The sequence below is a fragment of the Oncorhynchus tshawytscha genome, linkage group LG10, assembly GCF_018296145.1.
Source record: "Oncorhynchus tshawytscha isolate Ot180627B linkage group LG10, Otsh_v2.0, whole genome shotgun sequence".
NCBI lineage: Eukaryota > Metazoa > Chordata > Actinopteri > Salmoniformes > Salmonidae > Oncorhynchus > Oncorhynchus tshawytscha.
Window position 1 is genome coordinate 17,861,659 of NC_056438.1, and position 242,430 is coordinate 18,104,088.

Below are 242,430 nucleotides of genomic sequence, written 5' to 3' on the forward strand. Positions count from 1 at the left end.
TAAGACATTTATTTTCGTTTTACTTCTGCCTGTGAGAGAAGCCTCATTGTAAAATGACCTTGAGTACTTGTCTTTACTCCACTATAGCTACTCTACAGTGTCGTTTAACCCACTTGTGAAATGGATGGTGGTGGCAAAGGTCTGTTGTTTTATTACTGTAGATCTTGACCGTTCTGTTTTGAAAATATAAATCTCACTCAAAGGACCATGTCATTGTTATCGATCTGGCTAAGGGACCTTCAATTAAGAATCTATAATAGATTACCACGGTACGAGTCATAATACCCGTAAAACCTAGCAGTCAAACATGAAAATGGTTACAATTGTTTCTCGACCATACATTTTTTCCCAATGGGGATTTTGGTAACACTTCAAAGAAGGTGAGTGTTTTGCGTAAGCTTACCCCGGCGTGACATTTTTATAACCGTGTAAATTTCTCCCAGACAAGGTGACTTTCATGAATATATTCACTTGTATTTACCCAGCCCAAAATGAAATAGAGGCTTCACTACAGACGACACCCTGGTTTGAATCCAGGCTCTATCACAACTGGCTGTGATTTGTGAGTCCCATAGGGTGGCGCACAATTGGCCCAGCGTCGTCCGGGTTTGGCCCGTGTAGGCCTTCATTGTAAATAAGAATTTGTTCTTAAGTGACTTGCCTAGTGTAATTTTAATAATGAATATGGATGAGATACAACCAAGAGTGGTGCGGTCTGCACTAGCAATGGTCACAGCAAATTAACGCTCTTATTTCATCAACACATTACTATTAAGGTTATAATATTATAGAGAACAATCTAGATTCATTATATGTGATTTATAATGTAATAGGGCAAAGAAAACAACGTTTTGGCATTGCTTTCTTAGCACCCCTCTTGAATTGCCATGTTTTTCCCTAGAGCAGTGAGTAGATAGCCGTAGACTGTATAACTTTGTGAAATTTTGAATTAGTGTATAGAGTCAATTTAGCGACTTTGACGCTATATTTAGCGAGTATTCAGACCCTTTCAGCGTCTTTTATTGGTAAGAGGCTAACGACAAACTCTGCTACTTTTCAGGCTGCCTTGGGGAGTTTTGCCACGGGAGTTTTTGGGTTTTGATAGCAATTTAAAGATAAAATATATCTTTAAGATAAACCATGTAGTATATACGTCTGTTCAGATCTGGATGTTACCCCTCTGTTTTGCCATTGCCATACAATTATGACTGAAAGCTGAATATTTCTCTGTCCGGATAAGATGATAGAATTGTTGCAACCATATAACGGCGGAGTGATTGCCATGAAATGAACGTGATCCTTGTTCCACGTGTGTCCTATTCCTAGCAGCTTAGTCTCTGTGGCGCAATTGGTTAGCGCGTTAGACTGTTAATCTAAAGGTTGGTGGTTCAAGCCCACCCAGGGACGAGCGTTTTCCATTTGTTGAGCTCTGTGATGTCAGAAGACTTTCCTGGAGTGTAAATTGATTCCGTGTGTGACTGACTTGTCCTGTATCCTGTTTTTAGACGTGATTGGTGAGTTGTTGAATGTAAAAGCGGAAGAGTATTATATTTTCCATCCTAGTAAAATGGGTGTCAGTGGCCTGTGATCATCAGTTGCTGAATAGCTTCACCATATATCTAAACTCCATATAGAATGAGATCACAGACAGCCAGGGGTCAAAGGTCAGTTTTCTACCAACTCCATGTCTGTGGCGCAATTGCTTTGAGCCTTAGACTGTTAATCTAAAGATTTGATTTTGAACATACAACATGAGAACAGTTGCATTGAAACCACTGGTAAAAATGGGAGGCGGTGGCCCGATTGGGTATATAAATAACTACAGAGGGTAGGTAGTGCGTACGGCCCAGTACATCACTGGGGCTCAGCTGCCTGCCATCCAGGACCTCTACACCAGGTGGTGTCAGAGGAAGGCCCTAAAAATGGTCAAAGACCCCAGCCACCCCAGTCAAAGACTGTTCTCTCTACTACCGCATGGCAAGCGGTACCGGAGTGCCAAGTCTCGGACAAAAAGACTTCTACCTTGTTTTTACCCGCAAGCCATAAGACTCCTGAACAATTGTTTCTAGCCTGTCTTTTTACTGTTGTTTTATTTCTTTATTTACCTATTGATAACCTAATACCTTTTTTGCACTATTGGTTAAGAGCCTGTAAGTAAGCATTTCACTGTAAGGTCTACTAGATCTGTTGTATTCGGTGCACGTGACAAATAAACTTTGATTTGATTTGAAAGCAAAGGCCTGTGGTTTTATTACTGTATATCTTGACCGTTCTGTATGGAAAATCTGGCTCAAAGAAACATATTTTTGTATATAGATAAGCATCCTGCTCGAAGGACCATATCATCATTGTATATTAACAGTGGTGGAAGAAGTACACAATTGTCATACTTGAATAAAAGTATAAATACCAGTTGTGGAAAAAAGTACCCAATTTTCATACTTTAAAGTCTTTTTACTTAAGTACTTTACACCACTGTATATTAATCTGGCTCGACAGACTATATAATTTAGTTATACATTTAGTTATATATATATATATATATATATATATATATATATAATGTATATAACTAAATGTATTGTATATGTACAGTACCTATCAAAAGTTTGGACACAGCTCCTCATTCAAGGGTTTTTCTTTATTTTGACTATTTTCATCATTTTAGAATAACACTGAAGACATAAAAACTATGAAATATAACATATGGAATCATGTAGTAACCAAAAAAGTGTGAAACAAATCAAAATATATTTATGTTTGAGATTCTTCAAAGTAGCCACCCTTTGCCTTGATGACAGCTTTGCACACTCTTGGCATTCTCTCAACCAGCTTCATGAGGCAGTCACCTGGAATGCCTTTCAATTAACAGGTGTGCCTTGTAAAAAGTTAATTTGTGTAATTTCTTTCCTTCGTAATGTGTTTCAGCCCATCAGTTGTGTTGTGACAGGGTAGGGTTGGAATACAGAAGATGGCCCTATTTGGTAAAAGACCAAGTCAATATTATGGCAAGAACAGCTCGAATAAGCAAAGAGAAACAACGGTACATCATTACTTTAAGACACGAAGGTCAGTCAATCCAGAAAATTTCAACAACTTTGACAATTTCTTCAAGCGCAGTCGCAAAAACCATCAAGCGCTATGATGAAACTGGCTCTCGTGAGGACCGCCACAGGAAAGGAAGACCCAGAGTTACCTCTGCTGTGGAGGATAAGTTCATGAGAATTACCAGCCTCAGAAATTGCAGCCCAAATAAATGCTTCACAGAGTTCAAGTAACAGACACATCTCAACATCAACTGTTCAAAGGAGACTATGTGAATCAGGCCTTCAATGTCAAACTGCTGTAAAAACAAAAACACTACTAAAAGACACCAATAATAAGAAGAGACTTGCTTGGACCAAGAAACACAAGCAATGGCCATTAGACCGGTGGAAATCTGTCCTTTGGTCTGACTCCAAATTTGAGATTTTTTGTTCCAACCGCTCTGTCTTTGTGCGACGAGGAGTAGGTGAACGCATGATCTCCGCGTGTGTGTGGTTCCCACCGTGAAGCAAGGACAAGGTGTGATGGTGTGGGGATGCTTTGCTGGTGACACTGTTGGTGATTTATTTAGAATTCAAGGTACACTTAACCAGCATGTCTATGACAGCATTCTGCAGCGATACGCCATCCCATCTGGTTTGTGCTTAGTGGGACTATCATTTGTTTTTCAACAGGACAATGACCAACACACCTCCAGGCTGTGTAAGGGCTATTTGACCAAGAAGCAAAGTGATGGAGTGCTGCATCAGATGACCTGGCCTCCACAATCACCCAACCTCAACTCAATTGAGAGGGTTTGGGATGAGTTGGACCGCAGAGGGAAGGAAAAGCAGTCAACAAGTGCTCAGCATTTGTGGGAACTCCTTCAAGACCGTTGGAAAGCATTCCAGGTGCAGCTGGTGTCGTGAATGCCAAGAGTGTGCAAAGCTGTCATCAAGGCAAAGGGTGGCTACTTTGAAGAATATAAAATATCTTCTGTTTTGTTTAAGACTTTTTTGGTTACTACAAGATTCCATGTGTTATTTCATAGTTTTGATGTCTTCACTTTTATTCTACAATGTAGAAAATAGTAAAAAAAATCTAGAAAAACCCTTGAATGAGGAGGTGTGTCCCAACTTTTAAATGGTACTGTATATGTGTATATATTAATCTGGTTTGAGGAACAATACATTCAGAATCTATTATCTACTCTTGTTACTGCTATAACTTATTTTCATTTTCAGCAACACTATTGTGATAAATCACTGTATATCACCATGTATAACTTTGAGAAAATTAAAATGAATGTATTTTGTCTCGTTGTTTAAAGTGTGCGCAGGACTTGTTTGTCGACACATGTTGGTATCGTGTTTGTTAGGGATGGGCATTTGAAATTATTTCACTATTCCGACAATATGACATTATTTCTGCTATCAGGATAGTCGACATTGAAAATCGCATTAAAAAAAAACACTTGACAAGTCAGAATGACACAAACGTCAAAGGCAGGCTACCACAACGGACAGGCTGCAATTCTCCAGTAGTTTTTGGCTAAAAGCAACGGTGAAAGAGAAGTCTGATTTTCGCCATGATTGATGGATTCTGTTTGAAATTACTTTTCTGGTGATTGTTTTGCATTGCTCTTGGTCAGGTTTTGTGGAACCGTGGCTATGTACGCGACAGTCATTTCTATTTGAAGTGGAGAAAATAGGTTGTCAGACTTGACTGGAGGACTAAATGCGCTAGCTCAATGCACTGTCACCAAAACTAAAAATCAACAGTTCAACTGTTGTGTTATTAAATAAAGAATTTCAATTGTCACGGTGTATCCCTGTATGTAATAATGTCTCAATGATCATTTAATTTAGAAAAAGTTTTCATTGTTAAAAGTTTTCATTGTTAAAAAAAAAAGGTCAAATGAACACGCACACAAGTAAAGGAATACTGAGGTTTGTTCGGATTTTTGAATATTCAAATAACCGTGATCGTCTGTTGTGTGTGTATGCGTGTCTAAATGTGTACTGTTGTAGACAACGAAGGGGATGCTGTTGCTTTAACTGAACTGATCTGGATACGTAGAATTCCAGTACACATTCAGTCCTCGTTAGTATAGTGGTCAGTATCCCCGCCTGTCACGCGGGAGACCGGGGTTCAATTCCCCGACGGGGAGGCAAGAATTTTATTTTCGCTTTACTTCTGCCTGTGAGAGAAGCCTCATTGTAAAATGACCTTGAGTACTTGTCTTTACTCCACTATAGCTACTCTACAGTGTCGTTTAACCCACTTGTGAAATGGATGGTGGTGGCAAAGGTCTGTTGTTTTATTACTGTAGATCTTGACCGTTCTGTTTTGAAAATATAAATCTCACTCAAAGGACCATGTCATTGTTATCGATCTGGCTAAGGGACCTTCAATTAAGAATCTATAATAGATTACCACGGTACGAGTCATAATACCCGTAAAACCTAGCAGTCAAACATGAAAATGGTTACAATTGTTTCTCGACCATACATTTTTTCCCAATGGGGATTTTGGTAACACTTCAAAGAAGGTGAGTGTTTTGCGTAAGCTTACCCCGGCGTGACATTTTTATAACCGTGTAAATTTCTCCCAGACAAGGTGACTTTCATGAATATATTCACTTGTATTTACCCAGCCCAAAATGAAATAGAGGCTTCACTACAGACGACACCCTGGTTTGAATCCAGGCTCTATCACAACTGGCTGTGATTTGTGAGTCCCATAGGGTGGCGCACAATTGGCCCAGCGTCGTCCGGGTTTGGCCCGTGTAGGCCTTCATTGTAAATAAGAATTTGTTCTTAAGTGACTTGCCTAGTGTAATTTTAATAATGAATATGGATGAGATACAACCAAGAGTGGTGCGGTCTGCACTAGCAATGGTCACAGCAAATTAACGCTCTTATTTCATCAACACATTACTATTAAGGTTATAATATTATAGAGAACAATCTAGATTCATTATATGTGATTTATAATGTAATAGGGCAAAGAAAACAACGTTTTGGCATTGCTTTCTTAGCACCCCTCTTGAATTGCCATGTTTTTCCCTAGAGCAGTGAGTAGATAGCCGTAGACTGTATAACTTTGTGAAATTTTGAATTAGTGTATAGAGTCAATTTAGCGACTTTGACGCTATATTTAGCGAGTATTCAGACCCTTTCAGCGTCTTTTATTGGTAAGAGGCTAACGACAAACTCTGCTACTTTTCAGGCTGCCTTGGGGAGTTTTGCCACGGGAGTTTTTGGGTTTTGATAGCAATTTAAAGATAAAATATATCTTTAAGATAAACCATGTAGTATATACGTCTGTTCAGATCTGGATGTTACCCCTCTGTTTTGCCATTGCCGTACAATTATGACTGAAAGCTGAATATTTCTCTGTCCGGATAAGATGATAGAATTGTTGCAACCATATAACGGCGGAGTGATTGCCATGAAATGAACGTGATCCTTGTTCCACGTGTGTCCTATTCCTAGCAGCTTAGTCTCTGTGGCGCAATTGGTTAGCGCGTTAGACTGTTAATCTAAAGGTTGGTGGTTCAAGCCCACCCAGGGACGAGCGTTTTCCATTTGTTGAGCTCTGTGATGTCAGAAGACTTTCCTGGAGTGTAAATTGATTCCGTGTGTGACTGACTTGTCCTGTATCCTGTTTTTAGACGTGATTGGTGAGTTGTTGAATGTAAAAGCGGAAGAGTATTATATTTTCCATCCTAGTAAAATGGGTGTCAGTGGCCTGTGATCATCAGTTGCTGAATAGCTTCACCATATATCTAAACTCCATATAGAATGAGATCACAGACAGCCAGGGGTCAAAGGTCAGTTTTCTACCAACTCCATGTCTGTGGCGCAATTGCTTTGAGCCTTAGACTGTTAATCTAAAGATTTGATTTTGAACATACAACATGAGAACAGTTGCATTGAAACCACTGTAAAAATGGGAGGCGGTGGCCCGATTGGGTATATAAATAACTACAGAGGGTAGGTAGTGCGTACGGCCCAGTACATCACTGGGGCTCAGCTGCCTGCCATCCAGGACCTCTACACCAGGTGGTGTCAGAGGAAGGCCCTAAAAATGGTCAAAGACCCCAGCCACCCCAGTCAAAGACTGTTCTCTCTACTACCGCATGGCAAGCGGTACCGGAGTGCCAAGTCTCGGACAAAAAGGCTTCTACCTTGTTTTTACCCGCAAGCCATAAGACTCCTGAACAATTGTTTCTAGCCTGTCTTTTTACTGTTGTTTTATTTCTTTATTTACCTATTGATAACCTAATACCTTTTTTTGCACTATTGGTTAAGAGCCTGTAAGTAAGCATTTCACTGTAAGGTCTACTAGATCTGTTGTATTCGGTGCACGTGACAAATAAACTTTGATTTGATTTGAAAGCAAAGGCCTGTGGTTTTATTACTGTATATCTTGACCGTTCTGTATGGAAAATCTGGCTCAAAGAAACATATTTTTGTATATAGATAAGCATCCTGCTCGAAGGACCATATCATCATTGTATATTAACAGTGGTGGAAGAAGTACACAATTGTCATACTTGAATAAAAGTATAAATACCAGTTGTGGAAAAAAGTACCCAATTTTCATACTTTAAAGTCTTTTTACTTAAGTACTTTACACCACTGTATATTAATCTGGCTCGACAGACTATATAATTTAGTTATACATTTAGTTATATATATATATATATATATATATAATGTATATAACTAAATGTATTGTATATGTACAGTACCTATCAAAAGTTTGGACACAGCTCCTCATTCAAGGGTTTTTCTTTATTTTGACTATTTTCATCATTTTAGAATAACACTGAAGACATAAAAACTATGAAATATAACATATGGAATCATGTAGTAACCAAAAAAGTGTGAAACAAATCAAAATATATTTATGTTTGAGATTCTTCAAAGTAGCCACCCTTTGCCTTGATGACAGCTTTGCACACTCTTGGCATTCTCTCAACCAGCTTCATGAGGCAGTCACCTGGAATGCCTTTCAATTAACAGGTGTGCCTTGTAAAAAGTTAATTTGTGTAATTTCTTTCCTTCGTAATGTGTTTCAGCCCATCAGTTGTGTTGTGACAGGGTAGGGTTGGAATACAGAAGATGGCCCTATTTGGTAAAAGACCAAGTCAATATTATGGCAAGAACAGCTCGAATAAGCAAAGAGAAACGACGGTACATCATTACTTTAAGACACGAAGGTCAGTCAATCCAGAACATTTCAACAACTTTGACAATTTCTTCAAGCGCAGTCGCAAAAACCATCAAGCGCTATGATGAAACTGGCTCTCGTGAGGACCGCCACAGGAAAGGAAGACCCAGAGTTACCTCTGCTGTGGAGGATAAGTTCATGAGAATTACCAGCCTCAGAAATTGCAGCCCAAATAAATGCTTCACAGAGTTCAAGTAACAGACACATCTCAACATCAACTGTTCAAAGGAGACTATGTGAATCAGGCCTTCAATGTCAAACTGCTGTAAAAACAAAAACACTACTAAAAGACACCAATAATAAGAAGAGACTTGCTTGGACCAAGAAACACAAGCAATGGCCATTAGACCGGTGGAAATCTGTCCTTTGGTCTGACTCCAAATTTGAGATTTTTGGTTCCAACCGCTCTGTCTTTGTGCGACGAGGAGTAGGTGAACGCATGATATCCGCGTGTGTGTGGTTCCCACCGTGAAGCAAGGACAAGGTGTGATGGTGTGGGGATGCTTTGCTGGTGACACTGTTGGTGATTTATTTAGAATTCAAGGTACACTTAACCAGCATGGCTATGACAGCATTCTGCAGCGATACGCCATCCCATCTGGTTTGTGCTTAGTGGGACTATCATTTGTTTTTCAACAGGACAATGACCAACACACCTCCAGGCTGTGTAAGGGCTATTTGACCAAGAAGCAAAGTGATGGAGTGCTGCATCAGATGACCTGGCCTCCACAATCACCCAACCTCAACTCAATTGAGAGGGTTTGGGATGAGTTGGACCGCAGAGGGAAGGAAAAGCAGTCAACAAGTGCTCAGCATTTGTGGGAACTCCTTCAAGACCGTTGGAAAGCATTCCAGGTGCAGCTGGTGTCGTGAATGCCAAGAGTGTGCAAAGCTGTCATCAAGGCAAAGGGTGGCTACTTTGAAGAATATAAAATATCTTCTGTTTTGTTTAAGACTTTTTGGTTACTACAAAATTCCATGTGTTATTTCATAGTTTTGATGTCTTCACTTTTATTCTACAATGTAGAAAATAGTTTAAAAAAATCTAGAAAAACCCTTGAATGAGGAGGTGTGTCCCAACTTTTAAATGGTACTGTATATGTGTATATATTAATCTGGTTTGAGGAACAATACATTCAGAATCTATTATCTACTCTTGTTACTGCTATAACTTATTTTCATTTTCAGCAACACTATTGTGATAAATCACTGTATATCACCATGTATAACTTTGAGAAAATTAAAATGAATGTATTTTGTCTCGTTGTTTAAAGTGTGCGCAGGACTTGTTTGTCGACACATGTTGGTATCGTGTTTGTTAGGGATGGGCATTTGAAATTATTTCACTATTCCGATAATATGACATTATTTCTGCTATCAGGATAGTCGACATTGAAAATCGCATTAAAAAAAAAACACTTGACAAGTCAGAATGACACAAACGTCAAAGGCAGGCTACCACAACGGACAGGCTGCAATTCTCCAGTAGTTTTTGGCTAAAAGCAACGGTGAAAGAGAAGTCTGATTTTCGCCATGATTGATGGATTCTGTTTGAAATTACTTTTCTGGTGATTGTTTTGCATTGCTCTTGGTCAGGTTTTGTGGAACCGTGGCTATGTACGCGACAGTCATTTCTATTTGAAGTGGAGAAAATAGGTTGTCAGACTTGACTGGAGGACTAAATGCGCTAGCTCAATGCACTGTCACCAAAACTAAAAATCAACAGTTCAACTGTTGTGTTATTAAATAAAGAATTTCAATTGTCACGGTGTATCCCTGTATGTAATAATGTCTCAATGATCATTTAATTTAGATAAAAGTTTTCATTGTTAAAAAGTTTTCATTGTTAAAAAAAGGTCAAATGAACACGCACACAAGTAAAGGAATACTGAGGTTTGTTCGGATTTTTGAATATTCAAATAACCGTGATCGTCTGTTGTGTGTGTATGCGTGTCTAAATGTGTACTGTTGTAGACAACGAAGGGGATGTTGTTGCTTTAACTGAACTGATCTGGATACGTAGAATTCCAGTACACATTCAGTCCTCGTTAGTATAGTGGTCAGTATCCCCGCCTGTCACGCGGGAGACCGGGGTTCAATTCCCCGACGGGGAGGCAAGAATTTTATTTTCGCTTTACTTCTGCCTGTGAGAGAAGCCTCATTGTAAAATGACCTTGAGTACTTGTCTTTACTCCACTATAGCTACTCTACAGTGTCGTTTAACCCACTTGTGAAATGGATGGTGGTGGCAAAGGTCTGTTTTATTACTGTAGATCTTGACCGTTCTGTTTTGAAAATATAAATCTCACTCAAAGGACCATGTCATTGTTATCGATCTGGCTAAGGGACCTTCAATTAAGAATCTATAATAGATTACCACGGTACGAGTCATAATACCCGTAAAACCTAGCAGTCAAACATGAAAATGGTTACAATTGTTTCTCGACCATACATTTTTCCCAATGGGGATTTTGGTAACACTTCAAAGAAGGTGAGTGTTTTGCGTAAGCTTACCCCGGCGTGACATTTTTATAACCGTGTAAATTTCTCCCAGACAAGGTGACTTTCATGAATATATTCACTTGTATTTACCCAGCCCAAAATGAAATAGAGGCTTCACTACAGACGACACCCTGGTTTGAATCCAGGCTCTATCACAACTGGCTGTGATTTGTGAGTCCCATAGGGTGGCGCACAATTGGCCCAGCGTCGTCCGGGTTTGGCCCGTGTAGGCCTTCATTGTAAATAAGAATTTGTTCTTAAGTGACTTGCCTAGTGTAATTTTAATAATGAATATGGATGAGATACAACCAAGAGTGGTGCGGTCTGCACTAGCAATGGTCACAGCAAATTAACGCTCTTATTTCATCAACACATTACTATTAAGGTTATAATATTATAGAGAACAATCTAGATTCATTATATGTGATTTATAATGTAATAGGGCAAAGAAAACAACGTTTTGGCATTGCTTTCTTAGCACCCCTCTTGAATTGCCATGTTTTTCCCTAGAGCAGTGAGTAGATAGCCGTAGACTGTATAACTTTGTGAAATTTTGAATTAGTGTATAGAGTCAATTTAGCGACTTTGACGCTATATTTAGCGAGTATTCAGACCCTTTCAGCGTCTTTTATTGGTAAGAGGCTAACGACAAACTCTGCTACTTTTCAGGCTGCCTTGGGGAGTTTTGCCACGGGAGTTTTTGGGTTTTGATAGCAATTTAAAGATAAAATATATCTTTAAGATAAACCATGTAGTATATACGTCTGTTCAGATCTGGATGTTACCCTCTGTTTTGCCATTGCCATACAATTATGACTGAAAGCTGAATATTTCTCTGTCCGGATAAGATGATAGAATTGTTGCAACCATATAACGGCGGAGTGATTGCCATGAAATGAACGTGATCCTTGTTCCACGTGTGTCCTATTCCTAGCAGCTTAGTCTCTGTGGCGCAATTGGTTAGCGCGTTAGACTGTTAATCTAAAGGTTGGTGGTTCAAGCCCACCCAGGGACGAGAGTTTTCCATTTGTTGAGCTCTGTGATGTCAGAAGACTTTCCTGGAGTGTAAATTGATTCCGTGTGTGACTGACTTGTCCTGTATCCTGTTTTTAGACGTGATTGGTGAGTTGTTGAATGTAAAAGCAGAAGAGTATTATATTTTCCATCCTAGTAAAATGGGTGTCAGTGGCCTGTGATCATCAGTTGCTGAATAGCTTCACCATATATCTAAACTCCATATAGAATGAGATCACAGACAGCCAGGGGTCAAAGGTCAGTTTTCTACCAACTCCATGTCTGTGGCGCAATTGCTTTGAGCCTTAGACTGTTAATCTAAAGATTTGATTTTGAACATACAACATGAGAACAGTTGCATTGAAACCACTGGTAAAAATGGGAGGCGGTGGCCCGATTGGGTATATAAATAACTACAGAGGGTAGGTAGTGCGTACGGCCCAGTACATCACTGGGGCTCAGCTGCCTGCCATCCAGGACCTCTACACCAGGTGGTGTCAGAGGAAGGCCCTAAAAATGGTCAAAGACCCCAGCCACCCCAGTCAAAGACTGTTCTCTCTACTACCGCATGGCAAGCGGTACCGGAGTGCCAAGTCTCGGACAAAAAGGCTTCTACCTTGTTTTTACCCGCAAGCCATAAGACTCCTGAACAATTGTTTCTAGCCTGTCTTTTTACTGTTGTTTTATTTCTTTATTTACCTATTGATAACCTAATACCTTTTTTGCACTATTGGTTAAGAGCCTGTAAGTAAGCATTTCACTGTAAGGTCTACTAGATCTGTTGTATTCGGTGCACACGTGACAAATAAACTTTGATTTGATTTGAAAGCAAAGGCCTGTGGTTTTATTACTGTATATCTTGACCGTTCTGTATGGAAAATCTGGCTCAAAGAAACATATTTTTGTATATAGATAAGCATCCTGCTCGAAGGACCATATCATCATTGTATATTAACAGTGGTGGAAGAAGTACACAATTGTCATACTTGAATAAAAGTATAAATACCAGTTGTGGAAAAAAGTACCCAATTTTCATACTTTAAAGTCTTTTTACTTAAGTACTTTACACCACTGTATATTAATCTGGCTCGACAGACTATATAATTTAGTTATACATTTAGTTATATATATATATATATATATATAATGTATATAACTAAATGTATTGTATATATACAGTACCTATCAAAAGTTTGGACACAGCTCCTCATTCAAGGGTTTTTCTTTATTTTGACTATTTTCATCATTTTAGAATAACACTGAAGACATAAAAACTATGAAATATAACATATGGAATCATGTAGTAACCAAAAAAGTGTGAAACAAATCAAAATATATTTATGTTTGAGATTCTTCAAAGTAGCCACCCTTTGCCTTGATGACAGCTTTGCACACTCTTGGCATTCTCTCAACCAGCTTCATGAGGCAGTCACCTGGAATGCCTTTCAATTAACAGGTGTGCCTTGTAAAAAGTTAATTTGTGTAATTTCTTTCCTTCGTAATGTGTTTCAGCCCATCAGTTGTGTTGTGACAGGGTAGGGTTGGAATACAGAAGATGGCCCTATTTGGTAAAAGACCAAGTCAATATTATGGCAAGAACAGCTCGAATAAGCAAAGAGAAACGACGGTACATCATTACTTTAAGACACGAAGGTCAGTCAATCCAGAACATTTCAACAACTTTGACAATTTCTTCAAGCGCAGTCGCAAAAACCATCAAGCGCTATGATGAAACTGGCTCTCGTGAGGACCGCCACAGGAAAGGAAGACCCAGAGTTACCTCTGCTGTGGAGGATAAGTTCATGAGAATTACCAGCCTCAGAAATTGCAGCCCAAATAAATGCTTCACAGAGTTCAAGTAACAGACACATCTCAACATCAACTGTTCAAAGGAGACTATGTGAATCAGGCCTTCAATGTCAAACTGCTGTAAAAACAAAAACACTACTAAAAGACACCAATAATAAGAAGAGACTTGCTTGGACCAAGAAACACAAGCAATGGCCATTAGACCGGTGGAAATCTGTCCTTTGGTCTGACTCCAAATTTGAGATTTTTGGTTCCAACCGCTCTGTCTTTGTGCGACGAGGAGTAGGTGAACGCATGATATCCGCGTGTGTGTGGTTCCCACCGTGAAGCAAGGACAAGGTGTGATGGTGTGGGGATGCTTTGCTGGTGACACTGTTGGTGATTTATTTAGAATTCAAGGTACACTTAACCAGCATGGCTATGACAGCATTCTGCAGCGATACGCCATCCCATCTGGTTTGTGCTTAGTGGGACTATCATTTGTTTTTCAACAGGACAATGACCAACACACCTCCAGGCTGTGTAAGGGCTATTTGACCAAGAAGCAAAGTGATGGAGTGCTGCATCAGATGACCTGGCCTCCACAATCACCCAACCTCAACTCAATTGAGAGGGTTTGGGATGAGTTGGACCGCAGAGGGAAGGAAAAGCAGTCAACAAGTGCTCAGCATTTGTGGGAACTCCTTCAAGACCGTTGGAAAGCATTCCAGGTGCAGCTGGTGTCGTGAATGCCAAGAGTGTGCAAAGCTGTCATCAAGGCAAAGGGTGGCTACTTTGAAGAATATAAAATATCTTCTGTTTTGTTTAAGACTTTTTTGGTTACTACAAGATTCCATGTGTTATTTCATAGTTTTGATGTCTTCACTTTTATTCTACAATGTAGAAAATAGTAAAAAAAATCTAGAAAAACCCTTGAATGAGGAGGTGTGTCCCAACTTTTAAATGGTACTGTATATGTGTATATATTAATCTGGTTTGAGGAACAATACATTCAGAATCTATTATCTACTCTTGTTACTGCTATAACTTATTTTCATTTTCAGCAACACTATTGTGATAAATCACTGTATATCACCATGTATAACTTTGAGAAAATTAAAATGAATGTATTTTGTCTCGTTGTTTAAAGTGTGCGCAGGACTTGTTTGTCGACACATGTTGGTATCGTGTTTGTTAGGGATGGGCATTTGAAATTATTTCACTATTCCGATAATATGACATTATTTCTGCTATCAGGATAGTCGACATTGAAAATCGCATTAAAAAAAAAAAACACTTGACAAGTCAGAATGACACAAACGTCAAAGGCAGGCTACCACAACGGACAGGCTGCAATTCTCCAGTAGTTTTTGGCTAAAAGCAACGGTGAAAGAGAAGTCTGATTTTCGCCATGATTGATGGATTCTGTTTGAAATTACTTTTCTGGTGATTGTTTTGCATTGCTCTTGGTCAGGTTTTGTGGAACCGTGGCTATGTACGCGACAGTCATTTCTATTTGAAGTGGAGAAAATAGGTTGTCAGACTTGACTGGAGGACTAAATGCGCTAGCTCAATGCACTGTCACCAAAACTAAAAATCAACAGTTCAACTGTTGTGTTATTAAATAAAGAATTTCAATTGTCACGGTGTATCCCTGTATGTAATAATGTCTCAATGATCATTTAATTTAGAAAAAAGTTTTCATTGTTAAAAAGTTTTCATTGTTAAAAAAAAAGGTCAAATGAACACGCACACAAGTAAAGGAATACTGAGGTTTGTTCGGATTTTTGAATATTCAAATAACCGTGATCGTCTGTTGTGTGTGTATGCGTGTCTAAATGTGTACTGTTGTAGACAACGAAGGGGATGCTGTTGCTTTAACTGAACTGATCTGGATACGTAGAATTCCAGTACACATTCAGTCCTCGTTAGTATAGTGGTCAGTATCCCCGCCTGTCACGCGGGAGACCGGGGTTCAATTCCCCGACGGGGAGGCAAGAATTTTATTTTCGCTTTACTTCTGCCTGTGAGAGAAGCCTCATTGTAAAATGACCTTGAGTACTTGTCTTTACTCCACTATAGCTACTCTACAGTGTCGTTTAACCCACTTGTGAAATGGATGGTGGTGGCAAAGGTCTGTTGTTTTATTACTGTAGATCTTGACCGTTCTGTTTTGAAAATATAAATCTCACTCAAAGGACCATGTCATTGTTATCGATCTGGCTAAGGGACCTTCAATTAAGAATCTATAATAGATTACCACGGTACGAGTCATAATACCCGTAAAACCTAGCAGTCAAACATGAAAATGGTTACAATTGTTTCTCGACCATACATTTTTCCCAATGGGGATTTTGGTAACACTTCAAAGAAGGTGAGTGTTTTGCGTAAGCTTACCCCGGCGTGACATTTTTATAACCGTGTAAATTTCTCCCAGACAAGGTGACTTTCATGAATATATTCACTTGTATTTACCCAGCCCAAAATGAAATAGAGGCTTCACTACAGACGACACCCTGGTTTGAATCCAGGCTCTATCACAACTGGCTGTGATTTGTGAGTCCCATAGGGTGGCGCACAATTGGCCCAGCGTCGTCCGGGTTTGGCCCGTGTAGGCCTTCATTGTAAATAAGAATTTGTTCTTAAGTGACTTGCCTAGTGTAATTTTAATAATGAATATGGATGAGATACAACCAAGAGTGGTGCGGTCTGCACTAGCAATGGTCACAGCAAATTAACGCTCTTATTTCATCAACACATTACTATTAAGGTTATAATATTATAGAGAACAATCTAGATTCATTATATGTGATTTATAATGTAATAGGGCAAAGAAAACAACGTTTTGGCATTGCTTTCTTAGCACCCCTCTTGAATTGCCATGTTTTTCCCTAGAGCAGTGAGTAGATAGCCGTAGACTGTATAACTTTGTGAAATTTTGAATTAGTGTATAGAGTCAATTTAGCGACTTTGACGCTATATTTAGCGAGTATTCAGACCCTTTCAGCGTCTTTTATTGGTAAGAGGCTAACGACAAACTCTGCTACTTTTCAGGCTGCCTTGGGGAGTTTTGCCACGGGAGTTTTTGGGTTTTGATAGCAATTTAAAGATAAAATATATCTTTAAGATAAACCATGTAGTATATACGTCTGTTCAGATCTGGATGTTACCCCTCTGTTTTGCCATTGCCATACAATTATGACTGAAAGCTGAATATTTCTCTGTCGGATAAGATGATAGAATTGTTGCAACCATATAACGGCGGAGTGATTGCCATGAAATGAACGTGATCCTTGTTCCACGTGTGTCCTATTCCTAGCAGCTTAGTCTCTGTGGCGCAATTGGTTAGCGCGTTAGACTGTTAATCTAAAGGTTGGTGGTTCAAGCCCACCCAGGGACGAGCGTTTTCCATTTGTTGAGCTCTGTGATGTCAGAAGACTTTCCTGGAGTGTAAATTGATTCCGTGTGTGACTGACTTGTCCTGTATCCTGTTTTTAGACGTGATTGGTGAGTTGTTGAATGTAAAAGCGGAAGAGTATTATATTTTCCATCCTAGTAAAATGGGTGTCAGTGGCCTGTGATCATCAGTTGCTGAATAGCTTCACCATATATCTAAACTCCATATAGAATGAGATCACAGACAGCCAGGGGTCAAAGGTCAGTTTTCTACCAACTCCATGTCTGTGGCGCAATTGCTTTGAGCCTTAGACTGTTAATCTAAAGATTTGATTTTGAACATACAACATGAGAACAGTTGCATTGAAACCACTGGTAAAAATGGGAGGCGGTGGCCCGATTGGGTATATAAATAACTACAGAGGGTAGGTAGTGCGTACGGCCCAGTACATCACTGGGGCTCAGCTGCCTGCCATCCAGGACCTCTACACCAGGTGGTGTCAGAGGAAGGCCCTAAAAATGGTCAAAGACCCCAGCCACCCCAGTCAAAGACTGTTCTCTCTACTACCGCATGGCAAGCGGTACCGGAGTGCCAAGTCTCGGACAAAAAGGCTTCTACCTTGTTTTTACCCGCAAGCCATAAGACTCCTGAACAATTGTTTCTAGCCTGTCTTTTTACTGTTGTTTTATTTCTTTATTTACCTATTGATAACCTAATACCTTTTTTGCACTATTGGTTAAGAGCCTGTAAGTAAGCATTTCACTGTAAGGTCTACTAGATCTGTTGTATTCGGTGCACGTGACAAATAAACTTTGATTTGATTTGAAAGCAAAGGCCTGTGGTTTTATTACTGTATATCTTGACCGTTCTGTATGGAAAATCTGGCTCAAAGAAACATATTTTTGTATATAGATAAGCATCCTGCTCGAAGGACCATATCATCATTGTATATTAACAGTGGTGGAAGAAGTACACAATTGTCATACTTGAATAAAAGTATAAATACCAGTTGTGGAAAAAAGTACCCAATTTTCATACTTTAAAGTCTTTTTACTTAAGTACTTTACACCACTGTATATTAATCTGGCTCGACAGACTATATAATTTAGTTATACATTTAGTTATATATATATATATATATATATAATGTATATAACTAAATGTATTGTATATGTACAGTACCTATCAAAAGTTTGGACACAGCTCCTCATTCAAGGGTTTTTCTTTATTTTGACTATTTTCATCATTTTAGAATAACACTGAAGACATAAAAACTATGAAATATAACATATGGAATCATGTAGTAACCAAAAAAGTGTGAAACAAATCAAAATATATTTATGTTTGAGATTCTTCAAAGTAGCCACCCTTTGCCTTGATGACAGCTTTGCACACTCTTGGCATTCTCTCAACCAGCTTCATGAGGCAGTCACCTGGAATGCCTTTCAATTAACAGGTGTGCCTTGTAAAAAGTTAATTTGTGTAATTTCTTTCCTTCGTAATGTGTTTCAGCCCATCAGTTGTGTTGTGACAGGGTAGGGTTGGAATACAGAAGATGGCCCTATTTGGTAAAAGACCAAGTCAATATTATGGCAAGAACAGCTCGAATAAGCAAAGAGAAACGACGGTACATCATTACTTTAAGACACGAAGGTCAGTCAATCCAGAACATTTCAACAACTTTGACAATTTCTTCAAGCGCAGTCGCAAAAACCATCAAGCGCTATGATGAAACTGGCTCTCGTGAGGACCGCCACAGGAAAGGAAGACCCAGAGTTACCTCTGCTGTGGAGGATAAGTTCATGAGAATTACCAGCCTCAGAAATTGCAGCCCAAATAAATGCTTCACAGAGTTCAAGTAACAGACACATCTCAACATCAACTGTTCAAAGGAGACTATGTGAATCAGGCCTTCAATGTCAAACTGCTGTAAAAACAAAAACACTACTAAAAGACACCAATAATAAGAAGAGACTTGCTTGGACCAAGAAACACAAGCAATGGCCATTAGACCGGTGGAAATCTGTCCTTTGGTCTGACTCCAAATTTGAGATTTTTGGTTCCAACCGCTCTGTCTTTGTGCGACGAGGAGTAGGTGAACGCATGATCTCCGCGTGTGTGTGGTTCCCACCGTGAAGCAAGGACAAGGTGTGATGGTGTGGGGATGCTTTGCTGGTGACACTGTTGGTGATTTATTTAGAATTCAAGGTACACTTAACCAGCATGGCTATGACAGCATTCTGCAGCGATACGCCATCCCATCTGGTTTGTGCTTAGTGGGACTATCATTTGTTTTTCAACAGGACAATGACCAACACACCTCCAGGCTGTGTAAGGGCTATTTGACCAAGAAGCAAAGTGATGGAGTGCTGCATCAGATGACCTGGCCTCCACAATCACCCAACCTCAACTCAATTGAGAGGGTTTGGGATGAGTTGGACCGCAGAGGGAAGGAAAAGCAGTCAACAAGTGCTCAGCATTTGTGGGAACTCCTTCAAGACCGTTGGAAAGCATTCCAGGTGCAGCTGGTGTCGTGAATGCCAAGAGTGTGCAAAGCTGTCATCAAGGCAAAGGGTGGCTACTTTGAAGAATATAAAATATCTTCTGTTTTGTTTAAGACTTTTTTGGTTACTACAAGATTCCATGTGTTATTTCATAGTTTTGATGTCTTCACTTTTATTCTACAATGTAGAAAATAGTAAAAAAAATCTAGAAAAACCCTTGAATGAGGAGGTGTGTCCCAACTTTTAAATGGTACTGTATATGTGTATATATTAATCTGGTTTGAGGAACAATACATTCAGAATCTATTATCTACTCTTGTTACTGCTATAACTTATTTTCATTTTCAGCAACACTATTGTGATAAATCACTGTATATCACCATGTATAACTTTGAGAAAATTAAAATGAATGTATTTTGTCTCGTTGTTTAAAGTGTGCGCAGGACTTGTTTGTCGACACATGTTGGTATCGTGTTTGTTAGGGATGGGCATTTGAAATTATTTCACTATTCCGATAATATGACATTATTTCTGCTATCAGGATAGTCGACATTGAAAATCGCATTAAAAAAAAAACACTTGACAAGTCAGAATGACACAAACGTCAAAGGCAGGCTACCACAACGGACAGGCTGCAATTCTCCAGTAGTTTTTGGCTAAAAGCAACGGTGAAAGAGAAGTCTGATTTTCGCCATGATTGATGGATTCTGTTTGAAATTACTTTTCTGGTGATTGTTTTGCATTGCTCTTGGTCAGGTTTTGTGGAACCGTGGCTATGTACGCGACAGTCATTTCTATTTGAAGTGGAGAAAATAGGTTGTCAGACTTGACTGGAGGACTAAATGCGCTAGCTCAATGCACTGTCACCAAAACTAAAAATCAACAGTTCAACTGTTGTGTTATTAAATAAAGAATTTCAATTGTCACGGTGTATCCCTGTATGTAATAATGTCTCAATGATCATTTAATTTAGAAAAAAGTTTTCATTGTTAAAAAGTTTTCATTGTTAAAAAAAAAGGTCAAATGAACACGCACACAAGTAAAGGAATACTGAGGTTTGTTCGGATTTTTGAATATTCAAATAACCGTGATCGTCTGTTGTGTGTGTATGCGTGTCTAAATGTGTACTGTTGTAGACAACGAAGGGGATGCTGTTGCTTTAACTGAACTGATCTGGATACGTAGAATTCCAGTACACATTCAGTCCTCGTTAGTATAGTGGTCAGTATCCCCGCCTGTCACGCGGGAGACCGGGGTTCAATTCCCCGACGGGGAGGCAAGAATTTTATTTTCGCTTTACTTCTGCCTGTGAGAGAAGCCTCATTGTAAAATGACCTTGAGTACTTGTCTTTACTCCACTATAGCTACTCTACAGTGTCGTTTAACCCACTTGTGAAATGGATGGTGGTGGCAAAGGTCTGTTGTTTTATTACTGTAGATCTTGACCGTTCTGTTTTGAAAATATAAATCTCACTCAAAGGACCATGTCATTGTTATCGATCTGGCTAAGGGACCTTCAATTAAGAATCTATAATAGATTACCACGGTACGAGTCATAATACCCGTAAAACCTAGCAGTCAAACATGAAAATGGTTACAATTGTTTCTCGACCATACATTTTTCCCAATGGGGATTTTGGTAACACTTCAAAGAAGGTGAGTGTTTTGCGTAAGCTTACCCCGGCGTGACATTTTTATAACCGTGTAAATTTCTCCCAGACAAGGTGACTTTCATGAATATATTCACTTGTATTTACCCAGCCCAAAATGAAATAGAGGCTTCACTACAGACGACACCCTGGTTTGAATCCAGGCTCTATCACAACTGGCTGTGATTTGTGAGTCCCATAGGGTGGCGCACAATTGGCCCAGCGTCGTCCGGGTTTGGCCCGTGTAGGCCTTCATTGTAAATAAGAATTTGTTCTTAAGTGACTTGCCTAGTGTAATTTTAATAATGAATATGGATGAGATACAACCAAGAGTGGTGCGGTCTGCACTAGCAATGGTCACAGCAAATTAACGCTCTTATTTCATCAACACATTACTATTAAGGTTATAATATTATAGAGAACAATCTAGATTCATTATATGTGATTTATAATGTAATAGGGCAAAGAAAACAACGTTTTGGCATTGCTTTCTTAGCACCCCTCTTGAATTGCCATGTTTTTCCCTAGAGCAGTGAGTAGATAGCCGTAGACTGTATAACTTTGTGAAATTTTGAATTAGTGTATAGAGTCAATTTAGCGACTTTGACGCTATATTTAGCGAGTATTCAGACCCTTTCAGCGTCTTTTATTGGTAAGAGGCTAACGACAAACTCTGCTACTTTTCAGGCTGCCTTGGGGAGTTTTGCCACGGGAGTTTTTGGGTTTTGATAGCAATTTAAAGATAAAATATATCTTTAAGATAAACCATGTAGTATATACGTCTGTTCAGATCTGGATGTTACCCCTCTGTTTTGCCATTGCCATACAATTATGACTGAAAGCTGAATATTTCTCTGTCCGGATAAGATGATAGAATTGTTGCAACCATATAACGGCGGAGTGATTGCCATGAAATGAACGTGATCCTTGTTCCACGTGTGTCCTATTCCTAGCAGCTTAGTCTCTGTGGCGCAATTGGTTAGCGCGTTAGACTGTTAATCTAAAGGTTGGTGGTTCAAGCCCACCCAGGGACGAGCGTTTTCCATTTGTTGAGCTCTGTGATGTCAGAAGACTTTCCTGGAGTGTAAATTGATTCCGTGTGTGACTGACTTGTCCTGTATCCTGTTTTTAGACGTGATTGGTGAGTTGTTGAATGTAAAAGCTGAAGAGTATTATATTTTCCATCCTAGTAAAATGGGTGTCAGTGGCCTGTGATCATCAGTTGCTGAATAGCTTCACCATATATCTAAACTCCATATAGAATGAGATCACAGACAGCCAGGGGTCAAAGGTCAGTTTTCTACCAACTCCATGTCTGTGGCGCAATTGCTTTGAGCCTTAGACTGTTAATCTAAAGATTTGATTTTGAACATACAACATGAGAACAGTTGCATTGAAACCACTGGTAAAAATGGGAGGCGGTGGCCCGATTGGGTATATAAATAACTACAGAGGGTAGGTAGTGCGTACGGCCCAGTACATCACTGGGGCTCAGCTGCCTGCCATCCAGGACCTCTACACCAGGTGGTGTCAGAGGAAGGCCCTAAAAATGGTCAAAGACCCCAGCCACCCCAGTCAAAGACTGTTCTCTCTACTACCGCATGGCAAGCGGTACCGGAGTGCCAAGTCTCGGACAAAAAGGCTTCTACCTTGTTTTTACCCGCAAGCCATAAGACTCCTGAACAATTGTTTCTAGCCTGTCTTTTTACTGTTGTTTTATTTCTTTATTTACCTATTGATAACCTAATACCTTTTTTGCACTATTGGTTAAGAGCCTGTAAGTAAGCATTTCACTGTAAGGTCTACTAGATCTGTTGTATTCGGTGCACGTGACAAATAAACTTTGATTTGATTTGAAAGCAAAGGCCTGTGGTTTTATTACTGTATATCTTGACCGTTCTGTATGGAAAATCTGGCTCAAAGAAACATATTTTTGTATATAGATAAGCATCCTGCTCGAAGGACCATATCATCATTGTATATTAACAGTGGTGGAAGAAGTACACAATTGTCATACTTGAATAAAAGTATAAATACCAGTTGTGGAAAAAAGTACCCAATTTTCATACTTTAAAGTCTTTTTACTTAAGTACTTTACACCACTGTATATTAATCTGGCTCGACAGACTATATAATTTAGTTATACATTTATATATATATATATATATATATATATATATATAATGTATATAACTAAATGTATTGTATATGTACAGTACCTATCAAAAGTTTGGACACAGCTCCTCATTCAAGGGTTTTTCTTTATTTTGACTATTTTCATCATTTTAGAATAACACTGAAGACATAAAAACTATGAAATATAACATATGGAATCATGTAGTAACCAAAAAGTGTGAAACAAATCAAAATATATTTATGTTTGAGATTCTTCAAAGTAGCCACCCTTTGCCTTGATGACAGCTTTGCACACTCTTGGCATTCTCTCAACCAGCTTCATGAGGCAGTCACCTGGAATGCCTTTCAATTAACAGGTGTGCCTTGTAAAAAGTTAATTTGTGTAATTTCTTTCCTTCGTAATGTGTTTCAGCCCATCAGTTGTGTTGTGACAGGGTAGGGTTGGAATACAGAAGATGGCCCTATTTGGTAAAAGACCAAGTCAATATTATGGCAAGAACAGCTCGAATAAGCAAAGAGAAACGACGGTACATCATTACTTTAAGACACGAAGGTCAGTCAATCCAGAACATTTCAACAACTTTGACAATTTCTTCAAGCGCAGTCGCAAAAACCATCAAGCGCTATGATGAAACTGGCTCTCGTGAGGACCGCCACAGGAAAGGAAGACCCAGAGTTACCTCTGCTGTGGAGGATAAGTTCATGAGAATTACCAGCCTCAGAAATTGCAGCCCAAATAAATGCTTCACAGAGTTCAAGTAACAGACACATCTCAACATCAACTGTTCAAAGGAGACTATGTGAATCAGGCCTTCAATGTCAAACTGCTGTAAAAACAAAAACACTACTAAAAGACACCAATAATAAGAAGAGACTTGCTTGGACCAAGAAACACAAGCAATGGCCATTAGACCGGTGGAAATCTGTCCTTTGGTCTGACTCCAAATTTGAGATTTTTGGTTCCAACCGCTCTGTCTTTGTGCGACGAGGAGTAGGTGAACGCATGATCTCCGCGTGTGTGTGGTTCCCACCGTGAAGCAAGGACAAGGTGTGCTGGTGTGGGGATGCTTTGCTGGTGACACTGTTGGTGATTTATTTAGAATTCAAGGTACACTTAACCAGCATGGCTATGACAGCATTCTGCAGCGATACGCCATCCCATCTGGTTTGTGCTTAGTGGGACTATCATTTGTTTTTCAACAGGACAATGACCAACACACCTCCAGGCTGTGTAAGGGCTATTTGACCAAGAAGCAAAGTGATGGAGTGCTGCATCAGATGACCTGGCCTCCACAATCACCCAACCTCAACTCAATTGAGAGGGTTTGGGATGAGTTGGACCGCAGAGGGAAGGAAAAGCAGTCAACAAGTGCTCAGCATTTGTGGGAACTCCTTCAAGACCGTTGGAAAGCATTCCAGGTGCAGCTGGTGTCGTGAATGCCAAGAGTGTGCAAAGCTGTCATCAAGGCAAAGGGTGGCTACTTTGAAGAATATAAAATATCTTCTGTTTTGTTTAAGACTTTTTTGGTTACTACAAGATTCCATGTGTTATTTCATAGTTTTGATGTCTTCACTTTTATTCTACAATGTAGAAAATAGTAAAAAAAATCTAGAAAAACCCTTGAATGAGGAGGTGTGTCCCAACTTTTAAATGGTACTGTATATGTGTATATATTAATCTGGTTTGAGGAACAATACATTCAGAATCTATTATCTACTCTTGTTACTGCTATAACTTATTTTCATTTTCAGCAACACTATTGTGATAAATCACTGTATATCACCATATAACTTTGAGAAAATTAAAATGAATGTATTTTGTCTCGTTGTTTAAAGTGTGCGCAGGACTTGTTTGTCGACACATGTTGGTATCGTGTTTGTTAGGGATGGGCATTTGAAATTATTTCACTATTCCGATAATATGACATTATTTCTGCTATCAGGATAGTCGACATTGAAAATCGCATTAAAAAAAAAAAAACACTTGACAAGTCAGAATGACACAAACGTCAAAGGCAGGCTACCACAACGGACAGGCTGCAATTCTCCAGTAGTTTTTGGCTAAAAGCAACGGTGAAAGAGAAGTCTGATTTTCGCCATGATTGATGGATTCTGTTTGAAATTACTTTTCTGGTGATTGTTTTGCATTGCTCTTGGTCAGGTTTTGTGGAACCGTGGCTATGTACGCGACAGTCATTTCTATTTGAAGTGGAGAAAATAGGTTGTCAGACTTGACTGGAGGACTAAATGCGCTAGCTCAATGCACTGTCACCAAAACTAAAAATCAACAGTTCAACTGTTGTGTTATTAAATAAAGAATTTCAATTGTCACGGTGTATCCCTGTATGTAATAATGTCTCAATGATCATTTAATTTAGAAAAAGTTTTCATTGTTAAAAAGTTTTCATTGTTTTGAACACGCACACAAGTAAAGGAATACTGAGGTTTGTTCGGATTTTTGAATATTCAAATAACCGTGATCGTCTGTTGTGTGTGTATGCGTGTCTAAATGTGTACTGTTGTAGACAACGAAGGGGATGCTGTTGCTTTAACTGAACTGATCTGGATACGTAGAATTCCAGTACACATTCAGTCCTCGTTAGTATAGTGGTCAGTATCCCCGCCTGTCACGCGGGAGACCGGGGTTCAATTCCCCGACGGGGAGGCAAGAATTTTATTTTCGCTTTACTTCTGCCTGTGAGAGAAGCCTCATTGTAAAATGACCTTGAGTACTTGTCTTTACTCCACTATAGCTACTCTACAGTGTCGTTTAACCCACTTGTGAAATGGATGGTGGTGGCAAAGGTCTGTTGTTTTATTACTGTAGATCTTGACCGTTCTGTTTTGAAAATATAAATCTCACTCAAAGGACCATGTCATTGTTATCGATCTGGCTAAGGGACCTTCAATTAAGAATCTATAATAGATTACCACGGTACGAGTCATAATACCCGTAAAACCTAGCAGTCAAACATGAAAATGGTTACAATTGTTTCTCGACCATACATTTTTCCCAATGGGGATTTTGGTAACACTTCAAAGAAGGTGAGTGTTTTGCGTAAGCTTACCCCGGCGTGACATTTTTATAACCGTGTAAATTTCTCCCAGACAAGGTGACTTTCATGAATATATTCACTTGTATTTACCCAGCCCAAAATGAAATAGAGGCTTCACTACAGACGACACCCTGGTTTGAATCCAGGCTCTATCACAACTGGCTGTGATTTGTGAGTCCCATAGGGTGGCGCACAATTGGCCCAGCGTCGTCCGGGTTTGGCCCGTGTAGGCCTTCATTGTAAATAAGAATTTGTTCTTAAGTGACTTGCCTAGTGTAATTTTAATAATGAATATGGATGAGATACAACCAAGAGTGGTGCGGTCTGCACTAGCAATGGTCACAGCAAATTAACGCTCTTATTTCATCAACACATTACTATTAAGGTTATAATATTATAGAGAACAATCTAGATTCATTATATGTGATTTATAATGTAATAGGGCAAAGAAAACAACGTTTTGGCATTGCTTTCTTAGCACCCCTCTTGAATTGCCATGTTTTTCCCTAGAGCAGTGAGTAGATAGCCGTAGACTGTATAACTTTGTGAAATTTTGAATTAGTGTATAGAGTCAATTTAGCGACTTTGACGCTATATTTAGCGAGTATTCAGACCCTTTCAGCGTCTTTTATTGGTAAGAGGCTAACGACAAACTCTGCTACTTTTCAGGCTGCCTTGGGGAGTTTTGCCACGGGAGTTTTTGGGTTTTGATAGCAATTTAAAGATAAAATATATCTTTAAGATAAACCATGTAGTATATACGTCTGTTCAGATCTGGATGTTACCCCTCTGTTTTGCCATTGCCATACAATTATGACTGAAAGCTGAATATTTCTCTGTCCGGATAAGATGATAGAATTGTTGCAACCATATAACGGCGGAGTGATTGCCATGAAATGAACGTGATCCTTGTTCCACGTGTGTCCTATTCCTAGCAGCTTAGTCTCTGTGGCGCAATTGGTTAGCGCGTTAGACTGTTAATCTAAAGGTTGGTGGTTCAAGCCCACCCAGGGACGAGCGTTTTCCATTTGTTGAGCTCTGTGATGTCAGAAGACTTTCCTGGAGTGTAAATTGATTCCGTGTGTGACTGACTTGTCCTGTATCCTGTTTTTAGACGTGATTGGTGAGTTGTTGAATGTAAAAGCGGAAGAGTATTATATTTTCCATCCTAGTAAAATGGGTGTCAGTGGCCTGTGATCATCAGTTGCTGAATAGCTTCACCATATATCTAAACTCCATATAGAATGAGATCACAGACAGCCAGGGGTCAAAGGTCAGTTTTCTACCAACTCCATGTCTGTGGCGCAATTGCTTTGAGCCTTAGACTGTTAATCTAAAGATTTGATTTTGAACATACAACATGAGAACAGTTGCATTGAAACCACTGGTAAAAATGGGAGGCGGTGGCCCGATTGGGTATATAAATAACTACAGAGGGTAGGTAGTGCGTACGGCCCAGTACATCACTGGGGCTCAGCTGCCTGCCATCCAGGACCTCTACACCAGGTGGTGTCAGAGGAAGGCCCTAAAAATGGTCAAAGACCCCAGCCACCCCAGTCAAAGACTGTTCTCTCTACTACCGCATGGCAAGCGGTACCGGAGTGCCAAGTCTCGGACAAAAAGGCTTCTACCTTGTTTTTACCCGCAAGCCATAAGACTCCTGAACAATTGTTTCTAGCCTGTCTTTTTACTGTTGTTTTATTTCTTTATTTACCTATTGATAACCTAATACCTTTTTTGCACTATTGGTTAAGAGCCTGTAAGTAAGCATTTCACTGTAAGGTCTACTAGATCTGTTGTATTCGGTGCACGTGACAAATAAACTTTGATTTGATTTGAAAGCAAAGGCCTGTGGTTTTATTACTGTATATCTTGACCGTTCTGTATGGAAAATCTGGCTCAAAGAAACATATTTTTGTATATAGATAAGCATCCTGCTCGAAGGACCATATCATCATTGTATATTAACAGTGGTGGAAGAAGTACACAATTGTCATACTTGAATAAAAGTATAAATACCAGTTGTGGAAAAAAGTACCCAATTTTCATACTTTAAAGTCTTTTTACTTAAGTACTTTACACCACTGTATATTAATCTGGCTCGACAGACTATATAATTTAGTTATACATTTAGTTATATATATATATATATATATATATATATATATATATATATATATATATATATATATAATGTATATAACTAAATGTATATAACTAAATGTATTGTTTATGTACAGTACCTATCAAAAGTTTGGACACAGCTCCTCATTCAAGGGTTTTTCTTTATTTTGACTATTTTCATCATTTTAGAATAACACTGAAGACATAAAAACTATGAAATATAACATATGGAATCATGTAGTAACCAAAAAGTGTGAAACAAATCAAAATATATTTATGTTTGAGATTCTTCAAAGTAGCCACCCTTTGCCTTGATGACAGCTTTGCACACTCTTGGCATTCTCTCAACCAGCTTCATGAGGCAGTCACCTGGAATGCCTTTCAATTAACAGGTGTGCCTTGTAAAAAGTTAATTTGTGTAATTTCTTTCCTTCGTAATGTGTTTCAGCCCATCAGTTGTGTTGTGACAGGGTAGGGTTGGAATACAGAAGATGGCCCTATTTGGTAAAAGACCAAGTCAATATTATGGCAAGAACAGCTCGAATAAGCAAAGAGAAACGACGGTACATCATTACTTTAAGACACGAAGGTCAGTCAATCCAGAACATTTCAACAACTTTGACAATTTCTTCAAGCGCAGTCGCAAAAACCATCAAGCGCTATGATGAAACTGGCTCTCGTGAGGACCGCCACAGGAAAGGAAGACCCAGAGTTACCTCTGCTGTGGAGGATAAGTTCATGAGAATTACCAGCCTCAGAAATTGCAGCCCAAATAAATGCTTCACAGAGTTCAAGTAACAGACACATCTCAACATCAACTGTTCAAAGGAGACTATGTGAATCAGGCCTTCAATGTCAAACTGCTGTAAAAACAAAAACACTACTAAAAGACACCAATAATAAGAAGAGACTTGCTTGGACCAAGAAACACAAGCAATGGCCATTAGACCGGTGGAAATCTGTCCTTTGGTCTGACTCCAAATTTGAGATTTTTGGTTCCAACCGCTCTGTCTTTGTGCGACGAGGAGTAGGTGAACGCATGATCTCCGCGTGTGTGTGGTTCCCACCGTGAAGCAAGGACAAGGTGTGCTGGTGTGGGGATGCTTTGCTGGTGACACTGTTGGTGATTTATTTAGAATTCAAGGTACACTTAACCAGCATGGCTATGACAGCATTCTGCAGCGATACGCCATCCCATCTGGTTTGTGCTTAGTGGGACTATCATTTGTTTTTCAACAGGACAATGACCAACACACCTCCAGGCTGTGTAAGGGCTATTTGACCAAGAAGCAAAGTGATGGAGTGCTGCATCAGATGACCTGGCCTCCACAATCACCCAACCTCAACTCAATTGAGAGGGTTTGGGATGAGTTGGACCGCAGAGGGAAGGAAAAGCAGTCAACAAGTGCTCAGCATTTGTGGGAACTCCTTCAAGACCGTTGGAAAGCATTCCAGGTGCAGCTGGTGTCGTGAATGCCAAGAGTGTGCAAAGCTGTCATCAAGGCAAAGGGTGGCTACTTTGAAGAATATAAAATATCTTCTGTTTTGTTTAAGACTTTTTTGGTTACTACAAGATTCCATGTGTTATTTCATAGTTTTGATGTCTTCACTTTTATTCTACAATGTAGAAAATAGTTTAAAAAAATCTAGAAAAACCCTTGAATGAGGAGGTGTGTCCCAACTTTTAAATGGTACTGTATATGTGTATATATTAATCTGGTTTGAGGAACAATACATTCAGAATCTATTATCTACTCTTGTTACTGCTATAACTTATTTTCATTTTCAGCAACACTATTGTGATAAATCACTGTATATCACCATGTATAACTTTGAGAAAATTAAAATGAATGTATTTTGTCTCGTTGTTTAAAGTGTGCGCAGGACTTGTTTGTCGACACATGTTGGTATCGTGTTTGTTAGGGATGGGCATTTGAAATTATTTCACTATTCCGATAATATGACATTATTTCTGCTATCAGGATAGTCGACATTGAAAATCGCATTAAAAAAAAACACTTGACAAGTCAGAATGACACAAACGTCAAAGGCAGGCTACCACAACGGACAGGCTGCAATTCTCCAGTAGTTTTTGGCTAAAAGCAACGGTGAAAGAGAAGTCTGATTTTCGCCATGATTGATGGATTCTGTTTGAAATTACTTTTCTGGTGATTGTTTTGCATTGCTCTTGGTCAGGTTTTGTGGAACCGTGGCTATGTACGCGACAGTCATTTCTATTTGAAGTGGAGAAAATAGGTTGTCAGACTTGACTGGAGGACTAAATGCGCTAGCTCAATGCACTGTCACCAAAACTAAAAATCAACAGTTCAACTGTTGTGTTATTAAATAAAGAATTTCAATTGTCACGGTGTATCCCTGTATGTAATAATGTCTCAATGATCATTTAATTTAGAAAAAGTTTTCATTGTTAAAAAATTGTTTTGAACACGCACACATGTAAAGGAATACTGAGGTTTGTTCGGATTTTTGAATATTCAAATAACCGTGATCGTCTGTTGTGTGTGTATGCGTGTCTAAATGTGTACTGTTGTAGACAACGAAGGGGATGCTGTTGCTTTAACTGAACTGATCTGGATACGTAGAATTCCAGTACACATTCAGTCCTCGTTAGTATAGTGGTCAGTATCCCCGCCTGTCACGCGGGAGACCGGGGTTCAATTCCCCGACGGGGAGGCAAGAATTTTATTTTCGCTTTACTTCTGCCTGTGAGAGAAGCCTCATTGTAAAATGACCTTGAGTACTTGTCTTTACTCCACTATAGCTACTCTACAGTGTCGTTTAACCCACTTGTGAAATGGATGGTGGTGGCAAAGGTCTGTTGTTTTATTACTGTAGATCTTGACCGTTCTGTTTTGAAAATATAAATCTCACTCAAAGGACCATGTCATTGTTATCGATCTGGCTAAGGGACCTTCAATTAAGAATCTATAATAGATTACCACGGTACGAGTCATAATACCCGTAAAACCTAGCAGTCAAACATGAAAATGGTTACAATTGTTTCTCGACCATACATTTTTCCCAATGGGGATTTTGGTAACACTTCAAAGAAGGTGAGTGTTTTGCGTAAGCTTACCGGCGTGACATTTTTATAACCGTGTAAATTTCTCCCAGACAAGGTGACTTTCATGAATATATTCACTTGTATTTACCCAGCCCAAAATGAAATAGAGGCTTCACTACAGACGACACCCTGGTTTGAATCCAGGCTCTATCACAACTGGCTGTGATTTGTGAGTCCCATAGGGTGGCGCACAATTGGCCCAGCGTCGTCCGGGTTTGGCCCGTGTAGGCCTTCATTGTAAATAAGAATTTGTTCTTAAGTGACTTGCCTAGTGTAATTTTAATAATGAATATGGATGAGATACAACCAAGAGTGGTGCGGTCTGCACTAGCAATGGTCACAGCAAATTAACGCTCTTATTTCATCAACACATTACTATTAAGGTTATAATATTATAGAGAACAATCTAGATTCATTATATGTGATTTATAATGTAATAGGGCAAAGAAAACAACGTTTTGGCATTGCTTTCTTAGCACCCCTCTTGAATTGCCATGTTTTTCCCTAGAGCAGTGAGTAGATAGCCGTAGACTGTATAACTTTGTGAAATTTTGAATTAGTGTATAGAGTCAATTTAGCGACTTTGACGCTATATTTAGCGAGTATTCAGACCCTTTCAGCGTCTTTTATTGGTAAGAGGCTAACGACAAACTCTGCTACTTTTCAGGCTGCCTTGGGGAGTTTTGCCACGGGAGTTTTTGGGTTTTGATAGCAATTTAAAGATAAAATATATCTTTAAGATAAACCATGTAGTATATACGTCTGTTCAGATCTGGATGTTACCCCTCTGTTTTGCCATTGCCATACAATTATGACTGAAAGCTGAATATTTCTCTGTCCGGATAAGATGATAGAATTGTTGCAACCATATAACGGCGGAGTGATTGCCATGAAATGAACGTGATCCTTGTTCCACGTGTGTCCTATTCCTAGCAGCTTAGTCTCTGTGGCGCAATTGGTTAGCGCGTTAGACTGTTAATCTAAAGGTTGGTGGTTCAAGCCCACCCAGGGACGAGCGTTTTCCATTTGTTGAGCTCTGTGATGTCAGAAGACTTTCCTGGAGTGTAAATTGATTCCGTGTGTGACTGACTTGTCCTGTATCCTGTTTTTAGACGTGATTGGTGAGTTGTTGAATGTAAAAGCGGAAGAGTATTATATTTTCCATCCTAGTAAAATGGGTGTCAGTGGCCTGTGATCATCAGTTGCTGAATAGCTTCACCATATATCTAAACTCCATATAGAATGAGATCACAGACAGCCAGGGGTCAAAGGTCAGTTTTCTACCAACTCCATGTCTGTGGCGCAATTGCTTTGAGCCTTAGACTGTTAATCTAAAGATTTGATTTTGAACATACAACATGAGAACAGTTGCATTGAAACCACTGGTAAAAATGGGAGGCGGTGGCCCGATTGGGTATATAAATAACTACAGAGGGTAGGTAGTGCGTACGGCCCAGTACATCACTGGGGCTCAGCTGCCTGCCATCCAGGACCTCTACACCAGGTGGTGTCAGAGGAAGGCCCTAAAAATGGTCAAAGACCCCAGCCACCCCAGTCAAAGACTGTTCTCTCTACTACCGCATGGCAAGCGGTACCGGAGTGCCAAGTCTCGGACAAAAAGGCTTCTACCTTGTTTTTACCCGCAAGCCATAAGACTCCTGAACAATTGTTTCTAGCCTGTCTTTTTACTGTTGTTTTATTTCTTTATTTACCTATTGATAACCTAATACCTTTTTTGCACTATTGGTTAAGAGCCTGTAAGTAAGCATTTCACTGTAAGGTCTACTAGATCTGTTGTATTCGGTGCACGTGACAAATAAACTTTGATTTGATTTGAAAGCAAAGGCCTGTGGTTTTATTACTGTATATCTTGACCGTTCTGTATGGAAAATCTGGCTCAAAGAAACATATTTTTGTATATAGATAAGCATCCTGCTCGAAGGACCATATCATCATTGTATATTAACAGTGGTGGAAGAAGTACACAATTGTCATACTTGAATAAAAGTATAAATACCAGTTGTGGAAAAAAGTACCCAATTTTCATACTTTAAAGTCTTTTTACTTAAGTACTTTACACCACTGTATATTAATCTGGCTCGACAGACTATATAATTTAGTTATACATTTAGTTATATATATATATATATATATATATATATAATGTATATAACTAAATGTATTGTATATATATAAGTATATAACTAAATGTATTGTTTATGTACAGTACCTATCAAAAGTTTGGACACAGCTCCTCATTCAAGGGTTTTTCTTTATTTTGACTATTTTCATCATTTTAGAATAACACTGAAGACATAAAAACTATGAAATATAACATATGGAATCATGTAGTAACCAAAAAGTGTGAAACAAATCAAAATATATTTATGTTTGAGATTCTTCAAAGTAGCCACCCTTTGCCTTGATGACAGCTTTGCACACTCTTGGCATTCTCTCAACCAGCTTCATGAGGCAGTCACCTGGAATGCCTTTCAATTAACAGGTGTGCCTTGTAAAAAGTTAATTTGTGTAATTTCTTTCCTTCGTAATGTGTTTCAGCCCATCAGTTGTGTTGTGACAGGGTAGGGTTGGAATACAGAAGATGGCCCTATTTGGTAAAAGACCAAGTCAATATTATGGCAAGAACAGCTCGAATAAGCAAAGAGAAACGACGGTACATCATTACTTTAAGACACGAAGGTCAGTCAATCCAGAACATTTCAACAACTTTGACAATTTCTTCAAGCGCAGTCGCAAAAACCATCAAGCGCTATGATGAAACTGGCTCTCGTGAGGACCGCCACAGGAAAGGAAGACCCAGAGTTACCTCTGCTGTGGAGGATAAGTTCATGAGAATTACCAGCCTCAGAAATTGCAGCCCAAATAAATGCTTCACAGAGTTCAAGTAACAGACACATCTCAACATCAACTGTTCAAAGGAGACTATGTGAATCAGGCCTTCAATGTCAAACTGCTGTAAAAACAAAAACACTACTAAAAGACACCAATAATAAGAAGAGACTTGCTTGGACCAAGAAACACAAGCAATGGCCATTAGACCGGTGGAAATCTGTCCTTTGGTCTGACTCCAAATTTGAGATTTTTGGTTCCAACCGCTCTGTCTTTGTGCGACGAGGAGTAGGTGAACGCATGATCTCCGCGTGTGTGTGGTTCCCACCGTGAAGCAAGGACAAGGTGTGCTGGTGTGGGGATGCTTTGCTGGTGACACTGTTGGTGATTTATTTAGAATTCAAGGTACACTTAACCAGCATGGCTATGACAGCATTCTGCAGCGATACGCCATCCCATCTGGTTTGTGCTTAGTGGGACTATCATTTGTTTTTCAACAGGACAATGACCAACACACCTCCAGGCTGTGTAAGGGCTATTTGACCAAGAAGCAAAGTGATGGAGTGCTGCATCAGATGACCTGGCCTCCACAATCACCCAACCTCAACTCAATTGAGAGGGTTTGGGATGAGTTGGACCGCAGAGGGAAGGAAAAGCAGTCAACAAGTGCTCAGCATTTGTGGGAACTCCTTCAAGACCGTTGGAAAGCATTCCAGGTGCAGCTGGTGTCGTGAATGCCAAGAGTGTGCAAAGCTGTCATCAAGGCAAAGGGTGGCTACTTTGAAGAATATAAAATATCTTCTGTTTTGTTTAAGACTTTTTGGTTACTACAAGATTCCATGTGTTATTTCATAGTTTTGATGTCTTCACTTTTATTCTACAATGTAGAAAATAGTTTAAAAAAATCTAGAAAAACCCTTGAATGAGGAGGTGTGTCCCAACTTTTAAATGGTACTGTATATGTGTATATATTAATCTGGTTTGAGGAACAATACATTCAGAATCTATTATCTACTCTTGTTACTGCTATAACTTATTTTCATTTTCAGCAACACTATTGTGATAAATCACTGTATATCACCATGTATAACTTTGAGAAAATTAAAATGAATGTATTTTGTCTCGTTGTTTAAAGTGTGCGCAGGACTTGTTTGTCGACACATGTTGGTATCGTGTTTGTTAGGGATGGGCATTTGAAATTATTTCACTATTCCGATAATATGACATTATTTCTGCTATCAGGATAGTCGACATTGAAAATCGCATTAAAAAAAAACACTTGACAAGTCAGAATGACACAAACGTCAAAGGCAGGCTACCACAACGGACAGGCTGCAATTCTCCAGTAGTTTTTGGCTAAAAGCAACGGTGAAAGAGAAGTCTGATTTTCGCCATGATTGATGGATTCTGTTTGAAATTACTTTTCTGGTGATTGTTTTGCATTGCTCTTGGTCAGGTTTTGTGGAACCGTGGCTATGTACGCGACAGTCATTTCTATTTGAAGTGGAGAAAATAGGTTGTCAGACTTGACTGGAGGACTAAATGCGCTAGCTCAATGCACTGTCACCAAAACTAAAAATCAACAGTTCAACTGTTGTGTTATTAAATAAAGAATTTCAATTGTCACGGTGTATCCCTGTATGTAATAATGTCTCAATGATCATTTAATTTAGAAAAAGTTTTCATTGTTAAAAAATTGTTAAAAAAAAAAGGTTTGAACACGCACACATGTAAAGGAATACTGAGGTTTGTTCGGATTTTTGAATATTCAAATAACCGTGATCGTCTGTTGTGTGTGTATGCGTGTCTAAATGTGTACTGTTGTAGACAACGAAGGGGATGCTGTTGCTTTAACTGAACTGATCTGGATACGTAGAATTCCAGTACACATTCAGTCCTCGTTAGTATAGTGGTCAGTATCCCCGCCTGTCACGCGGGAGACCGGGGTTCAATTCCCCGACGGGGAGGCAAGAATTTTATTTTCGCTTTACTTCTGCCTGTGAGAGAAGCCTCATTGTAAAATGACCTTGAGTACTTGTCTTTACTCCACTATAGCTACTCTACAGTGTCGTTTAACCCACTTGTGAAATGGATGGTGGTGGCAAAGGTCTGTTGTTTTATTACTGTAGATCTTGACCGTTCTGTTTTGAAAATATAAATCTCACTCAAAGGACCATGTCATTGTTATCGATCTGGCTAAGGGACCTTCAATTAAGAATCTATAATAGATTACCACGGTACGAGTCATAATACCCGTAAAACCTAGCAGTCAAACATGAAAATGGTTACAATTGTTTCTCGACCATACATTTTTCCCAATGGGGATTTTGGTAACACTTCAAAGAAGGTGAGTGTTTTGCGTAAGCTTACCCCGGCGTGACATTTTTATAACCGTGTAAATTTCTCCCAGACAAGGTGACTTTCATGAATATATTCACTTGTATTTACCCAGCCCAAAATGAAATAGAGGCTTCACTACAGACGACACCCTGGTTTGAATCCAGGCTCTATCACAACTGGCTGTGATTTGTGAGTCCCATAGGGTGGCGCACAATTGGCCCAGCGTCGTCCGGGTTTGGCCCGTGTAGGCCTTCATTGTAAATAAGAATTTGTTCTTAAGTGACTTGCCTAGTGTAATTTTAATAATGAATATGGATGAGATACAACCAAGAGTGGTGCGGTCTGCACTAGCAATGGTCACAGCAAATTAACGCTCTTATTTCATCAACACATTACTATTAAGGTTATAATATTATAGAGAACAATCTAGATTCATTATATGTGATTTATAATGTAATAGGGCAAAGAAAACAACGTTTTGGCATTGCTTTCTTAGCACCCCTCTTGAATTGCCATGTTTTTCCCTAGAGCAGTGAGTAGATAGCCGTAGACTGTATAACTTTGTGAAATTTTGAATTAGTGTATAGAGTCAATTTAGCGACTTTGACGCTATATTTAGCGAGTATTCAGACCCTTTCAGCGTCTTTTATTGGTAAGAGGCTAACGACAAACTCTGCTACTTTTCAGGCTGCCTTGGGGAGTTTTGCCACGGGAGTTTTTGGGTTTTGATAGCAATTTAAAGATAAAATATATCTTTAAGATAAACCATGTAGTATATACGTCTGTTCAGATCTGGATGTTACCCCTCTGTTTTGCCATTGCCATACAATTATGACTGAAAGCTGAATATTTCTCTGTCCGGATAAGATGATAGAATTGTTGCAACCATATAACGGCGGAGTGATTGCCATGAAATGAACGTGATCCTTGTTCCACGTGTGTCCTATTCCTAGCAGCTTAGTCTCTGTGGCGCAATTGGTTAGCGCGTTAGACTGTTAATCTAAAGGTTGGTGGTTCAAGCCCACCCAGGGACGAGCGTTTTCCATTTGTTGAGCTCTGTGATGTCAGAAGACTTTCCTGGAGTGTAAATTGATTCCGTGTGTGACTGACTTGTCCTGTATCCTGTTTTTAGACGTGATTGGTGAGTTGTTGAATGTAAAAGCGGAAGAGTATTATATTTTCCATCCTAGTAAAATGGGTGTCAGTGGCCTGTGATCATCAGTTGCTGAATAGCTTCACCATATATCTAAACTCCATATAGAATGAGATCACAGACAGCCAGGGGTCAAAGGTCAGTTTTCTACCAACTCCATGTCTGTGGCGCAATTGCTTTGAGCCTTAGACTGTTAATCTAAAGATTTGATTTTGAACATACAACATGAGAACAGTTGCATTGAAACCACTGGTAAAAATGGGAGGCGGTGGCCCGATTGGGTATATAAATAACTACAGAGGGTAGGTAGTGCGTACGGCCCAGTACATCACTGGGGCTCAGCTGCCTGCCATCCAGGACCTCTACACCAGGTGGTGTCAGAGGAAGGCCCTAAAAATGGTCAAAGACCCCAGCCACCCCAGTCAAAGACTGTTCTCTCTACTACCGCATGGCAAGCGGTACCGGAGTGCCAAGTCTCGGACAAAAAGGCTTCTACCTTGTTTTTACCCGCAAGCCATAAGACTCCTGAACAATTGTTTCTAGCCTGTCTTTTTACTGTTGTTTTATTTCTTTATTTACCTATTGATAACCTAATACCTTTTTTGCACTATTGGTTAAGAGCCTGTAAGTAAGCATTTCACTGTAAGGTCTACTAGATCTGTTGTATTCGGTGCACGTGACAAATAAACTTTGATTTGATTTGAAAGCAAAGGCCTGTGGTTTTATTACTGTATATCTTGACCGTTCTGTATGGAAAATCTGGCTCAAAGAAACATATTTTTGTATATAGATAAGCATCCTGCTCGAAGGACCATATCATCATTGTATATTAACAGTGGTGGAAGAAGTACACAATTGTCATACTTGAATAAAAGTATAAATACCAGTTGTGGAAAAAAGTACCCAATTTTCATACTTTAAAGTCTTTTTACTTAAGTACTTTACACCACTGTATATTAATCTGGCTCGACAGACTATATAATTTAGTTATACATTTATATATTTAGTTATATATATATATATATATATATATATATATATATAATGTATATAACTAAATGTATTGTTTATGTACAGTACCTATCAAAAGTTTGGACACAGCTCCTCATTCAAGGGTTTTTCTTTATTTTGACTATTTTCATCATTTTAGAATAACACTGAAGACATAAAAACTATGAAATATAACATATGGAATCATGTAGTAACCAAAAAGTGTGAAACAAATCAAAATATATTTATGTTTGAGATTCTTCAAAGTAGCCACCCTTTGCCTTGATGACAGCTTTGCACACTCTTGGCATTCTCTCAACCAGCTTCATGAGGCAGTCACCTGGAATGCCTTTCAATTAACAGGTGTGCCTTGTAAAAAGTTAATTTGTGTAATTTCTTTCCTTCGTAATGTGTTTCAGCCCATCAGTTGTGTTGTGACAGGGTAGGGTTGGAATACAGAAGATGGCCCTATTTGGTAAAAGACCAAGTCAATATTATGGCAAGAACAGCTCGAATAAGCAAAGAGAAACGACGGTACATCATTACTTTAAGACACGAAGGTCAGTCAATCCAGAACATTTCAACAACTTTGACAATTTCTTCAAGCGCAGTCGCAAAAACCATCAAGCGCTATGATGAAACTGGCTCTCGTGAGGACCGCCACAGGAAAGGAAGACCCAGAGTTACCTCTGCTGTGGAGGATAAGTTCATGAGAATTACCAGCCTCAGAAATTGCAGCCCAAATAAATGCTTCACAGAGTTCAAGTAACAGACACATCTCAACATCAACTGTTCAAAGGAGACTATGTGAATCAGGCCTTCAATGTCAAACTGCTGTAAAAACAAAAACACTACTAAAAGACACCAATAATAAGAAGAGACTTGCTTGGACCAAGAAACACAAGCAATGGCCATTAGACCGGTGGAAATCTGTCCTTTGGTCTGACTCCAAATTTGAGATTTTTGGTTCCAACCGCTCTGTCTTTGTGCGACGAGGAGTAGGTGAACGCATGATCTCCGCGTGTGTGTGGTTCCCACCGTGAAGCAAGGACAAGGTGTGCTGGTGTGGGGATGCTTTGCTGGTGACACTGTTGGTGATTTATTTAGAATTCAAGGTACACTTAACCAGCATGGCTATGACAGCATTCTGCAGCGATACGCCATCCCATCTGGTTTTGCTTAGTGGGACTATCATTTGTTTTTCAACAGGACAATGACCAACACACCTCCAGGCTGTGTAAGGGCTATTTGACCAAGAAGCAAAGTGATGGAGTGCTGCATCAGATGACCTGGCCTCCACAATCACCCAACCTCAACTCAATTGAGAGGGTTTGGGATGAGTTGGACCGCAGAGGGAAGGAAAAGCAGTCAACAAGTGCTCAGCATTTGTGGGAACTCCTTCAAGACCGTTGGAAAGCATTCCAGGTGCAGCTGGTGTCGTGAATGCCAAGAGTGTGCAAAGCTGTCATCAAGGCAAAGGGTGGCTACTTTGAAGAATATAAAATATCTTCTGTTTTGTTTAAGACTTTTTTGGTTACTACAAGATTCCATGTGTTATTTCATAGTTTTGATGTCTTCACTTTTATTCTACAATGTAGAAAATAGTAAAAAAAATCTAGAAAAACCCTTGAATGAGGAGGTGTGTCCCAACTTTTAAATGGTACTGTATATGTGTGTATATATTAATCTGGTTTGAGGAACAATACATTCAGAATCTATTATCTACTCTTGTTACTGCTATAACTTATTTTCATTTTCAGCAACACTATTGTGATAAATCACTGTATATCACCATGTATAACTTTGAGAAAATTAAAATGAATGTATTTTGTCTCGTTGTTTAAAGTGTGCGCAGGACTTGTTTGTCGACACATGTTGGTATCGTGTTTGTTAGGGATGGGCATTTGAAATTATTTCACTATTCCGATAATATGACATTATTTCTGCTATCAGGATAGTCGACATTGAAAATCGCATTAAAAAAAAAACACTTGACAAGTCAGAATGACACAAACGTCAAAGGCAGGCTACCACAACGGACAGGCTGCAATTCTCCAGTAGTTTTTGGCTAAAAGCAACGGTGAAAGAGAAGTCTGATTTTCGCCATGATTGATGGATTCTGTTTGAAATTACTTTTCTGGTGATTGTTTTGCATTGCTCTTGGTCAGGTTTTGTGGAACCGTGGCTATGTACGCGACAGTCATTTCTATTTGAAGTGGAGAAAATAGGTTGTCAGACTTGACTGGAGGACTAAATGCGCTAGCTCAATGCACTGTCACCAAAACTAAAAATCAACAGTTCAACTGTTGTGTTATTAAATAAAGAATTTCAATTGTCACGGTGTATCCCTGTATGTAATAATGTCTCAATGATCATTTAATTTAGAAAAAGTTTTCATTGTTAAAAAGTTTGAACACGCACACATGTAAAGGAATACTGAGGTTTGTTCGGATTTTTGAATATTCAAATAACCGTGATCGTCTGTTGTGTGTGTATGCGTGTCTAAATGTGTACTGTTGTAGACAACGAAGGGGATGCTGTTGCTTTAACTGAACTGATCTGGATACGTAGAATTCCAGTACACATTCAGTCCTCGTTAGTATAGTGGTCAGTATCCCCGCCTGTCACGCGGGAGACCGGGGTTCAATTCCCCGACGGGGAGGCAAGAATTTTATTTTCGCTTTACTTCTGCCTGTGAGAGAAGCCTCATTGTAAAATGACCTTGAGTACTTGTCTTTACTCCACTATAGCTACTCTACAGTGTCGTTTAACCCACTTGTGAAATGGATGGTGGTGGCAAAGGTCTGTTGTTTTATTACTGTAGATCTTGACCGTTCTGTTTTGAAAATATAAATCTCACTCAAAGGACCATGTCATTGTTATCGATCTGGCTAAGGGACCTTCAATTAAGAATCTATAATAGATTACCACGGTACGAGTCATAATACCCGTAAAACCTAGCAGTCAAACATGAAAATGGTTACAATTGTTTCTCGACCATACATTTTTCCCAATGGGGATTTTGGTAACACTTCAAAGAAGGTGAGTGTTTTGCGTAAGCTTACCCCGGCGTGACATTTTTATAACCGTGTAAATTTCTCCCAGACAAGGTGACTTTCATGAATATATTCACTTGTATTTACCCAGCCCAAAATGAAATAGAGGCTTCACTACAGACGACACCCTGGTTTGAATCCAGGCTCTATCACAACTGGCTGTGATTTGTGAGTCCCATAGGGTGGCGCACAATTGGCCCAGCGTCGTCCGGGTTTGGCCCGTGTAGGCCTTCATTGTAAATAAGAATTTGTTCTTAAGTGACTTGCCTAGTGTAATTTTAATAATGAATATGGATGAGATACAACCAAGAGTGGTGCGGTCTGCACTAGCAATGGTCACAGCAAATTAACGCTCTTATTTCATCAACACATTACTATTAAGGTTATAATATTATAGAGAACAATCTAGATTCATTATATGTGATTTATAATGTAATAGGGCAAAGAAAACAACGTTTTGGCATTGCTTTCTTAGCACCCCTCTTGAATTGCCATGTTTTTCCCTAGAGCAGTGAGTAGATAGCCGTAGACTGTATAACTTTGTGAAATTTTGAATTAGTGTATAGAGTCAATTTAGCGACTTTGACGCTATATTTAGCGAGTATTCAGACCCTTTCAGCGTCTTTTATTGGTAAGAGGCTAACGACAAACTCTGCTACTTTTCAGGCTGCCTTGGGGAGTTTTGCCACGGGAGTTTTTGGGTTTTGATAGCAATTTAAAGATAAAATATATCTTTAAGATAAACCATGTAGTATATACGTCTGTTCAGATCTGGATGTTACCCCTCTGTTTTGCCATTGCCATACAATTATGACTGAAAGCTGAATATTTCTCTGTCCGGATAAGATGATAGAATTGTTGCAACCATATAACGGCGGAGTGATTGCCATGAAATGAACGTGATCCTTGTTCCACGTGTGTCCTATTCCTAGCAGCTTAGTCTCTGTGGCGCAATTGGTTAGCGCGTTAGACTGTTAATCTAAAGGTTGGTGGTTCAAGCCCACCCAGGGACGAGCGTTTTCCATTTGTTGAGCTCTGTGATGTCAGAAGACTTTCCTGGAGTGTAAATTGATTCCGTGTGTGACTGACTTGTCCTGTATCCTGTTTTTAGACGTGATTGGTGAGTTGTTGAATGTAAAAGCGGAAGAGTATTATATTTTCCATCCTAGTAAAATGGGTGTCAGTGGCCTGTGATCATCAGTTGCTGAATAGCTTCACCATATATCTAAACTCCATATAGAATGAGATCACAGACAGCCAGGGGTCAAAGGTCAGTTTTCTACCAACTCCATGTCTGTGGCGCAATTGCTTTGAGCCTTAGACTGTTAATCTAAAGATTTGATTTTGAACATACAACATGAGAACAGTTGCATTGAAACCACTGGTAAAAATGGGAGGCGGTGGCCCGATTGGGTATATAAATAACTACAGAGGGTAGGTAGTGCGTACGGCCCAGTACATCACTGGGGCTCAGCTGCCTGCCATCCAGGACCTCTACACCAGGTGGTGTCAGAGGAAGGCCCTAAAAATGGTCAAAGACCCCAGCCACCCCAGTCAAAGACTGTTCTCTCTACTACCGCATGGCAAGCGGTACCGGAGTGCCAAGTCTCGGACAAAAAGGCTTCTACCTTGTTTTTACCCGCAAGCCATAAGACTCCTGAACAATTGTTTCTAGCCTGTCTTTTTACTGTTGTTTTATTTCTTTATTTACCTATTGATAACCTAATACCTTTTTTGCACTATTGGTTAAGAGCCTGTAAGTAAGCATTTCACTGTAAGGTCTACTAGATCTGTTGTATTCGGTGCACGTGACAAATAAACTTTGATTTGATTTGAAAGCAAAGGCCTGTGGTTTTATTACTGTATATCTTGACCGTTCTGTATGGAAAATCTGGCTCAAAGAAACATATTTTTGTATATAGATAAGCATCCTGCTCGAAGGACCATATCATCATTGTATATTAACAGTGGTGGAAGAAGTACACAATTGTCATACTTGAATAAAAGTATAAATACCAGTTGTGGAAAAAAGTACCCAATTTTCATACTTTAAAGTCTTTTTACTTAAGTACTTTACACCACTGTATATTAATCTGGCTCGACAGACTATATAATTTAGTTATACATTTAGTTATATATATATATATATAATGTATATAACTAAATGTATTGTATATGTACAGTACCTATCAAAAGTTTGGACACAGCTCCTCATTCAAGGGTTTTTCTTTATTTTGACTATTTTCATCATTTTAGAATAACACTGAAGACATAAAAACTATGAAATATAACATATGGAATCATGTAGTAACCAAAAAAGTGTGAAACAAATCAAAATATATTTATGTTTGAGATTCTTCAAAGTAGCCACCCTTTGCCTTGATGACAGCTTTGCACACTCTTGGCATTCTCTCAACCAGCTTCATGAGGCAGTCACCTGGAATGCCTTTCAATTAACAGGTGTGCCTTGTAAAAAGTTAATTTGTGTAATTTCTTTCCTTCGTAATGTGTTTCAGCCCATCAGTTGTGTTGTGACAGGGTAGGGTTGGAATACAGAAGATGGCCCTATTTGGTAAAAGACCAAGTCAATATTATGGCAAGAACAGCTCGAATAAGCAAAGAGAAACGACGGTACATCATTACTTTAAGACACGAAGGTCAGTCAATCCAGAACATTTCAACAACTTTGACAATTTCTTCAAGCGCAGTCGCAAAAACCATCAAGCGCTATGATGAAACTGGCTCTCGTGAGGACCGCCACAGGAAAGGAAGACCCAGAGTTACCTCTGCTGTGGAGGATAAGTTCATGACAATTACCAGCCTCAGAAATTGCAGCCCAAATAAATGCTTCACAGAGTTCAAGTAACAGACACATCTCAACATCAACTGTTCAAAGGAGACTATGTGAATCAGGCCTTCAATGTCAAACTGCTGTAAAAACAAAAACACTACTAAAAGACACCAATAATAAGAAGAGACTTGCTTGGACCAAGAAACACAAGCAATGGCCATTAGACCGGTGGAAATCTGTCCTTTGGTCTGACTCCAAATTTGAGATTTTTGGTTCCAACCGCTCTGTCTTTGTGCGACGAGGAGTAGGTGAACGCATGATCTCCGCGTGTGTGTGGTTCCCACCGTGAAGCAAGGACAAGGTGTGATGGTGTGGGGATGCTTTGCTGGTGACACTGTTGGTGATTTATTTAGAATTCAAGGTACACTTAACCAGCATGGCTATGACAGCATTCTGCAGCGATACGCCATCCCATCTGGTTTGTGCTTAGTGGGACTATCATTTGTTTTTCAACAGGACAATGACCAACACACCTCCAGGCTGTGTAAGGGCTATTTGACCAAGAAGCAAAGTGATGGAGTGCTGCATCAGATGACCTGGCCTCCACAATCACCCAACCTCAACTCAATTGAGAGGGTTTGGGATGAGTTGGACCGCAGAGGGAAGGAAAAGCAGTCAACAAGTGCTCAGCATTTGTGGGAACTCCTTCAAGACCGTTGGAAAGCATTCCAGGTGCAGCTGGTGTCGTGAATGCCAAGAGTGTGCAAAGCTGTCATCAAGGCAAAGGGTGGCTACTTTGAAGAATATAAAATATCTTCTGTTTTGTTTAAGACTTTTTGGTTACTACAAGATTCCATGTGTTATTTCATAGTTTTGATGTCTTCACTTTTATTCTACAATGTAGAAAATAGTTTAAAAAAATCTAGAAAAACCCTTGAATGAGGAGGTGTGTCCCAACTTTTAAATGGTACTGTATATGTGTATATATTAATCTGGTTTGAGGAACAATACATTCAGAATCTATTATCTACTCTTGTTACTGCTATAACTTATTTTCATTTTCAGCAACACTATTGTGATAAATCACTGTATATCACCATGTATAACTTTGAGAAAATTAAAATGAATGTATTTTGTCTCGTTGTTTAAAGTGTGCGCAGGACTTGTTTGTCGACACATGTTGGTATCGTGTTTGTTAGGGATGGGCATTTGAAATTATTTCACTATTCCGACAATATGACATTATTTCTGCTATCAGGATAGTCGACATTGAAAATCGCATTAAAAAAAAACACTTGACAAGTCAGAATGACACAAACGTCAAAGGCAGGCTACCACAACGGACAGGCTGCAATTCTCCAGTAGTTTTTGGCTAAAAGCAACGGTGAAAGAGAAGTCTGATTTTCGCCATGATTGATGGATTCTGTTTGAAATTACTTTTCTGGTGATTGTTTTGCATTGCTCTTGGTCAGGTTTTGTGGAACCGTGGCTATGTACGCGACAGTCATTTCTATTTGAAGTGGAGAAAATAGGTTGTCAGACTTGACTGGAGGACTAAATGCGCTAGCTCAATGCACTGTCACCAAAACCAAAAATCAACAGTTCAACTGTTGTGTTATTAAATAAAGAATTTCAATTGTCACGGTGTATCCCTGTATGTAATAATGTCTCAATGATCATTTAATTTAGAAAAAAGTTTTCATTGTTAAAAAGTTTTCATTGTTAAAAAAAAGGTCAAATGAACACGCACACAAGTAAAGGAATACTGAGGTTTGTTCGGATTTTTGAATATTCAAATAACCGTGATCGTCTGTTGTGTGTGTATGCGTGTCTAAATGTGTACTGTTGTAGACAACGAAGGGGATGCTGTTGCTTTAACTGAACTGATCTGGATACGTAGAATTCCAGTACACATTCAGTCCTCGTTAGTATAGTGGTCAGTATCCCCGCCTGTCACGCGGGAGACCGGGGTTCAATTCCCCGACGGTGAGGCTAGAATTTTATTTTCGCTTTACTTCTGCCTGTGAGAGAAGCCTCATTGTAAAATGACCTTGAGTACTTGTCTTTACTCCACTATAGCTACTCTACAGTGTCGTTTAACCCACTTGTGAAATGGATGGTGGTGGCAAAGGTCTGTTGTTTTATTACTGTAGATCTTGACCGTTCTGTTTTGAAAATATAAATCTCACTCAAAGGACCATGTCATTGTTATCGATCTGGCTAAGGGACCTTCAATTAAAAATCTATAATAGATTACCACGGTATGAGTCATAATACCCGTAAAACCTAGCAGTCAAACATGAAAATGGTTACAATTGTTTCTCGACCATACATTTTTCCCAATGGGGATTTTGGTAACACTTCAAAGAAGGTGAGTGTTTTGCGTAAGCTTACCCCGGCGTGACATTTTTATAACCGTGTAAATTTCTCCCAGACAAGGTGACTTTCATGAATATATTCACTTGTATTTACCCAGCCCAAAATGAAATAGAGGCTTCACTACAGACGACACCCTGGTTTGAATCCAGGCTCTATCACAACTGGCTGTGATTTGTGAGTCCCATAGGGTGGCGCACAATTGGCCCAGCGTCGTCCGGGTTTGGCCCGTGTAGGCCTTCATTGTAAATAAGAATTTGTTCTTAAGTGACTTGCCTAGTGTAATTTTAATAATGAATATGGATGAGATACAACCAAGAGTGGTGCGGTCTGCACTAGCAATGGTCACAGCAAATTAACGTCACTACAGACACCCTGGTTTGAATACAGGCTGTATCAGAACTGGCTGTGATTTGTGAGTCCCATAGGGCGGCGCACACTACTGTGTACTTATATGGACAACCAGTGGAACAGGATGATGTTGTGAGATTAACTGATGCGCATTGGTTGAATTCCAGGACACGCTCAGTCATTAGTAGTGGGCAGTATCCCCTCCTTGAACTGTATTTATTTCCCCCCCTATTACTACAAAACTCAGTAAAAAAATGATTCAGACAACTTTTGTTTTTTTAACACTTTATACAGCATTCAAACAGAAATAAAGAATAACAATCTTCAAATACCGATTTTTATCAAGTCTTCATTCTAAGTCTTCTAGACTCTTGTCTATCATTGGTTAAACCTGCCAGTCGAAGTCTGAAATTATAAACATATTCATTCTCATTCAAATTAAGACTAATTTGATTATAGCTGCTACAGTGATATACAGTGTCATTGTCACACTTTGCATATGAGCTTGTTTTGTTCTGTAGATGTAAGCTTGAGTATTTATGGTTGTGTGTGTGTGTGTGTGTCTACAGAGACAACCAGTGGAACAGGATGTTGCATTGTAAACTCCATGTAGAATGAGATGACAGACAGCCAGAGGGCAAGGTTCAGTCATTAGATTCTGGAACTTGAAATCTTTAGAGAATCAAATGTTGTTCTTCAGTTCAACTGCCTCAGTTCTGGGACAACCCTTTTTTTGGGGTCTCTCCTCATCCACACCAGTCTGGTCCAGGGATGTGTTCAGCAGGGCACAACATTGTGGCATTTTCTGATATAAATATGTTACGTAGAACTAACACCCCTCTCTGACATAGAATAATTAATCGCTGGTCCATTCATAACAGTTCTATATGCATCTTTCAACAACATTTAGGCTTCTGAACATAGTCCTGGTCCAGACTCTCCTCTCATTGGGAAGATTTCAATTGTAATCTCATGTCCTCTCTCATCCCCTCCTTCTCAAAACCCATTGGGAGAAGGTCAGAGGGAAGGGACCTCTGGCTTTCTCATCCAATGGGTTTTGAGAAAGAGACAATTGTATACTCCTCATGTCCTCTCTCGCCTTGAGATCTTCCTCTGGTATCCCCTCTGTCCCTGTCCCAGCAACTCAGTCTCTGTGGTGCAATCAGCTACTTTCGATAACGTTTAGACTACGGAATGTGACCCTGGTCCTGACTCTCCTTCTGTCCGGGTTCTCCCTCCGTCGCAGTTTGTATAGTGGTGGTGGTCTGGGGGGCCTGGTCAGTAGGTGTGGTGGTGGTCTTGGGGGCCTGGTCTCGTGGTTGTGAGGTATCCAGGGCTAGCTGCATGGCCCAGATGCTGAGAGGCCTCATGTAGGCCAGGGAGCGGTAGATGCCCTTCTCACAGTAGGCCTCCGGGGTCTGAAAGGCCATGCCCAGACGCTCCCACACCGTCCGGTAGCAGCCCTCTGCTGTACGTAGACCCTCCTCCAACATACCCTGACACAGAGAGAGGGGTTCAGAGGTGAGATATTGGTTTTCCATGATTGGTAAATTGATAAATCGATTGGATTGACATAGTACATAGAGGTGGGTTTAGGGGTAAGATATTTTGGTTTGAAATGTGGAAGATGGGAGAGGATTGGATGTCATATCTGAAAATGTTACATTTGGTATTATTTGTTGAATTTACTGATATGACAGACTGAGCGAAAAAAAGTTTGTAGTAACATGAACTAACTCACTTGTATATTGCGCTGGTCCGTAAAATTGACCTTATTTTAGCACCCAAAAAACATAATACTTCCAGATCAACTGTAATTATCAATACCATTGTAAAGCACAATTTCTCCCCTTTCCAACAAAATCAATGACGATTAATCAGAATGGACTGTTAAATAAGGCCGATTTCAAGTTTATTTCAATCGGTAATTGGCATTTTTGACACCGATTATAGCCGATTACATTGCACTCCACAAAAAGACTGCGTGGCAGGCTGACTACCTGTTATGCGAGTGCAGCAAGGAGCCAAGGTAAGGTGCTAGCTAGCATTAAACATATCCATCATTAAACAATCAAAACAATCACTAGTTAAACTAGTAATATCAACCATGTGTAGTTATCTAGCTTGTCCTGCGTTGTATATAATTGATGCCTGTTAATTTATCGTTGAATCACTGCTAACATGAATTTCTTTTAACTAGGGAAATTGTCTCACTTCTCTTGCGTTCTGCGCAACAGAGTCAGGGTATATGCAGCAGCACCTGGCTCATTGTGAACTGTGTGAAGACCTAACAAGACCTAACTTCCTAACAAAGACCGTAATTAATTTGCCAGAATTGTACATAATTATGACATAACATTGATGGTTGTGCAATGTAACAGCAATATTTAGACTTAGGGATGCCACCCGTTCGATAAAATACGGAAAGGTTCCTTATTTCACTGAAAGAATAAACGTTTTGTTTTCGAAATTATAGTTTCTGGATTTGACCATATTAATGATCTATGGCTCGTTATTAATGAAATATGGCTTATTATATTATAATTAAGTCTATTATTTGGTAGATCAGTCTGACTGAGCGGTGGTAGGCAGCAGCAGGCTCGTAAGCATTCATTCAAACAGCACTTTCCTGCATTTGCCAGCAGCTCTTCGCTGTGCTTCAAACACTGTGCTGTTTATGACTTCAAGCCTAGCAACTCCCGAGATTAGGCTGGCAATACTAAAGTACCTATTATAACATCCAATAGTCAAAGGTATATGAAATACAAATGTTAGAGAGAAATAGTCCTATAATAACTACAACCTAAAACTTCTTACCTGGGAATATTGAAGACTCATGTTTAAAAGGAACCACCAGCTTTCATATGTTCTGAGCAAGGAACTTAAACGTTAGCTTTCTTACATGGCACATATTGCACTTTTACTTTCTTCCCCAACACTTTGTTTTTGCATTATTGAACATGTTTCATTATTTATTTGAGACTAAATTGATTTTATTTATTTATTATATTAAGTTAAAATAAAAAAGTGTTCATTCAGTATTGTTGTAATTGTCACTATTACAAATATAAATAAATATATATATATATTTTTTTATAAAAACATATAAAAAAAAAAAGAATAAAAATAATTCGGCTTTTTGGTCCTCCAATAATCGGCATCGGCGTTGAAAAATCATAATCGGTCGACCTCTACTACATGATGCCCATCACTGCATGATTCAAGAAGGCAATGCGCTCCATCGGGTCTTTTTAAAAATGACAGGTGGGGAAGCGAAACTAATGCATGATAGTGAGAAGGAGAGATGTCGTGTGGGGAAACTGCTTTTTTCACGCGATCTGTCCAACTTATCCCCTCTAAAATGTAAATAAAACATTATAAAGACTACTATAAATATATATTTATAAAGACTACTATATTTGGAGGTTTGAGTCGAATTGGGTTTTTAGGGCGGTACTAAAGTGATCTTCAGAAATAAACAGTGGCTTTTGAGAGTCAAGACAGCTTGCAGTGATGACGCAAAAAATGACTAGGTATCCCCCCCTTACCCTGTCCCCTTCTTGTTTTTAAATGGTGAGAGAAGTGCTTCACCTGGTGGAGAGAGGCTGTAAGACAGAATTAATTGCTTTATGTGTGCTATATGTTACGCCATGACACGTCACAAATGTAACGTACAGCGTCAGAGGGGTCCGTTTTTTTCAACTTTTCTCCAATACTATAGCGCCATTACCATGTCAATCAACGCTTAATAGTTCACACACCAGATTTTGATGTCAACACAGTCCCATTAGTTTTCATTGCAGCCTCGTTACTTAAAAAAGGTTTGTTGGAAAGGTCAGGAGGCTTCCCTCCCCTCATACTGACTTTCTCACCTCATGGATCATAATAGCAGCCAGTCCGTACACCACTCCGATCCACACCTCGTCTGACTGGACACTGGAGTGGTCAGGTACCCCCTCCGGCCTCATACCGTTGACCGCACCCATCTGACCCCCAGCGAAACTCATCACGTTCAGGTCAAACACAGACTTCAGTGCACTGCAAATCTTCTCCTTAGGAAAGGCCTGGGGGAGAGGTAGTTCATTGTTTTGTTTGTGTAGTTTGATTGAATCAGTGTGGTCAGAATGCTATGTTGAGTCAGGATGTCATTAACAGTAATAATAATAATAAGTCATTTTAAGCACTTTAAGGCATTGTCACTTTATGTAATCAGCCAGATAAAAAAAGGAATGTGCGATAATGTAAGCAACAAAGTCACATTCCAATCAGTAAGAGAAATCTGATAAAAATCCTAGTACAATCATTACTAGACCAATGGAGGTTGAAACATCAGTCGGATCAGGATCAAAATGTTCCTGTTTGCCCAGTTTGTGGCGCTTGTTTGGTCAATCGTTTTTTATTAGGGTTTTAGTAGTCAACAATAGTATTACTATTTATGTCTTGGCTTTGTGTCTGACCTGAAACTGGCCATCTCCCAATCCAGATGCCCGCAGGAACCACTGGCCAGCACACTGGTCTGACATTACACTGTTGGAGAGATCCTGCCCACTACTGTCGTAGTTGTAGTACTGGCCTGAAGAGACAGAGACATAGTCAGCTTTTAGTCTTAATTATACAGCTAAATTAAAGCCAGGCTCTGAATGGTGTTTTTACTACGAGGCTTATCTCAAATACAGAAACAAAAACGTTTTTTCCAACCCGTCAGGGAATTGAAGCCCGGTCTCCCTGGCTCCCGCATGACAGGCGGGGATACTGACCACTATACTAAACGAGGACTGAAGTCATTTATTAAGAACACTAACTATAACATATCTGACAGATCCCAAGCATATAAAACTCTGGTATAATACCATAAATGTATGGTTGTCTATGATTCATGTACAATATAATTAATTAGTCATTTGTATTCCAGAAGTTTAGTTGCTAGTTGTTTACTACAGAATTGTGGCTTAAATTCAAACTCTATAAAACACATAACATCACAAGAACACACTTCTTAGCAAATGTGTGACATTGCTGAAGAATGTGTAACACAAAACAATAATTGCAGCATTACTCGCTATTCATTATTGAACGTGCGCCCCCTACAGGCAGAAATAAGGTACTGACCATTCCACAGCAGCTTGTCGAAGGCGGCGCTCCCCCGGTCTAGTATGTCTCTGAAGCGCTGGAAGGCAGCCTCATTGTTCACCAGCCTGGCCATCTTACACATCACACACACAGAGGCCAGCCACAGACCCCCACAGTACGCACTGAGAGAGAGAGGGAGAGAGCAGATTATAATTCCTAGAAACTAACACTAAAAAAGTAACACATGGAAATCTTTAAATTACAAAGTGTGACCTCGCTTATACATTAAAACACGCATGCAGTATAATTCCTGGTCGAAAACAGGAAGTTGAATTCTTTGATGTGACCTTAGAACACAGTCTCACCTCCCTAGGCTGCGTCGGGAAAGCAGCTAAAAATACAACTCCGTCAACAGACTTAGTCTTTTCCTGTTCGCCATCAGTGGGAACCTCTACTACAATGAGTATTGTTACAAGTTATGTCACGCCATTTACCAGCTCCCTCCCTTTTCCTCAGCTCTCACCTAGGTCCTGTTGCGGTCCATCCGTCGTAGGTCTGGTCGGCGTAGCCTGAGTTCTCTATCAGACCGTCTCCATCCGTATCAAACTTCATCTCTGACTCCATCACGGCCTGAAGGGGATATAATAACATTGATTAAATAATACAATCCTTATTATTGTAACTGATCCTATCAGCACTCATCCTGTGAGACTCCTTCCTACCTGGCAGATGGGCCACATGTCCTGGAGGTACTGTGTGTCCTGGGTCAGGTGGAAGTCTCTGTAGACCTGCAGGACAAACTTCAGGTTCAGGTCCTTCCAGTCAGCCGTGTCGTGAATTAGGTAGGCGTTGACACGCTGCCACGGCTCGTCATCTAGATCAAAATCAAACTTGATTTATATAGCAGATATGACAAAATAATTGTTTGAATAACCTTATTTACTATTATGTATTGATTTTTTATACTCTGTGATGCTCACTGCACAGAACACAGGAATAAAAGTTATCACAGTGAATTGTAATGTTTGTTTATGTGTCAATTAATCCCATAATTGATGGGTTGCCAACTGGCGATTTGACACAAATTCATTCATGCAGTTCAAAGTGCTTCACATACATATACAATAAGTGAGAAAGAAAAACAATATTAGATAAATATAAAATAAAGGTTAGATAATAGACAAGATACATAAATCTCCCTAGAGAACACAACTGATGCGCTCATTCTTATCTGATGGCTACCTCTGTACAGAAGGCAGACATGTTATTTAACGTAAGACAATTCAGATTCACTAAGACCGGGGTTACATTTCCTGACTGGGAGGAAGGAGCAGGCTGTCCTTGTAAATAAGAAATTGTTCTTAACCTCTTGAAACTAGGGGGCACTATTTTCATTTTTGGAAAATAATGTTCCCAAAGTAAACGGGCTATTTTGTCAGGACAAGATGCTAGAATATGCATATAATTGACAGCTTAGGATAGAAAACTCTAAAGTTTCCAAAACTCAAAATAGTCTATTGAATATAACAGAACTGATATTGCAGACGAAACCCTGAGGAAAATCCAATCAGGAAGTGCCTCTTATTTTGAAACCGTTGTGTTCCTATGCACCCCTACTGGCCATTGAAAGGGATATCAACGAAATTCCTTTTTCTACGTATTCCCTAAGGTGTCTACAGCATTTGACATAGTTTCACACCTTTATGTTGAAGAATGAGCGTAAACGACTACATTACGTAAGTGGCCAGCTGAGGGCTCAGAGTGATTCTTGCGTAAAAAACACAAAAAGGTAGTCATTTTCCCTCTCGCTCCTACTGAAAAGCCAATTGTCCCGGTTGATATATTATCGAATAGATATTTGAAAAACACCTTGAGGATTGATTATAAAAACGTTTGCCACGTTTGTCGATATTATGGATCTAATATTTTTCGTCGTTGTCGTGACCGCAGTTTCCGGTGGATTTCTCAACCAAACGTGAAGAACAAACGGAGGTATTTCGGCTATAAAAATAATCTTTATGGAACAAAATTAACATTTGCTGTCTAACTGGGAGTCTCGTGAGTGAAAACATCCGAAGCTAATCAAAGGTAAACGATTTAATTTGATTGATTTTCTGATTTTCGTGACCAAGTTGTCTGCTGCTAGCTGTACATAATGCTATGCTAGGCTATCGATAAACTTACACAAATGCTTGTCTTGCTTTGGCTGTAAAGCCATCATTTCAAAATCTGAGATGACAGGGTGATTAACAAAAGGCTAAGCTGTGTTTCGCTATATTTTGGCTAAAGAAAGAGGATACTACAATGATCACCTCAGCAAGGTTTTATCCGTGGTCGTGGAGCAGGGTGGAAATACATCTAAAATGTAGTTTAAATAACCATCTGCATTTTTAATGTATTTTTAAAATTTATTTTATTAACGAAAGCATAAAGAAATACTATACCACTGTTTTGAGTTAGAAATGTAACACTTCAGCGTACTTAAGCATCGAATACATTACAGGTAGGGGGATGTTCACACCTACAGTAGCCAGGCTATAAAGAGTCGATTGTCCTGATAACCAGGCTACAAGTGTTTGAAAACCTGTTTTCAAAATGTCCCCAGCTGTCCGTCACTACTGTAAATAAAAACAGTATTTATTTACACTTTATTGTAACCACAATGTCACAAATGTGTATCTACCTTTCCAATTACTTTTAGAGCGTTTGGGATGAATTTGATTAATATTATGGTGTTTATATTCCAAGAAAAATGAAAAACCCTCGGTTTCCGTTAGGATGGAACGGAAAATATGGCGCTGTACAACGTGACGGTCAGGAGTAGGCTACACAGTACTGGGCTATTTAGCTAAAGAATCCTTGTGTTGTGTGCGGACACACGGGAGACCGGGGTTCAATTCCTCAACTGTGAGGTAGAAGTTGACTATGCTTGTAAAAATGAATTTGTTCTTAACTGACTTGCCTAGTTAAATAAAAGGTTACACACTAAGAGGATAACATTTCTACACCATCATTTTAGTCTAACCAATACCCAAACAGAGACTGAGTCAAAATGAAAATCCCATTGATTTATCAAGACCTGTCCCCATGCTGGTCTCAGAGCAGTACGAAACGGTGCTAAAATAGTTGTAGGCTAATGCTTCAAATCCTATTGCTTCGAACTTCAATATGCTCTTTAAATAAGACCTACACCACTTAACAGCACATTACTCAACACTAGTGAGACTCATACTGTAGGCGACATACCGAAAAATATGACGTGACTCTCCGCCAATAATTACATATAGAGGATTCTAAATTAAAACCCAAAAGCCGATTCATGAGTCTCCCTGGGAGGCCGGCACGGGTATCTGTAGCAACGCATTTTGCATTGCGGTGACTTAGACAGCTGCGCCACTGGGGAGGCCCCATCCACAAAGTATGAAAATACATAGGTGTTGGTAAAGGTATATTGTCCTGCTAAAAGCCCATAACGGGCTATTATAATACTTTACATGGTGTCCAGGTCAGGATAACCAAAACATTTCTTTATTAAAGACTATCAGAAAGAAGGTTGGTACTTATTAATTTTGATGAATGAGTGACTCAGCTTTTATGTAGGTGCCAGCTATACGACTGTGCAATCAAGTTGATATATATATATATATATATATATATATAAATAAAACGACATTTGGGAGGTTTAGTTTTCAAATAAGCAAAAAGCGATTGTAATCTGAATAAAAGGCCCTAATAATATTTGTAAAGGCCAAAACATTTATTTCTGTTTTTAGAGGGAGAGAGGTACCTGCTAGAACAGCAGGAATGTTTCCCTAGTCAGCGCCATTATTAGTGCAATGCCCCTTAAAGTGTTGCTCTGTACTACCCAGGGGTCCACCCTGTCACACTGAACCAGCATCTGTAGCAACACAGCTTGCACAGCAATGCAGCGTCTTAGACCGTTGCGCCACTCAGGCGCTGTACAACATGACCGGTCGGGAGAGGGAAACAGTACTACAGTAAGAGCAAAATAAAATAACAAAAACCTTAGTGTAACAGTTTTAGTAAGTAATACTGAAGTCGTGCACAATTATCAGTTTATATTTAGGTTTATGTCCCCCATTCATTTTCAGTTAGAGATACAGTAGGACCCAAAAGCATAATCAGTGCTTTAAGTCCCCCTTCCGCTGGTCTGGAGCAATGAAGTGGTGACACGGTACCGTACCAAACCACAAATGACCTCTAAGTACCGCAGCATAATCACAAAACATTTAGTGGAGCAACCACTGTATGGGATAATATAATTTATATGAATCCGTCTCGAAGGATCATATCTTTCTGAATTGTTGGTAAATATTGGTACAGTATGCATGCGTTTCCCCTATACCTGGGTCTCCTATGTCGTGAGGGACTACGTTCTTAACCTTCACAGGAGAATTTCTGCCACTCATCAGATGGAGTCTTTCAGTCAGGTCACACGAAACAACACTGCCAGCTGAAAAAGAATATATAAATAGTGAACACGCACAAGCACATATACTCCAGGACAGGAGCGAGCTACCACACACACACAATAACATTCAGACCCTGCTTTACTCACCAATGTCATATTGCAGGCTGAGGGCTAGTTTGGGCCATAGCATGATAAGTGCAAAGGAAGCGTAGAAGTGCACGTCATACGTGTTATACATTCTGTACTCCTGACCTATGAGAAGAAAAGAGAACATTCAAAATGATTGAACTCACACACTTCAGAGAGGAGTAAAGACAAGTGTACTTCACAATGAGTCTAACAGAAGTGTTTCCTCCCAGTCGGGGAATTGAACCCCGGTCTCCTAGCCCCCGTGTCATAGGCGGGGGATACTGACCACTATACTAACGAGGACAGTGTCATTTTGGAGTCTACCTATTTATAAAGACCCCCCTCCAGCCACCTCGTTGATTACAAAATTTGCCTAACAAAAAAAAAAAAGGTAAAATTTAATAGGCGGTGCAGTCATCTACATTACACGGCACAAGTGTGTGTGTGTGTGTGTGTTTGTTGGGCTGTTCTCTATAGTCTACCACAGTATGAGTCATAATACCCATAAAACCTAGGGGTCAAACACAGAAATGGTTCCAATAATTTTTTCACCATCCATTTGATCCATTGTGGATTTTAAAAACACTTCAAATTAGAGCTGTGTTTCATTTGGGCTTCCCCTGGTGTGAAGTTTTGATAACCGTATAAAATGTCTCGGACAAGGTGACAATTCAATATATCCGACTGCATTTATCCCCCAAAAATGAAATGTTAATGAGCAATAATACAGATCTATAAATGCCTGTCTCTTAAGCTTTACGTCACTCACCAGGGCCATGATTATCTGGATGAGACTGCTTAAAAATTGAGGCAAAAGGTAAGAATCTCTGGATGAACTATATTGACTAATTAATAAATTGGCTGAAGTTATTTAAATGAACAATTCAGTGAACGGTCTTGGGAATGTTTAATTGAAAATGCCTGTTATCTAGCAACATTAGCCTGGATAGAGGACTACATTAGCAGTTTGTCTAGCCATTTAAATACTTGAGAAAATCCTAAAAACTAGTTTACCTTTAATAAACCAACAGTCTAGCTTGCTAGGTAACTTATATGGTGAAGCCAGGGCCAGGCATTCTTGATAGTTTGTTTGCGTCTGTGGGTGAGGTGTCGGTAGCCTACTTCAAGTTCCAAAATTGTAGCTACCCTAGCTAACTGTATTATTTTAGTCTGGCTTTGAGAGGTCTCAGATGGACTGATTAGCATCCGAGTCAACACTGTACTTTATATACTGATACTATACTGCATAAACGCATGCTGCACTCAAGTTGAAGTTGTTGACTGATTCCATGGCGGCGGCTAAGGAGAGAGTAGCTGCGAACTAAGACTGCAGCCAAGGCAGCACTGGTCCACACCTGCCCATCGGGGTGAGTATTATTGGTTGGTACTGGATGTGCCTTTAGGTTCCTCTCCGTGTGTAGTCTGTACCACACAGGCCAGTGCAATAGTCTTTCGTATGTGTAGTAGTGTGTTGCATCATATTGCTGAGTTTATCATTTGTGTCAACTTTGAATTCAATCTAAGCCACAGATTATTAATTCCTCCATTGTGTACTTGACCTTTATAGATGCAGACTTGAGACTCAAAGACATTCAAGCAGCACTTTGAGAGCAAGCATCCCAAGCCTCCAATGGTCCCAGTACTGGTTGATGTGCAAGTCTAAGTGACCCCAAAGACTCAAATGGACCTAAAGCCTAGGTAAGATTCTTCTATCATTCGCACCCAGTAGACATTGGGTAAACCACAATGTTGTCAACCAAATGCTATCCTCAATACTTAAGTTGTATTGCTCATGGTCAATGTGATCACTCAGTCTTTAATGTTGTGATTCAGACACAATGACCATGATTTGAATGCTGCAACTGACAAAATGATGTTGGGGGACCCACGCTGAGAACCCAGGGCATGGGCCAGATGTGACAATTACCTTTAAAAAAAAATTAAAAAGGGGGTAAATAAGCACACCATTTTATATGTTTATTCCATGGCCAACCATCCCTCTAGCTACCGCCTATTCCACACGGTCTTTTATGCCTCCATGGTCCCTCAACTTTGGACACGTCGGACCTCTCCATCTTATCTCGTTTATAAACCCACGTCCCCTTTGCTGCTTCCTTCACTTGTTCTTCTCCTGATTTGATGAACGTGTTTCTGAGTCTAGATGTCAAGTGTTTTACTGTTTTTGATACCTTTTTTCCCCACCGGTGTAATGCTGTCCTCCTGCTTATTCTGGGGTTCAAACTGAATGCAGTAGTAAATGTGCTGCTCACAGTTGACAGCAGCAACACGGACCAGAAGGGTGTTGATATAGCTGTGTTTAGGCATGGCTTCTTTGTTCAGTGTCTGTTTATCATTCTGGGTCACCTAGTATTTTTATATAAAACCTACCTTACACAACCAGTTTTTCCATTTGTAACTCACCCACCAAAATTACAATATGCCGTTTACATTTTGTTCTATTTCTGCTGGTCTAATTCCTAAAGTGGAAAAGCAGAAGATCTGTGCACTCTGATAATAATTGTGAATGTGGTGCTCAATGTCCCAGATTTGTGGCATTGATTTTTTTTTAAATCATTTAAATCTTTACTTCAATGTCAGATGTTTACATGTTATGTATTAAAAGGTATATGTATTTTGACTTCTTCGTAACAATGTAATCACTGGAGTTCAGGTGTTGATGGGTGACTAGGTGTATCCTTGTCAAATAAACATGCTTACTCATTCATGATAAATATATTCTGCAATGAATTCATCTGGTCTTTGAATCTGCAACAGAACATGTCAACGAGTTAGTTCTGAATTGCTTTAATACAGCAGTGCATTCGGACATTATGTATTGAAGTAGATTTCACCTTGTTCATATATACTGAACAAAAGTATAAAACGCAATATGTAGTGTTGGTCCCATGTTTCATGAGCTGAAATAAAAAAGATCCCAGAAATGTTCCATATGCACAAAAAGCTTTTCTCAAAAATGTGCAAAAAACTCCTACTTTAAAAATAAATCAATTTAGGTATCTGTGACCCAACAAATGCACATATGTATGCCCAGTCATGTGAAATCCATAGTTTAGTGTCAAATGTATTTATTTCAATTGACTGATTTCCTTATATGAACTGTAACCCAGTAAAATCTTTGAAATTGTTGCACGTTGCATTTATATTTTTGTTCAGTGTAGTTGGCAGAAATAAGGGGTTAAATAGACTTCTACCAGTTGATGGAGAAGATGACCTGCTAAAATAAGTATATGTTGGTAATACCATCTCTAGCTATATGACTTCTTTGCAAAATACTAGCCTAGTATTCATGGAACATAAATATCTGATTGCTACTAGGATAGTATTCTGTACATGACAAGACTAAATGCATAAATACAACAAATATTAGTTACATTTTGGAACAGTAAATATCATTTTTTCCAATATATATTTAGTTTTGGATCAAGGTAGTGTCATGACGTTGGCCTGGGGGTAGGTTTATGACAGTCATAAATAACTCTTCCCCCCTTTCTCCTCCCTCTACCCTACTGATGTGACATTTGAAAATCCCTTGGTTAACATAGAGATTCTGGGAACATCAGAAGGTGGGGGGGGAAATGAACCATATTCTGGTTATCCGACCAGTTGAACATATGCGGTGGTACTTAATGAATATGATGTCAGTTTGGTTGTCATCTGAGACATTCTCATCAATGATAGGGTGACACTCTACAGTGGAAAGTCTGCACATAGTTATCGGATTCACATAGAATTGTTGTTCAATTTAAATGTTTGAATATAAAGTTATTGGTGAAAAGATTCAATGTAATTTTAGCTTCCAAATGAGATGTGTTTTCATAAGGTTAGGGCTCTGCTCAATCAGTGACCCGCCCCTGTGAATTGACATGGGCTGTAAACTATGAAAACACACCCTTCTCCCTCCACTATTTAAAGCCTTGACGAAAATGTAACCTCCTGTTCCGAGGATGTGAGGACGACGGTCCATACATTAAAAGGACTAACATGTCAACTGTTCCGGGTACATTAGGATGACGATCTGATGTCAGAATGGTTCAGATGTCAACTACAGAACGAAGCCAACATCAGCGTGAGCTTTGGTTGCGAATGGTTATGAACTTTGAACTCTTATTCACTACAGAAGTGATAGCTCCTAGCCGTTGAGTTAGCAACAGCAGCTGCAAACGTGGGCTAGGAAAGAACAGACAGAGTATGCCGTCTACCACACAACAATGTTACTACAACGTATCCTATTTACAAGCAGAGACATTCTTCAAAGGACTCTGTTGGGCAACACGGCCTTCCATCTACCACCAACCTGCCGAAGCGCAGCTCTGAGTAAATATTTATTGCATTTTCCTTTTCCAAATGGGTGGCAATTTAGAATGCATAAGATTCTGTATTTACGACAGACACATTGCTTCTCCCTTCAGTCTTCCGGCTCTTTCACTCAAAGCCAGCCCCCTTTTGTGTAACCAGTTGTCATATCTGTTCCGTCCGCTAGGGAAGTTTTCCTTTATGATATAATTTGTAATCAAGGTATGATTCATTCTGTGTTTATGTAATTAGTTAGGTATTTAGTAGATAAATAATTAAACCCAATTTTGTATTGCTGATTCAACTTGTTAGCCAGGGTTCGTGAAGATATCTGAAAGTTGTAAATTATTGGTTGAGACTGAAATAAGGTGACGATTGCTATTGATGTAAAATATTACTAGGTCATTAAGAGTTATTCGAAAGATAACAGCTCTATAAATATTATTTTGTGGTGCCCCAACTTTCTAGTTAATTGCATTTACATGATTAGCTCAATCAGGTAATATTAATTACATAAAGGATTTTATAGAATAGCATGTCATATCACTTAATCCGGCATAGCCCAAGACACGACAGTTGCTAGTAGCTAGCTAGCTGATGGCAGAAGTGTCAGCTAGAGATGTGCAGGAACTTGCAGGGATTTGTAGTCTTTCACTCTGTCTACTTTTATGTTAATTAGGATTTTTAGAATCAGAGTAAATAGAGATAAATATTTTGACAAGTCTCCTTGTCCAAGAGAGATCTACACTGTTATAAAAATGTCACGCCAGCCCCTATTTCTAAAAATCCACAATTGATAAAATGAATGGTGAAAAAAAACAAAAAACGATTGGAACCATTTCCATGTTTGACCGTTAGGTTAAGGGTATTATGACGCGTCCACTGTGAGGCTCAATGATTCTCACAAACATGCAGGGGGATGCAGAGTGCCAACTGCTTGAACTTCAGTTGTCTAAAAAAACACTTTCGCTCAAACGCCTTAAGTGTGTGTGTGTGTGTGTGTGTGTACAATACTGTATTTATTCCTTTGTATAATTTCTCAACAGGAAAAGTTAACAAAATAGCTGGAGGAGGACTTTAAAATTTGGCCCAAAACCCACAACTTCACCAGCAGTAACACACACACACTATTACTGTCAGTTAAATTATTACCCCTTACCCTCTAAGTAGGCAAAGCGACCGTACTCCTTGATGATGGCAGGCTGGGCGGGTAGCCCCCCGTCTTCACTCCGCAGCCCCCCACTGACATCGCTGTCCTCAGGCAGCTCCGTCCACACCGTCCCCCCGTCCACCACGAAGTATAGCTCGTTGAACAGAGCCGATTTGTACCAGGACGGGAGAGAGCTACCACAGACAGATAGTTGACTACCATTGCAGATGTTGTGACTTTTCACATGTAAAAACACACATTCATTGTTCAAGTTGAACATGTGAAGAAAACTATGTGTTTGTTATTGAACATGTATTACAAGGTCTTCAGAAAATGTACAGTTCCTTCAGAAAGTATTCATACACCCTTGACTTATTCCACATTTTCTTGAGTTACAGCCTGAATTCAAATTGGATTAAAAAGAAATTCTCACCATATACACATGAACAAAGTGAAAACATTAAATATTTGATAATTTACTGCAAATGAAATACAAAAATCTCTCATTTACATAAGTTGTCACACCCGAGTCAAAACATGGTAGAAACACCTTTGGCAGTGATTACAGCTGTGAGTCTTTCTGGGTAAGTCTAAGTGCTTTGCACACCTGGATTATACAATATTGCACATTATTATTTTTTACATTCTTCAAGCTCTATCAAGTTGGTTCTTAATCATTGCTAGATTTAAAAGTCCAAACGGTAACTAGGCCACTCGAACATTCAATGTCATCTTGGTAAGCAACTCCAATTTATGGTTGGCCTTGTGTTTGAGGTTATTGACCTGCTAAAAGGTGAATTTGTCTCCCCGTGAAAGCAGACAACCAGGTTTTCCTCTAGGATTTTGCCTGTGCTTAGCTCTATTTGCCCCCCATAAACTCCATTGTCCTTGCCGATGACAAGCATAACATGATGCAGCCACCACAACGCTTGAAAATATGAAGAGCGGTACTCAGGGATGTGTTGGATTTGCCTCAAACATAATGCTTTGTGTTCAGGACAAAGTTAATTTCTTTGCCAAATGTTTTGCTGTTTTAATTTAGTGCCTTAGTGCAAACTGAATGCATGTTTTGGAATATTTGTATTCTGTACAGGCTTCCTTCTATTCACTTGTCATTAAGGCTAGTATTGTGGAGTAACTACAATGTTTCTGGTCCATCCTCAGTTTTCTCCTATCACAGCCATTAAACTAACTGTTTTAAAGTCACCATTGGGCTCATGTTCAAATCCCTGAGCGGTTTCCTTCCTCTCCAGCAACTGAGTTTGAAGGACGCCTGTAATTTTGAAGTCACTGGGTGTATTAATACACCATCCAAAGTGTAATTAAAAACGTCATCATGCTCAAAGAGATATTCAATGTCTGCTTCTTTTTTTGACCCATCTACCAATAGGTGCCCTTCTTTGCAAGGCACTGGAAATCCTTTCTGGTCTTTGTAGTTGAATCTGTTTGAAATTCGCTACTCAAAAACATAATTATACTTTGACATTATGGGGTATTGTATGTAGGCAGGTGACAATCTCAATTTAATACATTTTAAATTCAGGCTGTAACAACAAAATGTGGAAACAGTCAAGAGGTGTGAATACTTTGAAGGTAGGTACCTGTCCTGCAGTATGGGTCTCTGCCACTCCTCGATACTCCTCTCCCACAGTCTGTAGTGTGTCAGCGCGTGGTGGCTGAGAGAGGGAGCCGCGTCCGCCTTGGTACCGAAGAAACGCGTGTACCTCCTAGAACACATACACAAAAGACATTGGCTGTGTGCAAAATGGTACCCTATTCTCTCTACAATAGTGCACTACTTTTAACCAGGACCCATGGGCAGCCATCAAATATATTACATTACTTATCCAGAGCAGACTTAAAATAACTGCATTCAAATAAGGAATGTGAGACAACATTCCATGATCACGCATTCAAAAATAGCTGTTACCAAGTAGCAGGCGAATACAGTAGTCTACAAGGCCCATAATAACACAGTGATGACGCATTGTCATGATTAAGTGCACACAGAAGTAGTCTTCGTAGGGAGTAACAGTAAGCGGTAGTGAACATAAGATATGCATGAATCCTCATGATGTTCTTTTATTCCTTAAAGACCCCAGGTTCAAGTACCTAGACTGACGTACACAAGACCCAGTATATACAGTTAAAGTCTGAAGTTTACATACACTTAGGTTGGAGTCATTAAAACTCGTTTTTCAACCACTCCACAAATTGCTTGTTAACAAACTATTGTTCTGGCAAGTCAGATAGGATATCTACTTTGTGCATGACAAGTAACTTTTCCAACAATTGTTTACAGAGATTAATTCCAGTGGATCAGAAGTTTACATACATACACTAAGTTGACTGTGCCTTTAAACAGCTTGGGAAATTCCAGAAAATGATGTCATGGCTTTAGAAGCTTTTGATAAATGATGTCAATTAGAGTGTGTCAATTGGAGATGTACCTGTGGATGTATTTCAAGGCCTACCTTCAAACTCAGTGCCTCTTTGCTTGACATCATGGGAAAAATCAAAAGAAAATCAGCCAAGACCTCCACAAGTCTGGTTCATCCTTGGGAGCAATTGCCAAACACCAGAAGGTACCATGTTCATCTGTACAAACAATAGTACGCAAGTATAAACACCATGGGACCACACAGCCGCCATACCACTCAGGAAGGAGATGCTTTCTGTCTCCTAGAGATGAACATACTTCGGTGCGAAAAGTGCTAATCAATCCCAGAATAACAGCAAAGGCCCTTGTGAAGATGCTGGAGGACACCGGTACGAAAGTATCTTTATCCACAGTAAAACGAGTCCTATATCGACATAACCTGAAAGGCCGCTCAGCAACGAAGAAGCCACTGCTCCAAAACCCCCATAAAAATGGAACTGTTTGTCCATAATGACAATCATTTTGTTTGGAATAAAAATGGGGAGGCTTGCAGGCCGAAGAATACCATCCCAACCGTGAGGCACGGGGGTGGCAGCTTCATGTTGTGGGGGTGCTTTGCTGCAGGAGGGACCGGTGCACTTCACAAACTAGATGGCAGCATGAGGAAGGAAAATTATGTGGATATATTAAAACAACATCTCAAGACATCAGTCAGGAAGTTAAAGCTTGGTCACAAATGGGTCTTCCAAATGGACAATGACCCCAAGAATACTTCCAAAGTTGAGGCAAAATGGCTTAAGAACAACAAAGTTGAGGTATTGGAGTGGCCATCACAAAGCCCTGACCTCAGTCCTACAGAATATTTGTGGACAGAACTGAAAAAGTGTGCGCGAGCAAGGAGGCCTACCCACCTGACTCAGTTACACCAGCTCTGTCAGGAGGAATGGGCCAAAATTCACCCAACTTATTGTGGGAAGCTATCGAAACATTTGACCGAAGGTAAACAATTTAAAGGCAATGATACCAAATACTAATTGAGTGTATGTAAACTTCTGACCCACTGGGAATGTGATGAAAAATAAAAACTGAAATAAATGATTCCCTCTACTATTATTCTGACATTTCACATTCTTAAAATAAAGTAGTGATCCTAACTGACCTAAAACAGGGAATATTCACAAGGATTAAATGTCAGGAATTGTGAAAAACTGAGTTTAAATGTATTTGGCTAAGGTGTATGTAAAATTCTGACTTCAACTGTAATTATACCCCACAGCAAGAGCTGAAGAGCAGGTAGAACAACTTCCAGTGGACCTCTTCATCCATTAATTATCTTGATGTAAATCTAATGAAAGACACACCCAGACTTTATGACATGAAATACATTCCCATCAAAATATGATGACCTGGACAGGTGGAATTCATTTCCTTTGGCTCTTAGTAGAATTGAAACAAATCAAAATGTATATGCTGCCGAGATTAATGTATTTGTTCCATTCACTGCCCATAGAAATCCCACCTAAACAGTTGGGGGCTTACCAAGCCTAAAATGTTATTTTGTGTCAGCCCAATTGAGACCTTGGGTGTGTTGGTGCAATTCAGAATACGAATCCAAGTGGAAAGCCATCGAGACTACTTTGACAGAGATGCCTATACAGTCAGTTTTGGGTAATAGAAATATAGTGGATACAAAATCAGTGGATACATTTATCTTTTAAGATATGGTTTAGGATAGTAAAGCAACTCCATTTAGACAGAGGTCAAACTGCTGAGTTGGTTCGCATAAGACACCTACAACTCAGGATAACAGATTTAAACAGTGGATGCAGAGAGGGATCACATTATTTAGGACGATAAGGAATGGGGATCTAGAGCTTCCATGACCTAAGTAAAAAATATGGCTTGGATAAAGTAGATTTTTTACAGGTACCTGCAGGTTCAACACTTTTGCTTTTTTTTCTTCCCCAATTTCGTGATTCCAATTATAATCCTGTCTCATCGCTACAACTCCGACAGGCTCAGGAGAGGGGACGGTCGAGTCATGCGCCCTCTTAACACCCGCTCGTTTAACCCGGAAGCCAGCCGCACCAATGTGTTGGAGGAAACACTGTTCACCTGACGGCCGAATCAGCTTGCAGGCGCTAGAGAGCGATGAGCCAAGTAAGGGCCCTTGTGGCCAAACCCTCCCCTAACCCGGACGACGCTGGGCCAATTGTGCGCCGCCCTATGGGACTCGCAGTCACAGCCGGTTGTGACACAGCCTGGCTGTAGTGACGCTGCAACACTGCGTTCCAGTGCCTTAGACCGCTGTGCCACTCGGGAGGCACCTTCGACTACTTTTTTTAAATAAATAAAAGTGATTGACACTTGGGCATCTCAGAAATTCACTAATGCATAACTTGGAGTATAATTTTTTAAATATTTTTTTTATAAAAAAATAATCTAATCTTTACCTGAGTATTCTATCCTCAAAGAAACACTCTACGAACTATATGGAACAGAAATGGGAGGAGGAACATAACACTGAAATAACTGGGCAGATCAGTCTCATATCTTTTGGTCTTGCCCCGCAATTGAAACTTACTATAATAATGGGTTTTGACATGAATGTCTTTGTATTTGGATGAAATACCTGATAACTTGCACAATAGACAAGTACCTGTTGAAGGTCCTACTGGCAACCCCCCCCCCTGTGACACAATGGGTAGACATTGATAAAGAAATACAATATCTGGAGCATATGCCCTTTTCTTTAAGAACATATGATGAGAGGCCAGGAATACTTGGGAAAATGGGTTTCGTACTCAAAGATAATCTAATTCAAAGATGTTACTGTAACTAATCTGATGTACGCTACACCTGCCAAACCATTTTTTTTTGGTTTGGGTGTTCAATAAATAAATATATATAAAGCAGTCTTGATTTACCCAGGCTGCCCTGTGGTTACATGTCACTGAAAATGCTGTGCTCCAGTGAGTAGCAGTTACAAGGTTTACAGTAATGGACAGGAGTGTGTGTACACCTGAGGCAGTGTAACTGGAGCCTGTGATTGTGTGTTGCACATGTCATTCGGAGTTTGATCTATCCTCCTCATGACTCTCTCCTTGGTGAGGATCAAAAGGTGCCAGAAAGTCAGACTCATGTTTAATAAGGGACATATTCATGGAAGAGATATCTGTAGATCTTTAGAGTTTAAGTCGGGAGATGGTAACTCGTTAAACAACTTCGTTGTTCCCAAAATTCCTATTGAGTTTAATTGTTACATGATTAATTTAATTTAAAACCAAGTAACAATTAAACATAGTTGATAAAATAAACAAAAGTCATCAGATTAATGAGTCACGACATTCTCTAGGACAGGTATTTCAAACTGGGGTATGCCAAATAAAAATGTGATTCACATTTTTTTAAATTAAAATACTTCACATTTTCAAACATTCCATTGAACTTTTACAAATGGGGCTATACATTTGGGCGAGTTTCTCCCCCCCCCCCCTCGCCTGAGTATCCTTGTTTCACTGCCAAAAATAAAATTAAACCATCTAGTGTTCAGCGAAATAACACCACAATGTCAAAAACAGGTAGCCTCGTCAAATAATTAACATCCAATCACATTAACCGTTACTCTCTCGTAGGAATTCCACTAACGGTCCGTATGTAGCTGCTGCTAATTCCGTTTGGTCGAAAATTTATAAAATTGGTTTAAAAAAAATTAAGGCCCGCGTCCAGAGACACATCAGCTCTACTGGTAGTACTGCTACTACCAGCAGTACTACACCCGTCGACGACACATTGTTCTGCTTCCTCGAGCACATCCAATGCTAGCATCAGTAATTCTACATTTGTTGTTAGCCCAGCTAGCATGGACACTGACAGTTGTGAATCTGATGCAGCCGAAGAGCTACTACCTGCCCCCTTACCCCGGAGGAAAGCGCCGAACAGACAGGGACGTTGGACCATCGAAGAGACGCAAATATGGTAACTACATTGATTTGGGGTTCACTTAAATTGGGAGTAGTGCCTTTCCTCAGCCACAGTGTGTTATATGTGCAAAAGTACCATCTCACAACTCTATGAAACCTTCACTCTTGCGCAGACATTTAAAAAAAAAACATGCCAATTTGAAAAATAAGCCACAAGAGTTTTTTGAGCGAAAATTAAGACAACTTTCGAGTAGTAAGACATGTATAAAAGCAACAGATACCATTAATAAGAAGGGGCTAGGAAGAACTTATATGGTGAGCTACAGAGTGGCTGGGACAGGCAAGCCCCATACTATTGTAGAGGAGTTGCTAGGACAGGCAAGCCCCAAACTATTGTGGAGGACTTCATTCTTCCTGCTGCTGCAGATATGCCTGGGACAATGCTGGGGGAAAAGGCAAAAAAAAAAACTACAGACAATGACTCCATCAAACACTGTTTCATGACATCAGTGACATGACATGTTTTTAAACAATTACTTCTTTGCAAGCCAGCGAATTCTATGCGTTACAGCTGGATGAGTTAGACGTGGCGGGCCTGGCACAGCTCCTAGTATATGTCCATTACATTTATGGGGGTATATTAAGGAATACATCCTCTTTTGCAAACCACTGGAAACCAGGACAACACGAGGAAACGTTTTAAGTACTGGACAGCTTTGTGACATCAAATGGACTTTGGTGGTCAAGATGTGTTGGCGCAAAAGCCATGACAGTGAGACATAGTGGAGTGGTAATGCGCTTGCAAGCAGTTGCTCCCTACGCCACTTGGTTACACTGCAGCATCCAGCTTGAAAGACATTTGGGAGACTAACAAAGTTAACCATTTTCACTGTAAAACAAGTCCCCTGAACTCTTGTGTATTTTCTGCACTGTGCAATATGGGCAGCGACCATGTAATGCTTTTACAACATACAGAAGTGCACTGGTTATCAAGGGGGGAAGCATTGACAAAAAAAATTTAAATGAAGAGACGAGCCTAAAGTTTCTTTTACTGACCATTTTCACTTGTCTGACCGCTTGATGATGACGAGTTTCTCACACAACTGGCCTGCCTGAATGATCTGAATCTAGGATTACAGGGACTCTCTGCAACTATATTCAATGTGCGGGACAAAAGAAATGAGGCTAAGAAGTTGGAGCTCTTCTCTGTCAGCATTAACAAGGACAACACAGGTCTTTCTTCATTGTATGATTTTTTGTGTGTGCAAATGAACTCAAGCTTACGGACAATGACAAATGTGATATAGCGAAGCACCTGAGTGAGTTGGGTACGCAATTATGCATGTAGTTTCCTGAAATGGATGACAAACAACTGGATTCGTTATCCCTTTCATGCCCTGCCTACAATCCACTGATATCTGAACAAGAGAGCCTCGTCGAAATTGCAACAAGCAGTTCTGTGAAAATTGAATTTCAAAATCAGAAGCAACTGCCAGATATCTGGATAGGGCTGCGCTCAGAGTATCCTGCCTTGGAAAATCGTGCTGTTAAGACACTGATGCCCTTGGCAACCACGGCTAAATAAAGAGCTAAATTATTGGTTATTATTTCTGCCCTGGTCCTATAAGAGCTGTCACTTCGCACGAGCCGGGTTGTGACAAAAGCTCACTCATTCTTATGTTTAATAAATGTATTGTATAGTGCGTGTGGCAGGCTTACAATGATGGCAAAAACGAGCATTTGAGAGTCCGCTGACCCTGATGCTAGAGGGGGTACGCAGCTGGAGGTTGAACATTTGAAGGACTATAAAAAGTTTGGGAACCACTGCTCAAGGATAAAGCATATTTTAGCATCAAGTATGCAGTGTACAGCAACTTTTCCTCACGTCAGACCTAACTGACAAGAGCCTCTCCCATGTGGCGCAGTGGTCTAAGGTTGTGCCACTAGAGATTCTGAGTTCGAGTCCAGGCTGTAACAGCTGGCCACCGGAGAGTCGCACAATTGGCCCAGGGTCGTCCGGGTTAGGACGTTTGACCAGCAGGGATGTCCTTGTCCAATCGCACAATGGCGACTCCTGGGGCGGGCCGGGTGCAATACACACTGACACTGTCGCCAGGTGTACTGTGTTTCCTCCGTCACATTGGTGCGGCTGGCTTTTAGTTTTTTTTTTAACCTTTATTTAACTAGGCAAGTCAGTTAAGAACAAATTCTTATTTTCAATGACAGCCTAGGAACAGTGGGTTAACTGCCTGTTCAGGGGCAGAACGACAGATTTGTACCTTGTCAGCTCGGGGGTTTGAACTTGCAACCTTCCGGTTACTAGTCCAACGCTCTAACCACTAGGCCACCCTGCCGTCCCTAAGTGGGCATTGTGCTAAGCAGTGCGGCTTGGTTGGGTCGTGTTTCGGAGAATGCACGGCTCTCGACCTTCTCCCGAGCCCGTACGGGAGTTGCAGCGATGAGACAAGACTAACTACCAATTGGATACCATGAAAAAAAGGGCTATTTTTTTTATTTATTTAAAGACCTGACTAACTTGAGGTGTAGCATGCAGTGTACGTTGTTGAAAATTGAGCTGAGACAGAGGAAAGTAGAACAGATTGAGAGGAATGGGGGAAAGCAACGGATGAGGAAATAAATTGAGTCCATTAGTCCAATTTACAATAAGGCTCATCTCACTGACATGTCATAAAAACTAGTTGTTCCTCCCCGCCGGTGAATTGAAACCCGGTCTCTGTCGGGACAGCTTTTAGTCATATTGCATAGAAAAAGAGAGAGCGGTAAATTCAAGATCAGAATGGCCTTTTAATATGAAGCTTATTGAGAAAATTAAAAAACTAAGTTGTTCCTCCTAGTCTGGAGATACTGACCACTATAATAAACAAGGACAGATTGTCAATTTGAATTCTACCTATTTTTTAAATGTTACCTGACGTGTTCCCTCTCCCTGGAGCCAAATGTGATGTTAGGCATGTCCCACGCCAAGCTAAACTCCAGATCGTTGTGGCCCTGAGCCGGCACTGGACAGCCCACTGCCAGGGCTGCTGCCACCTTCTCTCCCTTCTGGGTGGGAGGACTGGAACCTGGGGGGACGAGGCGGAGGGGTGGGGAAGGAGGAGGAGAGTGAATGTCAAGGCGTTGTTAGGTTCTTCTTTTTCAGAGTAAATAACCCACGGACACTACAGAAGCTTTAGCCATGTTTAATCCTTCCCAAAGGTTCTGTACAGCTGAAAATCAGACAACTAAAGATTTCAGACATCACAGTTTAAATACATCCTACTTAAACTGTAAGGAAGAGGAGTGTCTTATGGCTCCACAGGAAAGTAGGTAACCAGATAGCAACCCTGATTACTCCCTTAAGACTCACCCCTCACCTCCTGACCCACAGATATCCACCGGACTTCCCTTATATCAACACATCGCTCTCCTCCATTAAACACATTCCAAAGGTCTCTGGCTTTTTATAAACTCTTTCTATTCAAGGCTTTGTCTCTGTCTTTATTTAATATCTCAATGTTCAAAGTTTAGCTGATCCCAACAGTGTCAATAAAAGACTTGACTATGACCTGGAAAAGGAATCATGTGGGTGCTGTCATTCAAACCCTACGACCCTTACAGAGGGTTGTCCAACAATTACTAATATATCCCTTCCTTTCCTGTACCCAAGGATGTTACATTATATGACAATCTATAAGAATATTTGAACTGCATAGATTTAGTAAAAAGTGCCTAATTTCTAGATTTCGCTGACTACAGATCGTTGGTTCAACGCTCGGTCGGCTCCAGCTAGCCGTTTTAACAACAGAGCTGGGGTGGGATCCAATAAAAAGATTTGTGGGGGGGGGGGGAATAATGTACAATTTTTTTTGATGTAATCAGTGATCGCCGTTTGATACCACTGACCAGTGGGGGAGTCCAGCCGTCCATCAGCGATGAGGTCACCCCACAACACCCCACAGGTTCCCTTTGGACTGAACGCTGTCTGGTGACTGATCTCCCTGTCAGACTTCTCACACACACATTTCACACAGTTAACAAGGTGATAATGGTTATGCCATCTTCAAATGGCCAGTGTTTTTTTAATTGAAAGGAAAGTGTCAATAGCAATGAAAACAAATGATCAATCATAAACAGAAACATTACCAGTGCACAACTGTAAAAACATAGTGAATTTATGACATCTACCTGTTCTCGCGCTGCCATGCACAGAGTGTAGGGGTTCACTGTGGTGCAGTGATGAAGCAAAACTCCAGACACGGACTCCCCCGCCTTCTCCAGGTGGAATGGTTCGTTCCAGTGGCCCCCACTCTTGTCGTCCTTGTGGCCTGACCCATTGACCATGGTGAGCATGATTGAGACGTCCAGCGGGTAGTCATTCTTGTTCTCTATGTCCCACACAAACACTGCCACTGGGAGACTGGAATCCTGGAGGACGACAGAGAGAGGAGAGTCAGAGACCAAGACACATAAAACTTAGGTTTTCAAATCAAATTGTATTAGTCACATGCGCCGAATACAACCTTACAGTGAAATGCTTACTTATGAGCCCCTAACCAACAAGGCAGTTTAAAAAAATACAGATAAGAATAAAACGGTTAGGGTTAAAAAGGTAAGTTTATGACAAGGCTGCATGACACGCTGGCGTAGGCATCATGCACCCTATTCCCTATATAGTGCACTACTTTTGGCCAGAGCCCTAGTCAAAAGTAGTGCATTACATTGGGAATAGGGTGCCATTTGGGGGGGACACTGTCTCTGCTTCAGCCACATTGGATGAAGTAGAAACGACATGACTGAAACCCAATGCTAAGTCATGGCCTTAGGGGACATTTAGTGGCAACAACATGACTGAAACCCAATGCTAAGTCATGTCATTGGGGGACATTCCCAGCTACCTGGTAGTCGTGGGGGATGACGGGTGACACCTGTCTACAGGTGAGGGTGACATTCTGCCCAGGGAGGGGGTAGACTGTCCAGGCCCGGGGGTACAAGGCGTGGTAGAAGGCGTACTCTCCGCAGTAGCCCCAGTTCCAGCCCTGCAGCGTGGGGGGGCGCTCCACTGACAACACCTGCTGGTACACCGTCTGACCGCCCCGACGCAGGCACACCGTGAACTAGGAGACAGAGAGGAGGGATATGGGGAGACAAAAGGGCTGGAAGAGATCTGAATATATAGTATAATGCATGTGCCACAAAGTGAACTTCATATTCACCATACTCCTACTAGACTAAATAGAGTCGACTTTAAACTAGGAGCGGTTGAGGTGGAGTCCTCAACAGGTCCTGTCGACACAGTGGATTGGGAAGGAGGTCTGTTATTAACCAACAGTTAAGAACTGGAGCTAAGAGGCTTTAAGCCCATTTGAAAATATTATTTGTTAAAGGCATAACCTGTTTAGAAAACTAAGATAATTAGTAGTCCATGTGTACAGGACTTATAAACTGGACATTCTCACAGTTAACTTCTTACATAGCGTGTTACTAGGTGCTAGGCAGTCTTTTCCCAAGCATACCTGGTTAGCAATTACAGTTTTGTAGTGGTACATCCCAGGGTTGAGTTGCCACCTGCAGAACTCCCCCCGCCAGCCTCGCGTGATGGTACCTCCTCCAATACCGCCAAGAGGAGCACCTGCAAAGGAGGGTGTTTCAGTATAGCAAATGTGTTTTCAAATGTTTCAATACTCATGAGTTTCAGTGATATTCATTAATACAGCCATTGATACTAGTTCATTGGAACATTATGGTGTGCCCACCTACCATAGATCTGCCTCAGGGGAATGGCTCGGAACATATCAATGAAAGGAGCCTTCTTCTCTATTTGAGTCTTCTTATACCACCACTTGAGATACCTACACACACACACACACACACACACACACGTTAATAATAAGCGAACATTGTTTGAGAATCCACATGAAAATGGGGACATTAACATGCACAAGCAGGTAGAGTAGGTGTAATCAGTAAACAAACTTATTTTTAAATACCTCATTCCAAAGAATCTTTCACAATCACTGAATAACATCCTGAGAGGGAGGGGGGTGCATAGCAGAAAGAGGACATTGCACAAATGGCATGTTCAAACAAGTTCAACCCCTACATCAATGAACAGTGAACAGCTGGCTGTATTGTGTTGTTTTATGGGACTGTTCAGGAAAAGTCCTACAGTATGTAGCCATGTAGATGGTATGATTAAGAATGATTCTTATTGGTTAGGCCGAGATGAAGCGGGTCACTGTGCAGAGGAAGTGTCACTTCATTAACAAATACACAGCAACAGCAGACAGAGGAAAAATAACATTTCTCCTTATCTCGATTTCACTCCCTCTTACTCCCTCACTGTACTTCTCTCCCTCTCTTACTCACCCTCTCCCTCCCTCTGTCCATTTCCCTATTGATCTTTGTCCATATTCCTCCCTCTGTCCATTTCCCTATTGATCTTTGTCCATATTCCTCCCTCTGTCTATTTCTCTCGTTCATGACCTGTTTTGAATACAGGCCCAGCTGCTTACAAGCATTCAGCACTCTGAACAAAGGCTGGGTCAAAACAGAACACGCCCCACACACGGAATTGTGGGGGATTGGCCAGATAAATGGAGGAATTGTCTGTCGTGGGCTCAGAGACAGGCAGGACAGAGTGGTGGGGGTCAGATATTGTTGATGTTGGGAGAGGCCGGGTGGAAGTACTCATTTCAGTATTGGGTTGCTCTTTTTGACTCCTACATGGAGCAGGCCTTTGCTCACAAGTTGCTGAAATTACCAGCCCTTTGTGTCACACCTGAACAGCCTTGGTTATCAGTGAAAACGTGTAATGCTGGAGTCTCTACCATGTATAGAGGCTGACAAGTAGGTGGCCTTCAGTTTTCAGGCCTGCATAGGACAAAGGCAAAGCAGCTAGCAAGGTACTACTCTGTGTCACCCGTCATAGGCAGGCAGCCTTTCTGTATGGAGAATGTGCTTTCTGTATCCACATATCCATGACCTATGAAATGTTTGAATATTTGACGAAAATGTAATTTGTGGATTCAAATAAAGTATTTAAAAATGTGTGTGTGTGGGGGGTGTCACACAGAGGCACAGTGTTGGTAATTGATTAGACTATCGACCTAAGGCCGTTAAAAACCATTGGGCCTTAGGCCTAAACCTGCAATGAACGCTAAAGACGACAGGGTGCACATGCTAGATTAGAACACAGACTGCCACAAATCAAATACAGAATAGCCTATTAGCTCAACATGGTCTTAAAATCAGGGGTCAAAGAAAATAAGTTGCCACCATAACGGCCAGCTCAGAAATACTGACAACTTTACTGTAGACATTAGACAATGGCATTTGGCCTGCTGAATTTAGTCACAAAATGGATACAAATGGGCAGAGTTACAGGTCTGCTCGACTTCAAATAGGATCTGAATAGGACTTGTTGTAGTTGTGGGAAAATGATGGCCACAGCCACAGGTAAACAAAGAGACCCTCTTCAATGGATCCTTGTGAAAAATGTCAGTCAGTCCTGCTCTATTGAGCGACAGACAGACCTCTGAATCAGGGCTGGAGACAAATCGAAGTGAAGGCAGTCAACTCAGGAAGTATTTTAATTTTAAATTCTAAAATGTCAAAACTTGTGAAATAACTTGTCAATAAACTGAGGCGTAGAAGTCATTGAAAATAGACTTTTTTTCAAATTTGGAATAGTTACTTCAGTTCACATCCTGAATACCTATCCTTCAACTCAAATTGACCCCAGCTCTGAATATAGGGCAGGTTTTTAGACTACCTGATGGTAGCCTTCTTACCTGTGAACTGTTCAAAGAATATAGGCTAAACAGTCAATGATTAACTGATGTTGCCACGGTGACCAACTGTGTGTGGGGGCGGGGGGGGCAACGTAAAATAGACTGGCAGCCCACACCTTTAAGGATAACGCCCTCATTTTACTGTTAGGCCTATAGTCTAAGCCATCTTGTTTTGTAAAGACAGCTCAAGGAAGAGGCAAAGTCCATGAATGTGAGGTTGAGTAGAGTTAATTTATCATTTCTTCGCTGTTTGCCTAGCTCATTCACTTCAGGCACCAGAAGACTGTTTAATGTAAAAGAGAGCTCAACAGCATTCAAACATACACACCACACTAGTCAATGGCCAGCCTCCACCCAGTACCCTGACCTGAACCTTAGAGACTGCTGCCCTATGTACATCGTCATTAAACACAGGTCACTTTAAATAATGTTTACATACGGTTTTACCCACATCATATGTACATACTCTATCCTAGTCAAGGCTCATCCTATATAACTACTGGTGTACAGACCTTTTCTATTCACACGCTGTCCACACACACTGGACACTGACATTTTTGGGATTTGTGTATATTGCTAGGTACTGTAAACACAAGCATTTCACTGTACCTGCAGCAAAATCTGCAAATACACTACCGTTCAAAGGTTTGGGTCACATAGAAATGTCCTTGTTCTTGAAAGAAAAGTATATTTATCATTTTCTATCCATTAAAATGACATTAAATTGATCAGAATTACAGTGTAGACATTGTTAATGTTGTAAACGACTATTGTAGCCAGAAAGTGCTGATTTCAAATGGAATATCTACATAGGCGGCAACTGCTCGGCCCACAACCGTAAGGCTCTCCAGAGGGTAGTGAGGTCTGCACAACGCATCACCGGGGGCAAACTACCTGCCCTCCAGGACACCTACACCACCCGATGTCACAGGAAGGCCATAAAGATCATCAAGGACAACAACCACCCGAGCCACTACCTGTTCACCCCGCTATCATCCAGAAGGTGAGGTCAGTACAGGTGCATCAAAGCAGGGACCGAGAGACTGAAAAACAGCTTCTATCTCAAGGCCATCAGACTGTTAAACAGCCACCACTAACATTGAGTGGCTACTGCCAACATACAGACTCAGCTCACTTTAATAATGGAAATTGATGGAAACTGATGTAAAAAATGTATCACTAGCCACTTTAAACTATGCCACTTTGTTTACATACCCTACATTACTCATCTCATATGTATATACTGTACTCGATACCATCTACTGCATCTTGCCTATGCCGTTCTGTACCATCACTCATTCATATATCTTTATGTACATATTCTTTATCCCTTTACACTTGTGTATAAGGTAGTAGTTGTGGAATTGTTAGGTTAGATTACTCATTGGTTATTACTGCATTGTCAGAACTTGAAGCACAAGCATTTCGCTACACTCGCATTAACATCTGCAAACCATGTGTATGTGATAAATAAAAATTGATTTGACATCATGGGAAAAATCAAGAAATCAGCCATGACCTCCACAAGTCTGGTTCTTCCTTGGGAGCAATTTCCAAATGCCTGAAGGTACCACGTTCATCTGTACAAACAATAGTTCACAAGTATAAATACCATGGGAACACCCAGCCGTCATACCGCTCAGGAAGGAGACACGCTCTGTCTCCTAGAGATGAGGGTACTTTGGTGCAAAAAGTGCAAATCAATCCCGAACTACAGCAAAGGACATTGTGAAGATGCTGGATGAAACAGTTAGAAAAGTATCTATATCCATAGAAAAATTAGTCCTATAATCGACAGGCCGCACAGCAAGGAAGAAGCCACTGCACCAAAACCACCATTAAAAAGCCAGATCACGGTTTGCAACTACACATGGGACAAAGATCATACTTTTTGGAGAAATGCTCTGCTCTGATGAAACAAAAATAGAACTGTTTGGCCATAATGACCATGGTTATGTTTGGAGGAAAAAGGGGGATGCTGGCAAGCCTGACTCAGTTACACCAGCTCTGTCAGGAGGAATGTGCCAAAATTCTCCCAACTTATTGTGGGAAGCTCGTGGAAGGCTACTCTGAACATTTGACCCAAGTTAAACAATTTAAAGGCAATGCTACCAAATACTAATTGAGTGCATGTAAACTTCTGACCCACTGGGAATGCAATGAAAGAAATAAAAGCTGAAATAAATTATTCCCTCTAATATTATTCTGACATTTCACATTCTTAAAATAAAGTAGTGATTCCTAACTGACCTAAGACAGGGAATTTTTACAAGGATTAAATGTCAGAAATTGTAAATTTAAATGTATTTAAATGTATTTGGCTAAGGTGTATATAAACTTCCAACTTCAACTGTAGTGCTGTTGGCATATTATTTAAAGCATTATTGTATTACTTTGTTATTTAAAGCTAACAGATGTTCATTTTCCAGTTGATCTAGTTGCAGTCGGTCTGCAGTAGTTGTCATGTTAATACACCCACCAGCCAGGTCAAACCAAACAGTGACATCACCTCTCTGTACCACTCTGAGGATATCTTTTCACATGTGATTAATCTAAAATACTGTGTGTGTGTGTGTGTGTGTGTGTGTGTGTGTGTGTGTGTGTGTGTGTGTGTGTGTGTGTGTGTTCTCCACATGATTCCCAACTCCAATAGTACAGGCTGTTTTTATCTTCTGCTGGTAATCCTTACTTTCATTGTTTTGTTACCAGAAGCACTGCAGGCCTACAGTAGATCAATATCAGCTTTGTATCAAGCAAGCCACCCACACCTGATTAGCCTACTCTCAGGAATGCAGGATTCTGGGCTGGCAGCAGTACAAGGTCTAAGCTGGCATGTCCTGAATGTAATATTATGAGTCTCAAATGCTTTCAGAGGGGGAGCAACAACAACCACCAATCAGTCCACAGATGTTAGAAAACCATGCAGGATAGAATTAGGCCTTGGTGTCAAACACAGACTGAGGCAAGTCATTTCCACAACAAAGCTAGCTTGTGTTTCTATGTCAAGTAAGTGAAGGATTGAGGTGTGAGAGACCAGTGTGGAGAAGAAGCTGGGTTGTGTGGTTCTTTACCCACTACCAGTCACAGCACCTGCATATGTACATTTCTCACACACACCTGCCCTATTGGACAAGCAAAGAAACATGAGACTACACCTGGCACCCTGGCAGATAGGCTGCTCTGCTGCACCATAGGGACCCATGCCAGAGAAAAGTGATAGGCTACATACCCTTGCACTGAAAAATGCCTCTCCTTGCCACTATGTAGAATAAAGATACATTGTGCTCAACCATAGAACACAAATCTCTCTCCTTTAAGTATAAATACTATGAATAACACAGTTTGGCTATAGTAACTGGCTGTCTTGACACGATGAGAGGTGGTGTTCAGGGGGCTCACCTGACTCCAAGGCCAATGTGTTCAACGATGTTGGAGAGGGACACATCTTTGGCTTGAAACGGCTTCCTTTTCTCCTTGAACTCATGAGCCAAGCAGATCCGCCAGCCGTCCTTCGGTACCCCATAGCCGAGTTCCAAAGACACATACCGACTCATGAGCTCGGCTGTTGAGCTGTTGTCACCCGACTCCATGTTCAGCCGGTAGTCGGATAGAAACGAAAGGGAGCTCTTCTTGCGAACGGGAACCTGCCCGGTGTCTATTCCGCTGAGTTGGAACAACCCCTGTTAAACCTGTTGGAAACGAGATAATTGTCTGGGTTGTGCAAGAAGAATCCATTTGTGCCCTAGAGCCATTTGAGTGACAGTAAAACAAACACATTTCTCAACTGAACTTATTTTTATTCACGTGTGAGGATTCCTAAATGACAACTTTAGATACCTGGGCAACAGGTCCATCAGGTGAGGACAGGTATGTAGTTCTCAGATAATTATTCCTCCATCTTCATCAAGTGGGAGGACAACTTGCCATAATAATATTAAATAATAATAAGAGATTAAATTTACCACAAACTGTGATCTGTTGAATAATGTATATGCCTTCAAGAGCGATAATTTATCTGAGATGACATAAGGTCTCAAGCCAGCTCTCTAACGAAAAATGATGTTTGGAAATGTCAAAGATAGTAGAGGCAACAGTAAGGAAGGTAAACGTCAACTTGCTCTCACCGTTGTTGACCCAGGTATCTATCCGAGACCCTGATAGTCCAGTGTGGTAGAACGGACACTGGCACCTATCGAGGCGTGTGTGCGCAGGTGGTTTAGCCAGTGGGGTCTACTGTCGCCAGTTAATGTGTCCAAGTAAACAACAACGAGCTATTGAAATACCTGCATTATGCAGAGCATGCACAGGTAGCTAGCTACGCATGCAATGAAGGACAATGGATACCGGTCGCCTGGTTAGCTAGCTAGAGGTTTTCAACGAATATTGAAGCTAACTAACGTTAGCATCTCAATAGACGTGGGTTTGTCGTCAGACAGAGAGCTTCTGCAAATCCGTAGACACCCGGTTTTGATTTCAGAGTCAGATTCTTGGTCACGTAGGCTGTATCATTCTGTTCAAAATACAGTAGCAATGTCAGATTAACGATTTCGCACGGCTACTCTCTGGTAGATGTCCAAATGCAATTCTAAACGGACAGCCGACCTGAGTGACAAGTTGAAATAGTGCTAGGAGAGCGCCTAATATGCAAAGTCCTACAGTAGGCTACACTATTGAAGTTCATTTTGTGAGACTGGGCCAACTCACCAGGAAAGGGGGGGGTTATTTATACCGTTCCTCCAATTTGTGCAAAACGAACTATATTTTTCCTCTATATGCAGTAAGGTTGATTGCATAAAGTATGTGAGTGTCATATTATGGCTGTTATTAAATATATTAGCACTGTTATGTCCAATAAATGTTCCCGAACACACTATAAACCCACACTAGCTACTTACAATATAAATAGCTCCTCCCATATGCCACGGAGCTCCTTTAGATGGCCAACAAAATGTTATTCCTGAAAAATGCACATTTGAGACAATGCTTGTCAAATTGGAATTGAACTGGTCATTTGTAAAATTGGAATTGAACTGATCATTTGTAAGTATAACACACATTTATTAATTCATCGGGTTCAATAGTTGTGTCCAATACCGGGAAAATAGTACGTTGAACGCCTTTTCAATTTTACCCCGCGATACGGTATGTTCGTGCAGTTGCGAGATGGAACGCTTTATTAATGCTATGTTGTTGTGTTGCTGAATTTGTCTCAGAGAATTTACAAATACTTACAGTGGGTATTTCATATCGATTTGACAGTTTGATTTGGATGACCTAAATTTGAGTCGTAACTCATTGGCTAGCTGGTGCCACATCTGAGTCCAAGGTATGGTTTTCGAAACATTATTCTACTTCAATGGTTAGCCTAACTTGGTAGCTACCTAATTGACTAATTTGGAGACAGCAGTCAGTAGATAATCCTAGCTAGTTAACATATTCTTATCTCGCTGCAATTTAATTTAGCAAGGTCTCGCTCAAAATAACCAAACCACCGAGCTAACACAACACGTTTTTTAAAAATATAGCTAGCTGCGGTTCCAAATAACGTGTGTTATAACGTTAATGTTTACATTTTTTTTATACTGTATTATTGACTGTATGTTTGTTTATGCCATGTGTAACTCTGTTGTTGCATGTGTCGAACTGCTTTGCTTCATCTTGGCCAGGTCGCAGTTGTAAATGAGAACTTGTTCTCAACTAGCCTACCTGGTTAAATAAAGGTGTTATATATTATTTTGTGTTCCTCAAGTACAGATGATCGAGGTGGTGGCCTCAATGGCCCGAGGCCCGGTGTTCCTGGCCGGGGAGGTGATGGAGTGTCTCATCACCTTCACCAACCCCATATCCCATCTCTCCACCTCCGCCAGCAGGTCTGTTAACTTTCTCTCACTCACACATCACCCATTCTTCAGTAGTGCTCAATTGTGATTATATGCATGTACATTTTAGTTAGCTATACTGTATGTAAGGTTACATGGGGTAAAAAGTCTCAAAACATGACTAAAAAGTGTGTGTGTCAGTGAGATGCTGGCGTGGGCCAGTGCCCAGATCCACTGCCAGTTCCATGCCAGTGAGAGCAGAGTGGCGCTGCCAGCCCAGGGCACCAAGCAGGATGTCCAGGCAGAGAGCGACACTGTCCTCATCCCCAGCAGAGGTGAGTGGCTAGACATAATAAAGAATCCACACACATGTTGAGGGAGGTGGAAAGTGTCAAAATGCAACTATAATATATTTATTTTAGTTACAGTACCAGTCAAAAGGGTCTTACTTTATTTTTACTATTTTCTACATTGTATAATAGTGAAGACATCAAAACTATAAAATAACACATGGAATCATGTAGTAACCAAAAAAGTGTTAAACAAAATATATTTGAGATTCTTCAAAGTAGCCACTCATTTCCTTGACGACAGCTTTGCACACGCTTGGCATTCAGCTTTACCTGGAATGCATTTCCAACATTCTTGAAGGAGTTCCCACATGCTGAGCACTTATTGGCTCCTTTTCTTTCACTCTGTGGTCCAACTCATCCCAAACCATCTCAATTTGGTTGAGGTCGGGGGATTGTGGAGGCCAGGTCATCTGACGCAGCACTCATCACTCTTGTTCTTGGTCAAATGTGTATTAAATGTTTTTGAGTATTGAGTGAGGAGCATGCAAGATCATTTCAATCTATGCATTATTATTTTTATTGTAATTATTATAATTACTTACACAGCCTGGAGGTGTGTTGGGTCATTGTCCTGTTGAAAAACAAAGGATACTCCCACTTAGTGCAAACCAGATAGGATGGCGTATCGCTGCAGAATGACAAGACACCTGTCAATTTAAATGCATTCCAGGTGACTACTTCATGAAGCTGGTTGAGAGAATGCCAAGAGTGTGTGACGCTGTCATCAAGGCAAAGGGTGGCTACTTTGAAGAATCTCAAATATAAATGTTTTGATTTATTAACACTTTGTTTTGGTTACTAAATGATTCCATGTGTGTTATTTCATAGTTTTGATGTCTTCACTAAATAGTAAAAATAAAGAAAGCCTTGAATGATTAGGCAGGTCCAAACCTTTGATTGGTATTGTATGTACTTACTGCCCCCCCCAATCTTACCCATCTGCTCAGTGTGAAGGGCCTCCCTATGCCCTTTATACCTGTCTCTGTACAAATTCTATCTATCCCAAATGGCACCCTATTCCCTACTTACTTTTGACCTGAGCCCTTTGGCCCCTAATGAACTACATAGGGAACAGGGTGCCATTTTGTATCCCCGGTCTGTCTGAGCCACCATGACTGTACATTACACCTTGTGATGAAGATTAACCCTGGGACTGTTAGTATACTGTGAATGTTTGTGTCTGTCAATTCAGGAAGGGATTTTAATTTAAAATTCCCCCTAAAAAGTTGAATGACTTGACATCAATAGCTTCTCGTAGTTGCCCTTTTTCAATTATTGAATAGGAATTTCAGTTTACTGACTAAATTGACTGCCTTCGATTGACCCAAATTAACCATGCTGTATGTGTATGCTGCCTTGACACCCTTAAACCACTGCTGCCTGCGCAGTCAAATCGTCTTGGCTTGACTGAATTAGCACATAATACATTTTGCTTACTTTTCACTTTAAGTGCATGGAGTAGATTATAGATTATTATTATTATGTATTTTTTTGTGGGGGGGGGTCTGATACAAAATGACCTTTTCTTTCCCTCTACCTGCTTTCTTCACCAGGAGAAGGAGGGCAGTGCATGTTGGACACGCCTCCCAAGATACTATTCTGTGACCTGCGCCTAGACCCCGGAGAGAGCAGAACTTGTAAGAGCACCACAACTGGACTCTGAGCATAGAAATCAGATCAGAGGGGATTCACTCAATCATCTCCTTTCTCCATCCCCCCTCAATCTTTTTTTTTATGTGTGCTATTTAGCAGATGCATTTATCCACAGCAACTTAGTCAAGCAAGCATGCATTTAAAAATACATTTAAATATGGGTGGTCCCAGGAATGTAACCCACTTTCCTGGCTTTATAGGAGCCATGCTTTACCATTTGAGCTACAGTTTCTCTTGCTCTCTCACTACTTTTTCCTCCCTCAGACTCATACAGTGAGGTGGTTCCCAACGACGGGCCTCCTAGTTTTCGAGGCCAGTCAGTGAAGTATGTTTATAAGCTGACCATCGGCTGCCAGAGGGTCAGCTCTCCAATCAAACTACTGAGGGTCCCCTTCAGAGTCCTCGTCCTGCATGGTGAGCTGTCCTCCTGACCCTCTTACTCAGTCTAATCAACAGAAGTACATCTCACATCGTGTGTGTGTGTGTGTGTGTGTGTGTGTGTGTGTGTGTGTGTGTGTGTGTGTGTGTGTGTGTGTGTGTGTGTGTGTGTGTGTGTGTGTGTGTGTGTGTGTGTGTGTGTGTGTGTGTGTGTGTGTGTGTGTGTGTGTGTGTGTGTGTGTGTGTGTGTGTGTGTGTGTGTGTGTGTGTGTGTGTGTGTGTGTGTGTGTGTGTGTGTGTGTGTGTGTGTGTGTGTGTGTGTGTGTGTGTGTGTGTGTGACACACACCTTAGCCAAATACATTTAAACTCAGTTTTTCACAATTCCTGACATTTAATCCTAGTAAAAAGTCAGTTAGGATCACCACTTTATTTTAAGAATATGAAATGTCAGAATAATAGTAGATGTATTTGAGCTTTTATTTCTTCCATCACATTCCCAGTGGGTCAGAAGTTTACATACACTCAATTAGTATTTGGTAGCATTGACTTTAAATTGTTTAACTTGGGTCAAATGTTTCGGGTAGCCTTCCACAAGCTTCCCACAATAAGTTGGGTGAATTATGGCCCATTCCTCCTGACCGAGCTGATGTAACTGAGTCAGGTTTGTAGGCCTACTTGCTCACACATGCTTTTTCAGTTCTACCCACAAATTGTCTATAGGACTGAGGTCAGGGCTTTGTGATGGCCACTCCAATACCTCGACTTTGTTGTCCTTAAGCCATTTTCCCACAACTTTGGAAGTATGCTTGGGGTCATTGTCCATTTGGAAGACCCATTTATGATGTGTCTTTACTATCATTAACTGAAGACTTATAGTTTTTATCAAAGATTCTCTGTATTATGCGATTAGACATGTAACCGTAATTACTAGGAAGTCGGGGCACCAAGGAAATATATTCAGATTACAAAGTTATCATTTCCTAAAATAACTTTTCAGATATTTTATCTGATCAATTAGTCTTCGAATTAATGAATTATTTACTTTACCTCACGTTAGTTTAATTCCAAACGTCGTAAATTGTTGGTAATCTGCACGAACCCAGTCTTTACTATGAGTCATCCATACATCAATTGTCTTAAATAATTGATTTATTACTAAGTAATTCACAGGAATGCATAAGCAAACAAGGTAAATGTGGTTACAAGAAATGATAGGAGAATGTGCCCTAGTGGGCTAAACCGGCATCACGGCTTGTTTGACAAAAGGGGAAGTGGGGGGTCGACTAAAGTCACTACAGAGTGATAATTATAACAATTGAAATGCTAATCCTTTACACATGAACGCTCACTCATTCGGGAGCAATTGCAATCAATATATATATATTCACGCTCAGTGTGTTGTCTTGATTGCTGGTGAAAAGTTTGTTTCTGGAGAGTTTTGTCCTCTCTCTCTTTCGTGGTTATAGTGGTTAGTTCAGAGTGACATTGTTATAGAATGGATGTTTCGGAGGTTGTCGTTCTTCGCGTTCAATGATACCGAATTCCCAGCTGCAGACTAGTAATTAATATCAAAGACTTGTTCTTATTCTGTCGGTATCGATAGTCTAAGAGTTTAACCACATGGTATGGTTAAAAGATTCAGCAATGGTCTACAACCTTTCTCTCCTCTTAGTGGAGAAAAGCATGGTCTGCAACCTTTAGCCGTCTTGTAATTGAGCTCGGTCTGGTGATAATTTCTCAAAGAAAGGGTTTTTATTCGGAATGGCAGAAAAGGGCTGTCCCAGGACCCCTGACCCTAACTGGGCTCAGGGGCGGTCCTCTGATTTAGTTCAAATCAAAAGGGAATTGTATTTTTCTTCATTAAACAGTCCCAAATCATATTATGCAAACAGTATCATACTCATTCATCTTATACAACAATTGGATGTAAACCTCATATCTGAGGCTATTATATAAACAGTGTTATGGTAATGTGGCCACAGTCTCCCATGAGCTTCCCCAAGTTGTAACAAACGGACCAGTTCGTAGCTGGATTCTTCACCGATCTTTTATACTTTCTCCGGAACATGAAATTTGTTTGTACCTCAAGTTCTGTGAGGTGGAAGGAATTGCTTTGTTCTCTATGAACATGTACTCTCTCTATACTGTGTCCATGAGGAGATCCTCAGGAATTTATGACGTCTCTCTGACCACGGCAACCTAGTTGGAGGCAGGGAGAGGGAGAGGGGGATGGGGCTTGCTATACCCAAAGAGGCCAACGTCATGACAATGACCAAGCTTTAACTGCCTGACTGATGTCTTGAGATGTTGCTTCGATATATCCACACAAATTTCAGTCCTCGTGATGCCATCTATTTTGTGAAGGGCACCAGTCCCTCCTGCAGCAAGCACCCACACAACATGATGCTGCCACCCCGTGCTTCACGGTTGGGATGGTGTTCTTCGGCTTGCAAGCCTCTCCCTTTTTCCTCCAATCATAACGATGGTCATTATGGCCAAACTGTTCTATTTTTGTTTCATCAGACCAGAGGACATTTTTCCAATAAGTATGATCTTTGTCCACATGTGCAGTTGCAAACCATAGTCTGGCTTTTTTATGGCGGTTTTGGAGAGGTTGCTCAGCAGCCTTTCAGGTTATGTCGATATAGGGATTGTTTTACTGTGGATATAGTCACTTTTGTACCTGTTTCCTCCAGCATCTTCACAAGGTCCTTTGCTGCTGTTCTGGGATAGATTTTCACTTTTCACACCAAAGTAGGTTCTGTCTCCTCGAGATGAACGTGTCTCCTTCCTGAGCGGTATGATGGCTGCATGGTCCCATGGTGTTTATACTTGCGTACTATTGTTTGTACAGATGAACGTGGTACCTTCGGGCGTTTAGAAATTGCTCCCAAGAATGAACCAGGCTTGTGCAGATCTACACATTTGTTTTCTGAGGTCTTGGCTGATTTTCTTTTGCTTTTCCCATGATATCAAGCAAAGAGGCACTGCGTTTGAAGGTAGGCCTTGAAATTAGAGGTCGACCGATTTATGATTTTAACACCCATACTGAATGAACACTTTTATTTTCACTTAATATAATTCATCAATAAAATCAATTTTAGTCTCAAATAAATAATGAAACCTGCTCAATTTGGTTTAAAGAATGCAAAAACAAAGTGTTGGAGAATAAAGTAAAAGTGTAATATGTGCCATGCAAAAAAAGCTAACGTTTAAGTTCCTTGCTCAGAACATGAGAACATATGAAAGCTGGTGGTTCCTTTTAACATGAGTCTTCAATATTCCCAGGTAAGATGTTTTATGTTCTAGTTATTATAGGACTGTTTATCTCTATACCATTTGTATTTCATATACCTTTGACTATTGGATGTTCTAATAGGTACTTGAGTATTGCCAGCCTAATCTCAGGAGTTGATAGGCTTGAAGTCATAAACAGCGCAATGCTTGAAACATTGCGAAGAGCTGCTGGCAAACGCAGTAAAGTGCTGTTTTGAATTAATGCTTACGTGCCTGCTGCTGACTACCACTGCTCAGTCAGACTGCTCTATCAAACCATAGATGACCTGGCCTCAAATCCAGAAACTATCATTTTGAAAACTGTTTATTCTTTCAGTGAAATACGGAACCGTTCTCCATTTTATCTAACGGGTGGCATCCCTAAGTCTAAATATTGCTGTTACATTGCGCAACCATCAATGTTATGTCATAATAATTAATTACGTAAAATTCTGGCAAAATAGTTTGCAACGAGCCAAGCGGCCCAAACTGTTGCATATACCCTGACTCTGCGTGCAATGAAGGCAAGAGAAGTGACACAATCTCCCTACTTTAATATTGCCTGCTAAATTAATTTAACTAAATATGCAGTTTAAAAATATTAACTTCTGTGTATTGATTTTAAGAAAGGCATTGATATTTATGGTTAAGTACATTCGTGCAACGATTATGCTTTTTTTCGCAAATGCACTTTTGTTAAATCATCAGTTGGCTGTCTTCGTTAGGAAGAAATGGTCTTCACACAGTTTGCAACAAGCCAGGCGGCCCAAACTGCTGCATATACCCTGACTCTGTTGCACAGAACGCAAGAAGTGACTCAATTTCCCTAGTTAAAAGATTCATGTTAGCCAGCAATATTAACTAAATATGTAGGTTTAAAAATATGTACTTGTGTATTGATTTTAAGAAAGGCGTTGATGTTTATGGTTGGGTACACTGGTGCAACGACAGTGCTTTTTTTCGTGAATGTGTTCGTTAAATCACCCGTTTGGCGAAGTAGGCTGTGATTCAATGCTAAATTAACAGGCACTGCATCGATAATATGCAACGCAGGACAAGCTAGATTAACTAGTGATTATGTTAAGATTGATATATTTTTTTTATAAGATGCGTTTAATGCTAGCTAGTACCTTGCCTTGGATCCTTGCTGCACTCGCAGAACAGTTAGTCAGCCTGCCACGCAGTCTCCTCATGGAGTGCAATGTCTTCGGCCATGATCGGTGTCCAAAAATGCCGATTTACTGATAACTTGAAATCGGTCCTAATACATCCAGTTACACCTCCAATTGATTCAAATGATGTCAATTAGCCTTTCAGAAGCTTCTAAAGCCATTACATAATTTTCTGGAATTTTCCAAGCTGTTTAAAGGCACACTAAGTTGACTGTATGTAAACTTCTGACCCACTGGAATTGTGAGAAAGTGAATTAACAGTGACATAATCGGTCTGTAAACAATTGTTGGGAAAATTACGTGTCATGCACAAAGTAGATGTCCTAACCGACTTGCCAAAACCATAATTTGTGGAGTGGTTGAAAAATGAGTTTTAATGACTCCAACCTAAGTGTATGTAAACTTCAGACTTCAACAGTATGTATATATTTACGGACAGATACTACCTGAATTTGTGAAATAAGAACACATCCGTTGCAAAATGTTTTGGGAACATGGTGCATACGGAGCACAAACTACAGTGACTTCAGAAAGTAATCATACCCCTTGGCTTATTCCACATGTTACAGCTTGAATTCAAAATGGATAAAAAAATATATCACCATCTACGCACAATACCCCATAATTACAAAGTGATTTTTTATATTTTTTTTTTTTTTTTTTTTTTGCATGATTTATTGAAGATGAACTACAGAAACCCTCATTTACATACAGTGCTAGTCAAAAGTTTGGACACCTATTCATTCCAGGGATTTACATTATTTTTACTATTTTCTACATTGTAGAATAATAGCGAAGACATCAACACTATGAAATAACACACATGGAATCATGTAGTAACCAAAAAAGTGTTTAACAAATTGAAATGTTATTTGAGATTCTTCAAATAGCCACCCTTTGCCTTGGTGACAGCTTTGCACACTCTTGGCATTCTCTCAACCAGCTTCATGAGGCAGTCACCTGGAATGCATTTCAATTAACAGATGTGCCTGAAGTTAATTTGTGGCATTTACTTCCTCAATGTGTTTGAGCCAATCAGTTGTGTTGCGACAAGGTAGGGGTGTATACATAAGATGGCCATATTTTGTAAAAGACCAAGTCCATATTATGGGAAGAACAGCTCAAATAAGCAAAGAGAAATGACAGTCCATCATTACTTTAAGACATGAAGGTCAGTCAATCAAGAAAATGTTAAGAACTTTGAAAGTTTCTTCAAGCGCAGTCGCAAAAACCATCAAGCGCTATGATGAGACTGGCTCTCATGAGGACCGGCACAAGAAAGGAAGACCCAGAGTTACCTCTGCTGCAGAGAATACGTTCATTAGAGTTACCAGCATCAGAAATGACATCCCAAATAAATGCTTCACATTGTTTAAGTAACAGACATATCTCAACATCAACTGTTCAGTGGAGACTGCGTGAATCAGGCCTCCATGGTCAAATTGCTGCAAAGAAACCACTACTAAAGGACACCAATAAGAAGAAGAGACTTGCTTGGGCCAAGAAACACAAGCAATTGACATTAGACAAGTGGGAATCTGTTGTTTGGTCTGATGGGTCCATGTTTTTGGTTCTAACCTCCGTGTCTTTGTGAGATGCAGATTAGTGAACGGATTATCTCTGTGTTACCACCGTGAAGCTTGGATGAGGTCTGGGGATGCTTTGCTGGTGATACTGTCTAATTTATTTAGAATTCAAGGCATGCTTAACCAGCATGGCTACCACAGCATTCTGCAGCAATACGCCATCCCATCTGGTTTGCGCTTAGTGGGAGCATCATTTGTTTTTCAACAGGACAATGACCCAACACACCTCCAGGCTGTGTAAGGGCTATTTGATCAAGAAGGAGAGTGAATGAGTACTGCATCAGATGACCTGGCCTTGACAATCACCCGACCTCAACCCAATTTAGATTTTTTGGGGGGATGAGTTGGACCGCAGTGTGACGGAAAAGCAGCCAACAAGTGCTCAGCATGTGAGAACTCCTTCAAGACTAATGGAAAAGCATTTCAGGTGAAGCTGGTTGAGAGAATACCAAGAGTGAGCAAAGCTGTTAAGGGTGGCTACTTTTGAAGAATCTTTTGATTTGTTTAATACTTTTGGTTACGACGTGTTGATGTCTTAACCATTTTTCTACAATTTAGAAAATAGTTTTTTTTTTTTTTTTAAGTGAAGCACTTGAACGAGTAGGTGTCTGAACTTTTGACTGGTACTGTAAGTATTCACACCCCGGAGTATCAATATTTGCTCATTTATATTTGCTATCTAGTATTAATCATTACTAGATAGCCATTTTCAAGTCCAAACTGTAACTAGGTTACTCAGGAACATTCAGTGTCTTCTTGGTGAGCAACTCCAGTGCATTCGGAAAGCATTCAGACCTTGACTTTTTCCACATTTTGTTACAGCCTTATTCTAAAATGTATTCAATAAATGTTTCCCTCATAACTACACACAATACCCCATAATGACAAAGTGGAAACTGTTTTTCCAAAACAGAAATGCCTTAAGTATTCAGACCCTTTGCTATGAACCTCGAAATTGAGTTCCTGTTTCCATTGATCATCTTTGATGTTTCTCCAACTTCATTGGAGGCTACCTATGGTAAATTCAGTTGCTTGGACATGATTTGGAAAGGCACACAAGTGTCTATTTAAGGTCCCACAGTTGACAGTGCATGTCAGAGCAAAAACCATGCCATGAGGTCAAAGAATTGTTTGTAGAGCTCTGAGACAGGATTGTGTCAATGCACCGATCTGGGCAAGGGTACCAAAACATTTCTGCAGCATTGAAGGTCCCCAAGAACACAGTGGCCTCCATTCTTAAATGGAAGAAGTTTTGAACCACCAAGACACTTCCTAGAGTTGGCCAAACTGAATAATCAGGGGAGAAGGACCTTGGTCAGCGAGTTTGCCAAAAGGCACCTGAAGGACTCAGACCATGAGAAACAAGATTCTCTGGTCTGATGAAACCAAGATTGAACTATTTGGCCTGAATGCTAAGCGCCACGTCTGAAGGAAACTTGGCACCATTCCTACGGTGAAGCGTGGTGGTGGCAGCATCATGCTGTGGGGATGTTTTTTTAGCGGGAAGGACTGAGACTAGTCAGGATTAAGGCAAAGATGAACTCAAGGCCTCAGACTGGGGTGACGGTTCACCTTCCAACGGGACAACAACCCTAAGCACACAGCCAAGACCATGCAGCAGTGGCTTCGGGACAAGTCTCTGAATGTCCTCGAGTGGCCCAGCCAGAGCCCAGACTTAAACCTGATTTAACATCTCTGGAGAGACCTGAAAATAGCTGTGCAGCAACGCTCTCCATCCAACCTGTCAGAGTTTGAGAGGATCTGCAGAGAAGACTGGAATAAACTCCACCTATAAAGGTGTGCCAAGCTTGTAGCGTCAAACTCAAGAAGACTCGATGCTGTAATTGCTGCCAAAGGTGCTTCAACAAAGTACTGAGTAAAGGGTCTGAATACTTATGTAAATGTATTTCAGTTTCTTTTTATATTTTGGGGGGTGATTTAATCCATTTTAGAATAAGGCTGTATTGTGGAAAAAGTCCAGGGGTCTGAAGGCTTTCCGAATGCACTGCAGATAAAGGCCTGTCCTACTGAAAGGTGAATTAGTCTCCCAGTGTCTGTTGGAAAGCAGACTGAACCAGGATTTCCTCTGCCTGTGTTTATAGCTGTATTCTGTTTTTATATAAAAACAACTCCCTAGTCCTTGCAGATGACATTCAGATCCATAACATGATGCAGCCACCACCATGCATGAAAATATGGAGTCGTACTCAGTGATTTTTTTATTTTTTTTTTCCCTAAAAATAACGCTTTGTATTCAGGTCAAAAAGTTAATTTCTTTGCCACAATGCATGTTTTGTAATTATTTTTTACTGTGTAGTCTTCCTCCTTTTCACTGCCATGTAGGTTAGTATTGTGGAGTACGGTGTTGTTGAGCAATGCTCAGTTTTCTCATATCGTAACCATTAAACTCTGACCGTTTTAAAATCACCATTGGCCGGGCCTCCCAAGTGGCGCAGCGGTCTAAGGCATTGCTAGAGGCGTCACGATCGCCTCGGGTTTGATTCCAGGCTGTGTTGCTGGTCGCAACTGGGAGACCTATAAGGCGGCACACTTGGCCCAGCGTTGTCCAGGTTAGGGGAGGGTTTGGCTGGCTGGGCTGTCCTTGTCCCATCGCGCTCTTGCGACTCCTTGTGGCGGGCAGGGTGAATGCACACTCACTCATGTTGCCTGCTGTACGTTGTTTCCTCTGCCACAGTGGTGCTGCTGGCTTCCGGGTTAAGCGAGCAGTGTGTCAAGAAGCAGTGAGGCTTAGCAGGGTCATATTTTGGAGGACGCATGGCTCTCGACCTTCACCTCTCCCGAGTCCATACAGGAGTTAGAGCGACGGGGCAAGACTAAGTACCAATTGGATATCTTGAAAAAGGGGTAAAGAACGAACACAAAAATATTTTTGGGCCTCATGGTGAAATCCCTGAGCATGTTCCTTCCTCTCCAGCAACTATGTTAGGAAGGGCACCTTATATCTTTAGTGACTGGGTGTATTGTTACACCATCCGAAGTGTAATTAATAACTTCACCATGTTCAAAGGTAATGTTCCCTCTGCTGAGCACGAACTTGAATGTTGTGAAAATTCTGTGCCACTTCCAGCATGTGCACACCAATGTACCCGCTTTAAGTTTCAGAAAGTGGAAAAGTAGGTTACAGTGGATGATCATATTGTAGGCCTACCAGAGTGGCCTATCATCAAAAACAATGGTGCAAATGCATCTCAGAACATGGCAATAGCTGTTCTATCATTCAGCCTGCGTTAGCAGCCAATGTGTGGTGTTCAATGTAGGCCTACATTCCATGAAACTTTTAATGAAAACATGCATGGGTTGACATTAACCTGTGTCCACTGTTTGATGGAAGACACCACTTTTCAAGATAAAATGCATTATTCCCCATACCATAATGCTACCCTCTGCCTATTGGCTACTTAGCTTATTCAAGCCTGTCTCAAAATACAACACTTCCCTCTGCACGTGGCTACATGCAGCTCTCGCTTTAATCTCAAAACAAGTGCATCTACTCACAACCACTCATGCTGTAAACACAGTCCAGTTCAAAGTGAATGGCACAGTTGCATTTATGGCATCTATTGACATATAGGCCTACTGCAGCTCTGATTGGTTATGGCGCTCCATTCTGTGTAGAATACGGGCTGTCAATGTAATAGAATCCTACTCCGATGCGTTCTGCCTATAACAAAATATCTTGCATAGTTAGTTTTGCATACTAAATCTTCAAATCATACTTTATTTGCCACATGCGCCAAATACAACAAGTGTAGACTTTACCGTGAAATGCTTACTTACAAGCCCTTAACTAACAGTGCAGTTAAAGAAGAAAATATTTACCAAGTAGGCTAAAATAATAAAAGTAATAAAAGTAACACAATAATGAGGCTATATTAAGGGGGCACCGGTACCGAGTCAGTGTGAAGGGGTACAGGCTAGTTGAAGTCTTGCGTAGTTCATTTTTGTTTCGGTATGTTGCATTGAAATGGCTAATATTGTATTTATTCGATCAGAATTCCCACAGTAAAGGGATAGGGGGATATTCAATCTCGTGCTTCTCTCCGCAGTTTAGAGGGATATTCTCTAAGCTGCGGAGATATTCCATCTTTTTTTTTTTTCCACCTCTACCAATAGGTGCCCTTCTTTGTGAGGCATTGAAAAACCTCCCTGGACTTTTGGATGAATCTATGCTTAATTCACAACTCGATTAAGGGATCTTACAGATAATTGTATTTGTGGGTTACAGAGATGAGGTAGTCATTCAAAAATCATGTTAAACACTATTAATAACAGTATTAACAATAACATTGTTAATCACATTTTTAGTTCTGAACTGATTTGGCATGGTTGAAATACTTATTGACTCAACATTTCAGCTTTACATTTTATTTTATTTTTTAAACAAATTCTACTGACATTATGGACTATTGTGTATAGATCAGTGACACAATTTCAATTGAATCCCTTTGAAATTCAGACTGCAACATAACAAAATGTGGAAAATGTAAAAGGGTGCACTGTATGTATGAAATGCCTGTTGTGGACATGTTTTCCTCCTATAAAATGACATTGTTCAAAATGAGTGACATGATGTCCCTGTCGTAGGCATGCCGGAGCCCCCGTTCCCCCAGGATGAGGAGGTGGCCCCCTCTAACCCCTTCCTGGAGGAGGAGGAGGGTGGGCGGAGAGACGATCGCCCCCTGGAGAGAGCCCTGGACATGCTGACGATCACCTCACGCCGCTGTCCCCGTCAGTCTCTTGTTCTCCTAGGCTAATTCGCCAATGACAACCTATTCCCTTTATAGTGCACTACTTTTGACCAGTGCTATGTGGCAGCTCTTATGAGCCTCCTTCTTTAATGTTATTTGTGTTCCACATCAGCTAGATGATGTACTGAGGTTTTTTTGCAGACTCCAATCCATTGATCTCTAATCTGTTTGTTTCTGATTAGATTTATTAGGTTCTCCATGGCGACAGCTAGTCTTACTGGCGTCCGACACAACAAAAGACATTGCAGACATTGTGTGTGTGTGTGTTTAGCAGCAATGTGGAATGCATGTGACCTTTGACCCCTGTCTCCCACAGATCTGTTCAACATCACCAACATGCGGGGGAAGGTGGCCAAGTTCTGCATCTTCAAGACAGTCTACAGACTAGGGGAGGACATCATCGGCACCTTCGACTTCTCAGAAGGGGATATTCCCTGTATACAGGTGTGTGTGCGCGTATGTCTGTGTCAGGGCCTGTCATATTTTTACTTGAATGAGGATATTAAAAGTGTGTGTTTGTCAGTACTCGGTCAGCCTGCAGAGTGAGGAGGAGATCCAGCAGGGGTACCAGCGGCGTCCCGGTCAGTCGATCAGTGTGACGGGTCACGGTCGTCACTTAGAATCCTGCCTCCACACGGCTTCCACCCACTTCTCCCTCCCCGTCCCCCTCAACGTCACCCCCGGTTTCAGCACAGACATCGGTACGTAGCTAAGTCAAATTTCCATCAAATGTATCTCATTAAGCCATTTTTACGTCACAAGTGGCACGAAGTGCTATATAGATACCCAGCCTAAAATCCCAAAGAGCTAGCAATGCAGGCAGGAGCACAGTGACCAGGAAACATAGGAAGATACCTAGAGAGGAACCAGGCTCAGAGGTGGCCAAGGGGCATCAGGAATTCACCACTCATCTCTCTGCCCTATGTTTGTTAATAGCAAGTAGCCTGCCCTGCTTGAGTCTGTTAGTTTTTTGTTTATTATCTGGCTTAGCAGAGTGGGCACTTGACAAGAGAAACCATTGTTCTCATAGATGACTGAGGATGTTGGTCATGATCCAGGCTAGTCATTGTACCGTCACAAGAAAATGGTTTCCCTAAACAGATTATACCAAGTCTTGGAAGCTCTTTTGATTTTAAATCTCTATTTGAAAATGTTTTTTTTTTTTTTTTTTAAATGTAGTCGAAGACTACGCGATCTATGCGATGACGCGCTTCTCAACTCTTTTGTCTTTGTCTCTAAAGCTTCCCTGTGTATTTAACCCTCTGTCTACTCCTAGACAGCTTCATGACATTCTCAACTCATTCCTCAGTGACCCTGCGATGGCGTCTGCACTTTGAGTTCGTCACGTCCCGAGAGCCTATGGAATCGCACAACGTGTTGCAAAACCAACCAGAGGTCACCGTGTGGACTGGGGCGGAGCATGTTGATGTGGATACCTTCAGTTGGGACCTGCCGATCAAAGTGCTCCCCACCAATCCAGCCCTGACGTCTTACGTCTCCCAGTTTACAGGGACCAACAGCATCAACATTTAACTGTGTGTGAGGAAGGAAGAATGTATTCCAGATATAAAGCAAGCAACTTTTGCTGTTTTTTAATATTTTAACATTTTGCAGTGCATCCTATATTTTTCTTTGAATGCTCACCTTTCTGTTTTTCTAGCTGAAAGATGATGATGATGATGATGATGATGATCAGTGTTTAATGCTACTATCTGTGGGGTCATTCACAGTATTTCATTGTTTACCCCTTTATTCAAAACCCCCAAGAGTCCATTGCTTTGTCACATGACTAGTGTATTTTATTTTCAAGAGCTATATGCTGTACAACTGTATTTTTGAAATTGTTAATGAAACACTGTTCAATGTGAATCAGGAATTAAAATGTCAAATTCAAATCCACATGAATCTGAAAGGAGTCTTTTATCCACACAATCAACAAATGACTTTCACGCAACAAGAATTTTATTTAGAGGATAACTGCAAGACAGGACAGAAGAAATACAACAATAGTTATATATTACTATAAAAGCTTTACAGTAGTGCATTACAGGGTGGTAAATGAGGGATTCCATTATGTGGGCTCACCTCTGCTTTCCAACTGAGTATCATTTACTGCTTAAGGTATTGTAATATTCATGCGGTTTAAATGTTAACTGATCACTGATCTGCAACTGAAGTGAGAATGGACCGTTAGGATTACACTGACATGGACGGAGATGGTCGGCGGTGGAGGGAGTTGATCTCCAGTGGAGGCTGTTGCCACTTTAAATCGGAGGACGGGCTCATTGTAATGGCGACATTCATTCCAATGAGGCCCTCCCTCCACTGTCTGACCGGGGTCCCTGTCTACTCCACCATCTGCAGGTAGTTGTTGTCCCGTGAGCTGTGGCTGGGGCCCAGGTTGTGTCCATTCCCAGGGAGGCAGGGCAGGCGAGGGTCAGCGCTCTGCACCAGGGTCACTTTACAGGCTAGAGCGTCCACCCGAACCTCACACCAAGCTGGGAAGTCTACCGGGCGATGCACCCTGTGCGGAGAGAGGGGTGTAGGTTTTCAAAGTCCATATGTACGTATGAGCTCTGAAAGAGCATGATGCTCCCTGTACGGAGAGGGGGGTGTAATTGACAGCCGAGCATGAACACTGTCATATGTGTTCTGAAAGGACATAATGACAATATTCTGACAGAACAATGCTATGTTGAAGTTGCCTGTCCCAATTCTACACATCAATCAAATCCAGACCCAACCCTGTTTCCCTTACATTACTTGACTCTGGGCACAATGTACATGGCTGTGTTGAATGGCAAGCTCATCCCAACCATGGAAATGACATTCCTATTACTGCTAATGCTAACACAACTACCCAGAAAGGCACATTGATTACAGGTGTGTGGACTCACGTCTCACAGCAGCCGACGCCCATGGGGTGCAGACAGGTACACTGCAGACAGCCGTCCTCCATCCAGGACTCCCCCAGGGAGTAGTGTCTCCCCTCGTACACACACAGGCCTGGGACAGACCACCAGGGGTGTTAACCCAAGTCCCACACATATTATACAAATCAACCTATATTCATCCGCAGGACGTCCACATGTACTTTGTACTCAACTTCAGATGGGTTCATCCATCCAAGATATTCAGAATTTAAAAAAGTCTACTCTGGCCTGAATGTACAATGGATGAGTTTTCGACAGGTCCCCAAAACGTTTCTGCTTTACCAAATACTCTCTGAACAGAATCGGAATCTTCAACCTAAAGAAATGTGTTGAATGAAAAACACCTTTCAGTATGATATTCTCACCTTTAGAGTTGAAGTGACACTGCATGGGAGCAGCTAGGCAGCGGGTGGTCCAGAGCAGAGTCCCAGCCAGGAAGGTCAGTGTCCAGTTTCTCCCAACAATGGAGTCCATCATCTTCATGTTCTTTAGTTCTAGTTCTGTAGTTCTAGATCTGGTTCTTAAGAGTTTTCTGAGTCCTCTCCTCCACCTCGCACCTCCATTTATACCCCACAATCTTTACGACAGCAACGGACGGGGGGAGGTGGGGTAAGTTAGCCTCATCAGGAGGACCAGCCGTGGCATGGGGTGTGAGGCGCAGGGGGGCCTGTGGGGTGTCACAGGGTTGGGGTTGGGGGGGGGGGCAAGAGGAAAAAGTCTGTGTCTTGGCACCACCTTGGCACTCTGGAGATCAGCTCCTCTTCGCTCCAGTGGGCATGACCTCTAAAATGATAGAAACATTGACACATCCTATGATGACTAAGACAGGGAGGGAAAGAGAGAGGTGAGAGGAAGGAGAGAGAGGGAGAAGGGGAGAGAGGTGAGAGGGAGGAAAGAGAGGGAGAGCAGATGAGAGTGAGAAGGGGAGAGAGGTGAGAGGGAGGAGGGAGAGGAGATAAGAGAGGAGATGAGAGAGGGAGGGAGGAGTGAGAGGGGAGAGATGAGGTTGAAGGGGAGAGAGGTGAAAGGGGGGAGAAGGAGAGAAAGAGGTAAGAGGGAGCAGAGAGGGGAGGGAGAGGGAGCAGGGGAGAGAGGTGAAAGGGAGGAGAGAGAGCTGTGGGGTGGAGGAGAGAGAGCTGTGGGGTAGAAGAGAGAGAAAGGAGGAATTAATGGCTAACATGATATAAATGCTGGTTGATCTATTGATTGAAATTTGAACTCTTTCTGTACTCATTCACATATAGTTTCCATATTGGGGATGAAGTAGATATCTCCAATCTTCATTACAGTCTCACTTAGGATTCCACCTGAGAAACAAAATGACAGTGGCAGTGTCTCCTTTGATTTTTTTCTTACCAGATGTGTTACTATGTGGTTACTAAGACGTTCTGACATGCAAACACAGATGCATATTGTATATGAAGTCAGTGGCCTACTGCCTCCACTGACCCCTGTCTGCCTTGTTGGGATGAGCTCATAGTGATGTCATGGCGTGCCTGCCGTGTCTCCAGTCTGTGACCTCATGCGGGCCCTGTCCAGCAGCAGCAGTCAGTTGCCCCCCAGAGGAGACAGAGACAGAGAGGGAGATGGAGAGTGAACTGCTGGATTTTTGGGAAGAGGAAGCTCATAAAGGACAAGATTAGTTTTATGACTGTTATAGTGGCCGCTGCTATGGCTGCTGCATGCAGGTGGCAGGCGTGTGTGTTTTGTGTGTGTGTGGACCATAGAGATGAAAAAAGGTCTCAGCTTTGTATCTGTACAATTATAGTGTATTTAATAGCATGGGTGGCACCATTGAAGCTATCTACAAAAAGAATATATATATGTATATTATTTTAATGTTTTAAAAAAGTGTAAAGCTAATAGTGGTATTTTACCGCCACCTGCAGTGCTGGAGATATAGCTCAAAGCCATTTACAAACTAGGCAAAACAATTTCAAGAAAAGACAATGATCCCAACCTGTAGGAATTACCCCGTGTGGACTACTTTAAAATGGTGGAAGCCCTCAATGGCAATGTCCATGCAAAACCGTTTATTACCAAGTAGAGATCGTTATACATCTCTATGGTGTGAACCAACAACCTGTTGTGAGAGGTAGGGACACAGCGTCCCCAGCCTTCAATGACCCACTAACAGACAGTCTCACTGCTCGTCCATGAAGGTAACAATGGGTGTGACACTAATTCATTTCTTTTTAAGAGGGCTATCCTACACAACACCTTGTCAATCAAAGAGTGTGAATCCGTCATAAACCATCGTCATCCTATTGTATAGGATCCATAGGTTCTAGGAGGGGAGAATATTAGTGCCAATGACATGGACGTTGATTTAGGCAGACCCCCGCACCTCTCTGATCCAGAGGGGTTGGGTTACATGTGGAAGACACATTTTGGTTCAATGCATTTAGTTGTGCAACTGACTAGGTAAACCCTTTCCCCTTCCTTACTCTTGAGCAGGACCCATATTGCTCTGGTACAAAAGTAGTGCACTATATAGGGAATGTGGTGCGTTAGTGGTGACAAGGCCCCAGAGTCAGGACATGTTCCTCCTCAGACTGTGACAAGTTGAGCTGTGGATCTGTAGAGACAGGGGCAACTCTGAGTCACACACACATCCACACGCACACGCACACGCACACGCACACACACACACACACACACACACACACCAATACAGGACCAAGACACGTCAAGGCCCTGTGGTCAGTGGCACCCCTGGCTGGCGAGGGAGAACCTATCAACACCCTCCAGACTTCTGTGGGGGTATGAGGGAACACGGGCGTAAAACAAATTGTGAGGCCCCCGGGGTGCCTTGTGAAAAACTTGTTCCTCATCGCAGGTTTTTCCTATGATCTCTGTCTGTCTGCAGACTTGATAGAGAAAGTGGAAGGAGATGAGCTAATGTTTTGTTCTGGCTCAGGGAGCGTTACCGCGCTTCCTCGGATAGGACGACTCTTCCCGACCAATCACATGTCCCGAACAAACCCTCCTTTTTTAGGATTGACACTGTGCGGACACAGAAGGAGCGATTGAGTTGGGTATGAACTCTCTCTCTGACTCAAACACTTACACACACACACGAACACTGCACTGGGGAGGCAATGGGCCTTGCCTTCTTAAACACCTCTTTAATTATGAGTGGAGCGTGTCGCTGCAGAGCAGAGGACACAGCTACCTCTACTCTGTGTCTCAAAAGGCACCATATTCCCTATAAAGTGCAGTACTTTTGACCAGACCCATATGGAACCTGGTCAAAAGTAGTGCACCATCAAGGGAATAGGGTTCCATTTGGGACGCAGTCCTGCTGTTGTGGAGACTGACTCATCAGCTTGGGTTATGTAACCAGGGGTGTGTTCATTAAGCTGTGCTGGGCAAGATACTCTGAAAATATAGTTTACCAAGCTACCAATTACTTCACACTGGAAGAAGTTAAGCTACTCTGAAGCTACCCTTAACTGCCGAAAACACTACCAAGATTTGAATTTAGTTCAGCTACCACCAAGCTACAACCAAATGTAATTAAATGATTAGTTAAACTACATTTCATTTTTTTTTAAATTTAACTAGGCAAGTCAGTTAAGAACAAATTCTTATTTACAATGACGGCCTACCCCGGCCAAACCCTAACGACGCTGGGCCAATTGTGCACCGCCCTATGGGACTCCCAATCGCGGCCGGTTGTAATACAGCCTGGAATTGAACCATGCCAAGTTACACCTCTAGAACTGAGATGCAGTGCCTTAGACCGCTGTGCCACTTGGGAGCCCCACTACTCTCCATCACTGTCCATCACTTCCAAACGGAAGCTAACGGGATTAACAAGGAGGGACCTACCTGAATGTGTTCAATAGAAACTCTTGTTTTCATTGCAAAATGTTTTCTGTTGTGAAACATTTTGCTACGGTGTACATAATGAATACACTTCTGGTAAGGTGGTTGGAGTTCCTGGACTTCCTGGAATGTTCTCTCTAAAGCAGAGAACATTACACTGAGGAAGCCTGGCCAGTACATTATAATCTGGTTTCTTGATGCCCATAGCCACCAAAACAACAACAACCATAGTCAAGACTACCCTACAAAGATGTGCTAGTTCTTAACATATGAACTCTGGCCAATGAACTGTAGCCACCTTGAATTGAAAACACAGTTGAAAGTAAAACATTTAATTTCTACATAGGTATATATTAAAAAGACACTTGTTGTAAATGTTTTTATTGAAATCGAATGCCATATATTTACTTATGTTGGCTATGCCTTTAAGATTATATCCAGTAAACCAGCCCCCAAATTCCCTTTCTTTAGGAAGTAAGTGAACCATCAGACCAGCTAAATCAACCTTAAAAAACAACGATTGACAACACACGCCATCATTGGCAGAGAAAGAGATATCGATTACTTTTCCCTGACGTCAGCTTTATATGCCTTTGCGGTGCTCACAAAAAAATATAATCATGTCCGAAAAGTCATCTGTCGCTATAATGTCATTCCCGTGAATCGAGACGATTAAAGTTCACATTCGATTGGACTGCTCGTTTATAAACTGACTGTATTTCAGTAAAAAAATGCCAAGTGGAGAGACTGTATTGCTTGAACGCTAACGTTACCCATGGTGTTTTTTCAAATAGGCCTTTGCAAGCGAGCCCACCGTCTGTGAGGAGGCTGAAGTTAGTAGCTACAATCCAATTTCCCGCTGTGATTTATGAGTAACGAAGTCGACGAAAGATGGACACAGACAAATTTAACTATGTGTACAGTTGTGACTTGGATATTAATGTTCAACTGAAAATGTTAGTGTTTTACTTGGGTTACTATCTGGCCACATTAAAGTAGCAAGTTAGCGTATAGCGTAACGAAAATGTTTTACATAATGTTGTCAAGCAAACAGTGGCAGTCAGTTTAGCTACTACTAGCTTTCTAACTGCATACGATTGATAACATGTTGACAGCAATGACATCATGGACCTCGAGTCTCCAAATGTTGACCAGCTAATGCCACTTTGCATGGATGAAGAATGATTGCACCGCTTGCCCAAAAGTCGCATCATTTCTACCTAGTTGTTTGTCTTCTATTTACCTAAGCGAGCATGGCAACATCATGACTCAACCGATATCACGGCACCATAACGTGCCCGGTGAGGGTTCTTATTTTGGAGCACAATTCGCTTGTTGTTGACATCATGCACATTCCGACGGCTCATCGGTTTAGTGCTCCTCTCGTGACTTCTATTAACGAGCTGGGCTCTGCTGTGGTGGCCCGTAAATAATGGCCATAATTCTCAACAAACCATGTAGTTTAGCGCTTCCAGCTCGGCCGTTATGTACTGGAATAATATTGTGATGCATTTTGTCACAATTTGTCAGGGGATTGTTAACCGTTGTCTCAACACAGCAGCATGCACACATATAATCCCGAGTGACAATGAAAGTAAGTAAGCCAAATGTGAATATTCTTGCAGGCGATCATTCATAGATATATCGTAAATCGACACCCGCCGTGTTAGATCTAACATTGATCTACTACTTTTGTCTAGATTCTAGAACCTCAGCTAAGCAGAGGGTAATAATTAACCAGGGACAACTGTGGTGGTGGTGTCAAACTACTCCCCTCCCTCATCTATCTCTAATCTCACATGATCTCTCTCCCCCTCCCTCCTGTCCCTTTCTCCCTCTTGTCCCTCTCCGCTCCCTCTTTTCCCTCTCCCCATCTCTCTTGTCCCTCTCTCCCCATCTCTCCCCTCCCTCTTGTCCCTCTCTCCTCATCTCTTTTGTCCCTCTCTCCCCATCTCTCTTGTCCCTCTCTCCCCTGTCCCTCTCTCCCCTCCTTCTTGTCCCTCTCTCCTCATCTCTCTTGTCCCTCTCTCCCCTGTCCCTCTCTCCCCATCTCTCCCCTCCTCCTTCTTGTCCCTCTCTCCTCATCTCTCTTGTCCCTCTCGCCCCCTCCCTCTTGTCCCTCTCTCTCTCGCCTCCCCCCTGTCCCCTTCTCTCCCTTTCTCCCCTCCACAGAGGCAGCTTGGAGGGCAAGAGGGAGCAGAAGAGCTACAAGGCGCTGCTGCAGGATCCCATGCTCTGGTTCTCTGGCCTTTACCAGGAGAGCTGCTCAGACCTCTATGTTACCTGTCAGGTGTTTGCAGAGGACAAGCCTCTGGCGCTGCCCGTACGCACCTCCTACAAGGCCTTCAGCACCTGCTGGAAGTGAGTGACACCCTTTTTAGGATATAGTGTCCCAAATTGACATAATCTCTTAAAAGACTGAAGGAGATAGTTGAATGATGCTCTGAGCCACTCTTTGACCTGGTCGGGCTTTGTATTTCCCATTGTAGTCCAATCTCACTATAATAGATACAAAATAATATAGTCCTTGTGAACTGTTCTGTAAACTTTCTCTCTTTCTCACTCTCGCACTTACCTTCTCCCCTCCCCCAGCTGGAATGAGTGGTTGAGGCTGCCAGTGAAGTACCCAGACCTGCCCCAGAGTGCCCAGGTGGCCCTAACGGTGTGGGATGTGTACGGGCCGGGCCGAGCCACCCCTGTGGGGGGAACCACCGTCACCCTCTTCGGCAAATATGGGTGAGTCCCAAGTCCATCTCAAAAAACAGGACAAATACTTTATATTACTGTACTGTGTCGGCAAAATCAAAATGAACGTTTTGTGTTGTCTGTTTGTAATTTATCTGTTACAGCAAAGCCAGACTGAATACTGCTGACTGTACACTACCGGTCAAAGGTTTTAGCACACCTACTCATTCAAGGGTTTTTCTTTATTTTTACTATTTTCTACATTGTAAATTAATAGCGAAAACATCAACACTATGAAATAACACATATGGAATCATGTAGTAACCAAAAAAGTGTTAAACAAATGAAAATATATTTTATATTTGAGATTCTTCAAATAGCCACCCTTTGCCTTGATGACAGCTTTGCACACTCTTGTCATTCTCTGAACCAGCTTCATGAGATAGTCACCTAGAATGCATTTTAACTAACAGGTGTGCCTTCTTAAAAGAACATTTGTGGAATTTCTTTCCTTGTTAATGCGTTTGAGCCAATCAGTTGTGTTGTGCCAAGGTAGGGGTGGTATATAGAAGATAGCCCTATTTGGTAAAAGACCAAGTCCATATTATGTTAAGAACAGCTCAAATAAGCAAAAAGAAACGACAGTCCATCATTACTTTAAGACATGAAGGTCAGTCAATACGAAACATTTCAAGAACTTTGAAAGTTTCTTCAGCGCTATGATGAAACTGGCTCTCATGAGGACCTCCACAGGAATGGAAGACCCAGAGTTACCTCTGCTGCAGAGGATACATTCATTAGAGTTACCAGCATCAGAAATTGCAGCCCAAATTTCATATACCTTTGACTATTGTATCTTCTTATAGGCACTATAGTATTGCCAGCCTAATCTCGGGAGTTGATAGGCTTGAAGTCCTAAACAGCGCTGTGCTTCAAGCATTGCGAAGAGCTGCTGCAAACGCAGGAAAGTGCTGTTTGAATGAATGCTTACAAGCCTGCTGCTGCCTACCACCGCTCAGTCAGACTGCTCTATCAAATATCAAATCATAGACTTAATTATAATAAACACACGAGCCTTAGGTCATTAATATGGTCAAACCCGGAAACTATCATTTTGAAAACAAAACGTTTATTCTTTCAGTGAAATAAGGAACCATTCCGTATTTTATCGAACGGGTGGCAACCATATGTCTAAATACTGCTGTTACATTGCACAACCATCAATGTTATGTCATAATTATGTAAAATTCTGGCAAATTAATTATGGTTTTTGTCTTCACACAGTTCGTAACGAGCCAGGGGTCCCAAACTGCTGCATATACCCTGACTCTGCTTGCACTGAACGCAAGAGAAGTGACACAATTTCCCTAGTTAATATTGCCTGCTAACATGAATTTCTTTTAACTAAATATGCAGTTTTTTTTTAAATATACATATTTATGTATTTTTTCAAAATTAAATATCTAATTTACATAAGTATTCACAGCCACATGTTAGAATCACCTTTGGCAGCCATTACAGTTGTGAGTCTTTCTGAGTAAGTCTCTAAGAGCTTTGCACACCTGGATTGTACAATATTTGGTATTGTTATTAAAAAAGTATTCAAGCTTTATCCGATTGGTTCTTAATCATTGCTAGACAGCCATTTTTAAGCCGATTTAAGTCAAAACTATAACTAAGCCACTCAGGAATATTCAATGTCATCTTGGTATGTAACTCCAGAGTATATTTGGCCTTGTGTTTTAGGTTATTGTCCTACTGAAAGGTGAATTTGTCTCCGTGTCTGTTGGAAGCAGACTGAACCAGCTTTTCCTCTAGGACTTTGCCTGTGTTTAGCTATATTCCGTTTCTATTTAACCTAAAAATCTCCCTAGATCTTGACGATGACAAGCATACCCATAACATGGATCAGCCACCTACATGCTTGAAAATATGGGTTGTGTTGGATTTTCCCTGAACATAACGCTTTGTATTCAGGACTTAAGGTACATTTCTTTGCCTTTTTTTTCAGTTTTATTTTAGTGCGTTATTGCAAACAGGAATATTTTCATTCTGTACAGGCTTCCTTCTTTTCACTCTGTCGTTTAGATTAGCATTGTGGAGTAACTACAATGTTGTTGATCCATCCTCTGTTTTCTCCTATAACAGCCATTAAACTCTGTCACCATTGGCCTCATAGTGAAATTCCGCGAGCGGTTTCCTTCCTCTCCGGCAACTGAGGAAGGACGCCTGTATTTTTGTAGGGATACACCATCCAACATGTAATTAATAACTTCACCATGCTCATTCATTGTCTGCTTTTCTATTTTTACTTTACCCATCTACGAATAGGTGCCCTACTTTGTGAGGCATAGGTCCATTTCTGTGGTCTTTGTGGTTGAATTTGTGTTTGAAATTCGCTGCTCGACTGAGGGACCTTACAGATTTGTGTGTGGGGTACAGAAATCATGTTAAATACTATTATTGAACACAGAGTGAGTCCATACAACTTATTGTGACTTGTTAAGCACATTTTTACTCCTGAACTTACAGTGCCTTGCGAAAGTATTCGGCCCCCTTGAACTTAGCGACCTTTTGCCACATTTCAGGCTTCAAACATAAGGATTTAAAACTGTATTTTTTTGTGAAGAATCAACAACAAGTGGGACACAATCATGAAGTGGAACGACATTTATTGGATATTTTAAACTTTTTTAACAAATCAAAAACTGAAAAATTGGGCGTGCAAAATTATTCAGCCCCCTTAAGTTAATACTTTGTAACGCCACCTTTTGCTGCGATTACAGCTGTAAGTCGCTTGGGGTATGTCTCTCTCAGTTTTGCACATCGAGAGACTGAAATTTTTTCCCATTCCTCCTTGCAAAACAGCTCGAGCTCAGTGAGGTTGGATGGAGAGCATTTGTGAACAGCAGTTTTCAGTTCTTTCCACAGATTCTCGATTGGATTCAGGTCTGGACTTTGACTTGGCCATTCTAACACCTGGATATGTTTATTTTTGAACCATTGCATTGTAGATTTTGCTTTATGTTTTGGATCATTGTCTTGTTGGAAGACAAATCTCCGTCCCAGTCTCAGGTCTTTTGCAGACTCCATCAGGTTTTCTTCCAGAATGGTCCTGTATTTGGCTCCATCCATCTTCCCATCAATTTTAACCATCTTCCCTGTCCCTGCTGAAGAAAAGCAGGCCCAAGCCATGATGCTGCCACCACCATGTTTGACAGTGGGGATGGTGTGTTCAGGGTGATGAGCTGTGTTGCTTTTACGCCAAACATAACGTTTTGCATTGTTGCCAAAAAGTTCAATTTTGGTTTCATCTGACCAGAGCACCTTCTTCCACATGTTTGGTGTGTCTCCCAGGTGGCTTGTGGCAAACTTTAAACAACACTTTTTATGGATATCTTTAAGAAATGGCTTTCTTCTTGCCACTCTTCCATAAAGGCCAGATTTGTGCAATATACGACTGATTGTTGTCCTATGGACAGAGTCTCCCACCTCAGCTGTAGATCTCTGCAGTTCATCCAGAGTGATCATGGGCCTCTTGGCTGCATCTCTGATCAGTCTTCTCCTTGTATGAGCTGAAAGTTTAGAGGGACGGCCAGGTCTTGGTAGATTTGCAGTGGTCTGATACTCCTTCCATTTCAATATTATCGCTTGCACAGTGCTCCTTGGGATGTTTAAAGCTTGGGAAATCTTTTTGTATCCAAATCCGGCTTTAAACTTCTTCACAACAGTATCTCGGACCTGCCTGGTGTGTTCCTTGTTCTTCATGATGCTCTCTGCGCTTTTAACGGACCTCTGAGACTATCACAGTGCAGGTGCATTTATAAGGAGACTTGATTACACACAGGTGGATTGTATTTATCATCATTAGTCATTTAGGTCAACATTGGATCATTCAGAGATCCTCACTGAACTTCTGGAGAGAGTTTGCTGCACTGAATGTAAAGGGGCTGAATAATTTTGCATGCCCAATTTTTCAGTTTTTGATTTGTTAAAAAAGTTTGAATTATCCAATAAATGTCGTTCCACTTCATGATTGTGCCCCACTTGTTGATGATTCTTCACAAAAAATACAGTTTTATATCTTTATGTTTGAAGCCTGAAATGTGGCAAAAGGTCGCAAAGTTCAAGGGGGCCGAATACTTTCGCAAGGCACTGTATGTAGGCTTGCCATAACAAAAGTGTTGAAAACTTATTGACTGCATACTTTACATTTTTTATTAATTTGTTTTTAAAAAATCCACTTTGACATTATAGGGTATTGTGTGTAGACCGGTGACATTCTCAATTGAATCCATTTTAATTTTAGGCTGTAACACAACAACAAGTCAAGGGGTGTTAATACTTTTGGAAGGCACTGTAGACCCACGAGTGTGTAGACTGATTGTAAATAGTGAAAATAAACTGTACCAAGTTCCGGGTGAGTTCTAACAGCCCTGGTGGATGGTGTTCTTGTGTGCCCCGGACACACACTGACGCTGAGCGGATTGGCTGCTGAGTTTCTGTTCCGTACTTCCGTTGCGCTGGATTGGCCGCTGGCACCCAAACTGCGCTCTGATTGGCCCGAGCTAGCTCTCTGCACATCTCTGCTACACCTCTGTTGTATCCTCTATTCCTAACCTCACTACATCTTTCCTCCACTGCTCCGTCTTTCTTTTCCTCCGTTCCTCTCCCTCTACCTCTTCATTCTCTCCTTCTAGCTGACCAAGGCCCACCGGCAGGGTCACATGGTGAAGGTAGACTGGTTGGACCTTCAGAGGAATAGAGATGATCAATGAGGTGAGTTAGAGGATCTGGGGTCAGTTCTTTCAGTCACTATAAATCATATATTGCGCCATACACTTACAATCAGTTGGGTCAGACCCCATCCATCACAAATGCTTTTGCGTGTGAATATGTAAAGATCATCTCTCCTTCATCTCTCCTTTTTCTACACCGTTGTGTTATCTTCCTCTATCAAAAGTCAGTCGTATGTTTGTGTTCCCACAGAGGGAGAAATGCAGTTCCAACTTCATGTACCTAATGGTGGAGTTTCCTCGTGCCAAAACTGGGGAAAAGCCAGAGTACAGTATTGTCTATTATGAGAAGGTAGGTACTGTATACACACAGACACACACACACACACACACACACACACGGTTGGTATTACGTTTTTGTGGCATTAAAATACTGTGGTAGTTCTGAAAGGGATTATTGATTGGTTGATGGCCATGGTGATGTGGTTGCTGATTGACTTGAACTCCTCCCCTTCCAGGATGGAGATGACACTTCACCTGTGCTCACCAGCGCTGACATCGTCAAAGTCCCCGACCCTCAGATGTGCATGGTGAGAAACACACACACACCCAAAGGGAGACGTTCAGTTATCGACATATTGATCATGTATTGAGTTGAATGCATTGTATTGATTCTTTCCCTGCTATAGGAGAACCTTTTGGAGAGCAAGCACCATAAGCTAGCCCGTAGCCTGCGGTGCGGACCGTCAGACCACGACCTAAAGCCTAACGCTGCCACACGAGACCAGCTCAACGTCAGTACCGTCACTCGACAACAACCGCGTGTGTGCGTGTGTTCGCGATGTGAATGTGTCTGATATTAGCAGTATACAAAAAACAGGAAATATTTTAAAACATGAAACAGAAATGTGTGTGTTCTTTCAAAAAAAGGTCAGGTAAACATTCCAGTTCAGAATTTGTTGACCTTCTGCATTTAGATCGTTTTTAATATATAGAATTGTTTATCATTACTGTGTTCTAACAGTGTAATGTGAATTGGTTGTGTGTGTCCAGTCCCCAGATCTTGACTGCTCCAGCGGTGCCCTCACCTGTCCAGAAAGGAAAAGAAGGGGCGGCCAGCGAGAACCTCGAGGTAAGAGATGAAAATAAAGTTGGAATGAAAAGTATTTTCTGTTATGTTTAGTAGGGTATATAACTAATATGTTTAGTACGGTATATAACTAATATGTTTAGTACGGTATATAACTAATATGTTTAGTACAGTATATAACTAATATGTTTAGTACGGTATATAACTAATATGTTTAGTAGGGTATATAACTAATATGTTTAATAGGGTATATAACTAATATGTTTAGTAGGGTATATAACTAATATGTTTAGTAGGGTATATAACTAATATGTTTAGTAGGGTATATAACTAATATGTTTAGTACAGTATATAACTAATATGTTTAATAGGGTATATAACTAATATGTTTAGTACAGTATATAACTAATATGTTTAGTAGGGTATATAACTAATATGTTTAGTAGGGTATATAACTAATATGTTTAATAGGGTATATAACTAATATGTTTAGTAGGGTATATAACTAATATGTTTAGTAGGGTATATAACTAATATGTTTAGTAGGGTATATAACTAATATGTTTAGTACAGTATATAACTAATATGTTTAGTAGGGTATATAACTAATATGTTTAGTAGGGTATATAACTAATATGTTTAGTAGTGTATAACTAATATGTTTTATATAACTAATATGTTTAGTACAGTATATAACTAATATGTTTAGTACAGTATATAACTAATATGTTTAGTAGGGTATATAACTAATATGTTTAGTAGGGTATATAACTAATATGTTTAGTACAGTATATAACTAATATGTTTAGTAGGGTATATAACTAATATGTTTAGTACAGTATATAACTAATATGTTTAGTAGGGTATATAACTAATATGTTTAGTAGGGTATATAACTAATATGTTTAGTAGGGTATATAACTAATATGTTTAGTACAGTATATAACTAATATGTTTAGTACGGTATATAACTAATATGTTTAGTACAGTATATAACTAATATGTTTAGTAGGGTATATAACTAATATGTTTAGTACGGTATATAACTAATATGTTTAGTAGGGTATATAACTAATATGTTTAGTACGGTATATAACTAATATGTTTAGTAGGGTATATAACTAATATGTTTAGTACAGTATATAACTAATATGTTTAGTACAGTATATAACTAATATGTTTAGTACAGTATATAACTAATATGTTTAGTAGGGTATATAACTAATATGTTTAGTACAGTATATAACTAATATGTTTAGTACAGTATATAACTAATATGTTTAGTAGGGTATATAACTAATATGTTTAGTAGGGTATATAACTAATATGTTTAGTACAGTATATAACTAATATGTTTAGTACAGTATATAACTAATATGTTTAGTAGGGTATATAACTAATATGTTTAGTAGGGTATATAACTAATATGTTTAGTACAGTATATAACTAATATGTTTAATAGGGTATATAACTAATATGTTTAGTAGGGTATATAACTAATATGTTTAGTAGGGTATATAACTAATATGTTTAGTAGGGTATATAACTAATATGTTTAGTAGGGTATATAACTAATATGTTTAGTACAGTATATAACTAATATGTTTATACGGTATATAACTAATATGTTTAGTACAGTATATAACTAATATGTTTTAGTATATAACTAATATGTTTAGTAGGGTATATAACTAATATGTTTAGTACGGTATATAACTAATATGTTTAGTAGGGTATATAACTAATATGTTTAGTACGGTATATAACTAATATGTTTAGTAGGGTATATAACTAATATGTTTAGTACAGTATATAACTAATATGTTTAGTACGGTATATAACTAATATGTTTAGTAGGGTATATAACTAATATGTTTAGTACGGTATATAACTAATATGTTTTAGGGTATATAACTAATATGTTTAGTACAGTATATAACTAATATGTTTAGTACAGTATATAACTAATATGTTTAGTACGGTATATAACTAATATGTTTAGTAGGGTATATAACTAATATGTTTAGTACGGTATATAACTAATATGTTTAGTACAGTATATAACTAATATGTTTAGTACAGTATATAACTAATATGTTTAGTACAGTATATAACTAATATGTTTAGTACGGTATATAACTAATATAGGGTATATAACTAATATGTTTAGTACAGAATATAACTAATATGTTTAGTACGGTATATAACTAATATGTTTAATAGGGTATATAACTAATATGTTTAATAGGGTATATAACTAATATGTTTAATAGGGTATATAACTAATATGTTTAGTACAGTATATAACTAATATGTTTATACAGTATATAACTAATATGTTTAGTACAGTATATAACTAATATGTTTAGTACAGTATATAACTAATATGTTTAGTACGGTATATAACTCATATGTTTAGTACAGTATATAACTAATATGTTTAGTACAGTATATAACTAATATGTTTAGTAGGGTATATAACTAATATGTTTAGTACGGTATATAACTAATATGTTTAGTACGGTATATAACTAATATGTTTAGTACAGTATATAACTAATATGTTTAGTACAGAATATAACTAATATGTTTAGTACGGTATATAACTAATATGTTTAGTAGGGTATATAACTAATATGTTTAGTACAGAATATAACTAATATGTTTAGTACAGTATATAACTAATATGTTTAATAGGGTATATAACTAATATGTTTAATAGGGTATATAACTAATATGTTTAATAGGGTATATAACTAATATGTTTAGTACAGTATATAACTAATATGTTTAGTACAGTATATAACTAATATGTTTAGTACAGTATATAACTAATATGTTTAGTACAGTATATAACTAATATGTTTAGTACGGTATATAACTCATATGTTTAGTACAGTATATAACTAATATGTTTAGTACAGTATATAACTAATATGTTTAGTAGGGTATATAACTAATGCGTTTAATAGGGTATATAACTAATATGTTTAGTAGGGTATATAACTAATATGTTTAGTAGGGTATATAACTAATGCGTTTAGTACAGTATATAACTAATATGTTTAGTAGGGTATATAACTAATATGTTTAGTAGGGTATATAACTAATATGTTTAGTAGGGTATATAACTAATATGTTTATGTATATTAATATGTTTAATAGGGTATATAACTAATATGTTTAGTAGGGTATATAACTAATATGTTTAGTAGGGTATATAACTAATATGTTTAGTAGGGTATATAACTAATATGTTTAGTAGGGTATATAACTAATGCGTTTAGTACAGTATATAACTAATATGTTTAGTAGGGTATATAACTAATATGTTTAGTGGGGTATATAACTAATATGTTTAGTACGGTATATAACTCAATGCTATTTGTCTTCTACAGCAGGACCTGTGTACCTTCCTCATCTCCCGTGCTTGTAAGAATTCAACACTGGCCAATTATCTGTACTGGTGAGGATCACATACTTTGTGTGTGTGTATATACAGTCGAAGTCGGAAGTTTACATACACCTTAGCTAAATACATTTAAACTCAGTTTTTCACAATTCCTGAAATTTAATCCTAGTAATAATTCCCTGTCTTAGGTCAGTTAGGATCACCACTTTATTTTAAGAATGTGAAATGTCAGAATAATAGTAGAGAGAATAATTTATTTCAGTTTTTATTTCTTTCATCACATTCCCAGTGGGTCAGAAGTGTACATACACTCAATTAGTATTTGGTAGTATTGCCTTTAAATTGTTTAACGTGTGTCAAACGTTTTGGGTAGCCTTCCTCAAGCTTCCCACATTATATTGGGTGAATTTTGGCCCATTCCTCCTGACAGAACTGGGGTAACTGAGTCAGGTTTGTAGGCCTCCTTGCTCACACACACTTTTTCAGTTCTGCCCACACATTTTCTATGGGATTTAGGTCAGGGCTTTGTGATGGCCACTCCCAGTACTGTGAGGGAAAAAAGTATTTGATCCCCTGCTGATTTTGTACATTTGCCCACTGACAAAGAAATGATCAGTCTATAATGTTAATGGTATGTTAACAGTGAGAGACAGAATAACAACAAAAACATTTTAAAAAACGCACGTCAAAAATGTTATAAATTGATTTGCATTTTAATGAGGGATATAAGTACAGTGGGGCAAAAACGTATTTAGTCAGCCACCAATTGTGCAAGTTCTCCCACTTAAAAAGATGAGAGAGGCTTGTAATTTTCATCATAGGTACACTTCAACTATGACAGACAAAATGAGAAAAAAAATCCAGAAAATCACATTGTAGGAATTTTAATGAATTTATTTGCAAATTATGGTGGAAAATAAGTATTTGGTCACCTACAAACAAGCAAGATTTCTGGCTCTGACAGACCTGTAAACTTCTTCTTTAAGAGGCTCCTCTGTCCTCCACTCGTTAGACGAGGTCAGACGTTTCTTGTAGTTGGCCACCAGGTTTGCACACATCTCAGGAGGGATTTTGTCCCACTCCTCTTTGCAGATCTTCTCCAAGTCATTAAGGTTTCGAGGCTGACGTTTGGCAACTCGAACCTTCAGCTCCCTCCACACATTTTCTATGGGATTAAGGTCTGGAGACTGGCTGGGCCACTCCAGGACCTTAATGTGCTTGTTCTTGAGCCACTCCTTTGTTGCCTTGGCCGTGTATTTTGGGTCATTGTCATGCTGGAATACCCATCCACGACCCATTTTAAATGCCCTGGCTGATGAAAGGAGGTTCTTATCCAAGATTTGACGGTACATGGCCCAGTCCATCGTCCCTTTGATGCGGTGAAGTTGAGTTGATGCCAAAGAGCTCCATTTTTATCTCATCTGACCACAACACTTTCACCCAGTTGTCCTGTGAATCATTCAGATGTTCATTGGCAAACTTCAGACGGGCATGTATATGTGCTTTCTTCAGCAGGGGGACCTTGCGGGCGCTGCAGGATTTCAGTCCTTCACTGCGTATTGTGTTACCAATTGTTTTCTTGGTGACTATGGTCCCAGCTGCCTTGAGATCATTGACAAGATCCTCCCGTGTAGTTCTGGGCTGATTCCACGAGGTAAGATCTTGCATGGAGCCCCAGGCCGAGGGAGATTGACAGTTCTTTTGTGTTTCTTCCATTTGCGAATAATCGCACCAACTGTTGTCACCTTCTCACCAAGTTGCTTGGCGATGGTCTTGTAGCCTATTCCAGCCTTGTGTAGGTCTACAATCTTGTCCCTGACATCCTTGGAGAGCTCTTTGGTCTTGGCCATGGTGGAGAGTTTGGAATCTGATTGATTGATTGATTGATTGCTTCTGTGGATAGGTGTATTTTATACAGGTAAGAAACTGAGATTAGGAGCACTCCCTTTAAGAGTGTGCTCCTAATCTCAGCTCGTTACCTGTATAAAAGACACCTGGGAGCCAGAAATCTTTCTGATTGAGAGGGGGTCATACTTATTTCCCTCATTAAAATGCAAATCAATTTATAACATTTTAGACATGCATTTTTCTGGATTTTTTTGTTGTTATTCTGTCTCTCACTGTTCAAATAAACCTACCATTAAAATTATAGACTGATCACTTCTTTGTCAGTGGGCAAACGTACAAAATCAGCAGGGGATCAAATACATTTTTTCCCTCACTGTACCTTGATGTTGTTGTCCTTAAGCCATAATGCCACAACTTTGGAAGTATGCTTGGGGTCATTGTCCATTTGGAAGACCCATTTGCGACCAAGCTTTAACTTCCTGATGACTAATGTCTTGAGATGTTGCTTCAATATATCCATACAATTTTCCTCCCTCATGATGCCATCTATTTTGTTAACTTCTCTGGGATATGTGGGACGGTAGTGTCCCACCTGGCAAACATCCAGTGAATACGCAGAGCGCCAAATTAAAATAAATTACTATAAAAATTTTACTTTCATGAAATCACACATGCTATACACCAAATTAAAGCTACACTTGTTTTGAATCCAGCCAATGTGTCAGATTTCAAAAAGGCTTTATGGCGAAAGCAAACGATGCTATTATCTGAGTACAGCACCCCAGCAAACAAACACAGACAATCATATTTCAACCCACCAGGCGCAACACAAAACACAGAAATACAGATATAATTCATGGTTTACCTTTGACGAGCTTCTTCTGTTGGCATTCCAATATGTCCCATAAACATCACAAATGGTCCTTTTGTTCGATTAATTCCTTCGATATATATCCAAAATGTCAATTTATTTGGCGTGTTTGATCCAGAAAAACACCGGTTCCAACACACGCAACATGACTACAAAATATCTCATAAGTTACCTGTAATCTTTGTCCAAACATTTCAAACACCTTTCCTAATACAACTTTAGGTATTTTTTATTGTAAATAATCGCTCAAATTTAAGACGGAATAAACCGTGTTCAATACCGGAGGAAAACAAAGTGGAGCATGCTTTTCAGGTCACGCGCCTCTAACAAACAGTACACTTCTCTCTACCCTCGTTCTGAACAGTGCTACTTCTTCATTTATCAAAGGAAAAACCTCAACCAATTTCTAAAGACTGTTGACATCCAGTGGAAGCGATATGAACTGCAAGCAAGCCCCTTAGAAATCTGGATTCCCAATGAAAACACATTGAAAAGAGAGTGACCTCAAAAAAATAACATTCTGAATGGTTTGTCCTCTGGGTTTTGCCTGCCAAATAAGTTCTGTTATACTCACAGACATCATTCAAACAGTTTTAGAAACTTTATAGTGTTTTCTATCCAAATCCAAATAATTATCCAAATAATATGCATATCTTAGCTTCTGGGCCTGAGTAGCAGGCAGTTTACTTTGGACACACTTTTCATCTGGAAGTGAAAATACTGCCCCCTATCCCAATGAAGTTAAATGCACCAGTCCCTCCTGCAGCAAAGCACCCACACAACATAATGCTGCCACACACACACACACACACACACACAAAAGCCTTCCTTCCTTGTGACTATATGGTGTTATGATTGGGATGGTTGTCAGTGGCGCCCCCGTTGTTTCAGACGGAGCGACTGCAGGCTCTGCTGGCGGACAATGAGAAGGTGAACCTGTGTGAGATTGACCCCATCCCTCTGCCTCTGGAACCCTCGGTGAGAATCAGAGGCATCGTACCAGACACCGCCACACTATTCAAGGTACATCACCTTCCATCCCTCCGTCCTCTCAACCTCCTATCTCTTTCTTCCTCTTCCTTTCTTGCTCTTCTCCTTTTCTCCTCCCTCTCAACCTCTTCTTTCTCCTCCCTCTCATCTATTATTCCTGCTCCACCTCTACCTCTCCCCTGGATTAGTGTGTAGTAGCAGTGTTTGGGCCATACATAGACAATGCTTGTTGTGTGATAGTGTAAATGGGTACCTGGTAATGTACCTTTATGTGTTTGTGTAATCTCGTCACTGTATCTCTGTGTATTATAGAGTGCTCTGATGCCAGCCAAGCTGATCTTCAAGGCTGAGGAAGGGAAGATGTATCCTGTCATCTTTAAACACGGAGACGACCTGAGACAAGACCAGCTCATCCTACAGATCATCTCTCTCATGGACAAGGTCAGAAAGTAACGTATTATTACCATATCAACCTATTATTACAATATCATCAACATATTATTATCATATCATATAAACATAATACTGTATTATTATGGACAAGGTCAGAAACAAACATTACTGCCAAACAGACTGCTGTTTATTTTATCCTGACTCAGAAGGTTAAGTGGCTGTGTATTGTTAATGGAAATCTGATGGACATTCTCTCAGCTGCTGAGGAAAGAGAATCTAGACCTGAAGTTGACGCCTTACAAAGTGCTGGCCACAAGCACCAAGCATGGTGAGCACCAATGATGTAAGGTCGAATACTGTCTCAGGAAGTGATTTCTGACCTTTAACCTCTGATCTGGGTGCTGTTGTTCCTTTAGGGTTCATGCAGTTTGTCCAGTCGGTGCCTGTGGCTGAAGTCCTGGCCACTGAAGGAAACAATCCAGGTAGTAGATCAAGATATTTCTGTCTAAGAGCCTATTTACCATTGTATCGTATACTAGATGTTTGTCTACCATCGTCACTCTGTGCACGTCTGTGTCTTTAGACCTGTATAATATGTCATGTCTATCGGTAGGCCTGTCTTAATATGTCATGTCTATCAGTAGGCCTGTCTTAATATGTCATGTCTATCGGTAGACCTGTCTTAATATGTCATGTCTATCGGTAGGCCTGTCTTAATATGTCATGTCTATCAGTAGGCCTGTCTTAATATGTCATGTCTATCGGTAGACCTGTCTTAATATGTCATGTCTATCAGTAGGCCTGTCTTAATATGTCATGTCTATCGGTAGACCTGTCTTAATATGTCATGTCTATCGGTAGGCCTGTCTTAATATGTCATGTCTATCGGTAGGCCTGTCTTAATATGTCATGTCTATCGGTAGACCTGTCTTAATATGTCATGTCTATGTCAGTAGACCTGTCTTAATATGTCATGTCTATCAGTAGGCCTGTCTTAATATGTCATGTCTATCAGTAGGCCTGTCTTAATATGTCATGTCTATCGGTAGACCTGTCTTAATGTCATGTCATGTCTTAATATGTCAGTAGGCCTGTCTTAATATGTCATGTCTATCGGTAGACCTGTCTTTATGTCATATGTCATGTCTATCAGTAGGCCTGTCTTAATATGTCATGTCTATCGGTAGACCTGTCTTAATATGTCATGTCTATCGGTAGGCCTGTCTTAATATGTCATGTCTATCGGTAGACCTGTCTTAATATGTCATGTCTATCGGTAGGCCTGTCTTAATATGTCATGTCTATCGGTAGACCTGTCTTAATATGTCATGTCTATCGGTAGACCTGTCTTAATATGTCATGTCTATCGGTAGACCTGTCTTAATATGTCATGTCTATCGGTAGACCTGTCTTAATATGTCATGTCTATCGGTAGGCCTGTCTTAATATGTCATGTCTGTGACCTGTCTTAAATATGTCAGTAGACCTGTCTTGTGATATCATGTCTGTGTCAGTAGACCTGTCTTAATATGTCATGAAATCGGTAGACCTGTCTTAATATGTCATGTCTGTCAGTAGGCCTGTCTTGAAATCATCGGTAGACCTGTCTTAATATGTCATGTCTATCAGTAGGCCTGTCTTAATATGTCATGTCTATCAGTAGACCTGTCTTAATATGTCATGTCTATCAGTAGACCTGTCTTAATATGTCATGTCTATCAGTAGACCTGTCTTAATATGTCATGTCTATCAGTAGACCTGTCTTAATATGTCATGTCTATCAGTAGACCTGTCTTAATATGTCATGTCTATCAGTAGACCTGTCTTAATATGTCATGTCTATCAGTAGGCCTGTCTTAATATGTCATGTCTATCAGTAGGCCTGTCTTAATATGTCATGTCTATCGGTAGGCCTGTCTTAATATGTCATGTCTATCGGTAGGCCTGTCTTAATATGTCATGTCTATCGGTAGGCCTGTCTTAATATGTCATGTCTATCGGTAGGCCTGTCTTAATATGTCATGTCTATCAGTAGGCCTGTCTTAATATGTCATGTCTATCAGTAGACCTGTCTTAATATGTCATGTCTATCGGTAGGCCTGTCTTGTGATATCATGTCTGTGTCAGTAGGCCTGTCTTGTGATATCATGTCTGTGTCAGTAGACCTGTCTTGTGAAATCATGGCTGTGTCAGTAGACCTGTCTTGTGATATCATGTCTGTGTCAGTAGGCCTGTCTTGTGATATCATGTCTGTGTCAGTAGACCTGTCTTGTGATATCATGTCTGTGTCAGTAGACCTGTCTTGTGATATCATGTCTGTGTCAGTAGACCTGTCTTGTGATATCATGTCTGTGTCTGTAGGCCTGTCTTGTGATATCATGTCTGTGTCAGTAGACCTGTCTTGTGATATCATGTCTGTGTCAGTAGACCTGTCTTGTGATATCATGTCTGTGTCAGTAGACCTGTCTTGTGATATCATGTCTGTGTCAGTAGACCTGTCTTGTGATATCATGTCTGTGTCAGTAGACCTGTCTTGTGATATCATGTCTGTGTCAGTAGACCTGTCTTGTGATATCATGTCTGCCGTAGGTTCTTATAAGTGATAGTCTGTAAGACTCTTATCTTTTCTCTCCTTTTGTACTGTGTCTCTCTAGAGAAAACACGCCCCCAGTGATAAGGGGCCCTATGGCATCAGTGCTGAGTTGATGGACACCTACGTCAAGAGCTGTGGTGAGTCTACTGCTACTAACACCCTCCCACCTCACTGTCTCGGACCAATCCCAGGCCTTGGTGTGGGTGACATTAAAGACGCACTCCAGCAATTGTTTTTACTTTTCCTGTTGAAAAACAATATCCCATGTTTAAATGCAGTAATGTACACACACTCAAAGATACTGTATGCAGAAATCGCTCCACCATTTCCTGGTTGCAAAAATGTGAATGTTTAACTTAATTTCAGTTGGTGTCAAAACAAGCAGAGTGTAGAGAATCATTGTACCATCTAAACCTCTGTGAAATATATTTTACATAACCCAAAATTGTGTGTGTGTGTGTGAGAGAGAGAGAGAGAGAGCTTGACAGGATCCATCCATGACACTACTGAACAGAGGCCAATGATGCACTGCCAACCTCTGCTCACTGCAAGAATGGAGAAAACTAAACCCGGACTGTGCGTTAGCATTTTGTATATATTCTGTATATTATTGATTCAACATATGAGATGTATGGCCAAATAAAACCCTGTTGCTACGGTATAACCCTGGTGTTGCCTTGTCTCTGTGTATAATACCAGGCTGTGTGTGAGGCTTGCATGTTTCGTGGCGTTTACACCTGGCATCCATAAGTATCCTGTGATTGAGAGCGTGATGGACCACAACTTCCTCTCCTTCATATAGGGCACATGTAGTTCTGAATATGGCCTTTTCCTTAGTCAAATGCATTTTCTGAAATGAATTAAGGCATTTTAAAGTATCTATTATTCCTAGTGAGGACCATAAAGGCAATAGCTTTTAATGGAGTTTAAAAGTATGTTTTATCTTTAGAAATGTAAGGTAAATGTATTTTTAAAAGATTTATCATACCATTTTTTTTTTTTAAATGTATCATATAGACATCTATTGTGGACATAAGATCACATTTTGTAAGTAAGTAGAGCATGCAACTTGCTTTATGAATTAAAGGGTACACGTGTTTGATTTCATTCTCACACTATAGAGTCGTAACTTTAACCGCTCGTCATCTGAATTGGTCGGTGTGGTCATGCCTGTGTGCTTCTGTCACTTGAGCTGTGTCTCAAATTGTACCTTGTTCCCGTTATAGGGTGTATACTTCCTGGTCAAAGGTTGTGCACTATAAAATGACAACACTGCCATTTGGGATGTAAACTGGGTCTGTGTGTCAGCTCAAACACGAGAAACACAACGTCAACTGGTTTGAAGGAAATAGTAAAGCCGATCATAGGTGCAATTGTAACGTTTGTAAATTGCTTTTTAGTTGAGATTATTTTTGATATTTTTTATATGAAGTACAAGAAAGGACACTACTACACATTGCATTTACACTTCTGTATTTTTTGAAGGTACCAGGACTTTGACTTGACCCTCACAGTTGCAATTGTAACCTTTAAGTTGCTTTTTATTTATGCACAAATGAACAGCAGTACCCACTTCTTTCATTATTCAACCAGTTAGGAAAACAAAAACAAAGCAAGATACAGTATTTTAACAAACTTGTTACATATTTATCAGACACAAAAGCACTTCAAATTACTCTGAAATATTTCTCTAATTTTACACTAACTCATGGTGTTAGAAAGTGAATTATACAGAAAAAGAATCCATCAATTACACCTACACTGTGCAAACAGTTTCATAAGCCGATCTGAAACACGTGCCCTCATCTGCACTGAATGTTACCTCATTTCAAGCTGTTTTTATGAGGCTTGTGAGTTGTTTTTTTCTTCAAGCTCCGCTGTACTCTCGCATATGCATTTGTCTCTTTTTCCCCCTCTCCTCTTTGGTTAATTTACATTTACATATGAGCAAACTTGACATTCAAAGAACGGTATGCACTGAATGGAAAGTAAAAATGCTAAATGTATTTCATTTCAGATACTCTAGCAGAGACGGCTTCAGCTGACACATAAATTAGACCTTTTCGAGAAAGGTCACCATGTTGAACACCACATAAATCACTAATCCAACTTCACCTCAGTGGCAGAGCAAGCCAGCATACACCAGTGGGGAGCCGAACTACAAGGTGTCCATCTTGGATCACGTTTCCACTCAATTGACTGCAAATATAGCAGGACCCATAAAAAGCTCATCCAAAAACCTCAGTTCAAGGTTAGATGTGAATTCTCTGTTGGACGCCTGTGGAATAACGTTACAGCTATGTGATTGGCAGGCAGACACTGCTTAGTTTGGATTCACTGACGGTCCAACATTAACCTAACATCAATCAAAATCCCCGACACAGTTCTATGAATATGAGTGTTCCAGAACTGAGGAGGATTTGAATGGGGCCACTGTTTTCACTCCACCATCTTCCATGCCTCTCATCCGTCTCCTCTCACTCTCTCTCCCACCCCCCTGGGTTTCCTAATGTACCAGAAAAAGTGCACCACCAGCAAAAGTGATGTGTAACCCCCCCCAGGAATGAGGTGTCAGACACGGGTAAAAGACAGCGGGTCAGGCCAGAGGTAGGATGGGGCAACAGTGAGTCAGAAGCAAGGCAGAGAGAGAGTCAGAGAGGGGAAACAAACTCCTGTTATCACATAGAGAAAACAGGAGAAACACTGAGGTAGAGGCTTGATAAGGAAATGTGTTTTAATAAATGATTAGAATGTTACAGTCCTGAAACCATAGGTCTGATACCATGTGATGTTATGAAACCATAGGTCTGATACCATGTGATGTTATGAAACCATAGGTCTGATACCATGTGATGTTATGAAACCATAGGTCTGATACCATGTGATGTTATGAAACCATAGGTCTGATACCATGTGATGTTATGAAACCATAGGTCTGATACCATGTGATTGTATGAAACCATAGGTCTGATACCATGTGATGTTATGAAACCATAGGTCTGATACCATGTGATTGTATGAAACCATGGGTCTGATGAAACCATGTGATTGTATGAAACCATAGGTCTGATACCATGTGATTGTATGAAACCATAGGTCTGATACCATAGGTCTGATACCATGTGATTGTATGAAACCATAGGTCTGATACCATGTGATTGTATGAAACCATAGGTCTGATACCATGTGATTGTATGAAACCATAGGTCTGATACCATGTGATTGTATGAAACCATAGGTCTGATACCATGTGATTGTATGAAACCATAGGTCTGATACCATGTGATTGTATGAAACCATAGGTCTGATACCATGTGATTGTATGAAACCATAGGTCTGATACCATGTGATTGTATGAAACCATAGGTCTGATACCATGTGATTGTATGAAACCATAGGTCTGATACCATGTGACTGTATAAAATTAATTTGAATCAATAGATTATTATAATACATGTGTGTAAGTGTTAGACTCATTCGATGATTATATTATAATACTGTGTGTGGTTTTAGTCAGAATCAACATTTTGGGAACAATGTGTCTAGTGTTTTGAGAACAGACTGTCTGTCTGTGCCAGATCCGGGGAGACCTTGGCTGGACACTTCCCAGTCCCAGGTCTCTCCCTATCTTAGGGGTGGGTGGGAAGACACTATTCTCACGTTCTCCCCTAGGCTCTAATGGCGGGCGGATTTGATGGTTGGTGTGGAAGTATGTGTGTCGCTATAAATTGAAGGTCCTGTACACGTCAGAACGTTCCCGTGAATAAACATTTAACTTTGGTAGACTGGGCCTCTGTCCGTTTCCTTTTCTATCAGTATCTTACAAATCCTGATATAACAGACTAAGGGTAACTGAATTGGTAAATGAACAGGAGTATAGAATTCTCCTGACAAGACTTCACACAGTACAGTAGGTAGAGGAAATAAAGGTGTGGTCAGAATAATAAACCCCCCTTGGTATATGTTTATGATAGTCCAGTTTTGTCCATACGTAGTGGAGACCCCACCTGTTTTGAGCCCCACATTTTTAGCAAAATAAATAAATATTTTGCATGTTATTTTGGCATTAATAGATGTCACATATCAGTTTGAAAACACTGTAAAAAAAATAGATCATTGAGTTAATAAAGCCGCATACAAACATGGTCTCTTTTTGTTTTCTTGAGTAAGGCAACACTTAAATGCAGGTGTTTCAGCCTAGCTCAGTGCTTTCTGTGGTGGTGGGGCTGCCAGCAGAAAATACTCAAGCCCCTTGGGTGCTGCCAGAGTTACATGAGAAGTGCCCATCCAAGAAGGTTCAAGGTCATTGGCCACAGAAATGATGTCAAATCACATATCTACAGTAGCTTTGCTTGGACTGATCATGTCAACATCATACTTTCAAAATCTTAGCTAGCAGACATCATCATGAATGAAGTTGACAATCTACTGGCAAATCCTTTTTAATCCTTATCATATGAAGAGAAATAATGAAGAGAAATTATAGACAAAACGTATTGGTGCTAATCGGCCATTGGACATAAACATTACACAACAAGTTGGAAATTGCAAATTCAACAATGAGTGGTTTAGAAGGAATCAGTGGCTAACTGCAAGCATTGCAAAGCAATCATTAGCCTACTATTCAGTGGAGTGGCTGTGTGATCCCAAGTCTAAGATTAAGGGTGTCTTTTCCTAGTTTAAAATGATAAACATTCAACATTGGCCATGCTGTCAATGAAGCATGATTTGTGTCGCACTCAAAACAACTTAACTCGGAACTGCAAATCTGACTTCAGTGAGTTCAAGACAACTGGGACCTCGGGAAAAACGAGCTACGACTGGGAAAATACATTTTGAACTTTCATCCAATTTGGAATTGTAAATTTGAGACAAAATTTGCCCACGAAGGACCAGCTTCCTGTTCAAGTGAACACAGCACAACAAGGGGAGTCCAAATATGTATTGTATGCTGCTGCATAAATGATGTAATATGCCAGGGAGATATGTATACTGTAGCTAAGAAAGTAATACTTCAGTCAATAGATGATTATATTATAATACCGTGTGTGGTTTTAGTTTTAGTGCATGTTGTGTAGTAGGCGGTTAGTAGCCCATGTGCCTCACCCTAATAATTTGGTCTATTTTCACATTTACATTTTTTGGTGGTGCACATGTAGCTTATAACCTGTTTTTGAGAAATGTAATCATTGAATATTGTAAGAGCTTTCATTGTATACTTATATGCCCCCTTTAATGAGCAAGCTAGGACAGACATAGTCAATGCAACTATTTGTTCAGCACTTTTGAAATGTACAGCAACAGAATTCAGAACATGAGCCATTCTTACAGTGTTCTTCCTGTATACCAAGTCAGAACCATAGGATAAATAATGTCTTAATCGAAATGACAGATTGCCTCTTATCCTCTTGTTGTTCCCTTATGGCATAGTTCATACATCTCAATTCAGCCATATCAGCTATGTTTTTTTTTAAAGGCAGTAAATGAGGCTGAATGAACTGTTTCTCTGCCAGACAAGGCTCTGCTGATAGCCAGGTGTAGCAGTGGTAAAATGCTGTTGTGACTGGTGTTGGGACAGCTTTATCTAGGCCCTAACAGTTTGTGGGCACCGTTTGTCACCATTATAGTGCAATTAAGGTATTGTTTAGTGTTGTGTTGTGGCTTTGCTGCCCACATTTTTTTTTGCCACACCAAAATTTACATGCTAAAATCGCCATTATCCATATCACAGTCCAGTGAAGGATGGGGGAGGGGATCTCCTGAAACAAATATTGCTCTCCATAGACCTCTGAAAGAACACCCCCCCCCGGCTGTAACTGAAAATGTATGCCCGTAAGCCAAAGATAAATTCCCATTTTAAACAAACATGGACAATAACGTTTTTGAACTTGACACACTACTCTCAGCACCCCTCAAGCAAACCCTCCCAAAGACTCAGCTGTACCTGTGAATCAGAGGCTCTGCTCGCTCCAACAGGAGCCCTATTGATTTGTTCATCAATCTGTCATCACCCCGGCTCTGCGGATGACAGAAGTGGTCCATATTGTGAACCCTACGAAACAAACGGTGTAAAACAAAGCTGTGGTTGTCAGTGTTGTTGTTCAAACTGAGCTTGGCGCTTCAGTTCCCAGCCATGTCGCCTTCGACAGCTATATAAAGCAGAACCAGGTTACCAATGCCACTCAGCAGACGTTCAACTTGTATCCATAGCGACCTACACTACAGTGAGTGCAGAATCTAATCCACAACCCTGCCGTTTGATAGTGCCATTGCTTTTTAACAGCGGAGCTACATAGGACCACCATTACTTTTCATTGGGTCCAGTTCTGTCCCATCTCATCTCCTCCAAAATCAACTGCACTGTGGAGTTCATCAGAATATGTTGTACAGAGCATTATGGGTACTGCAGTTCAACATGCGACCGGTTACACCACTGTAGTCCCTCCAGGTTCTCACCCCCTTCACTCGCCCCCCCAAACCTCACTGAGCACAGAGGGACCCCCTGGCCCTCCCCAGCCTCTGACAGAGAAAGAGAATCAAGGTAGGGTAGTGTTGGCACCGTGGGCCCTGGATGTGGTCGTAGAGGTGAATCGAAGTTGCACTGGGTCATATGTAGCCCTATAGGCACAGTGGAGCATGGCAGGGACAGGGTGCTGCCAGAGTTCAGGCCCAGCTCAGCGTCTTCCCCAGTGTGCCAGTTCATGTTGCCTGACCTGTAGTCACCGGGGAAGGGTTTGCTGCTGTACCCGTCACCCAAGCTTGGGGCCTGGGCGTTGGTGAAGACAGAGCCGGACAAGGAAGACATGATGGAGAGGTGGTCGTCCACAACCTCCACATGGATGTCACTGGGGTCAACAGGGTCTGAAGAGGACTCTGGGGGGTGCTGGAGGGATGCCTGGAGAGTTGCCTGCGTGAAAACACAGAAACACTGCATTCCCAATTACATATCCAAGGACTATATGTACTGTAATATATAGAACTTGGTTTAAATCAAATATATACACTTCATACTGTAAGTGAGTGAGTGTGTGTGTGTGCCTGTCAAGAGAACAAGGACAGTTTACTAGAGTCTTGGGGAGTCTGTTAATGCGAGGTGCATCTCGTTTCTGTTTCAGCCGATACAGAGCCAGAGCAAGGAGAGAAGAGAAGAGCACAGCACACACTCCTATCCCCAACAACACTGGCTGCAACCCTGGTGAACACAAACACACATTTCATTGTGAAATCACGGTTGTATACATTAGCTCAAACCCTAGCTTAATGTCCACACCCTGGATCAAACCTAACCCTAGCTTAATGTCCACACCCTGGATCAACCCTAACCCTAGCTTAATGTCCACACCTTGGATCAACCCTAACCATGACCTCTCACCTGGTCCTGGGGCAGCCTGGTGGACACAGTGTGGGTGGGAGGGGGGAGAGGAGGCCAGGGGGAAGGTGGGGGGTCCAAAGGAGAAGTTAGCCAAGGCACAGTAGTCCTGTCCTGGGACCAGGTCTGAGAACTCAGCCCTGAACACCACCTCCTGGGCCCAACCAGTACGCCTCTGAAACAGGATCAGGGAATTGGGAAGGAACATGTGAGAGAGTGAGAGTGCTTGTACTAACCGAATGCACACAAATAACAGCAGACCATAGACTGGACAACATGACCGTATATGGTTGGAGCACTTTAAGAAGTGTACTCCACAGATTCACTTACATAGCACCAGGGGAAAGGGAGGGACCATGAGTGTGAGAGAGAGACAGAAAGAAAGAGAGAAGATGGAGGGTGAACAAAAGATGGTATTGCAGATGGCACAAGCGGGGATACCTTGTAGTCAGAGTGGTTCTGTTGGTTATATACGGTCACTGTGACCCAGGGGTCAATCAGTTCTGACAGTGGACAGCAGCTCTGCAGAGGAAAGCACCCTCTGTTGGTAGAACAGGGGAAGTGCACCTCCACTACCAGCCTCTCTCTAGACAGAGACACAGAGATGGAGGGGCTGTTGAAGGCTGAGGAGAGGAGGAGAAGGGAAGGGAGGAAGGCACTTTGTCATTTCAATCACACCAACCTACTCATGTCAGCAGCTTTAGCCACATCCATTTGAATTCTGCAGTGTAATGAGATGTATAAATGCTCTCTACGTGACATTTGATTTGAACAACAAACCAGCATTTTAGATATGTGATTGGTCTTAAGAGCAGAGAGGTAGGTTACTGACTGAAATCACTTGGGTCAAACTTGCGTGGTTTTGTCCAGACTGGGCTCCCAGGGCCCTGGTGGAGGCCCAGGCGGATCATGTTGTAGAGTTCAAAGTCAGAGAAGGCCTGGGACACGTCACAGTGCTGGGCGGAGATCCGCACACACCCCTCCACGTCCTGCCACGGATCTCTGTAACACACACACACAAATCCATTCCAATCTATTTATGGGTTTCACCTTAGTCACTCACTCGAAATGTGGAAATTTCGGAAAATACCCATACAAGATCACCACCACCCAACTAATCCAACAACCAGGGGGATGTGTGTTGTTATGACTGAAACCAGTTGAGAGGAGCAGGCAGTGTGACGGGCTTGGTTTCACAGCTGTGGTACAAAACAGTAGTGCCCCTCTGTCAGTTCCTATCTACTTTTAAAGGCCAATAAACCATAGACTGGAGTGACTGATTCATCTCTCTGATTAAAACCCTTCTGAGGTTTCTCTGCCAAAACCACACAATCAATTCTCACACTACCTCCCTCTACCTCTTTCCTGCTCTTCTCCCCTTCATCAGAGCCAGTTGTTCTATCAACAATCATGTACTTTCCCTTTCCATTCTAGGCTAGCTTTCCCTTCAACTCCAAACTGTTTCGCAATTCATATTAACTTTCATTGTTCAGTAAATGAGTATCAGGATCCCGTTGTTTGTTAGAACCCTCAACCAAGCAATGACTTGACTTAAACTATTATATTTAAATGACTAGATACTAATTACACACAGAGCAAACATTACACTGAAAAATAAAACTTCATACATTAACGTATGGATTCTTTCCCAGTAAAATAATGAGTTACTAATTCTAGAAAGTAGGGCCACAGTAATATAGCATTCCACAGAGCTAGATACTGGTCGATTAGATCAGTCAGTATAGTGAGCACAGACAGATTCAGACAGACCCACCCCTGAGTCTTAGTTTGGACGGTGTAGGTGGTGGTGTTAGCGTTGGCCTGAGGACAATCCCACCGCAGGAGGCATCCTAAATCCAGGGAAGCCACACTGGTGGTACAGAAGGTCCCAGATGATCCTGAGAGTTCACACGAAACAGTTCAGTCAACACACACACACACACACACACACACACACACAGGAATAGATCACACACACTTCCGACATAGGCTACACTTTCATATTCACGATCTCACAGCAACAACGATGGCTTTGCCTAAAGACGCAACTCATACATACTTAACATAATTGACTTAACTGTTCCTGAATGGATTACTACAGTTCAACACACTTTATACTATTTGAACCTTTAGTTGGCCATTTAAGCCATTGAGATCAAACCCTAAATATAGAGAATCCCTGTGGTGAGCCCCCCATAGACAGTGTGAGAGGACAGTGAATTGGATCAGTTACTGCACCCAAAATGGATGGACAGAGAGCAAGTCAGACTCACCTGTGATGAGAAGAGCGACACACAATCCTGTTAACACAAGGGTCGCCGGTACATCTGCCACCGTCACCATGGTGACACAGGGAAGCTAGTAAACTGGAGCACCGGTTGAGAAGGACAAAAGGACAGACTGAGGAGGACTCAGACTAAATATTTTTCCTTAAACAAAATCCCCTTTAGGGAGGGATACCACATTCATGCAACTCCACTGATGCACACAATGTAGCAGTCTATAAAATGCTTGACAAATCATTTGTAAAAGTTGAAAAGGAGAGCGGTAGAGTAAGCTGTCACTTACCTACATCCACAGACAGTAGTGAGAGAGAGAGAGATGATAGAAAGAGAGAGAGCGAGGGTGGAGGAATCAGGACGTGATACAGTACTTGTGTGTTCAAGAGGAAATTACATAATCTGAAGCTTAAAGGTCCAATGCAGCAGCTTTTATCTCAATATTAAACCATTTCATTTAAGTACCTTACTGTGATTGTTTTCAATTCAAATGGGGAAAAAAGAAGCAGAAATAGCTTCTTAGCAAAGAGCAATTTCTCAAGGAAGAATTTTGCTAGGACTGTCTGAGAGTGGACTGAGTGGGGAAGGGAAAACTGAAAACTAGCTGTTAATGGCTGAGAGGTTTGGAACTCTCCTATTGCTCTAGTAAAGACATGCTGTGGAACTTTGGCAACAACTAAGTATTTATTTTTTAAATACTCCCGCTTTGGGCTGGATGTGTCAATGTGTAGTTCATACATTTTTTTACCTTTATTTAACCAGCCAAGTCAGTTAAGAACAAATTCTTATTTTCAATGACTGCCTAGGAACAGTTGGTTAACTGCCTGTTCAGGGGCAGAACGACTGATTTGTACCTTGTCGGCTCGGGGGTTTGAACTTGCAACCTTCCGGTTACTAGTCCAACACTAACCACTAGGCTACCCTGTCGCCCCATACATGCATAATCTATGAGCAGAATTATTATTTTACCTCGATTAGCCACAAAGTCCCTAGTTTGAAAGCGACCGTATTTCTGGAAGCTGTGCTATGACATTTTCCTCATGTGTGCCAGTCCCCCCAGCAATTCCAGTTCAACCAATGAGCTTCAGCCCTTCGCCATATGCGTGAAAGTTAAGAGGCACATCATGCATCCACAGCAGAGTGAGAGAGAGAGAAATGACAATGACGTGGTGCACATACGACGTAGTACACAATTTTCGGGGACAACTTTTAGCTCGTGAATACTACTTTCAGAACTACTGGCTAAAAAGTATACAAAAGCACCAGAGAATCTCAAACTGATTTACTGCCTGGTGATGGCACCAGGCAAACCAAAACTCCGTCCCACCAAACAGGCTGAAATTTCTAAAAAAGGCATTATTTGCACAATTTTCACAGTATTATTCTAACCTCAGTTTGGAAATATACTGTATACAGCACCTTCAGAAAGTATTCACAGCACTACACTTTTTCCACATTTTGTTGTCTCACAAAGTGGGATTCAAATGTCAATGATCTACACAAAAGACACTGTCAAAATGGAAGTAAAATTCTAACTTAAAAAAAGTGATGTAAAAATAAAAATGACTATTTTGATTGGACAAGTATTCAACCTTTTGAGTCAATATGTTAGAATCAACTTTGGCAGCAATTACAACTGTGAGTCTTTCTGGGTAAGTCTTTAAGAGCTTTGCAAACCTGGATTGTACAATATTTCCCATTATTTAAAAAAATAAAAAATAATTCAAGCTCTTTCAAGTTGGTTGTTGATCATTGCTAGACAGCCATTTTCAAGTCCTGCCATAGATTTTCAAACCCATTTAAGTCTAAACTGTAACTAGGCCACTCAGGAACATACAATGTCTTGGTATGTAACTGGTGTATAATTGCACTTGCGTTTTAAGTTATTGTCCTGCTGAAAGCTGGATTTTTTGCCACATTTATGGTATTGCTTTAGTGCCTTTTTGCAAACAGGATGCATGTTTGAAATTGTATTCTGTGCAGATTCCCTTTTCACTGTCAATTAGGTTAGTATTGTGGAGTAACTCAAATCTGGAAGTTCTCATATCATAGCAATTTAACTCAAACTGGTTTAAAGTCACCTCATGGTGAAAACTGAGCATTTTCCTTCCTCTCTGTTGACCGAGTTAGGACGCCTGTATCTTCGTAGTGACTGGGTGTATTGTTACACCATCCAAAGTGTAATTGCTAAGGTCACCATGTTCAAAGGGATATTCAATGTCTGCTTCTATATTTTGACCCATCTACCAATAGGTGCCCTTCTTTGCGAGGCATTGGAGAACCTCTAGTGTTTGTTGTCGAATCTGTCCTTGAAATTCATTGCTTGGCTGAGGGTCCATACAGATAATTGTATGTGTGGGGTAAAGAGATGAGGTAGTCATTCAAAAATCATGTTTAACACCATTATTGCACACAGAGTTAATCCATGCAACATAGCATGACTTGTTAAGCAAATTTTTACTCTAAGTTCAGGCTTGCCATAAAAGGGGTTGAATACTAATTTACAAGACATTTCAGCTTTAACATTTTAGTAATTTGAACAAATGTCTAAAACATTTGGGGGTATTGTGTGACAAATCCTAATTTAACCCCATTTTAAATTCATGCTGTAACAAAACTTGGAAAAAGTCAAGGGTGAGACAGCCACAGTGCGAGAGACAGCCACAGTGCGAGAGACAGCCACAGTGCGAGAGACAGCCACAGTGCGAGAGACAGCCACAGTGCCACAGTGCGAGAGAGAGCCACAGTGAGAGCCACACAGCCACAGTGCGAGAGACAGCCGAGAGAGAGCCACAGTGCGAGAGACACAGTGCGAGAGACAGCCACAGTGCGAGAGACAGCCACAGTGCGAGAGACAGCCACAGTGCGAGAGACAGCCACAGTGCGAGAGAGAGCCACAGTGCGAGAGACAGCCACAGTGCCACGAGAGACAGCCACAGTGCGAGAGACAGCCACAGTGCGAGAGACAGCCACAGTGAGAGACAGCCACAGTGCGAGAGACAGCCACAGTGCGAGAGACAGCCACAGTGCGAGAGACAGCCACAGTGCGAGAGACAGCCACAGTGCGAGAGACAGCCACAGTGCGAGAGACAGCCACAGTGCGAGAGACAGCCACAGTGCGAGAGACAGCCACAGTGCGAGACAGCCACACACAGCCACAGTGCAGCCACAGAGACAGCCACAGTGCGAGAGACAGCCACAGTGCGAGACAGACAGCCACAGTGCGAGAGACAGCCACAGTGCGAGAGACAGCCACAGTGCGAGACAGAGACAGCCACAGTGCGAGAGACAGCCACAGAGAGACAGCCAGCCACAGTGCGAGACAGCCACAGTGCGAGACAGAGACAGCCACAGTGCGAGAGACAGCCACAGTGCGAGAGACAGCCACAGTGCGAGAGACAGCCACAGTGCGAGAGACAGCCACAGTGCGAGAGACAGCCACAGTGCGAGAGACAGCCACAGTGCGAGAGAGACAGCCACAGAGAGACAGCCACAGTGCGAGAGACAGCCACAGTGCGAGAGACAGCCACAGTGCGAGAGACAGCCACAGTGCGAGAGACAGCCACAGTGCGAGAGACAGCCACAGTGCGAGAGACAGCCACAGTGCGAGAGACAGGAGAGAACTGACGGTAGAGGTGAGCAGCAAGACAAACAGAAAAAGACAACCACTACACTTGCAATAACATCTGCTAACCCTGTGTATGTGACCGATAAAACTTGATTTAAACCACCTTGCAAGCTTTGTGTAAGAATAAATGTAGGTTTTTTTGTACAAGTGCCTAGCTTTGAGTCCCTATTTTCTTATTAATGTTGGTACAGTACAATGTTAGATCTTAATTTGAGTCCCTGCTACAGCAGGAAAATAATCACACAGCAACACCATATTATAATTTAGACATGCGTTTGGTTTGATATCATTTTTCATTACAGAAAATCAAGTCAAATTTCAGAAAGGGGGAAATTAAACTTCAAAAGCCTTTTTAAACCTCAAATTACACAACTTTTAAAAGTCCTGCAACACAGGAAAGTTCCCCTGCAACAGGGTGATCAAATGAAGATCCTACATTTGTACACAGACCCACTACTACAAAATAAACATGCGTACATAATGCTTCTTAGATATTCATGGCCATGTGGGCCAGCAGAGTTGGCGAGAAATCCTGCAATCCAGCTAAAGAAAAATAAATCACACAGACAGTCTGTCCATTCTAATATTTTATTCAATGCCATTTAAATAATATTAATCTATACTTTGTTGAAGTGGGTCTTTGACCATTCATTCTCAAATAATAACAAGTCACGATATAATACAAGTGCCGTTCGAGGATGAGGAACATAAGACACCGTACAGCGTCAGTCACATACACTGTTCTGTTGACTGATACAGTATGGCTCACTGGTGCACACACACACACTGCCCTGCTCATGGCCTCTCCAGGGTGCAGCATACAGCGGTCTGAACACCAAGGCAAACTGCTGAGCATAAACCCATTGAGACAGTATCAAAACATACAAATCATAACACTTCAACATAAGTCAAAAATATGTTTTTTTACAACTGACTGTCAGGGAAGCAGCCATAAACCCCCCCACGATAGGAGGATATCAGAACACACATAACCCAGGGGATTGGTCCAATACCAAAGCCATGTATACGTTTAAATATGGCTCTGACCAATACGTGTTGCCATGCTGAGGGAAAGTATTGTCGTTGCTTCTTTATGAATCAGTCAGTCTACAAGCCTGCATCTGCTGTAGGAAACAGTGGGATCGCCGCTCACTCCTTTACAGTCAGTACAGCATTATTATGTTATAGGTGTTGACTATATTATTACAATCATTACCGCCTCAGTCCAGCAGAGGGCGCCATACCATCACTTATAGGCAACCAGCACAGCAGTGCATCCACACCAGCAGTTTTACCTCCTATGTCACCGTCTGAGTAAGAATGGAATGAAGAAGCCCCCTAGGCACTGATCTAAGGTCAGTTTAGAGTCTCTCTCCTAAGAAAAACAGTTGGGATTTGGTGTAATCTGATCCTAGATCTGTGGTTAGGGGCATTCTGTATCTATGTTTGCGCCCCAGGCAGGGCTAGGCCAGGCTCTGGGTTGGTAGGCGAGGACGGTCGCCCCTTAGGACCTTTATAGAGCAGCCCTCGGTTGGCTCCCGTACAGTCCCTGTTCAGGTTCTTATAGGGGTTCCTGTGAGGGGGTGCGCGGAAACACAGCGAGGGGAACCGGAGCCCCGCCAGGCAACATCCAGAACACGAGATAACCTCCTCCTGCTCCAGAGAGGGAGCGGAACCGTTACCGGTGCCATTACCGGAGCTGAACGGCGAGCCCCCTATGGGCCCCCCAGGAGTGGAGTGGTACCCGTTGGTGCCCCCACATCCTAGGTGGGGCAAAGGTAGGGGGGGCAAGCAGGGAGGGTCATTGGATATGGGGGGAACATTACCCCAGCCATTGGTGAATGTAGAGGGTGTGGGTGTGGAGGGTTTGGAATAAGGAAGGAGTGTAGGTTGAGTGCCATCTAGAGTGTCGGGGGAGCTGGTGCAGTCCATGGGTTCTTCCTCCAGGCTGCTTGTGTCCACTTCCTCCTCTTCACATAGCTGGTCTAATGACAGCAGCTCTGGGTCGAGAGGAAGCCCGGAGTCATCGGCAGTGAGGCCCTCGCTGCTCTTCCTCCTCTCCACATCCTCTTCGACCACGAACTCAGACTCAAAGGTAAACCTCTCTTCTACGATTTCCCTCTCCTTCTCGTTCTCTCCATTCCTCTCATTACTATCAGTCCCTAGGTCTGTTTTCTCTGCACTATTGTCTTTGGTGGTGGGGGGCAGGAGATCTGGAGGAGGGGTGCAGGGTAGTGACAGGCAGCGTCTATGGAGCCTTCCTCGGGGCATACCCCCACCCCCCGCTCTGTCAGAGGGGGTGGTACAGGGGTCCAGAGGTTGGGGTAAGGTGAACGTTAAAGAGATGACTGACTTGCTGGGCGTGTCAAACAGTTTGATCTTGCCTCCGTTAAGGTCCTCTCGCAGGGAGAAGGGGTTGACACGGGTGGGAGGGGCCAGAGTGGGGAGCGTGACTGGAGGGAGCATGTCTGATTTGCTGCGGCAGAGGCGGGGGTCACCAGGGAGACAGAGGGACCGTCTTCGCAGCAGGCTGAGATCTGGAGAAAGAGATGCTGAAAGAGAGATTCAAGAAAAAATATATATAATCACACATGGCTAGTAATGCACCTTAGAAATGGCATATATAAAATTGAATAAATGTGTCCTACACCGATCTATTGATGTTAAAGTCTATCTATATCCAAAAATATACATGCAACAATTTCAATATTTTACTAAGTCACAGTGCAGTCAATTAAATAAGTTCATTAGGCCCTAATTTATGAATTTAATACGACAGGGCAGGGGTGCAGCCAAGGGTAGCCTCAGAGGGCATAGGTCCACCCACTGGGGAGCCACTGGGGAGCCGGGCCCAGCCACTGGGGAGCCGGGCCCAGCCACTGGGGAGCCGGGCCCAGCCACTGGGGAGCCGGGCCCAGCCAATCATTGTTTTCCCCCCAAAAAGTGCTTTATTACAGCCTGAAATAGTTCTGTTTTATCAGATGCCTGGGTGGCTGGTCTCATAAAATCCCTCTGGTAAAGAAGTTTTGTTCAGTATATAGAACATTCCTAGACATGTCCCTGTGCTAGTCCCCATCCCACAGTGCTGAATTGAAAAAAGTACCACTTTCTTATTCACTTTCATCATGACTGATGATAAATATTGAGAGCAGCATTTCTTCTTAGACACCAGAAAAACAGACCCCCCCCAGCTCATAACTCCCCCAGCTCATAACCAACAGCTGGGTCTTAATGACTCCTGTCTGAACACAGTTGTGTTTTGGAGAACCCTTTCAGACTGACCTCCCTGTGCTCCATACCCTCCAGGACAGACACACACCCCCGTTGGTGCAGCTTCATCTTTCTGAGTCCTCTCAGTCACTCTTCCCTCCAGCTCTTCTACGATCTCTGAGAATGATGGACGACGCTTTGGATCCATCTGAGAGCGAGAGATGGACAGACGGAGAGAGATGAGCAAAATAAATAAATATATATATATATATCTTTTAAGTCTGTCAATTACTCAAGAGTCATAGTACGAAGGAGAAGGAAAAAGGGGTAACAATAAAATGAGAAAAGGTAGAAGATTTGCATGTGTGTGAGAGCGAGCGTCTTGGTGCGCGCGTGCGTGTGAGAGCGAGCGTCTTGGTGCGCGCGTGTGTGTGTGTGAGAGCGAGCGTCTTGGTGCGCGCTCGCGTGTGTGTGTGAGAGCGAGCGTCTTGGTGCGCGCGTGTGTGTGAGAGCGAGCGTCTTGGTGCGCGCGTGTGTGTGTGTGAGAGCGAGCGTCTTGGTGCGCGCGTGTGTGTGAGAGCGAGCGTCTTGGTGCGCGCGTGTGTGTGAGCGAGCGTCTTGGTGCGCGCGTGTGTGAGAGCGAGCGTCTTGGTGCGCGCCTGTGTGTGTGAGAGCGAGCGTCTTGGTGCGCGCGTGTGTGTGTGTGTGTGTGTGAGAGCGAGCGTCTTGGTGCGCGCGTGTGTGTGTGTGAGAGCGAGCTTCTTGGTGCGCGCGTGTGTGTGAGAGCGAGCTTCTTGGTGCGCGCGTGTGTGTGAGAGCGAGCATCTTGGTGCGCGCGTGTGTGTGTGTGTGTGAGAGCGAGCGTCTTGGTGCGCGCGTGTGTGTGTGAGCGAGCCTCTTGGTGCGAGCGTGTGTGTGAGAGCGAGCCTCTTGGTGCGCGCGTGTGTGTGAGAGCGAGCGTCTTGGTGCGCGCGTGTGTGTGAGAGCGAGCGTCTTGGTGCGCGCGTGTGTGTGTGTGTGTGTGTGAGAGCGAGCGTCTTGGTGCGCGCGTGTGTGTGAGAGCGAGCGTCTTGGTGCGAGCGTGTGTGTGAGAGCGGGCGTCTTGGTGCGAGCGTGTGTGTGTGAGCGAGCGTCTTGGTGCGCGCGTGTGTGTGTGAGAGCGAGCGTCTTGGTGCGCTTGTGTGTGTGTGTGTGTGTGAGCGAGCGTGTGAGAGCGAGCGTCTTGGTGCGCGTGTGTGTGTGAGAGCGAGTGTCTTGGTGCGCGTGTGTGTGTGAGAGCGAGCGTCTTGGTGCGTGTGTGTGTGTGTGAGAGCGAGCGTCTTGGTGCGCTCCTGTGTGTGTGTGTGTGAGCGAGCGTCTTGTGTGCGCGCGTGTGTGAGAGCGAGCGTCTTGGTGCGCGCGTGTGAGAGCAGCGTCTTGGTGCGCGCGTGTGTGTGAGCGAGCGTCTTGGTGCGCGCGTGTGTGTGAGCGAGCGTCTTGGAGCGCGTGTGTGTGTGTGAGAGCGAGCGTCTTGGTGCGCGCGTGTGTGTGTGTGAGAGCGAGCGTCTTGGTGCGCGCGTGTGTGTGTGAGAGCGAGCTTCTTGGTGCGCGCGTGTGTGTGAGAGCGAGCTTCTTGGTGCGCGCGTGTGTGAGAGCGAGCATCTTGGTGCGCGCGTGTGTGTGTGTGTGAGAGCGAGCGTCTTGGTGCGCGCGTGTGTGTGTGAGCGAGCCTCTTGGTGCGAGCGTGTGTGAGAGCGAGCGTCTTGGTGCGCGCGTGTGTGAGCGAGCGTCTTGGTGCGCGCGTGTGTGTGAGCGAGCGTCTTGGTGCGCGCGTGTGTGTGTGTGTGTGAGAGCGAGCGTCTTGGTGCGCGCGCGTGTGTGAGAGCGAGCGAGCGTCTTGGTGCGCGTGTGTGTGAGAGCGAGCGTCTTGGTGCGAGCGTGTGTGTGAGAGCGAGCGTCTTGGTGCGAGCGTGTGTGTGAGAGCGAGCGTCTTGGTGCGAGCGTGTGTGTGAGAGCGAGCCTCTTGGTGCGAGCGTGTGTGTGAGAGCGAGCCTCTTGGTGCGAGCGTGTGTGAGAGCGAGCCTCTTGGTGCGAGCGTGTGTGTGAGAGCGAGCCTCTTGGTGCGAGCGTGTGTGTGAGAGCGAGCCTCTTGGTGCGAGCGTGTGTGTGAGAGCGAGCCTCTTGGTGCGAGCGTGTGTGTGTGAGCGAGCCTCTTGGTGCGAGCGTGTGTGTGAGAGCGAGCCTCTTGGTGCGAGCGTGTGTGTGAGAGCGAGCCTCTTGGTGCGAGCGTGTGTGTGTGAGCGAGCCTCTTGGTGCGAGCGTGTGTGAGAGCGAGCCTCTTGGTGCGCGCGTGTGTGTGAGAGCGAGCCTCTTGGTGCGAGCGTGTGTGTGAGAGCGAGCCTCTTGGTGCGAGCGTGTGTGTGAGAGCGAGCCTCTTGGTGCGAGCGTGTGTGTGAGAGCGAGCCTCTTGGTGCGCGCGCGTGTGTGAGAGCGAGCCTCTTGGTGCGAGCGTGTGTGTGAGAGCGAGCGTCTTGGTGCGAGCGTGTGTGTGAGAGCGAGCGTCTTGGTGCGAGCGTGTGTGTGAGAGCGAGCGTCTTGGTGCGAGCGTGTGTGTGAGAGCGAGCGTCTTGGTGCGAGCGTGTGTGTGAGAGCGAGCGTCTTGGTGCGAGCGTGTGTGTGAGAGCGAGCGTCTTGGTGCGAGCGTGTGTGTGAGAGCGAGCGTCTTGGTGCGCGCGTGTGTGTGTGTGTGAGAGCGAGCGTCTTGGTGCGCTTGTGTGTGTGTGTGTGTGTGTGTGAGCGAGCGTGTGAGAGCGAGCGTCTTGGTGCGCGTGTGTGTGTGAGAGCGAGTGTCTTGGTGCGCGTGTGTGTGTGAGAGCGAGCGTCTTGGTGCGAGTGTGTGTGTGTGTGAGAGCGAGCGTCTTGGTGCGCGCGTGTGTGTGAGAGCGAGCGTCTTGGTGCGCGCGTGTGTGAGAGCGAGCGTCTTGGTGCGCGCGTGTGTGAGAGCGAGCGTCTTGGTGCGCGTGTGTGTGAGAGCGAGCGTCTTGGTGCGCGTGTGTGAGTGTGAGCGTCTTGGAGCGCGTGTGTGTGTGTGAGAGCGAGCGTCTTGGTGCGCGCGTGTGTGTGTGTGTGAGCGAGCGTCTTGGTGCGCGCGTGTGTGTGTGTGAGCGAGCGTCTTGGTGCGTGCGTGTGTGTGTGTGTGTGAGAGCGAGCGTCTTGGTGCGTGTGTGTGTGTGAGAGCGAGCGTCTTGGTGCGCGCGTGTGTGTGTGAGAGCGAGCGTCTTGGTGCGCGCGTGTGTGTGAGAGCGAGCGTCTTGGTGCGTGCGTGTGTGTGAGAGCGAGCGTCTTGGTGCGCGCGCGTGTGTGTGCAGCGCGTGTGAGAGCGAGCGTCTTGGTGCGCGCGTGTGTGTGTGAGAGCGAGCGTCTTGGTGCGCGCGTGTGTGTGTGTGTGAGAGCGAGCGTCTTGGTGCGTGCGTGTGTGTGTGTGTGTGTGAGAGCGAGCGTCTTGGTGCGCGCGTGTGTGTCTGAGAGCGAGCGTCTTGGTGCGCGTGTGTGTGTGAGAGCGAGCGTCTTGGTGCGTGCGTGTGTGTGTGAGAGCGAGCGTCTTGGTGCGCGCGTGTGTGTGAGAGCGAGCGTCTTGGTGCGCGCGTGTGTGTGTGAGAGAGCGCGAGCGTGTGAGAGCGAGCGTCTTGGTGCGCGTGTGTGTGCGAGCGAGCGTCTTGGTGCGCGCGTGTGTGTGTGAGAGCGAGCGTCTTGGTGAGCGTGTGTGTGAGAGCGAGCGTCTTGGTGCGCGTGTGTGTGAGAGCGAGCGTCTTGGTGCGCGTGTGTGTGTGAGAGCGAGCGTCTTGGTGCGCGTGTGTGTGTGTGAGAGCGAGCGTCTTGGTGCGCGTGTGTGTGTGTGTGAGAGCGAGCGTCTTGGTGCGCGTGTGTGTGTGTGTGAGAGCGAGCGTCTTGGTGCGCGTGTGTGTGTGAGAGCGAGCGTCTTGGTGCGCGTGTGTGTGTGTGAGCGAGCGTCTTGGTGCGCGTGTGTGTGTGAGAGCGAGCGTCTTGGTGCGCGCGTGTGTGTGTGAGAGCGAGCGTCTTGGTGCGCGTGTGTGTGTGTGAGAGAGCGCGTCTTGGTGCGCGTGTGTGTGTGAGAGCGAGCGTCTTGGTGCGCGTGTGTGTGTGTGAGAGCGAGCGTCTTGGTGCGCGTGTGTGTGTGTGTGTGAGAGCGAGCGTCTTGGTGCGCGTGTGTGTGTGTGTGTGAGAGCGAGCGTCTTGGTGCGCGTGTGTGTGTGTGTGTGTGTGTGTGTGTGTGAGAGGGAGCGTCTTGGTGCGCGTGTGTGTGTGTGAGAGCGAGCGTCTTGGTGCGCGTGTGTGTGAGAGCGAGTGTCTTGGTGCGCGCGTGTGTGTCTTACGTGGCAGCAGGTGACCGCGAGGTTCAGGAAGTCAGGGGGACAGTCTCCCACCATGTGCTGAAACGTCTCTATGTCCAGACCAAAGTCCTACAGAGGGGAAAAAGCGTCACACACTGATCAGCGACATCACTCAGTGAAAGAGCCCTAGAGAGACTCCAACAGGAGCTCTGATTTGTGTGTGTCTCCTGACCCCTCCTGTCTCAGCCTCCAGTATTTATGCTGCAGTAGTTTGTGTGTCGGGGGGCTAGGGTCAGTTTGTTATATCTGGAGTACTTCTCCTGTCCTATTCGGTGTCCTGTGTGAATCTAAGTGTGCATTCTCTAATTCTCTCCTCCTCTCTTTCTTTCTCTCTCTCGGAGGACCTGAGCCCAAGGACCATGCCCCAGGACTACCTGACATGATGACTCCTTGCTGTCCCCAGTCCACCTGGCCATGCTGCTGCTCCAGTTTCAACTGACCTGAGCCCTAGGACCATGCCCCAGGACTACCTGACATGATGACTCCTTGCTGTCCCCAGTCCATCTGACCGTGCTGCTGCTCCAGTTTCAACTGTTCAGCCTTATTATTATACGACCATGCTGGTCATTTATGAACATTTGAACATCTTGGCCATGTTCTGTTATAATCTCCACCCGGCACAGCCAGAAGAGGACTGGCCACCCCACATAGCCTGGTTCCTCTCTAGGTTTCTTCCTAGGTTTTGGCCTTTCTAGGGAGTTTTTCCTAGCCACCGTGCTTCTACACCTGCATTGCTTGCTGTTTGGGGTTTTAGGCTGGGTTTCTGTACAGCACTTTGAGATATCAGCTGATGTACGAAGGGCTATAAATAAATTTGATTTGATTTTGATTTGCTGTACTCCCTTCAGTCCCTAATTTACACAATAGAACAGAAGAGGACGCCGTCAGCGACTTCACTGAAAGGACTGACTTACTGCCTGGTGGGAGCTGTTAAACTGCAGTTTCATACAATGGCCAGGAGGAGACGTTCAGGCTACGTCACATCATACCCTATTGTGAACCCTGATTGTGTGCTAGTGTGTTGGGGTGTGTGCGCGCGTTGTGTTCAAACCTCTGTGCGGGGGAGGATGTCAGGGTCGGCCTGTATCCTAGCGATGACCTCACACAGGATGATCCCATACGCAAAGACGTCCACTTTCTCGTTGTAGACCTCTCCTCGCAGTACTTCCGGTGCCATCCAGTAGGGGGAGCCCACCACAGCCAGAGGCTCCTGGTCGGACTCTTCACTGTGGACAGAGAGAGGAAGACAGGCCTGGACATTATTACAGGTGGTGAAGTTGCCTTTAGATGCTGGTCTAGGGTCGGCTTTGCATTTTCCCCACTAATAGGACTGGAGGGGGGGGATCTGATCCTAGACCTGAACATAGGGGGGAAACCCCAGAGCCATTGTTTCCAGCTCAGACTTCAGCTCGCTTCATCGCGCTCTAGTTCAGTTACAACCATCCCAAAAGGAAAGTTTACATGGGGTAAATCTGTTGTGTGTAAAGGCATAAAGGGGCAGACAAACACAAGTGACTGCGAGGTGCATGCCCCCCCCCGGCAGTCACTTCCTCTGTGCTATTTCCATCTCACTAAACCATGATATTGCATAAGTAGTGAGGGAAGTGATGGGAGCTGAGAAAGAGGAGAGCTCCCAGTGTAAACACTATTTGGGGAAGTGGAGGGAGAGCGCGAGAGAGAGCTGACATTCAGCCGGGGAGAGGGAGAGCGCGAGAGAGAGCTGACATTCAGCCGGGGAGAGGGAGAGCGCGAGAGAGAGCTGACATTCAGCCGGGGAGAGGGAGAGCGCGAGAGAGAGCTGACATTCAGCCGGGGGGAGAGGGAGAGCGCGAGAGAGAGCTGACATTCAGCCGGGGAGAGGGAGAGCGCGAGAGAGAGCTGACATTCAGCCGGGGGGAGAGGGAGAGCGCGAGAGAGAGCTGACATTCAGCCGGGGAGAGGGAGAGCGCGAGAGAGAGCTGACATTCAGCCGGGGAGAGGGAGGGCGAGAGAGAGCTGACATTCAGCCGGGGAGAGGGAGAGCGCGAGAGAGAGCTGACATTCAGCCGGGGAGAGGGGCGAGAGAGAGCTGACATTCAGCCGGGGAGAGGGAGAGCGCGAGAGAGAGTTGACATTCAGCCGGGGAGAGGGAGAGCGCGAGAGAGAGTTGACATTCAGCCGGGGAGAGGGCGAGCAAAGAGAGAAAGAGACCAAGTGTGCTTGAATAGTTTGACCATATTTGGAAAGCTTTCCTAAACTCCATCTGTCTCTCTCCCACTCTCTGACAAACAGAGTTAGAGTGCACATACACACGTTGACAAATTCAGAATTAGAGGAAGGTCATCAACATACAGCAGACATTGCATTCACTGATTCGTAATTTTAATGTTTTGTCAAATCAGTTTCCTTCGACCTAAAAGCACAGTAAATAAACAAAAACATGTTGTGATGCATCAACACAACGTGGCTGTACAAAAACAAATAGACAAGGTAAACACTGGGGTGACTGTAGACAAAAGACAGGAAACGGTACACACACACACACACACACGGGTTAACGCGACAGCTGCTTCCTCTCAGACAGTGTTTACAAAAAGGATACAGACCCATTTACCAGGCCGGGGGGGGGTATGTGTGTCCAGCTGATATTTAATCTGTGCCCACTATGGGCAACTTCTAAATAATTAGCAGGACACCAACTTGTCAACAGGAAGAAGCAGAGAGGATTAAAACAGGCTGGAGCGATGAATACAACACACGAGGTGTCAATGTTAGAATTATAAACCAGTTATATCTGGAGTTGGTGTATGTGTGTGTCTCGCTCTCAATCCAGCCAGATTAAATATTGACACCATCGCAGTAAGTCAACGAACGATGTACCCCCCTGAAGCAGGGGCTTAAATCACACATAGTTCCACATAGCTGGCAAACCACAACTTCTTCAGGGGGAAGTGTGTCTCACATTCTTTGGAAAATGGGACTCTGCTTTAATGTGATGAATGATTCATTTTTTTAGACCCAAGACAGTGATAAGGTCAGTTTGTGTTTTTTTATGTACACATTATAGTGAGGGGGAAGGGAAGCTGAGCATAGAGCCTACAGGCAACTTCTACCTGGGGTTTCAGTGACTGACTGAAAGATTGATGGACAGAGCCAAAGAGAGCGAGTGTGTGTGAGCTATCAAGATAGAGAGCGTGAGAAAGAAAGGGGAAGGTAGAGCAACCATTCAGGTGTTTTATCTAATCAGTTTGTGTTGATAGACGGATGATGAATAAACTCCACTGACCTGTACTCTGGTATTTTCTCTGCCAGGCCAAAGTCCCCCACCACAGCAGTACACTGGCCACTGGCCCAACGCACCAGGCAGTTCTACAGGACAGAACCAGAAAGATGGCGGTCAGGACCCGTATTCACAAAGAGTCTCAGAGTAAGAGTGCTGATCTAGGATCAGGTCACTCCTGTCCATGTAGTCTTATTCATTATGATCCACAAGGTAAAAATGATCCTAGATAAGCACTCCTACAAGCTTTATGAATACGGGCCCTGATAAATCCATTTATAGTTAACTGTGTACTTGAGTACGCACTATTTAGTGTTAAGGAGTGTATGCATGTGTAGCGTGCCACCTGTGTGCCTGCCAAAGTATGTACAATTACCGACAGGAGGTGTGTATCCGTATAACTGAGTGTACCTTCGCGCACGTGTGTGTGCGTGTGTGTGTGCGTACCTTGGATGTGAGGTCTCTATGGAAGATGCCTCTGCTGTGGAGGTACTGCAGGCCCCTAGCGATGTCTAGAGACAGGCCCATCCTGACTGACCACGACAGGTACTGGTCACTGTCCAGCAGCTGCTCAAGGTTACCCCCGTTGATGTACTGGAAGTAACCATGACAACCACAGACAAGCGTCACTCAAAAACAGGCGACTGTGCTGTAACCAAGACAAACAACAGGTTTCCCTAACCTTTACCACAGGTGACTCTCCATTGAGAAAAAATAGATCTTTTTTGCAAGACAGGTACAGGTCATTGTACATCAACCTAGACGACATCGAATCAAATAACTGGCGGGAGTTCAGATTCCCCCCCCACGTAACCATGACAACCGTTAAGGAAGCATCAGGTACAAAAAGTAGCTATAACCGGACCAATAGTTTCTACATCCTAGCCAGTCTACCCTTGTTTAAAAGAGGAGATCTTACCTCTGTTAATGCATGGAGCTGTCCCTCATTAACACATACCCCTACAAACCTGGGACAGGAGACAGGAAGATGATTAGGTAAACATAATAGGTGGGGGGTTTAAATGTGTATACTGAGGGATTTCCCCTGCAGACCAAAGCATTGATGGATATGGACAGAGTGTGTTTTCATAAAAGCAGAACACAGACCTGAGTATGTTGGGGTGAGACAGACGGTTCATCAGTTGGACCTCCCTCAGCATGTTAGCTCTGTTACTGGCCATGGTGTTCATCTTCAGAGCCATCACCCGCCCACTGATACGGTGCTGCACCTGCACAGAGAGAGACCGGAGGAGAGAGAACCATCACTAAGGTCAGACACTGGCCGTATGTTACGGACATGACATCCAGCGTTAGGGAAAGGAAACCATTGGACAAGCAGTGAACATCAACTGTACTGTGAGAAAGAGTTGAAAGTGAGGAGAGATCTTATTGGTCCAAAATGTTAGGCTCCAGTGCGTCTAGCCCCCCGAGGGTCCTAGACTGGCATGTCTAGCTAAGCTGGGTGCTTTGGTGGAGAGTGTCTGGTGGTCACCATGGTGATGTGGCGTCTCATCCCCTATATCCTTGAGTGTGTTCGGAGGGGCTTGGACTCCTGCCCATCTCCCTCTAACTAAGACCATATAGATACCCACTAAGTAGTCCAACAGTCCAATTAGTACTGGGAGGGTGTACATGTCATGTTTGTAGGTATGAGAGAGTGAGTGTGACACATATAGTGGTGGTGTGTGAAGAGAACAGAGAGCGTGGTTACATCAGTGTGACAGTGGCCTAGTAGATAGGAGTTGGCCAGCAGATCAGTGGAGTGATGGGAAATCTAGAGTTTATTAATGGATCTATTAAAACAGACAGTCTGGCCTCGATCTTAAATCAAGGCTACAGCATACAGTCAACCAGTGACCATTAGGTCCATCCTACTCTGAACTGCAGTCCGAGATGGGGCGTGGGTACACACACAGAGTGGCCGCTGCTGTATTGAGGCAATCAGTGCCTTTACACATTTATGACCACACTTCCAGTAAGAGCTAGTGCCGTCTGAGGATTAGCTCTATGGTTCGTTCCCCGATCTAATTTATTAGATCTGGTTACAGGATTTAACTACATTAGTATTGCTGTACTACAGGCCAGCAGGATCATACAGAATAGCCTCTATCCCCCTCGCTCACACACACACACACACACCCTAATGCAGAGATGAGCCAACTGCTGAACTGAGCCGCCCCCTCTACCAGGTAGAGGCCGTGCCGCCGCCCCCTCTACCAGGTAGAGGCCGTGCCGCCGCCCCCTCTACCAGGTAGAGGCCGTGCCGCCGCCCCCTCTACCAGGTAGAGGCCGTGCCGCCGCCCCCTCTCGGTCTAGGCCAGGGATGGGCAACTCGAGTCCTCGAGGGCCTGATTGGTGTCACAGTTTTGCCCCTGCTAACACACCAGAGTCCAATAAATCACCTAATCCCGATCTTCAGTTTAGAATCCAGTTTGATTAACTTATGGCTGCAGGGGCAGTACTGAGTAGCTTGGATGAAAGGTGCCCAGAGTAAAACGATCTGCTCCTCAGTCCCAGTTGCTAATATATGCATATTATTATTAGTATTGGCTAGAAAACACTCTGGAGTTTCTAAAACTGTTTGAATGATGTCTGAGTATAACAGAACTCATATGCCAGGCAAAAACCTGAGAAGAAATCCAAACAGGAAGTGGGTAATCCGAGGTTGGTCAATTTTCAACCCAGCCCCTATTGAATACAGAGTGGGATATGGATAAAGTTGCACTTCCTAGGGCTTCCACTAGATGTCAACCATCTTTAGAAACTTGACTGAGGCTTCTACTGTGTTGTGGAGCCAGATGGGAGCGCTTTGAGTCAGTGGTCTGGCAGAGAGCCAGGTCTGCGTTCCATGGCTCCTCTAAAGACATAGAAATTCTCTGGTTGGAACGTTATTGAATATTTATGATAACATCCTAAAGATTGATTCTATACTTAGTTTGACAAGTTTCTTCGACCTGTAATATAACTTTTTGAAGTTTTCGTCTGATGTTCGGATGGACCTGCACGAGCGTTTGGATTTGTGTACTAAACGCACTAACAAAAGTAGCTACTTGGACATAAATAAAAGGACATTATCAAACAAATCAAGCATTTATTGTGGAACTAGGATTCCTGGGAGTGCATTCTGATGAAGATCAAAGGTAAGGGAATATTTATAATGTGATTTCTGTTGATTCCAACATGGCGGGTAATTTTATTTATTTTCTGAGCGCCGTCTCAGATTGCATGGTTTGCTTTTTCCGTAAAGTTTTCGAAATCTGACACAGCAGTTGCATTAAGGAGAGGTATATATATATATATATATATATATTTCCATGTCTAACAATTGTATTTATCAACATTTATAATGAGTATTTCTGTAAAATGATGTGGCTCTCTAAAATATCACCGGATGTTTTTGGAACTAGTGAATGTAATGTTCCAATGTATACTGAGATTTTTTAAATATGAACTTTATCAAACAAAACACACATGTATTGTGTAACATGAAGTCCTATGAGTGTCATCTGATGAAGATCAAAGGTTAGTGATTAATTGTATCTCTATTTGTGCATTTTGTGACTCCTCTCTTTGGCTGGAAAAATTGCTGAATTCTGTGACTTGGCGGTGACCTAACAATCATTTGTGGTGCTTTCGCTGTAAAGCCTATTTGAAATCGGACACTGTGATGGGATTAACAACAAGATTCCCTTTAAAATGGTATAAGATACATGTATGTTTGAGGAATTTTAATTATGAGATTTCTGTTTTGAATTTGGCGCCCTGCACTTTCACTGGCTGTTGTCATATCGATCCCATTAACGGGATTGCAGCCCTAAGAAGTTTAATCAGCTGTGGTTACTAGGGATGGAGAAAAAGTGAGACACCAATCAAGCCCTCGAGGACTGGAGTTTCCCACCCCTTGTCTAGGCCATCTGCTTTGTCCCGTCCACATGCAGAATTTCAGCTCAAATAAACAAGTGCTAAGTAATCATGGATACAGGCCGTTGCCCAGTGGCCACAAGCAAAAATAGTCCTGCCATGGCAATGTGGTGTGAGAGTCTACCTCAGGTAGGTAGGTGTGTGTGTGGTGTCAGTGCTCCAGTCACAGCTAAACAGTGAGTAGCTGTGATATCAGCATTCTAGTGACAGGAACATGGAGATGCCCAATAAATCTTACTCAGAGATCGATTTGGCTAAAATCAACATTTTCTTGGTGACCTGGAGACAAGACCAGGGGATTCATGTGGGGCTGGTAGCTGAACAAAGTACACAATAAACAGGCAGGGAGGACCTGTCTGTCTTCCTGTGTCGTCCTTAACCTTTTGCGTGTAGGGGGCAGTATTTTCATTTTTGGTTAAAAAACGTACCCATTTGAAACGGCCTATTTCTCAGCCCCAGAAACTAGAATATGCATACAATTGTCAGATTAGGATAGAAAACACTTGAAAGTTTCCAAAACTGTAAAAATAGTCTGAATAGAACAGAACTAATATTGCAGGCGAAAGAAAGCCTGAGGAAAATCCAATCAGGAAGTGCCTCTTATTTTGAAACCTCTGTTCCTATGCATGCCTATCCTCCATTTAAAAGGGATATCCACCAGATTCCTTTTTCTATGGCTTCCCTAAGGTGTCAGTCTTTCGACGGTTTCAGGCTTTTATGTTAAAAAATGAGCGTGAAGGATCACATTGCGTAAGTGGATAGGTGGGGGCTCTCAGAGTGAGTTTTGCGTAACTGAGTAAAGCAGCCATTGTTTCTCCTGCTGTTATTGAAAAAGCTACACACTCGGTTGATATATTATCGAATATATATTTTAAAAACAACTTGAGGATTGATTATAAAAAACGTTTGACATGTTTGTGGACATTATGGATATTATTTGGAATATACTGCATCTGTGTTGTCGTGACCGCTCTTTCCTGTGGATTTCTGAACATAATGCGACAAACAAACATAGGTATTTTGGTTATAAAAATAATCTTTATGGAACAAAAGGAACATTTGTTGTGTAACTGGGAGTCTCGTGAGTGAAAACATCCGAAGATCAAAAGGTCAACAATTTTTTTTGATTGCTTTTCTGATTTTCGTGACCTAGCTACTTAATGCTTAGTGTACATAATGTTATGTTATGCTATCGACAAACTTACACACGCTTGGATTGCTTTCGCTGTAAAGCATAATTTCAAAATCTGAGACGACAGGTGGATTAACAAAAGGCTAAGCTGTGTTTTGCAATATTGCACTTGTGATTTAATGAATATGAATATTTTTTTGTAATATTATTTGACTGTGGCGCTATGCTAGTCAGCGGTTGCTGATGACAATTATCCCAGTACCGGGATGGGTAGCATCATGAAGTTAAATAGAACACGATCCACTGTCTAAACCAGGAGCTGACCGTCTTCCTGTGTAGTCTTTAAATAGAACACGATCCACTGTCTATAAACCAGGAGCTGACCATCTTCCTGGGTAGTCTTTAAATAGAACACGATCCACTGTCTATAAACCAGGAGCTGACCATCTTCCTGTGTAGTCTTTAAATAGAACACGATCCACTGTCTAAACCAGGAGCTGACCGTCTTCCTGGGTAGTCTTTAAATAGAACACGATCCACTGTCTAAACCAGGAGCTGACCGTCTTCCTGGGTAGTCTTTAAATAGAACACGATCCACTGTCTAAACCAGGAGCTGACCGTCTTCCTGTGTAGTCTTTAAATAGAACACGATCCACTGTCTAAATCAGGAGCTGACCGTCTTCCTGTGTACTCTTTAAATAAAACACGATCCACTGTCTAAACCAGGAGCTGACTGTCTTCCTGGGTAGTCTTTAAATAGAACACGATCCACTGTCTAAACCAGGAGCTGACTGTCTTCCTGGGTAGTCTTTAAATAGAACATGATCCACTGTCTAAACTCTAAACCAGGACCTGATACACTCCGCACCATTTAGTGTTTTGCACAACATCGGTAGTGAGTGCCTCACAGACCGCAACTCTAGTATCTAATGCTATGACAGCCCTTCCCCACTCTTGCTGTGTGTGTGTGGTAAGCCTAGCAGGAGCAAGTAAGAGCATGCAGCTTCAGGACATCAAAAGAAGCCCCCTCTCTCTTCTGCTCCACAGTAGAAACATTTTCCACTATGCCTTTCCTCCCCCCCCTGCCCCTCTCTGGGCTGACTTACTGGCCCTTCAGTCACACCTCCACAACCATCTGGATCGTGTTCATTAGGGCGCACCATAGCAAAATGTTTTGCAACAGAAGATTTGTCCAGGTAGTCACTCACTCCCTGTTGAAGTCAGTTGTGTCCCAGTTTGGAGCGAAATGAACACATCCCTAGTCTGTTTATTTACCTACTATAGTGCTGAGGGTGGGGCCAGGGTGCTGGGGCATAGCAGGGACAACAAGATTCTTACACACTATAGAACGTGGAGACAGAGCACAGGGAAATGGAAAGAACAGTCAAATCTGTGTGAGTGCATTTAAATACCAAGTAGGTGCGCATGCATTTAAATACCAAGCAGGTGCGCATGCATTTAAATACCAAGCAGGTGCGCATGCATTTAAATACCAAGCAGGTGCATGTGAGCTCATGTGGAACATAAACAAAGGAACACACACACACATCTTGATTGACAGGAACACAAGCTTTGACTGGAGAAATAGAAGCAGGGAAAAGTGCTAGCTAAGTCACACCTCCTCCTCCAAACCCCAGCCAATGAACAGCCTGACTGACTCATGTGACTCATTGTAACAGATCACAAACACATGGGTGACAGTCGAGGATGGATAGGTGTGTGATGCTAGGTCTGTCTGGGTAAAATAAATCACTGCTGAGTTTGCACAGAGGAGATTACCGACTCAGACAGAGGAGGGTGTGAGTGAGTGTGGGTATGTGCATGTCACAGAGAATGTGTTATATATATATATATATATATATATATGGTCTGTTTAAGGAGTAGTTTCTCAGGACGGCTGTTTTGGAAGAGGGCAGACTTTCCACAACTGAAGTCTCCTCTGATAAAACCCTGTTCCGTTTTGACAACAGGACCCTGGAGGAGAGCACTTAATCCAGCCTGTCAATCAAACACACAGATTTCCTCACATGAGCCCACAGAGGCACGTTCACTCAAACGCTGTCCGAGTGAGTCATCTCCTCTGTGCAAATGCAGTAGTGATTTTGCCCTGACAGTTCTAGCATCATCAGTGTCCTCAGGGGTTGAAAGAAGGCGAGTGAGAGAAATTTAGCAAGAATGAAGATATACAACACAGAATGTACCACAGAAGGCTTGCAAAGAGAATGTGAAGCAAGAAAATAAATAGGCCAATAAATTCAAGAGTTAAGAATGAACTGTTGTTGCAGATCAATCTGTGGCAGTAAATGGAGAGCAGATACATATATATAAATATTACCAATATGATCATGTTGACATTTGAAGCATTTAGCTAAGAAAACGTCTGTATGTTCTGGCAATGAAAAGCAGGTGAGTGGGAATGGGGCGGCAGGTAGTCTAGAGGTTAAAAGGGTTGGGCCAGTAACTGAAAGGTCGCTGGTTCGAATCATATGCCACACCTGTCGGGTGGATGGATTATCTTGGCAAAGGAGAAATGCTCACTAACAGGGATGTAAACAAATTTGTGCAAAATAAATTGAGAGAAATAAGTTTGTGCGTATGGAACATTTCTGGGATCTTTTATTTCAGCTCATGAAACATGTGACCAACACTTTACATGTTGCATTTATATTTTCATTCTAGTTATTCTATACTGAATGGAACATTCTAAGTGTGTTCACCGCACTTCATTAAAACAGTAATATAATTACTATTAATTGTATTATATTTCCGTGGCCAAAACAATGATCATTTGTGATTCAGTCAGATGATCTGAACAAGGAAGTACCAGGACTCCTGCCTGCCTGTACAGGAAGTAACAGTTACAGTACGGCAGACAGGTCAGTCTAGGGAGCTCTCTCACAAAAAGATAAAAAGCAGAACCTGAAGGATTAGTCTTGACACGCGCACCCCTCCTCATATTGCACAATGGCAGCGTTGAGGTATGAATACCTGCCTGACGGCTGTGAGGAAAGCATCCATTGATCCAGAGTGTGTGTGTGAGACAAAGGTGCTGAATAACACTAGAGATGGCAGGATGCCAAGAGTTTTGTGCAGCACTGTTTATAATCCAGCATCAAGACTCAACGCTCCAGAGGGTGTGTGAACAGAGTGGCGAGGATCATTTATGGCTCTATTACCACACAGTCTGTCATGTCATCTGAACATTATAACAGTTAGATTGGAACTCCATGTAATTGCTGCGGTAAAAAGAATTTGCATTCATATGCAGTTATCAAAGGGCAGGTTGCTCAATCAAGAGGCATCTTTACAGCTGGCACTTTTAAACCCCAAGTCATTTGCATGCTCACTGCCCAGTCAAAGGGCAACATGGCTGGGAGGAGTGATCCGAGTGTGTGATACAGTAGGAGCATGACTCAACCTCCTAGTCTAATGAAAGGTCTAGGATAACATTTTCCTTAACTTAAATATATGGTTAACTGTGCTAACAAGGTCCCGGAACAGGGGCCCGAGTGTGAGATTCCAGACCTCGTTACCTTAACCATGATTGTTATGGTCATGGTTAACTGGACTCAGTTGTTGACAGTATACCTAGGGCCCAGAGTTTTTCCTGACCAGGAAATACTACAGGAACATAGTTTATATGCTATAATGTACACTGGGAGTTTTCCCAGGTCAGGACACATGTTTAAGAAAAACTCCTGGCCCAATGTTATGAACATTACAATGCTCTGTGAAACAGGAGCAGGAATAGATGAAGTTGACACTATTGCTTATGTTGCCCATAGAGCTCTGAGCTATGTAGGGAATAGGGCAGTGGTTCCCAAACTTGGGGTTGGGACCCCATGTGCGGTCCCATCAAATTGAAATGGGGTAACCTAAGAAAATTTGTAATCTTATCAAACAAAATGTTTCCCTTCAAATGGGTATAGCATACAACCTTTAAGTATCAACTAATGACCCCTTACACTAGTAGAATGGAGTCTATCCCCATGAAGTTCTGGAAACCGGTTAAAGACCTGGAGAATAAACCCTCCTCACAGCTGCCCATGTCCCATGCCCATGTTGATGTGGTTGTTACTGACAAGAAGCACATGGCTGAGCTCTTTAAATCACCACATTAAGTCAGGATTCCCATTTGACTCAGCCATGCCTCCTTGCCCGTCCTACATTTCCTCATCTCCCACCCCTTCTAATGCAACTATTCTTGATGCTTCTCCCTCTTTTTCCCCTGCCCTTCAACACAGTTTCTCCCTGCAGGCAGTCACTGAGTCAGAGGTGCTAAAGGCGCTCCTGAAACTTGACCACAAAAAAACATCTGGGTCAGATGGTTTAGACCCTTCTTTAAGGTTGCTGCCCCCATCATCGCAATGCCCGTCTGTCCTTTCTGGGGAGATTCCCATTGCTTGGAAGGCAGCCACAGTTGGTCCTTTATTTAAATGGGGGAGATCAAGCTAAACCGAACTGTTACAAGCCAATTTCTATTTTGCCCTGTTTATCAAAAGTGTTGGTAAAACTTGTCAATAATCAACTGACTGGCTTTCTTGATGTCTATAGTATTCTCTCAGGTATGCAATCTGGTTTCCACTCAGGTTATGGATGTGTCACTGCAACCTTAAAAAAGGTCCTCAATGTCACCATTGCCCTTGATTCTAAGCAAGGTTGTGCTGCTATTTTTATTGCCTTGGCCAAAGCTTTAGATACGGTAGACCATTCCAATCTCATGGGCCGGCTAAGGAGTTTTGGTGTCCGAGGGGTCTTTGGCCTGGTTTGCTAACAACATCTCTCAAAGAGTGCAGTGTATAAAGTCAGAAAATCTGCTGTCTCAGCCACTGCCTGTCACCAAGGGAGTACCCCAAGGCTCAATCCTAGGCCCCACGCTCTTCTCAATTTACGTCAACATAGCTCAGGCAGTAGGAAGCTCTCATCCATCTATATGCAGATAGTCTTATACTCAGCTGGCCCCTCCACAGATTTTTTGTTTGCTACAACAAAGCTTTGTGTCCAACAAGCTTTCTCTACCCGGAACCTTGTTCTGAACACCTCCAAAATAAAGGTCATGTGGTTTGGTAAGAAGAATGCCCCTCTCCCCACAGGTGTTATTACTACCTCTGAGGGTTTAGAGCTTGAGGTAGTCACCTCATACAAGTACTTGGGAGTATGGCTAGATGGTGCACTGTCCTTCTCTCAGCACATATCAAAGCTACAGGCTAAAGTTAAATCTAGACTTGGTTTCCTCTATCTTAATCGCTCCTCTTTCACCCCAGCTGCCAAACTAACACGGATTCAGATGTCCATCCTACCCATGCTAGATTACAGACGTCATTTATAGATCGGCAGGCAAGGGCGCTCTCGAACGGCTAGATGTTCTTTCCCATTCGGCCATCAGATTTGCCACCAATACTCCTTATAGGAGACATCACTGCACTCTATACTCCTCTGTAAACTGGTCATCTCTGTATACCCGTCAAAAGACCCACTGGTTGATGCTTATTTATAAAACCCTCATAGGCCTCACTCCCCCCTATCTGAGATATCTACTGCAGCCCTCATCCTCCACATACAACACCCATTCTGCCAGTCACATTCTGTTAAAGGTCCCCAAAGCACACACATCACTGGGTCGCTCCTCTTTACAGTTCGCTGCAGCTAGTGACTGGAACAAGCTGCAACAAACACTCAAACTGGACAGTTTTATCTCAATCCCTTCATTTAAAGACTCAATCATGGACACTCTTACTGACACTTGTGGCTGCTTTGTATGATGTGTTGTCTGTGATGTATTGTTGACAGCCCTGTGTGCTGTTGTCTGTGCCCAATAATGTTTGTACCATGTTTTTGTGCTGCTAACATGTTGTGTTGTCATGTGTTGCTGCCTTGCTATGTTGTCGTCTTAGGTCTCTATTTAGTGTTGTCTCTTCTTGCGATGTGTTTTGTCCTATATTTATATTGTATTTATTTTTTAAATCCCAGGCCCCCCGTCCCCACAGGAAGCCTTTTGCCTTCTGGTAGGCCATCACCGTAAATAAGAATGTTCTTAACTGACTTGCCTAGTTAAATAAAATAGAATGCGGGTTCATGTCATTGTGTCTGGACAGCTGGCGGGACCTAAAATTGAGTGAATATGAGCACAGCAACCAGGGGATATCATTTCTCCAAGTTGTCTCCCCTGCATATTCTAGTGTCAATTTAGGGTTGTGTAAAGTAAAAGATTGGGAACCCCTGGAACAGGGTGTCATTTGGGGACACAGACCAGGCTGAACCCCCTGGACTTTCTCCTCATGCAGTTCAGGGGCAATTTCACATTAACGGAATGAGGCGGAGACTCAGATTTTGCACTTAGAAAATAGGTCAAACAAAGAAATTGCAAAGTTAAAAACCATACAACTACGCAAAAGGACGACTTCATTTTCACATTTAGTTTGAAATAAAACACATTTACTTCAACAGTGCAGATTCAAAGTTTAGGAACTGAATGATTGCACAAACAGCAAAGCAGTCAATATGTTAACAAACTCTGCATATGTTCAAGTAATGGAGAATTGCTCAGTGGAAATGGTTAAATTAGCAGTACCTCCTGGATTTTACAGGGATTTGTGATATTTTTAGGCTTAAATGCTTGATTTTGCTGCAGCAATTCTGTACTTTTTTTTTATGGCAATATGCAAGGACTGTCACATTTTTTACATGTGGGTCGATTTTTTTATATATATTTTTTAACCTTTATTTAACTAGGCAAGTCAGTTAAGAACAAATTCTTATTTTCAATGACGGCCTAGGAACAGTGGGTTAACTGCCTGTTCAGGGGCAGAACGACAGATTTGTACCTTGTCAGCTCGGGGATTTGAACTTGCAACCTTTTGGTTACTAGTCCAACTCTCTAACCACTAGGCTACCCTGCCGCCCCATAACCATATTACGCAGCTAATGTGCAAGTGATAGGTTGAAAATGCAAGCCCTCTTTGTAATGCAGTGATGGATCAGTTTTAAGCGATAATATTGCGTTGATTTGACTGTTTAATGCAGAAACAGTGTGGTGATTGGTCAAATTTGTAAACCAGCCTTCACATAACATGCAGGGAATGGATATGAAGTAGTCCTTGTGCAGAGTCATAACGTTTGTTTTAAAGTCATTGGCTTTTGTTTGACAGATTTTGAAGTGCAAAATCAGCATCAGCATCCTTCCGTTCTCGTGAATTTGCCCTTTGAGTAGGGTTAACATCTATCTCTGCCTACAGACCGACAGGCCAGGAACGGGTATTACTTTCACACCAAAACACTGTCCCTTCCCTGTAATGTGGGCTATAGGGTTGGGGTCAATTCAATTTTAATTCAAATGAATTCACAAAGTAAACCAAATTCCTTTTCCAAATTGTCCTCATTGAAAAGCATTGGAATTTCAGTGTAATTCCTGAATTGACTGGAATGGAAATGCCCCAAACCTGGTGAGCCACAGACACAGTTCTGGTGCGGGTCAATGTGGTGTTGTGGTCACCAGCAGCAAAATCATCATCAAGCCAATCACCATGTAAGCGTAAGCCTACCTTATCTAACTCCTTGAGTGTCAGGTATTTAGAAGCTTCTTGTTTTCTACATAAGATTATTTTATATAAAAAATATATTTAAAAAAAAACATGTTTCTGGAAAATGTCCTTCCAAAGAAGGTCCCTAACCTAAGCCACCTCCACACACACAGTAAAGGCCAACTAGCCACTAGTTTATAAGACCTAGATTATGTCCCAAATGGCACCCCATTCCTTATTTGGTAAACTACTTCTGACCAAAGCCTTATGGGGGCCCTGGACAAAGGTAGTACACTAAATAGGATGCCATTTGGTACCAAGATATTGTTACCCGATGCATCAGGTAAGAATGCATGGTCATCATGTTTCATGCTTGGTGCCAATGATGACCTTAACAGGGATGCTCAGATGCCCAAACGGAGTTAGGTTGGCCATCTCACCCCACACTGTTTTGCATAAAACCTAGACTTGCTAAAACAAGTCAGCACGCAGAGTTAGTCTGGACACGTATTTAAAGTGTCTCACAGTAAGAGTGCTGATCTAGGATTTAAAGTGTCTCACAGTAGGAGTGCTGATCTAGGATCAGGACCTTTTCTCCATATTAATTATGATCAAGTAAAAACGGACCCTTAATCAGCACTCTTACTCTAAGACGCTTTATGAATAGGCTACAGGACAGGCCCTGAGTTCCAAACTCTTGCATGTAATTTATAGCTAACTTACCTTGAACACTTCTGAGAAGAAGCCCGAGCCAATCTTCTCGCAGATGAAGTCATCTATCCGGGCCAGGCTGGACACAGCGCTGCGCAGTGCCCGGTAGGACGAGGGCCTGATCCGGTTCGGCCCGTGTACCGCGTGGATGGGTGGCTCCGCCGCCTCCTGACACCGGTCCGGCTCGACTCGCTCCATCTCGGTTATCCCGGGACTGCGACCTGCACGCAGTTTAAAATCCAACGTTTCTGTTTACATTTCTCATGTCCTCCGCAGCAGCGCGACGGTCCCGTGAAACGGATGAGCTTCACACTGGATGCTGAATTTCAGAACGAGGGTGAAAGACCGATTAATATCGCTGCCGAAATCCCATCGAACTCTAACGCAAAACACTGCCGTCTGTGTCCTCAAGTTCGGGTATTTCTTCCTTAGACTTTAGTTTCTACACAGCTTCCTTCCATCATGCCGCATCCGGCAGCGGTTGTGCGCGGTGTGTTTGATTCCGTGACTGTAAATATTTAGGCAGGCTATCCCCTCGTTCTCTCCCTCTACCCAATGCTGTAACTGCGCACTCAGGCTGCAGCAGTCAAAATCAGCTTCCTCTGGTCTGCATACGTATGCAGCGAAAAGGGCTCCTATTCTGCACCAATTGAAACCGGGTTTCCAGTGCGTATTTGTTGACAGAACGCGAAGCAGACAGACTCGCCGTTCGTTCGATGAGGAAATGAGAACAGAATTCCCTGTAAAATAGAAAACGAGGATGTTAACTGTGGCTAACCGGTTATATGTGTAGCATAGGCCTACTTATCTGTGACTGGTCTGTCCTGATACAGGTCATGGAAGCAGTTAGCCCTTGACCATGACTCGGTTTCATTACACTACACATAAGGGTCGTTGGACAAAGGAGTATTCTGTACGGGGAGGTCTGTTATGAGCCCCGACCCTTGGTCTGAACATTAACACGCATCGCTTGCGGCAAGGTTTTTGGAAACATAAGGACCATGTGTCATATTAGTGAGAAATAATTTGGAAAAAACAAAAGTGTAGATTGATATACACCTTTATAGGGATAGGGTAAGGGTTCCCACACGGCCACATTTCCATGTTACAGCGCTTGTTTACGGATAACTGACAGAAGACAAAGTGGACAACCTTTGCCAATTAGCCATCTGCGCCGCTGAACACCTGTGTGTCAAGGGAAGACAGATGCCAAACTGTTGACAGGGAAAAATACTGTCAGCTGCAACTGTTAAAACAGTGTACAGTAAAAGTGTGTATTTTGCATTTATGGAATTATTTGTGTTATGTGAAAGAGGGCTGTGTGTTTCTAAAACCATACCGCAATTGAGACTCAATTCACGTTTATATGGAGTATTTGTCTTTGTCTTTCAGAGCCAATTCGCCTTTAAACAAAACATTTAAGGTCCTTGGACTATATGAAGTAACATTAGGCTACTTTAGTCCATTATTGGGATAGAAAGTAGTGCGATATCGCATCATCATTGTAGACACTTTACATAGACTACAGAACTGATCTAGGCCTAACCTGAGCCAATCGCACAGGCGATTAAAGGCTAGGAGCCTATTCAAATGTACAGTATTTTGATTAATCACTCAATAGAAACGAGACTGACAGGCTGTACAAACACAGGCAAATATTCAGGTTGAAAACAAACAACCGATGGACGGGCGGCGGGAGCTTGATGCTGTCGGTAAACAGTGAGCGAGCATATTCGTGAGAGACCTTCGGCCACCGTCAGCTTGACTGCGAGTCGTACATTATAAATGCTGGGCTGAGTTGTGGGGGTTTGCCAGTCTCCCACACAATTCGTTATGCACTAAATATAAGCCTACACTATTTCAAAATTGAAAATAATGACAAACACACTAGGGGAGGAATCATGCGCAACTTCGCAAAAATCATGGACGCGACTTACCTGCAATTCATCAAATCTACAGGTAGCCTAGCCTATGTAACCTCAGCCTCAAGTGCCCTTAACCGACCGAGGTGTTTGGTTACCGGGCCTCTTATTTGACTAATTAATCAGCCTTGTCTACCGTCCCGCTGCAGCACGGTTCTCGTTTTACGTCCCCTTGCCTCCATTTGTCTTGTGCTCTGCAGTGCACCGAGGAAAAAAAGTGCGACTTTTAGTGTGGATTCTTATTGGAGGAGAAGATACTGGGCGGGGCCCTACGTCATCACCTTCAGAAACAAGCAAGTCAAAGTAAACACACGTTGCCTGTCATAGTGCGCAGTATATCCTACAGTAGTCTATGCAATCAAATGAAATAAATCAAATGTATTTCATTAAGACCATGTTACATCTGCAGTTGTCACAAAGTGGTTTACAGATAAGCCAACCTACCCAGCCCAAAATCTGAAAGAACAAGCAATGCAGAGGCAGAAGCACAGTGGCCAGGGAAAAACTCCACAGAAGACAGAAAGGTAGGAAAGATACCTAGAGAGGAACCAGGCTCAGAGGGGTGGCCAGTCCTCTGTAGGCCTGTCTGGTTCAGTGACACTCCACATAGCCTAACCAGACAACTGACTCTGAACATGGAGGAACAGAGCTCAGCATTCGGCCTAAGTACCACCCTGTGATAAACTGTAGACCCACCTCACACCACATACCGACATAGTTCACATTATAACATGCTGTGGCCACATTTGGCCCTTGGCAACACGTTGTGCCATTCAGTCCCCACTGCAACATCAGAATAGGCTGTAGGCTCCACAATGCATAATTTATCAATTTGTTTATTGGTTGTTTTAATCCACACATACTCTACAGTGACTATGCCTGAAACATAATACTCAAGTCACACCATTGTTGTAGATAATGACATATTCCATGTATTATTCAGGACTGCTGTTCACTTATTTATTGAGCCTAAAATGTTATTTATTTTGACAACAGGACAGTCTCACAATAGAACTGACTGTGCTTTCCTCCTAAATGGCACCCCGTTTCCCACATCAGGATTTCCCAAACTCTGTCCTGGGTCAACATCCTAATGGTGGAACCAGCTTCCCCCTAGAAGATACGACAGCAGAGTCCCTGCCCATCTTCCGAAAACATCTGAAACCCAACCTCTTCAAACAGTATCTTAAATTATCCAGCTCCTCACCTTGACCCCCCCCCCAATTATAAAAAACTAATAAAAATTAACCAGCATTTGCACTTGACCCACTCCCCTTCTGCTCTGAATCTACTGATAGCTACATTAATGAGGAAAAATGTACTGTCTATGCCTGTAATATGTGGTTGTCCCACCTAGTTATCTTAAGATGAATGCACTAACTGTAAGTCGCTTTGGAAAAGAACATCAGCTAAATGACTAAAATGTCAAACGTAAATAACCAAGTCATCATTTAAATGTGATTATTTGAATCAGCTGTGTAGTGCTAGGGCAAGAAACTAAACATGTACCCAGGGGAGGGTTCCAGGACCTAGTTTGGGAAACCCTGCCCTACATAATGCACTAGCCTACTTTAGACCAGAGCCCTATAGGGATAGGCTACTACATAGGGAAAATGGTGTCATTTGGGACAGCTTGTGTGATATGGACAGGCGGTGATTGTGTTGACCTCACACAGTAGTGAGCCACGGTTCTTTATCCAAACAAATACGCATGGGAGATCATTTGGCTACTACAGTATGTCTAGGTCATTGATTCTGTTGTCTATATCAGGGCTCTCCAACCCTGTTCCTGGAGAGCTACCATCCTGTAGGTTTTCACTCCAACCCTGTTCCTGGAGAGCTACCGTCCTGTAGGTTTTCACTCCAACCCTGTTCCTGGAGAGCTACCCCCCTGTAGGTTTTCACTACAACCCTGTTCCTGGAGAGCTACCGTCCTGTAGGTTTTCACTCCAACCCTGTTCCTGGAGAGCTACCGTCCTGTAGGTTTTCACTCCAACCCTGTTCCTGGAGAGCTACCGTCCTGTAGGTTTTCACTCCAACCCTGTTCCTGGAGAGCTACCGTCCTGTAGGTTTTCACTCCAACCCTGTTCCTGGAGAGCTACCGTCCTGTAGGTTTTCACTCCAACCCTGTTCCTGGAGAGCTACCGTCCTGTAAGTTTTCACTCTAACCCAGTTACTGGAGAACTACCCTCCTGTAGGTTTTCGATCCGACCCTAATGTAGCACACCTGATTCTAATTAGCTAGTTGATAAGCTGAATCATTTTAGTTACAACTGGATTTGGAGCTCTTCAGGAACAGGGTCGGACAGCCCTGGTCTATATGCTTCGGACACATAGACTATTCTTGTTCTCATAAACCAGGGGAATTCAACTCTTATCCTACGAGGTCCGGACCCTGCTGGTTTTCTTTTGTACCTGATAATTTATTGCACCCACCTGGTGTCTCAGATCTCAATCAGTTCCTGATTAGAGGGAACAACAAAAGCAAACGTAGTGACACTGGCTTCGAGGTCCAGAGTTGAGTTTGAGGGTCATAGACTAATGACTTGTTGACCTTTTAGACTACGTATGCATAACTAAATGTGAATATGCATGTAGGTCTATAGGCCTATATGTAGATGTATGGGCCTGCATATGTATAGGCCTATACTGGTAGGGCTACATATAGGTGGATAGGCCTACTACATACACTGCATACTGCACATTGGAGTATAGCCTGCATCTCACGTCTCATTTCCTCGACCAGTGCAGCAGCATAATGTGGACACAGACCTCATTACGGACCTCCTGCAGGTACTAATGATCAAACTCACTTCCCCTCGTTTCTATTTGGCTGTATGGGTCCGTGGGTCAGGGGCTCAATTGGTTTTTGGAACTCACCAGCTGTTTCACGATGCCCCCCCCCCAGAAGAAGAGGATTGGGACTTGTTGGGAGACCCAGGATGTGGAATGCCACATGCTCCATGATGATGGGCCCCCAATGGAGGGGACACAGTGGTTAGAGGAACCCCCTGGAGGAGAGACAGGGCACTAGGGTCAGTCACTAGAGGGGACACGGTGGTTAGTGGAACATCCTGGAGGAGAGACAGGGCACTAGGGTCAGTCACTAGAGGGGACACGGTGGTTAGTGGTACATCCTGGAGGAGAGACAGGGCACTAGGGTCAGTCACTAGAGGGGACACAGTGGTTAGTGGTACATCCTGGAGGAGAGACAGGGCACTAGGGTCAGTCACTAGAGGGGACACGGTGGTTAGTGGAACATCCTGGAGGAGAGACAGGGCACTAGGGTCAGTCACTAGAGGGGACACAGTGGTTAGTGGTACATCCTGGAGGAGAGACAGGGCACTAGGGTCAGTCACTAGAGGGGACACGGTGGTTAGTGGTACATCCTGGAGGAGAGACAGGGCACTAGGGTCAGTCACTAGAGAGGACACGGTGGTTAGTGGAACATCCTGGAGGAGAGACGGGGCACTAGGGTCAGTCACTAGAGGGGACACAGTGGTTAGTGGAACCCCTGGAGGAGAGACGGGGCACTAGGGTCAGTCACTAGAGGGGACACGGTGGTTAGTGGTACATCCTGGAGGAGAGACAGGGCACTAGGGTCAGTCACTAGAGAGGACACAGTGGTTAGTGGTAGATCCTGGAGGAGAGACAGGGCACTAGGGTCAGTCACTAGAGAGGACACAGTGGTTAGTGGTACATCCTGGAGGAGAGACAGGGCACTAGGGTCAGTCACTAGAGGGGACACGGTGGTTAGTGGAATCCCCTGGAGGAGAGACAGGGCACTAGGGTCAGTCACTAGAGGGGACACGGTGGTTAGTGGAACCCCCTTGAGGAGAGACAGGGCACTAGGGTCAGTCACTAGAGGGGACACGGTGGTTAGTGGTACGTCCTGGAGGAGAGACAGGGCACTAGGGTCAGTCACTAGAGGGGACACGGTGGTTAGTGGTACATCCTGGAGGAGAGACAGGGCACTAGGGTCAGACATTATGGAACAATAAATTGGCAGGAAAGATCATAATGAAGTATGTGTGCTCTCATCCTCTCACCCAATGGACATAGAAGATAATTAATAAAATTACTAAATTACTGTGAACATTATACAGAAAGTATAGGGTCATATTACTGTAATAATACCATATAAGGCAGTCTATTCAGTGGGGTGTATTTAGAAATGTGTTTGATATTGAAGGACAATGAAAAGACTCCTCAATATAATAAGATGGGATGAGTTGCCCTGGTTTCCATCCATTATAGTCTAAATGGATTAAAGATAAAAGAGAAATCAATAGAATGGGCCCCTTGAGGATTATTATTCTAGTGTGTGTGTGTATGTCCGTGCGTGTGTCGGGGTGTGTATGTGAGAGCAAGCGAGCGAGTGACCAATATCATATTACCCTGAGTGCTCATGTCAGCAAAGACATATGAAACACACATCAAACATGACACTGTGGTAGGGCCCAATTGCACTCTATGGATCTCAAACTCTTCGTTCGTAATGAGACAACTACAGTGTTCTATTCACAGAATCAGAATGAATAGAACAGGCATCCCCTTCTACAGCTTCTATTTCTATTGTTATCCTGCATGTGGGCTGTAGATAATAAGGGACATTGGGCCGTAGAGACTGGAGAGACACAAACACAGTCAATTAGCAGTTTTAAGACCTCCCACACAATGCTCTCACTCTTTCCTGTCTCTACATGCCCCAAAAGGTTACTTCTCTACCGACCCTACAACAGAGAGTGTGGGGGGGGGGGACTCACTTTACAGGAGAGATAGAGACCTACTCTCTACTCAGTTTTCTATGATTGTGAATGTTTGTATTAAATCCTATTGATATTGTAATTATTGGGTAGATCATTTGCTCCATAAATCCTCAGAACCCTGTGTGTGGGGGGGCTTGTTGTGATGCTAAATTGTTGTATTTCCTATAAATTAAACAGGTCTAAGAATTGCTTTGGTTCTTGTTGATGTTGAATTTAATTTGTCAATAAAAGGCTATGTATCACTTTGTTGGCTAATTATGTTGCATGACAGTAGGTTTTACAGGGATGACTGATTAACCATAAATAATATATGCAGAGGACTACAGTAAAATAATCTGCATTATTGAAAATACAGCAACTTGCATGCTCCTTTAAACAGGCTAGATGAGATATTGATTTGGCCTAGTTTCACGGGAATTGAAACATCGTTTTCCATAGCTTAAAAGATTTGTGGCCTATGCAATTTAGCCAAATGTAGCCCATAAGAAAATGTCCAGCAAAATGTCCCCGGGGGGGACCCTGTCCTTTTGGGAAACCCTTTCCTAACCCACTGACTTGCAGTGCAGATGGTGTTTCCCCCACACCTCTGAATATCGGTGTTTGTTTGACAGACGAGTTGGTCGAACAGTTTTTATGCATAGCAATACTCCCACCCTGTGGCGCAAGCTAGGGATGACATTGTGGATCGCATTCAGGAGAGGATTATAGTAAATACAGGGATTTGTGTGGATTTGTGAGCGTGCGATGTGTCACTATGATTGGTTGTCTACTACGTTGTACATCTATTTGTTTTTGTGGTTTACTTGATAGACTTATGTACATTACATATTACATTACAAGGTGCTCCAACACCCCCTGTTGGTGAGATGGTGAAACTGAAAGAATTTGTGTTGCAATAAAAAACTATGAAAAACTATTTTGGCTGCATTATTGATATATATGAACATGTTTTGCTCATGATATGCTCTTATCTACTCAGTTGTGGGGGTTTGGAGTTGGGCATGCTCTGCTGTATATGATGGATCTCTCGCTCTTCCTCTCTGTACCTCCCCCCTCTCTTCTCGGCCCCTTGTAGTGGATATCATGTGATCTGGAGCGGTGCTCGCAATAGTTTTCCACTATTTTCTATTTGTTTACAATTCTAAACTTGTCGAAAAGGGAATAAGAACTATATCAAATAATAAGGAACATGGCATTCTGAACAGCTAAGCGCTCAGTCAACCTCCATTTGGCAATTCTGATTCCCGATTCCTTCTTACAAGCAAAAAATGAAATCAGGAAGCACCAGTGACTCGATCTATAAAAAAGTGGTCAGATAAAGCAGATGCTAAACTACAGGACTGTTTTACTAGCACAGACTGGAATATGTGATTCTTCCGATGGCATTTAGGAGTCAGTCACTGTGTATCGAGGACGTTGTCCCCACAGTGACTGTACGTACATACCCCAACCAGAAGCCATGGATTATAGGCAACATTCACACTGAGCTAAAGGGTAGAGCTGGAAGATTATAAGAAATCCCGCTATGCCCTCCGATGAACCATCAAACAGGCAAAGCGTCAATACAGGATTTAGATTGAATCATACTACAAAGGGAAGCGCATCAACACCATTATCCCAGAAACCCTTGACCCACTCCAATTTGCATTCCTCCCCAACAGATCCACAGATGATGCCATCTCTATTGCACTCCACACTGCCCTTTCCTACCTGGACAAAAGGAACACCTATGTGAGAATGCTATTCATTGACTACAGCTTAGCGTTCAACACCATAGTGCCCTCAAAGCTCATCAATAAGCTAAGGAACCTGGGACTAAACACCTCCCTCTGCAATTGAATCCTGGAACTCCAAGCTCATCACCAAGCTAAGGACCCTGGGACTAAACACCTCCCTCTGCAACTGCATCCTGGACTTCCTGACGGGCCATCCCCAGGTGGTAAGGGTAAGTAACAACACATCCACCATGCTGATCCTCAACACGGGGGCCCATCAGGGGTGCGTGCTCAGCCCCCTTCGGTACTCCCTGTTCACTCATGACTGCACGGCCAGGCATGACTCCAACACCATCATTAAGTTTGCTGATGACACAACAGTGGTAGGCCTGATCACCGACAATGATGAGACAGCCTATAGGGAGGAGGTCAGAGACCTGACCGTGTTGTGCCAGGACAACAACCTCTCCCTCAACGTGATCAAGACAAAGGAGATGATTGTGGACCACAGGAAAAGGAGGACCGAGCACACCCCCATTCTCATCGACGGGGTTGTTGTGGAGCAGGTTGAGAGCTTCAAGTTCCTTGGCGTCCACATCACTAATAAACTAACATGGTCCAAGCACACCAACACAGTCAAGAAGAGGGCACAACAAAACCTATTCCCCCTCAGGAGACTGAAAAGACTTGGCATGGGCCCACAGATCTTCAAAAGGTTTTACAGCTGCACTATCGAGAGCATCCTGACGGGTTGCGTCACTGCCTGGTATGGCAACAGCTCGGCCTCTGACCTCAAGGCACTACAGAGGGTAGTGTGTACGGCCCAGTCAAATGGCTACCCAGACTATTTGCATCCCCCCCACGCTGCTGCTACACTCTGTTATTATCTATGCATAGCCACTTTAATAACTATACCTCCATGTACATAATTACCTCAATTACCTTGACACCGGTGCCCCCGCACATTGACACATTGACTCTGTACCAGTACCCGCTGTATATAACCCCACTATTGTTATTTACTGCTGCTCTTAAATTTTTTGTTATCCTTATCTCTTACTTTTTTAGGGATTTTCTTAAAACTGCATTGTTGGTTAAAGGGTATGTGACAAATAAAACTGACTTTGATTTCATTCTCTCGTCTTCCTCTCGCAGGCCTGCTCCTTTCCATGTCAAACAGGTATGTGTAGGCCCAGCAGCCCAGCAGCCCAGCAGCCCTAGTCTAGAAAGCAACACAGTGAGTGGTGCTTTCCACCTGCTGGTGCTGGTTTGAGGTGAATGCTTTTCTAAACGATGAACCGCACAGATGTCCATTTGTGCTCAGTTTTAATAGGCACAATCTTAGTGACAACACCCCTCTCATTATCTCTCTCTCACGACTTCTGCCGAGGTCGGTCCCTCTTTTTGTTCAGGTAGCGTTTGGCGGTCGATGTCATCGGCCTTCTAGCCATCGCCGATCAACTTTTCATTTTCCATTTGTTTTGTCTTTGTTTTACACACTTGGTTTAAATCCGCCAATTACATGTTCATTGTTTTCCTCATGGTTTTTGTGCGTGATTGTTTTATTGTAAGTTCGGTCCGATGTTTGTGGGCTCGGTATTACTTCATGTATTTGGACATTTTGAGGAAAGTTCCTTGTGTTACTCATCTCTGCTGTCCTGCGCCTGACTCCTCTGCACCAAATACACCCAGATCCTTACACTCACATACACCTCCTTTGTAGTTACACAGTATAAAGAAATGTGAGCTCTGTTCACACCTGTGTACTCCTAGGCAGTGCGTGACTTTCAAGTTTGGGGAAGCTTACAATTTATCCTACCATGTCTACCGATCTCTTTGCCAGTTATTATTTTCATTTGCGAATTTTCGTGAAACAGTTTAATTACAATGACAATGTTTTAGTTTCCTAAAATCATTGTCAAGTGGTTAATAATTACATCGGAAATAAAATGATACAAATCTTAGAGTTAAAATTCCACTGATGGGAGAGCACCAGCCTCTGCCATATGGACACGTTGATTGACATTGAGCCATTGGCAGCTAAAGAAATGAGCGCATGGAACTAAGAGATAGCCTAGGTCAATGTAGCAATAGGCCTAAAATGGTCAACTAAGTCAAAATAGCCTGCAGTAAACCAACAAATAAAAACAGAAAATATCCAGATGAAAATGCATATAGTAGACTGTATTAATCTCTCTACTCTGCCTGTCTGCCTCCCTTTATATCTGTCTTGACTTGAGCTATTTCTATCTGTCTTGACTTGAGCTATTTCTATCTGTCTTGACTTGAGTTAACACTAGTGAAGTACAACATTGTAGCCTATCAACTCAATCAACTGGGACCTGCAGAATGAAGGCATTTATGAAGGTCAGGCCTGAAGCTGTCAGTAGCGAACTTGCAACATTGTATCAACTAGCCTATTCAGGGCCCTCAGAGTTTCCTTGCCAGTGAGCTGGAGACAGAGACAGCTGATTTTGCAAAGGGAAATGTGTTCAGGTGTTTTATGACATTTCCACTGGATACTGTATATGGGATCATCAGAGCATGACATTTTGGTCTGGTGATTATCAAGGGGGAGTGTTGGAAAGATTTGTCAAATACTGCGAGGAACTATAGTCACTTACAATTGATTAAAAAAATGGACTTAGTTGACTTACAGTGTGAGGTGAAGAAAACAATTACTGGGAAGCTCAGCTTATTTGTGATGTGAATTAAGACAATAAGAAATCAGACATCCATCCCCAAATGGGCACTTTCCTACATTTGCATGCAGCAGGCCTGTTAGTCTACTTCTATACGTGCTCAATCTACTTCTATACGTGCTCAGCCTACTTCTATATGTGCTCAGTCTACTTCTATACGTGTTCAGTCTACTTCTATAGGTGCTCAGTCTACTTCTATACGTGTTCAGTCTACTTCTATACGTGTTCAGTCTACGTCTATACTTGTTCAGTCTACTTCTATACGTGCTCAGTCTACTTCTATATGTGCTCAGTCTACTTCTATACGTGTTCAGTCTACTTCTATACGTGTTCAGTCTACTTCTATACGTGTTCAGTCTACTTCTATATGTGCTCAGTCTACTTCTATACGTGTTCAGTCTACTTCTATATGTGCTCAGTCTACTTCTATATGTGCTCAGTCTACTTCTATATGTGCTCAGTCTACTTCTATATGTGCTCAGTCTACTTCTATATGTGCTCAGCCTACTTCTATACGTGCTCAGTCTACTTCTATACGTGTTCAGTCTACTTCTATACGTGTTCAGTCTACTTCTATATGTGTTCAGTCTACTTCTATATGTGCTCAGTCTACTTCTATATGTGCTCAGTCTACTTCTATATGTGCTCAGTCTACTTCTATATGTGTTCAGTCTACTTCTACGTGTTATGTGTTCAGTCTACTTCTACATGTGCTCAGTCTACTTCTATACGTGTTCAGTCTACTTCTATACGTGTTCAGTCTACGTCTATACGTGTTCAGTCTACTTCTATATGTGTTCAGTCTACTTCTATATGTGCTCAGTCTACTTCTATACGTGTTCAGTCTACTTCTATACGTGTTCAGTCTACTTCTATACGTGTTCAGTCTACTTCTATATGTGCTCAGTCTACTTCTATACGTGTTCAGTCTACTTCTATATGTGCTCAGTCTACTTCTATACGTGTTCAGTCTACTTCTATATGTGCTCAGTCTACTTCTATACGTGTTCAGTCTACTTCTATATGTGCTCAGTCTACTTCTATATGTGTTCAGTCTACTTCTATACGTGTTCAGTCTACTTCTATATGTGTTCAGTCTACTTCTATATGTGCTCAGTCTACTTCTACGTGTTCAGTCTACTTCTATATGTGTTCAGTCTACGTCTATATGTGTTCAGTCTACTTCTATCGTGCTCAGCCTACTTCTATACGTGCTCAGTCTACTTCTATACGTGTTCAGTCTACGTCTATATGTGTTCTGTCTACTTCTATATGTGTTCAGTCTACTTCTATATGTGTTCAGTCTACTTCTATATGTGTTCAGTCTACTTCTATATGTGTTCAGTCTACTTCTATACGTGTTCAGTCTACGTCTATACGTGTTCAGTCTACTTCTATACGTGTTCAGTCTACGTCTATATGTGTTCAGTCTACTTCTACATGTGTTCAGTCTACTTCTATATGTGTTCAGTCTACTTCTATACGTGTTCAGTCTACGTCTATATGTGTTCAGTCTACTTCTACATGTGTTCAGTCTACTTCTATATGTGTTCAGTCTACTTCTATATGTGTTCAGTCTACTTCTATATGTGTTCTGTCTACTTCTACATGTGTTCAGTCTACGTCTATATGTGTTCAGTCTACTTCTATACGTGTTCAGTCTACGTCTATACGTGTTCAGTCTACTTCTATATGTGTTCAGTCTACTTCTATATGTGTTCAGTCTACGTCTATATGTGTTCTGTCTACTTCTATACGTGTTCAGTCTACGTCTATATGTGTTCAGTCTACTTCTATATGTGTTCAGTCTACTTCTATATGTGTTCAGTCTACTTCTATACGTGTTCAGTCTACTTCTATATGTGTTCAGTCTACTTCTATACGTGTTCAGTCTACTTCTATATGTGTTCAGTCTACTTCTATACGTGTTCAGTCTACTTCTATATGTGCTCAGTCTACTTCTATACGTGTTCAGTCTACTTCTATATGTGCTCAGTCTACTTCTATACGTGCTCAGTCTACTTCTATACGTGTTCAGTCTACTTCTATATGTGCTCAGTCTACGTCTATATGTGTTCTGTCTACTTCTACATGTGTTCAGTCTACGTCTATACGTGCTCAGCCTACTTCTATACGTGCTCAGTCTACTTCTATATGTGCTCAGTCTACTTCTATATGTGTTCAGTCTACTTCTATACGTGTTCAGTCTACTTCTATACGTGCTCAGTCTACTTCTATATGTGCTCAGCCTACTTCTATACGTGCTCAGTCTACTTCTGTACGTGTTCAGTCTACGTCTATATGTGTTCAGTCTACTTCTATACGTGTTCAGTCTACTTCTGTACGTGTTCAGTCTACGTCTATATGTGTTCTGTCTACTTCTACATGTGTTCAGTCTACTTCTATACGTGTTCAGTCTACGTCTATATGTGTTCTGTCTACTTCTACATGTGTTCAGTCTACTTCTATACGTGTTCAGTCTACTTCTATATGTGTTCAGTCTACTTCTATATGTGCTCAGTCTACTTCTATACGTGTTCAGTCTACTTCTATATGTGTTCAGTCTACTTCTATACGTGCTCAGTCTACTTCTATATGTGTTCTGTCTACTTCTATACGTGTTCAGTCTACTTCTATACGTGCTCAGTCTACTTCTATACGTGTTCATGCTTCGTCAACATTATGAGGACAGAGCAACCAGACATATGCTCATTGCTCACATGGAGGCTCCAAACAAAATACAATGTAAAAATTGATAAAACTCGTAAATGATTTTTTGAAATAAAACAAAACTTGTTTCTCACAAGTGTTGCAGGTTGTGAACTCTGCAAACAATGTTTCCACTCCTAGAATGAGAACAGTAAATGACTGTAGGCCTAAAATAAATTAATATAACCAAATGATGGAGATTAACTGTAAATGTATTACTGGTGACATTTGCAATGGGGAATTTATAAAAATAAACAATCAAAGGGCAAACAATTAACCCAATAAAACAATGAATGCAACAATATAGACCTACATGCTTGTGATTTGAAACAATCCACAGCTTTAAAAGAAGCTAATGATCCTCTGTGTCTGAGTCTTACTCTCTGGTGATGTTTTTTTGAATGATTGTATTTATTTCTGTATAGAAAGGAGTTGGCTAATGTATTTATATTTACTTTAGGCTGCAGTGACTAGGCTACTGTTACAGAATCTTATCCTATGCTTACTCATATTCAATACTGTAGCGAGCCTGGTGTATAAGTGAGGATATTGACTCTTCCACTTGAGCATGCCTTTGTGGCACAGTCTATTTCCGCGGGGCTATGGGCCAGAAGGTTGAGGGTTCATGCACGTCATTACAATCCAGTGATTTTTATTCTCATAGGACACGAGGACAAATGTATAGTTCATATAAAATAACATCTAGACCTATTTATTTTTAATGAGAACCAATGCTTGTGGACAGCAAAGGATAACCATGAACCTTTTAAAATCGTGGTTAAAACACACTTGGTCACTCCATATATGGGTTAGCTGAAAACGTCACGATACCGATGCGCACTCTCTTCAAAATGTTGTGATTCTGATTGGCCAGATAGCTACCAACAATGACAAGAAACTGTCATATTGGGAATCGTAAGTGACTCGTTTCAGCTAGTTTCTGCCTTGTTCAAATGTTCACATACTAGTCGGAACTAGGAAACTCTGACATTCTGACTTGCTGATTCATTGAACGTGGCACATGTAGAACTACATCCAGTCAGCAAGTCGAACTTGACTAGCACATGAATTTAGCATTTATCTTGGTCTTGATACCATGTGTTGTTTTGAGGTGTTTTGACTGATTTCATGTCAATGCTACTATGTATAGCCGCGGGAAGTAGAGGTGCAGCACCTGAAAAATCAGAATTTAAAAAAGTATTAATAAAAAATACAAATTCTAGATTTTTTTTTTCTTTCCCTAAAGTAGTGCACTGTGCCTTTACTACACCTGTATTAGCGGCATCTCCACCCCAAAAAGCATCTGAGCCATATTGGTATAGCTGGCTAACCAACAACTAAGATGTACAGTATTTGAGACAAATGCTCATTGTGCAAATGTATTTATGTTTTCAATAAACATTGGAGACAAAATATAGTTGACATGTTATCAACAATCTAAGCCAACCCTGTCTGTTTTGCTATATCGGTTTTGCTAAACAACTATATCGGTTTAAAGTTTAACCATGGCTGACATGATTGCGAGGTCGAGGATGGTTTTGAATTCCACTGCGACTAGTGATGGGTCGTTCACAAATGAGTCGGCTCTTGTAGGTGAACGTTGGGAGCCAGCTTGCATATCAGAAGAGCCAAATCTATTTATAAAAAAATAAAAAAATTAAAAAATATGAATAATCAAAATATTTAAATGAATAGAATTAACTAATTCAAAGAACAAAAAATAAATCAAATAATATAGGCCTAAATGCTCAAGCGCACACACATTCGTTCTGACTGTCTGCTCAGACTAACAGCCTCACCTGTTGTTCCTGTCAATCAGACACGCAGTGTCAACCAATGAACCATAGATGCGTGAGGGAGGGCGGAGCCAACTCACTCACAGTCACACACTTAGCAGCCGAGGAGAGAGAGGAAGGACAGCTGTGAAAACAACAGCTGGAAAATGAGTCGGAAGCACAGTAGCATTTGGATGCATTTTAGTAATGTAGACAATGTTAGAGCACAGTGTAGAATTTGCCAAAACAAAATCTGATATAGACCTGGTTCTACGCACAACCTACACCGGCATATGGGAACTGTTCACCCAACTGTGAAGCTAGCTGTAGCAGAGCTTTGAGAAACTAGTGGGCCTGCTAGTGATAGTGGTGGAGTCAGCACCTCCACACGTGGAGATGTATCCACTCAGTCAAGTAGGCCTTATCTGCCACCCACAGCAATGCAGTCTTCTATGGACCAGTTTATGCCAAAGTCTATGTCTGTAGCAAAACAAGGCCAAATTGATGTTGCATTGGCTAAAATGATTGCCACCGATTTCCAGCCATTTTCGATCATGGAGGACAGAGGTTTTAGAAATTATAGCAATAGTCTAAATCCAATGTACACAATTCCAAGCAGGAAAACCCTTTCAAAATCACTTATTCCACAACTGCATGAGAACACACAGGCTTCAGCGCGGGAAAGAAGCTACTGCAGTTTGCCTTACCACTGACTGCTGGACATCAAGGGTAACCACTTCTTGTATGTCGGTTACATGTCACTTCATTGAAGATTTTTGATGTCTAGCTGTCTTCTGGACTGCTTTGAGTTCAGCGACAGACACACCTCAGAGAACTTGGCAGAAGAACTGTTGAGAGTGGCCAGAGAATGGCAAGTAGGTGGAAAAGTGGTCTGTTGTGTTAGCGACAATGCAGCTAACATAATCAAAGCCATGAACATTTTAAAATGGACCCATCATCCATGTCTTGCCAACACAATCAACCTGATTGTAAGAGATGCTCTGAAGGTGATGAGGCCCACTATGGACTAAGTGAAAGCAGCTGTGGAATACAGCCACAGGAGCACAGTAAGTGCTAAATAACTAAAGTCTACACAACGCCAGATGGGGATGCCTGAGCAAAGGCCTAAACAAGACTGCACTACAAGGTGGAATTCAGCATTTTATATGTTGAAGTGGTTTCTTGAGTCAAAAGATGCCATCATCTCTACCCTGGCCATTGTCAATGCACCTGTTGATGCTCTGACCCAAGAGGAATGGGAGGTGGTGGAGGAGGTGTGCAGAGTCCTGGAACCCTTTGAGCAGGTCACTGCAGTTATTACTACATCATTATTTAATCCAGTATTATATATGTACAGTGGGGCAAAAAAAGTATTTAGTCAGCCACCAATTGTGCAAGTTCTCCCACTTAAAAAGATGAGAGGCTTGTAATTTTCATCATAGGTACACTTCAACTATGACAGACAAAATGAGAAAAACCCCCAAGAAAATCACATTGTAGGATTTTTAATTAATTTATTTGCAAATTATGGTGGAAAATAAGTATTTGGTCAATAACAAAAGTTTATCTCAATACTTTGTTATATACCCTTTGTTGGCAATGACAGAGGACAAATGTTTTCTGTAAGTCTTCACAAGGTTTTCACACACTGTTGCTGGTATTTTGGCCCATTCCTCCATGCAGATCTCCTCTAGAGCAGTGATGTTTTGTGGCTGTTGCTGGGCAACACAGACTTTCAACTCCCTCCAAAGATTTTCTATGGGTTTGAGATCTGGAGACTGGCTGGGCCACTCCAGGACCTTGAAATGCTTGTGTTTGGGATCATTGTCATGCTGAAAGACCCAGCCACGTTTCATCTTCAATGCCCTTGCTGAAGGAAGGAGGTTTTCACTCAAAATCTCACGATACATGGCCCCATTCATTCTTTCCTTTACACGGATCAGTCGTCCTGGTCCCTTTGCAGAAAAACAGCCCCAAAGCGTGATGTTTCCACCCCCATGCTTCACAGTAGGTATGGTGTTCTTTGGATGCAACTCAGCCTTCTTTGTCCTCCAAACACGACGAGTTGAGTTTTTACCAAAAAGTTCTATTTTGTTTTCATCTGACCATATGACATTCTCCCAATCTTCTTCTGGATCATCCAAATGCTCTCTAGCAAACTTCAGACGGGCCTGGACATGTACTGGCTTAAGCAGCGGGACACCTCTGGCACTGCAGGATTCGAGTCCCTGGTGGCGTAGTGTGTTACTGATGGTAGGCTTTGTTACTTTGGTCCCAGCTCTCTGCAGGTCATTCACTAGGTCCCCCTGTGTGGTTCTGAGATTTTTGCTCACCGCTCTTGTGATCATTTTGACCCCTCGGGGATCTTGCGTGGAGCCCCAGATCGAGGGAGATTATCAGTGGTCTTGTATGTCTTCCATTTCCTAATAATTGCCCCCACAGTTGATTTCTTCAAACCAAGCTACTTACCTATTGCAGATTCAGTCTTCCCAGCCTGGTACAGGTCTACAATTTTGTTTCTGGTGTCCTTGGACAGCTCTTTGGTCTTGGCAAAAGTGGAGTTTGGAGTGTGACTGTTTGAGGTTGTGGACAGGTGTCTTTTATACTGATAACAAGTTCAAACAGGTGCCATTAATACAGGTAACGAGTGGAGGACAGAGAGCCTCTTAAAGAAGAAGTGAGAGCCATAAATCTTGCTTGTTTGTAGGTGACCAAATACTTATTTTCTACCATAATTTGCAAATAAATTCATTAAAAATCCTACAATGTGATTTTCTGGATTTTTTTTCCTAATTTTGTCTGTCATAGTTGAAGTGTACCTATGATGAAAATTACAGGCCTCTCTCATCTTTTTAAGTGGGAGAACTTGCACAATTGGTGGCTGACTAAATACTTTTTTGCCCCATTGTATATGAACAGTAGATGAGAATGAAGTATCAGTAGACCAAACATGAACCTGAAATGATAAGTTACTGTTCTCTCTTTTCAGCTATGTGACAGCCTCAAAAATGATACTCCTGTGTAAGTGTCTGCAGCGAATCACAGCCAGCCGCCAGGGGAAGCAAATGTAACCACAGGAAATGTGACAGAGTTGATGGACACCCTATGTTCATCAATGGACAGAAAGTTCCACAGAATGGCTATCAGAAACCGCTGCACTTGACCCCAGGTTTAAGAAGTTAGCCTTCAGTGATGCCAGAGCGATTGATGAGGCTCTTAAAATAATAACCTCAGCAGCAGGGAGGGACATCCCCAGAAGTCAGCTGGCTCAGGCACCAGGGCAACAGGAAGAAGAGGGATCAGATGGAGCAGAAGCACCAGCAGTAGTGCCACAAACGTCTGCTGTTTAGATGCTGTTTGACGAGAGAGCAACTGGGGATGCAGCACGAAGGAATCCCTCAGCAGATGCCATAATGGAGGTCCGATCCTACTTGGACGAGGAGAGAGGACCCGAGGAGAGTGTGTTGCTGCATGATAGGCTACTGCGTTGCTCTCTGGGAGCAGTAGTTTAGACCAAGGTTTCCCAAACTCGATCCTGGGCCCCCCCTGGGTGCATGTTTAGATTTTTGCCCTGATTCAAATAACCAACTCATCATCAAGTTTTGATTATTTGAATCACTGTGTAGTGCTAGGGCAAAAACCAAAACGTGCGCAGGGGACCCTGGTTCAGACTGGCTGAACCTGTCCATTACATACTGAGCCTGTGCTGTGCTCTCCTAGTGAAACTGCCTGCTTGACTTTTTATAGTGAGTAAAACGTCCATAGTCTGCCAGTCTAGGCCTAATAGCCTACTGAGAACCATAGCAGTTATTAGATAGACACCAACATTTGTATCAGTAGCCTACAACACACAGGAGGTTGGCGACATCTTAATTTGGGTGGACAGGCTCATGTTAATGGCTGGAGTGAAGTTGGTAGAATGGTTTCAAACACATCAAATATACAGAAACCACGTTTAATTCTGTTCCATTAATTCCATTCCAGCCATATAGCTCCTCCCACTAATTCCTTCTACAGCACCAGTGCTCCCCACCAAAATGTATTTCATTCACAATTCATAGACATTGCAAGGTAATCCTGATTGCTGCAAGCGGCCGCACCTGAGGGCATGTGGTTAAGCAATTAGTCTGGTCTTCTGTGAGGATGTAAACAAGGGAGAAAGCACAGGAGGTTGGTGCCACCATGGTTTCCATGTGCTTGACATGATTCCATTCACTCCATTCTAGCCAATATTGTGAGCCGTCCTCCCCTCAGTAGCCTCCACTGGGAGAAAGTGAAAAATCCTTTTCATATCACCTTTGACCTCCTAAAGTCCCCCTACCACACCCTCTCATTGGTGTTTATGAGTCAGCATTCACAGAGCTTACTGCAGCTCCACATTTCAACACATCATTAAATCAGTAGGAGATTAACTTTGTTCAGGAACACACTTACACACACTAGCTGTTTGTACTGTATGTTGGTGCAGGTATCTAGTGTGGAGGTTGTCCAGGCCTACATGGACATTATTCAGGAGGGGAACCCACTGAACAATGTTATGGTGCAGCACAGGTAAGTACACGTCTAGACTGGTTGAATAACATATGGTTACAAATCTCATCTCACCAGACCAGCCTTTTCCAAACCTCTCCTCAACCCAGAGTGAGAAAGACGGGGTTGGGAAACACCCTTTATTGTAACCGAGATCACTGACACAGGAAATATGACAAACACAGATACTTGAAAAGTCACCTCTCTATCTCTCTCTGCTGCAGCGAGGGTAAACTTCCACTGTGTGACCTTTGACCCCTGTGGGGACCAGGAAGTGACAACGCAGTGCGACCCCGGGTTGACCCCTGCGGAACAGAACTCCAACCGGAGTGGCGAGGAGAATCCCGTCTAACACTGGGAGGACGGGTTCTGGAGTGAGCTGGTTGCATTTTCCCACAAGTGGTGTTTCCACCAAACGGACATGTTGAGGATAAACAAAACTGAGTGATGACGTAGGACACATAAAACATTTTTTTTCTGTCTTTCGTGTACCGAATAACAATCTGAATTTCAATGTGTTTCCAACTCATTTTCAACTCTACCAATAGTTTTTGGTCACAAAAAACTGTTGCGTTAAATAACAAAATGTGCCTTCTCAGACATTTCACAATGTTGTTGTAGCCCTGAACTAGCACACCTGATTTAAGTAGTCAGGGGATTTATGATTAGTTGACAAGTTCAATCAGGTATGCAAATTCTGAAAAAGTTTAAATACATGGCTGGGGGTCCCTGTTCCATACTGTGTACCCTGTATGTGTGTACCCTGTATATGTGTACCCTGTATATGGGTACCCTGTAGATGTGTACCCTGTATATGTGTACCCTGTATATGTGTACCCTGTATATGTGTACCCTGTAGATGTGTACCCTGTAGATGTGTACCCTGTATATGTGTACCCTGTATATGTGTACCCTGTATATGTGTACCCTGTATATGTGTACCCTGTATATGTGTTCCCTGTACCCTGTATATGTGTACCCTGTATATGTGTACCCTGTATATGTGTACCCTGTATATGTGTACCCTGTAGATGTGTACCCTGTATATGTGTACCCTGTATATGTGTACCCTGTGTATGTGTACCCTGTAGATATGTACCCTGTAGATGTGTACCCTGTAGATGTGCTCCCTGTGTATGTGTACCCTGTATATGTGTACCCTATGTATGTGCACCCTGTTTATGTGTACCCTGTAGGTGTGTACCCTGTGTATGTGTATACCCTGTAGATGTGTACCCTGTAGATGTGTACCCTGTATATGTGTACCATGTACATGTATACCCTGTACATGTGTACAACATGAATGAATAAATTCATGAATAGAACACATCCCAAAGATCTTTTCCATCTCATTTCTTCCTGCCTTCCTTCCCTCCCGTCCTGGTATCTGGGAAGCACCAGGACCGCCTGTCCCTGGCCAGAGGCTTCTACCTGGAGAAGACCTTCGGAGGCTGGAGAGACCCTGGAGCCGCCTGACCCAGGCCCATATCCATAAAGCAACTCAATAGTAGAAGTGCTGATCTAGGATCAGGTCACCCCAGAGCATGACTTCTTATTAATTGTGATCTAAAAGGTTAAAAGGATCCTAGATCAGCTCTACTCTGAGATGCTACGAGGCCTGACCTGAGGAAGCCGCTGGCTCTGAGGGAAGGAGGAGGTAGAGGTTGCCCTTTGCCATTTTTAATGGTGAAGGGTAGAATTGTAGATAGGATAATCTGATCCAAGATCTGTGGCTAAAGGCAGGGAGTAGGAAGAATGTGTCACTAATTGTTGATACAGGGATGTATTCTACCTCAAGCCGTGCGCTCAGAATCTCACTCTCTCTCACACACAATTCAGATCTTATCCCAATGGAAATGTATGGTTCAAACACCTCTCACTGAATGGAAATGTATGGTTCAAAATCCTTTCACTGAATGGAAATGTATGGTTCAAAATCCTTTCACTGAATGGAAATGTATGGTTCAAAATCCTTTCACTGAATGGAAATGTATGGTTCAAAATCCTTTCACTGAATGGAAATGTATGGTTCAAAATCCTTTCACTGAATGGAAATGTATGGTTCAAAATCCTTTCACTGAATGGAAATGTATGGTTCAAAAACCTTTCACTGAATGGAAATGTATGGTTCAAAAACCTCTCACTGAATGGAAATGTATGGTTCAAAATCCTTTCACTGAATGGAAATGTATGGTTCAAAATCCTTTCACTGAATGGAAATGTATGGTTCAAAATCCTTTCACTGAATGGAAATGTATGGTTCAATATCCTTTCACTGAATGGAAATGTATGGTTCAAAATCCTTTCACTGAATGGAAATGTATGGTTCAAAAACCTTTCACTGAATGGAAATGTATGGTTCAAAAACCTCTCACTGAATGGAAATGTATGGTTCAAAATCCTTTCACTGAATGGAAATGTATTGTTCAAAAACCTCTCACTGAATGGAAATGTATGGTTCAAAATCCTTTCACTGAATGGAAATGTATGGTTCAAAATCCTTTCACTGAATGGAAATGTATGGTTCAAAATCCTTTCACTGAATGGAAATGTATGGTTCAAAATCCTTTCACTGAATGGAAATGTATGGTTCAAAATCCTTTCACTGAATGGAAATGTATGGTTCAAAAACCTCTCACTGAATGGAAATGTATGGTTCAAAATCCTTTCACTGAATGGAAATGTATGGTTCAAAATCCTTTCACTGAATGGAAATGTATGGTTCAAAATCCTTTCACTGAATGGAAATGTATGGTTCAAAATCCTTTCACTGAATGGAAATGTATGGTTCAAAATCCTTTCACTGAATGGAAATGTATGGTTCAAAAACCTCTCACTGAATAATGAATGTCTGTTGTTTCTCTGCCATGCTCTTCTGTCGGTTACTGCACTGAAAGCTAGTGTTGTTTTGAATCACTTGCCCTAAATGTTGTTGGGATAAAGAATGTCTAGTCAGCCATGATAGACTTTTGCACTATGAAAGTATTTCTTACTCTTTGTGTATTTCTCTGCTTCCATAAATACATACCTTTTACTAAACAGATCATCTGATGATTCATCATTTCCTTGATACTTGAACAAATAATAATAACTGATAATACATTAGACTTACATATACGTGACGTTTTACGTAAAAAGTATTTGGAAAAAATATCCTAAATTGAAATGGAATTCACCCCAACCCTGGTCTTAACCATAAAATAACACCTTTACCCTAGTCATCGTGGTGTTGTGTGGTGAAAAGATAAGGCAGGACAACCCACTAGTTCACAGTAGATTTTTCAGCCACTTAATCAGTCTTCCAATCCACGTATTTTCTCTCTTCATCATTGAAGTAGTGAGACAGACGCACAGTCTGACAGAAAAAACAGTGTACAGTATATTATTTCATAAATATTGCATTTGATGAACTAAAGTGTTGATAGCTAAGGAAAAAGGAGGGAGGAGGCAATACAACAGGGAAAGTGTCTGATGATAAGGTAAACATTTGGGATAGTAACAGTAAGTAACCATAACCGAATCCTGAGCTGGCAAGGTGGAAAAATCTGCCGTTCTGCTATTGAGCAAGGCAAATACCCCCAACAATATCTGCAACGAGGACATTGAATTTGGCAGTCCCCCGCACCTCCCTGATTCAAAGGGGTTGGGTTAAATGCAGAAGACACATTTCGGGTTGAATGCATTCAGTTGTACAACTGACTAGTTATGCCCTTTGCCTTTTAGAAGAGTTCTCTGGAAGAGGGAGGAGGAAGAAATGAAACAGAGGTATGTGCTGATAAGGTGGAAGGGTTCTCTGGAAAAGGGAGGAGGAGGAGGAGGAGGGAGGAAGAAATGAAACAGGTATGTGCTGATAAGATGGAAGGGTTCTCTGTAAAAGGGAGGAGGAGGAGGGAGGAAGAAATTAAATAGAGTTGTGTGCTGATAAGGTAGAAGAGTTCTCTGTAAAAGGGAGGAGGAGGAGGGAGGAAGAGGAGGAGGGAGGAAGAAATGAAACAGAGGTGTGTGCTGATAAGGTAGAAGGGTTCTCCGGAAAAGGGAGGAGGAGGAGAAGGAGGAGGAGGAGGAAGAGGAGGAGGGAGGAAGAAATGAAACAGAAGTGTGTGCTGATAAGGTAGAAGGGTTCTCAGGAAAAGGGAGGAGGAGGAGGGAGGAAGAAATTAAACAGAGGTGTGTGCTGATAAGGTAGAAGGGTTCTCTGGAAAAGGGAGGAGGAGGAGGAGGAGGGAGGAAGAAATGAAACAGAGGTGTGTGCTGATAAGGTAGAAGGGTTCTCTGGAAAAGGGAGGAGGAGGAGGAGGAGATACAACAGTTAGAGGTGTTGTGTGTCTGTTAATGTGTATTCATATCTAAAAAAAAGTTTTACCTAGAGCCAAAATGCATGTACCTTCAAGCCAAGTACAGATACAATAGCCAAGACAAGACGCAATGATTTTTGACGGTTTTAAAATGTGTTTTATCTACCCAGTTTTAGAACGTCTCCTGTCGGCTGTTGGCGTCTCTAAGATTTAATGTGTAAAACCTTAGCTTTTAGTCTTAAGCAATTCTGTTCAGTGTTGAAACTACAATCCCACTCCACCCTTACACTAACACTCAGTTGAATTTGCCTATTCCAAGAACAGTTGATCATTACTTGTATGAGTTCAAGGGGGCCTGAAAAAGGCAGATCAAACTTATCAACTAGGCTAAACACAGCTAGGTGATGTTATCTAAGCCCAAGCAATAAGAATTTACAGTTTAGCGGGAATCCTCAGAGTCAAGGCCGCAACGTTCACTGGGGACGGGGGCGACATGTACCCCACCACATTCTGAAATTGCATTTTTGTCCCCGCCCCAGTTTTGTAGTTGGAATGTGATACAAAAAGTGGTAACGGTGTGCTTTAGGACCATGCGGACGCCTCTGATCGGTCAGGTAGCCTGTTAGGAGTGTTCATCTGACTGGATAAGAGAATAAATAATGATAATAATATTCATGTCCCCCCCAATTCTAAAACCAAAGTTGCACCCCTGCTCAGAGTCAAGGTATGGTACCTCACTCTATCTCAACCTAACAAGCTTCCTGCTGTCCAGGTCAGCACTTCCACCATAGACATCTTCATGATAATCTCTCCTGGATTAAATCCTTTTCCCACTCCTTCTAATGCAATAATACAATAGGTTACTTTAATGCAGAAACACAGATTTTATTCAGTTAAAACGCAGTTTAATTCGGTTAAATTACCAAATTCCAGCATGGGTGGAATGTTAATAACATTGTTCATAATTTCATAATAAACCATTTTTCAAAAAACCTTGAAGATCTGGTGTTTCTATTTCAAATGGTTATGTTATATTTCAGTCTTCTGTGATGTATACAGTGTAATATTGGGATGCAAACTGAAAATGTAATACATTTCAACTCTATATCTGACATGATACAGGTGTTTTCTTATTTTTAAAGCCCATAACCATGTGTGTGAGATGTATACTTTTGTTTCAAAGTAGTTACCAAGAAGCTCTCTGTGTGGCCCTGATTCAGCCACCTGCAGTAAAAAACTAAATGCTAAAAATCCTCAATTAATTAACCTAATTAAGGACCTTAAGTAAAACAACACTGATGAAAAGAGTCTGTAAAAACAAAACTGAGATTAAATAGGAATTCCCAAACGGCCATAAAAGTCAGGATTTTACCGCAAAAATCACACATGCATGATACATGTAGATACGGTGCCTTCAGAAACATTCAGACATCTTGATCTTTCCACATTTTGTCACGTTACAGCCTTATTTTAAAATGTATTAAATAAATACAAATCCTCAGCAATCTACACACAATAGCCGATAATGACAAAGCAAAAACAGGTTTGTAGAAATGTTTGCAAATGTATTAAAAATAAATAACAGAAATACCATATTTACATTAGTATTCAGACCCTTTGCTATAAGACTCATAATTGAGCTCAGGTGCATCCTGTTTCCATCGATTATCCTTGAGATGGAGTCCACCTGTGGTCAATTCAATTGATTGGACATGATTTGGAAAGGCACATCCCTGCCTATATAAGGTCCCACAGATGACAGTGCATGTCAGAGCAAAAACAAAGCCATGAGATCGAAGGAATTGTCTATAGAGCTCCGAGACAGGATTGTGTTGAGACACAAATCTGGGGAAGGGCACCAAAACGTCTCTGCAGCATTGAAGGTCCCCAAGAACACAGTGGCCTCCATCATTCTTAAATGGAAGACGTTTAGAAGACTCTTCCGAGAGCTTTCCGCCCGGCCAAACTGAGCAATCGGGGGAGAAGGGCCTTGGTCAGGGAGGTGACCAAGACCCTGATGGTCACTCTGACAGAGCACTAGAGTTACTCTGTGGAGATGGGAGAACCTTCCAGAAGGACAATCAGGCCTTTATGGTAGAGTGGCCAGACGGAAGCCACTCCTCAGAAAAAGGCACATGACGACCCGCTTAGAGTTTGCCAAAAAGTCAGCTAAACACTCTCAGACCATGAGAAACACGACTCTTTGGCCTGAATGCCAAGCATCACATCCGGAGGAAACCTGGCACCATCCCTACTGTGAAGCATGGTGGTGGCAGAATCATGCTGTGGGGATGTTTTTCAGCGGCAGGGACTGGGAGAATTGTCAGGATCGAGACAAAGATGAACAGAGAAAAGTACAGAGAGATCCTTGACAAAAACCTGCTCCAGAGCTCTCAGGACCTCATACCGGGGTGAAGGTTCAACTTTCAACAGTACAACCCTAAGCACACAGACAAGACAATGCAGGAGTGGATTTGGGACAAGTCTATGAGCAGCCCAGGCAAAGGCCGGACTTAAACCTGATCGAAGGATCTCTGGAGAGACTTGTAAAAAGCTGTGCAGCAATGCTCCTCATACAACCTGACAGAGCTTGAGAGGATCTGCAGAGAAGACTGGGAGAAACTTCCCAAATACAGGTGTTCCAAGCTTGTAATGTCATACCGAAGAAGACTCGAGGCTGTAATCACTGCCTAAGGTGCTTCAACAGAATACTAAGTAAAGGATCTAAATACATATGTAAATGTAATATTTCAGTTTTATATTTTTTATAAATTAGGAAACATTTATTTTTGCTTTGTCATTTTGGTTATTGTGTGTAGATTGATGAGGAAATAAAAGTATTTAAAGCAATTTTAGAATAAGGCTGTAACATATCAAAATGTGTAAAAAGTCAACTGGTCTGAATACTTTCTGAAGTTAATGTTTTCATGATACGTTTAGTGCCTTTAACTCACATTCTTATAGGACTACCAATAAACTGTTTAAAAAAATAAAAGATGTCAACAGTCTCAACAGGAGAACCACTTGTGACGATGTTCATTTCATTCACTGGAGAATCCAAAAAATGTCTATCACTTTTGAGTTATACTTTACTTTCATACCTTATATTTGTATTTTTCTGTTGAAGCATCTAAGCCCTAAAAAATAGCACCACTCCAGTTTCCCAAGGAAGTGTCACTGATAAGATGGCGTCGGAGAAGAAGGCTGACGTTTTACGTATTCCCAACCAATTGGTTTTTTGTTTGTTTGTTTGCTTTATTTAACACATTTTAAAAACTTATTTTGTACATAATGTTGCCGCTATCGTCTCTTTTGACTCTAAATAACTTCTGGACATCAGAACTGCAATTACTCACCACGGACTGGCAGAATCCATTTTTCCTCTAACGATTCCAACGAGCCTGATGTGAATGATATACTGCTTTCCCGGGAACAGGCCCAGATCCCCATCATTTGGGGAGAAGGCAGAGAAAAGGGGGCCGGAGGGCAGGCTGCCTTCTAAGAATTTGTAGGCTATCGAATAAACCCCCACTTCCTTCCATTCTGCAAGCAAACATGTAATCTTTGGAAAATAAAATCGATGACCTACGCAGAAGATTAAACTACCAACGGGACATTAAAACTGTAATATCTTATGCTTCACGGAGTCGTGGCTGAACGACGACATTATCAACATACAGCTGGCTGGTTATACGCTGTACCGGCAGGATAGAACACAGTGTCTGGTAAGATCAAGGGGCGACGGATGATGTATTTTTGTAAATAACAGCAGGTGCAGGATATCTAAGGAATTTTGGAGCTATTGCTCACCTGAGGTAGAGTATCTCATCATAAGCTGTAGACCACACGATCTACCTAGAGAGTTTTCATCTGTATTTTCAACTGCTCGGCTGTCTACATACCACCACAGACTGAGGCTGGCACTAAGACCATATTGAATGAGCTGTATTCACCATAAAGAAACAATAAATCGCTCACCCAGAGGTGACGCTCCTAGTAACCGGGAACTTGAATGCAGGGAAACTTAAATCGGTCTGACCAAATTTCTATCAGCATGTTACATGTTCAACCAGAGGGAAAAAAACTCTGGACCACCTTTACTCCACACACAGAGATTTTATTTATTTATTTTTTTTAATTTTTTTATTTCACCTTTATTTAACCAGGTAGGCCAGTTGAGAACAAGTTCTCATTTGCAACTGCGACCTGGCCAAGATAAAGCATAGCAGTGTGAGCAGACAACACAGAGTTACACATGGAATAAACAATTAACAAGTCAATAACACAGTAGAAAACAAAGGGGGGAGTCTATATACAATGTGTGCAAAAGGCATGAGGAGGTAGGCGAATAATTACAATTTTGCAGATTAACACTGGAGTGATAAATGATCAGATGGTCAGGTACAGGTAGAGATATTGGTGTGCAAAAGAGCAAGTAAATAAATATAAACAGTATGGGGATGAGGTAGGTGAAAATGGGTGGGCTATTTACCAATAGACTATGTACAGCAGCAGCGATCGGTTAGCTGCTCAGATAGCTGATGTTTGAAGTTGGTGAGGGAGATAAAAGTCTCCAACTTCAGCGATTTTGCAATTCGTTCCAGTCACAGGCAGCAGAGTACTGGAACGAAAGGCGGCCAAATGAGGTGTTGGCTTTAGGGATGATCAGTGAGATACACCTGCTGGAGCGCGTGCTACGGATGGGTGTTGCCATCGTGACCAGTGAACTGAGATAAGGCGGAGCTTTACCTAGCATGGACTTGTAGATGACCTGGAGCCAGTGGGTCTGGCGACGAATATGTAATGAGGGCCAGCCGACTAGAGCATACAGGTCGCAGTGGTGGGTGGTATAAGGTGCTTTAGTGACAAAACGGATGGCACTGTGATAGACTGCATCCAGTTTGCTGAGTAGAGTGTTGGAAGCCATTTTGTAGATGACATCGCCGAAGTCGAGGATCGGAAGGATAGTCAGTTTTACTAGGGTAAGCTTGGCGGCGTGAGTGAAGGAGGCTTTGTTACGGAATAGAAAGCCGACTCTTGATTTGATTTTCGATTGGAGATGTTTGATATGAGTCTGGAAGGAGAGTTTGCAGTCTAGCCAGACACCTAGGTACTTATAGATGTCCACATATTCAAGGTCGGAACCATCCAGGGTGGTGATGCTAGTCGGGCATGCGGGTGCAGGCAGCGATCGGTTGAAAAGCATGCATTTGGTTTTACTAGCGTTTAAGAGCAGTTGGAGGCCACGGAAGGAGTGTTGTATGGCATTGAAGCTTGTTTGGAGGTTGGATAGCACAGTGTCCAATGACGGGCCAAAAGTATATAGAATGGTGTCGTCTGCGTAGAGGTGGATCAGGGAATCGCCCGCAGCAAGAGCAACGTCATTGATATATACAGAGAAAAGAGTCGGCCCGAGAATTGAACCCTGTGGCACCCCCATAGAGACTGCCAGAGGACCGGACAGCATGCCCTCCGATTTGACACACTGAACTCTGTCTGCAAAGTAATTGGTGAACCAGGCAAGGCAGTCATCCGAAAAACCGAGGCTACTGAGTCTGCCGATAAGAATATGGTGATTGACAGAGTTGAAAGCCTTGGCAAGGTCAATGAAGACGGCTGCACAGTACTGTCTTTTATCGATGGCGGTTATGACGGAGATGCATACAAAGCTCGCCCTCACCCTCCATTTGGCAAATCTGATCATAATTCTATCCTCCTGATTCCTGCTTACAAGCAAAAATTAAAGCAGGAAGCACCAGTGACTCGATCAATAAAATAGTGGTCAGATGAAGCAGATGATAAGCTACGGTACTGTTTTGCTAGCACAGACTGGAATATGTCCTGGGATACAACCGATGGCATTGAGGAGTACACCAACCACATCAGTCATTGGCTTCATCCCCACAGTGACGTCATCCCCACAGTGACCGTACGTGCCCCAACCAGAAGCCATGACACCACTGACATTTTCAACCTCTCCCTGTCCAAGTCTGTAATAACAACATGTTTTAAGCAGACCACCATAGTTCCTGTGCCCAAGAACACTAAGGTAACCTGCCTAAATGACTACCAACCTGTAGCACTTACGTCTGTAGCCATGATGTGCTTTGAAAGGCTGGTCATGGCTCACATCAACACCATTATCCGAGAAACCCTAGACAAAAACCAACTTGCATACCGCCCCAACAGATCGACAGATGACGCAATCTCTATTGCACTCCACACTGCCCTTTCCTACCTGGACAAAAGGAACACCTATGTGAGAATGCTATTGATTGACAACAGCTCAGAGTTCAACACTATAGTTCTCTCATAGCTCATCAATAAGCTAAGGACCTTGGGACTAAACACCTCTCTCTGCAACTGGATCCTGGACTTCCTGACGGGCCGCCCCCAGGTGGTAAGGGTAGGTAACAACACATCCACCACGCTGATCCTCAACACAGGAGCCCCTCAGAGGTGCGTGCTCATTCCCTCCTGTACTCCCTGTTCACTCATGACTGCACGGCCAGGCACAACTCCAACACTATCGTTAATTTTGCGGATGACATAACAGTGGTAGGCCTGATCACCGACAACGATGAGACAGCCTATAGGGAGGAGGTCAGAGACCTGGCCGTGAGTTGCCAGGACAATAACCTCTCCCTCAACGTGATCAAGACCAAGGAGATGATTGTAGACTACAGGAAAAGGAGGACCGAGCAAGCCCCCATTCTCATCGATGGGGCTGCAGTGGAGCAGGTTGAGAGCTTCAAGTTCCTTGGTGTCCACATCACCAACAAACTAACATGGTCAAAGCACACCAAGACAGTCTTGAAGAGGGCACTACAAAACCTATTCCCCCTCAGGAGACTGAAAAGATTTGGGATGGGTCCTCAGATCCTCAAAAGGATCTACCGCTGCACCATCGAGAGCATCCTGACTGGTTGCATCAGTGCCTGGTATGGCAACTGCTCGGCCTCCGACTGCAAGGCACTACAGAGGGCAGTACATCACTGGGGCCCAGCTTACTGCCAACCAGGACCTCAATACCAGGCGGTGTCAGAGGAAGGTCCCAAAAATTGTCAGACTCCAGCCACCCTAGTCATAGACTGTTCTCTCTGCTACCGCATGGCAAGTGGTACCAGAATGCCAAGTCTAGGTTCAAGAGTCTTCTAAACAGCTTCTACCCCCAAGCCATAAGACTCCTGAACATCTAATCAAATGGCTACCAAGACTATTTGCATTGCCCCCCTTTATTTACACAGCTGCTCCTCTCTGTTTTTATCATCTATGCATAGTAACTTTAATAATTCTACCTACATGTAAATTTTACCTCAACTAACTGGAGCCCCCGCACATTGACTCTGTACCGGTACTGCCCTGGATATGGTCTATTGTTATTTTATCGCTGCTCTTTAATTACTATTTACTTTTATTTCTTAATCTTATCCATATATTTATTTTTAAACTGCCATGTTGGTTTGGGGCTTGTAAGTAAGCAATGCACTGTAAGGTCTACACCTGTTGTATTCGTCAGATGTGACTAATACAATTTGATTTGATAATAAAGAAATACTCACCACCACAGAAAAGGGGCATGTTAAGTGTTTCCTGCATTTTTCTAGGTAACTGTCAATCTTAAGAGTGTGTGTGTGTGTGTGTGTGTGTGTGTGTGTGTGTGTGTGTGTGTGTGTGTGTGTGTGTGTGTGTGTGTGTGTGTGTGTGTGTGTGTGTGTGTGTGGGCCTATATAAGATGACAGAGGATGGGACTAGAGTGTGGAGATCAAGAGGAGATCAACTGGAGGTGAAGATTAAGACTGGACTAGTCTGCTGTACTGTACATCTCTGGTAAGACTTCTCTGTCTAAACACTGCAGGTAGACTTTGTGTGTTTTATTGTTTATATATATTAAATTGTTCATGTTGTAAATCCATTTGTGACAATCTGTCTTTGTAAAAAGTGCTGTATCAATAAATATTGTTGATTGTTGTGTAATAGAATGATGCAGGTGATCTTTATTCAAATCAGTCTAAAGTCTTTGGCTTCTAGTTTTGCAGTCAGATTGATAGACGTGTTTAGGACATACAAAATATATATTAGTCTATATATATATCTAATATATATAAGTCCTTGGATCCAAATGTGATAATTTAGAGTAATTGAATTTCACAGTACTCTTATTATTATTTTAATATTTCTTTAACCCAAATAACATCTTATTGAGAGTTTTCTGACCCTATGACATGCAGAAAAACCAAGGGATTGGTTTGTGTTTAAAGGACCTGTTTTAGTGGACTCAGAGAGAACAATGTTGAAACAAACAGATACTCCTGAGGTAAGAAACTCATCATCACAATATAGTAGGACATTTGTCTGAAATAAACCACACAATATTATGTTTGGTTCTCGTCAAATACTTTGCTACTGCATAGCTGATATCGCTCAAATATACATTGAACACAACCCTTTTCTGTTGCTGTCAATACTAAACTCACCAAATTAAATCATAATGAAAGGAAACTTACTTCATTATGTTGATGTTTACACAATATAACGATGACATTTGTCTGTAACATACCAAACTGTACTGTAATACATATATATGAATATGCATCCAGAATTAAGTAATATAATATACTTTCCTGACTAAGTGAGAGTATAATATGACAGAATTATGTTTTATTTATCTTACAATAACTTTTTATGAAATGCCATGTTACTTTAGAAGTGTTATGGCTCAATTAAAGACATTGAATAAAATATATTTTTCTTAGCTATCAACACTTCAGTTCACCAAACTATATCATTATGAAGTAATATCCTGTACACATACATTTTTCTGTCTCTTTCATTCATTCTGTCAGACTGTGCGTCTGTCTCACTCCATCAATGATGAAGAGATAAAGTATGTGAAGGAGAGGAAGACTCTGATTAAGAAGTGGCTGAAAGGTCAGGGTATCGACTGTGAACTGGTGGGTAGTCCTGTCTTCTCTATCGATCACTATCTCTGGTACTCATGCTCTTTCTCTAACTCCTCCCTCTCTCCACAGCCAACTACATACGGAGCCCACTCCCCACTCCCTTGTCTCCAGCTGCCTGTTGTTAGCCCAACCCCCCTTCTTTCTTATTTAAAATATGATGGGACACTGATGAGAAATTCTGTAGATTTGATCCCTTTTTTAATTCTATCTTTCTTTTTTTGTCTCTCTCTGTCTCTCTCTGTCTCTCTCTCTCTCTCTCTCAGGAGGATGTTCCTAACATAGCGTTGCTGGGGTCAGGTGGAGGAGAGAGGGCAGCAGTGGGCATGCTGGGATCTCTGCATCAGCTGGGACAGGACAACCTGCTGGGCAGCCTCCTCTATATGTGTGGGGTGTCAGGCACCACCTGGTATACACACACACACTTACTATTGTTCTTAGCAGGAAAGTTCATTTTGAATGACCTAAAACAAATAATTTCTCTCTATCTCTCTCCCTCCCTCAAAATCACTCACCCAATCACTGACACACACACACACACACACACACACACACACACACACACACACACAGGTGCATGTCATCCCTGTACAGCGATCCAGATTGGTCATTGAATAAGCGTTGTGATGAGGTGATAAAGAAGCTGAAGGGTCCTACAGTGGACTTGAGCAAGATTGTGGAGTGGCTGAAATCGAGGAAAGGACTAAACCAGGAATTCAACCTCACTGACTTCTGGGGTGCCTTCACTGCCTCCTATTACATGAAAGAGGTCAGTGTATGGTTGTGTGTGTGTTTCCATGTCTGTCTGTCTGTCTGTCTATTTGCTATTGTGTGTGTGTGTTTGCGTTTGTGTACGTGTTTGTGTGTGTGTGTCTGTCTATCTGCCTGTTTGCCTGTGTGTCTGTCGGTCAGTGTGTGTTTGTGTCTGTCTGCCAGCATGTGTGCGGGTGTTTCTGTATATCTGTCTGTCTATCTGTCTGTCTGCCAGCCAGTGTGTGTGGATGTCAGTGTATGGTTTATGTTTGTGTCCATCTGTCTTTCTCTCCCTCTGTTGAGCTGATTACTCCCCCACCCTTCTCTCCCCCATCTTTCCCCCCCATTTCCCCCCATCTCTTCCATTTTGTTCTCTGTCTCCTGTATCAGATGAACACTCGCTGTCTCTCTGAAGAAGCTCACAGGAACAGCAACAACCCCTACCCCATCTACAGCGCCATAGAACTGGAGCACAACAAACTGGACTGCACTAAAGGTGACTGTTATGAGACGTTCATTCAAACTTCAGAGTTCAAATTTATGTTATTTGAGTAAAGCTCCTATTGCTTGATTCTGATACTCGGGTATCATCTTTGTAAAACGAGGTTCCAAGTTGAACGTTTCAGAGTTCCGAGTGCACTGTGAATGCAGCATCAATCAATCAATCAAATGTATTTGTATAGCGCTTTTTACAAAGACAATTGTTTCAAAGTGTTTTACAACTAGAACACTCACAAATAATATAAACAATTAATACAATATGAACAAACACTTTACTGTAGATGCCCAAAAAGCAAGCCAAGCATTAATCTGAGTCCCAGTTGGGCTTTGTTTAGAAGTAGTGCACTATATAGGGAAAGGGTGTCATTTCAGACAAAGCCAATGAGTGTACATTTCTGTAATTTACACCTGTTGTCTGTAGGGGTATGGTTTGAGATGACCCCCCATGAGAGTGGCTTCTCCGGATTGGGAGCTTTCGTCCCAACTTCCTGTCTTGGGAGCCAGTTTGATGGCGGGACTCTGAGAGAGAAGAGGAAGGAAATGGACATGGTTCTGCTGCAAGGTGGAGCACGCACAGACACACACAGAAGCACATGCACACGACCACACACGCACGCAAACATACCCCCCCACACGCATACACACACACAAACAAAACTTTGTCCCCAGTGTTGATATCATAGTTTTCTTTCAAAACTCTTATAGATTATTAAATGCTGTTTGTTTGTTGTTGCTGGGCAGGTATCTGTGGGAGTGCCATTGCAGATGGGCAGAGGAACAATGCGGAGGTAGTACAAATTATCTGGGACTTACTGGGAGGTAAGCTTCAACGCAGCATGCTAGCTAGCCTGCAAGGCTAGTGTGTAAGATTGTAATTTTTTTTTTTTTTTTTTTGGGGGGGTCATTGAAACAATGTTCCCTTTGCATTCATTTGTGATAAATATCTTAAATGTTTTTAATTAGGTAAGACTTCTTGCAATACGGTAGTCTTTCACCCCTCTGTTACAGGAATTAAATTCCTCTATGTTTTAATACCCAATTAAAATTAAACACTCTGTCAATTCATAAGAATTTGTATGACCCTTATTTGTATAAAATGGACAGAGACCCGTCTTTGAAATCAACCAGCTGCGTTTATTCTCGTGAGTACTGCCCATGATACATTTTATCACAGGTTATAAACTGAAAGTGATGTCAGGGTTTTCAAAACTGTTCCGTCTCTTCTTGACACTGGTACAAAGGCTGTATAGTTCTCAAGCCTTCCCACATCGTCTAGAGCCAAGGTCAGCCTGTGTAGATAAGCATTCTAGCCAGTCTGGTAATATAGTTCATTCATTTCTACCAAGGAACAGACAGTCATTGTTCTAATTCTTGATTATATTTCAACACATTATATTCAGTACTAGGATTAAAAAGACAATTAATACATATACAGTAACATAATAGTATTCTGATTAGTCAGTCCTGATTGAAATGTACACATAATTAGTCATAATTGATCAAAATTCCCTGATAACACCCTCCCCTTACTCCCAACCAACCAGACGATAAAACATCCATCAGACAATGTTAGAGAGAAAATGTAAAAGAAAAGTCAAGAAGAAAGAATAAAAATGAACATAGTGTCTGTATGTATAATACAACCGAGGAACAGACCCAGTACAGAAACACAAAGAAACAACAATGAAGAGAATCACCTTCAATCAAAAAGAAACAAACATAAAACAATACTACAAAACAATAGTAGACAATTAACTACAAAACAATACTAGACAATAAAGTAGTGGACAATACTAGACAATTAACTACAAAACAATAGTAGACAATAAAGTAGTGGACAATACTAGACAATTAACTACATGACAATACTAGACAATAAAGTAGTGGACAATACTAGACAATTACCTACATGACAATACTAGACAATTAACTGCATGACAATACTAGACAATTAACTACATGACAATACTAGACAATTACCTACATGACAATACTAGACAATTACCTACATGACAATACTAGACAATTAACTACATGACAATACTAGACAATTAACTGCATGACAATACTAGACAATTAACTACATGACAATACTAGACAATTACCTACATGACAATACTAGACAATTACCTACATGACAATACTAGACAATTAACTACATGACAATACTAGACAATAAAGTAGTGGACAATACTAGACAATTACCTACATGACAATACTAGACAATTAACTGCATGACAATACTAGACAATTAACTACATGACAATACTAGACAATAAAGTAGTGGACAATACTAGACAATTACCTACATGACAATACTAGACAATTAACTGCATGACAATACTAGACAATTAACTACATGACAATACTAGACAATTAACTACATGACAATACTAGACAATTAACTACATGACAATACTAGACAATTAACTACATGACAATACTAGACAATTACCTACATGACAATACTAGACAATTAACTACATGACAATACTAGACAATTAACTACATGACAATACTAGACAATAAAGTAGTGGACAATACTAGACAATTACCTACATGACACTACTAGACAATTACCTACATGACACTACTAGACAATTAACTGCATGACAATACTAGACAATTAACTACATGACAATACTAGACAATTAACTACATGACAATACTAGATAATAATCTACAGGACAATACTAGACAATAAACTAGAGGACAATACTAGACCATAAACTACATGACAATACTAGAAAATAAAGTAGTGGACAATACTAGACAATAAAGTACTGGACAATAAACTAGTGGACAATACTAGACAATTACCTACATGACAATACTAGACAATTATCTACATGACAATACTAGACAATTACCTACATGACACTACTAGACAATTACCTACATGACAATACTAGACAATTACCTACATGACAATACTAGACAATTACCTACATGACAATACTAGACAATAAAGTAGTGGACAATACTAGACAATTACCTACATGACAATACTAGACAATTAACTGCATGACAATACTAGACAATTAACTACATGACAATACTAGACAATTACCTACATGACAATACTAGACAATTACCTACATGACAATACTAGACAATTAACTACATGACAATACTAGACAATTAACTGCATGACAATACTAGACAATTAACTACATGACAATACTAGACAATTACCTACATGACAATACTAGACAATTACCTACATGACACTACTAGACAATTAACTACATGACAATACTAGACAATAAAGTAGTGGACAATACTAGACAATTACCTACATGACAATACTAGACAATTAACTGCATGACAATACTAGACAATTAACTACATGACAATACTAGACAATAAAGTAGTGGACAATACTAGACAATTACCTACATGACAATACTAGACAATTAACTGCATGACAATACTAGACAATTAACTACATGACAATACTAGACAATTAACTACATGACAATACTAGATAATAATCTACAGGACAATACTAGACAATAAACTAGAGGACAATACTAGACCATAAACTACATGACAATACTAGACAATAAAGTAGTGGACAATACTAGACAATTACCTACATGACAATACTAGACAATTACCTACATGACAATACTAGACAATTACCTACATGACAATACTAGACAATTACCTACATGACAATACTAGACAATTAACTGCATGACAATACTAGACAATTAACTACATGACAATACTAGACAATTACCTACATGACAATACTAGACAATTACCTACATGACAATACTAGACAATTAACTGCATGACAATACTAGACAATAAAGTATGGACAGTACTAGACAATTAACTGCATGACAATACAAGACAATTAACTACATGACAATACTAGACAATTACCTACATGACACTACTAGACAATTAACTGCATGACAATACTAGACAATTAACTACATGACAATACTAGACAATTACCTACATGACAATACTAGACAATTACCTACATGACAATACTAGACAATTACCTACATGACAATACTAGACAATTACCTACATGACACTACTAGACAATTAACTGCATGACAATACTAGACAATTAACTACATGACAATACTAGACAATTACCTACATGACAATACTAGACAATTAACTGCATGACAATACTAGACAATTAACTACATGACAATACTAGACAATTACCTACATGACAATACTAGACAATTACCTACATGACAATACTAGACAATTAACTACATGACAATACTAGACAATAAAGTAGTGGACAATACTAGACAATTACCTACATGACAATACTAGACAATTAACTGCATGACAATACTAGACAATTAACTACATGACAATACTAGACAATTAACTACATGACAATACTAGACAATAAAGTAGTGGACAATACTAGACAATTACCTACATGACAATACTAGACAATTAACTACATGACAATACTAGACAATTAGTAGTGGACAATACTAGACAATACTATGACAATACTAGACAATTAACTACATGACAATACTAGACAATTAACTACATGACAATACTAGACAATTACTACATGACAATACTAGACAATTAACTACATGACAATACTAGACAATTACCTACATGACAATACTAGACAATTAACTGCATGACAATACTAGACAATTAACTACATGACAATACTAGACAATAAAGTAGTGGACAATACTAGACAATTACCTACATGACAATACTAGACAATTAACTGCATGACAATACTAGACAATTAACTACATGACAATACTAGACAATTAACTACATGACAATACTAGACAATTAACTACATGACAATACTAGATAATAATCTACAGGACAATACTAGACAATAAACTAGAGGACAATACTAGACCATAAACTACATGACAATACTAGACAATAAAGTAGTGGACAATACTAGACAATAAAGTAGTGGACAATACTAGACAATTACCTACATGACAATACTAGACAATTACCTACATGACAATACTAGACAATTATCTACATGACAATACTAGACAATTACCTACATGACACTACTAGACAATTACCTACATGACAATACTAGACAATTACCTACATGACAATACTAGACAATAAAGTAGTGGACAATACTAGACAATAAAGTAGTGGACAATACTAGACAATTACCTACATGACAATACTAGACAATACTAGACAATACAATTACCTACATGACACTACTAGACAATAACTATGACAATACTAGACAATTACCTACATGACAATACTAGACAATTACCTACATGACAATACTAGACAATTACCTACATGACAATACTAGACAATTACCTACATGACACTACTAGACAATTACCTACATGACACTACTAGACAATTACCTACATGACAATACTAGACAATTACCTACATGACAATACTAGACAATTAACTGCATGACAATACTAGACAATTAACTACATGACAATACTAGACAATTACCTACATGACAATACTAGACAATTAACTACATGACAATACTAGACAATTAACTACATGACAATACTAGACAATTACCTACATGACAATACTAGACAATTAACTGCATGACAATACTAGACAATTAACTACATGACAATACTAGACAATAAAGTAGTGGACAATACTAGACAATTACTACATGACAATACTAGACAATTAACTACATGACAATACTAGACAATTAACTACATGACAATACTAGACAATTAACTACATGACAATACTAGACAATAAACTACATGACAATACTAGACAATAAACTACAGGACAATACTAGACAATAAACTACATGACAATACTAGACAATAAAGTAGTGGACAATACTAGACAATTACCTACATGACAATACTAGACAATTACCTACATGACAATACTAGACAATTACCTACATGACAATACTAGACAATTACCTACATGACAATACTAGACAATTACCTACATGACAATACTAGACAATTACTAGACAATACTACAATTAACTACATGACAATACTAGACAATTACCTACATGACAATACTAGACAATTACCTACATGACAATACTAGACAATTAACTGCATGACAATACTAGACAATAAAGTAGTGGACAATACTAGACAATTAACTACATGACAATACTAGACAATTAACTACATGACAATACTAGACAATTACCTACATGACAATACTAGACAATTAACTACATGACAATACTAGACAATTAACTACATGACAATACTAGACAATTACCTACATGACAATACTAGACAATTAACATGACATACGAGACAATTACTATGACAATACTAGACAATTACCTACATGACAATACTAGACAATTACCTACATGACAATACTGACAATTACTTACATGACAATACTAGACAATTACTTACATGACAATACTAGACAATTAACTGCATGACAATACTAGACAATTAACTACATGACAATACTAGACAATTACCTACATGACAATACTAGACAATTACCTACATGACACTACTAGACAATTAACTACATGACAATACTAGACAATAAAGTAGTGGACAATACTAGACAATTACCTACATGACAATACTAGACAATTAACTGCATGACAATACTAGACAATTAACTGCATGACAATACTAGACAATTAACTACATGACAATACTAAACAATAAAGTAGTGGACAATACTAGACAATTACCTACATGACAATACTAGACAATTAACTGCATGACAATACTAGACAATTAACTACATGACAATACTAGACAATTAACTACATGACAATACTAGACAATTAACTACATGACAATACTAGACAATAAAGTAGTGGACAATACTAGACAATTACCTACATGACAATACTAGACAATTAACTGCATGACAATACTAGACAATTAACTACATGACAATACTAGACAATTAACTACATGACAATACTAGACAATTAACTACATGACAATACTAGATAACAATCTACAGGACAATACTAGACAATAAACTAGAGGACAATACTAGACCATAAACTACATGACAATACTAGACAATAAAGTAGTGGACAATACTAGACAATAAAGTAGTGGACAATACTAGACAATTACCTACATGACAATACTAGACATGAATACTAGACAATTAACTACATGACAATACTAGACAATTAACTACATGACAATACTAGACAATTACCTACATGACAATACTAGACAATTAACATGACAATACTAGACAATTAACTACATGACAATACTAGACAATTACCTACATGACAATACTAGACAATTACCTACATGACAATACTAGACAATTAACTACATGACAATACTAGACAATAAAGTAGTGGACAATAGACAATAAAGTAGTGGACAATACTAGACAATTAACTACATGACAATACTAGACAATTACCTACATGACAATACTACCTACATGACAATACTAGACAATTAACTACATGACAATACTAGACAATTACATGACAATACTAGACAATTACCTACATGACAATACTAGACAATTAACTACATGACAATACTAGACAATTAACTACATGACAATACTAGACAATTAACCTACATGACAATACTAGACAATTACCTACATGACACTACTAGACAATTACCTACATGACACTACTAGACAATTACCTACATGACAATACTAGACAATTACCTACATGACAATACTAGACAATTAACTGCATGACAATACTAGACAATTAACTACATGACAATACTAGACAATTACCTACATGACAATACTAGACAATTACCTACATGACAATACTAGACAATTACCTACATGACAATACTAGACAATTAACTACATGACAATACTAGACAATTAACTGCATGACAATACTAGACAATAAAGTAGTGGACAATACTAGACAATTACCTACATGACAATACAAGACAATTAACTGCATGACAATACTAGACAATTACCTACATGACAATACTAGACAATTAACTACATGACAATACTAGACAATAAAGTAGTGGACAATACTAGACAATTACCTACATGACAATACTAGACAATTAACTACATGACAATACTAGACAATTAACTACATGACAATACTAGACAATTAACTACATGACAATACTAGACAATAAAATGGACAATACTAGACAATTACTACATGACAATACTAGACAATTACTACATGACAATACTAGACAATTAACTACATGACAATACTAGACAATTACCTACATGACACTACTAGACAATTAACTACATGACAATACTAGACAATAAAGTAGTGGACAATACTAGACAATTACCTACATGACAATACTAGACAATTAACTGCATGACAATACTAGACAATTAACTACATGACAAAACTAGACAATTAACTACATGACAATACTAGACAATTAACTACATGACAATACTAGATAATAATCTACAGGACAATACTAGACAATAAACTAGAGGACAATACTAGACCATAAACTACATGACAATACTAGACAATAAAGTAGTGGACAATACTAGACAATAAAGTAGTGGACAATACTAGACAATTAACTACATGACAATACTAGACAATTACCTACATGACAATACTAGACAATTACCTACATGACAATACTAGACAATACTAGACAAACCTACATGACAATACTAGACAATTACCTACATGACAATACTAGACAATTAACTACATGACAATACTAGACAATTAACTGCATGACAATACTAGACAATTAACTACATGACAATACTAGACAATTACCTACATGACAATACTAGACAATTACCTACATGACACTACTAGACAATTAACTGCATGACAATACTAGACAATTAACTACATGACAATACTAGACAATTACCTACATGACAATACTAGACAATTAACTGCATGACAATACTAGACAATTAACTACATGACAATACTAGACAATTACCTACATGACAATACTAGACAATTACCTACATGACAATACTAGACAATTAACTACATGACAATACTAGACAATTAACTACATGACAATACTAGACATTACCTACATGACAATACTAGACAATAACCTACATGACACTACTAGACAATAACTACATGACAATACTAGACAATAAAGTAGTGGACAATACTAGACAATTACCTACATGACAATACTAGACAATTAACTGCTGACAATACTGACAATTAACTAGACAATACTAGACAATAAAGTAGTGGACAATACTAGACAATTACCTACATGACACTACTAGACAATTACCTACATGACAATACTAGACAATTACCTACATGACAATACTGACAATACTAGACAATTAACTACATGACAATGCATGACAATACTAGACAATTAACTACATGACAATACTAGACAATTACCTACATGACAATACTAGACAATTACCTACATGACAATATAGACAATTACAATACTAGACAATTAACTACATGACAATACTAGACAATTAACTGCATGACAATACTAGACAATAAAGTAGTGGACAATACTAGACAATTACCTACATGACAATACTAGACAATTAACTACATGACAATACTAGACAATTAACTACATGACAATACTAGACAATTATCTACAGGACAATACTAGACAATAAACTACAGGACAATACTAGACCATAAACTACATGACAATACTAGACAATAAAGTAGTGGACAATACTAGACAATAAACTACATGACAATACTAGACAATAAAGTAGTGGACAATACTAGACAATAAAGTAGTGGACAATACTAGACAATTACATACATGACAATACTAGACAATTATCTACATGACAATACTAGACAATTACCTACATGACACTACTAGACAATTACCTACATGACAATACTAGACAATTACCTACATGACAATACTAGACAATTACCTACATGACAATACTAGACAATAAAGTAGTGGACAATACTAGACAATAAAGTAGTGGAAAATACTAGACAATTACCTACAAGACAATACTAGACAATTAGCTACAAAACAATAGTAGACAATAAAGTAGTGGACAATACTAGACAATTAACTACATGACAATACTAGACAATAAAGTAGTGGACAATACTAGACAATTACCTACAAGACAATACTAGACAATAAAGTAGTGGACAATACTAGACAATTAACTGCAAGACAATACTAGACAATTACCTACATGACACTACTAGACAATTACCTACATGACAATACTAGACAATTACCTACAAGACAATACTAGACAATAAAGTAGTGGACAATACTAGACAATTAACTACATGACAATACTAGACAATAAAGTAGTGGACAATACTAGACAATTAACTACATGACAATACTAGACAATAAAGTAGTGGACAATACTAGACAATTACCTACAAGACAATACTAGACAATAAAGTAGTGGACAAAACTAGACAATTAACTACATGACACTACTAGACAATTACCTACAAGACAATACTAGACAATTAGCTACAAAACAATAGTAGACAATAAAGTAGTGGACAATACTAGACAATTAACTACATGACAATACTAGACAATAAAGTAGTGGACAATACTAGACAATTAAAAGCATGACAATACTAGACAATTAACTGCATGACAATACTAGACAATAAAGTAGTGGACAATACTAGACAATTACCTACATGACAATACTAGACAATTAACTGCATGACAATACTAGACAATTAACTACATGACAATACTAGACAATTAACTACATGACAATACTAGACAATTAACTACATGACAATACTAGATAATAATCTACAGGACAATACTAGACAATAAACTAGAGGACAATACTAGACCATAAACTACATGACAATACTAGACAATAAAGTAGTGGACAATACTAGACAATAAACTACATGACAATACTAGACAATAAAGTAGTGGACAATACTAGACAATAAAGTAGTGGACAATACTAGACAATTACATACATGACAATACTAGACAATTATCTACATGACAATACTAGACAATTACCTACATGACACTACTAGACAATTACCTACATGACAATACTAGACAATTAACTACATGACAATACTAGACAATTACCTACATGACAATACTAGACAATTAACTACAAAACAATAGTAGACAATAAAGTAGTGGACAATACTAGACAATTACCTACATGACAATACTAGACAATTACCTACATGACAATACTAGACAATTACCTACATGACACTACTAGACAATTACCCACATGACACTACTAGACAATTACCTACATGACAATACAAGACAATTACCTACATGACAATACTAGACAATTAACTACATGACAATACTAGACAATTACCTACATGACAATACAAGACAATTACCTACATGACAATACTAGACAATTAACTGCATGACAATACTAGACAATAAAGTAGTGGACAATACTAGACAATTAACTACATGACAATACTAGACAATTAACTACATGACAATACTAGACAATTACCTACATGACAATACTAGACAATTAACTGCATGACAATACTAGACAATTAACTACATGACAATACTAGACAATTACCTACATGACAATACTAGACAATTACCTACATGACAATAGACAATTACTAGACAATTACTAGACATGACAATACTAGACAATTACCTACATGACAATACTAGACAATTACCTACATGACAATACTAGACAATTACTACATGACAATACTAGACAATTACTACATGACAATACTAGACAATTAACTACATGACAATACTAGACAATTAACTACATGACAATACTAGACAATTACCTACATGACAATACTAGACAATTACCTACATGACAATACTAGACAATTAACTACATGACAATACTAACAATAAAGTAGTGGACAATACTAGACAATTACCTACATGACAATACTAGACAATTAACTAGACAATACTAGACAATTAACTACATGACAATACTAGACAATTAACTACATGACAATACTAGACAATAGTGGACAATACTAGACAATTACCTACATGACAATACTAGACAATTAACTACATGACAATATGACAATACTAGACAATTAACTACATGACAATACTAGACAATTAACTACATGACAATACTAGACAATTAACTACATGACAATACTAGACAATTAACTACATGACAATACTAGACAATAAAGTAGTGGACAATACTAGACAATTACCTACATGACAATACTAGACAATACTAGACAATACTAGACAATTAACTACATGACAATACTAGACAATTAACTACATGACAATACTAGACAATTAACTACATGACAATACTAGACAATATAGATAATCTACAGGACAATACTAGACAATAAACTAGAGGACAATACTAGACCATAAACTACATGACAATACTAGACAATAAAGTAGTGGACAATACTAGACAATAAAGTAGTGGACAATACTAGACAATTACCTACATGACAATACTAGACAATTATCTACATGACAATACTAGACAATTACCTACATGACAATACTAGACAATTACCTACATGACAATACTAGACAATTACCTACATGACAATACTAGACAATTAACTACATGACAATACTAGACAATTACCTACATGACAATACTAGACAATAACCTAGTGACAATACTAGACAATTACCTACATGACAATACTAGACAATTACCTACATGACAATACTAGACAATTAACTACATGACAATACTAGACAATTACTACATGACAATACTAGACAATTACCTACATGACAATACTAGACAATTACCTACATGACAATACTAGACAATTACTACATGACAATACTAGACAATTAACTACATGACAATACTAGACAATTACCTACATGACAATACTAGACAATTACCTACATGACAATACTAGACAATTACCTACATGACAATACTAGACAATTACCTACATGACAATACTAGACAATTACCTACATGACAATACTAGACAATTAACTACATGACAATACTAGACAATTAACTACATGACAATACTAGACAATTACCTACATGACAATACTAGACAATTACCTACATGACAATTACCTACATGACAATACTAGACAATTACCTACATGACAATACTAGACAATTACTAGACAATACTAGACTACAGTAGTGGACAATACTAGACAATTACCTACATGACAATACTAGACAATAAAGTAGTGGACTAGACAATTACCTACATGACAATACTAGACAATTACCTACATGACAATACTAGACAATTACCTACATGACACTACTAGACAATTAACTACATGACAATAAGACAATAAAGTAGTGGACAATACTAGACAATTACCTACATGACAATACTAGACAATTAACTGCATGACAATACTAGACAATTAACTACATGACAATACTAGACAATTAACTACATGACAATACTAGACAATAAAGTAGTGGACAATACTAGACAATTACCTACTACAATACTAGACAATACTAGACAATATAGACAATTAACTACATGACAATACTAGACAATTAACATGACAATACTAGACAATTAACTATGACAATACTAGACAATAAAGTAGTGGACAATACTAGACAATTACCTACATGACAATACTAGACAATTAACTGCATGACAATACTAGACAATTAACTACATGACAATACTAGACAATTAACTACAATGACAATACTAGACAATTAACTACATGACAATACTAGATAATAATCTACAGGACAATACTAGACAATAAACTAGAGGACAATACTAGACATAAACTACATGACAATACTAGACAATAAAGTAGTGGACAATACTAGACAATAAAGTAGTGGACAATACTAGACAATTAACTACATGACAATACTAGACAATTACCTACATGACAATACTAGACAATTACCTACATGACAATACTAGACAATTAACTACATGACAATACTAGACAATTACCTACATGACAATACTAGACAATTACCTACATGACAATACTAGACAATTAACTACATGACAATACTAGACAATTAACTGCATGACAATACTAGACAATTAACTACATGACAATACTAGACAATTACCTACATGACAATACTAGACAATTACCTACATGACAATACTAGACAATTACTACATGACAATACTAGACAATTAACTACATGACAATACTAGACAATTAACTACATGACAATACTAGACAATTACCTACATGACAATACTAGACAATTAACTGCATGACAATACTAGACAATTAACTACATGACAATACTAGACAATTACCTACATGACAATACTAGACAATTACCTACATGACAATACTAGACAATTAACTGCATGACAATACTAGACAATTAACTGCATGACAATACTAGACAATTAACTACATGACAATACTAGACAATTAACTACATGACAATACTAGACAATTAACTACATGACAATACTAGACAATAAAGTAGTGGACAATACTAGACAATTACCTACATGACAATACTAGACAATTAACTGCATGACAATACTAGACAATTAACTACATGACAATACTAGACAATAAAGTAGTGGACAATACTAGACAATTACCTACATGACAATACTAGACAATTACCTACATGACAATACTAGACAATTACCTACATGACAATACTAGACAATTAACTACATGACAATACTAGACAATTAACTGCATGACAATACTAGACAATTAACTACATGACAATACTAGACAATTAACTACATGACAATACTAGACAATTACCTACATGACAATACAAGACAATTACCTACATGACAATACTAGACAATTAACTACATGACAATACTAGACAATTAACTGCATGACAATACTAGACAATAAAGTAGTGGACAATACTAGACAATTACCTACATGACAATACAAGACAATTAACTGCATGACAATACTAGACAATTAACTACATGACAATACTAGACAATTAACTACATGACAATACTAGACAATTAACTACATGACAATACTAGATAATAATCTACAGGACAATACTAGACAATAAACTAGAGGACAATACTAGACCATAAACTACATGACAATACTAGACAATAAAGTAGTGGACAATACTAGACAATAAACATGACAATACTAGACAATTACCTACATGACAATACTAGACAATTACCTACATGACAATACTAGACAATTAACATACATGACAATACTAGACAATACTAACTAAAGTAGTGACAATACTAGACAATTACCTACAAGACAATACTAGACAATACTAGACTATGACAATACTAGACAATAGTAGACAATAAAGTAGTGGACAATACTAGACAATTAACTACATGACAATACTAGACAATAAAGTAGTGGACAATACTAGACAATTACCTACAAGACAATACTAGACAATAAAGTAGTGACAATACTAGACAATTATACTGACAAGACAATACTAGACAATTACCTACATGACAATACTAGACAAACCTACATGACAATACTAGACAATTACCTACAAGACAATACTAGACAATAAAGTAGTGGACAATACTAGACAATTAACTACATGACAATACTAGACAATAAAGTAGTGGACAATACTAGACAATTAACTACATGACAATACTAGACAATAAAGTAGTGGACAATACTAGACAATTACCTACATGACAATACTAGACAATAAAGTAGTGACAATACTAGACAATACTATGACAATACTAGACAATTAACTACATGACAATACTAGACAATTAAACATGACAATACTAGACAATACTAGACAATACTAGACAATTACCTACATGACAATACTAGACAATTAACTACATGACAATACTAGACAATTAACTGCATGACAATACTAGACAATTAACTACATGACAATACTAGACAATAAAGTAGTGGACAATACTAGACAATTACCTACATGACAATACTAGACAATTAACTGCATGACAATACTAGACAATTAACTACATGACAATACTAGACAATTAACTACATGACAATACTAGACAATTAACTGCATGACAATACTAGATAAAAATCTACAGGACAATACTAGACAATAAACTAGAGGACAATACTAGACCATAAACTACATGACAATACTAGACAATAAAGTAGTGGACAATACTAGACAATAAAGTAGTGGACAATACTAGACAATTACCTACATGACAATACTAGACAATTACCTACATGACAATACTAGACAATTACCTACATGACACTACTAGACAATTACCTACATGACAATACTAGACAATTACCTACATGACAATACTAGACAATTACCTACATGACAATACTAGACAATTAACTACATGACAATACTAGACAATTAACTACATGACAATACTAGACAATTACCTACATGACAATACTAGACAATTACCTACATGACAATACTAGACAATTACCTACATGACACTACTAGACAATTAACTGCATGACAATACTAGACAATTAACTACATGACAATACTAGACAATTACCTACATGACAATACTAGACAATTAACTGCATGACAATACTAGACAATTAACTACATGACAATACTAGACAATTACTACATGACAATACTAGACAATTACCTACATGACAATACTAGACAATTAACTACATGACAATACTAGACAATTAACTACATGACAATACTAGACAATTACCTACATGACAATACTAGACAATTACCTACATGACAATACTAGACAATTAACTACATGACAATACTAGACAATAAAGTATGGACAATACTAGACAATTACCTACATGACAATACTAGACAATTAACTACATGACAATACTAGACAATTAACTACATGACAATACTAGATAATAATCTACAGGACAATACTAGACAATTAACTACATGACAATACTAGATAATAATCTACAGGACAATACTAGACAATAAACTAGAGGACAATACTAGACCATAAACTACATGACAATACTAGACAATAAAGTAGTGGACAATACTAGACAATAAAGTAGTGGACAATACTAGACAATTACCTACATGACAATACTAGACAATTACCTACATGACAATACTAGACAATTACCTACATGACACTACTAGACAATTACCTACATGACACTACTAGACAATTACCTACATGACAATACTAGACAATTACCTACATGACAATACTAGACAATAAAGTAGTGGACAATACTAGACAATAAAGTAGTGGACAATACTAGACAATTACCTACAAGACAATACTAGACAATTAGCTACAAAACAATAGTAGACAATAAAGTAGTGGACAATACTAGACAATTACCTACAAGACAATACTAGACAATAAAGTAGTGGACAAAACTAGACAATTAACTACATGACACTACTAGACAATTACCTACATGACAATACTAGACAATTACCTACAAGACAATACTAGACAATAAAGTAGTGGACAATACTAGACAATTAACTACATGACAATACTAGACAATAAAGTAGTGGACAATACTAGACAATTAACTACATGACAATACTAGACAATAAAGTAGTGGACAATACTAGACAATTACCTACAAGACAATACTAGACAATAAAGTAGTGGACAATACTAGACAATTAACTACATGACAATACTAGACAATAAAGTAGTGGACAATACTAGACAATTACCTACAAGACAATACTAGACAATAAAGTAGTGGACAATACTAGACAATTACCTACAAGACAATACTAGACAATAAAGTAGTGGACAATACTAGACAATTAACTACATGACAATACTAGACAATTAACTACATGACAATACTAGACAATTACCTACATGACAATACTAGACAATTAACTACAAAACAATAGTAGACAATAAAGTAGTGGACAATACTAGACAATTAACTACAAAACAATACTAGACAATAAAGTAGTGGACAATACTAGACAATTAACTACAAAACAATACTAGACAATAAAGTAGTGGACAATACTAGACAATTAACTACAAAACAATACTAGACAATAAAGTAGTGGACAATACTAGACAATTAACTACATGACAATACTAGACAATTAACTACAAAACAATACTAGACAATAAAGTAGTGGACAATACTAGACAATTAACTACAAAACAATACTAGACAATAAAGTACTGGACAATACTAGACAATTAACTACAAAACAATAGTAGACAATAAAGTAGTGGACAATACTAGACAATTAACTACATGACAATAGTAGACAATAAAGTAGTGGACAATACTAGACAATTACCTACATGACAATACTAGACAATTAACTACAAAACAATAGTAGACAATAAAGTAGTGGACAATACTAGACAATTAACTACAAAACAATTAGTAGACAATAAAGTAGTGGACAATACTAGACAATTAACTCCAAAACAATAGTAGACAATAAAGTAGTGGACAATACTAGACAATTACCTACATGACAATACTAGGCAATTAACTACATGACAATACTAGACAATTAACTACATGACAATACTAGACAATTAACTACATGACAATACTTGATAATAATCTACAGGACAATACTAGACAATAAACTAGAGGACAACACCCCCTAGACACATGGACCGGAGGCCTTCAAGCCTCCAAAAGAAACCATAAAACCCGTCAACAAAAGCCTGCTCCTCCAGCACATCCCGATCTAACTTCCAGTACCCCCTACCAAAGAGGCAGACTGGCGACCCCACCTGCAGGAGCACCCCGTCGTGATCCGAAAAGAAAACAGGCAACAGCTGCCCAGACAACTTACCCAAAGACCTGGGTACAAAAATATAGTCGAGCCTCCGCTCAACCCCCTGGAGTTGCGCCATGTAGGACCGGCCATTTTCGGAGTAGTGTGCAGACCACCATCAACCAGACCATGGCAAGCCATTAGCCCGGTAATGGCGCCTGCACTGCTATCCCCCTATTCCTAAATCTGTTTTAAAATCCCCCTATCACTAATTTCCTATTTGTGACACACAGGGGCGTCAGACAGTCCACCATCTCCCTCCTGTCTGCCACCACCTGTGGCCCATACACCACCACTAATCTAAATTTACAATCCCTTATCGTGACATCCACCCCTATAACCCTCCCCTGCATTACCACAAAAGAATCCTCCACTTTTACCTCCCTGTGCCCACACAAAATCCCTACCCCCAATGAGTGCACCCCCCCAATACCCCAAACCGACTCCCCCTTGTCCCACTCCCTCTTAAACCTACTAACATCCCCTCCATCCCTCAGGTGAACCTCCTGTAAAAAACAAAAATCAAACCCCACACCCTCCAAATAACTAAAAACCGCCCTCCTCTTAACAAAATCCCTTAAACCCCTTACATTTAAACTAACAAAAGTAAAATTAGACCCCATGAAAGAATAAAATAAAATCATGTAATACACTCAAATTCTAAACCCAGACAGAAAAAAACAAAAACAGGAGACTCACCCGATGCTCCCCTGCTCCATATCTACCGGTGAGAACACCATCCGTACTCCCGACATCCCCCCCTCTTCCTCCATCTCACCAACCCAGGATGCAGGAATAGTGTTTGGCTCCGGGGTGCCCTGCACCCTGGGTCTACCCCCACACTCCTCCCCCTCCCCAGTGCTGCAGCTGGTTTGGAAAAAAAAATCGGGGAGGCTGAGTCCCCAAACAAAAAACTCCCCACCTCCTCCTGTACCCAGTCCTGAGTCTTGTTAGGTGTGTCCCCACCCAACAGAAGTTGAGGGCCTGGGGAAACCAGCAGCAACCCAGAGGTTTCTCCCACCCCCATCACTCTCTTGGCCATCCCCTCCCTCTCACTGTCGGCCAATCGCACCCTCCTCTTCATTCTCTTCTGTGATGGCGGCAGTGGAGAGATACCACCCCCCCCCCGCCAGCTCCTCCACCATACCCTCATCTCTTCCACCAGGGCACTTTCCCCCAGTCCACTTGCTCTTCCACCGTCTCCTTCTCCAACACTCCTCCCTCGCTTTCTTCTCTCTCATGCTCCTCCACTCGGTTGCCTTCTTCCGCCGCTTTTCCTGGTTCTCCTACTCCCGTGCCTTCTGTTTCCTTCTCTCTTCCATCTTCCGCTTCTTGCTCCTCCTCCTTCCTTGCGGCCTTCCCCTCTGGACCTGTACTCTGGTCATGAGGCGTGCTTCCTTCCCCTCCTCTTCTTCCCCCATCCCCCGCTCCTGCTCCCCCAGCCGCAGACGCATATGACCTCTGACGGGCCGGGCACCCCGCCACAGGTGTGCTGACGAGCCACACCCGTGGCACGCCTTAGGCTTGTCACAATCCCTCGCCTCGTGTTCCTCAGATCCACAAAATCTGCATTTTCTTGTGCTGCACGAGGCGAATATGTGGCCGTAGGCCATACAGCGCCTGCAAAATGGGGGCTGACGTGCATAAAACAACGTCCCCCTGTCAGCCCCTAGGGAGAACATAGCAGGAGGATGGAGGTAGCCACCATGTCCCTTTGGGTCCTCCCTGAGGAGGGCCTGGAAGCCTCTCCTCCCATTCCAAAACCCAAGGGAGTCTTTGAGGTGCCTTGCTGAGGAGACATTATCCATGTATCTCCCCAGAAAGGCCCTCACCTCTTCGTCCTTAACGTATGGGTTGTAAATGTTGACAGTTACAACCCTAAAGTTGTTCTTCGCCAGGCTTGTTATTTCATAGTGGCTCATCGGCCTCTCACCTCCCACTGCTCTTGCCCTTCTCAGGATATCATCGTGTTTCTCCTCTGTATATAGTGCCACGTCGTATGCTCCCTCCAACGAGTTGCCTTGGAAACAAAACACGTCCTTCACCGTCAGCTTTAGAATCCCCATCAATATTATCCTTCCAAAAGTTTCCCGTCCTAAAGGCTCCAACTCCTTTTCCTTCCAAGCAAACCGAATCGTGTTGGCCAGCCCAATCCCAGGGACCGACCGTGTTGATGTATTTTGCACCATCTCCGCAAGGAGAATGGCGCTCGTTCTCTTCTCTTCCAAAACAAGGAAAAAAGAAAAACCAAAGTGACTGAGCCTATCTGGTGACAACTAACACAGAGACAGGAACAATCACCCACGAAACACTCAAAGAATATGGCTGCCTAAATATGGTTCCCAATCAGAGACAACGAGAATCACCTGCCTCTGATTGAGAACCGCCTCAGGCAACCATAGACTTTGCTAGAAAACCCCACTAAGCCACAATCCCAAAACCTACGAAAAAAAAAACCCATACAAAAACACACCACAAAATAAACCCATGTCACACCCTGGCCTGACCAAATAAAGAAAGAAAACACAAAATACTAAGACCAGGGCGTGACAACAATACTAGACAATAAACTACAGGACAATACTAGACAATAAACTACAGGACAATACTAGACAAACTTGAGAACAATACTAGACAATAAACTACAGGACAATACTAGACAATAAACAACTGGAGAATACTAGACAATAAACTACAGGACAATACTAGACAAACTTGAGAACAATACTAGACAATAAACTACAGGACAATACTAGACAATAAACAACTGGAGAATACTAGACAATAAACTACAGGACAATACTAGACAAACTTGAGAACAATACTAGACAATAAACTACAGGACAATACTAGACAATAAACAACTGGAGAATACTAGACAATAAACTACAGGACAATACTAGACAATAAACAACTGGAGAATACTAGACAATAAACTAGAGGACAATACTAGACAATAAACTACAGGACAATACTAGACAAACTTGAGAACAATACTAGACAATAAACTACAGGACAATACTAGACAATAAACAACTGGACAATACTAGACAATAAACTAGAGGACAATACTAGAAAATAAACTACAGGACAATACTAGACAATAATCTACAGGACAATACTAGACCATAAACTACAAGACAATACTAGACAATAAACTACAGGACAATACTAGACCATAAACTACAGGACAATACTAGACCATAAACTACAGGACAATACTAGACCATAAACTACAAGACAATACTAGACCATAATCTACAGGACAATTCTAGACAATAAACTACAGGACAATACTAGATCATAAACTACAGGACACTACTAGACAATAAACTACAAGTCAATACTAGACAATAAACTACAGGACAATACTAGACCATAATCTACAGGACACTACTAGACAATAAACTACAGGACAATACTAGACAATAAACTACAGGACAATACTAGACCATAAACTACAGGACAATAAGAGACCATAAACTACAGGACAATACTAGACCATAAACTACAGGACAATAAGAGACCATAATCTACAGGACAATACTAGACAATTACCTACAAGACAATACTAGACAATAAAGTAGTGGACAATACTAGACAATTAACTACAGGACAATAAGAGACCATAAACTACAGGACAATACTAGACCATAAACTACAGGACAATAAGAGACCATAATCTACAGGACAACACTAGACAATAATCTACAGGACACTACTAGACAATAAACTACAGGACAATACTAGACAATAAACTACAGGACAATACTAGACCAATGATATCCACGGCCATCACAGTAACATCCCTCACACCTGCTTATGAGTTCCCATTTTCTTCTTATGTTCCTGTGTTTTCCCATATTTCTTTTGTAACCACAATACCCTCTGTTTTTTTTTCAGTTTCATTTTCTGCTGGCATTGAGACTAACGGTAAGCAGTTTTAACCATCTGACTGTCTGTGTGAGGGGAGATTCATTGGACTGTTCAGAAATAGCATGACGTGATCTAAGAAGCCACATGTAGACAGACCTATATTCTAACCCCATTCTAATTCCATTTTGATCTTTAAAGCCACAATCCGTCACTTAAACAATGACAAAATGTCAGCTCCAGGATGGGGGTTGGAGTTGTAAACATATTTCCAGGCAGTACAGTGTTTGTTCACATTCCTGTTATAAAAAATTGGTTGAGTAAGATCTGACTTATGTTTTGGGTTATGATGGTTTAATCTAGTTCTGATCCTTATGTGACCGGGGGTAGGGAGACTCCCAAGTGGAAGAAACAAGTGCCTACTATTAAGCCAAGAGGACATCCTCAAGTTCTGAGTGTGACACTTGAGTTTTATATGTCTCAGGCAGGGTTACCTCATCACAGGGCTGGCTCCAGTCATCAGCAACTTAGTGTTGAAGGTTACAATAGTAGTATACATAAGGTGCAAGTTTGAAATTTGGTTGTGCATCAACAATATCGCTCTTTATATGTCAGTCACTGACAGTCACTCAGTTAGCCATGTCACTTAACAATTTTTTGATTGGTAAGTTAGTCTTGCGAGCGATCTAAACTTGTAGTAATCATGTCCGAATACCGACCAGGCACCAAGGGCTCAGGGGCCCTGACCTCCCATTGATTTGGTTGTTAGTCACTCTCACTCTAACTCAGATATCATTAACATGGCATAAGTAATGGTAAAATGTGTAAAATATAAGGAAATTTGCTTAAAAAAGGCAAAAATGTGTCTCCGGGCCATGGCAAAATTTGTAGAATAGCATGTGTTAAATTCCAAAAGTTTCTCTCCGCTTCAGGGCAAAAAGTGTAGAACTGCAGAAGAATTGATTTAAAACTGCAACATTTTCTTTACACACCATGGCAAAATGTGTAGAATTGCAGGAAATTAACCAAAACTAATTTGTTTCTCTCCACCATCAAGAGGGGGGCCATGCCTCACATGCCTCATCACGAGAGGAGTGTGTTTCCAAATCACCTTCTCTACACTTGACCAACCTGTTTTGTTCCGCAGGGCAGGACAGCATGATGTTGATGTCTGGGATAGGAAGGGAGGAAGAAGAGGTGTGTAACTGTGTGCCCTCCCGAGTGGTGAGGTGTGTGTCTGAGCTGATGAAGTACGGTGATGACCCAGATCCACTGAAGACAAGTGAAGTCATCACCACACTGGGACAGCTACTGAAAGGTGAGACGCACGCACGCACGCACGCACGCGCGCACACACACACACACACACACACACACACACACACACACACACACACACACACACACACACACACACACACACACACACGACCCTAGTGATAATGTGTATAATGACTCTAGGTCATGTGAGCAGTAAGGGTGAGATGCTGTGGAACATGGACCCTGAGAGCTGGAAGAGAACCAGCCTGGTGGAGAGAAAGAAGTTCATAGAGACAGTCAGTCTGGAGCTCATCCTCTCCTCAGACAGCTGGGCAAAAGACTGGAAGGACAAACGCTGCAACTGCAACGGTAATAAAGGCATTTTATTACTCCAAACCCAGGTTAGCCCGTTGAACTACAGCGGTTCCAAAAATATTTTTGGTCTGGCTGACTGGGAGAACACTTTGAAGAACCTTTATGGGTTCCATGTACTGTCGAACCCCATTAAGTTCCATGTATAACCTTCTGTGGAAAAGGCTCTACGTGGAACCAAAAAGGGTTCCACATGAAACCCAAACGGGTTATCAAAGGGTTCTCCCACAGAGACAACTGAAGAGCCCTTTATAGGTAGGTAGCACTATGTAGTACTTTTATACTTAGAGGCATTAGACCCTACACCTGCACAGGTAACACTAACTTCCACAGTACCACTTCTATTACCTGACTTTGCCTTCATGACTCAAGACCTTGTTAGTTCACTGAGCTGATGCCTTGGAGCTGAGTTTTTTACAGAAGGTTTGGGGACCTGGATGTAAAATGCAGTATGGTTATGTGGTAATATGGTCTTAGTGTAAGAGGGTATATGGTACTAAGTAGTTATAAACAGTGGACATCTGTATCTAGTACAGCTCCAATAGGGGAGGCTGGTGGAGGGAGAAATCAGAGGACTGCTTATTGTAATGCTTGGGAATGGCATCATGAATGGTATCAAACACATATCAAACACGTGTTTGGTACGATTTCTCAATCAGTTCCATCCATTACAGTGAACCCATGATCCAATTTCTCCCTTCACCAGCCCCCTGTTGTTCAGCATCATGTCCAGCCGCTCAGTCACTGATAGGATACTTGTTCCTGCTGTAGGGGATAGTGGTTACTGGCTAAGTGTGTGTGCACGCACGTGTCAGACAATAGTAACCAGCAGAGGGATATAACTTATATATGAGATATGACTTAGAATACGTGGACAACTACAAATACTTAGGTGTCTGGTTAGACTGTAAACTCTCCTTCCGGACCCATATCAAACATCTCCAATCCAAAGTTAAATCTAGAATTGGCTTCCTATTTCGCAACAAAGCATCCTTCACTCATGCTGCCAAACACACCCTTGTAAAACTGACCATCCTACCGATCCTCGACTTCGGCGATGTCATTTACAAAATAGCCTCCATCACTCTACTCAACAAATTGGATGTGGTCTATCACAGTGCCATCCGTTTTGTCACCAAAGCCCCATATACTACCCACCATTGCGACCTGTACGCTCTCGTTGGCTGGCCCTCTCTTCATACTCGTCGCCAAACCCACTGGCTCCATGTCATCTACAAGACCCTGCTAGGTAAAGTCCCCCCTTATCTCAGCTCGCTGGTCACCATAGCATCTCCCACCTGTAGCACACGCTCCAGCAGATATATCTCTCTAGGCACCCCAAAAACCAATTCTTTCTTTGGCCGCCTCTCCTTCCAGTTCTCTGCTGCCAATGACTGGAACGAACTACAAAAATCTCTGAAACTGGAAACACTTATCTCCCTCACTAGCTTTAAGCACCAACTGTCAGAGCAGCTCACAGATTACTGCACCTGTACATAGCCCACGTATAATTTAGCCCAAACAGCTACCTCTTTCCCTACTGTATTTATTTATTTTGCTCCTTTGCACCCCATTATTTTTATTTCTACTTTGCGCATTCTTCCACTGCAAATCTACCATTCCAGTGTTTTACTTGCTATATTGTATTTACTTTGCCACCATGGCCTTTTTTTGCCTTTACCTCCCTTATCTCACCTCATTTGCTCACATCATATATAGACTTGTTTATACTGTATTATTGACTGTATGTTTGTTTTACTCCATGTGTAACTCTGTGTCGTTGTATCTGTCGAACTGCTTTGCTTTATCTTGGCCAGGTCGCAATTGTAAATGAGAACTTGTTCTCAACTTGCCTACCTGGTTAAATAAAGGTAAAATAAAATAAAAATAAATGTAACGGTTTTCTTGAGTTGAAGGAGAGGCGGACCAAAATGCAGCGTGGTTTCTATTCATGGTTCTTTAATATAGACACTATTACTTGAATAAACTAACAAAACAAGAAATGTGAAAAAACCAAAACAGCCCTATCTGGTGCAAACACAGAGACAGGAACAATCACCCACAAACACACAGTGAAACCCAGGCTACCTAAGTATGATTCTCAATCAGAGACAACTAATGACACCTGCCTCTGATTGAGAACCATACTAGGCCGAAACATAGAAATAGCCAAATTATAGAAAAACAAACATAGACTGCCCACCCCAACTCACACCCTGACCATACTAGATAATGACAAAACAAAGGAAATAAAGGTCAGAACGTGACAATAAATATAGAAATGGAAGATTGGCTTGCAAGGTGGTAGATTGGGGTTGGTGAGCGGGCGTACAACAATGACATGCAACCTAAACGTCATGAGTTCAAATCAGTTTCTGGTCCATCTTGACAAAAGTGCTTTAAGTGTATTTGTTTTCTAATTATTGTTGCTAATGCACATTTTTGACAGTACTTTCCTTTGACAATTTACCCTTATCCAAGCCACTCCAAGTTAATGCCTAATCCTAATCCTAACCACTCAAAGTTAATGCCTAACCTTAACTAGTGATGTTAGGTTTGATACTGGATCTCTGATGCATGTGTCGAAGTCTCTAAGCAGCTAACTTTGAAGCAGTGTGCCGATGCGTATTATTTTATCAAAAGTACGACATCAATAATGTCTGAAGCTTCATTTTTATCACATGCTTTTCAAACCGTGTGTTACATGCCAGACAGACCATGAGGTCATCTTTGTCTTATTCTCTGCAGATGGATCAAAGTATATGATGACTACGGGACAGACGGTTAATTTGTCAATAACAAACTTCTGGATCTTTGATGGTAATGTTTTTTTTATTACCTTTCTGTCCAGTATGATTACTATGGAAGGTGTGTGTGTGTGTGTGTGGGTGTATTCCAGTAAAGGAAGGATACAGAACTGACTGTATACTCTCTCCATCACTGATAATAATTTGATATTGGTGTGTGTGTCTCCCCCAGAGTTGTGGATTGTTCGTAACATTTTCCCTCTGGTCCATAAATGGGAATGGGGAACTGTGTACAACTTCTTCTTCAATATCACAGGTACAGTAACACCAGACTTCTTCCTAACTAGTATCAGTCATAGCAAGGATCTTAAGTTTCCCTCCAAAATAGCAACTTTCATGGGTGATTCTCTCTCGCTCTCTCGCTGTGCCCCTCTCTCTCTCTTTCTCTCAATTCAATTCAATTCAATTCAAGGGCTTTATTGGCATGGGAAACATGTGTTAACATTGCCAAAGCAAGTGAGGTAGACAACATACAAAGTGAATATATAAAGTGAAAAACAACAAAAATTAACAGTAAACATTACACATACAGACGTTTCAAAACAGTAAAGACATTACAAATGTCATATTATATATATATACAGTGTTCTAACAATGTACAAATGGCTAAAGGACACAAGATAAAATAAATAAGCATAAATATGGGTTGTATTTACAATGGTGTTTGTTCTTCACTGGTTGCCCTTTTCTCGTGGCAACAGGTCACAAATCTTGCTGCTGTGATGGCACACTGTGGAATTTCACCCAGTAGATATGGGAGTTTTTCAAAATTGGATTTGTTTTCAAATTCTTTGTGGATCTGTGTAATCTGAGGGAAATATGTCTCTCTAATATGGTCATACATTGGGCAGGAGGTTAGGAAGTGCAGCTCAGTTTCCACCTCATTTTGTGGGCAGTGAGCACATCTCTCTCTCTCTCTCTCTCTCTCTCTCTCTCTCTCTCTCTCTCTCTCTCTACCCCCGTCTCTCTCTACCCCCGTCTCTCCCTCTCTCTACCCCCTCTCTCTCTTCCCCCTCTCTCTCTCTCTCTCTCTCTCTCTCTCTACCCCCGTCTCTCTCTACCCCCTCTCTCTCTTCCCCCTCTCTCTCTCTCTCTCTCTCTCTACCCCCGTCTCTCCCTCTCTCTACCCCCTCTCTCTCTTCCCCCTCTCTCTCTCTCTCTCTCTCTCTCTACCCCCGTCTCTCTCTACCCCCTCTCTCTCTTCCCCTCTCTCTCTCTCTCTCTCTCTCTCTCTCTTCCCCCTCTCTCTCTCTCTCTACCCCCTTCTCTCTCCCCCTCTCTCTCTCTCTCTCTCTCTCTCTCTCTCTCTCTTCCCCCTCTCTCTCTCTACACCTCTCTCTCTCTACCCCCTCTCTCTCTCTAACCCTCTCTCTCTCTCTACCTCTCTCACTCTCTCTACCTCCCTTTCTCGCTGTACACCCCTTTCTCTGTACCCCCTTTTCTGTACCCGCCCTCCCTCTATCTCTCGCTCCCCCTCGCTCTCTCACCCCTCGCTCTCTCTCTCTACCCCCTCTCTGTCTCTCGACGCCCCCTCTCTCTCTACCCCCACCTCTCTCTCTTCCCCGCTCTTCCTGACCCCCTCTCTCTCTCTCTACACCTCTCTCTCTACCCCCCCTCTCTCTACCCCTCTCTCTCTCTCTACCTCTCTCTCTCTCTCTCTCTACCCCCTTTCTCGCTGTACACCCCCTTTCTCTGTACCCCCCTTTTCTGTACCCGCCCTCCCTCTCTCTCTCGCTCCCCCCTCGCTCTCTCTCTCTACCCCCTCTCTGTCTCCCGGCGCCCCCTCTCTCTCTACCCCCCACCTCTCTCTCTATCTCATTCTCTCTCTCTCTCTCTCGACGACCCCCTCTCTGTACCCCCACTCTCTCTCTCATTCTCTCTCTATCTCGACGCCCCACCCTCTCGACCCCCACTCTCTATCTCTTGACGCACCCCTCTCTCTACCCCCTCGCTCGCTCTCTCTACCCCCTCTCTGTCTCTCGACCCCCCACCTCTCTCTACCCCCTCACCTCTCTCTCTCTATCTCATTCTCTCTCTCTCTCGACGCCCCCCTCTCTACCCCCTCACTCTTTCTCTCTAACCCCTCTCTCTATCCCCTACCTCTCTTTCTCTCGACGCCCCCCCCTCTCTAACGCCTCTCTCTCTCTCTACCCCCTCGGTCTTGCTCTCTCTCTCTACCCCCTCTCTCTCTCTCTCACCCCTCACTCTCTCTATCCCTCTCTCGCTCTAACCCCTCACTCTCTCTCTCTACCTCCTATCTCTTTCTCTATCCCCTCTCTCTCTCTCCTTCCTATCTCTCTCTCTCCACCCCTCGCTCCCTCTACCACCTCATTCTCTCTCTCTACCCCCTCTCTGTTTCTCTACCCCCCTCTATCCCCCTTCTCTCGAACCCCCATTTCTTGAACCCCCACTCTCTTGACACCCCACCTCTCTATCTCTCGATGCACCACTCTCTCTACCCCCTCGCTCGCTCTACCACCTTGTTCTCTCTCTCTACCCCCTTCTGTCTCTCTACCTCTCCTACCTCCCCTACCCCGCTCTCTCTTTACCCCTCCTTTCTCTCTATATCCCCAGATTATAACTTTCTGAGCACCATGGTGTCCAAAGAGAAGATTCACCTGGTAGACGCTGGGTTAAAGATTAACTCTCCCTACCCCCCCGTCCTGCGCACATCGAGGAAGGTCGACCTCATCATCTCCTTGGACTTCAGCGCGGGAGACCCCTTTGAGGCAAACACACACACACACACATGGCTTATTCCTGTTTCACTCCCTTTCTATCCAGTATGATTAAAATGGAAGGTGTGTGTGTGTGTGTATTCCAGTAAAGTGCCTGGGTAGTGGTGACCCTCTCTCTCTAGGTAGTAGTGACCCTCTCTCTCTAGGTAGTAGTGACCCTCTCTCTCTAGGTAGTAGTGACCCTCTCTCTCTAGGTAGTAGTGACCCTCTCTCTCTAGGTAGTATTGACCCTCTCTCTCTAGGTAGTGGTGACCCTCTCTCTCTAGGTAGTAGTGACCCTCTCTCTCTAGGTAGTGGTGACCCTCTCTCTAGGTAGTATTGACCCTCTCTCTCTAGGTAGTGGTGACCCTCTCTCTCTAGGTAGTATTGACCCTCTCTCTCTAGGTAGTGGTGACCCTCTCTCTCTAGGTAGTGGTGACCCTCTCTCTCTAGGTAGTAGTGACCCTCTCTCTCTAGGTAGTAGTGACCCTCTCTCTCTAGGTAGTGGTGACCCTCTCTCTCTAGGTAGTGGTGACCCTCTCTCTCTAGGTAGTATTGACCCTCTCTCTCTAGGTAGTATTGACCCTCTCTCTCTAGGGAGTAGTGACCCTCTCTCTCAAGGGAGTAGTGACCCTCTCTCTCTAGGTAGTATTGACCCTCTCTTTCTAGGTAGTATTGACCCTCTCTCTCAAGGTAGTAGTGACCCTCTCTCGCTAGGTAGTAGTGACCCTCTCTCTCTAGGAAGTAGTGACCCTCTCTCGCTAGGTAGTAGTGACCCTCTCTCTCTAGGTAGTGGTGACACTCTCTCTCTAGGTAGTAGTGACCCTCTCTCTCTAGGTAGTAGTGACCCTCTCTCTCTAGGTAGAAGTGACCCTCTCTCTCTAGGTAGTAGTGACCCTCTCTCTCTAGGTAGTAGTGACCCTCTCTCTCTCTTTCCCCTCTCTTACTCTCTCTCTAGGGAGTAGTGACTAGGAAGTAGGGTCTAGGGCAAGTTGTATCCTCTTTCAGAGGGCTGTGTTTGCGGGTTTTCGCTACACCCTTGTACTTGTTTGATGAATGAAGGTGACTAATTAGTAAGGAACTCCCCTCACCTGGTTGTGGAGGTCATAATTGAAAGGAAAAACGAAGCCCCACAGCCACTCAGCTCACCATGGAATGAGAGACACCCCTCACCTAGGGAGTAGGGACTAGGAAATATGGACTAGGGAGTAGGGGCTATGGAATAGTGACTAGGAAGTAGGGTCTACGGAGTAGTGTCTAGGGGGAGTAGGGACTACGGGCTGGTTTGGAGAAGGACATTGACATAACCATACTACTGATCCTGCTCCTCACAGACGGTGTTTAGTGCCAAACAGTACGCGGATGAGCTGAAGCTTCCCTTTCCCTCAGTGAAGGAGAGTGTGAGGGAGGAGAAAGACCATCCTCAGGACTGCTACGTTTTTGAGGGGCGACACCCTGAAGAGCCCACCGTCATGCACATGCCCCTGTTCAACCTGCAGAACTGCCAAGGTGTGTGGTAGTCATCATAGTAGTCAGTGTCTCTCTGTCTTTTATCCTTGTCTCTCTGACTACGCCCTTTTCTGACCTCTCTCTTAGTTTTTCTCTGTGTCATGTCTTTTTCCTGTTTATCTGCACCAACTGTCTGCGTTTTATGATGGCATTAGTATTTAGTATTTTTTTTATCAGGAACCTCATTTGCAACAGCCAAAGCTGCAGCTACTCTTCCTGGGGTCCACACAAAACATTAAATATGACATACAAAACATTAAAAGACAATTGCAGCTGACAGAATGACATAAAATGACATATATAACATTAATAGACAGGTACAGAACTACATAAATCATATTCGTATGCCTTACCAATCCATGCAACCTACACTCATAATAAAGGCTACACTGCAGTCCTCCATTTTGTTACAGTTGTATACTGATCCTGATCTCTCAGAACCAGTTGTTCTGTAAACTCTAGCGAGAATCTCTCAACATTACCAACCGTGTCCTTGGTATTCCCGTTTGACATCAATAATATTCATAAATCATGTGATTAATTGATGCTACGGCAACAAAAAATGACAATGGAAATGCAACAATTCTACTCAGCTCCTAAATGAACCAAATAACGAGCTACAGATGGTTTCCTCCCGACTAAGGCTTCAATGTAATCATTCACCTCAGCAACCGTGTTGGAACTTCCTCCAGCTAAAGGTTCAATTTACTAGAAGCATTTGCATTAACCATTTCCTCCTCCCTTCTTTGTCATGGTCTTTACTTACATGCTGACCAGACCGCAGGCATGTTGATTTTGTCCCCCCACACCAGATGAGATCAGGACACGCAGGTTGAAATGTCAAAACAAACTCTGAACCAACTATATTAATTTGGGGACCTTTCGAAAAGCATTAAACATTTACGGCAATTTATACAGCTAACTTGCTGTTGCTAGTTAATTTGATTGCAAGGAGCTGATATAAAACAGGTAAATTGCTCAACCTGGTGTTCGGGCAGGAACATGATAGTGGGTCAGTTTTTACATGACGAAATTGCAAAAATTGACACTAGCGTCGCCTTAATCCCCCAGCTGTAAATAGAACCCTCTGTGTTCAATATGTTCAAAGTCGTGTTGTAAGGCTCTCTGTTCTCTTCCTAGACGAGGAGGGGATTAAGAAGGAGAGGGAGAAGTACACAACATTCCAGCAGCACTACGGTGCGTCTGAGATCGAACACCTCCTGGAGAAGGCCAAGGACAACTTGAAGAACAACAGAGACAGGATCCTGGAGCAGATCTTGTTGGCTGTCAAACGCAGAAAGAATCGCAAATCTGTAGCTCAATAGTCTTTATCTGTGGTGTAAAGTACTACTTAAGTACTTTACGGGAGTATCTTTACTTTACTACTTAAGTGTGACAACTTTTGCTTCACTACATTCCTAAAGAAAATGATCTATTTTTTACTCCATACACTTTCCCTGACACCCAATAGTAGCCTAACTGTTTTTTGGTTACATTTTGAATGCTGAGCAGGACATAAAAAATGTCTAAATCACACACTTATCAAGAGTACATCCCCTACCTGTTCATCCCTACTGCTATTGATCTGGAGGAATGATCAGAAGCACCTGCTGTTCGTGGGTTGCTCGTCTGTGTTCCCAACAAATGCTGTCTTGAATGAAAAAGATTTGTACCTACACACTGGAGAGAACTGAAAGGTCTGTGTACGCTATCCCTAATGCAGTAAAAATGTGCCCCTTGCAAAACGTGATAAAAAATAAAATAGTGCCACCTGGATTGCTTAACATAAGGAATTTGAAATGATTTATTCTTTTACTTTTGATACATAAGTACATTTAAAACCAAATACTTAGACTTTTACTCAAGTAGTGTTTCACTGGGTGACTTACACTTGAGTCACTTTTTATTAAAAGATGTCTTTTCCAGACATTGAAGTTAGGTTCAATATAGGTTCTAAAAGAACGGTGATATATTTTCCGTATGTTTAAAATACATATTGTCCAAGACATTGAATTTAGAAATTTAGATTTAGAAATATATGTATTTTCCGAATGTTGAAATCAGGTTAATTTTCAGTTCTGAATGAAAGTTGAAAATAGGTGATTTATAGATTCTACATTTGGGCCAAATCATGGCTGGTCCAGACCGAACAAAATCTGAACCAAACATAGAAGTCTATGATTGGTTCAGATTTGGTCCTGACTGGACCAAAAGTGGAGGTAAAGATCTAGTCCGCTCCCGAACTGCACCCAAAAGACTTTCAAAAGGTGTCAGCGTTGGTCCGTCCTTACAGAGGTGCAGCCTACAGTGTTGGCTGAAATGTAATGCCCATCTTTATGACAAGCCTACTGACGTCCGGACAAGACCAAAAAAGACGTCGGCTCGTGCTTGCTGGGGTGTAGCCTACCATGTCAGCCCCCAGTGGAATTTTCTGAATAACCATCCATGTGGTTGGCCCACCATTTGTAAAGTTGGCTTTATTAGGCTTGATTCAATGTGACTAATCAATTTGTCTATTTAAAATCTGAACACCAGCTACTTAACTTGATCAGGAGTTATCACAAGCCTATTTGCAATGTGTTTACACAGTAGGAAATGCAGAAGTATTTTATTTTTTCACTATGATAAGCTTATGAAATTTAGAAATACAAACTTGAAATCACTGATCATGACAATGTGGTGAAACTCCTGTACAACAGTTGTGAAAGTTCATTCCATATTGTCCATTTTACTTTGACCTGTCCTGTTATTAGGTTATGTTGTTAACATGACAGCTCATTATAATTGATTTAGTGCCTTTTAGGTTATTAGCCTATTAGATCAGAGAACCTGCATGATGTAAATGTGTCCTACATCTTCATACATTTGATCTCCAGCCAGCAGGATACAGAAAAGACCACATACTCTTTCCTCCATATCCTCTATCTGCTACATGATTTATGTTAGATCATGTTGTTTAATGAACGTTGGTGGAGCACTGCAGAGATGCATCTCTCCAACAGCACCCTGGAGAGGCAGTAGGCTCCACAATGCATCATTTATCAATTTGTTTATTGGTTCTTTTAATCCACACATACTCTACAGTGACTATGCCTGAAACATAATACTCAAGTCACACCATTGTTGTAGATAATGACATATTCCATGTATTATTCAGGACTGCTGTTCATTTATTGAGCCTAAAATATTATTTATTTTGACAACAGGACAGTCTCACAATAGAACTGACTGCGCTAAATGGCACCCCGTTTCCCTCAGGATTTCCCAAACTGTGTCTTGAGTATGAATCAGTTCCTGATTAGAGGGAACAATGAAAGCAAACGCAGTGACACTGGCTTCGAGGTCCAGAGTTGAGTTTGAGGGTCATAGACTAATGACTTGTTGACCTTTTAGACTACGTATGCATAACTAAATGTGAATATGCATGTAGGTCTATAGGCCTATATGTAGATGTATGGGCCTGCATATGTATAGGCCTATACTGGTAGGGCTACATATAGGTGGATAGGCCTACTACATACACTGCATACTGCACATTGGAGTATAGCCTGCATCTCACGTCTCATTTCCTCGACCAGTGCAGCAGCATAATGTGGACACAGACCTCATTACGGACCTCCTGCAGGTACTAATGATCAAACTCACTTCCCCTCGTTTCTATTTGGCTGTATGGGTCCGTGAGGTAGATGGCGCCAATTGTTTTTTGGAACTCACCAGCTGTTTCACGACCCCCCCAGAGGTAGAGGACTGGGAGGGGAGACCGAGGAGGGGGATGCCACATTCTCCATGATGACACTCCTCCTCCCGCCAGGAAACCGACTGCTGCTGATACCCCACTAGAGGGGACACAGTGATTAGTGAAACCCCCTGGAGGAGAGACAGGGCACTAGGGTCAGTCACTAGAGGGGACACAGTGGTTAGTGGTACATCCTGGAGGAGAGACAGGGCACTAGGGTCAGTCACTAGAGGGGACACGGTGGTTAGTGGTACACCCTGGAGGAGAGACAGGGCACTAGGGTCAGTCACTAGAGGGGACACAGTGGTTAGTGGAACCCCCTGGAGGAGAGACAGGGCACTAGGGTCAGTCACTAGAGGGGACACCGTGGTTAGTGGAACCCCCTGGAGGAGAGACAGGGCACTAGGGTCAGTCACTAGAGGGGACACAGTGGTTAGTGGAACCCCCTGGAGGAGAGACAGGGCACTAGGGTCAGTCACTAGAGGGGACACAGTGGTTAGTGGAACCCCCTGGAGGAGAGACAGGGCACTAGGGTCAGTCACTAGATGGGACACGGTGGTTAGTGGAACATCCTGGAGGAGAGACAGGGCACTAGGGTCAGTCACTAGAGGGGACACAGTGGTTAGTGGAACATCCTGGAGGAGAGACAGGGCACTAGGGTCAGTCACTAGAGGGGACACGGTGGTTAGTGGAACCCCCTGGAGGAGAGACAGGGCACTAGGGTCAGTCACTAGAGGGGACACGGTGGTTAGTGGTACACCCTGGAGGAGAGACAGGGCACTAGGGTCAGTCATTATGGTACAATAGTGTCAGGAAAGCAGATCATAATGAAGTGTGTGTGCTCTCATCCTCTCACCCAATGGAAATAGAAGATAATGACAAAAATAGCTAAATTACTGTGAACATTACACAGAAAGTATAGGGTCATATTACTGTAATAATACCATATAAGGCAGTCTATTCAGTGGGGTGTATTTAGAAATGTGTTTGATATTGAAGGACAATGAAAAGACTCCTCAATATAATGAGATGGGATGAGTTGCACTGGTTTCCATCCATTATAGTCTAAATGGCTTAAAGAAAAAAAAATATATATATAAATCAATAGAATGGGCCCCTTGAGGATTATCCATAGAGTGCAGTTGGGCTCTACCACAGTTTCATTGTGTGTATTTGTGCATGCGTGGCCGTGCATGAGTCAGGGTGTGTGTGTGTGGTTGCGTGCGAGCGAGTGACCAATATCATATTACCCTGAGTGCTCATGTCAGCAAAGATGTATAAAACACACATCAAACATGACACTGTGGTAGGGCCCAACTGCACTCTATGGATCTCAAACTCAACGTCTGTAATGAGACAACTACAGTGTTCTATTCACAGAATCAGAATGAATAGAACAGGCATCCCCTTCTACAGCTTCTATATATATTGTTATCCTGAATGTGGGCTGTAGATAATAAGGGACATTGGGCCGTAGAGACTGGAGAGACACAAACACAGTCAATTAGCAGTATTAAGACCTCCCACCCACTGCTCTCATTCTTTCCTGTCTCTACATGCCCCAAAATGTTACTTCTCTACCGACCCTAAAACAGAGAGTGTGGGGGTGTGTGGTTCTCACTTTACAGGAGAGATAGAGACCCACTCTCTACTCAGGTTTCTATTTTTGTGCATGTTTGGATTAAATTCTATTGATATTGTACATTTTGGGTAGATCATTTGCTCCATAAATCCTCAGGAGCCTGTGTGTGGGTTCTTCTTGTAATGCCAAATAGTTGTATTTCCAATCAATTTAACAGGTCTAAGAATTGCTTTGGTTCTTGTTGATGTTGAATTTCATTTGTCTTTGTAGTATGTTGCATGACAGTAGGTTTTACAGGGGTGACTGATTGTCCATAAATAATATATGTAGAGGACTACAATAAAAATAATCTCCATTATAGAAAATTCTGCAACATTTCAGTTACTTGCATCGCCCCTTTAAACAGGCTAGATGAGATATTGATTTGGCCTAGTTTCACTGGAATTAAAACGTCATTTTTCATGCTCCAAAAGGCCTATGCAGTTTAGCCAAATGTAGTCCATAAGAAAATGAACAGATTGCAGACAGAGGCATAAAAATGTATCCTACATGGGGCATCTCCTCACTGTCCTTTTGGGAAACCCTGTCCTACCCACTGACCTGCATTGTGGATGGTGTTTCCCCACCCCTCTGAATTACCCCTCTGTTTGTATGACTGACGGGTTGGTGGCGCAGTGATTTTTACGCATAGCAATACTGCCACCATGTGGCGCAAGGTAGGGATGACGTCGTGGATCGCATTCAGGAGAGGATTATAGCAAATACAGTAATTTGTGTGGATTTGTGAGCGTGCGATATGTCACTATAATTGGTTGTCTACTACATTGTATATTTATTAGGTTTTTGTGGTTTTCTTGACCGATGTATGTGTATGTACATTACATATTTCTGTTATTCATTCAGGCTGTATCACAACCGACAGTGATTGGGAGTCCCATAGATCCAACAGCACCACCTGTTGGTGAGATGGTAAATCTGAAATAATTTATGTTGCAATAAAAAACGCTGAAAAACTATTTTCTGTTGCATTAATGATATACATTCACATGTTTTGCTCATGATCCTATCTATTCAGTTGTGGGGGTTTGGAGTCGGACATGCTTTTGCTGTTTAGAGTTTAGTTTGAGTAGTCGGGTCTCTCACTCTCCCTCTCCTGCTCCCCTCTCTTCTCGCCCCCTTGTAGTGGATATCAAGTTATCTGGAGTGGTGCTCGCAATAGTTTCCACATCGAAAAAATGTGTTTTCAATTCTAAACTTGTCGAAAGGGAAATGGGAACAATATAAAATTAGGAACATGGCATTCTTTCACCTTAGTCTCGCAGGCCTGCTCCTTTCCATGTCAAACACGTATGTGTAGGCCCACCAGCCCCAGTGTAACAGGCAACACAGTGACTGGTGCTTTCCACCCGCTGGTGCTGGATTTAGGTGAATGCTTTTCTACAGGATGGATCGCAAAGCTGTCCATTTGTGCTCAGTTTTAATAGGCACAATCTAATGCACATGTCATCCATACTGGTAAACATAAGTGGCAACAATCAAATACAAATAGAGAACATATGTCATTGATTGAACACAACCACTCAAAATTCATTTAACCTGTTTCAAATGATGCGACACAACCAATATAAGCCAGTTCAGAGAGCAAACAGGTTGTTGAAGGTGGGAAGGAGAAAGTCTGAGAATGGATACTGTAGTAGAGTGTAGACTGTATACTGTACAATGGAAAAATTGTATGGCCCTGAACATTGTGCTTTCCATTTATTAACAGTACTGACTGCTCAATAGATTTTGACTGGTTGCAGGTTCATATCAACAAAGAACAAGAATTACAGTATCACAGAGACAAAGGACAAGTTTGTGAGATGCAGGGTACAGTACTGTAAACATAGGGGTACAAGGAGGAGGAAGAACAAAAAACAAAATTGCAAAGAGCAAAGCAGAGTAGTAATTTCTGATCCATTTTGAGCTACTATGATAGAACATGTTTTCGTTCATCAAAAGACAATGACGGAAAAATATGAATATTTTTTTAGATTAAAAATGTACTTCTCCCTGATAATTGTATGTTTTGAACAAAGTATTTTCTATTTTTCAGTGTATTGTTTACTGACTGCTTGAGAGTGTATATCATTTTGATCACTTTGTTTATGATTTGAGAGCAGTGTTTGATTTTGAACACAGGTAAAACTGTTTTGAGGCGAATGTTTAATTTTGAGGAGTCAGAGGTTATATAAATAGTGGTTGAAGATGAGGTTTTGTGTTGAATGTTTTCAGGAAATGGAGCAAGGTTTCAGAAATTGTGTTTTAGCAATTGAGAAAAACTGTAATACAAATCGGAATTAAAATGATACAAATCCTAGAGTTAAAACTCCACTGATGGCAGAGCACCAGCCTCTGCCATATAGACACGTTGATTCACTGTGAGCCATTGACAGCTAAAGAAATGAGCGCATGGAACTAAGAGATAGCCTAGGCCAATGCAGCAATAGGCCTATAATTGTCAACTGAGTTTAAAAAAAAGCCTGCAGTAAACCAACAAATAAAACAGAAAATATCCTGATGAAAATGCAGGTTCTATCAATCACAGTCATCTCTCTGCTATGCCTGTCTGCCTCTCTTTCTATCTGTCTTGACTTGAGCTCTTTCTATCTGTCTTGACTTGAGTTAACACCAGTGAAGTGCAACATTGTAGCCTATCAACTCAATCAACTGGGACCGCAGTCAACTGGGACTGTATTTATGAAGGTTTGACCTGAAGCTGTCAGTAGCGAACTTGCAACATTGTATCAACTAGCCTATTCAGGGCCCTCAGAGTTTCCTTGCCAGTGAGCTGGAGACAGAGACAGCTGATTTTGCAAAGGGAAATGTGTTCAGGTGTTTTATGACATTTCCACTGGATACTCTATATGGGATCATCAGAGCATGACATTTTGGTCTGGTGATTATCAAGGGGGAGTGTTGGAAAGATTTGTCAAATACTGTGAGGAACTATAATCACTTACAATTGATTTAAAAAATGGACTTAGTTGACTTACAGTGTGAGGTGAAGAAAACAATTACTGGGAAGCTCAGCTTATTTGTGATGTGAATTAAGACAATCAGAAATCAGACATCCATCACCAAATGGGCACTTTCCTACATTTGTACGCAGCAGGCCTGTTAGTCTACTTCTATATGTGCTCAGCCTACTTCTATACATGCTCAGCCTACTTTTATACGTGCTCAGCCTACTTCTATACATGCTCAGTCTACTTCTATATGTGTTCAGTCTACTTCTATACGTGTTCAGTCTACTTCTTTACATGCTCAGCCTACTTCTATACATGCTCAGCCTACTTTTATACATGCTCAGTCTACTTCTATATGTGTTCAGTCTACTTCTATACGTGTTCAGTCTACTTCTTTACATGCTCAGCCTACTTCTATACATGCTCAGCCTACTTTTATACATGCTCAGTCTACTTCTATATGTGCTCAGCCTACTTCTATACGTGCTCAGCCAACTTCTATACGTGTTCAGTCTACTTCTATATGTGTTCAGTCTACTTCAATATGTGCTCAGCCTACTTCAATATGTGCTCAGCCTACTTCTATATGTGCTCAGTCTACTTCTATATGTGCTCAGTCTACTTCTATATGTGTTCAGTCTACTTCTATATGTGTTCAGTCTACTTCTATATGTGTTCAGTCTACTTCTATATGTGTTCAGTCTACTTCTATATGTGTTCAGTCTACTTCTATATGTGTTCAGTCTACTTCTATATGTGTTCAGTCTACTTCTATATGTGTTCAGTCTACTTCTATATGTGTTCAGTCTACTTCTATATGTGTTCAGTCTACTTCTATATGTGCTCAGCCTACTTCTATACGTGCTCAGTCTACTTCTATATGTGTTCAGTCTACTTCTATATGTGTTCAGTCTACTTCAATATGTGCTCAGCCTACTTCAATATGTGCTCAGCCTACTTCTATACGTGCTCAGCCTACTTCTATACGTGTTCAGTCTACTTCTATATGTGCTCAGTCTACTTCTATATGTGCTCAGTCTACTTCAATATGTGCTCAGCCTACTTCTATACGTGCTCAGCCTACTTCTATACGTGTTCAGTCTACTTCTATATGTGCTCAGTCTACTTCTATATGTGTTCAGTCTACTTCTATACGTGTTCAGTCTACTTCTATACGTGCTCAGCCTACTTCTATACGTGCTCAGCCTACTTCTTTACGTGCTCAGCCTACTTCTATACGTGCTCAGCCTACTTCTTTACGTGCTCAGCCTACTTCTATACGTGCTCAGCCTACTTCTATACGTGCTCAGCCTACTTCTTTACGTGCTCAGTCTACTTCTATACGTGTTCAGTCTACTTCTTTACATGCTCAGCCTACTTCTATACGTGCTCAGCCTACTTCTATACGTGCTCAGCCTACTTCTATACGTGCTCAGTCTACTTCTATACGTGTTCAGTCTACTTCTATACGTGCTCAGCCTACTTCTATATGTGCTCAGCCAACTTCTATACGTGTTCAGTCTACTTCTATACGTGCTCAGTCTACTTCTATACGTGCTCAATCTACTTCTATATGTGTTCAGTCTAGTTCTATATGTGTTCAGTCTACTTCTATATGTGCTCAGCCTACTTCTATACGTGTTCAGGCTACTTCTATACATGCTCAGTCTACTTCTATACGTGTTCAGTCTACTTCTATATGTGCTCAGCCTACTTCTATACATTTTCAGTCTACTTCTATATGTGCTCAGTCTACTTCTATATGTGTTCAGTCTACTTCTATACGTGTTCAGTCTACTTCTATACAGTGCCTTGCGAAAGTATTCGCCCCCCTTGAACTTTGCGACCTTTTGCCACATTTCAGGCTTCAAACATAAAGATATAAAACTGTATTTTTTTGTGAAGAATCAACAACAAGTAGGACACAATCATGAAGTGGAACGACATTTATTGGATATTTCGAACTTTTTTAACAAATGAAAAACGGAAAATTGGGCGTGCAAAATTATTCAGCCCCCTTAAGTTAATACTTTGTAGCGCCACCTTCTGCTGCGATTACAGCTGTAAGTCGCTTGGGGTATGTCTCTATCAGTTTTGCACATCGAGAGACTGACATTTTTTCCCATTCCTCCTTGCAAAACCGCTCGAGCTCAGTGAGGTTGGATGGAGAGCATTTGTGAACAGCAGTTTTCAGTTCTTTCCACAGATTCTCGGTTGAATTCAAGTCTGGACTTTGACTTGGCCATTCTAACACCTGGATATGTTTATTTTTGAACCATTCCATTGTAGATTTTGCTTTATGTTTTGGATCATTGTCTTGTTGGAAGACAAATCTCCGTCCCAGTCTCAGGTCTTTTGCAGACTCCATCAGGTTTTCTTCCAGAACTGTCCTTTATTTGGCTCCATCCATCTTCCCATCAATTTTAACCATCTTCCCTGTCCCTGCTGAAGAAAAGCAGGCCCAAACCATGATGCTGCCACCACCATGTTTGACAGTGGGGATGGTGTGTTCAGGGTGATGAGCTGTGTTGCTTTTACGCCAAACATAACGTTTTGCATTGTTGCCAAAAAGTTCAATTTTGGTTTCATCTGACCAGAGCACCTTCTTCCAAATGTTTGGTGTGTCTCCCAGGTGGCCTGTGGCAAACTTTAAACGACACTTTTTATGGATATCTTTAAGAAATGGCTTTCTTCTTGCCACTCTTCCATAAAGGCCAGATTTGTGCAATATACGACTGATTGTTGTCCTATGGACAGAGTCTCCCACCTCAGCTGTAGATCTCTGCAGTTCATCCAGAGTGATCATGGGCCTCTTGGCTGCATCTCTGATCAGTCTTCTCCTTGTATGAGCTGAAAGTTTAGAGGGACAGCCAGGTCTTGGTAGATTTGCAGTGGTCTGATACTCCTTCCATTTCAATATTATCGCTTGCACAATGCTCCTTGGGATGTTTAAAGCTTGGGAAATCGTTTTGTATCCAAAACCGGCTTTAAACTTCTTCACAACAGTATCTCGGACCTGCCTGGTGTGTTCCTTGTTCTTCATGATGCTCTCTGCGCTTTTAACGGACCTCTGAGACTATCACAGTGCAGGTGCATTTATACAGAGACTTGATTACACACAGGTGGATTGTATTTATCATCATTAGTCATTTAGGTCAACATTGGATCATTCAGAGATCCTCACTGAACTTCTGGAGAGAGTTTGCTGCACTGAAAGTAAAGGGGCTGAATAATTTTACACGCCCAATTTTTCAGTTTTTGATTTGTTAAAAAAGTTTGAAATATCCAATAAATGTCGTTCCACTTCATGATTGTGTCCCACTTGTTGTTGATTCTTCACAAAAAAATACAGTTTTATATCTTTATGTTTGAAGCCTGAAATGTGGCCAAAGGTCGCAAAGTTCAAGGGGCCCGAATACTTTCGCAAGGCACTGTATGTGCTCAGTCTACCTCTATACGTGTTCAGCCTACTTCTATATGTGTTCAGTCTACTTCTATACGTGTTCAGTCTACTTCTATATGTGCTCAGTCTACTTCTATATGTGCTCAGTCTACTTCTATACGTGTTCAGTCTACTTCTATTTGTGCTCAGTCTACTTCTATATGTGCTCAGTCTACTTCTATACGTGTTCAGTCTACTTCTATATGTGCTCAGTCTACTTCTATACGTGTTCAGTCTACTTCTATATGTGCTCAGTCTACTTCTATACGTGTTCAGTCTACTTCTATATGTGCTCAGTCTACTTCTATACGTGTTCAGTCTCATGTCTCAGTCTTCTATACGTGTTGCTCAGTCTACTTCTATACGTGTTCAGTCTACTTCTATACGTGCTCAGCTTCAGTCAGCCTACTTCTATACGTGCTCAGTCTACTTCTATATGTGCTCAGTCTACTTCTATACGTGCTCAGTCTACGTCTATATGTGCTCAGTCTACTTCTATATGTGCTCAGTCTACTTCTATACGTGTTCAGCCTACTTCTATACGTGCTCAGTCTACGTCTATATGTGCTCAGTCTACTTCTATATGTGTTCAGTCTACTTCTATACGTGCTCAGCCTACTCACGTGCTCAGTCTACGTCTATATGTGCTCAGTCTACTTCTACGTGCTCAGTCTACGTCTATATGTTCAGTCTACTACGTGTTCAGTCTCTATATGTGCTCAGTCTACTTCTATATGTGCTCAGTCTACTTCTATACGTGTTCAGTCTACTTCTATACGTGTTCAGTCTACTTCTATATGTGCTCAGTCTACTTCTATACATGTTCAGTCTACTTCTATACGTGTTCAGTCTACTTCTATACGTGTTCAGTCTACTTCTATACGTGTTCAGTCTACTTCTATATGTGCTCGTGCTTCATCAACATTATGAGGACAGAGCAACCAGACATATGCTCATTGCTCACATGGAGGCTCCAAACAAAATTAAATGTAAAAATTGACAAGACTTGTAAAGATTATATGAAATAAACCAAAACGTGTTTCTCACAAGTGTAGCAGGTTGTGAAATCTGCAAACAATGTTTCCACTCCTAGAATGAGAACGGTAAATGACTGTAGGCCTAGCATATGTATTAAAATAAATTAATATAACCAAATTATGGGGATTAATGGTAAATATACTACTGGTGACATTTGCAAAGGGAAATGGATAAAAAAATAACGATCAAAAGTAAAAAAAATTATCACAATAAAACAATGAATGCACAAGAATTAGCGGGAGACAGCTCAGTGCATTCTAGAGAGCTGAGTGCATTCTGGAGAGAGACCGCCAATAGCCTATCTTTGCCACACACCCCTCTCCTTCTTGTCTAAACATTTCAAAATACTCAAGACACATTATCTTCACACATATTTAAAATGCATTTCTTTTCACTTACAGCCATTTCTCAGTAATCAGCTGGGCCAACTGCCAAGTGCTCCACCTAAATTGCGGGCTTCCCAACTAGGCATATAGACCTACATGCTTGTGATTTGAAACAATCCACAGCTTTAAAAGAAGCTAATGATCCTCTGTGTCTGAGTCTTACTCTCTGGTGATGTTTTTTTAAATGATTGTATTTATTTCTGTATAGAAAGGAGTTGGCTAATGTATTTATATTTACTTTAGGCTGCAGTGACTAGGCTACTGTTACAGAATCTTATCCTATTCTTACTCATATTCAATACTGTAGCGAGCCTGGTGTATAAGTGAGGATATTGACTCTTCCACTTGAGCATGCCTTTGTGGCACAGTCTATTTCCGCGGGGCTACGGGCCAGAAGGTTGAGGGTTCGCGCCTGTCATTACAATCCAGTGCTTTTTATTCTCATAGGACACGAGGGCAAATCTATGGTTCATATAAAATACCATCTAGACCTATTTATTTTAATGAGAAACAATGCTTGTGGACAGCAAAGGATAACCATGAACCTTTTAATGTGATTGTTCACACACTTGGCCAGATAGCTACCAACAATGACAAGAAACTGCCATGTGGGGAATCGTAAGTGACTGGTTTCAGCTACTTTATGCCTCCTTCAAATGTTTACATACTAACCGAAACTAGGAAACGCTGACATTACCGACTTTCTAATTCATTGAACGTGGTGGCCTTTACAGTACAGACAGTATTAGCGGCATCCCCACACCCAAACAGCTACCGGCGGCTGTACCAATATGGCTCAAATTCGCTAGCTAGCTAACCAACAACTGTAACGATGTGTTTGAGACAAGTGCTGATTGTGCAAATGTATTTATGTTTTCAATAAACATAGTTAACATGTTATCAACAATCTAAGCGAACCCCGTCTGTTTTGCCTCATAGTTGCACACGCGTTGCAATTTTATGCTAAACAACTATATCGGTTTAAAGTTTAGTCACGGCTGACCTGATAGCGGGGTCGAGGATGGTTTTGAATTACACTGGGATCCATATATAGATCACAGAACCATAACACGTTCCCGTTGCATGCCATCGAATAGAAGTTTCGTAGTACTTACGTTGTTACGAGTGTAATGATATTAGTAGGACACAGGACATCCCGTCGGCTTTGAGAAAAAAAGTGGGATCAGAGTTACTACTATTATTATGACTGAGTGGGATCAGAGTTACTACTATTATTGTGACTGAGTGGGATCAGAGTTACTACTATTATTATGACTGAGTGGGATCAGAGTTACTACTATTATTATGACTGAGTGGGATCAGAGTTACTACTATTATTATGACTGAGTGGGATCAGAGTTACTACTATTATTGTGACTGAGTGGGATCAGAGTTACTACTATTATTATGACTGAGTGGGATCAGAGTTACTACTATTATTATGACTGAGTGGGATCAGAGTTACTACTATTATTATGACTGAGTGGGATCAGACTTACTACTATTATTATGACTGAGTGGGATCAGAGTTACTACTATTATTATGACTGAGTGGGATCAGACTTACTACTATTATTATGACTGAGTGGGATCAGAGTTACTACTATTATTATGACTGAGTGGGATCAGAGTTACTACTATTATTATGACTGAGTGGGATCAGACTTACTACTATTATTATGACTGAGTGGGATCAGAGTTACTACTATTATTATGACTGAGTGGGATCAGACTTACTACTATAATTATGACTGAGTGGATCAGAGTTCCTACTATTATTATGACTGAGTGGGATCAGACTTACTACTATTATTATGACTGAGTGGGATCAGAGTTACTACTATTATTATTACTGAGTGGGATCAGAGTTACTACTATTATTATGGAGGGAGGAGGAAATACAACAGAGATATTGTGTGATGATAAGGTAGAGCATTGGGACAGTAACTGAAAGGTTGCCCGTTCAAATCCCTGAGCAGTCAAGGTGGAAAAATCTGCTGTTCTGCTGTTGAGCGGGGCAGATAACCCCCAACAACATCTACACTGTGGATGTCGATTTAGGTTGCAGCGTGCACCTCTCTGATTCAGATGGTCTGGGTTAAATGCAGAAGACACATTTTGGTTGTGCAACTGACTAGTTATGCCCTTTGCCTTTTAGAAGAGTTCTCTGGAAGAAGGAGGAAGAAATAAAACAGAGATGTGTGTTGATAAGGCAGAAGGGTTCTCTGGAAAGGGGAAGAGGAGGAGGAGGGAGGAAGAAATTAAGCAGAGGCGTGTGCTGCTAAGGTAAAAGGGTTCTCTGGAAAAGGGAAGAGGAGGAGAAACAACAGTGTTGTGTGTCTGTTAATGTGTATTCATATCTGAACTTAAAGGAAAACAAGTTTTACCTTGAGCCAACAAGCATGTCCCTTCAAGTCGAGTACAGATACAACAGTTAGAGGTGTTGTGTGTCTGTTAATGTGTATTCATATCTAAACTTAAAGGAAAACAGGTTTTACCTTGAGCCAAAAAGCATGTCCCTTCAAGCCGAGTACAGATACAACAGCCAAGACAAGATGCAATGGTTTTTGACAGTTTTAGAAAGTCATTTCATTGATCTGAACTACCCAGTTTTAGAACGTCTCCTGTCGGCTGTTGGCGACTCCAAAATTCAATGTGTAAAACCTTAGCTTTTAGTCTGAAGCAATTCTGTTCAGTGTTGAAACTACAATCCCACTCCGCCCTTAGACAAATTCAACTGAGTATTAGTGTATCTCAAGAACAGTTGATCATTACTTGTATCAGTTCAAGGGGGCCTGAAAAAGGCAGATCAACCTTATCAAATAGGCTAAACACAGCTAGGTGATGTTATCTAAGCCCAAGCAATAAGGATTTGACAGTTTAGGTGGCATCCTCAGAGTCAAGGCCTCAACTTTCACTGGGTACGGGGGCGACATGTCCTCCCCACATTTTGTAAAGTGATACAAAAAGAGGCAACGTTGTGCTTTAGGACCATGCGGACGCCTCCGATCGGTCAGGTAGGCTGTTTGGAGTGTTTATCTGACTGGATAAGAAAATAAATAATGATAACAATAATCATGTTCCCCCCACTTCTAAAAACCAAAGTCGAGCCCTTACTCAGAGTCTAGGTATGGTACCTCACTCTATCTCAACCTAACAAGCTTCCTGCTGTCCGGGTCAGCACTTCCACCATAGACATTTTAATGATAATCTCTCCTGGATTAAATCCTTTCCCTGCTCCTACTAGTGCAATAGTACAATAGGCTGGGTCTAGGTTACTTTAATGCAGAAACACAGATTTTATTCAGTTTAGAAGCAGTTTCATTTGGTAAATTGACCAAATTCCCCCATGAATGGAATGTAATTTATATTGTTCATCAATTCATAATTAATAAACATTCTTTCAAAAAACCTGTTTAAGATCTGGTGTTTTTATGTCAAATGGTTTTGTTATATTTCAGTCTTCTGTGATGTATACAGTGTAATATTGGGATGCAATCTCAATAATGAATACATTTCAACTCTATACCTGACAGGACACAGGTGTCTTGTTTTGTTTAAAGCCCATAACCATGTGTGTGAGATGTATACTTTTGTTTCAACGTAGATACCAAGAAACACTCTGTGTGGCCCTGATTCAGCCCACTGCAGTAAAAGGCTAACAAGATGCTAAAAATCCTCAACAGTGTCTGGTAAGATCAAGGGGCGACGGATGATGTATTTTTGTAAATAACAGCTGGTGCAGGATATCTAAGGAATTTTGGAGCTATTCCTCGCCTGAAGTAGAGTATCTAATGATAAGCTGTAGACCACACTATCTACCTAGAGAGTTGTCATCTGTATTTTTTCGTAGCTGTCTACATACCACCACAGACTGATGCTGGCACTAAGACCGTATTGAATGAGCTGTATTCCGCCATAAGCAAACAATAAATCGCTCACCCAGAGGCGGCGCTCCTAGTAGCCGGGGACTTAAATCCGTCTGACCAAATTTCTATCAGCATGTTACATGTTCAACCAGAGGGAAAAAAACTCTGGACCACCTTTACTCCACACACAGAGATGCATACAAAGCTCGCCCTCACCCTCCATTTGGCAAATCTGATCATAATTCTATCCTCCTGATTCCTGCTTACAAGCAAAAATTAAAGCAGGAAGCACCAGTGACTCGATCAATAAAATAGTGGTCAGATGAAGCAGATGATAAGCTACGGTACTGTTTTGCTAGCACAGACTGGAATATGTCCTGGGATACAACCGATGGCATTGAGAAGTACACCAACCACATCAGTCATTGGCTTCATCAATAAGTGCATCGATGACGTCATCCCCACAGTTACCGTACGTGCCCCAACCAGAAGCCATGACATGACTGACATTTTCAACCTCTCCCTGTCCGAGTCTGTAATACCAACATGTTTTAAGCAGACCACCATAGTCCCTGTGCCCAAGAACACTAAGGTAACCTGCCTAAATGACTACCGACCCATAGCACTCACGTCTGTAGCCATGAAGTGCTTTGAAAGGCTGGTCATGGCTCACATCAACACCATTATCCCAGAAAACCCTAGACCCACTCCAATTTGCATACAGCCCCATCAGATCCACAGACGATGCAATCTCTACTGCACTCCACACTGCCCTTTCCTACCTGGACAAAAGGAACACCTATGTTAGAATGCTATTGATTGACAACAGCTCAGAGTTCAACACTATAGTTCTCTCATAGCTCATAAATAAGCTAAGGACCCTGGGACTAAACACCTCCCTCTGCAACTGGATCCTGTACTTTTTGACAGGCCGCTCCCAGGTGGTGAGGGCAGGTAACAACACATCCGCCACACTGATCCTCAACACAGGAGCCCCTCAGAGGTGCGTGCTCAATCCCCTCCTGTACTCCCTGTTCACTCATGACTGCCAGGCACAACTCCAACACTATCATTAAATTTGCAGATGACACAACAATGGTAGCACTGATCACGGACAACGAAGAGACA

The 242,430-nt window shown here is 41.3% G+C and overlaps 8 protein-coding genes and 17 non-coding genes across 32 annotated transcripts; 20 read left to right on the plus strand and 5 right to left on the minus strand.

Moving 5' to 3' along the window:
- The first annotated feature begins 1,333 nt into the window (after positions 1–1,333).
- On the plus strand, positions 1,334–1,407 carry trnan-guu. Its single transcript has one exon. It is a non-coding gene; the product is annotated as a tRNA-Asn (tRNA).
- Positions 1,408–5,122: 3,715 nt separating this feature from the next.
- On the plus strand, positions 5,123–5,194 carry trnad-guc. The gene has a single exon. It is a non-coding gene; the product is annotated as a tRNA-Asp (tRNA).
- Positions 5,195–6,528: 1,334 nt separating this feature from the next.
- trnan-guu lies at positions 6,529–6,602 on the plus strand. Its single transcript has one exon. It is a non-coding gene; the product is annotated as a tRNA-Asn (tRNA).
- Positions 6,603–10,307: 3,705 nt separating this feature from the next.
- On the plus strand, positions 10,308–10,379 carry trnad-guc. Its single transcript has one exon. It is a non-coding gene; the product is annotated as a tRNA-Asp (tRNA).
- Positions 10,380–11,708: 1,329 nt separating this feature from the next.
- On the plus strand, positions 11,709–11,782 carry trnan-guu. The gene has a single exon. It is a non-coding gene; the product is annotated as a tRNA-Asn (tRNA).
- A 3,709-nt stretch (positions 11,783–15,491) lies between these two features.
- trnad-guc lies at positions 15,492–15,563 on the plus strand. Its single transcript has one exon. It is a non-coding gene; the product is annotated as a tRNA-Asp (tRNA).
- A 1,332-nt stretch (positions 15,564–16,895) lies between these two features.
- On the plus strand, positions 16,896–16,969 carry trnan-guu. The gene has a single exon. It is a non-coding gene; the product is annotated as a tRNA-Asn (tRNA).
- A 3,705-nt stretch (positions 16,970–20,674) lies between these two features.
- On the plus strand, positions 20,675–20,746 carry trnad-guc. Its single transcript has one exon. It is a non-coding gene; the product is annotated as a tRNA-Asp (tRNA).
- A 1,333-nt stretch (positions 20,747–22,079) lies between these two features.
- Positions 22,080–22,153, plus strand: trnan-guu. Its single transcript has one exon. It is a non-coding gene; the product is annotated as a tRNA-Asn (tRNA).
- Positions 22,154–25,848: 3,695 nt separating this feature from the next.
- Positions 25,849–25,920, plus strand: trnad-guc. Its single transcript has one exon. It is a non-coding gene; the product is annotated as a tRNA-Asp (tRNA).
- A 1,333-nt stretch (positions 25,921–27,253) lies between these two features.
- Positions 27,254–27,327, plus strand: trnan-guu. The gene has a single exon. It is a non-coding gene; the product is annotated as a tRNA-Asn (tRNA).
- Positions 27,328–31,057: 3,730 nt separating this feature from the next.
- On the plus strand, positions 31,058–31,129 carry trnad-guc. Its single transcript has one exon. It is a non-coding gene; the product is annotated as a tRNA-Asp (tRNA).
- A 1,331-nt stretch (positions 31,130–32,460) lies between these two features.
- Positions 32,461–32,534, plus strand: trnan-guu. Its single transcript has one exon. It is a non-coding gene; the product is annotated as a tRNA-Asn (tRNA).
- Positions 32,535–36,265: 3,731 nt separating this feature from the next.
- trnad-guc lies at positions 36,266–36,337 on the plus strand. Its single transcript has one exon. It is a non-coding gene; the product is annotated as a tRNA-Asp (tRNA).
- Positions 36,338–37,670: 1,333 nt separating this feature from the next.
- trnan-guu lies at positions 37,671–37,744 on the plus strand. Its single transcript has one exon. It is a non-coding gene; the product is annotated as a tRNA-Asn (tRNA).
- A 3,699-nt stretch (positions 37,745–41,443) lies between these two features.
- Positions 41,444–41,515, plus strand: trnad-guc. Its single transcript has one exon. It is a non-coding gene; the product is annotated as a tRNA-Asp (tRNA).
- Positions 41,516–42,848: 1,333 nt separating this feature from the next.
- On the plus strand, positions 42,849–42,922 carry trnan-guu. The gene has a single exon. It is a non-coding gene; the product is annotated as a tRNA-Asn (tRNA).
- Positions 42,923–47,701: 4,779 nt separating this feature from the next.
- gba2 (glucosidase, beta (bile acid) 2) lies at positions 47,702–81,471 on the minus strand. 3 transcript variants are annotated; one of them, XM_024434578.1, is made up of 19 exons: positions 80,740–81,312; positions 80,453–80,534; positions 80,015–80,304; positions 74,583–74,674; positions 74,339–74,454; positions 73,721–73,939; positions 73,011–73,250; positions 72,729–72,831; positions 71,755–71,908; positions 64,124–64,249; positions 62,532–62,716; positions 57,077–57,181; positions 56,864–56,971; positions 53,220–53,371; positions 53,021–53,127; positions 52,537–52,679; positions 51,885–52,000; positions 51,300–51,491; positions 47,702–48,923 (listed from the first exon to the last, which is right to left on the minus strand). In XM_024434578.1, the coding sequence occupies exons 3-19, from the start codon at positions 80,203–80,205 to the stop codon at positions 48,615–48,617; spliced, it is 2,658 nt and encodes an 885-aa protein (XP_024290346.1). In that variant the 5' UTR covers positions 80,206–80,304; positions 80,453–80,534; positions 80,740–81,312; the 3' UTR covers positions 47,702–48,614. The 3 variants fall into 3 exon arrangements, with proteins under 3 accessions (XP_024290346.1, XP_024290347.1, XP_024290345.1); XM_024434579.2 differs by lacking the exons at positions 80,453–80,534; positions 80,740–81,312 and adding an exon at positions 81,320–81,471; XM_024434577.1 differs by lacking the exon at positions 80,453–80,534.
- Positions 81,472–81,520: 49 nt separating this feature from the next.
- Positions 81,521–97,521, plus strand: rgp1 (GP1 homolog, RAB6A GEF complex partner 1). Of its 4 annotated transcripts, none has more exons than XM_024434583.2 (9): positions 81,521–81,655; positions 82,365–82,485; positions 82,636–82,769; positions 84,341–84,424; positions 84,705–84,854; positions 95,459–95,602; positions 95,939–96,066; positions 96,146–96,323; positions 96,932–97,521. In XM_024434583.2, the coding sequence occupies exons 2-9, from the start codon at positions 82,370–82,372 to the stop codon at positions 97,153–97,155; spliced, it is 1,158 nt and encodes a 385-aa protein (XP_024290351.1). In that variant the 5' UTR covers positions 81,521–81,655; positions 82,365–82,369; the 3' UTR covers positions 97,156–97,521. The 4 variants fall into 4 exon arrangements, with proteins under 4 accessions (XP_024290351.1, XP_024290350.1, XP_024290352.1 ...); XM_024434582.1 differs by having other exon boundaries at positions 81,527–81,655; positions 82,370–82,485; XM_024434584.2 differs by lacking the exon at positions 81,521–81,655 and adding an exon at positions 81,766–81,941.
- Positions 97,522–97,577: 56 nt separating this feature from the next.
- On the minus strand, positions 97,578–99,420 carry msmp1 (microseminoprotein, prostate associated 1). Its single transcript, XM_042329544.1, has 3 exons — positions 98,921–99,420; positions 98,520–98,628; positions 97,578–98,146 (listed from the first exon to the last, which is right to left on the minus strand). Exons 1-3 carry the CDS (start codon positions 99,036–99,038, stop codon positions 97,969–97,971), a joined length of 405 nt encoding a protein of 134 aa, XP_042185478.1. The 5' UTR covers positions 99,039–99,420; the 3' UTR covers positions 97,578–97,968.
- A 3,523-nt stretch (positions 99,421–102,943) lies between these two features.
- On the plus strand, positions 102,944–121,665 carry pik3c3 (phosphatidylinositol 3-kinase, catalytic subunit type 3). Its single transcript, XM_042329338.1, is given in 18 exon segments — positions 102,944–103,342; positions 104,559–104,747; positions 104,979–105,122; positions 105,236–105,336; positions 106,356–106,372; positions 109,772–109,821; positions 109,823–109,850; positions 110,061–110,159; positions 110,326–110,397; positions 110,497–110,633; positions 110,861–110,939; positions 114,296–114,363; positions 115,944–115,963; positions 117,900–118,051; positions 118,331–118,459; positions 118,670–118,739; positions 118,828–118,893; positions 121,066–121,665. Coding segments are annotated over 18 exon segments (1,506 nt in total). The 5' UTR covers positions 102,944–103,277; the 3' UTR covers positions 121,086–121,665.
- A 5,144-nt stretch (positions 121,666–126,809) lies between these two features.
- On the minus strand, positions 126,810–129,087 carry LOC121847577. The gene is made up of 5 exons (XM_042329339.1): positions 129,056–129,087; positions 128,815–128,959; positions 128,377–128,548; positions 128,069–128,196; positions 126,810–127,911 (listed from the first exon to the last, which is right to left on the minus strand). The coding sequence occupies exons 1-5, from the start codon at positions 129,085–129,087 to the stop codon at positions 127,399–127,401; spliced, it is 990 nt and encodes a 329-aa protein (XP_042185273.1). The 3' UTR covers positions 126,810–127,398.
- On the minus strand, positions 128,821–130,716 carry LOC121847578 (uncharacterized si:dkeyp-75h12.7). Its single transcript, XM_042329340.1, has 3 exons — positions 130,647–130,716; positions 130,148–130,271; positions 128,821–129,375 (listed from the first exon to the last, which is right to left on the minus strand). The coding sequence occupies exons 1-3, from the start codon at positions 130,714–130,716 to the stop codon at positions 129,198–129,200; spliced, it is 372 nt and encodes a 123-aa protein (XP_042185274.1). The 3' UTR covers positions 128,821–129,197.
- Positions 130,717–134,849: 4,133 nt separating this feature from the next.
- On the minus strand, positions 134,850–160,541 carry tesk1b (testis associated actin remodelling kinase 1b). Of its 3 annotated transcripts, none has more exons than XM_042328260.1 (10): positions 160,362–160,541; positions 158,437–158,645; positions 146,248–146,369; positions 146,060–146,108; positions 145,588–145,734; positions 145,147–145,229; positions 142,933–143,107; positions 141,864–141,950; positions 137,563–137,698; positions 134,850–136,832 (listed from the first exon to the last, which is right to left on the minus strand). In XM_042328260.1, exons 2-10 carry the CDS (start codon positions 158,620–158,622, stop codon positions 135,721–135,723), a joined length of 2,097 nt encoding a protein of 698 aa, XP_042184194.1. In that variant the 5' UTR covers positions 158,623–158,645; positions 160,362–160,541; the 3' UTR covers positions 134,850–135,720. The 3 variants fall into 3 exon arrangements, with proteins under 3 accessions (XP_042184194.1, XP_042184193.1, XP_042184192.1); XM_042328259.1 differs by having other exon boundaries at positions 158,437–158,743; XM_042328258.1 differs by having other exon boundaries at positions 158,437–159,164.
- Positions 160,542–191,077: 30,536 nt separating this feature from the next.
- LOC121847579 (cytosolic phospholipase A2 zeta-like) lies at positions 191,078–194,628 on the plus strand. Its single transcript, XM_042329341.1, has 8 exons — positions 191,078–191,158; positions 191,688–191,795; positions 192,068–192,210; positions 192,375–192,570; positions 192,945–193,050; positions 193,477–193,617; positions 193,797–193,874; positions 194,600–194,628. The coding sequence occupies exons 1-8, from the start codon at positions 191,132–191,134 to the stop codon at positions 194,626–194,628; spliced, it is 828 nt and encodes a 275-aa protein (XP_042185275.1). The 5' UTR covers positions 191,078–191,131.
- The last annotated feature ends 47,802 nt before the right edge of the window (positions 194,629–242,430 follow it).

Coding starts and splice junctions, on each gene's coding strand:
- gba2 (XM_024434579.2), bottom strand. CDS start 80,205: ATGGAGTCGGGTGACAACAGCTCAACAGCCGAGCTCATGAGTCGGTAT. Junction 71,909..72,728: donor ACGGCTGGACTCCCCCACTG/GTCAGTGGTATC, acceptor TCGTCCCCCCAG/GTTCCAGTCCTCCCACCCAG. Junction 53,128..53,219: donor ACATGTGGCCCATCTGCCAG/GTAGGAAGGAGT, acceptor TATCCCCTTCAG/GCCGTGATGGAGTCAGAGAT.
- rgp1 (XM_024434583.2), top strand. CDS start 82,370: ATGATCGAGGTGGTGGCCTCAATGGCCCGAGGCCCGGTGTTCCTGGCC. Junction 82,486..82,635: donor CTCTCCACCTCCGCCAGCAG/GTCTGTTAACTT, acceptor TGTGTGTGTCAG/TGAGATGCTGGCGTGGGCCA. Junction 95,603..95,938: donor CACCTCACGCCGCTGTCCCC/GTCAGTCTCTTG, acceptor TGTCTCCCACAG/ATCTGTTCAACATCACCAAC.
- msmp1 (XM_042329544.1), bottom strand. CDS start 99,038: ATGAAGATGATGGACTCCATTGTTGGGAGAAACTGGACACTGACCTTC. Junction 98,629..98,920: donor GTGTCACTTCAACTCTAAAG/GTGAGAATATCA, acceptor GGTCTGTCCCAG/GCCTGTGTGTGTACGAGGGG. Junction 98,147..98,519: donor GGCGTCGGCTGCTGTGAGAC/GTGAGTCCACAC, acceptor CTCTCCGCACAG/GGTGCATCGCCCGGTAGACT.
- LOC121847577 (XM_042329339.1), bottom strand. CDS start 129,087: ATGGATGTGGCTAAAGCTGCTGACATGAGTAG. Junction 128,197..128,376: donor CCAGGCTGCCCCAGGACCAG/GTGAGAGGTCAT, acceptor TGTGTTCACCAG/GGTTGCAGCCAGTGTTGTTG. Junction 127,912..128,068: donor ACAGACTCCCCAAGACTCTA/GTAAACTGTCCT, acceptor GTTTTCACGCAG/GCAACTCTCCAGGCATCCCT.
- LOC121847578 (XM_042329340.1), bottom strand. CDS start 130,716: ATGGTGACGGTGGCAGATGTACCGGCGACCCTTGTGTTAACAGGATTG. Junction 130,272..130,646: donor TGTCGCTCTTCTCATCACAG/GTGAGTCTGACT, acceptor GTGAACTCTCAG/GATCATCTGGGACCTTCTGT. Junction 129,376..130,147: donor GTCCAAACTAAGACTCAGGG/GTGGGTCTGTCT, acceptor TGTGTGTTACAG/AGATCCGTGGCAGGACGTGG.
- tesk1b (XM_042328260.1), bottom strand. CDS start 158,622: ATGGAGCGAGTCGAGCCGGACCGGTGTCAGGAGGCGGCGGAGCCACCC. Junction 143,108..145,146: donor GAGAAAATACCAGAGTACAG/GTCAGTGGAGTT, acceptor CTCTGTCCACAG/TGAAGAGTCCGACCAGGAGC. Junction 137,699..141,863: donor TCGCGGTCACCTGCTGCCAC/GTAAGACACACA, acceptor TCTCGCTCTCAG/ATGGATCCAAAGCGTCGTCC.
- LOC121847579 (XM_042329341.1), top strand. CDS start 191,132: ATGTTGAAACAAACAGATACTCCTGAG. Junction 191,159..191,687: donor AACAAACAGATACTCCTGAG/GTAAGAAACTCA, acceptor TCATTCTGTCAG/ACTGTGCGTCTGTCTCACTC. Junction 193,875..194,599: donor TATCTGGGACTTACTGGGAG/GTAAGCTTCAAC, acceptor CCAACCAACCAG/ACGATAAAACATCCATCAGA.